This window comes from Ixodes scapularis, unplaced genomic scaffold, assembly GCF_016920785.2.
Source record: "Ixodes scapularis isolate PalLabHiFi unplaced genomic scaffold, ASM1692078v2 PGA_scaffold0__279_contigs__length_252992795, whole genome shotgun sequence".
Taxonomy (NCBI): Eukaryota; Metazoa; Arthropoda; class Arachnida; order Ixodida; family Ixodidae; genus Ixodes; species Ixodes scapularis.
The window spans coordinates 183,267,604-183,472,600 of record NW_024609835.1 but is presented as its reverse complement, the minus strand read 5'-3'; the positions used below and the strand labels follow the sequence as shown (position 1 = coordinate 183,472,600).

At 46.1% G+C, this 204,997-nt stretch overlaps 1 pseudogene; it reads left to right on the top strand.

Moving 5' to 3' along the window:
* Window positions 1-14,867: 14,867 nt before the first annotated feature.
* Window positions 14,868-146,373, top strand: LOC115312133 (annotated as a pseudogene).
* Window positions 146,374-204,997: the final 58,624 nt, after the last annotated feature.

Here is a 204,997-nt window from a genome sequence, read left to right as displayed (position 1 = left end):
CTAAAAAAAAGAGTACCTTGGTAACCTCTGGCGAAATTCTAGCGACTCCCATGACACTGATTTTTTTAATGCCGTGACACTCATATCAAAATGATAAGAGTCAGTGACAAAACGAACAGAGCGATTTTGGATAGCCTCAACCAGGGATGGGTAAAATACATGCAAATATGTATCGAAATAAAAACACAGAATACTTCGTCAAAAATGTATTTAATTGCAAATCTAATTGGATTTCCAAAAAAGCATTTAAGTACGAGATACAAATACAACCAAATGTATTTGGTCTCCTCCAAATACTTTTCCAAATACATTCCTCAAAATTTGCGTCAGCGACTTCAGGGCACCTGCAACGGGTTTCTGGGTATCTCGTTTTGTTTTTGCATCGCACACTCGGCAGTTACTGTGCAAGGCTCTAGTAACGCAGTAGGAATATAATCAGGCAAAAAGGTAATCAGCATGAACGTAATAGGTGAAAAAAGTAAAGAGCTCCAAGCAGCTTTTTTTGTCGATTACATTTTGGTATAGACCAACAAAGAACCGAGACGACCAAGACGCGTTATTGTTGCCACTCGGATGTGGATGGAAATCAGGCTGGAAAGCATCACAAGTTGTCACAGGCACCTATTTAGCCAGTCTGCCTGTGAACGTCGATTTCGTCACTATTCTTGCCCTGGACTAGCACCGTAATCACAAAGTCACTAAACGCTTGTGCTTGATTGAAAGACACTGCATTCGGTGCAGAACGTAGTTTTCATCCTGCTCTGCCAGTGACAATAAACTTGAGGGATGTATTTTCGCCCACAAAATTGTATTTAATTACAATTGTATTTCAATACCTACGTTTTAGTATTTAAATACACACGTCAAATACATTACCCAATTTGTAATTATATACAAATGCAAAATACACAAAGTATTTGAAATGCGTATTTAAAATACTTGTGTTTGAAATACTGCCCATCCCTGGCCTCAAGTTTATTAATTAAGGTTTTAGTGTTAGAATTCCATACTACAGCAGCATATTATAAGAGGAAACGTACGTTAGAAATGTATAGTATTTCTTTGACGCCACGAGGTGCGTATTTAAAATTTCTCTTTATAAAGTTAAGTACACGTCCAACTTTCATTGTTATAATTTAACATGACTAGTCCACGTTAGGTTAGATGAAAAAATAACACCAAAACTTCACATCCTTCGCCAAGGTATAATCTGATTTGCACCTAGATAGTAATTAGTCTGTATGTTTAGACGCTTTCTGCTAAAGCAGATACAATTACACTTCGCTAAATTCAGTTTCATTTTTCATTTGTTGCACCATGTGAGTATTTGATCAAGATCAGTTTGTAAAACGGCAGCATCGTCCCGGTTATTTATATCCGGGTATAACACACAATCATCTGAATATAATCTTATTTTGGAGGCAGCTCCGTAGCCGATATCATTTAAATAGTTTAATAACAGTAGCGGACCAAACACGGATCCTTGGGGAGCACCCGACGTTACCGAAACAAAGTAAGACTCTGAGCTATTAATGACTACTTTTTGGAAGCGACCGGTAAGATAGTCTGCTATCCAACCAAGGGCAGAAACAGGTAAACTTAGAGATGAAAGTTTTAAAAGCAATAAAGAGTGTGGCACAGTATCAAAAGCCTTACTAAACTCTAACATTATACAATCAACCTGCTTCCCAGAATCAAAAGAAGGAAACACATCATACGAAAATTTGACTAAGTGAGTGACGTAAGAAAAGACTACCCTAAATCTGTGCTGAAACTGGACAAAAAAATTTTTCTTGCAAGTGATGAAATATGATAGAGTAAATTATATGCTCAAGAGTCTCGCAACACACGCTGGTTAGTGAAATGGGTCTATAGTCGGAAACCAAAGAACGAAGACCACTCTTATGCACACGAACAACATTCGTGAATTTTCATTCCTGAGGCAGTGTCTTTGACGACAGAGATAAATTAAACAAGAGAACCAGAAACTTGGCAATAATAGGTGCACAAGATTTCAAAACAGAACAAGGCATATAATCTGGAACAGTGGAAGACTTCTTTTTTAGTTCAGAAAGAAGTTTGACAACTCCATCATACAATACAGTGATATCTGACATAGCCCCAAAATTACAAGAGGCTGGTTCAAAAAGTATGTTTCTTGTAGTAACTGCGAAAACTGACTGAAAGTAATCATTAAAACAGTTCGCTTTGTCGACATCATTAATGACAAAACCTTGTTCAGCTAAGATAGTAGGGTTAGCACTATCTTCTTTTCCATTAGATTTTACAAACTTCCACATCTCCTTTGGAATACGCCTAAGCTTTTCACCTAGGGAGGAAAAAAGTGACCCTTGGCACTTTTTATTTTCAGCTTAATTTCCTTCCCCAGAATATCTAGCCTGTTAAATATTTCATCCGTCCTCTGCCTTAGGCACCTCCGAAAGAGACGACATCTTCGATTCAGTAAGCGCTTGATCTCGTTGGTAAACCACGGCTTGCTGTATCCTTTTTTACCCGAAACGATTTTTGACGGAATGTGGCAATCAATAAGCGGTAGTAAGTTGTTTTTTAAATAGATTCCAAAGATCTTTAACACTGAACGTCGCACTGATCACCACAAACTCCTCAAATGTATCTTCCAGATTATGCGTAATAAAGCCGTAATTACCTTTATTGAAAATCCACACCTTTCGAGGAGGGCAAAGCACGACCGTTGGTCGTCCAAAAGAAACTTTACATAGGATACAGTCATGGTCCCTTATACCTGGAATCAGTAAGACTGATTGGACTAAACTGGTGGAATTCTAAAAAAGCAAGTCAAGCGTTGATGCAGTCACCTGCACGACGTGTGGGAAATCTACAAACTGATAAAGACCGTTAGTGGCAATCATAGTACTAAATCCAAGGGAAAGTGCAGAGCGGCAAGTAACAGGGGTGATTTGTTAGTCAACTGTATATCAGGCATATTGAAATCACCGCCCAACAAAAAATTCGAATTTAAACTAAACATTGTATGACAAAGCGATTTGATGGGAGAAAGGCTGCCCCACTGGGGCTGCGATAAAAAGCACCAAACGAGATATGTTCACCATTGTGAAACATGACCTTGCACCACACAGTCTCTCAATCATCATTAGTTTCTACAGGTGCGCTTGGGAAGTACATAACCAGTAGGAAAACGCGACCACCATGGGTGCTCCCCTCGCGTGTGTAAACTTGAATTGTGGAAGGGAAAACTTCAGCATCACTGACGCTATCATCCAGCCAGAATTCAGTGCCAATGATAATGTGAGCTTGTACCGAGACGATAAGGCCAGCGAGTGAATCGGCCTTACTTTTAATGCTTCGACAGTTGACATGCAAAACAGTTATCTCGCTAGGCCGAGGGCCGCAGGGTATGTGCTCCACCGCCGCTGCTTGTCTCGAATTGCTATCTAGTTATCTCCTTGACTGGATGACGGTGTCAGAAGAAGTATCATAGATGTAGCAGCAGCCGCCGAGCAACAGCTTGTCATACCGCAATTTGTATGGCGACTCTTGTTGTTTTGCAAAGGCGAGCAGTTTCCCGTGGGCATGACGAATCGGAGCGGAAAAATCCTTCAGCACAGCATACAGAGTTTATGCCCCTGGGCAAAAATAGTCTCTTTGTCCTTAAGGTGGCGGTCCCACGGCGGCCATCTTGAACAAGCCATTAGTTCAACCACTAGATGGCGGCACTCATCCGTGTGTCCAGAAAACTGGCTCGTGACAGCGATGTTCCTCCTCTGCTCTTAATTTCCTCCTTTCTGCTGCTCGTCCATGCAGGTTCAGCGCTCAGCGCGTGCTCCCGCTGACACAAATGTCAGCAAACGTGCCAGTGATGCTAGCAGCGCCCAGTTCGCCCAGAAGCGGGGTCCAGCTGGTTTATCTACCCGATCGAGAGTGCCTAGCTGGACAAAATTTGTTCTTTGATACTGGCTTTGTTCTGCGCTGCGGGGTTGGCAAAGCGATTTCACTAGAGGCTCACAAGTCATTAGGTATCGTTTTAATTATTCAAGAATTAAAAACATAGCCAATTAATGAGTGAAGAATGTTACCAAACGAGAAAGAATATATATAAGACATGCCTTGTCAGCATTTCGTGAATGAGAGAGGTTTTGCACGACATAAACGTTTAAATTTATTTTTGCTGTAAGCCAGAGCGCAGCCGACGTTACAGAATGAGACCAATCAAGCAGAGCCAAAAAACACTATGTAGCGGAACTCAACGTCTTATAGAGCGTTTGCTATCACCGGTCAAAGCAATCAAGCGCAAACCATGCACCATGGCCTTGCGCTTTTATTATGCGTGTTTGTGGCTTACAGCGAAAATGAATTAAAACAATGCAGTCAAAGACCTTATAGTCTTTGACTGCATTGTGATCTATGATAGAACAAGCAATAGTAGGCACCATTTTCAAGACGGGTGTTCAGAAGGGCGCTCTATATAACTCAACATTTTGATGAGAATTTGATTAAACTTGATTACTGATTATTTGACCTTATAAATAACCACCCCAATATTTTTCAAATAGTACGCCAAAGTTGAACAGTCTGCATGTTCAAGAAAAGACCAAAAGTGTATTTTTTAGCCCCAGCGACCAACACACAAACATAGCAATAAACACGCCCTCGTACGCTTTTATGGAAAAATGTATACTCCGTTCCTGGCGCATGCGCGTGACTTCATTTAAGGTTTCGTTTGCGCGAAAACACGTGCAAAGGATCTGCGAGATCAAACTCCATGTTCGCGCTAGCAGCTTTGACAGCGTTGTACACTAAGGGCAAAGTCTACTGGACATTCATCGTTCGAAGGAGGCATGGGATCCAATTCAAAGAGTAGATTTGCACGCGACATATGATGCACAGATGTCCCGCGGACTAATTTATGACTAGGGCTGGGCGTAAATTTTGGTCGAATATTTAATGAATAGACCTATTGCTATATTACCCAAGCGTCAAGGAAAATGCCGGGATTGGTATCACAAGCGCCCACACGCGCACGCCCTCCCTGTATAAAAGATTCGAAGTAAAGAACCGAAATAAAGCGTTGACGAACGCGCATGTGATATGCAGTGATGTGATTGCTGCGTTAATTGCGCCAAACTGCGCCAAGCGGCTAGCTAACCCTGCTACATCCTGCTACATTTTGCCAAAATATATGTAATCTGCGCAAAGCCTGCGCCGAAGGTCTAATTTTGGTCGCCTTTCGAAATCAAAATTAAACTGAGTACCGTAATGAGCACACGTGAGCTAGCTAGCGCAAGCGGCCGCTTGGCACTGGAGTTTCTGTATATGCTCCCTATGGGAGCCAGAGTTGCGTGTTCATCTCCGTAGCGCCGTTTTTCCTGCACGGCAAGTTGATCCCGCTCTTCACGTGCCTGAATTGGGCGAATAGCGGCGCCGCGCGTTCGAGACGCGCGACGCGCTCAAAAGCAGGGGAACGCACGCCGGGGCGCGTGCAACGTCTACTTTCCTGTGAGGCACTTGATTCGGCTCCTCACGTGATCGAATCTCCGCGAATAGCGGCGCGGTGGCACGTGGAAAACAGACGCGCAACTCTGGCTCCCGTAGGAAGCCGATACAGGAACTATACTTGACACTATGTAACCTGCATCAATCGTTCATCCGGTCTTGCATGGTTTTCTCCCGCGGTCTCTCGTTTCGCGCTCTCGTCTTCTGGCGTCTTCTTAAAACCAGTTTAAACTTTTTCAAAGATAGACGTGGGTATGTGTGGACGCTGTGGACGTTCCGACACTAGCGTGCTGGGTACCAGCCATGACATGATACTGTGAAACGAAACCAAGTTTTTGCGCGGCGCGAGTTTCTTTGTGAGCTGAAGCACTTGCTCCTGAAAGCAATGGCCCTGGAAAAACTATATTTGGTCCCTGCCTGCCAGTCACCGTGGTCGCGGGACGTGAGTGAGGTGTTGTCGTCGCCACGTCGCTGCAGATATGGCGCTTTTTAAACTGAAACGTAAGGACAACTCTAATGTTCATCAGCATTCCTGTTTTTGTGTAATACGCCGCTACAAAAATTCCTCTAGCTCAAAGCCTGCTGTCTCGAAGTATTGATTACCTAGGTTTTTTTCGGTAGGCTTTTTTTTCGAGGGGGACCCCGGTACCTGAAAAATCTGACGCGGAATAGTGTTGGTGAAGAGAATCGAGCTAGACCAAAGAAGGCAGTGTCTGTACGCTGAACCCTCACAGCGCGCTTGTTTATCTCGAGTTCTGTGGTTGCACAAAGCGCTCCAAGAACCTTTTGACCCTGGCTCGTGATGTCTTGCATCGATGTGCTAAGGTTTTTTTTTTTTTCGTGTGTTTAGCTTGTACCTCGCCAGCCTGTTTGGCAAGCACGTGCGGCTGCACTGTTTTTGTTGTATGCTAAACAGTTAAATTTTGTGTACAATTTTGGAAGCCAGTTGGTGACGGAGCGGAGTGGCATGGTTTCGATCAAACAGCCGTCTCCGCTCGCGTGACTATTTCACATTGCACTACAGTGGTCACGTGTATCAGCAGTTAGAGGCTGCTTCCATTTAATATATAACTAGTTAACCTAATGCTGTGATATTTATTACTAAGCTGGTCATTTTCAAATACATTTTAATATGTGCAGTTTGGTTTGTATTTACCTATACGTGAACATATATATATATATCCTTTAACTGAAGCATTGCAAAATGTGTCATGTCATCGGCATTTCAGTTACATGTTGAAAGACTCCCAGGTGGTCTAACTTCACTATCATTTGTTTATTGCGGCGAGCAATGTGTCCTTCGTTTGTCCAGCACTTGAAACATTTTTTTTTTAATTCTTCTAAGATTATCTGTTACAAAAACCACTTTTGCTACCCCGAAAGCCAGTTTTGCTGCTCCGAAACACTCTTCTGGCTGCTCCGAAAGGTGCTCCAAAACGGCTTAGGCCAATCACATCACTGCAGTGATGTGATTGCTGCGCCAATTGCGCCAAACTTCGCCAAAGGGCTAACCCTGATACACCCTGCTACATTAATCCGGAATAGGGGTAATCTGCGCCAAGCTTGCGCCAAAGGACCAATTTCGGTCACCTTTCAAAACCGAAACTAAACTGGGTACCGTGAGCTAGGTGACGCAAGTGGCCGCCCGACACAAAGTAACTTTCATCAATCGTCCACTGGCTAAATTGCTCATCTACAGCATGTGACTCGTCGCAACTTTAATGGCTGACCAACTACACGCTGTATAAATATCCACATAGCCCAATCTGGTCTTGCATGGTTATTTTTAACCTTCTCTCGTTTCACACTCTCGTCGTCTCGTGGGTCTTGTCTCGTGTCTTTTTTGCCTTTTTGTAAGGATAGATGCAAGCGTCTGCGGACGCTCCGACGATAGCGTGCCAGGTACCAGCCATGCTGTCGTATTGTGAAGTTAAACCACGTTTTTGCGCGGCGGGAGTTACTTTGTGAGCTAAAGCACTCACTACTGAAAACGACGGCCGTGGGAAAATCATATGTGGTCCCTGCCTACCAGTCACCGTGGTTGCATGACGTCGGCTGTTGCCGTCCTCACGTCTCTGCAGATATGGTGCTTTCTAAACTGAAACGTAAGGACTGCCGCAAAGCCATCAACGTTCCTGTTCTTCTTTAAATCATATGCTACTACAAAAATCCCTCTCTAACTCAAAGGCTGCTGTTTCTCTCGGTAGGCTTTCTTTTTAGAGGGATCCTAGTACGTGAAAAGTTTGCCGCGAAAGAGAGTTGGAGAAAAGAAGGGAGGTAAAGGAAAGAAGGCATTGTCTACACACTCAAGCCGCACAACGCGCTTGTTTGTCTTCAGTTCAGTCGTTGCACAAAGCGCTCCGGGAACATTTTAACCCTGGCTCGCAATGTCTTCCATCGATACGCTCAAGTTCTTTTTGTTTCTGTGCGCTTAGCTTGCACCTAGCCTGCCGGCCTGGAAAGCACGCGCCGCTGGACTGTTTTTTGTCGTATGCTAGACCGTTACATTTGGCATACAATTTTGGGAACCAGTTGGCGGCGGAGCGGAGTGGCATGATTTCGATTGAACAGCCATCTCCGCTCGCACGACGAAGTGTGTGCAACTACAAGATGCCGAGTTTGCCCTCAAGTGCATGCGAACATGATTGCAGGACAGAGGCACCAGCTGGGACGCTTGCAATTTATTGCTTTACGTTTGCTTGCTTTTGACGAAAATCTGGCACGTCGGGAACCAGTCAAATGGTGGCTAGTGTGTTTTTTTTTTTTAATTGCTCGTCAACACCTGCAGCACTGTACACTTGTGGGATGTCTGAATGTCTCTTTGGAGACATTGAAAGTGGACATTCATTACTTGTCGAAGGCGAAGCGAGGCTTGCAGCATCCTTGCAGAAAGTTTCGAAAAGCAAAAGGAAAAGCACCCGCTAGTCGTACTGCACTTTTTTCTTGTGTACAGTTTCACATTGTACTGAAGTAGTTACATGTTTCATCAGTCGGAGACTGCTTAAATTTATTAAATTATATAATTAGTCAACTACAGGCTTTGATATTTACTAATAAGCTGGTCGTACTCAAATAAATTTATTATGTGCAGTTTGGTTCTTATTTATCTATAGTGAGTTTATATATAAGTATCATTTAACTGAAGCATTGCAAGATGTGTTATGTCATTGCCATATCAATTAACATGTTTAAAGACTCCCAGGTGGTCTAACTTGACCATAATTTGTTTATTGTGGCGAGCAAAGTGTCCTTCATTTGTCCAGCACTTAAAACAAATATTTTCATTTTTCTAAGAATATCTGCTCCAAAAGCTACTTTTTTTGTCCCGAAACAGTGTTTTGGCTGCTTCATAACCTACGTTTACTGCTTCAAAACACTGTTCTGGCTGCTCCAAAAGCCACTCTGCTGCTCCAAAACACCGTTTTGACTGCTCCAAAAGGGGCTCCAAAATGGCTTAGGCCAATCACGTCACTGAGTCGATAGATAGCCATACTCACAAATTATTTCTTCAGCCGCAGAAACAAACAGGGTGGTTAATATTTTTCAGCAATAGGGAACTCCTTTGAATGTTCAAAATAGATTGCAAAATTACGCAAGCACCAAGGACAATGCAAATAATGGTGTTCCACGCGCCGCACGCGCACGCCTTCCCCGATAAAAGATTCAAATTAATCAATATACAACGTTGATAAACTCGCGTGCAAAATGCCATTTGTTTTAGGATTTTTCTTTAGGACAGTTACTGCTGCAGGCGCCATCACGTGCGGCGGGTAGAACACCATTCTCTGCATTCTCCTTAATGGTTGGGTATCTTAGTAATAGGTATATTGGCGACATCTGCGATCGAAAGCGTCGCTGCGGTCGGCCTACCACGATTGGCCGAATGCTGACTCTGACGTCAGGAAAGGATTTTTGTTCGACGGAAATAAGGGAAATGTTTGAACTTCAATTTTGACGGTGTTGACAAAGTTGGTTTCAGAGCGCTATGATTTCAAGCTTCCAACATGCTCATTACAAACTCCATCGAACTTGTTGTTTGCAAGGTCATGACGTCACGAGAAGGAACCAAGCGAGGGCGCTACCGTAACATCTCGCCGCTAATAGGCTCAGCTGCGCTAAACGGACAATCGCATGGCGTTGAAGTGGCTGGGGGACATATAACCTTCTCCACTCCTTTTGAGTCGCACATCTCGCTCCTACAGTTTACATTATGTCAAATTTTTACCTAACGTTTACCTTCATACTGGTGTGTTCGTACACGTCTGCGTGGTGAAAGTTTAATTTTTACTTTTTCGGTTGTCAAAATTTAACCGATTAACTGATTAAAAAATTAATCGCGATTAAAGTATCAATTGATTCATCTGTAGGTTTTTAGATCAAGTGTCCAGACCTAGTTATAATGTAACGTCGGAAAACATAAGCAAACGTCCCTTTGCGAGTCGACCTTGCCTCCTTCAGCAGTTTGAAGAAGTACGGCCATCCTAGAGTGAACAGGCGTGATCTCTTACGGCCTTAGCACCGGGAGTAGTTGCTCCCTGCGGCGGCAGCTTGGAGGGGTCGCTGTTACCCTACCGGTCCTACAGCGCTTTAATTCCTCCTGAGAAGCACCTCCTCCTCACCGTGTTGTCATTTTTTCTCCAGGGTTGAGTTGGACAAGCTTCTAAAGTTATTAGACTCTTAGGTCATGAGGATGGCTCCCTTCGAGGACTTATGCGGAACACGTTTTCTTTTCGTCTCCCTAAGAAACAAGTTTGTAGAGACAAGCGTTTAATTATTGTAAGCCAAAACTTATTTTAATCGGCTTACTACAGTTATTTCAAGCAAGTATAATTGCACACATTTTCAATCGCAGTGGTCGGGGAGCAGTTGTTCAGGATGGCTCAGGCGGGGTTGGGCATGATTGTGTGGTCGCACCCCTACACGACGAGAGTGAAGGCCACAAGGAAACCGCCCTCTAGCCGGGTTATGGAAGAACATGACAGGGCAGCACTGAGCATCTCACTTGATTTTATTTCGCAACATTCATTGCGGAGACTCCGAAAAACGAAAAAGAAGCGCGAGGAAACTTCACGAGTTCTCATCCTGGGCCGGCTTCCTAGACCAGGCTCTCAGCCGAGACTGAGTGAAAAAAAAGCTGTGCAAAGGGTGCGGCGCGCGACCGTCTTGAGACGGGGCTTGAGGCCTGCTCAGCTCGAATAGCGGCTTTGGCATTGATTTCTTTCAGGCACTCTCAGCTCAGACGCTGTTGCTAGCTAGTCGGACCTGGCTCCTTATCATTAGTTGCAAAGGACAGGATACATGGTTGATGTAAAGCGCAAAGTGGAAGCTCGGAGTCTTTGCAATATTAAACCAACACCATGAAAGTTTATCGTCTGACATTATTCTTATTTGAATAAATGAAATAAAAATTAATCCAAAGAAAGATGACCAAATGATGGTTCCCCACATGTGCAACGCTTTCGATAGAGCGCTTCATGGAAAGGTGTTTATTAGACCATATTCGTGAGCCTCAGATTTGAACCACGATGACTGGTTGTTTGTTGCCTTACCATGAAGAACAGTCCCTGTGGTTTGCACATAACACTCTCCATAAGTTGTCTATGAGTAGAGTAACGTTAAAACATAAAATCTCAAATCCCTGCACAGTGGCGAACAAAACAGAACCAATGCGGCAGGAACGCTGGATACTTAAAAAATTTTTCTGTTAAAAACCATGAATTGAAGGGAAATAAATTCTCCTTCGTCATCGCCATCATATGTAGTTCACTATTTGCACATTTCGTGGTGTCAGAACATGGCGGGCAGCATTGAATAGCTTATTTATATACACTAGGTGTTTTCAAGAACTTGCACGTGACCCCTGTGACGCGCTTCTCGTTTTTCTTTTCTTATAAGATTAACTGTGACTTACTGCAAGAACGAGGAAGTAGCGTGAGGAAATATTTGAGAAAAGAATCCTCTGCGTCAGGGACAGAATAATCGGCGCCACTTTTCCTGAACTTTTCAACCTCGCATTTTAGCTACCTTCAAAAGATGGCGCAAGTGCGCGTAGTCTGCTACAACATGGGTCCTTTTTATTATATAGGACAATTAGCATGGTCTAAAAAAATACAATCAGAGAAAGTGATTTTAATTAGAACGATAAAAGCTCAAATTAGAGAATTCTTGTTTAACTAACCGTCCTCTTCTTTGAAACCGGTTTCTTGCGTACAGAGTCGAGCTTCAAAATAGTCCCATGATTTAAAATTATTTCAAACAAATATGAATATGAATACAAATAACCACGCTTACGGTGAACCAGCTCAGTTCCTTTAGCTTTCAATTTAAAAAAAAAAAGAGAGATCAGATGCCAGAACGCTGTCTGAGAAAACCACGAACGCATGCAGGTAATTCTTTGAAATTTTATCACAATCAAGTTGTGTTCGCCAGAAAACTGCTGGGTTGCACTTCTAATGTTTTGTGTGTTGAGTTCCTAAGTTTACCAGAAGCATGCCCTTAAATGTCGTTGCTGCGTTATGATGTGAAACTAAGTTGCGACACTTCAAAATCACATAAAAAAGGCTCTTTTGAATAAATATTAGAAAATGTGAGTGTGCTAATTAAGGAAAACAGGGATACAAGGAACTAGACAAGTCCTTCACCTATTCAATAAAAAAATAAGAACGCGTCTTGGATCTTGTGTACCCACCAGGGGAGTGCCGCTCTTGGAGCGACCCCTAGCCGCCTCGGTGGCTCCGAGGCAAGAGCGCCGGCCTACGGATCCCCAGGTGGCGGGTTTGAATCCCGACCGAGGTGCCTGCAATATGACGGAGGCTTATTGCGGAGAAGGCGCCGTGCAACCGAGCTTTGGGTTGCACGTCAAAAGATCCCCCGGTGGTCCAAATTAATCCTCAGTCCTCCGCTGGGGCGTGCCAGATGCCCGTCGTAGGTTTGGCACGCAAAACCCCCAAATTTGGAGCGACCCCCTGTTCGAGAGTTGTATGCGCGCCGTGTTGTTTTTGTGTTGCTACTGAAGTTTTTCCTGCTCCCGCCTTTTGCGCGGCTGCAACATTACACCATCTGTGGGGTAACAGAGTTGTGATCCCCACTGAAGGACGAGCTCAGGTACTGGAGGCACTGCATAGTGCGCATCCAGGGATCGTTCGCATGAAGGCCCTTGGCCGCAGTTTCGTGTGGTGGCCAAAGATGGACTCTGACATTCAGCACAAGGCAAACGCATATAATTTATTCTAACCTTATTAGTCATTTAAATATTAACAATTTCTTTTCCTCTGCTCAAAACAGTTTCCTCACAGGGTTGTCATGTAACACTCATCTCCTAGAATTTTATCTCGACCTTGCTTGTGCATTTGATAGATGCTGCGAAACTGATTGTATTTTTCTGGATTTCAGAAAAGCTTTTGACGCGGTTAATCACTGGCTCTTGCTTCATATATTACATAGCCTAAACATGGATGTAAAAGTTTTGCAATGGATACCAGATTATCATAATGCTAGGAAACAGTGCGTCATCATGAATGGATTTCATTCATCATATGTAGATATAATGTCAGGTGTACCACAAGACTCTGTTTTAGCCCCCCTCCTTTTTCTAATTTTTATTAATGGTATCACGCACGGAATTTCATCGAATATAAGGTTATATGCTGACGATTGCGCTTTATACAGAGAAGTGACGGATGGCAACGACGTCCAGGCCCTACAGGGTGATTTAAATAAGATCACAGAGTGGTGTGACAAGTGAAAAATGTTCCTTAATGTATACAAATGTGTCCACGTTCGATTCACTAGAAAATGTAAACTTTCTCTGCCGTTTTTAAACTAAACAATCTTTCTTTGCAACTTAGCACTGAGGCAGTTTATCTCGGGGTACGCCTAACCGATGATTTAAGATGGAATAATTATGTGAACTTGTTATGTTCTAAGGCCAGCGGCATGCTCCATTTTTTGCGTCGCAATTTCAGAAAAGTGTTGGCTCATTTGAAAGACACCCTCTACTTATATTACGTCCTCCCAATCCTAGACTATGCTTGTATTCTTTGGGACCCACACACCCAAACATGTATAAATCAAATTGAAAGAATTCAAAACCAGGCCTCTAGATATGTGCTAAGTAACTATAATTTTCACGATAGTGTCTCTCAATTAAAGCTCTAACTCGGATGGAAACCTTTACAGCTAAGACGTTAGTGCCCCCGTCTCAAGTTTATGTATAATCTTTATCACGGTAGCGTCGGTATAAATAAGTCGAGATAACTATTGGAACCTCATTACGTTTGCCTTAGAACAAGTAGTCAAAAAAAGATCCGAGAATTTCGCGCACGGACCGACGTTCTAAAATATTATTATTTTCCGCGGACAGTTAATGACTAGAATGTACTGCCCGACTCACTTGTAGAGCTTCCTACTGTACAATCATTTTTTTTATGAAATTATGTTATTGTAGTCGGTTCGATGACTTATTTGTTTGATCTCTGCATGCGGTTAATTTTTTTTTCGTTATATTATTGCAGTATATATTGGCATATTTCTCCTGTTTGACATGGTTATTTTGCTGTTATTCATTTTCTTATATTATTGCACTATACATGTTTCTCCTGCTTGCCTTGTTATTTGTTGTTGTTGTTCTGCTGTCCGTTTGCTTTTGTAAATTTCCTTTGTCCCCCCCCCCCCCCCCCTGCTGTAATGCCCACCGGGCGATGTAGGTACCAAATAAATAAATAAATAACGCTTGCAGTGCATGCCAGGCCTCGAGATCAGATCCCCCTCGGGCCCCTGTGCACCACTGGGAGAGAACGAGGGCGCCGTGGTCTCGTCTTCACATAGACTTTCCTGGCCCTTTTCAGGGGCAAGTTTTCTTCATTGCTGTGGACTCTTTCTTCAAGTGGCTGTAGGTGATCTCGGTGTCCTCCATGACCAGTGCCACTGTCATCAAGTGCCTGCTTCGCCTTTTCGCGAGTCATGGACTACCTGAAACTATTGTATCGGACAGTGCTGCACAGTTTGTGTCTGAGGAGTTCAGACAGTTCTTGGCAAGCGGCCTAATTCACCACGTGACATCTGGCCCATTTCCTCCAGCCACCAATGGGCAGGCGGAGCGCATGGTTAGAACAACTAAGTATGCTTTGAAGCGAATCATCCAGGGCGATTGGGACCGACGTCTAACGAGTTTCCTTCTCCAGCAACATGTCACTCCATGCACAGGTACGGAAAGGAGCCCTGCAGAGTGGCGTTTCAACCGCCGTCCCAAGACGCTCCTGGACAGGCTGCACCCAGGTGGGGCCAGAGACGACCACGGCCAGACATCCACACTACAAAAGAGCAAGAGCCAGCACGCAGTTTTTTGTCCGGTGACGCGGTGTATGTGCGGAACCATGCTTCTGGACCACGCTGGGTTCACGCAGTTGTTGCTGAAGTGGTACGGCCATTGTCATACCGAACTCGAACACCTGATGGCCGGGAACTGCGGCGACACGCAGATCAAATGCGGCGCCGGTATTTGGATTCTGAGCCTACTGAGCAGTCACAAACCAGTGACGCCTCTAGGCCGCATGACTTTCACACCGACACAAGGCGAACAGCCTCCCGTAGTTCTCGCCATGTCAGACGGCCAGTTTATTTGAATGACTTCGTCTAAAGCGTAAGTTGGGGGAGAAGGGATTGTTGTGTACCCACCAGGGGAGTGCCGTTCTCGGAGCGACCCCCCGTTCGAGAGTAGTATGCGCGCCATGTTGTTTTTCTGTTGCTACTGAAGTTTTTCCTGCTCACACCTTTTGCGCGGCTGCAACATTACATCACTACCGGAAACGTGCTCGCGTACAAGTTCATTGCCCTGCTCACCATCAACGGAACAAGCGGGACACAACATTGGATGCATTACAAGTCTAGAAGCTTGGAGTGCATCGAGGTATCTCTTTGAAAATGTCAAAACTTGCACTTTTTGTTTTCTTAATGTGCGTTACGTTTTAAAAAATGCATATCACAATTTGCACTAAAAAGTGATGATGAATTGGCAATTTATTTTCAAAACGAACGAAATACGTGGCACGCGCACAGACGCGACATTTGCACCGCGAATAGGGGCGTTAGCACAGCTGCCACCGGTATTACGGTTGGGGCCGTGGGACCGCCACCTTAAAGCTACAAACTTTCACAACAACGGGGCGGCTTTTGTTGGATTGAAAACGGCCGATTCTGTGAGCTCTTTCAATATTTGGTTTTAATATTTAGACAGCACGGCGTCTTCCGATTGGTTGTCTGGCAAGCCAAAGAAAAGAAGGTTATTTCTACGCAGTCTGTTTTCAGCATCGTACGCAGTAGCTTTCAATGCAGCGATTTCTTGAGAAAGAGCAATCGCATTGTCCGTAGACAGCGGACGGCGCTGTTCGTGGCAAGTGACCCTTTCCTCCAGACCCGCCATCTTGCATTCAACAGTCTGTTGCCATTGCTGCATGACTTGCAATGCTGTCAGCAGCTGCAATTGCTCCTGTTCGGTACGCAGTACCGACTGGAGCATTGACGAGCACTCGCAAGAATCAGTCTGAGTGCCCAATTCACATCGCTCATTCGGGCCAGGGTTCTGTTCAACGTCGCCCACCAAAAGCAAAAGCATACACCAAATCATGATACGGTAGACGAGAAAAAAACATCTACAAAGAACACCTCGCAAGGTTTTGCCAACGTCAACATTAAAGGGGCACGACACCGCAAAAAGGCAACGGTTAGAAGTTCTGAAGTAAGAATTGTTTAAATAACTAACCAGGGTCACAAACAATCGTGAGTACATGCTCGGCGCGGTGTGTGCCTCAAATTCGGCAGCCGTTGAAGGTCATTTAAATACGCCCTCCGTTGAGGTCCCTGTTTGCCAAATGAAGGGAGCGGTTTGCTCCAAGCGAGGCGGAGGAATCCTGGCGTGTGGCGGTACTGTCTTCAAACGATGACCGGTGTAGATCGATCCCGCGTCAGCAAAAGGATCAGTGCCTTGAGCGAGGAATCCATCGACGATAGCAGCTAATCCGAGAGTCCAGGCAGCCATTACCACTTGGGTCACAAACAATCGTGAGTACATACAACTGTAAAAAAAAAAAGAAACGCCGTTGCTACGTGCACAAGCAGATAGCAGCAATAGTAGAGCTATTTTTTTCTTACTTTGCATTTTTATATTTATATTACGGCCTATTTAGTTCTGCAAAGTTTCGTCGACAACATTTGTTTCTTTCTTGTTTGTGTTAATCATAAAAAAAAATGTCATGAATATCGCCAAATGCATAAAAAAAAACAAAATCTTCGAGAAAAAAAAAAAAAAAGAAAAAGCAAGCTTGCACTGTGGACCGAACCCGGGTGATCTTTTGAAAGCGGTAGGCGACACGCCGCAGGCGACACTCTTCGTCATCGAAGACGAACGAGGTTGACCAGAGGAAAATTGGCGACCACATCGCCCGAGGGAGGAGGCGGGGGCGGTGTTTATTATTTTTTTTTTTTTGCCCGATCTTCCAAGGGCCTTTTTGGAAAGTACTTTACCTGTTCGGTGATAGTTGCAAGGAGGTACAGAGAGAAGAATACTAAGCATGAAAGAGAAAAAAGCTAGGAATGCCTCGAACCACCCTAGGTTCGAATTGGAAAGGTTTCGATATTTTCGAGCAGAACTGAGGTTGGAATGTGAAAGATTTTGATATTTTCGACCGTACAGAGGTTCGAATTTAAAAAAAATCGCAACTTTCAAACCGTGGAGATTTGAAATCGAAAAAAGTTCGAATCTTTCATGGTTTCTAAAAGTTTGGGGTCGATTATTTCGAATATTTTTTTTTTTACTCGAGGTTCGAGAAAATTGAAGATTTTGAACTTTCGTAACTTGAAATTCGAGATTTTCAATTGTTTTCAATTTTTGGGGATCTGAAATTTGAAAAAAAAATGTAACGTTTCGAATTCTTATAAACATAAATTCGATGGTTTCGAAAACTTCGAATTTCTTTCTACATAAAGTTCGAAGAGTTTGAAAGTGTCGATTCTCCGTTAAGGCTAAATTTGAAAAACACTTCGAAGTCTTTGAATTTTTTTTAATTCCAAGTGCGCAAAGTTCGATATTTAGTTTTCATGTTCCGCCACAGTTTCAGTTTTAAATATTTTTCACGCCTCACTGGTTTTCACGAATTCAGGTTTAGAAAAGTTCGGGCGTGATATTTAGATTGCGCGAAGTTGGTCAGGCAATTAAATGAGACGACGAGTGTCCCGGATGTGCTGGAATATTTGCCAGTGCAGAGTGACGTGCAGACTTGGACGTAGTTCAACTACTCTACTCAAACTACTGTAGCTTAACTACTTTTCTGAGTAACTTCGTAATTTTCAATTACAACTTCATTTGCGTAATTAGTACAATTTAACTACGTTTTTCAGAAAACTTTGACTCCAATTACTAACTACTTTCGAAATTTAGTGATATTTTTTGCTCATCACAAAAGCTTGAGCGCAGAAATAAATAAGACGCCGGCAGATGGAGTGGCATTTCCGAACAAGGGTCCCCCTCACATCCCATTCCCACGCACTTATACGCGGTAACCGTAGAAAACTGCGGTGTGCTTAGACCAAGGAGGCGACGAGCAGCCAAAAACATAACACCGGCGCGCACGAACGCAGGCAGAGATGCTTAAAAGCCTTGGTCGAGTATTGACCTAATCCGGTAATGCACACAGGCGCCGCGCCTCCCACTGCAACCGTGAAAGGCGGGGACACTCCGGGGGTTGTTTTCATGTTGTCTGCCTTTAGTGAGTTCTGACTCAAGCGGTTTGGGGGTTCCCCAGGAGACCCAACTGGAATGACCTCGCAGCTGGGCGCCTGCTCCCATAGTCGCCTCGTCGTCACTGCATACTCCTTTGCAAACCCAAACTACCGCAGACAAGCAATAATCCGTTCAAGGGAGCACGTTCCCGCTTCCAGCTGCAACTGTACGAGCGCAGATGCTTGTTCACCTAATCCTGCGCGTCCTTCCGACCTTCCGCGCCAGGGAGACCTCTTTGTTGAAAACGTTATGCTTGTCAGGCGTGTCAGGCGCGTCAGGACACCGTAGTCGCCGGTGAGGATTGCGAGTCACCCTTGGGAGATGCGTTTGTTGGAACGTCTTTTTAGCTTGGCTGGGGACGTCTTTAGGTGTGAAAGGGGAACACTCTCCGTTAAGAACTTTTAAAGTCAATTCCTTCTGTGAGCGAATAAACTATTTTTGTGAAAACGACAGACATAAAATGATACCATTTATTTTAGGCTAGCAGGGTTTTTCACGGATCAAAACTGATCGTCATTTTCCTACTACAAAAATATAAAAAGTAACTACGAAAGTAACTTCAAGGTAACTCGCTACTTCTTACAATAGTTAGTAGTTTAGTCAATTACTATTACAAATCCGTAATTCCTACTCTACTCCAATTACTTTTTGTGTCGATGCTTATACTTAACTTAGCTACCTTTCTTGAGTAATTTGTACATGTCTGGTGGCGTGTGACAATAGATCAGTAATTGTGACCGCCAGCCCGGGGGGGGGGGGGGGGGGGGTCATTAACGTGCATCACGAAGTAGTGATCCTACGAACGCACTGTTTGACGATACTCATCCAGTTCGAAACGGCCAGAGACAGGCAGGTGGTTGAGGCTCAGAAAAAACCTTGAAGCGATCTGGCAAACTGCCTCCCCCCTGACACGCTGTTAGTAATCTAATCGAACGCCGCGCGTGTGACGCTGGCATTTGGTAAGTTAAGTTCGCACATGACGCAAACTCCTAAGACTGGGGATGAAATTTAAAAAAAAAAAGTGTAAGAGAGAAAAAAGATGACAGGAAAACGCCTCAAACTCAGCTCTGGGAATGAATTTTGAAAAAAAAAAAGTGTAAGAAGACAGAAAAAAGGGGACAGGAAAACGTCTCAAACTCGACTCAGCTGAGTTTGAGAAATTGTCCTGTCCCCTTTGTTCTTTCTACTTACACTATTTCCTTTGAATTTCATTCCCAGTCTCAGGATTTTGCATCATGATTAACATACACCAGCTTGCCTGCACCTCGACAATTTTTTAGTTTGTAATTGCTTTCGAGGGTTATTTTCCCGGACGGAAACAGCGCTAAGCAAAAATCACAGAAGCCGACACAACTTGAGGTCCAGCAGCGTTCTACCACGCCAGTATCGTCGGAAGGGGAAAAACGGTGAAGAAGGGGAAGGAGGGGGAAGGGGGGAGGGCGCCAGTCTCCCCCTCCCCCGTCCCAGAAATTTCGCACTGTTAAAGAAAATACGGGGAAAGAAAGAATGGTCGAGCTTATTTTATTCCGAAATTATTTATGCCTATGTATAGGTACTGTCACTCTTCACTGCATAAATGATCGCGTACATGGTCATTGTCAGAAGGCACTACTCGTCACATGCTCGGTGGCTCGGAAGTTTAAGGCTACATCTTTTCAACCTAAATAACTGTGCCATTGGTAGAAAAATAATAAACACATAAACATAACAATAAATGCAAAAATTAAAAGCTGGAGAAAAAAAAAACTATCAAGAGCCCGCCGGAAGTGTTGCATTCTTGCATATTCAGAGGCCCAGAACTTCGAAACAAGTTTCTCCTACGAAATTGTGTACAGGCTAAAAGAAACACGTGCCAGAAACGTGAAATGAAAAAAATAAAGGTGTTTTTTTTTTAATTTTTTATGACGTGTTGAACTTTAACAATTTTAGAAATCTTCCACCATGCGTAAATTTATTTCTCAACGTAAAAAAAAATATATCATTTTGTATTCTACAGATGGTAATGATATGTACTATCTCTGGTGGTAATTTCAATGCGCTACCTGAAACAAGTTAGACGAATCAAACTACCAAGTTTAGGGCAAAATTGCCCGTAAGTACAAGTTTGGATATTTCTTCGAAACTCGTCTTGAACAAAAATAATCATAAGTTAAGACGGCACTTACCTAGGCTATACATAGATCTTTCTTAAAAAGTATAACATCTCTGCCATGAATAGCTTCGGCTATAGCGCGCTCCAAATATGGCCCAAACGACAATTGTCAAAAACGCGTCGCCCTTCCTTGCTCCTTTGGTGAATATCTTTCTTTAAAACCAAGCATGCCAGATGATTGAAATAAACGGCATTGTCTTTCGCATGTAAAAAGGCGAAAAAAAAATTAGGGATGTACCTCACTGCTTGAATCCAAATGAAACCTCCCGCCGGTCTTTCGAAGTCGACGAAATTCGAACTTTTACCCAAAAAGGTCGAAATTCGTAGAACTTTTTACTTTTCAGGAATCGAAAGTTCGACCACTTTTAATTCTGTAGTATTAATAAGTTTTAAAGTTCGAAAATTATCGAATTTCTTAGCGTAGGAAGTTCGAAAGTTCGAAAAGCCTCGAAAGTTTTAGTGGAAGAAGGTAAAAAATCATCGATTTTTTAGTCGATCAAGTTCGTAACTTCGACAAGCTTCGGATTTTACAGCGTAATAATATCGAAATTTCGAAAAGCGTTGAACTTCTTAGTTGAAGAAGGTCAAAAATTCGACTTCCGTCGAATTTCTTGATATGGAAAGTTTGACAATCAAAATCTTTCGAACCTTTTGAACCGCTTGATTCGATCATTGAACCTTCGGTTCGAAAAAAGTTCGTGGCATCCCTAGAAAAAGCGGAAAAAGAAAGGAAAGAAATTTTTTAATTAAATACTTCGAGAGTAAGTGGCTCAACCTACCCCCTCGGTATAAATGAAACAGCCAATATCCATCCATTCATCCAACCATCCAACGGCTTGGGACGGGGAGGCAGCGGACGCCTGTGTAGGAAGTCGATACGGGGCAGAGCAAGGGGACAGAGTAGTAGTTTGGCGGCTGTAACGTCACGTCCGGTTTTCGTCAAAATAGAGCTATTGGTACTTATCTTGTTACCTTGACATCTTCACATCTTCATTTCGCGCACTCCTCCGGAGTATACTCCCAGGTCGTTCCTCCGAAGTCAGCACAACTGGCAATAGTGGGCGAAAGACGGCTCGTGCCAGTCATCTGCAAAGCGACGTAGATGGAAAGAAATCGCCGGTGCGTTTTTCGCGGCCCCGGAGATCTAGGAGGGAGTTGACGTTAAAAAAGATACATTTTCAACTACGAGAGCAACGAGAGTGTCAGCAAGAGCCACGTAAATACCCGTGGACACTCGGAGCGAACGCGCGGGTTTGATCGAAGTGCTTCGGGACCGATCTTTTATGATTACCACTCGATACTGACGTGACACTCGGCAAAGAAAGGTGGGACCGGCATTGCGTAGCTCCACGAGCTGTTATAGCGCAACCGTGGCGTAGAGTCGTCAGACTAAAAATGGCATACTCATAACAAAGTGCACATACCGTGTTGCGAAGGTAATCCAGACGGCGTTTATTTGAGCTCCATATCACACAAAACAAGGAGATAGAATCGATGAGAGTCCCTTTTCGACGACAGCGTTCGTCACCGCTGCCTCGGAAAACAAGGAGATGACAAGGGGAGGAGGTTGGCCTCTTAATCTAAAATTGAGGTCAGTGATCAAACTATAATACGGAAAGGGTCTACAAGGGTCGCGCGGGAGCAGATTCCACCCAGCAAGCCAGCCAGTCGTGGGCATACGGTCTTGGCCAAGGACCGTCGGAGCAACGGTGCCCCGAGTCGGAGTGCCTGCTAAGCCTAAATTCTGCCGAGAGCTCGCTTGGTTGGTGTCATCGTTGCCGTTGTGACTTTTCCCGGGTGTTTGTGGATCTAGCGTTCATGTTCGTCGTGGCCGGTTTCGAGTACTTCCTTCTTTTCCCTTGCTGCTTGAAATCGGGATCCGCGGGAAAAGAACGTAGAAAAATAAATATCCGTTGGTCGTCGCGACGAAGTAACTGAGCGACGTTGTTGGTCATGTTGATTTGATCGTAGAAAACAGGCTCCGGAGCTGTTGCGTACGTACAATTTTGGCGTAAAATCGTTTCGTGAATCTGGCCTCTGATCTTTAGCGCATGGCACTGCGACAATAACACGCCGCAACCGCCGCCTCCCTTAGCACGATCACTGAACACAACAACCTGCAACAAGCTCTCCACAAAACGTAAAAAATAAGAATACATTTCTGCTCGATTTTACGTTCCCGGCAATGACGTCACGGACGTCTCTGCCCTCTGTCGACCTGCGAAAAAGGCGTCTCCTAGCGACGTCCGCGCCATTTTGCGCCTCCTTCTTCGTTATGTAGCCGCGCGGGAGGCCTGGATTCTTTGCTCGAAATTTTGCAAGTTCAGGGATCTCACATGGAGAGTAGCACTCCACTGTTATCGAAAAAGGTGAGTAGCGCCTTGAGGGCCCTTTCTTTTGTTTGTGCCATCTCATGCGGACGGATGATCTGTTCTCTTGTGCAGAAAAGGCCGGCATTGATGCCGCTTGTCTGCCGCTGGCGTGGCCTTGTGAGTCATGCTGAACATTGACACTCCGCGGTGGTCGGTGCAGCGCCTCCTCGGTAGGTGTCATCCGCGAACTCCGGCAGGCAGCTGGTGCCCGCCCATTCTCCACAGGTCCCGCACTCCGGGTCAGCGCTCGGCCTGAGCCGCTCCAGCATTACTGGGGACGAGGCACTGCTTGTTAGGAGGCGGTGGATGACGGCCTGCCGCTGCCTAGCGAGGCGGTCTTCCACCGCGTACCTCGCGTCGGGATACTTGGCTTGGCCTTCCCGGGCCACCAGAAGCTTCGTGTCTTCGAAGGGCTTCACGCTGCTCAGCCAGAATTCAGCATCGTTGTGTTCGAGCTTGGCCAGTCGGTCAGCCTCCTGGTTCCCAGCGGTGCCGCAGTGGTTGGGCACCCCTTCGAAGGTGAGGCCCTCGCCGTGCCCGCGCGAAGTGTATGGATTTCGTGCCGACTTTGATGTTGAGGGAGGTCTATACTGTGTTTGTGCGCGCGACATTGAGTGTTTAAGACAGCTTCACTTGCGATTGCGTTATATACCAGCGATCTTAGATTACTGTTCAGACTTGCCGCCCTTCATGGTGAGTACATTATACCTACCCGAAATCTTTCAGCGGATATTCGCCCTGTTGCCAGTTTGTAGTGTACAAGCGCCGTGCAGTGGCGTCCTCGAGAAATCCTAGGCTCACCTAAACGTCAAGTGGCATTCTTCGAAATGCTCATTTTCTTTTTTTGTTGTTGTTGTTGTTGTTGTGTGGGAGGAAAAGTTTTTTTGTTTTTTTTCATTTGTTTGCAAAAGTAAAAGAACGGAGAACTATGTAGAAACGCCGCCTAGTCTGTGGTGGCGCCAGGGATAATATTGGAGTAGTCACAGTATTGATTACATAGCTTTTGTGACATACGATAAAACCATTCCCTGGAGAGGCTCGTAGTAACAGCTGTTTGTGTGAAATGCTATTTTCCGTTGCTGAGGTGTTTATTTCGACCACAGTATATCGTGTAAAAGCAATGCAATAGGCATGCTTTGCGTATTCTTTGCAGCAATAAACGCCGCGGTGGCCGATGATGAAATAGGTAAACATCGACCGGCTCTGAAAGATTATTCTTTTCTAGTCTTTCATTCGTGTAGCAACATAAGCCCAACCATTTGCATGGTATCACTGCCCTGTCTAATAGGCAACAGTTTATTTGTGGCGGTGGAAGAATACATTAACAAGAAAATGTCCAAGTGCAATACGTAAACAATCCTTTGTTTAGTGTGAATTTGCACATGTTGACAAGTGCTTAGTGGTTAATAATAATTACATTGCGAGTACCGTCTTTTTTTTCCAAGCTCACGTAATGGAGAAGCTCTGCAGCAAGGACGTCACCAGCGTAGGGTGGTACCTGGCCAGGAAATGCAATAACGAATTGATAAACAAGAGAAAAAATGAGTAACCTCTCACATCTATTTTTAACGCATTAACACACATGTTAAAAATGTGCATGTTTTTTTAGCCTACATATTTGAAGTGCATTCCATGAGCTTCTCTACATTCTTCTTGGGGCACAGCGCGAACAACAGACGTGGACGAAGAAGAAACACACGGGACGAGCGCTGACTATCAACTGAATTATTTTTATAGGAAAACTAATGAAAACAACCGTTCATCTTTTGCAGTTCACCCCCCGTCTGCGTATTACGAGATACTTTCATAGCAGCGCATGGGACGTGTTGCTATCCCAAATTCAAAAACGCCATTTCACTGTCCAGCAGTGCCAAAGACGGTTGGCTGACACACGAGGTTCCCGCCCTTTTTATTTGATATGCTTCTACTATCTCTCTAGACACTTGGTCCCTGTGCTTGAACAAAATTTCAGTGTCACTGAATCTCGGCTCACAGTTACAATCGCGACAATGCATTGCAAGATGAGAGTATGCACAGCCCTTCAGCGAACTCTGGTGATCTCTTAAACGGATGTTCAAGCAGCGCCCCGCTTGGCCAATATGCACCCGCCCACATAAAAAAGGTATCCTATACACTGCACGAACGATGCATGATACGAACTGTGTGCCATGCTTTACAGTGCAACAATGACTACTCGGATTTTTTTCCTTACTAACACGCCTTTTTATGGCGGGGCAAATCTGGCTCAGCTTGTTTTTGGCCGAAAAAACAACACTCACACCGCATCTTGCTGCGATCACCTTTAACTCGTGCGAAACGCGGTGAACGTAAGGAATGGAAGCCACCTTCTTTTTGTTATTCTCTTCCTGCTCAGCACAGTTTGTTGCTGCATTGGCCCTGAAACTACTTTTTCGCAGGCTGCGGTAATCACCGGATCTGGAAAACCTGCTTCTCGGAGCCTTACTATTTGGTCTAAAACGCTCTCCTTCATTTTGTGCTCGCACGATTTTGACAGCGCATTCTGGACACAAGACACAGCAATACCGTTTTGTATCAGCTTTGAATGGGCGGACCGGAAATCGAGCAGAGACTTAGCGGTTCAGGGATGGTGAGACCAACATACATGCTCTTGCGTAACATCGATACTGAGATCCAGAAACTGAATCTGATGTTCTTTGTGGGTTTCGAAAGTGAATTTTAGTCCTAATCCTTGTTCAATGAATGTCTGTAGCACGTTCTGGATTGTCTGGTCAAAATTGGGTTTTTCTGCGAATACAAGATAATCATCCACGTATCTGAAACGTCTTCCTATAAGTCCCTCTAAAATGATTTGAAGTGCTCGATCCACTCTTGAAAGAAAAATACTACTCAGTACAGGGGCCATTCTCGACCGAATGAACACTCCGGATGATGGACGACCAGCGTACGGCGGTACCTGGCCAGGAAATGGAATAAGAAATCTCTGATATAGAAAAAAAAACTATTAACGTCACATCTTTTTTTAATCACATTATGATATGTTTATTTTAAAAATGTGCATGTTTTTATTTTTCTGCCTAAACATTTGAAGTCCATTCCATGAGCTTCTTTTTATTCTTGTGCTCATTACTAAAATTTAAATGATTGTTTGGGTAATGTCTTTTTTTTTACTTTTATACAACTGTGTTGAGCTTAGGCTGGAAACTTTTTTTAAGTGGACTGGTGATATATTTATTTAAAAAAAGTGCGATATTTTTTTTAGGTACACATATTTGAAGTTTATTCATGAGCTTGTTTATATTTGTATGCTCATTTTTTAAAAGTTGTATAGTTCTTTAAGTGACATAACTGGCTTCTGTTTTTTTTTTTTACTTTTATACAATTATGTTGAGTTTTGGCTAGGGACGTGTTTCTGTTGGAGTTTTTTTCCTGCTGTCTAAGGACACTGAGAATTTATTTTTGCTTATAATTTAAAGCTTACTTTTAGCGCGGCTCAAACCGTCTAGTTCTCGATCGCTCATTCGGCTGTTTTCGGGCAGAAAGAGAACGAATTTCGAGCTGGGAATTGTGTTCTGGGTAGGCTCTCATGTACAAATAGAAACCTTGGCTAGCATACATACCCTCTCAGTGTTTCTTTAGGGGTCACAATGTAGCTATCCTACTTTATGTTTTAACTTCTCGAAGGTGTTTTTTATGTGAATTTCCTTTCGCACTATTTTTACCCCTATATAAAGATCAATCCATATTCTGCAAGCTTACATTTTGTATAGATTTCTCTTTCATATATCTGTTCGTGAGTAAAGTTTTTTAGTTTGTCATTCATCCTTGCATTTCTTAGAACTGCACATGTGAGTTGGCACATATACGTCTCCCTGTGCCAAGGATAGTTAAAGGTAAATTTATTACAAACAGAGATATATTAAAAAAATAAAGTTTAAGCAAAAATAAATCTTTAAGATTTTGCAAAACAAATCTCCACTAGTGGAACGAAACCCTACGATTACTGCAATTAGGGAAGGATTGCTAGTGCCGGCAGTTGATTTTACAAGCTTCCTATTTTAAGTTTTTACGTATTATGCTTTCAATACCGATAATGTTGCACGCAATGCAACATTTAGTGCAACCTTATTGGTATAGGAGCAATATTAAGTTAAAAAAAAAATAAAATAGGAAACTTGTAAAACCAACTTCCGGCATTTACAAACCTTCCATGATTGCCGTAATCGTAGAGTTTTCTTCTACTGCTGGAGACTTGTTTTGCATAAGCTCCAAAACTTACGTTTTGCTTAAACATTATTTTTTTAATATATTTCTGTGTGTAATAAGTTTGCTGGTGCTTTCAATACACTTTTAGTACATCCCTTTACGAATTTCTAAGTGAATTGAAGGAAGCTAAAAGTGCGTTCGAAGTGCAAACCCTACGTTTTGGAGCTCGTGAGAAGTGTGCCATGATTGCGTGAAGAATACGATAAAAATACATTGAAAGTTCCACCCCTAAGTTTTGGAATTCGTGAGAAATATGACAATATTGTGTCAAGAATACGATAAAAGTACATTGGTAGCATACTCAAGCGCGGTCAATTAAATTTCAACAAAATTTGTGAAAAATATTTGTATGACGTTTCTTCTAAATATATTCGAGATAGGCTGCTTTTCGCTAGATTCTGCAGGAGATGTGGATACGAGGCTAACCGTCGGTTCTGGTTCTTGGGCTAGTGATTGATTAGGATCACGGAGCTTCTTTTTTGTTTGACCGGCTATGCCGAATGCGGAAGAACACATTGAACCTGATCCGATGGGAGACTTTATAGTCATAGAGAGTGGAAGAGAGTACATTTCGATTGTTGCTGAACACACTTCTGGTTTCGAAGGCAACATAGGGCTAATGTTTCGGTTCAACAGCCGGCGTGGCTCCGGCTGCTCCTCGCGCAGTGTAACGAGTGGACGTTCAAAATTGAAAAAAACTGCTTTATTCACATGTATTCAAAAGTAAGCACTCAACCCGCAAAAAACAATTGTTCGGAGCAGTACTCGGCACTCGAGTCTGTGTTCACATGCTTTCGTGCGAGTGTTCCTCGACCGCAGTTAGTTGGCGGAGGTTAGAGATAAATTGTAACACATTGAAAGAAAAACTTCGGTGACAACACACTCCCCGTCTGATATCGCCAAATGTCACCAGTAGGCTTTAAACAAGAATGACATATTTCGAAACTTGAAACACAAAAATGCAACACTTCGAAATGCGAATAGAGTTTTGCATCATTACTCCCGAGGAATGAGAGTTACTGTTTCAGTAGAAAGATGAAAACAAACTTTCACTACTCTTTGAGTTGCCGCATTGACTTGGACCTTTTTCTCCTTTCCGTCCGCTCTGAAGACGGTTTTCACGATCACTTCCATGGGTCACTCATTGCGGTAAACTGGTCGTCTCTAAATAGTACGATGTCGCTTGTCTTGCGTTCTTTGCTACCAGACTGCCATCTGCGACAACCCTGCAGTGTTGCTGGGATCTCGCGTTGCCAACGGCACCAGAAGGAGTCCGCTAACCATGGAACTTGCCGCCACTGTCGCTTGTGGAGGTTCTTGACGGGGAACTGACAGCTGGGAAATGCGTTCCCACAGATTTTTCCAGTGAGGAGCTTAGCTGGAGAGAGGATATTTCAGCACTCCGGATCTGCTGAAACAGGAACTGGTGGTATTAAGTTTATAATCTCTGAGAACTCCGCAAAACTGACACCAGAACCTCGCGATTGAGGCGGTTCGGGCTGTTTTACAGCAACATAGAATCCAAGAGACGAGCGATTGCTACCATCCGCCCCCAGGAACCATTCATGTGGGAGGAGTAAGGAGGATTCAACACCCAACTGCAGTTCTGGTACCAGAGAAATGTTTGGGCCTTGCTGGTGTCGAAGCTTTGAACACGCATTGACAAACTTAGTCCAACATTGAAATCACAGCTGCTTTGCAGGTTCTCTGATGGAGAAACACCTTCTCAAAGCGTCGATGTAACTTGAAGTGTCCATTTACTCTATGACTTCAGTATGCACTGCCAGATTGGTTATACAAACCGGTTGACAGTGGTGCCCGGGTTTGGCTGTTGACTCCTCCTCCATTGCGACGAAAAGTCCCTGTCTATGGTCTGAAGACGTTGAGTCCTACATAAGGGAACGGAGGTACCATGCTAAGTCGATCTGGGGGTAGATCTACCATATCTGGTAACACTGTTTTCCTTGCAACGTTCAACGGGTGACACTCCAGTGTATGGACGAGGCGATGCGGGGTTTAGCGCCGACAGTCCAGAATACTGCTGCTCTGATTGCTCCTTGATGAAGTGACGACCTTGATGATTGATCTCCTCGTGGTAGATTCACAGGAACAGCGCGGCGATGTAGTGTTGGCAAGGTATGACAAGAAGTTTACGCTCCTTTCGGTTCCCAATTAGGCCTGTCAAGGAAGCCACCAAATCTCAGCCATCGCTCGTCGTCGATATATGAATGGAGTTTCCAAAGCGAAGCAATGGTGAGGGTGCAGGCTAGCTGGTGTAAATCGAGCATAGTTGTAACCCGAGACTGGGGATACGGACAAGGGACAAAACCTGTCGTTCTGTGTTTTGTCCCTTGTCCGTATCCCCAGTCTCGGGTTACAACTATGCTCAATTTCCAAAGCGGGCTGTATTTTCAAATAGTCCTCTTCTGTGCAAGCACTTGTGTTCCTTCATGTATTATTCCAGCTGAACCAACCCGACAATGAACTTCTTCCCTTTATTTAAATAGACCAGAGGTAGCTTACCAGTCCAAGAACAAGTGTGATTTAAACGAGTCGTCTCTACATAAGATGGTCGCGAAAACTTGTCAGACGATCGTGTGAGATATGCCACCGCACGCATCAGCCTAGTTGAAGTCAGAAAGCGACTAAAACGATCCGCAACAAGTCCTTTCGTGGTGCCACTCGTATCGAAGACACTCACTTGGGGACTGATGTCGGCATTACTATCTGAGTCTATGAGTTCGAACTTGATCTGTCGGACGGTCGAAGACCCTTGCAGGCGACTGAGGAACTCTGGCCCAGCCGGCAAAATTGACACTCTCAGTCGGGCTGCAGGAATTAACCTGGTTTCAAAATCGGCAGGATTTGTGTCTGTCGATACGTAGTACATTTCATTGTCCGTGTATGAGTTCACAGCATCCGGGTGTGTGCCCATCTAGTGTTGTACGTGCTCTGCGAGCTCCACTGCAATCACTGCGTTGCACAGTTTGAACCTTAGAATGGTGCGCCGGGAAAGTTGTGGCAGCTTGGCTTTGAAGAAAGGGAATCCCACGTGACATGCTTCCTCCTAATCTGTGACTCTCTGATAGGCCACAGCTGCAACAATCCTAGTCGTGTTATCTGAAAAGATTCGCACCTCTTCTCACTGAGCCGTGGTCAGTTTAACAAAATAAAAGGTGTGAAGTATCTCACGCTGCTCAAATAATTGCGGAGGTCCTTCCGGTCTTGCCAGTTCTTCCTTTTGTCAGCGGGGAGGGGGCTGTCCCAATAATAAGTTTCTGTGAAGAGTTCTCGCATGAGTAACCTTCCCCAAATGGTAACTGGAGCCACAAGCCCCCTACGGGTCGTATGGTCTGTTCACACTTGACAAGACACCAAGACGCCACGCCGGGTGTGTGGGCTTCTTTTGAACTGGAATATGAAAGGTGATGGCTTTTTGTTTCAAGTCCCACAAATTCTAACTCTCCTTTGGATCGGTAGGACGTCGTGACACAAGTGAATAACTTTCAGATCCTTTGCGTGGTCCTCGTTGGGGAACACCTCCACCACTTTAGGTACGCTGGTAGCTATCGTGTGAAACTTAACGTCGCCAGCATCAGTTGCATTCGTTTAAGTAGATCTATGACAGGGAATTGAATTCATCATCGACGCAGACGAATCATGGCGTCCTTTCCGAATTTCTTCTATCCTTTCTTTGCTGTATTCCGGAGTCCAAATCTAGCGACCAATGAGCTGTAAACGAAGACATGAACCTTCATCCTGTACTCAGAAACTTTGTCATGTATGTCATGGTTGCGGAACCACAAGAATCTCAGGTAGTTTTGGCAGTTTTTCGCACCAGAAAGCAGTAAAACGTCCGTTGAATGTTTGCTGAAGCAAATCACGACACCAATGGAGCTGTTCGTCAAGTCCGGTTCGGTCAGCAGGTCACTGTTCAAAGACGTACCGTTGAACTGTGCACTAGAGTTAAATACGACCCTGATTTCGCCTGGTTTGCGTGGGTGGCACACACGCAAGTCGGGAAGGTACCCGCATTCTTCTTCCTCTTTCAGCCCCGGAGCTGCTTCTGCATGGCCATTCTTGATCTCGTTCTGAATAAAGGTCACAAAATGTTTTCTCATCGGTACTTTCTTCTGCAGAGTGTGCTGCAGTGATGCGAAGCGAGACTAAACATGTTTCGTGTTGTTGGGATGCCGGTGTGTTTGCATGGCGAAAGCACAGAGAGGCCGTCCATCTATGCTACTCGTATTTAAGAACTTCGCTGTCCTCAATGTAAGTAGCTGATTGGTTGTATTCTATTGTAGTCTGAAACAACGTTGCCACAACGTGTCGATCGTTTCATCTACACATATTTTCTACAAGCGAGTCTTGAAAAGGTGGTTGATCTTGTGGTAGTTCGGGGGGTTCTGTGAATATCTCGCTAACATCTAAATGACTTCGACAGGAACAGTCGGCACACTTATTCTCAGATGTCCATTCATGTCTTGCGAGGTGTTTTTAAAGGAAAAACAGCTCAACCATAATCGAAACTATTTCAGAAGAGACTTGCGCTCATTTAGTGGTTTGGCTCTGACAGGGATGGGCAGTATTTCAAATACAAGTAATTGAAATACGTATTTCAAATACTTTGTGTATTTTGCATTTGTATTGAGTTACAAATTGGGTAATGTATTTGACATGTGTATTTAAATACTAAAACGTAGGTATTTCAAATACAATTGTAATTAAATACAATTTTGTGGGCGAAAATACATCTTGTTTTTATGCATGAGGTTGTAAAATATAGTCTCCATCCTCTTTTCGGCCATGGGGCTTTTTTATTTTTCTCCTCCGGCTTTATTTTAAAGGCACTTCCTAGAGCAGGAAGAAAACTATGTTGTGCACCGAATGCAGTGTCTCTCAATCAAGGACAAGCGTTTAGTGACTTTGTGATTACGGTGCTAGTCTAGGGCAAGAATAGTGACGAAATCGACGTCCACAGGCAGACTGGCTAAATAAGTGCCTGTGACAACTTGTGATGCTTTCCAGCCTGATTTCCATCCATACTTTTGCCTGGAACATTCGAAATGCGCGGGTCGACCAGATTTTTGTAACTGGCGCGAGTTGCAACAATAAAAAATTCTCTAGCTAGTGCTGCGCGTCTTGGTCGTCTCGGTTCTTTCTTGGTCTATACCAAAATGTAATCGACAAAAAAAAAATAAAGCTGTTTGAAGCTTTGTAGTTTTTTCACCTATTACGTACAAGCTGATTACATTTTTTTGTGATTATTTTTCTATTACGTTACTAGAGCCTCGCACACTAACTCCCGAGTGTGCGATGCAAAATTAAAATGAGATACCCAGAAACCCGTTGCAGGTGCCCTGAAGTCGCTGACGCAAATTTTGAGGAATGTATTCGGAAAAGTATTTGTACGAGACCAAATACATTTCGCTGTATTTGTATCTTGTACTTAAATGCTTTTCTGCAAATGTAATTAGATTTGTAATTAAATACATTTTGACGAAGTATTTTGTATTTGTATTTCGATACATTTTTGCATGTATTTTGCCCATCCCTGGGCTCTGAACCCGCGACATTTTCGTAGAGTGTAAGGCTTCTTGTCAAGCGGACACTATTTGCTGGAGTATTCCGTCTTCGTGGTTGTAGATCACGTAGCTCGTTCAACAGCCTCTGAAGTCACGTCGCTCGAGTGGACTGAGACGGGCGTACTCTTGAAGCTTCCTCTTGTGGCCGGTTTCTCATTCTTTGAGGACCTAAGAAAGGCGCTTCCCGGTTTGCCGAATAAGACACTTGAATCATTCATTTTTCATTTATTATCCCTTAAAGGCCCCGCCAGAGGCATTACATAAGGGGGGGGGGGGGGGCAATACAAAGAAGCACACAAGTAGAACTTTTATACAAAAAACAAAAAACAAAACATAGAAACAAGATTTGGCTGAGCACTGGCCACAGGTAGGAGCATCGCACTGATTACATATTAAATATAGACGATACAGCATGTCTGAAGAGGTCGGGGTCACTGTTGAGCGCTACACGGTCCGGTAGATTGTTCCACTCTATTATGGCAAGGGGAAGAAATGAGTTGTTAAAGGTGACAGTGGAACCATGGATGCGACGTACACTAAGGGAGTTAAAAAGTCGTCGGGATGAACGATGCGGTTCTAACAGTAGAGACTGCCTGAGTAGAGGGTGGTAATAAAAAATCTTCTGGAAAAAACAGATGCGTGATATTCTTCGGCGAGAAATCAGAGTGGGGAGGCATAAGGAAGCCTTCATGGCCGACAGACTGGCAGTGCGTTCATAATTAGAAAGAATGAATCGGGCAGCACGATTCTGAATTGATTCCAAGGTGTTAGTGAGGTAAATCTGGTGTGGGGACCAAATGGCAGCAGCATACTCAATCTTCGGAGGCACAAAATTTCGTAGGCCAGCTGGCCCAAAGCTGGAGGGGCTGTATGCAGACAACGTCGAATGTAACCAAGCGTTCTGCAAGCTTCGGCATGTATGGAGTCAATGTGGAGGGTCCAAGACATAGGGGAAGAAAAATGAACGCCAAGGTATTTGTGCGATTGAACACACTCAATTGTTGATGAGCCTAGAAAATATTTGAAAAGAGATGGGGAATGTTTTCGAGAAAAACAGACAGACTTACATTTAGAGTGGTCTAGTAAAATTAGCCATTGATCGCACCATTTGGTTATATTATCGAGGTCTTTCTGAAGAAGAAGGTGATCGGAGGAGCAATTTATTTGGCGATAAATGACACAATCATCAGCAAATAAACGTATGTTAGAGGTGATAGAATTTGGAAGGTCGTTAATAAAGATCAAGAAAAGAAGCGGACCTAGGACACTGCCTTGTGGGACCCCAGACAAAACATCGGTAAGGCTTGATTCTAAAGTGTTGACGACTGTATATTGGACTCTGGATGAGAGAAAGCTGCGAATTCAAGATACGATTAAGGGATCAATATTGAGTCGCGATAGTTTTGCGAGTAGGCGTAGGTGAGGAACCCGATCGAAAGCTTTCGAAAAGTCTATGAAGATGGCATCCGTTTGAGAGAGCGAGTCAAGGTTAGTGTGCAGGTCATGAGAAAATTCAAAAAGTTGGGTGTCGCAGGAATAACCCTGGCAAAAACCATGCTGGTTTTGGAAAAAAAGTTATTACAGGTTAGGTGATTCATAACGTTAGAGAGGATGATATGCTCTAAAAGCTTCGATGCAATGCATGTGAGCGACATGGGACGATAGTTATCAGGAAGGGATCGATCTCCGCTTTTGAAGACAGGAATGACGCGGCCAATCTTCCAGTCCGTTGGAACGCAGCCGTCTGACAATGACTGGTTAAAAATGAGCTGAAGAAATAAACAGGAGATGTGTCTCGTATTCTTCAGTATTTTCGAGCAAATTGTATCAGGTCCCGGGGCAGAAGATACCTTTAGTTTATCTATAAGATTAGAAATTCCAGATGCAGTGACAGTAATCGGAGGCATTTGGGAAAACGGAAGTAGAGGGAGGGAGGGATTATTATCTGGTGCCTCCGTTGTGAAGATGGAAGAAAAGTAATCATTCATTACTGACGGGGCAAGTTTGCCGGGCACAACGACAGCGTCCTTGTCAACTAGCTCAACGGACTGCATACTAGGATTGGGTGTAATCGTTTTCCAAAATTTAGCGGGTTGGTTCAAAGAATGTTGGGCAAGTCCTGATGAAAATACTTCTTCTTGAAAGTTTTAATTAACGCAGTGTACTCTTTTAGGCACTGAAAATACCTAGTTCACACAGAGGAGAACCACTAGCCTTCGCTTTTCGAAAAAGGCGCTTCTTTTTGTTATCAATTGATTTCAGCTTTTTATTGTACCGTGGTTGCCCAACATCTCCACGAATCCGCAGCAAGAGAACATGTAAGTTGATCAGGTCAGTAACCTTTTGCTTAAATAACAACCAATTGTCCTCTACGGACCGCGACGAAAAAGAAGATAGAAAGACGTCAAAAAAGATGGTGAGCTTAGCATTAATACCAGCGTAATCAGCTTTATTAAAATCGCGTATGACTTTAGACATGGGGGATTTAACTAGGTTAGGCAGTGTGATCAATATATTCATTATTCTATGGTCGCTAAGAGCAGGCATGTAAATAGTAGATTGCACAAGATCGGGCGATGATACAAGGACTAAATCAAGGATATTATCATCACGGGTAGGCTTGTCCATCATTTGACTAAGATTGAACAACATGCAAACGTCAAGAAAGTGCTTGGAATCACGTGACGTAGATGTGAGTGACTGCCAGTTGATTTCAGGGAAGTTGAAATAACCGAACAGTAAAAGATTCGCTTTGGGAAATCGTATAGTGATTTTGTTTAGGGCAGTATGTAGTTTATTAACAAAAGAACAGTCACAACATGGGGGCCTATAGCACACAGCAAGAAGCGATTTGCTAAACTGCGATGAAAGACAAACACAAAATAGCTCGAGATCGCAAGATAGTTGAACGTAAAATGAAGGCATTTCTTTTTTTATGGCCACAAGGACGCCACCACCACGCTGCCGAGGCCGATCGCAGCGATATACAGAAAAGTTCATGTTCGAATAAAAAATCTCATCATCGTTAATGTTCGGTTTTAACCAAGTTTCCGTAAATATAGCTATGTCGGAGTTGCAGTCGTCGAGAAGACTGCATATTTCATCTTTCTTAGGCAGGAAACTACGAACATTTGTAAAAGTAACCACATGAGACTGCGATTTTTTAGATTTGATACGACAGTTGCTTGGTGTCGGGAGGTGGTTTTTTTTATGCCCATTTAGTTATGCTTCAAGCTCCTTTACGCAGTCACTAATCGGATCGTAAATGTAACGCTTGTTTTGAATGTGAAGTTTATCAAAGCGGATTTTAAAGGGCACGTTTTGCGACTCTGCAAACTGGTATAACTTGCCGCGCGCTAGGCGAACTGATTCAGAAAAGTCTTCACGGACGGCAAAAGTAGTATTTTTTAGTTTGTGACCGGCCGCCAAGATTGATTCCTTATCTTTAAAACGTAGCAACTTGGCAATTATAGGGCGGGACTTGTTTTCAGTGAAGCGTCCTAAGCGATGGGACCTTTCGAGGTTGGAAGGGTTCAGCTCGATGCCCAATCTATGTAAGCAGAAATTAGTAACAACTTCTTCGGACTTCGCCCACGTTTCACTCTGGGAATTCTGTATACCAAAAAAAAACAAAGTAGGTTTGATCGACGGAGACGGTTCTCGGCGTCGTCGCACCTCGCTTTTAATTTAGAAAGTTCCGATGGGATGGTATTCAGAGGGCTGTTAGGTGATTGTGGCTGAGCTGATGCACTCTTCAATGCCATGATGTCATGCTCAATGTTAGTAATCCTATTGTTAAGAAGTAGGGCCCTGTCATCGGCCGCTCGCTGATCACGTTGCAAAGATGTAATCGCAGCAAGCATATTTGCTTGGCCTGCTTCAAGACGCGTCAGCGTTTCCAGAATGGTATTGTTTACGGGGGAGTTAGGGCCAGGGTTAGTCTCAATATCTCCCGAGATTAAAAGCAAAAGATGGGAGATCATTGCGTGGTATGCGCAATTGAATAAACATCTCAAAATATTATTACGGTACACTGACAAGTCGTAGGGGCACGACATCACCATAAAACAGCAGAAACCGTTACGAGCGTTAGCAGCGTTCCTAAGATAACTAACCTGTAGCAGACGGGAAGTTTCCATGACAGTTCCAGCGGCAATGTCGTGCCCCAACTGGGAGGCGGATCGGGCGGGCTTTTGTAGACAATCTTCACGTGGATCACATGACGTCCCCGGTTGCCAGATCCTAAGGTGGTTGGGAGCCAGGGTCAGCTGAAGGAAGTGCGGACAGGGTAGTGGCTGATCGGAAGCCACTCGGACTGGCGGCGGGTGAATCCAGGTGGTTTCGTCTCCACGGTAGTCGTAGAGTGGCGGGCTGGCGGGTAGAGCCACCGCAAGGGCAGCAGCCAGGAAAACCTGTAGCAGACGGGAAGTTTGCATGACAGTTCCAGCGGCAATGTCGTGCCCCAACTGGGAGGCGGATCGGGCGGGCTTTTGTAGACAATCTTCACGTGGATCACATGACGTCCCCGGTTGCCAGATCCTAAGGTGGTTGGGAGCCAGGGTCAGCTGAAGGAAGTGCGGGCAGGGTAGTGGCTGATCGGAAGCCACTGGGACTGGCGGCGGGTGAATCCAGGTGGTTTCGTCTCCACGGTGGTCGTAGAGTGGCGGGCTGGCGGGTAGAGCCACCGCAAGGGCAGCAGCCAGGAAAACCTGTAGCAGACGGGAAGTTTGCATGACAGTTCCAGCGGCAATGTCGTGCCCCATTGTTTTTATAATGGTTTGATCCCGGACAAACTTTGAGAAGAATAAAAAGAGAGAAATGAGACGTTTTTATCTTTTTTTTACCTCGAATATTTAAATATCCGCATCAGTGTTGCCGCTTTTTAACGAACGGGCTCAGCCCTCTGGCTGTGTAGAGGTAACTTAGTCCCTCTAAGTGGGAACCGGCTTTTGCTGCCTCCCAGTTCCTGTAACTTGTAGTGGTCATTATCAGATAGCGTATGGAAGCTTCCAGTTCTCTTGATAAAATCCTCTTTAATTACTTCCCGTCGGCCTTAGCATTTATCCAGTCTTCCTCAGACTATCTTCAACGCAGTCGAGGGAATGTCGACGTGCACCGACTGCAGCCTTTACGTATAGTTGGAGGACTCGATGCCCAGTCATTTCACAAGAAGGTCGAGCACCAATCCCTTAAACGTCGCTCTTCATACCTTTTAATTCTCTGCACTGTCGTGAAGCAATCCTTTCACACCCACCTCGCTTGTCCCACTTCTTATTTTAACACTTCAATTGATGATAATGCAATTCTGAACATAAAAAGCTTTGAGGACACCTGAAAACCGTCCGATATGCTTCCACTGCGGCGCCATCGAACACATTGCACGCCATTGTCGCAGCCGGTGAAATAAACGCCCAAGTGTTTTCGCATTCAACGGTTACCACCGCTCTTCTGGTAGTGAATCTTTGGCACCTACAACGCGATTTGTACTCGTTACTTGAAAAATGTAATGGATTAAAATTACGAAGTACCGAGCCTCCAATGTAATGGATTACCGTCACAAATTACTTCCGCTGAAAAATAACAGATTACTTTAATCATTACGTTACAAATTACTTTCACGTTTCTTTTCCCGTAGACTAATCCAAAAAACAACCGAAACAATTTTGATTTTTTTTAAATGTTCTGCAACACTACTTTCCATTTCTAATACTCTCCTAGATGGCAGTCCTTCTAAAAATTAAATATTGTACTTAAGAGAAAGAGTGTAGGTGCATTCTGTTCCCCTGCAAGCTGACAAGGCAACAAAAGCTGCAACCACACCCGCCATCCCGCTAGTTTACGGCCTCCGGAAATGATCCCTGGAATTGTGAAGACAAGGCTAGCGATTCGCATACTCCGTAGCAGAATCTACCACCACTACGAGATTCGGAGCTAAAGAAGCGATCTACGAAGGCTTGAGAAATTGGGAACAGCGCGCAAAAAGACGAGGACAACGAGAGTAGAGCACGGGACAAGCGCTGACTATAAACTGAAGTTTTATTAAAAACGGTTCAAACAAGGAAACCCCACAAAGCAAACCAACGCCGAAACCACCAATGGCGTGTCGCTCACCATGCATCTATAAAATCGATCTTTTTTTTTTTTTTGTGACGATAAACCGAAGGCTGGCTGACACATTGCCCCTCGCCAGCTTTTTCGATAGCCTGCGCCTCCAGCCCCTCTCTTTGCACTTTTGTTCGCCCCCTGCCGATGATTGTGGTATCTTTGAAGACGGGGAGACACAAGGCAGTCTCTGCAGTGTACGTATAAGTGTCCTCCTGTCATTGACCGCAGGGAAAGGGCATGTTAACGCATTCTCTCATTGACGCAGCGTCCCGATTATCCTATATAAACCCGGCCACATGACAATGAGATTTTGTAGATTACACCCACCACGCCATCCACGAACTCGTTGACATGTTTAACCGAACATGACCTCTTGTTACTGTTGGCCTGGTTTACGCGCGGGCAAAGTTGTGCTGATTTGCGGGGTGCCGAAAAACCATTGGCACATTGAACCGGTTAGCCACTTTTTTATATTATGTAAAACCTTATGTATATATGGGATAACCTGAGTCCTTTGCTTAGGCTTTAGTTTTGGTTCCTGAGAACCACTCTTGATTTTTTTGAAGGGTGTCTGAGCGGCACCAAGCAAAACAGGCAGAGGAAGTCCTGCTTCTAAAAGTCGCGTGACCTGAGCTTCATAGCTGTCTAGCATGGCATGGTGACAAGACCTGTGCAGTGAAGCTTGGAGGCATGACGTGGCGATGTTTCGTTTCACAAGTTTAGGATGGGCTGAATCAAATGGCAGGATTTCCTTTTTGGTTCGCGGGTTGTAACGCTAACTCACATGTTGACCAGTGAATTGCAGCCGTAAATCCAAAAACTGCCAGTATTGACCGTCTTTCAGTTCGTAGGTGAACTTAAGGCCTGCAGAGCAGCGCTTGAAAACGGTCATTACATCATCTACAACCTTTTGCAATGACAATTTGCTGACAGCCCCCAAGAACACCAGATAATCGTCAAAATATCTGTATACCTTCCACACCTGTTGACACAATGTCGTTTCCATAGACCTATCAAACTTCGCTAGGTAAATGTCGCATAGTACCGGAGCAACGATCGAGCGGATGCAAATGCCCTCTTTCTTTACATAATAGCTTCCGTCGAAAAGAACAAAGGTGGACTGCAAACAGAACATTAGGAGTTCCAAAAATCCGTCAATCCCGACACTACTGGCATTCTGGAAGGCAACAACACCATTTTATCCAATGCACTCAAGCACCACCAGGAACAAGTCATTGTGGGGCACAAACACTTGTTCCTGTTTGAGCCGTTTTTAATAAAACTTATTTGATAGTCAACGCTTGCCCTGTGCTCTACTCTCGTTGTCCTCGTCTTTTTGCGCGCTGTTCGCAGTTTCTAAAGTCATGAACCAACTCGCCGGCATCGCCACCGTAATTCAGTACGAATGCTTTCATTTGACTCGGGTGTTTCGCCTGTTATTCACAAGAAAAGAAAAACTTGGTTATAACGTTACAGTGTATAGCCAATGCAGAATGCAGGTGTCCCAGCTTACCTTGATGAGTTTCCGTAGATTAGAGTATGTTGTTCTTGCTGATTATATTGTGTGTGTGCTTTTTGGCAAGCAAAGTATGCACTGAAACCCTAGCTTTCCGTTTTCCTCAATGCCCTAAATTTTGAACATCGCATTAACAGATGGCCTTGCAGACGACGGACAATCTATGACCGAAAACTCAACGCGACAAAAAGGTGATCGGTTGTCACTTTCATATCCGTATTCCTGGAGGTCAGGGCAGGAGAAGGCATAGAGAACGGGAGTAGCGGTGGCCATCGGTCTCACAAAGCAATAGAGGGTCACACAACATTTACGTGTTCTCTCTCTCTCTGTAAGCACTCCTTATAAGCCCCCCCCCCCCCCCCGTAAAGTGATGAGAGGACTCGACCACCATGCACAGACAAGTAAACCAAATGAAGTAACGTCCGTACCCTCGAAAACGATGCTCTTACCCCCACGCCGGGCGCTTTTCAGTCGTGCCAAAAGAGCGTGCTAGAATACAGTAGCGCACAACAATGACAAAGAGAATTCTACCCTCTCGCGCGAGGCGACACCGTCGTTAAGCGAGTTGTGGAACCCAAAATCGAGGGGGTACGGACCCGCGTTTGATGTCTTTGCAGGTGGCGGGAGACGAAGAATTTGGAAAGGGTGACGTGGTGTAAAAGATAAAAAACAAATAAACACAAAGAACTTTCTTTCTCCTGCCCGAATGAAGAAGAAAAGACGGTGGACGGCGACGGAGAGCCTACTCGGCGTTGTTTTACTTGATTTTTTTTCTTTCGTATGTTTCTACATGCCTTGCCCGTTTTTCTAGTGGTTCTAGTGACCGCTCATACAAACAATTGTGTTTTCTTTTCGTCTCTCCTTTCTTTCCTGGTGTTCTCTATTTTGTTAAACTTGCTTTCTTTATGCTGCTGATTGTTCTGCTCGTATTGCTCATCTGGTCACAGATGACAAGTGACGACGCGGTGAATGACCGAGTAAACTGAAAGTTTAGTGGGGCGAACTTGTGCCCGAAAATGAAAGGAAAAGTAATGAATAATAACAGAGCGTCGCGGGCGTCGAAGGCGGCTAAGCAGCACGATCGAACGCTGAGGCGAAAACTGACTCGACAAGGTAGCGGGCGGCCACTTATCTAGAGTGCGTCGCTATCTCGAAGATTCGGCGAAAGCGGCTCGAGCGTCGCGTGATCGGGGCGAGAATGAACACGCACTTTCTAGAAAACAAAAGTAGAAATAAATGATAGAAGTTACGTGCGGTACATGAATAAACGAGAACTTTCTGGAGGTCCGTGACCGAGCGTTGCTTTCTCAGCCCTGCGGGCGGCATTATCCCCCCCTTTAAAAGTGCATCGTCCCGATGCAGCACAAAAACGGAAAACAAAAAACAAAAGGACAGCAGAATTGCTAGCCGGAGTTCACAGTCCACAGTTCACTCGTCGACGAGAGTGGAGAGTCCTATCGTTCGTAATACGGCTTCAGCATGACGACATGCACCACCTCGGGTCGCGGCTGACGTCTTGCAGATGGGCGCGTTCCGTCGGGTAGAACTTCGTAGTTCAGATTGCCGAGACGTCGGATGATCTTGTACGGCCCAAAGTAGCGCTTCAGGAGTTTTTCGCTGAGACCGCGACGACGAATCGGCGTCCACACCCGAACTCTGTCTTCGGGCTGGAAGTGGACGTCGCGGAGACGAAGATTATACCGGCGAGCGTCGACATGTTGCTGGTCTTGAATTCGTAGTCTGGCTAGCTGGCGGACCTCTTCTGCCCGTTGAGCAACCACCTGGGCGTCATCGCTCCCGTCGTCGACTGACTCATGCGGCAACATAGAGTCTAGCATAGTCGTCACCGCCCGGCCATACACCAACTGAAAGGGCGTCACTCCTGTGGTTTCTTGCACTGCTGTGTTGTAGGCGAACGTGACGTAGGGCAGCACTTCGTCCCAGGTCTTGTGCTCCACGTCGACGTACATAGAGACCATGTCGGCGATTGTTTTGTTGAGCCGCTCCGTCAACCAGTTGGTCTGCGGATGGTATGCCGTTGGTCGACGGTGTTCCCTGTGGCTTAGACGCAGGATCTCTTGGGTCAACTGTGCCATGAACGATGACCCTCGGTCTGTGATCAGTACTTCGGGGGCGCCATGCCGGAGGACGATGGACTTGATAAAGAACTTGGCGACTTCGACAGCAGTCCCCGAAGGAAGGGCTTTCGTCTTGGCGTAACGAGTAAGATAATCGGTGGCGACGACTATCCAGCGGTTCCCCATCGTCGACGGTGGAAAAAGACCCAGCAAATCCATTCCAATTTGCTGGAAGGGCTTGATTGGCGGGGTAATCGGCTGAAGGAGACCTGCTGGCTTTGACGGTGGTTTCTTGCGTCGCTGGCACTCATGGCACGATCGTGTGTAGAGATCGACGGTCTTCGGAAGCTTTGGCCAGTAGTACTTGTCACGAATCCGGGCAAGGGTCCTGCTGTAGCCGAGATGTCCAGCCATTGGGTCGTCGTGGCACGCTTGAAAAATTTCTTCTCGGAGGCTGGCGGGGACAACCAGTAGCCAGGGGGATTCGCCGGTTCCGAAATTCTTTTTGAAGAGCACGCATCGCCACAGGACAAAGCTCGGTAGGTCCCCAGAGAAGACTCGTGGGACAGAGCCTCCTCGACCTTCGAGGTTGTCGATCACGGAGCTAAGTTCCGCGTCGTCGCGTTGCAGTGCCCTCATGTCTGTAGCGTTAACTGCGCCTAGAAAACGGGCGTCGTCATCGTCGTCCACGCCAGAGATTGAAGGTTCGACTGGAGCCCTAGACAAGCAGTCAGCGTCATTATGCTTGCGGCCGGACTTATGCACAATGGTTACGTCGAATTCCTGCAGTCGAAGGCTCCAGCGAGCGACGCGTCCGGACGGATCCTTGAGGTTTGCGAGCCAGCAGAGGGCGTGGTGGTCTGTGACCACGCGAAACGGGGTCCCGTACAAGTACGGGCGGAACTTGGTTATCGCCCAGACGACAGCAAGACATTCTTTGTCGGTCGTTGAATAATTTTGTTCTGCCTTAGACAGCGCCCGGCTTGCGTAAGCGATTACTCCCTCTGCCCCTTCTTGTCGCTGAACGAGTACCGCACCGAGACCGGTATTGCTGGCGTCCGTGTGGATTTCAGTCTCCGCCGACTGGTCAAAATGTCCGAGGATAGGGGGCGACTGGAGCCTTCGCTTGAGTTCGTCGAACGCTTGCTCTTGCTCCTCTCCCCACTGGAACTGCACGTCGTCTTTCGCCAGATGCGTCAGCGGTGCAGAAATTTGCGCAAAGTCACGAACGAAACGTCTGTAATAGGCGCACAGCCCAAGGAATCTTCGAACGGTCTTCTTGTCTGATGGCTTCGGGAACTCGGCGACAACGGACGTCTTGGTGGAATCAGGGCTTACACCCTGAGCACTCACGACGTGGCCCAAGAATTTCAGCTCACCATAGGCGAACCGACACTTGGAAGGCTTGAGGGTGAGCCCAGCAGCTTTGAAGGGCTGTAGCACGGCTCGCAGTCGTCTCAGGTGCTCGTCGAATTCGCTTGCGAAGACCACAACATCGTCGAGGTTGACGAGACAGCTTTGCCATTTCAAGCCGGCAAGGGCGGTGTCCATAACGCACTGGAAGGTTGCCGGCGCTGTGCACAGCCCGAACGGCATTACTTTAAACTCATACAGTCCGTCCGGCGTGACGAAGGTCGTCTTCTCACGATCTCGTTCGTCGTCCTCAATCTGCCAGTACCCGCTCTTCAAGTCCGTCGACGAAAAGTATCGGGCGTGGCGTAGCCGGTCCAGGGTGTCGTCGATGCGTGGCAGCGGGTAGACGTCCTTTTTTGTTACGGCGTTCAGTCCGCGATAGTTCACGCAGAACCGAAGAGTCCCGTCTTTCTTTTTCACCAGGACTACCGGTGAAGCCCACGGACGGCTTGAGGGTTGGACAATGTCGTCGTCAAGCATTTCTTGTACCTGCTGCGGGATGGCTTCCCTTTTTCTCACGGAGACCCTGTACGGCGGCCGATGCACAGGTAGTGCGTCGTCATTAGTAATTATCCGATGTTCCGCAACCGTCGTTTGGCGCACCTTCGACGACGCGGAGAAGCACTCACTGAACTCGGCGAGAAAGTCACGAAGTTGTCGTCGTAGTGGGGTTGGGAGGGATGGGTCGATGTGGAGCTGTGAGGACGTGATTGTCTTGTTCTGCGTCGGAGAGGCGTCTTCTGAGATCACGGCGATCGCGGCTGAGTCTTGTATTTCCTCGACGTAGCCCGCAGCTGTACCCTTTGTAAAGTGCTGCGACTCTTGCATGAAGTTGGTGACAAGGGCTATGGTACGCCCGTTCTGGAGCTCGGTTTCGCCTCTTGCAATGCCAATCCCTCGTCCGAGGAGAAGTTGGACGCTTCCTTCCAGCAGTGCTACACCGCAGGTGGCTCCTTCGCTCCCGACGGGCACAAAGACACTCGACAGCGGCGGCAGGTTTACGTGGCTGGCGAGGACTCGCACTGCAGCTAACGTCGGTTTGGTATTTTCCACCGATGGGACAGGCTTCCGAAGCGTCAGCTTGTTCTCCGCAAGGTCGAAGGTGGCGCCGTATTCACACAGGAAGTCCATTCCGAGAATGACGTCCCTCGAACAGTCTTGCAGAACGACGAACTTCACAGGGCATGTTTCGCCGTGAATCTCGACGTGAGCGGTGCATCTCCCGACTGGTGTAATCAGGTGCCCTCCGGCGGTTCTTATTTGTGGTCCATCCCACGGCGTCATGACTTTTCGAAGGCGGCGGGAGAGCCTCCCACTCAAGACTGAGTAGTCTGCTCCGGTGTCCACGAGTGCCGATGCGTCGAGGCCGTCGATAACAACGTTTAGGTTGTTGGACACCGAGGCAGGAGCGCCGTTGTGATGCGTAGCGTCGGGAGAGTGGGAGCGCTCCGTCGTTCTTGGAGGCTCTTTACGTCGGTCGTCCTCGGCAACTCCACCCCCAGGGGTTGCCGCGCCTAGTTTCCCCGGCGACGAGCGAGGGGCGACAGGCTTTCACGTCGGGGTCCGTGCATCGGCGAAGCTGGACGTCGTGGCGAAGGCGATCGGAACACTCGGCGGGACGCAGGCTCGGGGGACTGGGGTCGTCGCAGGCACTCGTCGATCTCCCGAGGGCGTTCACCATACCGGGGGCGCGGGTCGTTTGGGTGGAACCCCCGCAGCCCGAGTCGTCGGTATGGGCATTGGCGGTAGGTGTGGTTTGCTTCTCCGCAATGGAAACACAGTGGGCGTCGGGCGGGTGTTCGCCACACGTCGGTCCTCCGAGGTGCGCGGGGCTCTTTGGCGGCGTACTGCACCTGGTCGTCGCGGCGGTGGGCGTGCTGCGGCGCAGGAGAACGACGTCGGGGCGCCGCAACATAGGCTGGAGGAGGAGGCGGTGGCCGTCGGGCCACTGCGGTGTAGGTTAGGGCGGGCTCTTTGGGTGGTGCTACGCAGGCAGGAACCTCCGGTGGAATTGCCCGCTGGACTTCTTCGCGCACCACTTCGGCTATCGACAGCTCAGCCGGCTGGTTGGCAGCAGGCAGCAGCTTCCGGAGCTCCTCCCGGACGATGTCGCGGACGATTTCCCGAAGGCCGTCGACACCGGTGGCGTTCAGGTCTAGTCAGCAAGATGCGGCGGTTCGAGGAGCAGGCACGCCGGCGAGTCGATGTTAATGGCTTGCTCGGTCCGACCGCGCTCGCTCGATGTTAGTGGCTTCAGCCACAAAACCGTCGACGGTTGTCGGGGGATGGCGGACAAGGCCCCCAAAAATTTCAGTTTTCACGCCACGCATAAGGACGCGAAGCTTCTTCTCATCGGCTGCGTCGGGATCGGCTTGACATGACATCCTCTACGAAACTGGTCACGCTCTCGTTGGGGCCCTGCACCCTTGTTTGGAGAAGGTCCTCCGCTCGCTGCCGACGGTGGTGGTTGAGGAACGTTCGCTTGAACTCCGCGGCGCAGGACTCCCACGTAGTGAAGGACGCTTCGTGGTTTTCAAACCAATGCCTCGCAGTTCCTTCAAGCGCAAAGTAGAGATTGTGGAGGCATTGTTCAGTCGTCCATCCGTTGTGGCGGGCTACACGTTCATAGTGTTGCAGCGAGTCTTCAACGTCCTCGTGGACGTCTCCGTGGAAAGGCGTTGGACTCCTGGGTGCGATCGGCAGGTACACAACGGCAGAAGCGGCCGGGGTCTGCGCCTGGTTGGCCATCGTCGTCTTCGGCTTGGTTGTGGGTGGCAAAAGCCCGTGTTCCGGGGGTAGACCTCGGATGCGGTGACTTGACCGGGTCTCGATCTGGTCTTCGTCGGGTCCTCCGGAGCTTGGGTTCGGACTTGTACTGCGGGAACTTGGAGGGGTGCGCTGCACGGACATGCGGTGCCCCGCACCTCCACCAGAATGTCACAGATGGCAAGTGACGACGCGGTGAATGACCGAGTAAACTGAAAGTTTAGTAGGGCGAACTTGTGCCCGAAAATAAAAGGAAAAAGAATGAATAATAACAGAGTGTCGCGGGCGTCGAAGGCGGCGAAGCAGCACGATCGAACGCTGAGGCGAAAACTGACTCGACAAGGTCGCGGGCGGCCTCTTATCTAGAGTGCGTCACTATCTCGAAGATTCGGCGAAAGCGGCTCGAGCGTCGCGTGATCGGGGCGAGAATGAACACGCACTTTCTAGAAAAGAAAAGTAGGAATACATGATAGAAGTTACGTGCGGTACGTGAATAAGCGAGAACTTTATGGAGGTCCGTGACCGAGCGTTGCTTTCTCAGCCCTGCGCGCGGCAATATTTTTTAAAAGTAACGAGTAATTAAAGTAATTCATTACAAATATTTTGTTAGGAAAATTTATTAGAAATTACTTCCGAAAAAGTAACGTAGCGATTACATAATTACTTGAAAAAATTAACAAATTACAAGTAATCCGTTACTTGTAACGGATTATTTACCCAGTCGATCTACAATCCCCATTCGCCCAGAGTACAGTGAGTTTAGTGTGCATGCTCACTATCGCCGCTCACTATCTTCACATCGCCGCCAGTCAGTGTCACGCATCCTTCGCCGCATTACTAACGGAACTCCGCATGGAAGCAGGTGGTCATGGGTTTGGCGCAATATTAGTTCAATACCAGCCGGACAGAAAACTTGTGTTGGCCTGTACCATGCATAGACTTTCACCAGCTGAACAAAACAATACAATAACCGAGCGGGAGTAGCTGGCTCTAATGTGGCTCACAAACTGATTGCCCCCCCCCCCCCCACGCCCTCTCTATCCTCTCTTCGCTAAGACACTCCGACGGTCGCCTTGGACACTGCGCCCTCCGTCTTCAGGAGTACAATATTAACGTCATCTACAAGTTCAGAAAACTCCATTAAGGCGGCGATTTCTTGTTTCGACACCCTGTTGGCCCTGTTGATCAAACAGACGATGACACCGACTTGCCAGTACTTATTGTCTCCATGTTGCTTAACATCACGAAATAAAAGCGCCGTGATGCAGCTCTGCAAAAAATCATGGATGAAGAGACTACAAATTCTAGTCACATCTCGTCCGAGCATTACACCATTCTAAATGGACTTCCATCCGCAGTCACAAAACTGTATTCGTCAAGAAGGCCCTCTCTTAATTTTGGTAATGCCGCAACATCTACAAAACATGGTTCTGAATGAACTGTAGGATGCACCATCCTTCGGTCATTTAGGTGCTGTTCGAAACTACGCTCGGGTAAAACATCAATTTTGTTGGACGGATATGTACAGGACCATCAAATGTTACATCTCGTCTTGTAACTTCTGCCAATGTCACAAAATATGTTCTTCTCTGCTTGCTGACTTTTTACAGCACCTGGCTTCCCCCATCTGCCCATTGGAACGGGTCTTAGTTGAGCTTCCCGGAACGTTTTTTGCCTCTTCCATCGGATATCTGTGCATCAACGATGCCGTTGCCGTTATGCCATCACCAAGCAACTACTTTCACGTCCGTAGACGTTGTCCAGTTTATTCTGGAAGACATCATTTTCAATACCGACACACCTCGAGAACTTCTGTCTGATTGTGGACCCTCCTTTGTCAAACCATCAGCATAAGCTTACACCTTTGTGCCATCCTTCACAGGAGAACCACGGCCTACCAACCAAAAACCAACGGGCTGGTGGAGTGGCCCAAACGGACACTTCATGATATGCTGGACGGGCAATGTATATATCTGCTGGCGATCACTACTGTGAAACAGCTTTCCTTAAAGGGGTAGATATTAAATGTTTTCACTTTCATTTGTTTGTTTAGATGTAATCGATATTATGCCGGCAGCCCAGAAACACTAGACTAGACTAGGGTTTCTAATTTGAAAACGAATGAACAGATCTCAAAATTGCGGCTGGTGACAGTCTGTGAAGCCCCGTCGGAATGCCGACACGTCGTTAGTTCTTAAGAACCAGCGCCAGTTTGCGGCAGAATGGCTCTATCATGGGGTTGTTTAGTTCTGAATGCGATTTGGCGGGAAAACGCTCATAAGCTGAGAGTGCAGAGAAAGCTCCGAGCGCAAACTGGCCCGTGCTCCTGGCTTTGAGACATGCCTTTCTATCGCCAGCTCTCATTCTGCGGAGGAATGCTTCAAAGCAGCGAACCTGAGCTTTTATGATTGCGGCATTGGCTGCAGTCTCAGCTCCACAGTGCTTCTGTAACGGGCATTCCACACCATCGGGATCGCCATTCTTTGCAGGCGCTAGGCAGGCGGTTGATCTCAGGATGCAGGGGCCTCTGTCAGGCCAACCATAAGCCATTGCTGTATATGGACGGTTATATCTTCTTACTGGTTCCCTCGAGCCACTATTTCTGCGGTGCGGAACTAATACGGTGAAGTGAACGCTCCTGGCACATAAAATACCGGCATGACCAAAATGATGTTAAGGGCAAGCGAGGAATGCATAGGGCGTACATTCCTCGGATATTTCTACTAAGCGAGATTGTCACGGGTTGATGCCACCAAGCGGAAAGGCTCGCAACTACAGTACCATTGACCGCGCGAGAACTATTGACGTCACAAGCGCGAAACTCATTTGGCTTTCCGCTGGCCGACTTTGAAGTGAGGGGTAGAGAGCTCGGGGTCACGTCACTTCGTTTCCGCACCCCGTTAAGTTACATTCGCCTATCCCCCCTATTGAAAATTCCATTAAGATACGTAATTTGGGACACTGACTGCCAGTCAGCAGCCTTGGTGGAACGTGATGGACCATTAGACGTCATCTGATGGTGCATCAGATGACGTCTGACTGCCACTGCCAAGGGAATTTCATCAACAAGGGCAGCATTTATATAAGAGTAAAGCTATACGCACTCATAAATATCGCCAAATGCCTCGATAAAACAAAATGTTCGAGAAAAAAAAAAGAAATAAAAAAAGCAGGACCACCGCGGATTGAACGCGCGACCATTTGCGTACAAATCGGACATCTTAACCCCTATGCTATACCACCGCCTCTTCTTTTCTGCTTGTTTTGCATCGCTCTTTTTCTTCTTTCTGAAGATCCAACTAAACATCATTTACAAAGAGGTGCAGAGAACAAACACTATGTTTCACTTTTACTAAAGCTTGGCTATTATTACAGGTTGCAAGTGGACAGACGGAGAAACTCGCCTTCTTAGGCCTCATTCACACAGCCGGCGCCTCTCCCATCCCGGCAACGTCACGGGAGCACACGGGGGCGGCGACGCGGCGGTACGGTGTCCGAACAGGCCAAGACGGCAGGATTAGATTGGATCGGATTGCGACGACTGATTATCAAATAGGGAGAATTCTATTGATTCTATTCTTATAGTTATCTTAAATGTTTCAAACGGCAGTGTTTACGCTTATTTATTCAACTTAAATTACAAAATAAAGAGATAATTGCGCCTAAACATTAGTTTGGAACATTGTAAACTAAGGATTTGCGTCTGCTATTAGCAGTTTTGCCGAAAAGGAACAACAAAAACAACACAAGAAGCGTTGGCTTACTGTTGGCAACCAAACAATGAAAAATCTTCCAAACTTAGCGAAACTTTCCTATTTTGTGATTGGTCGGTTTTTGATGGGTGCGGGACTCCATCATCCGCCGGGACGCCGGGATGCCGGGACGCCGGTGCCGTAGAGCAGCTACGTCGTCCGGCACCCGGCACGGCACAGCTTTCCGGCGAAAACCGGCCCGAAAATCCTCTCCCCTGCCGGGAATTCCCCTCGCGACGGTGCCGGGATGGGAGAAACGCCGGCTGTGTAAATGAGGCCTTATGAAAATGTATGGACGATAGCAAAATGAAATCGGACGCTTACAAACGTTCGGAAATAAAACAGAACTATGGAGATATGGCACAAGAACTTGGAACTATTATGAGCACAACAAAAACCGCTGATCAGTGCGAAACTCGGGTAAGAACTGTTGTAAAAAGAAAAAAAAATGTAATTGACAACAAGAGAACTTCCGGTGCAACAAGGCGGCCCGTGCCGTTCGAGCAAAAGCTCGAACTTATTCGGGCAGTGGACAACTGTGTTCAGCTACAATTTATCTGAAACGTCCAAGAGGTCTTCAGGAAAGCTCCTACAGAGGGAGGACGTGAAAACCTGCCGCCAGCAATCTCTACTCGTGACAGAGCATCTCCAGGGCAGACATCACACTCGACAGGTGCAACTTCAGCAAGCGGAGCAAGAGCGACGACTCCGGTCGCTACAGCCAGGTCGTGCTCTAATGACAGGGCTGCCCAAGCTCTTTGAAAGGATGGACGAAATAAATTCCAGGAGAAAAGAAAGGAAGCAGCAACGAGGGAAGCAGCGCGAGAGACGCCAGAGGGAACTTGTTAAACTTAACAAGATCAACAAAAAATTGCTGCGTCGGCTCCTAAAAGAACCTGATATCCCACCTGAGGAGTAAAGTGTACGGCTACATTCACATTACAATACATGTGAACGCGCAATAATGTGATCAAAATATTAAAAAAAGATATTTATTTGCGGCTTGAGCATGTTACATTCAATCACTGGTACAAGATGAATACAAAGAGGCGAAAGTGCATGCCTCCTCAGCAAACCAATCTCACAAGCGCGCTGTCCTTTCTCTCTCCCAAGTTACTGACACATCGAGCTCATCTCTATCCTCATTGGCTGTTGTGTGCTTCAGAGGCTCAGGAGATTATGGGTCCATGAGGTCGTCACCATCGATGCACAGATTGTGGATCGCACAACATGACATCGTGAACTGGCACATTCTCTCAACAGAATGAACTCTAAGACCCTCAGCCGGCGAAATCTGGTCTTTAGAATTCCGAAGGCATTCTCATTAAGCACCCGAATTGAGCTCAATTTGGTGTTAAATCCCGCCTTCTCGGGACTCAGGTTGCCATAGACATAGTTCTCATTTAGTGGAACTAGATACTCTCGGCTGGGATATGCTGCGTCCTTTAGCAGGTGATACCCGCCTGCTTCAAACATGATCAGGATTTTCTGGTGGACTCGCGAAAGCTTGAAACCTCTTCCATCATTAATTTTGCTAGGGCAGCCCACTGAGACGTCTAGGAAGCGTATGTTGTGATCACAGATGCCCTGAACAGTGATGGAGATTATGTCGTGTCTGTTCACATAACTGCTCCTTCTCTTGTTGGCAGGTCATCGGATGGAAATATATGATCCATAAATGCATCATATGACACCAGTCATATCTAACACCTGAAAGAATTTGAGAAAATGAAAGTAATGCTACATAATCACCACAATGCGAAAGGAGATGGTAGTCAGGGCATCTACCAAATTACACCTTTTAATTTCCCTGATCTTTCAGGTTTTCCTGCAGTGTTTTGATTAAATTCCCTGACCGTTAAATTCGTCAAAGTAGCACGTCTTTGACTGAAAAGGTGCTCTTTCAACCTATTACTGCTCTGACGCGCCATAATCCAGTTTTGTTCAGAATAGTAGACAGCCTGGTAGCTATTCTCAGTAGCTTATTTACAGCAGAAGTTGCCAGTTTAGGGCCTGCACTATATCTGTCAAGAAAATCTATGCGCCTTGAAGTCGCAAGTGTGCAAAGCTTAGCCGAGATTGACGGTTGTTCACAAGAACCGCATACTTTGCTTAGCTTTGCACTTGTGTGACCCGTGACATCAAGACGGACAGCTTCAACCGGTAGACTGTGTACTTGCATTATGTGTATTAAAACCGCACATCTGCCCCAAATTCACGGCGAGCTTGGAGAGGTCTGGTGGGATTCTGATCACTCTATGCGAATGTGGCAGAGTTTTCATCACCGTTGTTGTCATCACGTTGCACGTGCTCTCGTTGACTCCAAAACGCCCGGGTACATCTCAGATAGACGTTTGGTTGCCGGTATTACTGATAAAGAAACGAGTATAAATTAATATTATTTCTTGTGCATTAGAGTGACTATTTTTGTTGAAGTGCACCAATTCAGTAACACACAAAATAAACTACATGAGAGAACTATATATGGCTTGCACCGACGTCACTTAAGTTGCCATGTTGGTGGACACGTGCGCTGCCCTCTTCCTTTCTCTCCTTCTGCAAAACTGGTGAGGAAATGTGGCTTTAAGGGTCAAATTAAGGGCATGCAATAATCCCCACGGGGGGAAAAGCAATCTTGAGGGGATAACATCAAGGTCGCATTGCCTCAGTGAGCGAACAGAATGTAGTGGTTAGAACGACCACCAGCATGGTCTCATGACATCACACGCAAGTCATATATACTCCGTTTCCGCATAACATTGCAAACACTAAGAGCTACGACCCCTGATGAAGCCTATAGTGGCCATTCAATAGCCGCCATGCTTGTGCGTGTTTTATTGGAGCGCATGCTATCAGCGAGCTCGAGAAGGTCAGTTTCACACCCATAATTCTACGCATCATAACAGACTCTAAATTGGTTTACCTATAGCTCGTGCGGATGATCCCAAATGTGTACTTACTATAGAAGCTTTACACACGCGTCAAATTACAGCCGCCATTGCTGACCTTCTCTTGTCTTACCGAGATGCCGAGCAACTGAAACGGTAGTTGGCGATCCTCTACAAAGGCCGATGCTTTAGAAAAGGACACAGTTGAGGCTAATATGGCAATAACCTGGCCTGCTATGGTAATGTTGAAGTGAAATAAACGAAATAAGAGGAACCAAAAACTGAAGGTCAGTTATGGCGGCGTCCATACACAGCTACTGCAAAGCGTCTATAGGAAGTATTCACTGGCGGCCATAGCTGTGTGTGCGACTGCTGAGCGTCTGCTGATGGTGAGCTTCCACAGTTTTTTGTAACGTGCATTCCGCACCCTCAAGGCTGCCGGTCTTAGCAGCCTATTAATGTTGGCTCGTTTTGAGAATGCGCTCTAAACAGCGCCCACAAATATGGCGCCCAGTGAATACTCCTTATTAGAGCGGCGGAGCAAGGCATGTGACAGTTCTCCACAAGAGGAGCTCAAACCGAGCGTATATAGTATTCTTGCTTTAACACTCTTTGGCTTGCTGGAGCTTTGCTGGTGGACACGGTATGTAAAAACAAAGTACAGCTAGGGTCAATTCAGAATGAAACTGTATTTTACTGCCACATTAGGAAGTTTGTAGAGTCTGGCGGAACCTGCTATCCTACAACCCAGGCCACCATAATCTGTAACGCCACTACGGACAGATACACTCGGGTGAACATACTATGTAGCGCCACTACGGTATAGACGGAGATTAGCAAATAGACAGATCACGCGAAACATAGAAAAATAAAGGAGAGTGAGCACGTTAGGTGGTAAGCTGCCCATTATCCTGAAGTGTCGGGAGGGCTCGGGGCCCGTTTTTCAAGTGTCGGCACACCAAAATCTAATGCAGCGATGGTAACGCGCCATGCAGTCGAGCTATGATGATGTTACAGTTTGGTGTCTTACCATAGGAAGACAAGAACGTGGTGCTAAGGCCTTTTCTGGCATTCCGCCGTGAGGCGACCCGTCAGGGTACAGGCTTTGTATCACGAAGTCAGCAATCAACTTCTCGCACGTACTTCCGTGCAGCCTGAAGTTCCGTCGAAACTACAGTGAAATATATTTGTTAAAAAAACATGATCGCAGAACACGCAATGCTTTACAACATACCTCCTCGTCGTTGCACTTTGAAACAACGCTCTCCCTGTAGCGTTCGGTCTTCAGCCTAGGATAGGGGACCGAAAACATAAAACTAAAAGTTTATTCGAACAAAAACGAACCCCCTCTGTATCGTCACTGTCGCTTCCATCCGACTCGGGGAAGATGAACAAACTGGAGATCGCCCCAGCATCAGCGTCGGAAAGCGTGAAGCGGTCGTCATGGTCCATTTTGCAGTCGTCGTGACTCCAGCCGCCAACTCGCTCAACAGCTTGTGTTGTATTTAGTAGCGTATACCGAGTTACTTGAGATGAGTTCCGTTTTCTTCGAAGATCTACTGTCAAATTCGGGTATGACGACACCGGATATCGACTGGGCGCCCACTGTCAGCACCTACTAGACAGCAAAGCCTGCGCGTTACGTGACGTGACGTCTCGTTGGGGATGCCGGAACGGGCGCTGATTAGGTGCGAGTGCCTCGTCAGCGTTCGCATGGGGCTCGTTTCCTCTCGGGGGGGGGGGGGGGGGGGGGGGGGGGCGAGGGGAGAGGAAATTTATTAACACGCACACCGCGAGCCTAGGCTCTGTTAACACGTTTAATATCCTGTGCTGTTCATACACCTGCTTATTGCATTGCAGCAATTTAGCTAAAATAATTTGCACTCCCAGTGATATTGATGATAAACGTGGTATTGTATCGAAGTTGAAAACATAAAAATCGACTGTAGCAGAACTTTAATGCATCAAACAGAAATAAAAAACAGTTAATCATTTTCCGGTTATTGTTTCTTGTCAACGCTTACTTTTATCAGCATGGTCCTACACAAGCTTTTAACGTTATGTTCTTTTTCGATCGTTGTTTGTTGCAGGCTTTTCGCCTTGTGTAGCTGTTTTCACAAAAAAAAAAAAAAATCCGCATCAACCTTTTTGCATTGACACAGCAATTTGAAAATAATTACAGCATCTTACATTTAAACTTTTGTCGAGCAATCTTTCTTACAATATTTCTCCACCAAGGGGAGAGGCACAACGGAGCATGCGCGTCTGTTCTCATTACAAACGACGGTCGCTTCCCGCAATCCTTGGATAGAAAATGGTGTACCGTTGCGATTTACACAGTTGCCAGCAACCGCGCTCCCCCGTGCCCCGTTGTTCGGCAGAACCATGAGTTGCAGAGTGAGTTTTACTAGAGAATGAAATGCGGTACATTTTGAAGATTTAGGAATTTCTACCGGGACGCGGGACACGAGCCCTCAATGCGTCGCGGGACGGGTGGTCACCCTACACGACTGAGTTCCATGACTAAGTTCCTCAGTCGTAAACTCCCGCGGAAGGGGGTACCCCCTCTTCACTCCCTTCGCTCCACCTCCCGTCGTTTGAAACACCATTTAGATTTTTGTTTACGAACTGTGTGTTTCATAGAGTACAGTGGAACACCATCAAGACGCTGCGCTTCAAAACGTGCGTATACCATAGAATACAGTGGAGTTACCAAAACAGCCGCTCGGCGCGTCGAACGACGGGATACGAGTCGTGGTGAGTCAGGGGGGGGGGGGGGGGGGGGGGGTTACTGCTCGTGCATGCTGCGTCTATGAGCAGTTCCGTAACTTAGCTAATCTAGTAACGTTGCCACTGGCCCGATCGTTTGGAGCTTGGGTACAAAGAGCGCTGGAATAAAACCTCAACCTGAACATTGTGGGCCGGCCGGATTTTGGCCGAGACCGAGCTACATACGATAACAGCGCCACCCTTTACCGACGAGTTGAGGAATACAAGATACTTTTTATGGCTACTGCTAGAGTCAATGTTTCCGCAGTACCGAAACTCCCAGGTTCAAGATGCTATGGTGGCGGCTCAATCCTTTTGTACTGTGGTCACCATGAGCTTTTAGTAAGCATGTTTTTGCGTAAAAAGCAAACGGAAAAAGCCTTTCTTGTATGAACATTTGTTGGACACTAAAACAGATAGAGGGGCGCGTGATGTTTTCTAAAATATTTAGTTTATAAGGTTTTTGTGGTACAATGAAAATTATATTTATACAACCGTGTTTTACCTGTGATTTCAGATTCCACGTCACAACCTTGTAGCGTCCTAACTTCGGGAGTAGTTCGCGGAGCGTCAGCTTGGTAGAGGGGGCTGCCATGGCAACCAGTTGCGGTCGTTCTTTTTTGTGAAGCGTCTCTCCCGTTTTAAGCGCGCCCAGGGACTTCAATTTTTTTGTAGACCCCAGGGTTCGAAGCCTCCGCCATGTCAACGCTTACGAAGGCGCAGTGCTTCTTGTTCAACGTTCCGTCGGACACTCAGATGGATGCCATCATGGACCGCCTTCAAGCCGTCGCCGGCGGGGATTGGCTGTCGTACGTGCAACACCAGAGTGGAGCAAGGTACATGGCGGCGGTCGGCACCATGGCCGCCACTGAACGACTTGTTGCGCAAGGGATCTTGTCGCTGGGTAACGTGCAAGTCCCCCTTGAGCCAGTGGGAGCCCACGTTGTGTTTATGTACCTGTACCGCCTTTCTCCGTATGTGTCGGAGGAGGCACTGATGCAAGTCCTCGCACAGTACGGCAAGGTTAAGGCGATCAACCACGCCACCTGGACGTCAGGATTGGCCCCCGGGTGGTCAAGATGGAGATGTAGAAGCCGGTCCCCAACTTCTTCCACATCCAGGGAGTCCGAGTGATGATCGATTACAGCGGTCTGCACCGCGTGTGCAGTCGGTGCGGGCTGAAGGGCCAGATCGGACCCGCCTGCAAGACCCCACGTTGCGATTGATGCGGCGTTTACAGGCATGCGAAAGGCACGTTGAACGGCCCCTTGCCAGCGGTGCGGCAACCGCCGTGCGACCACGAATTGCGTATCCGCCAGCGTCCCCACAGCGAGCTGTCGCCCCCGTCGCCCTCTCAGCCCCCGTGAGTTTCGGTGACGGCTCGGACCCGTCCATTCGTCCGCGGACTCCACCACCTCCCCTTGTTGTCTCGGACTCCGACGCTTCGTCGAACGCCGAAGATTCCGACAGCCAAGCTTCGGGCGTTCCATGGAACGCGACCGCCATCCCCAGTAGCCAAGCTTCGTGCGTTCCATCGAGCGCGGTCGCTACCCTTTACAGTCAAACCTGGGACATTCCATCGAAAGCGGCCGCCACCTTCGAATCTCGCAGCACTGGTGCCGACGACCTACGTGACGATTTCGACCGCCATTTAAATCGCTGAGGAAGGCGACATGACTCCAGGCCAAGGACATCCGCCCTCTACGTCGGATGCTTCGGCGACAACGAGGCCACGCGAGTCGTCCGCCGAGCGGCGTCTCCCGGTGCCAACATGCCAGGCGACCGCTCTAACGACAAGCGCGTTGTCTCGACTGCTGGCCGCGGCTCGGACTCGAATTCTGCCTCGTCAGCTAAAACTAAGCGTGCCAGCTCTGACAATTTTGACTACGCGGAATCACTGGAATTCTAATAGACTGTCTGCCATGTTCTGCTCTCCTTTTTTTTTTCTTCATTTGCCTACTCATTTTGACGTTAAATGGGCAGGGTTTTCGGGGTCCGAACAAAAAGCGCGAGGTGATTAACTTTGTCCAGTCTAATCAGTGCGATCTGTTCTTTTTGCATAAAAAAAAAACTAATTTTTCTTCTGCGCGGGACGTGGCAGAGTCCGACGCTTGTTTTTCAATTCCTTGTCATTTTTCTCTCGCAACGTTCTGCGCGCGTGGTGTTGGCATTTTAATATTCGTCACTTCGTTTCTGCGAGGCGCTTTTTCACTGTGTTATCAGGACAGTCTCATTCCTGTGTAAAGTTTTCTTGTCGGTCATGCTAAGTTTCGGGCGATAAGCGTCTAGGCTCCAGTTCGCCACGGCCACACATCGCCTGAGAATTTTTTTAGAAGCCTTCCGAAGTATGTGCCCGCGGACGGTTTTATTGTTCCGCTGCGAGGACTTCAACTCTATGTTAGTCCGTCGCGAGACGTTCGTGGGCCTAGTCGCGGGTGGAATACCTCTGAAGCCCAGGGGCTGATTCGTCTTCTTGGGCTTCACGACTTGCGCGACGCCCGGGTCGAACTACACCGCGCTTCGTATGATTCCACTTGGTCGCCGGATATGTCGTCGAACAGGCTAGGCCGCGTCAATGTCCAGCAACTTCTTGTATCGCGTCTCCTCAGCTGCGAGGTTCTTTTCTATTCATCAGCTGCGGGCTATGTTTCAAGTCACCGTCCGGTTTCAGTGGCTGATAATGTGTCGTGTTTTTGTACCCTCGTGGTGACACATGTCGTCTACACATCTCGTTACTGTTGGACGAACTGTAAAGTTCCAGCTTACCACAATCTATTTGGGCGTCACTGACGGCCGCTCCTTTGTCTCCCACCCAGTGGGACGTGATAAATTCTGACTGCCAGCTTTTCGTGAGGGCGCCTGGGAAGTTGCTTCGGCGCCGGGCGACGGAGGCCATCAATGAGGTTGTCCGTCGAATTCGATTTGTGCAGCGTGGCGGTGTGCGCACCTACTTGGTGTATGAGTACCTCGCGGTACTTCGCGATCGCAACCAACGTCTACTAGGAGCGTCCTCTCAAAATACTGTGACGCAGCGGCTGCGTGATCAGCCGGTGACCGACCCCGAGGTACTGCGCGGTGCGTCTGTGCCACACGTGCCGGTGGGTACGGGCCCTCGTACGTCCTCAATGTATATCTCGTGGCCTCTTGGAGGACCCCGGTGAAATCGGCGCGGTGTTCCGAAATATCTTTTTCTGTCCCTCTTTTGCTCGGACCTCGCCATCCATGAACACCTTTAACACGCAAAGTAAAAAAACAAAAGAACCTTTGAGTCAGCACACCTGGACTCACCCTACGGACATCCCCAACTCCGTAAAGCATACTTAGATTTACTTCTCTCTCTCTTACTTGCGTTTAGGCATGAGAGGCATACCGTTAGGCATGACAAGGATAAAATAATCAGATGTTGTTTTCACTGTCACTCTTTGGCAGCTTCACACTTGCGCTTTATGAATAAAATAATCACAACAACATCTCAGGTGCTACAAAAACAAATCATAGCCAGAACAACGAAAGGTTCAAACAGACAACAGACTACGGCAAGATATCAGACCCAAACATTTTAACAGTTCTATTTTACTGCATCACCTACGCAAACATACGAATGAAGCGAGGCGTTAGAATATATATCTGATTGAATACTAGTGTCGCTAAATGCAGGTACCGATCTTGTGGCCCATTCCACAGTAGTCGAAATGTAGGTAGTACTTTACAGCTCGATAACATGAGCTTGTCTACTTTAAGGAATGCAGCAAATGTGTAAAACGGGATGTACTTCCGCAACTGACCTTCACTGTGGCTCGCTCAAATGAGCAGCACTACACTTTACTGAAGTCACATATAGTTCTCATTTGATCCGTTCATAGCTTACTTCTTATTTGTCATTCCAAGTGTATTCGCGTGATTATTGTCATATACTTTGGAACTGCATTCATAAAACCCTCCCTGAAAGGACAACGGCCTTCACTATTTTTTCTCCTGAGTGGCTAAAATGAAAACCTTCGGAACTGTGGGGCAGACAACTTTTTATTCAAGAATACAATACATAAGCACGCAGTCTAAACCATGCCCACGGGGATCGGCCGTTTTCCTGGAAGCTTCGCGTAATTTATTTGTCCACGTGCTAGCTCTCATGTATTGCAAATCTCTCCGAGCACTCGTATTGGGCGTGACCACGAGGGACTTGCCGCCTTCTCTCGCCTTATCTTTGGGAAGAAAATCAGCAGGCCTCAGTGAACAATGGTCATACAGCTAGGAAAGTCGGGGCTAACAAATGGTCGCTTGGAGCGGACGTGCACTTAGGCTTCAGTTTTTGTTTGATGCAATGTCGTCTGCTTTGATTATAATTCGAGTGAATACAGTGCCTAACAAGATGACAATGGCTCGGAGGTTCTTTCGTTGTTTCGCCTCCAGCGCAAGCTCGCTACCTTCGATAGCAGTTCGGTGCATCGTTAGAAGTCTAGCATAAATAAAGGACGCCCTGTCGTTGATATTTTTTGGCGACTATACGCCTTTAGAGTTTTTTTTTTTTTAAGTCTCTTTGGGAGTTCTGAAAAGCCCTATCAAAAGTGGCCTCTCTGTGTTTGGCAAATTTTAATATGCACACATTGTAATCTCATGAGCCACAAATTATTCACATGGTGATATAAAAAACAAAGTCTCTGCCACATTCTCGCCTTGAAATTTGTTTTGTGAAATTGACTAACATGTAGTGCCTCGCCACATTCCCTTTAGCCCTGTTCTGTGGTTTTTCGGTATTAGTAGAGAAATACATAAAAACTTGATAGACAGAAAGATAGCTTTAATAGCAGTTCAGTGAAACGTTTGCAATTCGCAGCTTTCTAAATTTGTTCTTCGCAAACTATCGGTAGTATTGCTAGACGACAATATTGCCACGCGCATCTCCGAGCAAGCGCGTCCGAGGCTGAACCGCACGGCAGTGCGTCATGCCGACACCAATACCAAAACAGTTTGGTTTTACTTTTTCACCTCGTTAAACCTATAGAAATTGTGTGTTTTTTTTCACCCATGAGTCTAAACCTCCATGGCTAGGCTTTTACGAGGAGCTATTGGAATCGAAAGCTGTTTAGATGGCTTGCGAAAACTGTGCAGACTTTTTTAATTATTATTTGGCATGTGTTTTCTGCATTATGCAATAAAGATAAAAAGCGTCCGTGGCTGAAAGGTTATCGTGCTTGGCTACTGCGAAAAGGGCCCCAGCTCGATTCTTGGCAGAGCAAGAATCTTTTTTATTTCTGTAAATGTCGCGTTCTAGTAAATTCGAGAACCCTGGTGCTTGTTCGAGGTTAGAATGTTCTACGAGCCGAACTTCTTCGCCGAAAGTTCCGGCAGCACTCGCGTGTACAAAAAGTGCTCGCGTTTTGAGCCAGGTTCAGTTTCGCCGCTATCGACGCCCGCAACGCTAGTCTTTTTCTCCTTTGTTGTGAGCACAAGCTCGCCTTAATAAACGCATTGTTTGATTCAGTTTTCGTTGCGTCATCAATTGTCATTCGTGACATTTTGGTTGAGGTGAGGGGCACCGCATTCCGTGCCCGTGAAACGTACCCCTCAGAAGATCTGTCGGGCCCGATCCTTTTCCAGTCCCAAAAAGTTAATCCTCGTCGACGTACCCGAGACCCGAGCCAGCCGCCGCAACCAAGGCTAGCCTCCGGAGTTTGGTCAACGCTCAGAGCAGCCGAGGAAAAAGAAGACGCCGACGATGAACACCACGTCGCAGCAAGACGGAACGCCACCGACGTCCATCGTCTACGTGCAGGCTTCACTACGGGCGCCTGCGTATTTGAAAGGCGATCTTCATAAAGATGTGGACGACTGGTTGAGCCAGTACGAGCGCGTCGCCCGGTCCAACAGATGAGGGCCTGAGCGGAGCCTACGGAATGTCTACTTCGCTCTGGGCCGGTTTTCTCGAAGCAATGGTAAACCCATTTTGGTGAACCACGGTGCCTAGGAAGGAAAAAGTACCCAAGTACTGTAATGAACGGCTGGATATAAAACTACAATAATTATTTTTGATTGGGCAGTAAGATGCGCCATCTATCGGTGAAACAAGCCAGTCATTTTGTTTATCCTCTTTGTCCGATGGCTGTTCTCGATCTAGTATGGTATTTTAAGTCAAAATATAGTAATGTTGTACTTGAAGACCAATTTATTTTCTTCAGATGGTACGAAGAAAGTTTAGCTACTATGCTAGTGTTTGCCGACGAATATTCGAAACAGTAAGAAACATTTCCTTCAATATGTTTCGCCATAAACAACGTAAAAATTACACGTGTGCCGTCCAGTCTGGCAACACCGGTGCTTTAGCCCCGTTTTCGTTCCGTGCGACGCACGTTTCTGCAATTCCTGCTGATCTCAACTGTTTGCTCCCTTTTCCTTTTGCCCAACCTATCCACCGGTGACGGGGAGCTAAGCTTCTCGTCATCGCTGAATTGGTGGCCACCGGGGATATGTAGAAACCTCGATGCTGTCGGCATACTGTCGCCGCACTGCGAACAAAAAAAAACAGTACAATGTCCCAGCTGTTCACCCGGAACGAAGAATTTATCGAGGAAAACCCCCTTTCTTCGCAAAGTAATCGCTGCTCATGTGTTGGCGTGCATAGTGTAACAAATTAAACGTGTTAGTATAAATATATACCAACACTCGTTCGCAAAACATTTTTTTGCTCACCATAAAAACACTTGCAAGGCTTATGTACCGTCATGTCTTGGATCCCGGACTGCTGAAGAGTGATGCGTTCGCGGAATGCTGCCGTCGGTTAGATTAGTAGTCCCTCTGAACTACCGCTTTGCTTGACGTGCGAATAGGTTGATCGTGCGTCATTGATATAACAGCCGGGTCGAAATGAATGTTCAGCAGAACCAAGAAGAACTATTAGACCTCATTAAGCGACGTCGTGGCCATCTTGCTTATAGGTACTGCTCCTCCCTCGGCGCCCCTGCTCTCCCAGTCACGTGACCTAGAATTCCCTCTTCTAGGGTCAATAGTTAACTTTAACCCACGGTTCGCGTTCGAGAAAACGGGCCCCGGAAAGTACGGCACGCACCTGGCTCAAAAACCCTGAAGCGTCGATTTTGTCGTGGGAAGATTTCCAGGCCGAGCTTCGACGGACCTTTGCCAGCCAGCAGAGACGTCACCGGGCCGAGGAACTTCTCCATGCAAGAAGCCAAGGGCCGAATGAGAGCGTCATGTTTCGTTGAACACGTTCCCCGCCTCGTGAACAGAGCCGACTCAAACGGTCCCGAAGAGAAAAAGCTGCGGGTTCTGACGTGGGGAGCGGAAAAAAAAAAAAAACACCTTCGGAGACCTTGTAAGGAGCCCGCCTACCACCGTTGAAGGCTTCATCACTAAGCAACAAATATCGAATGTGCACTTCTAGCACTGACCTCTCACTATCAGAGACTTTCCGGCTTCGCTGCCTTTTCGCCGTAAAGCAGCAACACCCCAGACATCCGCGAGATCATCCAGGACGTTGTCCGGGAGGAAATCAAGAAACTCCAGCCCGCTGCCAAGAAGCCTGCTTCGCTTTCGATAGCCGAAGTTGTCCGTGAGGTAATTCAGTCGGCATTACAACCGGATGCTCCTGCCAGCGTAGCAGCGACCGAGAAACCCAGTCTGACCTACGCCGCAGTAGCTCAGAGACCGGCGTCAGCTGCCCGGCAGTATTCGACACCACATCGACGTGACCTAGCAGCGCCACAGACTTTCGGACATCGGGAAGGGCAGTCCCAGCTTGTCCGCACCGGACAACCAGCGCCCAGGAAGACAGATGTGCGGCGCATGGCCGATCAACGACCGCTGTCTTATCACTGCGGCAATGTCAGCCACATCTGCAGGAGGTGCCCATACCGAAAATGAGCCTGCGAGGTTTTGCGCCGAGCGACACGCGACCCCTCCTTAAGCAGCAACCAAGGGACACTGAGGAGTTCCTCCGACGACCTCTGTCCCCGGTACTGACTCTCCCACGAGGTTCCCGTTCGCCTTCACCTCGACGTGCGCGTTCGACCTTCTGCTGCTCCCGGCAGTACAACATGCGCCCCCCTATCTCAGCGAGAAAACTAAGTGCGGAACGCCTGGAAGTTACGTTGCCGAAGACGACCGAACTAAAGAGCCTCCAAGAACGACGGAGCACTCCCACTCTCCCGACGCTACGCATCGCAACGACACCCCAACTATGATTCCCAACAACCTAAACGTTGTTATCGACGCCTACGACGCGTTGGCACTCGTGGACACCGATTAGTGTGGAGTGGGAAGCTCTTTCTCTCTCTGCCTGGGAAAAGTGACAACGCTGTGAGATGGACCTCAAATACGAGGCGCCAGAGGGCACCTTATCACACCAGTCGGGAGATGCACTTCTCGAGTCGAGATCCACGGTGAGACGTGCCCTGTGAAGTTCGTTATTGTGCAAGACTGTGCGAGGGACGTTATCCCCGAATGGACCCTATCAGCGAGTATGGGCTCTAAAAAAAGCCCATTAGTCTACTTTCTCTCACAACACTCGGAGAGCTAACCTCCGCAACTTACGATGGTAGCAGAGCGAATAAGGATGCAGAAACATGTTTAGGCCAAAAAAATCAGTCTGAGTTGTGACATCAAGCAATGGAAGTGTGACGTTTTGCGTTGCTTAATGTCACAACTCAGAGAGCGTTTTTTGGTCTAAACATATGTTTCGGCATCGTCATTCGCTCATCTTTCTACGTAAGTTGCGGTGATTGGCTCTCCGAGTGTTTTACGGGAAAGTAGACGCACGGGCGTTTTTAGAAGTGTAGCGCCGTCTTCCACCTTAGGGCAAACCAGTTGACGCTGCTGAAGCCTGTTCTGCCGCTGCTAGAGCCCAACTCGATGTCAACCCCGATCCGAGTTACTGCCGGCCTTGTGAACCTACCACCTCGGTCGGCTGTTTTCGTAACCGTCATAACCAACGCAGCCATGTGCGGTGAACCTCTTCTGAAAGTCAGTGTTCAACTGTTCCTTGAAAAAGAAATCGGCGTCGCCCGAGGCGTAACAGACCTCCAAGAAGGACGTACATATTTTCTCGTGGCGAACTTTCGAGAGGAGCCGCAGCACCTAACGAAGGGTACCACCGAGGCCAACGTTGAGGAAATTTAAGCACCAGCCATGGTCACCGCAATTTCTGAGGAAACCTCGTCGTCACAGCACAAGAACACGTTGCCGGCGCAGCTAGACATCGACCCCGAGCTCTCAATTCCAAAGCGACGGAAACTGGTTGATCTTTATGCTGAATACAGTGACTGTTCTGACACGTCGTCGAAAGTTCGCCAAATGCCAGTGGCGAAACATCGCATTTCCACTGACGGTGGCCTGCACCCAGTCCACCAGTCACCGTAACGTGTCTCTTTGAAAGAGAGGGAAGTTATCCAGGAACAAGTTAAGAAAGTGCTCAGTGATGAAATCATCCAGCCCTCAAGCAGTCCATCGGCTTCACGTGTCGTGCTCGTAAAAAGAAGCACAAGACCCTGAGATTTTGCGTGGTCTAACTTCGACTCTATGCTGTGACAAAAAAGACATCTACGAGCTGCCCCGCATCGACGATGCTTTAGACCGTCTACCGTCTGCGCCATTCCCGATTCTTTTCATCGATGGACTTGGAAAATGGCTACCAGCAGATCGTGGTTGACGAACAAGACCAGGAGAAAACCGCCTTCGTCACGCCCGGTGGACTGAACGCATCTAAAATGATGTTCTACGGATTATGCACAGCGTCGGCGACTTTTCAGCCTGTCATGGACGCTGTGCTAGCTGGCTTAAAACGGCAGAGCTGCCTCGTCTACCTCGCCGACGTTGTAGTGCTCGCCGGCCACTTCGACGAGCAATTGCAACGCCTCCGTGTCGTACTTCAAGCCATCAAGGCCACTGGACTAACCCTCAAGCCAACGAAATATCGGTTCTCTTCAGGTGAGCACAAGTTCCTAGGCAACGGCGTGAGCAGCGAGGGAGTTTTTCCAAGCCGGAGATGACGCGCGCCGTAGCCACATTCTGCACGCCGTCGGACAAAAAGGCCATAAGAAGTTTCCCATACCTCTGTGCCTACTACAGCCGCTTCGTTCGATATTTTGCGAAGTTTTCTTCGTGACTGACATACACTACAAAAAACGCCGTAAAGTTTCAGTGGACATAAAATCACCAGCGCGTATTCTACGAGCTTAAACGAAGACCTCAAACACCTACGGTGTTTGGTCATTTCGACCAGAAGGCACAACCAGAAATTCACACGGACGGAAGTAACACAAAGCTTGGCGCGGTGCTGGTTCAGATACAGGAGGGAACAGAGCGGGTAATCACTTATGGAAGCCAGACACTGACTAAGGCGGAAGGTAATTACTCTACACACACAGCGAAAACGTACACCCCTGGACGTGTAAACCGTTGTCCCAGGGCGGACTCCCCAAATGGTGTTCGTTTTACACGCGAGGCTCGGTGTATTTCGTTTGCACCCGAGGTCTCGTGTAAAATGAACATCTTTGAACGTGTACTTCGTTCTGCGATCACACGTCTAGGGGTGTTTTTTTTACAATGGCGGCCGTTTGACGCAAGACGGGTTCTACGAGCGAGGCCCAGCGCTTTACACGGCTTTTTGCCGCAGCGAAAGCGTAGTTTGCACGTGTTCGTTCGTAATCGTCCATACGTGCTGAACTACCGCAAGCATTCACCCCCAAGCGCCGACGCCGTATCCATTACGGCGATTACGCGACAGTGGGAGCGACCATCGACTGCATCCAGCAGCGTGTTTCCCCATCCAGCAGGTCTCGTTCGCGTGGCGGTTCAGCCGATCGCCGAGGCCTCACGCCGGTTGCATTGTCACCGACGCCGGGTAATTTCCACAGCAGTTATCTTTTCGCGACCACAGACATGAACTTTATTGAAAAAGCCCGTTTGCCGCGAGCGACGACGAATAGCTCCGACACCGACCCTACCCGACCGGCGTTACCGACGTCCCGCTCACCTCTTTACCGCGAGCAAAGTTGTACGCGACGTTTCGACGTATCCACTCAAATCTCGTGTGTACGCAAATTTTGCGGCTTTCCGGGTACGAATCGGCTACCGAAACGGCCAGCGAACGAAGACGAACTGAACGCCTGCGCTATGCGCCATTTAAACACGCGGTTACTTTTCTACTAGACTGTAGCTATGTGATGTGGTTCCTTACACATAAATGGACTACGTACAAACAAAGCTAAAATAAAATTGGGCGGCTGCTTGCGCCACCTAGTGAGTATGCGGAAAACTACAAAAATGAAGGACATTTCGGCATTTGAGGAAGTGACACGCTCGAACACGGACGGCAGCATACCAACACATACATCACAGCACATACCACAAGATCAACATACAAGCATCCACATACACAAACAACGAACAGAGGCACTAACAACCCGACACTCCTACTCATTCTGATGTTAGCCTGAGACTGAGGCAGGAAAAGAGGAAGTTTCAAAGTAGAAGAAAAAGGAACAGTCGAGGATACGTCTCTAACCGAACTGACGACACGAAAATCCCTTTTCTCATTTGGGTATCCAATGCCCATTACCTTTTCCATTCTGCCAACAGCCTGTTCAATAAACGCCGCTCTTTCTTCATGCCTGACTATTCTTGCAACCGACTGTATAGAAGAAAATACATCCACCCTTGACGGTTTTACATCAATACAAAACTTCGGTCCGTTTTCCAACACTATTTGCGTCTTCCTTGATAACATTACGCCACCCGGATTGATAACAGAACCTCCACACATCCGATCGAAAAAACTAAAAACCCGTGAGTCTCTATCCCTTCCCTCCTGAGATTTCATCTTAATGCTATCCAGAACATGCCTTCGTTTGACATACCACATACGGTTGAAAACTGTCCTCCTGATGCTGTTCCAAATGATGTAGTCCCTGTGCCGCTTGAAATCACCTCCCACCAGGAGCTCCCAAAGTCTTTCGGAAGCGGTGTGTATTTCTTTGATCCGGTGACTTGAGGCTTCTCTGTACGCCTTGAGGATCCTCTTCTTGCCGCTCCAATGGCCCCCCGACGCTGACAGATGTTTGAATGCAGCTGGGTCCACGAACCTTTTTCGGAGGCAGATGCCGAAATATGCGACCTCGGCCTCCAGCTCCGCCAGTCGACGTCCCAGTCGGTCCAGTACTTCTACTGCTTGAGAAATCCAGGCGGTCGGTGTCGTTGATGATGCGGTTGTACATGAGAAGGGGACCAAGCCTGCTTCAGGTATAATCAATAATATTGTAGTGAGTGCGCAGGCGAGCTGGTGGAAATTAACCATTCTAATGTTAGCCTGAGACTGAGGCAGGAAAAGAGGAAGTTTCAAAGTAGAAGAAAAAGGAACAGTCGAGGATACGTCTCTAACCGAACTGACGACACGAAAATCCCTTTTCTCATTTGGGTATCCAATGCCCATTACCTTTTCCATTCTGCCAACAGCCTGTTCAATAAACGCCGCTCTTTCTTCATGCCTGACTATTCTTGCAACCGACTGTATAGAAGAAAATACATCCACCCTTGACGGTTTTACATCAATACAAAACTTCGGTCCGTTTTCCAACACTATTTGCGTCTTCCTTGATAACATTACGCCACCCGGATTGATAACAGAACCTCCACACATCCGATCGAAAAAACTAAAAACCCGTGAGTCTCTATCCCTTCCCTCCAGAGATTTCATCTTCATGCTATCCAGAACATGCCTTGGTTTGACATACCACATACGGTTGAAAACTGTCCTCCTGATGCTGTTCCAAATGATGTAGTCCCTGTGCCGCTTGAAATCACCTCCCACCAGGAGCTCCCAAGGTCTTTCGGAAGCGGTGCGTATTTCTTTCATCCGGTGACTTGAGGCTTCTCTGTACCCTTACTCTGTACGCCTACTCAGTTGTAATAGAAACCCGCTCGGTATATATAGCAGACTTTTTGTTTCAGCCGAAGGTCCGGTGACACCCCCCGTATTTTATATGAACGTAACGATATTACACAATTATTACTTATATAGTACGGCGACATAAATATAATTTGGGAAGTTACACATTTCTCTTAGTCTAGATTATAGCTAAAAGACACCCTATATTTAAAAAAAAATGTTTCGAGCTAGCCAAAATGTAGCAAAATCTGGTTTCGGTTTCGGAAGTTCGAGCGCTCAAGGCTGGAATGCGCTAGCGAAGTGTGTGCTTGCTTCTGTCAAACTATAATCCATTGTATGACGCTCTCAAAGCTGCTGGCTGCAGCCCCCGTCTTGGTTTAGGGTTTGATTTACACGCGCTCCCGTGGAAATTAAATTATGCGCGCTCGAGTCGATATTATTGACAGCGTGAAGTATAAACCGAATGTAAACGATTTTGCGAGCGACGAGAACAGCGACGGCGACCCTCTTCGCTGACGCTCGGTCACTCGCGCGACGACGCAAGCCGCATGAATGCGGAACGATGTTTTCTAGAAGTCCAAAAACCGAGTGACGCGACGAGCGATAGTAAGAAATCTTCGTAATACGTCGCTGACTCGTCGCTGTCGCCCGCTAAATCGCTTTATGCAGTTCAGCCTTTATACTCACGCTAGTGCCGACCGGCATTACCCGCTGAGCCCAAGCAAGCGATAAGGATATTCAAATATGTCACAACAGTGGCGTGCATTCGCTAAGAAAACATATATCTCAAATTCCTGCAGTTTGACGTCGGGATCCATTACTTGTTCTGCTGTCACCTTGGCGAAACGGTCACTAAAGAGAAACTAGTCAGTTTGTTTTATCAGAAATTATAAAAACCTTATCTAGCCACTGTCATGCACAAAAGCACTCTGGAATTTCATATAAATAGTTTAGAATAAACTGAACACAATCGGTAACTTAATTTTCCAAGCATAATAATAAAAACATATCTTACAAAACAATGTATTTTTAAGGTGTTTCAAATAAAAAAAACTGAAAAAGGAGCCTTATTTCAGCTGCACTATCACGTAAATACTTTGGGAAAAAAATATCTATTGAGAGGTAGGTTTTGCAATCTCTAATTTGCTTCTTTCAACTTTCCAGTTACTTTATGTGTACTTGCAGATTGTATCCTGACAAATCTAGACAAAATTGTATAAAAAGTAACAGTCTATATAAAATTTATAGCTTAATTAAATTCACATTTGTTTGATAATGTTCAATCTTAAAGTTTTAAATTTCACATCTATTATTACAAATGATTGAATTACATGCTGCTTGATGCATGCTGTGCCACCCCCCCCCCCCCTTTTAAATATATATATCCTGTATATTTGCTGGTTAGTTGTTGTAAACCTCTTAATGTCGTGTTATTTGTTTGTTGTTGTAGGTGTGTGAATGCATATGTTGTACCCCACTCCTACTTGGGCCTTCAATGGCCAGTAGTATCCTCTAAATAAAATTAAAAAAACAAGTGAGCAGTAAAAATCTGGAAGACAAAAGTAAACACAGAGCCGTGCAAAAGGGCATTCAGTATATGAAACAGATACAGATATGGGCCTCTGGCGGTCCATCGGTTCAGCCTCCACACCGCCTAAAGACGGCAGTGTTGCAATATTACGAACCAGCGCACAGGTAGACAGTTACCAAAAATCCAAACACAAAAAACTCACATCAGCGCTGTGCGAGTGTATATTTTTGTGTATTTTGATTTTGAGTAACTGGTCTACCTGTGCGCTGGTTCGTAATTATGCCGTACCAACTCGCCCAATCTGCCGTATTAATAGTGTTGCAAAATACTTAGATCAACTATAATGCTAATGACTGCAGTGCATAAAAGCAAGCTACTCGTCGGAACGAGCTTGACGGTACGAGAATAAAGAGAATGTTTTCACAGTTAAACTCAGAGTCTGTTGCACCGTCTCTTCCGTCCTCAAGATCGAAAGTGCTACAGATTGGTGACCTGGACATGATGATTGACTCCGAGCACCTGCTATCCAGGGGAATGTTCTTCGTGGCCAAGGGCACGGCAATGGCTCTGCCTTTTCGGACGAAAATGCAGTAGGCACATATTCAACTTTCTCAGCCTCCACATCTGCAGCGCCTCCGCAACCACCTCTGCTCTGTCGCATCTAGCACCGGCATCTCCCAGCAATGGGCTGCGACCACCTTGCTTGCCCCACCGGCAATTGGCAAGTGAATATTCATCGACATCTTCACACTGCTCACAAGGCATGTTGCTAGCCGACCAGGGTCTCCTCATCGTTGCCATGTCAGGCATTCGCTCTCAGTTCGGTTCCTCATCTTAGGGGATGTTGCATCGGCCCCGCAGTCGGCCGGCATCCTCCTTTCAGTCCGAGGCTGTACACTCCAAACTGATCGAGCCGGACTGAAAGCACGACAGGGTCGATTTTCCCCGTCTCCTGCCTCATTTCCTGACCTCGGCGTCAACTACCATGCACGGCTTCCAAACGCTCTCTTTCCTGCTCTCTAGTATGTCATCCTGCTTGCGGTACATGTAAACAGCAACGACACCTCTCTGGAGCCGCAATCACTTCAACAAAATCGTGCCATTCCTCACAGTGCAGAGCTGAGGGCGATAGCTCTGCGGCAGTCTATCGGTTCAGCCTTGGCATCGCCAAAGATGACAGTGCTACTCATACTCGTCACCACGAGCTCAACGACATGAGAATAAACAGAATGTTTTTATTGCTCGGAGTCGGTCGCTGCATCTTTTCCGTCCACAACATCGTATACTCTATAGGTAGTAAGCAAGAGACACACTTCAGATGAAAAGAACAAATGCTCAGATCACACATGCCGCGGGTGTCCAAAATTATCCATCACGTTAAATATTGTTTTGGTTTTTTTAATTCTAACAGAAGACAAACATCATTATCGCGCAATCAAAATGAATACTTACGAAACACCTAAGTCGCAGTGTAAGTGCTCATCGCTGAGCTGCGGCTGTGGCATATATGTATTTATTTAAAAGTGCACCGATGATAAAACCTTCAGGTTTGGCAACAATACCGAGATTACAACGGTTGTTGTCCATTATAAAATACAAAAGAAATAAAAAATACCGGAAACAATGCGAGGTACAAATCTGCACAACAGGCTTCCGAATTCAACTACTTCGTCGTACTGGAGTTTGTTACAGTAATAACAGCTTTGGATGGGCTGTGAGGACAGCATTCACACTGAACTGGGTGCCTTGGTGACTATCACCAGTGTTGAGGAGTTGCCACTCCAGAGTTGGAACGATTCCGCACTTCCACAACCCTGGAATCGAATGCAAATAAAATGGTGGCAGCACTGGAATGGAATGGGAATGAAATTAGTAGTTACATTTTGCCCAGAATAGAGTAGGAATGGAATAGGCTTTGTTCTAATGCGAGCTGCTTAGATGCCGTCAAAGGGGCTTTCGAAACGGCATTATTGCACTTAGGTAACTGACGGTTTGGTTATCTGACTGCTTTTGTTCTTTCGAGGAATTAAAGTGGCAACCCCAGTGAAGCAACCCAAACTGTAGAGTTGTAGGCTGACAAGGGCAATTTACTCGATCTTAATCCAGGGTAAGGGTTTTGCACCTCAGCGTTCCAAAAACTACCCGTGCCCAGCACTTTTCAATCTGTGTTGTCACGTGACACGACCCACCGGAGTAACTCGGATCTATTTGGGTAAGATTTGGAACACAGCCAAAGTGTCGTTCCTGGTGCTGCGAGATGCAACCATAAGGCTGTTGGGACCATGTGTGATTACAGCACCAGTTGAAGGCCACCAGGCAGGGACAATGTCACACCGCCCACACTTCGTTAATACACGTGACTCCTCACTTATTATGTATCTCGTAAAAGTGGAGGACATATACGGTTCTTTTGTGGAAAAGATGGGCGACTTAGTTTTCCTCTCTGTTACGAGGCTTTTACACCTGGTGGTGCGATCAATATCTGCAGTGCCCCCATACCAATTGCCACTAGTGCTATGTGCGACCAAAGCTCAACTTAGTAAAATCAATGATTGCGATTAGGGTTTTGAATATTGCAGTTGTCTACGCATTTCATAACGCCAGCTTTCCGCCGACGTTATTTTCCGGTAACTTAGTACTAGCTGTCAAGTGCCATTTTCACAATTGGGAGGGATTGAGAGGAATGGAATGCAGCAGTTCAACCATTCCAGTAGTAGGAATGGGCCCAGTTTTTCCTTTCCAGGAGTTCAAAGGTATGGAATTAGTATTAGAAAATTCCAATTCTCTGCAATGGAGTTGGGTGGAATGGGGAATCTTTTGTTTGTTTGCACACCTAGAATGTTTGAGATGACTCGAGAATCTTGTTTGTTCGAGCTCGGAACCTTCTAGATACCTACTGGCTTACAAAAAGAGCTTCGCATGGCTGCTCGAGTCAGTCGTCCTTTTGTCGCTGTCAAAGTATGTGCGGTCTTTGTTACTTTATGTTTCTCGGCACAAGTTCGCTGCATTTAACATTGATCTGAAGTTTTATTAATCAAGTTTGTTTTTGTTCATAACATATTGGTGGATGTGCAGGGTAACGCAGTCTATGCCAATAAAGCGTACCATCTGTGAACACGATAACTCTGAAGACGACAATCGTGAAGGCGACGTCCTCGAAATCATCCGAGGACGACTCCAACTCTGACACAAATGACGACCTCAACTATGGCCTCGGAAGCAACCCGGACAATGAACTTGACAAAGCCCCTGGCTACCACACTTAGACGAAAACATCATGACGACTTCTACGCTGATGATGAAACGGACGACAACTCCGAAGACCAAACCCGGCTACAATATCAACAACCAACCTGACAACGGCCTCGATGACAAACAGTCTTCAACCGTGGTGACGAGACTGATGACGACACTGATGATGACCCAGGCGAAGACTCAAACAATTTCATGGAAGACGATCCCGACTACGGCTTTGACAGTTATCCAAGGACAATCCGGACGATGACTTTAAAGGGCAACTCCGGCCAAAACTCGAAATTAAAGAAATTACTGGTATCGCTGTAGTGACACAAAATACGACCCCAGCCAAAATATTACGTCCGTGGGATGCCGCATTCTCAACTAATGCCGATAATAAAAATGTGACCCGCCGCGAGCCGCTGCACCTTAGCGGTCGGCTAGCGGGTTGCCGATCACTAAAGCAACATTGGGCCGTGACATCAGTATCGTTCTTTTTTTCCTCCAAGCGTTACGCGGAGTGCGCTTCTTTGAGCCGCTACCACCGGTACTTGGACTTCTGATTGTCATGTTTAGCCATTGCTTTTATCTGTAGCCCGTGTAGCTTCGGTATAGCCTTTTGTTTATTTGCTTGTGAGGACTCAAAGACTGGTTCTAGCGAGCAACTCGTAGCGCCCAAGACTGCCCAGCTGTTCCTCGAAGGATGCCGAGTAGAACTTGTAGTGCTGTGGGCTGCTCAAACAACCCGCTGCACAACCCGGAGGTGCTTTTTCACAAGTTTCCAACGTACCAGAAATTGAAGAAGGTGTGGGTAAACGCTGTTCGACGAGTGGACTTTGGCTTTTACGCGCCCAATGAAAAAAGAATGCAAAAACAGACATGTACAGCCCTAACGCAGCAGCCCGTGCCGGAAAGCCTCAAAGCTTGGTGTCCGTTACTGACCCGCAGCGCGAAAGCGAGAGGGCCCCCAGTACTGTACTTCACTGGCAGCGCGTCGTAGAGCAACGCCGCTCCATCCACGGAGCCCCGATGACAATTTAGGCCTAGCGACAGAGTACGGAAGACTGCACACACGGCGACAGCCGCTGAGTACGGTACTGAACGAGTTCACTCGTTTTCCAGTCGCTACCTTTTGGGTATACTAGCAACAAGTACGGCATGGCACACGCACGGCGGCAGCGGCCGCCGAGTACGGCACTGTACGAGTTTACGGGTTTTCCAGTCACTAGCTTTTGGGTATACGCACTAACTCTTCCTACATGTGCTGGATAACTACCACATATACAGAATTAAAATAAAATCAGCTTACCTCCTACCTTTAAACGGCTAGCGCAACAGAAGTAGCTGCTGATCAACCTGCATACTCGTTGAACGAGAACGATCCTGACGCCACGTTCACATAGCGGCTGATTTCTAGTGCTGACAGGGCCTCGAGCGGCTAGTTTCGGTTTTGTTGGCCGTGCCCCAAACAAAACTTTGAGGCGTCCATATCTTTAAAACTACGCACAATAACGAGAAAAAAATTACACCTTGCAATTCAGGGACGCTGACTGCACTAAAAACAGTCATAATCCCAAAATTGAAAGTATGGTCCGGAGTTGCCCTTTAACGACAACCACGACTACAAACTTGACGGCGACCTTGATGATGAACCCGATGACAATACCTACGGCAAGTGTGGTATCTGTCACGAAGACGAACAGGACGACGACGCCTGGTATGTCACTCAACGAACGGAGGAAGTTTGCCAGCTTGGTCGCATTTTGATGCAAGCCACAACTTTCTGACGATGACTGCTACAATCTTTGTCACCACGACGCCCAGTTTCAGCCTGGCTACCCACTGTGAATCTAAACACCAATTCATCGTCGCAGCAAGGAACTGTTAAAGTGGTGCTTCGACCTCAAGGTTATTCGCTACATGAGACCTAAGTTGTAAGTCGTTGGCCAATGGCACATCAACATTGTCACGCTGCCCTCTGCGACCCGTAGGCGATTCACGTCTTCCGACTCAACTGAACTAGGTATGCTCGGTAGGACTGTGAAAATCTGCTATTTACGAGACTCTATTTTGACCTAGTCTTGTTTAAGCTGTTAATTTAATTTTGTGTTGCATAAAGACGATGAGTCTTTCACAAGAGGGGAGTAATGCCACGTGCAAATAGCCGAGTCAGCAGCGTGATCGACTCACATGCCGCTGACCCCGCCTGCGCATGTCCTTCTTTCTATTGTTTGCGTGACTGGAATGATGAGACGACTCTAAATTTTTTTTTGTTCGAGCTCAGAAACTTCTAGATACCCACGCGCTTACAAAAGTACCTTTGCTTGGCTGCGTGAGGCAGTTGTCCTTTCGACACCATCAAAAGTCTTTGTTAATTTATGTTTCTCAGCACAAGTTCGGCGCATTACACACTGATTTTAAGTTTAATAAAGAAGTATGTTTTTATTCGTGACAATATTTAGGTGAATTTTGATAATTCAATCTTCTGATATTTCAAACTAAAGTGTGTGGCTTCCAGGGCCCGTTTGCTCAAGCGCTAACCGCGGCTAAAGTTAACCGCAGTACCTAGGAGAGGGATTTTGAAATCACGTGACTGGCTCGGCAGGAATGCAGGGAAACATGGCGGTGCCCCGGTGAGTGAGCGCCGCTCGCTTTGAAACTAATATGTCGTTGTAGCTGCAATATTGGGCGCGTTAGTCAGCAATGAATGGTGCCAGAGGCTTTCGCTTTGCCTTACCTCATTTAAATCGCAAAGCATGAGCATATGACCTCGCCGCATTTTTTAGATAGTCTTTCGATTCTGGCCATTCCTAAGCCTAAATGAACGCGATAAATGTTAGCATGGCAATGTCTTTGGAAAGTGGATTGCCTTGACTCAATCGGCCGGGTATTAATAGCACACAAAAGCAGACAGCGTCCCAATAGACCATATTAGACCTTTCTCTAAATTTCCCAAGCACCGAGGTGCATGCTACAAGTGTAGTTAAACGCGTTGCACGTGCTGGCGTCTGAAGTAGTAACTGTTCTAAAGCAAAAAGTCTAAAACAAATTTTGTCTTGCACGTGCGTTGGTCAAATATTTATTATGATTATTTACTTCGAATCTTTTATAAGAGGAAGGCCAGTGCGCGCAGACAGCAGAATTATACTTCCAGCGTTCTTCTCGATGCTTGGGTAATTTAGAAAAAGGTCTATAGGGATGCTGTTTGCTTTTGTGTGCAATCAATACCCGACTGATAGAGTCAAGACAATCCGCTTTCCAAAGATGTTGCTAAGCCGACAATTACCACATTCATTTAGGCTTAGGAATGGCCAGAGTCGAAAGACTATCTAAAAAATGCGGCAAGAGCCTTGCTCATGCTTTGTGATGAAGTGAGGTAAGGCAAAGCGAAAGCCTCCTGCACCATTCGTTGCTGACTAACGCGCCCGGTATTGCAGCTACAACGACATATTAGTTCCAAAGCGTGCGGCGCTCACTCACCGGGGCACCGCCACGCTTCCCCGCATCCCTACCGAGCCAGTCACGTGATTTGAAAATCCCTCTCCTAGGTACTGCGGCTAACTTCAGCCGCGGTTAGCGCTTCGAGCAAACGGGCCCTGGAGTTTTAAATAATGAGAGTCGACTGTAAAACACCATTTTTGCTACCCCAAGTAGCAATTTATTTTAGTGTAATTTCTGGAATCTTTTATTCAGACCGAACACTTCTTTTTCAATAAGCTTGTCGGCATAAAATTTAGACTATTTTTTATAGCCTAAACGTAGCAAGCGTTCAAAACAAATACAACCTAGTGCATCAGATACACAGAAAACACAATATTAGCAAATGCTACTTTTATTGAACACATCTGGAGTTTCGGTTGGATACATACAGCGCTGTGAAGAAGTACACCAATCTTATATGAAAATAAGCTTCCCACCAGTGAAATTTCTCAAGTTGGACAGCCTTGTTGTAAGTCAGGCACGTTAAAGAGAACCCTGCCCAAGTTTTCATAGACAGTCTTACAAAGTTGTTTCATCCGTACAATAGAGACTTCAAGGTATATGTGTAGAAACTTCCCAAAGTGCAAACATTATGTGAAGAAACTGCATTTCAAAGTTAACGTCCTCGCAACCCCCCCTATCGGTAGCTGCTCTACCGGCAACAATGAAAAGAACTATAGAAAGACCGCTGAGGCCACATAACGTAAGACATGGTGTCCAAGATTCGCCATGGACAGCATTGTTGGTAGTTGGACTTGTTTGTGCTCCCTCTTTTAACCAGTCTGTCGATTGACAGCTATTTAGAGTGCATGATAGGAGCTATTTGTGCTGTAGACAATAAAACATGTACATGTTGCCCCCCCCCCCCCCCCCCTTTGAATCTGGCAGGCGAGACCACTCGAAAATGTTTGAGAGTAGCTGTGTAGAACTGACATGTTCTAATATTCTGATGACACAATTATTCATATTAAAAGGTATGCTTAACCGAAATTCGAAGCTTGCAAAACAACACTTGGGCGGTAGGCGGGACGCTGCAAAACCCCCAAAACATGACACATAGAGCATTATTTCTAACGAATGGCCGTATTTTTGGAAACATGTGGGATTCAACAAGGCCGACGAGACATGTGATGTAGCGATTCTCATTCCCTCTCCTCTAGGCTTCATCCCCTTAAGCAGGTGAACCGAAGCGGGAATGAGAGAAGCGAGGCCGCTTCCCCTCATTCTAAAGTGTACCAGGAGAAGTATGATGTCACATTTCTTGTTTGATTGTGCCCTTTCCTTTCCAAGAATACGGCCATCCGTTCGAGATATTAATGTATGAGTGATGTTTCGGAGTTTGTAGAGCTCCCATTCAAAGGTTCCGCGGCCTTATTTTATGAAATCTAAATTTTGGTCCAGCATCCTTTTAAACAAGCTTTTTCAAATATTAGCATAATGAACATACAATTGGACAACTTGCTAACTCACAACAGCATCCTCCCGATGATGCCGTACAAAGGTTCTGTCACACGCACCAACCGAGGGGATTGCTGCAAGTCCATCCACCCTCAACTTTTAGTCACCTCTGAGACTGAAGAACTGCTGTATGAGGCCCGTCCAGCCACTGCGCACACAAAGAGAAACACGGGAAATAACACTCAGTGACGAGCAAAGTCTCTGGGCGGAAAGCCCTCCATGACAAATGAGCACTGTTGGGTTACGGCAACGGCGTAATACACAGGTTCTGCTTCTTGGATGCCTTCAGCACTGCGGTGGGTGGTCGTAGCTAGTCGTAGCAGATAGTGTCACGTTTGTTGCTCGTACCAAAACACCAAAGCCGTGTAGTATTCTTGTTGCCGAAGTTCATAAGCCTACGTTCCCGGTCTACACACACTACACAAAGCCAGCCACGAGCAAAGCTAGCTAACCCCGTTTCTGCTTCGGCGACAAGCCGCCAGGGCGGTGACACCGCCGCTGAAACTTCTGCCTCGGCTCTTCAAACCAGGGCCCCTCAGTGCACAAACATGACACTTACTAGGCTGCTCTGCCTGTACCAAGTGACACGCGCCCGCATGTTCCCTCTCATAATTCTTCTGACAGTACGTGCCCCGTATTGTACACGGCCATGCTGTGCACATGGCGAAAGTTCCCTTTTGAAAGTGCTCCACGGTCGGCTTACAATGCTGCGAACACATAGCACATGACCACTATAGGTGACGACACTTGGGACACTTGCCATCCGTCGTTGTGGCGCAAAGTCGCTTTCTCAGTCGTCCTCACAAGGGGCAAGGAAAGGCAGGCACTGCATAAAAAATCAATACATATTATAACACTGGCTGTGGCAAACTAGTTTCAAAGATGATACAGTCATGTCTTCTTAATATGGACAACTCCGTACTATAAAAATATTTTTTTTCTATAATGTAAGGTGTTTATATGAGAAAATTAAATTTAAAACAAAAATTGGATAACAAGCATAACCAAACAAACAGTTTATTCAGCTAAAAGATAATGAGATGTGAGTTTGCTCTATCGCTTTAGAGCCGTTTAACATGTAGCACTACTGTCGTTTACAAGAACAGATACCCAGGCTGTAAAGTGATGATCGGCTGAATAGCAAAAGATGTTGCACTGTATGCACAAGCCGGATGTAATTGACACTTAGCTGCCGGCAGTTAGGATCCTATAATCTTATGATCGCAGACGGGAATTACATCTGGTGCCTACGGCTGGAATAATGTCTCGCTTCGTAATAGAAAAAGCACAAAAAAAACACAGGATGGAGAATCCGGGTGTCACAAATTCAGGCTTCTCTTCATTTTTTTAAATACTTTTATGATCTTTTCTTTGGACCACTTTAAGTGTTGGTACGGTCAAAAAGGGGGAGTGTGGTGCCACTTTTAATCTCAGTTCGTCCCGTCGTAGTTCCTTTCTAAGTCCCCAACGAATTTGCTCGTTTGCGGAATGGGTTTTTGTTAACGGGCGACGTAGATCATCCCAGGTCACAGTTTGTGGCTTTGATCTCGCGGACGGAGGGGTGCCTATGCTGGCTCGCGTATGGTGCCGATTTGACATGCAGGGGCGCCGCCGGGATACAAAGATGTTTACGCTGGCTAGCACGCTTTTTGAAGGCGGCGGCTTTGCTCAGTCTGCCGCCTGTCGTGTTCTATGTATCGGCGATAATTGATGTTTTTGGACTCGTACGGGGGAATTGATGGGCACATATGTTTGGTTGTCTGAAAAATGTAATAGGTTTTGCCATTTGGGTCGTTGCTGTGTAGCTTTGTTTTTCTTGAAAGTTGACTGACCCGAAAGGCGGGGAAATGGGAGGTTGGTCGGTAGACCAGCCTATAAAAGGGGGTACGGGAACAAAGAAGGTAGTCCAACCCCAGAGCTGGCCGGGTCGCTACTCAACGTGGTTACTCCCTGCAGATGAGCCTTGGAACGTGTAATTTTTGGCTTCTGCCCTGCCTGTCGCACAAGTGTTTGAGTTTGTTGTGCTGAAGCGTGTGTGGCTGTGTGGTGCGCGGTGTCGACCTCATCAAGCCTCTAATTGGACCGCTGGACTTCGAGACGCCGTTCTTCGGCCGACAACTCCAGACTACGAACTGCTCTGGACTCGGCACCTACCGGAAAGCTAAGCCTGGTTTTCTAGGACTTGTCTACTGCATTCTCTGGCTCTGAAGTACGAATTGTTGAATGTTGGGAAGATTTTTACACAGTGCTACTTTCTGTCGCGACTGTTATGGGGGATTATCCCATGTGTGTAGCGGTAACGTTCGAGCTCCATCTCGGTTTGCTCTCGTTGTTAGTGTCGGGTTTTCGTCACTGTTTTGTTGGCTTATTCCGGTTTTATGAGCGTCGAGTCTTTTTAGTATTAGTTTCTGGCTCGCAGGGCTCCATAGCTTTGAGCTGGAGTGTGGTTTGTGTTGAGTGCTCTATTGCCGTGTACAGCTTAGTTTTTCACTTTATTAAATCTAATCTTTTGTTTGCTTATCCTCCCTGTGTCATCATCTTTCTCTACTGATTATACACCAGGCGTGGACCTAGCGCTAGTCAATGGTCGAACTTAGCTCTCTTGTTCTTTTCCCGTAATTTCTCGTTTATTCTCAGAGTGGATCATTGAATTATTTTTATTAATTTGAGCCCCACTCCGTGACACCGAAACAGATGGGAAAGCACCACAACGTATTAAACTCGTCGAACATTAAATGTTCTTGAATTATGCCTCACCCATGCTTGCTACGTGATGAAGCCCAAAGGTTAGTTCAATGCCAATCAATATTAAATGTCTTTAGATGGGCACCTGCTGCCCGATCATGGCCTTTATTGCAAAGCACTGTTCACACATTTGCGAGTCCTGCAGTGCCTCGAGGAATGGTGGGCGATACTTGCCGTTCCGCAAGGCACTGCAAGACAGATCAGGCTCAACTTTTGAATGTCGACGTGCTTACGGAATGCTGCAGCAAACCAATCATTCGCCGAGGGAAAAAGAAAGGAAGCTGCATGCCTCCGTGTGCTCATTGCCAGTGTTTTCTGCTCTTCTATGTACCCTGCTTGTGTGCTGTGATTTGCAAGCCAGCGCGGGATATATTTCCTTGATTTGTTTGTCTGTTCAGCTGTGCGAGGTTGTGATTGAAACAACCAAGAAGTATAGACCGCCATTCTTTTCATCAAGCTAAGGCTTCGCTCATCCGAACCGGGGACGATGACTGCTGTTTACACGATTTTCGACAGCTATGTGAAGTGGCTTTGTGTTTAAAATTGCAATCCTAAGTGCAAAAAGAAGTTACCGCAGACTATATTGTTAAAGGTTGATTTCAACTGGCAGGCTCTGGCTACAACCACCTTAATATTCATTCAACATTGTTTTCATTTCTACTTACCCGTGATCGCTTCATTTGCCAAACACGTTAGTGGCCGGTCACCTTACCAATGAAACTAATGTGCTGGTGTCTCCGGCGAAGAATTCCCTCAGGGCTACATGCAATGAACAACCCAGTTTGTAGCCCGTTGTGACTGAAAGCTTTCACACTGGGGAAACGTTGTTGTCACAAACGCAGTCAAAGAATGCGATAGGATTGAGGGAACAGGGGGATTGTCCAAGTTGACTGACTGCATGAGCATATGTTTCTATCGCCACCGTGTTTCCTCCACGCAGGCGACGGAGAAAAGGATATAGAGACTTCTCGCGCTTGCCAACGCCAAGTTTCTCTAAAACGTCGAAATACGAGACACCCAGCAGCGAAGTGTCGATATTGCCGGAGAGAGCGGCGGGACAACGATCAGCGCAGGATCGCGGCTTCGCCACTCTTATGCGACGGTGTCTTCGGTTTCCGCTCTCTGCAGCTTCCACCGGGACGCTAGCCGTGCCTAATTGTGCTAGCTTTGAGCACCACAGTTCATAGGGTTCACAGCGCCCGAGCGAAAGCTCGCGCAAAAGAACCGGCGAGCAGTCGAGTCGTTTCCAATCGACGGGGTGGCTAAACGCCGGTTGTGTGAATCGGGCTTAACGCCTGAGCCGGCTTGCTCAAAGCAAATCTAACGTTCTTGAACGTCATGTAATAAAAATCTGAGACGTGCTACATTCTATACAAAATTGATAAAAAAAAATCAAACACTCACCTTCGGCTGCTACGTCCGCCGTACCGCTTCAAGGCAGAAGCAACATGGCCGACATGGCGCTCGACGTTTTGGGGTGTTGGGCTGGGGTGTTTTCAGTGTTGCTTACACGCCTAGTCGTGTAAACGGAAACCGAAACACCAATTTTTACTACCCCAAGTAATTTTTTGACGATTTATCACTAGCAGAGCGTGTAAAAATATGCTAACGAGTGAAAATGGGGTGTAAACAGGCGAAATATTACATTTTCGCTAACAGTGTACGACTGACAAAGAATGCCTCGCCGTCAACCGGGCCATCACCAATTTTGGCCGTACTTGTACGAAAGTTCGTTCCGAGCGGTCACGGACCACCAGTCGCTGTGCTGACTCTCGAATCTGAAGGACCCCTCAGGACGCCTCGCCGGGTGGAGTCTGCGACTGCAGGAGTTTGACATGACCACGGTGTACAAGTGCGTCATATGCACGGTAACGCCGATTGTCTGTCAAGGGCCCCAGTCGAGGCCGGGCCTGCCTGCACTGGAGACAATGACGACGAGTGTTTCTTCGGCGCACTAAATGTCTGTGACATGGCAGCACTCCAGAGATATGCTCCTGAACTGCGACGGCTCATCAAGCACCAAGAGGGAGCAAGAAAGCGCTATTCCCCGAGTTTTCATACGAACACTGCCAACCTTCTCCATCCCAGAAGGTGTGCTGTACAAGGAGAACTTCAGTGAAAACTACACGGCGTGGCTGCTAGTGATTCCATCGAGCCTTAGATAAGATATATTTCGAGCCCGTAACTATGACCCGATGGTGGGACACCTTTTCTAAAGTAGAACTCTTGCCAGGATACGAGAGAAGTACTGCTGGCCCAAGCTTGCGAAGGCAGTACGTTACTGCACCAAATCTTGCTACGAGTGTCAACGACGGAAGAAACCACCGATAAGACCGGCAGGACTTCTTCAGCCTTTTGCGCCGCCATCTGCCTTATTCCAGCAAATAGGAATGGATTTACTTGGACCGTTCCCACCATCGACGCGAGGAAACCGATGAATAATCTTCGCCACCGATCACCTTACACGGCACGCCAAGACGAAAACCCTTCCACTAGGTACGGCTGTTGAAGCCTCCAAGTTTTCATCGAGTTCATTGTCCTCCAGCACGACGCCCTGAAATCCTCATTGCAGACCGTGGATAATTGTTTATGGCCCAGCTGAAGCAAAAAATCATCCGTCTCAGCAGCACCATGCCACCGTCGAACCACTGCGTACTATCCGCAGACGAATGGTCTATAGTCAAATTTGGGGGTTTTACGTGGCAAACCAACGACGGGCATCTCGGACGCCCCAGCGGAGGACTGAGGATTAATTTCGACCACCTGGGGATCTTTTGACGTGCAACCGAAAGCTCGGTTACGCGGCGCCTCCTCCGCAATAAGCCTCCGTCAGATTGCGGGCACCTCGGCCGAGACGAATGGTACAACAGAGATGCTAAACGAAACTGTAGCCGACATGATCTTTATATGCTTCGACGTAAATCACAAGACGTGGGACGAAGTGTTGCCGTTCAAGACCTTTGCTTATCGCACGGCAGTCTAAGAAACAACAGCAGTTATGCCATCTGAGCTGGTGCACGGCAGAAAGGTCACAACGATGCCGGAAGCAATGCTACTTCAAGAACCAGCAGGCGATGGAACCGACGACCCCCAGTCGATTACCCAACGAGCAGAGGAGGCTAGGCAGCTCGCCAAACTCCGACATCTGGACCAACAACGTGTTGACGCCCTGTACAACCTTCGTCACCGCGAGGTCCACTTTTAGCTAGGAGACAGGGTATTGGCGACGTGAGTGAACGAAAGCGTCGCTGTAGTTGGCCCACCACAATTGGCCGAATGGTGACTATGACGTCAGCTAAGGATGTCTCGAGGGAAATAAGAGGAATATAAGAACTTTAATTTCGACGGTGTTGCTTTGAGGGTGCTATGATTTCGGGCTTCCACCACACCCATTACAAAAACCATCGAACTTGTTGTTCACAAGGTAATGACGTCACGAAACGTAACCGAACGATGGCGCCACTGAAACATCTCGCCGCTAATGGGTGTCAATACCGATCCACCGCCGCGGTCTCCGTGAGAAATTTCTGAAACGGTACTTCGGACACTACAAGGAGCTTCACCGACTCTGAGATCTTGACTACGAAGTGATGCCCGGCGTAACAAGAACATAATCACGCCGCCAACGAATACCTGAAGACGTCCACGTCGCACGCATCTAGCTGCACTACGCTCAATAAGGCTTTGAAGTGTGATCCCGTACTAAGCCTAATAGAACCGTGTGCCACAAGCCTTCGTTGATTCCCGTTCTTTTCTTTGGTTTGTTCTGTTTTATTTCCGTGCATTGAGCCGTTGCTCTTCTTAAAAGAGGGAGGGGAGAGTAATGCCATCTGCGTCTCTGAGCAAGCGCGTCCGTAACCGACCGGTTGTAGTGCTTGGCTCGCACGCAAGGGGCCACGGTTTCGATTCGTGGCAGCGGAAGTACCTTTTGGTTATTTTTGTAAATGCCGCGTTCTACTAAATTCAAGAATCCTGTTGATTATTTGAGGCTAGAATGTTTTACGAGGCGAACTTTCTATGCCGATTGTTCCAGAAGCACTCGCGCGCGCAAAAGGTGCTACGCGTGGCGAGCCGGGCTCAGTTTTGTCCCAGCGTTCGATCCTTCCGTTTCGAGGGCATCGACGCCTGCGACGCTAGCCTTTGTCTCTTTTGTCTTGGGCACAAGTTCGCCCCATTAAACGTTTAGTTTGCTTCAATTTTCGTTGCCTCATCGATCGTCATTGGTGACAATATTTTTCCAATGAAAGTAACATAGTGTATTAAATCAACTGGGCTCAATGCAGATCCGTCCTTTTCACTCGCACGGATGCAATGAACACCTCATGAAGACGGCCACATAGGCTTTGTTGGGACCACGCGGGCCCAACCGGCTTCAAGCCCGGGCACACGATCTATTAAGGTTCTCGGATACAAACTTCGGAGAATCGATAGAATTTTAATCTCATTATTATTTACTCCACAAATGTAAATGCACTGTATTGAAGGCCCGCGGATAGAATCTACTGAGGATCTATGCCATCTTGACTCGAGAACAAGATGATATTTCATGCAAATAATATACCGGTCTCACAGCCATTTTCATTATGCCACCGCTGCCGCCTTGCATCGTAAGATGTGTAGTCATTCTGCACACTTGACAAGCCCGCTGAGGGTCTTCGCGGGCAGAGCACGAGGAGGCACTAACTATTTTGTGCACTGGCGAATATCTCCTATCAACTACAGTTACGGCGGCGTCAATCACCTGTGGAACGCTTAGTAACATTGGTCTATTAGCCCCGTCTGAGAGGAGTCAAACACTTTACTATGGGAATACAGGACATTCTCCTTATTTGCATTAGACAGAACGACGGTGGCGCCGAATCCTCCCCTGGTGGAGTGGTTTATTTGGCGAAGCCTTTCGCACCTCGTTCCCCTTCCTTTCGCCGCCAAAGAACGTGAACAGGCGACGCCTCGGAATGCGCTGCCCTAACGCGCCCCCGCGATTCTTCTGACTCTTATCATATATCCCCAGCCCTGTTCTAGTTGCACAAGTGATACATTTAGCACATTACTACACTTTCCACGTAATGAAAGAATTTCTAAAAATTACTAATTTAGTTGTTTTCGATGATGCTCAGCAAGTTTCTGATAGGAACCATATGTCATATATCAGAAATTAAACAGGTAATTAACAAATTAGTTAATTATTCAACTTATCGTTAATTAACAAATAAGTTAATTATTCAACTTATCGTGATGATTAGCCTCCTATATTTTGTCCCCTTGACCATATAATTTCATTCACAAACCGTATTAGCGTGGCTTTCCTGGCTTTTTTTAGAGCGCAGCTCTCAGGCGCTCATTCCCGTGTTTCGTGGCGTCGCCGTCGCCGTCGCAGTCGCCGTAACCACGCGCGTTGCATTATGGGATGTCACAGGCCTACACACCAATTATATTCCCCGCTGAATTTAGCAAAGAAACTGAATTGGTGTGTAGCTCTATGTCGTCCCATAATGCAACACTTCGCATTCAGTTTCACCGCCATATGTAGCGGTAAGACTGACGTCGCATGTCCTCAACACGAATTCAGTTTCCCCACTAAATCTTGCGGTGAATTGAATTGGCGTTGAGATCACCTGACGTCAATGTTCCCGCTAAATCTAGCGTCGAAACTGAATGCTTTCGTAGGTGTCGTGACACGAGGTCATGCGACGTCATTTTCCCCGCTAAATTTAGCGGCAAACTGAACTGGTGTTGACGTCACGTGGGGTCACTTTTCCAGCAAAATTTAGCGAAGAAACTGTGGAAGGAGGGGAGGTTATAAAGCAGAAGGAGGAGGAGGACGAGAAGGGGAGGAGGGGCAGGAGGAGAAAAGAGGAGGAGGAGGAGGGGAGAGGAGCCCTCCGTACCCTCCCCTCCTCCTTCCATTTTCACCCTCCTCCCCGCTCCTTCTCCTCCCTTCCTCTCAATCCGTACCCTCCTCTCCTCCTTCTTCATACCTGCCCTCCTCCTTCGTACACTCTCGTCACGGTGTATCGCAAAATCAAAATACCTTAAGAGCTGCGCTCTCATTTCTGATTACCGAGAAGTGTAAACACCTCAATTTTGTTTAAGAAATTTGTTAAGCTTATAAAATAAACACCTTGCATTCCACCACATTGTTTCGATATTAACCTCACGATAATGCTAGTGAACATTCATTATTGCGTATTTAAGAGGGGAGTTTCCTGGGACTTCACACCCACAACCCAGGCATCGGTGTATGTTACAAAATAGACCGGCTCGCAATATCGCTATAAGCAGGACTCTAAATGGCGCTGTCTTTCGCACATTCTTTCACATTCCGAGCACATTGTCTATAGATTTTAGCAAAAATAGCTCTCTGGCCGCCGCCATTTTGCGACTCGGGCGACCCTTATCAGCCAGAAAATTCTCCCTCCCCCCCGAGCTGTGGAAACCCTGTCAGCGGGACTCCCCACCTGCATTGTGCATTCGGAGTTCGCCGACTTTTCTTTGGAGATTTTACTTTTTTTGCCCCTTCAGGATGCTTATCCTTTCTGTGTTATCTTCCACTGCGAGAACCAGGGAATATTAGGGTTTACGTTCGCCATTCGCAGGAAACAAACGAAGAGAAAGAATGTCAAGCAGGCCGCGTCACGGGCCGTTCGACGTCCATCGAGGAATTATTTTCGTCGAGATAATCTCCTAAAAGTCTTCTCTACTATGTTCCCGGTCTTCGCTAAAAATAGCTGATAGGGTCCGGGGATGGGGACGGAAAAGACACATTCGTTCATTTGGATTTGCCTTGCGCAAAAAAGCAGCTTTCTTCACAAGGTGCCCCTATACAAGCTGGACTCCGCCCGATAGTCGTGAAGTAACTTGTCGTCACTGTATATAGAATATTATGTGTTATTTGATACCTTACTCAAGTAAATCCTGTTGAGATAACTTTGCACCGGGGATACGTACAATATGTTGCTCGATTGATGAGACTCGTTGAATTTCGTGTTGTGAGCGGGGAATGATCATGCATTTTTGGATATGTGGTCAAATATTTTTGACAGTTGAGACCTTTGCAGATTGATATGGCTGAGTGTATGACGTAGTAAAAAATCGACATAAAACTTTAAAAAAAAATATTCCAACTGCATTTGTTCTGTCGCGTACAGACCCAACAAATATAGCTTCCCTTTGTTTGTTATTGTTTCCAAAATAGAAAAATGCGTTCATAAAATGCTCGAGAAATTCTCTTCGCCATAAAACACACAAAAAAAAAATAAGTAAACGCGTTAATGTATCCGCCACCAGTGTCCGGAATCGCACCTGCGCATGCTGCCACAGCCCACTGTCGAGAAATTCCACAGCGCAGCGCAGTCGGGCAACACTTACGTACACTCTCAAAACCAGGGACGCGCGCTGTAAATCCCTTCGTGGGAGACTGCCGCTGGAAAGCTCTATAGTCGGTGACAAGATAAGAGTTCGGGGGAATCTCCTCCCAAAACTTTCCACTTCATTTTTGGAGCGCTAGAGAAGAGGTCGCTTGATCTCCAGCGTCCGCTCTGCAGAAGTGGAAAGAGGTGGACGCAGCTTCCACTTTACTCTTAACCTGTAACCAGCGACAGCAACGCAATAGTACATAGCAAATATGAAATCTTTAAACAGTAGATGCCTTCCTTTTTTTGTGAGAATCCATTCACATTCAGCTCCTTTTAAAAACGTGCACCAGCTACACCAGTTCTCTCAAAAATATAAACCAGTGCCATCTGTGTTTTTTTGTTGTTTTTTTTTTTGCGTTTTGGAATAATACAAGAAATTACCGACATTGTAGATTTGTAATATTATTGCGCCTTTAGGGCATTGGTGTATTATTTTACCTTGTACGAAGCTTGTGGAACTTGTGGCGGAGCTAAATGGACCTTTTCCAAATACCGACGGCACCAGGCGGGGGCTGCACGAACTAAAAACCGAGGAAGTGACCTACCTGCGCTACCAATCGATAATGGGAGCTACGCTACCAGTTGCTTCGCTCTCTGAGCAGCGTCGCGTGCCCAACGGCCCAACGCGACTTTAAAATGGGAAATCCGTAGCGTCCACCCAAACGCCGTGTTTTTCTTTCCGACCACTTTCTTTTTTTGTGTAACACAATTATATATGTGCTGCGATTACGTGTTCTACTCGTCGATCTACAGCCTCATTCCGAATTTCCTCGATTTTTCGTGCCGACTTCCACCGCTTGGCATCGGGCGTTCGCGCGTGCGCAGAACGCTTCTCGGAAATGGTCCATTTGCTAGAACACGCTCACTGCCCTTACTAATGCACTTATACCATCGTTTAAAAAAAATTACTGATAGGTTTGTATATCATAAACACTTCTATATTAGCTGTAATCGGAAGCAACGTTAGAAGTACGCTGTAAACACCTGTGAGTAACAACCATCAAATTGACAAACATCGTACAGCTTACGTTTAGGAAATAGTCATGGAATGGACACTAAAATTTGTTCTACAATATATTTATTTTTTTTTTTAAACAGGGCCAAAGTTTGAAAATTTCTTTAAACCTGCCCGACCAAATATCTTGTTGGAAGGTTTCACCTGAAATGCGAACACCCGTGTTGGGGTAGGTATTTTGATTTGCTTAAAATATTATATGTATACATTTCAGCTTCATTTCGGCAATGAATAAAACCACGTTTTAAAACTTTGTAAAAAAGAAAATACTGAAGTGGATAAAAGTGAAATGCTACGTTTATGTTGCTTGATTTTCGTGCCCAGTTCTTTCGGTTGCTATAAATAAGTAAAAATCAAAACGTTCACAGCAATTTTTCTTGTAAATATGTTTTGCTTGGCATATTTTTTTTTCTTTTGAATGATGGCGTATTTAACGTTTTCGGGACATATTCGGAATCTTGAATCTTGCAACTTGTCACATATTTGCTTAGCACATACTCTTGACAGTCATTCCTACGACAGCGCCAGCAATATGTTAACATAAACGGTCCTTCTTCCTCTGTAAGATCTAGTACGTCAGGTATTCTACAAGGAAGCATATTGGAATCATTGATTTTAAATTTGTACATTAATGATATAATCACCGTAAGTACTCAGGCGAAATTTCTAATTTATACAGACGATACTTCAATAGTTTTGTTTTCTGGTGAAACGTGTGACGAATTAATTGGTATGGCGAACATTACTTTTTTAAACATAAAAGGCTAGGGAATAGCGACTCATTTAAAATAAGTAATTATAAGACGAAGGCCGTAATTCGTTTAGCAAAAAATAAGCCTGGTTATATCAAGGGTTCTCCGCTTTGACTCATCTTCTATCGAAATCATTAGTTGTTTCAAAACTCTTGGAGTGCTTTTTAGCGAGAAAATGAGCCGAGATAAGCATATCAGCTATATCGTTCCAATGCTGGCTCGGGTAGTTGGAATCGTAAATCGCTACCGATTTGTTTTACCAACGAGCGCTAAAATGTTGCTCTGTAAATCATACTTCTATTCCCATTTAAAGTTTGGGGAACAAATTACTAATATTTAGTATATCTACTTTGGGGAATATCTAGTTATTTAATATCTAGTTTGGGGAACATCACCAATGACTAATATTAAAAAAAAAACTGTTTTGCTGCAGAAATTCAAATATTCACAGGAATACGTAATGTGCCCTATGACTATCATTCGGCCAATTTATATAGAAACTGTAAAATAATTAACGTTTATAAATTATGAGTACAGACTGGGCACTAGTTTGAAAAGCGAAAAAAAAATGGGCTTGTGATTCCGGAACGACTTGCGTCGTTAAAGGGACCATGAAACTATTTGAAATCGAACTTCATCCACCGTACGTCGTAAAAGGTGCGAAAAGAAACCCAAAACCCATAGATAAGAGGAAAAAAAAATTCTTCGCTATAGAACTTTAAAAAAAAATAGAAACGGACACTTTTACACCTTCTTTCCTTCGAAAGCTATCTGCCTTTTCACTGCGATTCATCCTCGGAACCGCAGCACGTCAGCCAAATCCACGTCACCTATAGGGTAAAAGCCTACATCACCGGCGCCGCGATCATAAACAATAAATAGCCGGCAAATGATTCCTAAACGTTTTGTTAAATAATATTGCGATCTATATTTTGTAGCACAATTAGAGATGTGACGAAACTTGCCGAATTTGATAATGCTCAGAGCCAAGCGCCATCTATCGTGTGGTAAACGAAGCAAGAGAAAGACCCGACTGCGCTTGCGCAGTCAACCCACGAGCGTCGTTTGCTGAACAGGTTTGCTACTGGTCGCGCTTTCTTCGCAGAGCAGACTTTCGTTTTCTGGCCTGCTCGAGTAGTGTTTACATTATTTGTGATCGATCGCTCGGTCGCTATGCCGAAAGGCTGCAGTGTACCGAAGTTCCCGAATTATAATTTCTGCAATCCTGTGGTTAAAAAAAAAAAAAAAAGAAACAGTTGCAGTTTCACCGTTTTCCACTCGATGAACCACGTCGATGCACTTGGTGCAGGCTCATCTGTTTGAGGGACCTCGGATCTAAGGCAATTTGTGTATGTCCGGAACATTTTGACACGGAGCGTGATTACAGCTACATTCACAGTGGTCTCCGCGAGTGCGGGCGGGTTTCAAAAGCTCTCTGCCGATTCCGATGATGAACTGGAGTCTTCGTCGGAAGACTCGCCGCACCTTCCAACAGGCATACCTGCGTGGGACTAGTCCTATGCTGTCGCTGTAGCGCAACATATCTAATTGAATTTCGCTCAGCTGCGATGTGTCCATGGCTATCGCGGCGATGAGAGGCTCCGATATTCAGAAAATATGTCAGTGGCATCAGCGCCATGAGCGCAGTAAAACCTACCGGAACACAGCCAACTCGCCACCGCTAACGCTTCCATTCTCTTACCGCCGAGAGAACTTCCGGTCCTGATGCCGGCGGACGTCATGACCGTCAAAATTACGCCACAGCTTCTTTTGCGGTGAGTTGGAGAGGCAGAAAAAGCCGATATTTCATACATTTTTTGTGTAGAAGGTTATCAACCGAAAAGAAAACGGATGTCTGTTCGACATTCCGTGAACATTGAAGCTTTAATGTAAACGTTATTTGGACAAATGCAAAAACGTCATCTGATGGTTCTTTTAAGAGAAATTTCCCCACAATATTCTATCCGCAACGCAGGGAAATAAAGGACGGTCACGCAACGGACAAACTATGATAATCAGATGATAAATTTCACGCTCCCACATTTAATAAATATCCTTTGCATTGGAAATATTGATTTTGATAGTGTAATTTTCAAGGACCTGCGCATATATTTTTGTAGGTGATATTTATTTTCATTTTATGTTTTGCACTTGGGTGAACCATGGTGTGTGCAAATCTCAACCGTAGATGTGCAACGGTTTTACTGCATACTTCGCCTGTTCTATATTTTTCCTCATGCTTGTTGCTGACTGGTGTAAAGAGCCCAGGGACCAGTCAAGCTGCCTACTGGAGCTTTTTTTTCTTTTGGAGCCCAACCCTCATATTTAGATGCAAATCAAGTTGTTATGATTAGTATTTTTATTGTTATCATTATTATTATCGTTATTATTATTAGTCTATCCCTACGCATGTTCTCCCAACTGGTACGACTTTAGTATAAATTTATTTTCATTGCATAATTTATGTGTGCTTTTTTTTATTTTACCAAAAACTCGGAGCACCCTTAAGATTCGCACTTAAAGGCGCATTCCCACCGGCGATGTAAGCAGTCGAGCGATGCGACTAGATCCCATCGCAAAAAAAGTTAGATGGTCACACCGGCGTGCGCGATGAGCGAGTCCAACGCCTTCGTTGGCGAGTCGTTTTTCGAAAACTCTCGCTCCGAACGCCGTTGATTGGCTCAGCCGCTCCGCGACTAGATCGCATCGCAAAAAAGTCGAGTCGAGTAGCGACTGCTCAAATCGCGTCGCTTTTTGCCCGCGATGGTCGCTTTTGCGATGAAAGTTATCGCGCGACTAGATCGCATCGCCGGTGGGAACGCGCCTTTAGAGTCGAACGGAATGGCGTCATCAAATGCTCGGCCCGCTTGTGGCGCATCGCCTCTGCACGCCTAGCCTTCGTCTCCGTCTTCTCGGCTTCAGTCTTACGTGGCCGACCTTGTTCCCTAGCAGGGGCAGACGTAGATGCGGCATCCGCAATCGTGGAAGACGACGGCTCAGAAGAGCTGCACTCACTGGTAGAATGCACTACATCCATCGTACACTTGTTCTCTCCCGGTTGCATAGTGGCGGCCTCGCAACGCATTCTTAACTGTCGAACGATGACGGCAGGATGGCAGCGCCACTGGGTGGACTCAGCGACGGACGGAGACTTGCAGTTACTCCGCGACGGGTGGGAGCTGTACGTTCCTCCACACAGACGAGCCGAGGTCATGTGGCTGTGACGTCACGACCCCATCGACCAATCAGGATTTTCCCGTCGTGCCGGCTTTTCGGGCACACGCCCCGAGGCAGGCGCGCCACGAGCTCCTTAAGGCTGTCGCGTTAAAACTAAATTTATCATATTTAGGACCCGAGGTACTAAAAACAGCAATTTTTATCTTGTTTTTATTTTTATATTATTTCTAATGATGTAAACTTTCTGAGTGCATAATCAAATTTCCTCCTTTTTTTGTAGTATTATATCTTTTGTAGAAGTGCTTAGACACACAAACATGCGCCCGCATCGGGACGAGAGCAATGCAAGTTCGCTTTAGTCAAAAGTTTTTAGCCTTAATATGCTAAAGCCAGGGCGGTCGGACGTCTTTTAAGGATGAAGGGACGATGGAGTCGGGGAGCTAAAACATGTTTACTTTTTTATCAAAGAATCGCCTGCTCTGGCCGACTTATTCTTATACTTAAGGGCAACAAGGGTTGGGGTAGGTATTTACTTCGACTAGGTCAAGTGATGGGTACCAGAGCCACTTATGCAATTCGAGAGTAGATCGAGAATGGCCTTCCGGTGCCCTAATTTGCCCTTGGGTAGGTGCCATTTGTCAAGCAAACTCGGCCTGTCACATTTGTTTTTTTTAAACTGGTGATGGAGAGGGCGACGTGACCTTTAGAACAAACATTTCCACCCCTACCCTTCAGCTGCTATTGCCTCGCGCACCCACGTAGGCAGCGCGCGCGTGGCCTAACGGTTATCGCGCTTGCTTTCGACGCTGAAAGCCAGGGTTCGATTCAACAAAAATGCGCCGTGGAGGCGCATTTTCGTTGACTCTGTAAAGTAATGTTCTTGTCAATTCAAGAACCATGTTGCTTGTTCGAGGTCAGAAAGTTCCACACGCCGAACCTTCTACGCCGATTATTCCAGAAGCCGACACGTGTACATAAGGGGCTCCGCGTGGCGATCGGCAGTCAGTATCGCCACAGCGTTCGACTCTGCTGTTACGCCGACTTCGACGCCCGCGACGCTCTGTTATTTTCTTTGTACCCTTTTATTTTTGGCACAAGTTCGCCACATTAAACGTTTATTTATTCCTGTTTATTTCCTGCTTTTTTTGGTCACCTCCCGTGACATTTTGGTGGAGGTGCGGGGTACCGCATGCTCTGCAGCGTTCCCCTCCCAGGGCCCGCAGTGCAAGCCCGATTCCGAGCCCGGTGAGAAGACCACTCGACGCGGAACCTGAAACTCGGACCAGTCGCCGCACCCAAGATCTACACCCGGAATACGGACTTCTGCCACCCAGGACCAAGCAGCCAACGAAGCCGACGATAGACGGCCAGCAATCGCAGTTCCCGACCGCCGCCGCCGCCATCTACCTGTCTGTTGCCCAGCGAACCCCGACGACCTTCCATGGCGAGACCCACGAAGACGTAGAGGACTGGCTTCTGCACTAAGAACGTGTAGCACGACATAATGAATGGACCACTGAGCAGCGCCTCGAAAACCTTTACTTCTCCTTGGAGGGTACCGCGAGGCAGTGGTTCGAGAAACACGAGGCGTCGCTTACGTCGTGAGACACCTGTATCGCTGGCCTGAAGGAGACATTCACGAACCAGACACGACGACAGCGAGCGGAAGACCTCCTTCAAGTACGAACTCAAGGGCCCAACGAAACGGTCACCAGATTCGTTGAAGACGTTCTCCGCCTGAGCAGCCACGCCGACCCTCAGTACACCGAGGAGAAGAAGCTGCGCGTCCTGATGAGAGGAGTGAGGAGTGATATCTTCAGTGGCCTTGTTCGTAACCCACCAACTAATGTCGATTAATTCGTCGCCGAGGCAACTAACATCGAGCGGGCCCTGTCAATCCGAGCCACCCACTACAACCGACTCGCCGACACGCCTGCTGCTTCGACGCTGACGTCTTCCCGATTCGACGAGAGCGGCATCAGCGCTACCAATTTTCGTGCAATTGTCCGCGACATCGTCCGGGAAGAGGTCAGGAAGCTGCTGCCTAGTGCCAACCAGCCGGCTTCGCTGTCGATAGCCGAAGTTGTACGCGAAGAAGTTCAGGGGGCAATTCAACCAGAGACTCCTGCCAGCGTGGCCGCAGCCGATGAGCCGACAGTGACCTACGCCGCAGTGGCCCGACGACCGCCGCCAACTGCTCAACATTACCCGGTGGCGCCACGACGAGACCCACCAACGCAGGCGTACCCCCGACGCAACGACGGAGTACGTCAGTACGACCGCCGAGAACAGCCGGCGCCAAGGAAAACCGACGTGTGGAGGACAGCGGATCGACGACCCATCTGCTACCACTGCGGGGAGGCCGAGCATATCTACCGCCGTTGCCCTTACCGCCAAATAGGCCTGCGTGCACCCACCCGAACGACCCACTCCCGAGGTACGGCGAACGCCCTCGCGACATCGAGGAGTAAGTACCTCCAACGCTCGCCCTCCCCAGTGTCGTCTCTCCGCCGTGAAGCCCGCTTCCCATCGCCACGACGTTCAGCGTCCCCAGTGTCACGACCCCGCCGAGAAAGCGTCTCTCCCCTGCGTCGCCGGGAAAAACTAAGTGCGGCAACGCCTGGAGGTGGTGTTGCCGAAGACGACCGTAGTAAAGAGCCTCCAAGAACGACGGAGCGCTCCCACCCTCTCGACGCTACGGATCACAACGACGTCCCTGCAATGGTGTCCAACAACCGAAACGTTATAATCGACGGCCACGACGCATCGGCACTTGTGGACACCGGAGCAGACTACTCAGTCTCGAGTGGGAGGCTCTTTCGTCTCCTGCGAAAAGTAACAACGCCGTGGGAAGGCCCTCAAATACGAACCGCCGGTAAGCACCTCATCACACCAGTCGGGCGATGCACTGCTCGCGACGAGATCCACGGTGAGACGTGCCCTGTGAAGTTCGTCGTCCTGCACGACTGTTCGAGGGACGTTATCCTCGGAATGGACTTCCTCTGCGAGTATGGCGCCGTCATCGACCTCGGAGCAAACCGGTTAACACTACGAAAACCTATTTCACCACCGGAGGAACCCAAAGCGACGTCATCTGCGGTCCGAGTCCTCGCCAGCCACGTGAACTTACCGCCGCGGTCGAGTGTTTTCGTACCCGTCGGGACCACCGAAGCTTCCTCCGGCGAAGTTCTGCTCGAAGGAAGCCTCCAGTTGCTTCTTGAAAGAGGAATAGGCGTCGCAAGAGGAGTTGCTGAACTTCAGGATGGCCGCACTGTGGTCCTCGTTACGAACTTCCGAAATGAAGCGCAACACCTCCGAAAAGGTGCAGCCGTAGGCCAGGTCGAGGAACTTCGAAACTCCGCCGCTATTGCCGTCATTACTGACGAATCCTCACCACCTCAGCAAAACAGTACGTCGCCAGCGCAGCTCGACGTTGACCCGAAGCTTCCGGGCCCGAAACGACGGCAGCTGCTTAACCTTCTCGCCGAATACCGGGATTGCTTTGCGACGTCGTCGAAGGTGCGCCAAACCACCGTTGCGAAGCACCGCATCGTTACCGAGGACGACGCGCGCCCTGTGCATCGATCGCCTTACATAGTCTCCGTTGAAGAAAGGGAGGTGATCCAGGTTCAAGTTCAAGAGATGCTGAACGACGACATAATCCAACCTTCAAGCAGTCCGTGGGCCTCCCCAGTCGTACTGGTTAAGAAGAAGGACGGAACGCTTAGGTTCTGCGTGAACTACCGGCAGCTGAACGCGGTGACGAAGAAAGACGTCTATGCACTCCCCCGCATCGACGTGACGTTAGACCGGCTGCGCCACTCTCGATACTTCTCATCGATGGACCTGAAGAGCGGCTACTGGCAGATCGAAGTCGACGAACGGGACGGAGGGAAGACAGCTTTCGTCACGCCGGATGGGCTGTACGAGTTCAAGGTTATGCCCTTCGGACTGTGCACGGCGCCAGCAACTTTCCAGCGTGTCATGGACACCGTACTGGCAGGACTGAAGTGGCAGAGCTGTCTTGTCTACCTCGACGACGTCGTGGTGTTTTCCAGCGACTTCGATGAGCACTTGCGACGACTCCGAGCAGTTCTCCCAGCCATACGAACCGCCGGACTCACCCTGAAGCCGTCAAAGTGTCGGTTCGCCTATGACAAACTGAAGTTCCTAGGTCACGTGGTTAGTAACGAAGGCGTTCACCCCGACCCAGAGAAGACTCGCGCCGTCGCTGCCTTTCCGATGCCGACAGACAAGAAGGCCGTGCGAAGATTCCTTGGACTATGTGCGTACTATCGGCCTTCATCCGGGATTTCGCAAGGATTTTCGCACCGCTCACAAACCTCACAAAGGACGCCGAGAAGTTCGAATGGGCCGAGGAGCAGCAGCAGGCATTCGACGAGTTGAAACGACGGCTGCAGACTCCTCCTGTTCTTGGACATTTCGATCAAGATGCGGAAACCGAAATTCACACGGACGCAAGTAACGCTGGACTTGGCGCGGTACTGGTTCAAATCCAAGAAGGCACCGAGCGAGTTATCGCCTACGCAAGTCGGACACTGTCCAAGGCGGAGAAAAATTACTCCACGACTGAGAAAGAATGCCTTGGGGTCGTCTGGGCAATCACGAAGCTTCGTCCGTACTTGTACGGGAGCCCGTTCCGCGTAGTCACGGACCACCACTCGCTCTGCTGGCTTGCGAACCTCAAGGACCCGTCAGGACGACTCGCTCGATGGAGTCTACAACTGCAAGAGTTCAACGTGAGTGTGGTCTACAAGTCAGGCCGCAAGCACAGCGACGCCGACTGCCTGTCGAGAGCCCCCGTCGGAACAATGTCCGGCAGCAGCGACGACGATGACGACGAGTGCTTCCTACGTGCAGTGTACTCCAACGACATGGCGCGACGTCAAGGAGACGATCCTGGGTTGCGTGCACTAATCGAGCAGCTAGAAGGACAAGGGGGTGCTGTCCCCCGTGTCTTCTCGAGAGCCTTGCAGACTTTCGTCCTCCGACAAGGTGTACTCTACAAGGAGAACTTCGGAGACAACAGCACCCCATGGTTGCTGGTAATCCCTACCGACCTTAGAGCGGAGATCTTTCAGGCCTGCCACGATGACCCGACGTCCGGACACATTGGTTACAGCCGTACGCTGGCCCGAATTCGTGAAAAGTATTACTGGCCTAAGCTGCCGAAGACCGTTCACTTCTACACACGGTCGTGCCACGAGTGCCAGTGACGCAAGAAACCGCCGACGAAGCCGGCAGATCTCCTGCAGCCGATTGCTCCCCCGACCGCACCGTTCCAGCAGATCGGAATGGATCTACTTGGTCCTTTCCCACCATCGATCCAAGGAAATAGATAGATTATCGTCGCCACCGATTATCTCACACGATACACCGAAACGAAAGCCCTTCCTGCAGGGACTGCTGTGGATGTCGCCAGGTTTTTTATCGAGTCCATCGTTCTCCGGCACGGCGCTCCCGAAGTTCTGATCTCAGATCGTGGATCATCGTTAATGGCACAGCTGACTCAAGAAATCCTTCGTCTGAGCCACACCAGCCATCGGCGCACAACGGCGTACCGCCCGCAGACCAACGGGCTGACGGAGAGACTCAATAAAACCATCGCCGACATGATCTCCATGTACGTCGACGTGGAGCACAAGACAAGGGACGAGGTGTCGCCGTACGTCACATTTGCCTAAAACACGGCCGTACAAGAGACCACCGGAGTGACACCCTTTCAACTGGTGCATGGGCGCTATGTTGCCCTACGAACCGGCTGTCGACGTAAGCGACGACACCCAAGTGGTTGCCCAAAAGGCAGAAGAAGTCCGTCAGCTCGCCAGACTCCGTATTAAAGCTCAACAACGCGTCGACACTGGCCGCTACAACCTTCGTCGTCGGGACGTCCACTTCCAGCCCGGAGACAGGGTGTGGGTGGGGACACCGATTCGCCGCCTCGGTCTCAGCGAGAAACTACTGAAAGGTTACTTTGGACCCTACAGAGTTCTTCGTCGATTCGGTGATGTGAACTACGAGGTGATGCCCGACGGACCACGGACTTTGTCACGCCGCCCTGCGCGACCGGAAGTCGTCCACGTTGTGCAACTGAAGCCGTCCTACGCTCGATAGGACTGTGGACCTGATGTGTTCCAAACGACTCTTTAGTTTACCGTTCTTTGTTTTGTTTTGTTTTTGGGTTGCATCGGGACGATGCACTTTTTAAAGGGGGGAGTAATGCCGCGCGCACAGCTGGCCAAGGAGGCAGCGCGCGCGTGGCCTAACGGTTATCGCGCTTGCTTTCCACGCTGAAAGCCAGTTCGATTCCTGGCCATGGAGGCGCATTTTTGTTGACTCTGTAAAGTAATGTTCTTGTAAATTCGAGAACCATGTTACTTGTTCGAGGTCAGAATGTTCTACACGCCGATTATTCCAGAAGCCCACACGTGTACATAAGGGACTCCGCGTGGCGATCTGCACTCAGTCTCGCCCCAGCGTTCGACTCTGCTGTTACGCCGATTTCGACGCCCGCGACGCTCTGTTATTATCTTTGTACCCCTTTATTTTTGGCACAAGTTCGCCACATTAAACGTTTATTTATTCCTGTTTATTTCCTGTTTTCTTTGGTCCCCACCCGTGACACTATGACGTTACTGGCTACTCATTTGTTTATATTACGATTATTATTATCATTTAAGTTATGGCACTTGAGTTGGGGTGCATATTGCTGCTCATCTGAGTTTAGTGCATGTTAATTGTGTATCCTCCATCTTGTCTGTGTGCTGAGGTTTCTCATGTTCTTTTTCTCGCAAAAAATGTACCGGCTCAATCTTAACGGTTGTTAAAACCATATTATATCTACAAACAGTAGATCTAATGCTTTCGCTACTATTCGAGTCTCATAGCTGCTCCAGTTTTTTTTTTTTTTACATTTAAGATTAGTTGTGTCATATTTTAACACTGACCTGACATTCGCAGGTTTGTCGAGTCTCAGTATAATGGCCGACATAAAAAATATATACAATAATGAACATTTTTCTCTTATGAAACATCTGAAATGAATGTAGTGAGGTCAGCTTTGTAAAAGGTTCATTGTGATGTTTTGTTGATATGGAAATTGATATTTGAGCGTGTAGAAAATCAGACAAAATTCCTACGGCGAATGTAGGCACACACTGTTTACTTTCAGTTGATATTGATTAATTTTATACGGAGTGACTAAAATGTTGTAATCTCCGTTTTGCAATATAAAATTTTAAGGTAGGTCTTCCAAATAAACCATATCCTGTATAGTTTGATTACAAATTTCTTCTTGTAATCCTCTATTACTCTCAAAGCATGATTTACGCTTTGAATTTGAATAAAACAATGAAAATCGTTTTTGTGTAGTACTCAGTAACAACAGCGAATGCATAGACGCTAACCTTGCCTGTACGGGGAAAATTACAATTTTTACGTGCCCAAGTCTGACTCCAGTTCTCTCCATTTTCACAGCAGGTATTTTGATACCTCGGAACAAATTCATTCGTAATTACCGTAATGGTTACCAATGTGAGTATTTGAGGATGGCATCTCTATCTACTGAGCAACGACTTGACGAACTCTTGACGCACGTTGGGCCACGATTTGCCACACGTGAGGCAGAAGTAAAAGGCGGGGAAGTTGTTGAGCTGTCTGTTTTTGCCTGATAGGCTGTACCTAAGTTCCCAAGAACATTTCAACTAAACACGACTTCTACTTTGTTTTTCTTTCTTGTCAGTTTTGACTTTCGCATTTTTGCTTATACGCCTACAGAAATCTTTGTAGAGTAGTGTTTAGCCCGCCGCCAGGAACTCCTTCTTTAACGTCTCTCAGAATATTATGCCTGAAAACCACACTTGGGCACAAACTTTAACTCAACCAACTGGCTCAGTACGTAGACTTTTCAGCCAGGCGTGCGAAGCAATTCTGGCCAAAGCACGTTAGTAAACCTGATCGTAGCAGCGCTGCGTGGGGGCAAGGTTGACTAATCTTAGCAGGTCCATGTTAAGGTGCCTTTTCGCAAAGTGAAAACGTTCATTTCGGTATATATATATATATATATATATGTATATATATATATGCATATATCGACGATTGTAAAGCAACTTAATGAAATCTGTGAAAGATAGCCATTTATAAAACCGGACACAAGCAACTTCGAATGCAAAACGTTCGAGCAGAGGAGTGTAATTATAGCTGCAACAAAAAGGCTGCGGGTTACAGACCTCCTCTTACAATTTTTAACAGCAAAGGTATGCAGCCTGACTAAGTGCCCTAAACAAAATGTCTCCCACCCCTCACCCTTCAGACCCCCCCCCCCCTTTTTTTCCAAGATAAAAAAGAAGAAAAAAGAAGGAATATGCGTTATAATGGTACACCTGATACCATGGTGCGGAAAATTAAGACACACTCAAGTCGATAAAAAGAACAGAGTAGGAGAACGTCTCAAAGGAGAACGTCTCAAATTATTTTACACACGTTAAAAAAAATTAGAAGTTCTCCTATTCCTGTGTTTTTCTGCTCGAACGTTTCCTAATTCTTTTGCATCACAGTCTCCGGTGTTGCGTTAGGATTAATCATAACCAGCTCGCCTGCTCACTCACTTTTACTTACTAAGAAAAATACTTTGCCACTGGTGTTGAAGCAGCACGGGTGTAGGGGCAAACATGTTGTCCTAACGAGGCACGTCCACACAACTCTCTTCTCTACCCCCCCCCCCCCCCCCCACCACTTTCGGCCACCCTTTCTTTTCCCAAGCACCTTTGTGTCCTCTCCATTTAGCATTTTAATTCTAAAACACCTTGCCTTAAAGCCAACTTGCAGAACTACCCTTTTGCCGATTCGTTCTTAATCGCAGACGTATTTAAGCACGTCTACAGAAAATACAAAGGAGGGGGGGAGGGGGATTTTAATTATACGCGCATAAAGTTAACGTCGTTGGGAAAGATATTAAACTAAAAAAGCAATAATAACTCTAATATGTTTCTTAAAAACGTGGGTTCAAGTCATGGTTAATTAACGACTTAGATATAATATAAACGTTCATATAAATTGTTTCGTGAAAATAAAGCAAAACAAAGTGGTAGCAGTCGACAGCGCATGCATAAACTTACATCTTGCAGTATTTAATAAGCAAAATGTATAATGAATTGTAAGGTACAAGTTCCAAATATTTCACCAAATGGTCAAGGGTGGAATGTTTGGCTTTTTTTTTTTTATTTCAAGCACGAAATACAGAAAATCAATATAGTTTAAAGCAAAACAAAAAAAAAAAAAAAGAAATGCGTCATAGAGTAACAAAAAAATATATTTAAATTTCTTCCTGGTCTTATAAACCGACAAAACCGCACACAATAGTCAAGCAGCCTAAACATAACATTTTTACTATGCTCCACCTAAATATTTTTGTAAAGAAAAATATCTCAAAATTATTATAAAACGGTTTTTCTCACTGTGAAGTCGAGGCTATGCTATTTTTCTCAGTCAATCAAAATACCCACCCTGACACTCTGGTTCGGTTTCAAATAAAATCAAACTCCTAACAAAATATCAAATAGTTTTAACGATCTTAGAAACTTTTCGAGAGCACTTTGCGAAAACATAGCCCCCTACAAAACACTAATAGGTCTACCGCTTCTAAGTAATTTGCAACCAAAGTTCCAGTTTAAGGTACAAATAGGACGACTCTCTTTAAAAGTCATCTCCAATGCATTTGTGAAGCGAGCTCCCACTATATTATAATACATTCTAGAAGCACAACACGTGAATTAAGAGTGCAGTATTTTTCAACCATAGCTTGCGCTTCATTTATAACCAGTTTCATGTGTGTCTGACTAATTGGCAGTCGGCGGTCATATATTAAAAAAAGAAATTAAACTAGGACACACTGATGCAAAACAGTCAATATTGTGGTGTTACGTGACATGTTTCGGTATAAACAGGTCAATTCTCCCTACCTTGTCTCTACCGTTTGAAAACCAAAGCAATGTTCAAGTTACAAACAAATTGCAGCACACTTCTACAAGGCACTCTCCATTAGTTTAAGTCTATAGATATCCAATATATAAAGGGAAGATTCACATTTCGTGATTTTTTTTATCTTATCACCTGCATTTTTTGGCAACTTCAAAATTTTCATCGTAGCGACCGCCTTCTCTTACAGTATCTTTTTTTTCCTCTGTGTTTTTATTGTCGTTTGCGTAAAAAAGCGATCAAGAAGAGTCTATTCTTTAGCAAAAATAAATAAAAGGCAAAAAAAAGTATCTGTCCTGGAAAAGCGATGGATCGGTGGGCTGTTCAGTGAACACACCCAGTGCAAAAAAACGTCAAAAGCTAAAAACTGCTGTACGTGTCAAAATTACCCTCCACCGGATCACGCAGACTTTATGAATGATGCAGATGACGTGTATTATTTTCGGGACTTTGTTGGGTCTTGGGCCGCTGCAAGCCTGCGTAAGAAAAACCTGCAAGCTCGCAGAAGACGTGGGGACACGACACGAGGGCCCTTCTGTGTCTTGGTAGGCGGCACGCCCCTCTGCTTTGGACGGCAGCCGCGCCATTTGGCCGCACAAAAGCGCTTGTAATTACAACGTGGGCTCTTGACGGCTCCCCTCCAACTTTAATGAATTCTCGGCAATGGCGACGTCGGGGAGCCAGATTTCAGAGGTTCACAAAGACCGACGGCAGCCGTCCTATCTATTACAATTTCTACCACGCGCCTCTTGTCGTGAAGAATTTAAAACGGGAGCTGTTCTCGCAGCTTATGCTTCTTTGCAGAAACCTCATTTGCATATGGAGAGAATAAAACGCGCATAGGGGTAGTCGACAAAGCGTTCGCAGAAGGCAAAACATAGAGCTATCGTAAGTGTTACGACATTGTGGTCTCCGCGTGGTTTCAACACATACTACATTTTTCCGGTTGTTTTGCAGGTTTATCATGAAGAGATGTACAAAAAAAACGGTCGAAAAGTTTATCTACACCATGAAGTAAAAAGACACCTATAACGGCGTCTTCCGATAGCCGCAGGCAGCTACCTTATTTTCCGGACTGTAGTACTCGAGTTATACACATTTAAAATATAAAATTGTATGTGGTGCACAGTATCCACCGGTGCGGACTACGCAATGATTTATTTTCTAGATTGCTTATTAGGACAAGATTTGTAGAATCTTGTGGATGACAGATTATGTAAATAGTTGTGTATGATTGAAGCTATTTTGTACGCCATTAAATCATGCATTTCAAAGCAGGCATCCCTCACATTCAATACATATATTTCTTGCAACGTTTAAGGCTGTGGTCCCACGGCAGCCATCTTGAACAAGGCGTTAGTTGAACCAATAGATGGCGACACGCACCCGTGGGGTGGCCGAAACATTGGTTCACAGTGGGATGGCTCGAGCACTATCACGTTCCCCTCGTGGCCTTGCTCGCGCCGCTGCCAGCTGTGCTCAGATAGCTCAAGTAGCGTGGCCCAGCAAACGGATGTATGCGAGAATGTCAGGCTGGGTATAAATTGTTCTCTGATATTGGGAGATGCGGTTCGGCGGTTGTAACGGGCTTTCGCAATAAATCTTACCAAGAAGGAATCAAATGTTGATTGACGTGTCAATATTCTATCAATGAAAATTTCCTCTGCAGGAATGCACGCTCAGTAGACTCAACCAGTGGAGCGGACGTCAAGTAAACTGCATCGCGATTTACGGTACTTACCTCACCATTTTAATGACGACTAAAATAACGTCACGAAATATTGTATTTCACGGGGTCCGGAAGACGTTGTAAAGGTTGTTACATTTATAGTTCCCTGAAAACAAACGTCGTTGCAATATTTTCGGGTGTACCGACACACATCATGTTGTAAGTACAGCTTAGTAAAACCATCAGCAGAAATAGGAAGACGTTTATTTGCAATGAAGACGCAATGAATGAACGGCGTTTAGCGACGCCAAGTTATGAGCGGTCGGGAATTTATAAGTTGACGTGATTGCTACCTATGGACATGCGAGCAATGAAGACCAGTTTTGTCGGGAGATGGTGTTGCGGTGATGACCTGATATCGGACGACTCATGGCAGACGAACAAGCAAGTTTCTTCTCAGCGAATGGTAAGTGTCCAGTGTCAAGCACAACACGTGGCTACCAACGTTGTCGACGTTTCGAACACTTGCCGCTTTTGACAAAAGTCCTGGCACCTGGGCTAACTTTGTGGAAAGACTCGAAGTCTTCCTTGAATCCAACGCCATCATGAACAGTAACTGAAAACGATCCACTATTCAGTCGGTGGGTGGCGAAACGTATCCATCTACGGAGTCATGGGCGATGCGTGCTCTAAGTGGCTGGAAGTTTACACGATGCCTGCCACGACGTCCGAACACGTCATTGACGTTCTACGGTCTCTTTTACGTACTTTTGCCCCACCGAAAATACTTTTCTCTAATAACGCGCAAAATATTGCTTCAAATAAAATAAACACGGTTTTGAAGAAAAAAAAACCGGCATGAGGCATCACATTAGTGCACCATACCATCCTGCAACTAACGGGCAAGCAGAGCAGATGATGTGCGAAACGGAAAAAAACCCTTTTGAAGCTTACGGAAGAAGCAGTTCAGTGAAGAATCGCCAGGTTCTTGTTCCGGCAGCACGCGACGGTCTCATCTTACACGAAAAAAAACGCGCCGAAGCAATATTCGGCGGACGAAGAGCCACACCCCTCGATCTCATATTACTGTAGCCTACGAACAAAGATCGAGAGATTCCCAGATAGAGAGTAATGGCAGTTTAATCGGTCGGACAACTCGTCTACGTGAAGAATTTCAGCGGAAGTGGGGCCATCCATGTAAAACTTGAGTGGAAAAGGCTCTATGTTGGTTGACCAGGAGGTGTCATCTCTCTGAATACGTTGGATATCAATGACCTTCAGTGTAAATATAACTAAATCACAAAACTCTCTTTGTGTATTGTTTAACTGTCCTTGTATTTGATAGTAGAAGCTATAGTGGTGATATGGACCTTTCACACCAGGCTCCTTTTTCTTATTTTTCGCCTCATACTCCTTTGCGGTTTAAGTATGCTTCAAGAATCTTTTGGAACGGGGACACTTTACGTCAACGAGGCCATTTGTTCCAAGTAGGCAATCAGGGAATGCTGTTAGAAATCCGTCCCTCATATTAACGAATAAGCCTCACTTCTGCACAGTGCAGTTGTCCTGTTCAACGTACAGTTGTAAAGCAGCATCCTCATTGATTCTACCTTATACTGTTGCGGGTGAAGAAAGTCTTTGGGTACACGATATCTGAAACAAGTCTGGCACTGTACGCTGTGGTTCAACACCCACTAATGTCGCCGTCCTTATGGAGCCTCATCAATTAATAATTACCTCGTCACCTCATATTGCTCTTCATCAACAGTAAGTACAATAGGCTACCGCCATATTACAATCTAAGAATTGAAAAATTTAGTCGTTCAGTCCTTCAACAAGTTTATTATTTATACATTGTTATTACGTTACATTACCTCGAGACGATCGACGTCCATCGTGGATCTTCAATACTTATACCTGTATATAAATTAGACGCACAAGGGGGGGGGGGGGGGGGGTCGGTGGCCGAGTGCATGGTCTAGCGCACACCAGCTCGGAGCACTTGGAGCGAAAGCTCGCGCTGCAGAACCCACCCCGCCCCTGCCCGTTTCGATCTGGAAGAGCATCGTACCGGCATGCGGTCGTGTATCACTATTGCGTGGCGCACGTTAAAGACCCCAGGTTTGCGGCTGTACCGCACTGGCTAAATTGTTCATCTACAGCTGAGACACCAGACGCCCACTAAGGCAGACTAACTTCCGGCTGTATAAACATACACACAACAATTTGCAATTAGACGCATAATAACAAAGAACACAGCGTGCCGCATCTTTTCTTTTGGTGCCTTTTTTCTTTTAAACCAGCGGAAGCTCGTGCGTTCTTTTTTTTGAGACGGTTAGAACGGTCGCACATAAAACCCTCGTTTCTCCTACCCGCCCGCTTCCTCCTCTCATTATGTGTATTTTTTTATAACTAAATAAGCTATAATGATGGTGTATTATTCATATCTACTTTCAGTTTCAGTCAGTGAAAAGGAGTTTCGCGGGAACTAGAGCCAATAAATGAGCTGCGCTTAGAGTATCGGCACTCTCTTCCCCGACAGTGCTGTGAATGCCGCCATTTTGGTGCTTGTGCAGAGCAGGCGCAACTGCCGATCGTCATGATTTAAAAGTGCGGCATCCTTAGCATTAGATTCGGTGTTAGGAAGCTCATGTAATGTTGCTTTGCTTTGTCGAAAACTGTTTAAAGTGGAGGACGGAAAAGCGTTTCTTGTGATTTCAGATAAAGCTTCAAATAACTGGCAACCATGATTTTAAGCCACAATAAGGTCAAGTGTCGCTACTCTGAAGCGTAGCTTATTTAATGACACTATTCATGCTCTTGTTCAAGAGGCTGGTAATACCTGGAGGGGCCATGACGTAAGCCCCGTGGATTCCACAAGCCACTACCTTTTGACACCTGCCTCTTCTTCATTGTTCCCGCTTGTGCCAGTAAATAAGCTGCGGTTCCGAGTAACGACACTTGGCTTAAAATTGTGGCTTAAAATCATGGTTGCCAGTTATATGGAGCTTTATCTAAAATCACAGGAAACGCTTTTTCGTCCCTCACAAATGTTTAAACAACCCGCGACAGAGCATTGCAATATTGCATCAGCGTCCTAGCACCGCATCTAATGCTGAGGAAGTCGTACTTTTGGATCATGATGATCGGCAGTTGCGTTTGCTCTGAGCAAGACCCAAAATGGCGGCGCCCAAACCAATTTTGGGGAACTGAGTGCCGATACTTTAAAGCTCATGTAGTGACTCTAGGCATAAAGTGAACTCGGGTGTATTATTTTCCTCTTCGTCTTTATTGTTTATTGATTTCAATCATATCGAATAATGAACGCATTATATCACGCTATGCTTGTGTAATGATTTGTCTTAGATTTATTAGCCTGACCCAATACTTAAACCATTCATTTATCGATAGTAAATCTTCCAATATATTTTTTAAATGTGAAGGTAAAAAGACACGGAGATTGATGATGATACAGATGCCAACGCCGCCCTCGGAAATTTTTTGAACACTAGAAATCAGCAGTTTGTCTGCCATCCGCCAGGTTGCGCAACAAAACACCCAAACAGTTTTAATTGGTTTTAAAATTAGCTAAGCTCTACACCTATTAAGAAACCGAAGCAAGATCATTGTGAAAATTTAATACATCGCAATGTATATCTATTCCAAACAATAAATGTTATTAAATGCCAATAAATCTGTTTGATGTCCAAAACAGATATGCGTCAAAAACAGGTAAGTTTGAAGGGCCCCTGGAGCGTTATGACTTTGAAAATGAAAAAAAGCCATCGTCCACCTCTTGGGCAACCATTGTAGCTCTAAATGTTATCAAAGATTTTATCATAGTTGAATTATTTCTTCAGCGGCATTTGAACTATCATGTGTCGAAGCACAAAAAAGTGCTACGTTTGATATAAAATATTTAAACAAAAAAATTTTACACAACATTAAATTTTTTTCTGCATATTACCGATTATAAGCACTACATCTGTAGCTAATTTCATTGCCCTAGCGCTTGTCATTAAAAACATATTTGTGCTGAAAAATGTCAATTTTAGAGCAATATTTCGAGGGATGAAAAAAACAAAGTAGCGCAAATATCAAAAATGTGGATCGTTAGATTCTGCTCCGACATCATCTTAACAAAAGTGCTATATTGGAATCGTGCTATCTTTAATGGATCGTTCATAAAACATGAACCAGCGGAGCAAGTGAGGGTCCGCGCCATCATATTCGCAACGCTACAAATGTGCATGAACAGTAAAAACCAACACATACATAATATCAAATGAAAAAGGATTGCATTGCCTTTCGAAAGACATCAATCCCACAAAACAGTATTCAAAAGGAGATGAGTAATGGCCTGCCAAAAAGTACCTAAACTGCCACATTCAGTGGGACCGTGGCCTTAATGATCGACTGAAGCACAAGTATAAAACACTTTTTGACATCATTTTTAGCATTGCAGCCGTGAATCTTATCACTTCGTCGTCTGTAAAAAACTTTTTTCTTACCGTTTTTTTTCAGTCTTGGCAATACCCAGATATCTCACGGCTAGAAGTCTGGGCTATACAAAGCATGTTTCAATATGGTCCCCTCAAAAGACCTTTTGCCAAATTACTCGAGCATCAATGAAAATGCTGGGGGTGTAAGCCTACGTTTCGCTCACGCTCGCCTTTTCTGTATAAAGTATTCGAAGCAAATAGTCAAAATAAGGCTTTGTCGAATGAGCGTGCAAGATTAATTTTGTTTTAGGCTTTCCCTTTGGAACACTAACTGCCGCCGACCCTAGCACCTTTAGCGCGCGTAAATACACTCGCAGCATGCTCCTTTGCGCAAGGTAATAGACTTATTCCAAAACTCAGAGCGCGTCATCGCGGCGTTATGCCACGCTATCGCATTGTGAGAATCAGTGCGAAGCTTAAATACATACGGCTGCGCTGCTGGCACACAGCTTTCTAGGATGCATCGCACGCGGTGACGGATTTATGGCGATATTCTATTTAGCAAAGTGCCCATAGATCCTTTCCAAAATGCAGCCTTGCCACCTCGATAACTATTTTTATCATAGACCATGCGACGAGGAACTGAGGGAGAACAAGAGACCAGAGCGCGCGGGGACGTCAGAACGCCGAGCTCCGGTTGGAATGATTAGTAAGACGCCAAGATATCTTTCTTTGTCTCCACTACACACGTCGAACGCGTTCTAACGCAGAACGCCAGCGTCTGGTGTTTGACTGTAGCATTCGAACGCGTTTGACCAGTGCAATGGAGACAAAGGCAGCTAGGTGTAGGTCTACACCTTAATCATTCCAACCAGAGGTCGGCGTTTTGATGTCCCTAGCGCTAGGGTGCCTGCATGTCTGTCTGTCTCACGGTGAATACATCCATTGTTGCCCTGAATGTGCCAGCGCGTGACGCTCTCGCGCACTCGGTGCGTGGCTTGGGCGGTAAAATGGCGTCTCTGCATTAGCCAAGGCTACGCGCTCGAGCTGAGTGACACCGGATTGCGCGCGCTTCAAATTGCATAAAAAACGATTGGGCGGAAAAATGGCTGAGATGTCACCACTCAAGCAAAAGCGCGTGTGTGTATGAAGGCAGAGTGCCTTCATACACACACGCGCGCTTTGTCCCCTTATCTGCCTCTTCTTCTCAGCGCATATAATCTGTTTGCTAAGGGCTGCCGTTTGATGGCTGATGAAGGAAAAACTTGCAGAGAGGCTGCAGTGTACTAGAATACTTGGGTAGGGTTGGGATCGGAGCGGCTCGCCTGAGGCGCGTGGTATTTATCGGGACAGGTGTTGACACCAGCGCGTTACCCGGAAGGTGTGCGTATGCGCGGCTGCAGGCGCCGAAATGTGAATTTTTGTGCCACTTTGGTAGAGTGCACATAGGATTTCTGATACAGCTACGACCTGCCAGCGGTTGTACCGCGGTATTAATTACGCTGCGGAACGACCGATGGCAAAATGATACTTCAATGTATTGGACGGTACAAGCTACATTACTCTGCCTTCACATAAAAACAATTCCGGCATTAAAGAATCCTATTACAAGTAGTTTCAGCGTAGAATTAACTGCGACTTCCAGTTCGTCGGATGTTGAGCATTTTAAATGAAATGCCCGTTTCTTTGTCACTCATTCTTGTGTTCATTTATGTGACGAACCACCCAAACGACGCTCGCAAAGAAATGAGAATCTTACATTTCTTCATGGCTGCCACGACCTTTCGAGGACCACCCGACGCTCCCTTGTAAGAAATGGCTTATAAGCCGTGACAATTTTTATCGCGTTTTAACATTGAACTCAAGTCCAAAAACTGAGAAAACATGGGCTGAACAAGTAATGCTTTATAAGGTTCAAAGGAGAAAACAAAAAACTATTTCACATCATTTAGAGCAGGAAACAACAGCACAGGTAAGTCAGGCAAGGTAAAAGTTGTAATAGTTCACAGCACGGCATTGAAAGATATAGCTACAATGTGCAGCGTATTGTCCTCTTGAGGGTAAACCATTTGAAATCCACACGATCATAACAATACATCTAACCAACGGCGGCTTTCTGACAGCCAGTTAAGTCTCGCCTGAGCTGGGTGTTCGAAGTAAAAGACCCATGGGGTCGTTTCTGATTCACGCAGACAAACTGGGCGTTTTTGTTTTATTATTTACAGAACTTTACATATTTTGCAAAAAAGGAGGGGCCAGATACATGGATGCCGTGTTTACTTATATATGTGTAGGGCTCGGTGAAAAATAAGTGGGCGAATAACCGTTGCAATGCTTAATAATTAACCAAAGTTCGTTAATTAAATTGTTCAATAACGGTTTAATTGGCCACGTTGCAATTGCAGTTTTAAAGGGAGTCATTATTAAAGGCTGACACAATTCCGACAAGTCGCAAAAAGGCAACAAGGTTCGCGATATTCATCGTTAAACGTTTGCCTTTCTTCGCATAATCCAGAAACCGCGTGATGATAATCATACGCAGAATAGTGACGTAGTTGTTTTGAGGTGTGCTTGGCATACCACGTACTCGTCTTGAGGTATACTTGGCATACCAAATCAGGTAAGTTGTCGAGACAAAAGAACACCGCCCTTTCGATGTTGACATTTGTCAGACTTCGGCTCAAGGGCACTCTCTAAAATAGCAACATCGTTGAAGCTGCTAAACTTCTGAACAGCCCAGCAAGAAGTTAGCACACTCAGGGAGCCTAATGTGTCGCGATCGATGCTTTGTGGCATAGTGGCAGGAGCTTCGCTGTTCACCACTGGCGACAACGGGTCAGTTTCGCGAGCGAGCCCCGACCGCTTTGCAACGATGAGCTTTGGTGGATTTGCCTTCCACTTCCTTTCCTCACGTCCTGCGGGACGGTAGCCACTCAAGGTCTTGCGGTACACTTGGCAGCAGAGTCGGCTCCGCGTCTGGCGTAAACGCGGGGTGTCCACGAGGAATCTTCACTTCCTGTTCGCCGATTATGTGGACGTAGTCTAGAGGGATGAAGCGGGGCTCGAAGTGCGGCTCGCAGACAGTGTTTGTTTCTTTAAGACGCTTGTCCGATCGTTGCAGATTCTTTTCCCAAAGATCTCTTGTGGCTCTGTTCTTTGGAACGCCAATAAGGAACACCGTTTTCACGCCTTTTACTCGGATGTAGCCCGTTTGGCATCCAGGTGCGCAGCAAGAGTTCTGTCGCCGTTTCGCCGACGGCATTTCGGCGCTACACTTTTGCGTTCGCCATTCGCAAAGCCACAACACACAAGATTCAAAACATATATTTCGATCGAACACGCGGAACTATAAAATCGTGGTCGGCTTACCGACGCGCACACCGCTCGAAGTAAAACAAAAGCAGTAACGTCGTGAGTGAGTGAGTGAAAGGACGTTTATTGACACTGGTGAATGGAGGAATAACGTCGTCGACTCCAAACGGATTTTCCGCCAAACTTGGCGGGCTGCGTAATTTTTCTGGGTAACTCGACTACAGCGCCACCACAAACTGTCAATACAAGCGCTCTCACGAGCTCCCATTGCTGAGCCCCTCCGATCCCAACACTACCCAAGTATTCTAGTACACTGTGAAGAGGCTTCGATGCGGAGCCTGCACATTCAAGGTATTAGTCCACTTTATTATCATTCTATTTCAGTTCGACGAAATTTACAAGCTTCTGGCGCTACGCGTTTGAAGGTGTCACGTGAATACTTGGAATGCTCGGCTTCAGCAGGCCCCAGACCACTCATTGCAATAAAATGGTCTGAATATTCTTAAGAGATTCACTCAAGTCAACGCATCCTACAGAGTAATATTTTCTGGACACACTTCAAACTGAAAAAAAAGAAACACCGTAACCTTCTTACGCCCAGTCGTTGTCGAATAAAAGCTTAATTTCAACCGCCATTAGCATACAAAAACTTGGATTGATACCCAGCAACAAAAGGTTCTATTGCACCCAATGCTCCAAATGCAACATCAAACACATACTGCAGGGCATTGTCTTGAGGTATAAATTGACGTCTCTGGAGTAAATCTAGTCTTTTTTGTTCATTACTTTCGCAATTGTTTTTTCAGAAGATTTGTGAAGTAAGAATCGTAGACTGCATATGTACAGTAGAACACAATGCTGCAGGCTTATGCAGTGAGCGCCAGCGAATAGCAAAATCATTACTTTACTTGCCAAAGGACTCACACGACGCTTTTTGGGATTGTGTCGAATTCGCGTAGTTCCATACACTTTACTGTTGGTTTGAGTCCAGGTCATAATTGCGAATCCACAATTCGTAGTGCGTCACAATCTAGATTATGAAATCAAATATCTTCTCCGATATTTTAATAGTTTCGGTGGCGTATACATTTGTACCGTGCAAAATCTCTTTACGCGGTGCGAAACGGAACGATGGCGTATACCTTCGCCTTTCGGCTAAAGTATACGCCACCGTAAAAAATCTCCAAACCGAAGAAGACATGATTCTGGGCGCAATTAAACAACTGAAGGAAAGGCAGAAAAAGACAGGCAAACGTGTCGAAAACCTAGAGCAGCATGTTTTAAAACTTGAAAGCTCAACCAGCGCACCAGCAACCAATATCAGCGAACAAGTTTTCACTTTGCAAAATGAAATCGGCGAACAAGTTTCTACTTTGCAGAAAGAAATATCCGGTCTGAAAATAAGATATGTAGACTCAAAGGCCCGACCGCTTAGATCAAATCTTCTGTTTCTCGGAATCAATGACACCGGAAAAGAAACGTGTTCAGAATCCGAGGAACATGTACGAAAATTTTGCCTTTATAGACTAGGGCTGGAAATCCAGTCGTCTGAAATTGAAAGGGCCCATCGCTTTGGCCGTTTTAGCTCAGATAAAAAAAAAACGCCCCATTATCGTGAAATTTTGTTTCTTCAAACAGAAAGCGGCTGTCTTATCGTCGGCCTATAAGCTAAAAGATAGCGGCATATCTATCAGCGAGGATTTTCCCCTTGATGTTCGTTTTGCTCGAACAAGACTTCTGGGTTTCGGTAAAGGGCAAACACACCGATTTGAAGTACGGTACGATTTTCTGATCATTGGCGACTCGGTTTACGTCCGTGATACTTCTGCTCATAAGGTTAAACTGCTGATAAGGTTAAACTGCTTGACCAACAAGTGACACCAGTTCCGCACAACAAAAACTCAGCAACAAATCCTACATGAAGCCAGCTCAAATTATTGAATGTAAATGTAAGAAGCCTTGTGAATAAAACCGAAGATCTGGAAGCACATGATTCTTCTCCATGGACCGGATATCATCGTACTAAGAAAAACATGGTTACACTCTAACATACTAAATGAAGAACTTATACCAACCGAATACGTAATTGTACGGAGATACAGGTTGACTAGAGCAGGAGGGGTTGCGATTGGCTCTAAAGAATAACGTATCATGTCAGCAGTTTGACCAGCAGGGGTCAGCAGAAATGCTTTGGTGTAAAATAACGATTGATAATACATATATTGTAATAGGCACTGTTAACAGACCCCCTGGCTACCACATTTCTTTCTTGGAAAATCCGAAAAGCTATATGCCGAGCCATGTGCACAGTCACGACAAAATTATTTTTGCCGGATATTTCAACCTTCCCTGTATGAGTTCGAAATGCTTGTCGCCAGGATCAACGGACCGTGAAAGCTCGGAGTGTTTATTATATCTTTTGTTTATATTTGGCTTAGAACAGCTCTTTTTATCATTCACAAGAATTCAAGGAGAATCGGAATCAATCCTCGATCTTACTTTTGTTAGCCATGAACTTTCGAATTCATCTGAAGTTTCTACTGAGGAAAGACTAAGCGACCACAAAAGCCTGCTTCTTACTCTTCCATTCAAAGCGGTCCCGTATAAACCGACAAATAAAGAAAACGTATTTGATTTTGACAAGGCAGGTGATAAATCCATCCTTGACGTTCTTGGAGAAAATTACGAGGGGTTTGTCTTGTTCTCATGTATCCTTCACGCAAATTTAAACACGCTGTGGAGTAAATTCAAAGACATTACAGATGAGGGCATTAGCCGTTTTGTTCCTAAAAGGATTATACACCCAGGCAGACGAGTCCTTGGATTTCTCGAGAAATAATACAGTTGGCCAGAAAGATTAATAGACTGAGAAAAGCTCGCAAAAGGGTTAAAACCCAGGCGCGAAGAAACAGGACGAAAAAAGAGACACGTACGACACGGACAGGCGCCAACTCCAAACTGATTTTTTGAAACATGAATCATCGTCAAACTCGATCCCGATCTCGTAAACACATGCAAGTGATAAAATTTCTTATCGCTCATTACACACATCCTTCTAGAAACATAATTTCTCTGTTTAACAGATAAAGAGATGGCATGCTTCCGCATCTGTCAGCCGCTTTGTCTATACAGAAAGCTTAGATTAGTCGTCTTTCCATTTTTTTCATTCCCTTTCTTGACAAACCTTGTGCGCTCAAACAGTTTTATTTGTTTTATAAGTTTATAAGTTCTATTGCATCCCAAAAGGACGCGCCCAAACCAACCGTCTCACACCCTCCCACGTCTTGTCGTGGAACATAAAGGTAAAATTAAACATGCTAAATTTCATTACCATAGCACAACCCTCGTCAATTTTATAAAAAAAACGTCACCTGCGAAATGTTGGCGTCACATTTCGCCGAAATGTGTCTCCCTAAACAGCTTTTCCGTCGACGGTTTTCTTACTCAGGATAACAAGACGATAGCAACGGGTTTTAACAGGTACTTTGCTTCTGTCTTTTCGATCGATACTGGTGAGGCTCCTATTTTTTCGCACTCTAATCATGACGCCTCTCTGAGTGATCTTGTCATATCAGAAGAAGGTGTTCTCAATTTATTAATCAATTTGAATTGCAAGAAAGCTAAGGGACCCGATATGCTACTGAATGCATTCTTGAAGCGGTATGCTCTATGGATAGCGAAATATTTGTGTATCATTTTTGAAAAATCATTCTCAAAATCAGTTTACTAAGTGACTGGAAAATAGCTAAAATACAACCAATTCACAAAGAGGGCAAAGAAACTTATCTGTCAAACTATCGTCCTATTTCAATAACATCTCAGATCTGCAAAATACTCGAACATATAATTGGAAAGCATATCACTGTCTTTTTTTGACCAACATCAAATACTAAGTCCGCACCAACACGGACTTAGAGGGGGCTACTCCACAACCATACAGCTCTTACTTACTGTCTATGATTGAGCTTCCGCGCTCACTAAAAACAAACAGGTGGATGTTATATTTTTAGATCTGGCTAAGGCATACTAAGCTGCTACATAAGCTTTATACTATATTAAAAAAGGTTAACTCCTAAATTGGCTACACGCATTTCTGACAAATAGGCTTCAAGTTGTTTCCTTTGGTGGTTCTGCCTCGAATAGACGCAGTGTTACATCCGGTGTACCGCAGGGTTCTAGTCCCTCACCGCTATTATTTTTACTGTTTATTAACGACTTATGTTCCAATATTTATGTAAATATTAAATTGTTTGCTGATGATTGTATTCTATATAGCATCGCTGATTACCCTGATGAGCAGCTCAAACTAAACATGTGTCTTTCTAAAGTTGCCGCCTGGTGCAGGACTTGGCAAATTAATTTGAACCCCGCCAAGTGTGTAACTTTGTCCATGACACTAAAGGAAAACCCTTACCTTTTTAGCTACAGCGTAGACGGACATACACTTAACAACGTCTTAGAGTACAAGTATTTGGGAATTACCATTTCAAATAACTTGTCCTGGAACTCCCACATTGCTTCTTTTACGTCCAAAGCTAGAAGCAGACTCTGGCAACTAAAACGATCACTTAAATTCGCAACACCTGAAGTTAAATTACTAGCATATAAAGCGTTAATTAGGCCAACACTGGGAAACGAACGTGTCGTCTGGAACACAGTAGTCAATATAAAAAAATTGAAAATGGCGCAGAGAAAGACCTTAAGATTTATTTTTAATAAATATGGGTGGTGCGATTCGCCGACATCATTAATGAAACAAACGGACCTGTCTCCTCTCTTCCACCGCGCGATAGCTGACAGGCTGAAAACTCTTTCAGATCATCACGGACAGTCCTCACATCAACACAGACAATACGTTTAGCTTCTCTACCAGAACTAACACTAGAGCTTCACACCCAAGATACATAAACAATTCCCAGGTCAGCATAAATTGGTTTAAAAATTCGTTTTTTTCACGAAGTATATCCGATTGGAATAGCCTTCACCCCAGCAGCACTAATTCAGATTCACTTGAAAACTTCCTGCACCGGCTGGCCGCCTTACAGCAAGCAACTTGCTCATTATTTCGAAATGTATTCATTTATATATATTTTTTGTAACCCTCTCCTACGATGCCCCTATGTTTGGGATAGCAGCATTGTGAAACAAAAATAAATAAATGAAAGTTTTCTTGTACGCCTGAACTTGCCTTTGGATCTGTTATTCTTCAAGACTCCTGGGCACCCACCTCGCGCACACGCGACGCATTTTTAGAATTTCTGTTGCAATGTGTTGAACTTGTTGAAAGGAGAGACCAAGTGAAACTAAAAGTTCACTTTAAGTTAGCCTTCTGTTGTTTTCAGGAAGTTTCAAAACCTTGGCAACGTTGACATCCGCAACCGCAGTGGATGGCTAAGCGTAACGTGCTTCGTCATTTACTTGTCTAAAAAAATTTTCACTACAGAAACACTGCAACAGGTTAAATTGCTTGAACACTTATGCTTCCTTTAAGTAATATAAAAGCCAAATTCTGAAGCTTTATTTTATTTTTTCTTCAACACGACGTAGGTAGCAGTCGAACCTCAGAAACATCAATATTTCGTTGGGAAATGAAAGAAAACATAGTTTAAACTGAATTTAACGATAACAAAAGAAACCTGATTTTTGGTTATGAGGAAGCAATGGAATGTCGTGACGGCATCGGCCTCCCGATGGCAGCCCCGTTATATGGGGTGTTGGCTCACTATAGTACTGATTACCTACGCCAAAACAAAAAACCGAATGTTTGGTGAAGAAAGCCAAAGCACAGCACTTGGACTCACTCCTCCAGAAAATCGCTTCCCCTCATTCTTTAATGTCACTGATGTCGAGGCTTGATGAGCCTTCTTTTTCAACATGGCGCGCGATGCTTTAAACGTGGTTTTCGCCGAGGAACAGTGATGTTTCGAAGTGACCCGGGTCTACGTCGCAGATCTGTTGCGGTGTCCGCTTTTGTGCACGGTAACTTCTGTGCTATGATGTGAGAATTCAGCGATCGTCTCGCCGTCCAACTTACTCGCCGTCGACGTGCTAAATGCTCCGCTTGGACTATCCTTTTCTTCATTCGTTTAGTGTTTCACATTGAGACAAATAGCGTCGCAAAATCGTGTCGATGTGAGCGTGTCTTCGTAGTAGTTTTTGTGTCATATTATAAGAATTGTACAGCCGTTTCTGTGTGTTTTTTTCTCGCTTACAGAATCGCGTAAGCTTCGCCCGACGAGAGCAGCGCACGCTTCCTCCAAGCCGATGACTTCGCTTCGTTCGTTTAGTTTTTCCCCTGTGACAAGGAATGTCGGCAAATTGTTGTGATGTGCGCGCTTCTTCGCGGTGGAGTGACAGTACTATAGTCGCTCCACTATCGATGCCATACAGTGCGTGAAATACTTGATTGATGTCACCGCCGTGCTGCCTCACCGGACTACGCCTGCTTCCATGCTCGCGTTAAATGAGCACAAAAGTGCTTTTGGAGTTCCTCGTTTTATTGTCATAACTCAATCTACGAGGTCTAGCCCCGCTCGTTAACTCGGGAACTCATCACTCGCGAGTGGCTGACAAGCGCCGTCCGCCGTTTTACCGTATTCAGCCAGGTTCTGAAGCGCCATCTTTCATTCTGCACCAATGGTAAGTGTCGGAATCTTTTATCACTTGTTTAATACTAACATCGGCCACTCACGAGTGTAAGTTCGTGTCTTTTATGATGCTGAGAGCTCGTAGATTGAGCTATGCTCATTTTCCGCCTGATGACGTCATAGAAGTGTCGTGCTGGCCGTGTTTGAAAATTTACTCGATCTTACTCCAGGGTAAAGGTTATTGGCCTTGGCGTTTTAAAACATAGCCGCCTCCAGCGTTCGAACCATCGGATTTATTTTGGGTAAGATTTGAAACACTACCGCTCTCACCAGTCGTGATCCTGGCTGCGTCCCAACAGCTGTGGTGCATGTGGCAGACGCCTGTTCTGCTGCAGGTCGCTCTCTAGTGTGGCAGTCCACGGAAGCTTCGGCAGCTAAAAGTTGGGACTCATTACAAAGTCGACACTCGCGTTCGCTTGTGCTGCTCGCTGCTCCCCCTTAGCATTTCTACGACCAACCTCCAGGAACGCGACATGAACAGCATGACACTTCGGCCTCTTTGACGTTATTTGTTGCCACTTCGGAACCACTTTTGGGGTATGGGCAGCATAGAGTTATGCCTCAAATTTTACCCGAGTAACGTGTCTCCTACGTCAGTGGGAGACACGTTACATCTCCACGTGACATCGCAAGTAAACGATCCGCGATTCGATTTTGGAACGGCCGGGATAATCACCTGGATGCTATGCGGATTTGGTGGATTGGTGTCGTATTGGGCTGTGGCAAAAAGAAAACAAAGCAGCGATACCAAAAAATAGCAGACGATCTCCTGTGATCATGGCGAAAGCACTCGAAAAGACGATAATATTATTGACGACGCGGTGTTTTCTGAGCTAACTCAACAGGCTTCTTTTGCTCATCTTCCTTTTGGCTGTATCTTGAGATCAAAAGTACTTACTCCTTTCGATTAGACATCAGAAATTTGTTTTTATTAATCACCGCGATTGCTGTATATCTGGTTCAGGTGCCATAAACGCTTATGTTCCACGCGTCGTAATTGGCACCGAATGCGTTTTGCGGAAAATTGCTTCCACACGGTAGCGGTTCAGCCCAGGGGGCTTTCTCAAGAGTGATACGCAACTTACGTTAGCTTTGACGCGAATATGACTTCAAAATCTAAAAAAAACAACTTTCAAACTGCTTTAGGCGACATCTTGGAGAGGGAGATGGGGCGCGGTTGTTGACTGATCATATACATGAAATCTTCGAAGCCGCCTTTACTGCTTTACAATCATTATCCTGTCATTACTCACCCTCTCGAAGAAACCAAAAATGCTTCCACACCATTTACTGCGTTCGAACATTTTCAACTTTGAAAGTGAGAATACGGCATCCTCACCAACGCCGAGGGCCAGGATACTGAGAAGCTCCTGTTTAGGCTCGCGCCCTTATAATAAGAGGTATTGTCCGCTTCCCAACGCACGACCGTGGCAATGTTTTGGGTCATACCCTAGACGTATTTCTCTGCCGGAACCCTGCCCAATTACTATCTGTGTCTGACACTCCCCCGCTATCTAACTCTGACCACATTATTGGAATCTCCTCCTCCTGGAACTTCAGCTGCACAAGAAAACGAATAATCTCAAAGCAGGCAATCTTGTTTAACAAGGACGGACGTGACTCACTGAAACGCTCTGTTGCCCTGGCTCCTTGGTTTCTCTGCACGGACTTTCTGACGGACCACAACCCATGGGACCTATTCTATGATATGTTCTGGGCTGCATGCAGAGACTCTACGCATACTATGATCTCTTCCAAACACAAGAAAGGCAAACCATGGATAACTGGACTCATCAAGCAGCTATCAAGCAAGACTAGGCGCTTCTTCAAAAGGGCCTCAAAAACACAGGATGCAACTCATTGGGCGGCATACAAGGATCTCTTCAGACAGCTGAAAAGGGAGATAAGAGTATCCTATCGGAATTATCTCTGCTACATGGCAAGCCAGGCAAGAACATGCCCCAGACGTTTCTGGCAGTTCTACGGATCATTACAACATAACAGTGTTGCTACCCAGTTTCAAATAGGAGGTACATACACTGACAATGCTCAGGTCCTCGCCAACTCCTTTGGCCAACACTTCAGCGATGCGGTGCCCGAGTTTAACAACTCCTGCCCTCCTCCCCAAGTTGATAGTCCCCCTGCTGAGAAGCACAACCGCACACAGTCAATTCCTGTTTTCGTCCCTCCACCCGTTACCACCGAGGACGTTGCGGCTGCCATCTCCCAGCTGAAACCTGGCGCCTCCCTGGCCCAGATGGCATTCCTCCCTTCCTGCTGAAGGCCTGCGCTTCGGCACTCTCGTCCCCATTGGCAGACCTGTACAACTACTCCTTTTCCAGGGCACTCATCCCTGATGTCTGGAAGCTAGTGCATGTGACCCCTGTCCACAAAGGAACGGGGAAACCACTGAACTCTCTCGAAAGTTACCGGCCAATAAGCCTCACCTGCATCCTCTGCAAAATATTTGAAACCTTAATTTGTAGTAAAATCTCCACGCACCTAGAAGTCAACAACCTTTTATGCAGCTCTCAACATGGCTTTAGGAAGGGGCGGAGTTGCGAAACTCTGCTCTCTCTCCTGCACCACGACCTGAGCAGTGCCCTGGACAGCTCGAAGGAAGCAGATGTGCTGTCCATAGACTTCTCGAAGTCCTTCGATAGTGTGAACTATGATTACATTCTTACCAAGCTCCCAGGCTTTGGGATCTCCGGAGCAACCCTTAAATGGGTATCGAACTTCCTGGGTAATCGCCGTCAGCGAGTTAACTTCCACGGTGCCTTTAGCCAATGGCACAATGTCAGAGTGGGTGTGCCTCAGGGCTCTGTTATAGGGCCACTCCTCTTCAACCTCTACATCAACGACCTTGCGGTCGACATACAATCTAACATTCTTCGGTATGCAGATGATCGCATACTGTACCGCATAATCCACTCCTCTCCCGACCGCCAAATCCTGCAGTCCGATCTGCGCAGGATCTGCATGTGGTCAGAAGTCAACGGACTGCTCCTCAACCCAGACAAAACTGTGTATCTTAAAATATCAAGGAAAAGGAAACCCGTCGACGTCGTCTACAATGCACAAGGGAAGCGCATACAAGAGGTCACAGACACTAAGATTCTTGGTGTTTTGTTTGACAAGACCCTGTCCTTTAGAAGGCACGTTGACTACGTCTGTAAAAGGGCGAGCAAACTGAGAGGCTTCATATCCAGGACAACAAGAGAGATGCCAAGCCATGCGTTTTGTACATTGTACACAGCTCTTGTACTGCCGGTTTTGGAGTATTGCTCCTTTGTCTGGAGCCCCCACCAGGTTGACCTACAGAGGAGACTAGAGTCGACGCAAAGAAAGGCCACAAAGACAGCACTCTACTTGCAGGACAAGAGGGCAAGCAAGCTACCCTATGAAAGGCGGCTGCAATCCCTCCGGTGGTCCAGACTTGATAAACGCCGACTGTTCTTCAGACGGGTCCTCCTCTACAGGTACCTACATGGTGTCTGTCCCATCCCCGATGGTTACTTGAGGAGGTCTAGGCGAGACGCCTCGAAACTTGAACAGCGTTTTGCCCGCACCATTAGTGCCTCTACCTCACTCTTTGTCCAAGCGCCTACCCTGTGGAATCACTTACCAGATGCTGCTCGCCAGGCCCCAAGCGTAGACGAATTTAAAGATCTGGTGCGGAATCACCACGACATTTACTCTCTTCATTAGACTAAGTATTCTCACCCTTGTGTAAATTACATTCCCACATCTCCATTTCATCTGTTAACGTGTGGCCGAGGAGGAAATCAGGATATGTATGCACGGGCTTCTGACTTTTGATTGCCTCAGGCTCTCGGTCGTATGGTTGTTTTAGCCAATAAACACCTTTGAACCTTTGAACCTTTGAACCTTTGAGTTTTCATAGACCGTGGTTCGCCCTCCACTAAGCCCTCCGCAACCAAGAAGCCGCTACTGCGGCGGCGCGCCGATGGCCTTGACTGTAGAGTTCCGGCTATCGTAGCGGGTTGCGAAAAGCGTTGCAGGACGGCGAAAACGATCCCTAGCAACAAGTATACCTTTTCGGGTGAGGTGCACGGTCTGGGTGTAATGCAGCCAATTCGTGCTTTGAAAACAAAAAATTGCAATAACCACAGATAAATGGCTGCACCTTAATGGTTGTCATTTCGAACGTCTGCCACCAAAGCAAACGGAGCAAACAAGCTTTGACGGCTGTCGGCTGAAAAGCAGACGACAAACAGATCACGTGACGTATTTACTAGATTTGATCCGACGTTACCCCCCGATAGAGGAGTGTAGCGTAAGTAGTTACTCCGGAGTAAACAACCCGCTTCTGGAACGCGAGTTCTGACGTCATCGAGTAAGCGCAAGTAAGTTTTGAAACGCCACATTACTAAACCTTCTCTCCTGGGTCGGAAACGCCACATTACTAAACGTTCTCTCCTGGGTCGGATCGAGTAAATTTTGGGCACAGCCTAGGACGCTAAACAGACCAGTCGAAGACGCGCTCCAGGCACCATACTTTAATAAATGAGGGATGCCTAGTGATATAGTGCCTGGAAAGCGCTATTTTTTTTTCATCCGTAAAGCTGGTGCCCTCGCCGAGTCTGGTCGTTGTGATCAGTCGGATGGTAAATGAGTTAAGCAGTAATGGCCTCGTCCTACCGATGCCGCGTATGAAAGTGTTTTGCCGTCCACTTCGATAACAAGAAATAGGAATATTCCGCCATCTTGCGCCCGAAACCGACGTTGTCAATGTCACCCTATAGCCAATGTCGCGGAGCAGACGACACACTACTTTCCTGCAGCCGTCAGCATCCATTCATTCATCATCTCGGTGGTTTCGGTCTCGTCATTCTCGTGGTTCCGCCGTTCTGCTTCTTCCGCGTGCGTTTATTGTGATATCGTTACCTTCGAAACAATTTTCGGTAAGTTATGTCGACGAGTTTATGTCGGGATGCCAAAACACTGTGTTAAAGAAAATTTTGAGAACAGACTTGTGAATTGTGAGACGCCGGTAAACAGGTCTCGCCCGCCCGCTCTTTCCCACCTGGGCTTCTGTGGAAGGTGATTGATTGCTTGTGCGGCAAGCATTTTCGGGTTGACGACTACCTCAGGAACACCAGTGTGCTGCAGAGTGTAAATTGACAGAACAGGGACAACCGGTTGACCCCAGGAGTTCTGCCAAGTGTATTCTCCAAAAAGCGTACACCGCAGAACAGCTTGCTCTCGGAAAGGTGGTCGGACATAGTTTTGTCATATACCTCGAACGACTCGGCCATTCCGCCGGCTCTGTGATCTCACGGGGATAGGTTGTTACATCCCTCGGGTGCTCTGACTAAGCGATGTAGAATCACGTTGATGTCACCAAGGGTTAACGCTCATAACTACGGTAGGCTTGGCGCTAGGGAGCCCGATGACGTTGTGGGAAAATCGCGGGCGCGTTGGATATCCCGAGACGCACCGCGTTCTTCGATGGCTGATTTTAAAGCTCTCGCCAGAATCGAAAATTTAGAACGAAAAATACAGCCATAAATTTGAAAAACAAGCTTGCGATTATTATCAGGAGAAAGAGTCGATCATGTTTAACTTATATCCGCACGTGTAAGATATATTTACAGTTCTGATTCAGCTTCCCTTTAAAGAATTACTGCAACAAAATTCTTGCGCCTAATTTATTGTCTACATGTCAATCACGCCTTGGCGGTAAAGAGACCAAGACAGTATTTAAAACGAATAAACCCAATGTCGATTCGTCAAACTACTGTTAAAATAGCGCCACTCCGCGGAAGTAGGGCGGCAAGCTGCGTATACTCATGAGGCCTGCCCAACGGGCCTATTCAACACCTGCCCGAAGCGGGGAACGGGCATCCCGAACGGCCAGGTTGTAACTAGTGGACTTCACATCGGTTGTGAAGCTCACAACCAAGTCAGCTTTCCTGCCCGTTTGCCCGCGAAGGTAATTGCGTGACGTCTTGAACACGCTTCAGGCGCCGGATCTTCCGAGATGCATCGTGCTCTCCGACGGCTGATCTTTAAGCGCTGGCTTGAATCCGCCGTTTGGAACAAAAAATAGTTATCCGTTCAACATACAATCGTGCGATTGTCATTAGCAGATTTAGCTGATCATGTTTGACTCATTCCTGAACGTAAGAGGAAGTTTAAATTTTCATTTTAGTATCTTTTTAACTTTTTAAAAGTGTTGTTAATGCAAAGTTTAATCACACACCTTTCCTGTACTCTCACATGCACGTCTTTTACATCCGCCATAAGAACAAAAACGAGTTTTTTTTTCGCTCGCTGTGATTGAACGTTAAAGACTGCGGCTTCTAACTGCAGGTTCAGACACGTAGATGTAGGACCTTCATGAATACCAGCACAAAGTTGGCTGCCTTCCTTCTTAAACACAGTAGCAGTCTCGTTAATTTCAGTGGTCCTTTGTTCTATATCCCCCCAAAGATAGCTTCGGTGGTTATTGTGTTCATCAGATTGTAAGCACTGTGGCCCTTGCATTTAACAAATTTGCTTCCGGCTGAGTGGGATATGCCTAAAAGTAGAAGAAAGTCGCTTTTAAATTATGCTCCTGGCGTACACATAAAATAAAATCCACCTAATTTTTTTCTTATTCCTCAGAATACGTTTCTTTAGGTAACTGGTAAACATTTAATAACGCCACATGTTATTTAACAAATCTGTCAAGTCTCGAGGGGGAAGAAAGGGATGGAAGGACGATAGAGTTATTATAAATAGAGTTCCTTGTTTTCGGATAAATCCGAAGATACTTTTTTGAAAAAAAAAAACTTGTTGGTAAAGGTCTTGTCTATTAGAATTAATTAGTCCGAAATCATTTTAATTTCATAAATAGATTTTATAGAAGTACAGGGTCAGTGGTCCTGAGGAGAGACAACTTTTCTTTCCGTTGAAATCTCAGGCTACTGAAAAAAAGCTTTTACCACTCAGTTTGTCAGGGTTCGTTCAGAACAAGGGTCATGGCATCTCTGGGTCACAACCAAAGCCACGCCTTAGAGTATTAGTCTGGACCATAATATTTGGGTGCTTCTTTAAGGAAGGAAGGTTAATGTTTTTAGAAGACCGACAGCTGTGAAGCCCTATATTTCGACAGAGTTTATGCAGCTGAAGCTTCAACGCTTCCTAGCAACTAAGTCCTGGAGTTTAGTAATTTCAAAGTACCGGCAGTTGTTGACGCAACACTTCTATCCAATATTTTTCGTGGGACAGTCAATATTGTCAATGGCAAAACGCCAATGCAAAATGCAGCTGCAGCAATATCACTCAATACAGATGAGTGCTGATGAATTTAAGGTACGTTTATGTCCAGCTTTTCTTTTTTATTATTATATCTTGAATTCTGGAAAATTAGGAAAGTAAAATTAAACTCTAAATTTTAGAAAATTTGGAACATAAAAAAATAAACTACGACAAACCCCGAATTTTCAGTAGTATATAAAGTTCAAAAAACACCTTCTTCTTTCGCGAGAAATAAACTCCGAAAGCACAAAATCCTAAATACTATGAGCTGTGCAAACATCTCCGAAAGAAAAGCATTTTTTAAAGGAGCAAGTTGTAATTCATAACTTTTCTTGTTCTAGTAACTGTAAATGTAAGTAACTACATATAGAGCAGTGCAGATGGAAGTATTTTGTGTGTGTGTGTGTGTGTGTGTGTGTGTGTGTGTTTATACAGCCTAGAACTTAGTCTGCCTCATCCGGCGACTTGTCTCCCAGCTGTAAATAAGAAATTTAGCCAGCGCGGTGCAACCGCGAACCTGGTTAACGTTCACCACACAGTAGTGACACACGACCGCACGCCTGTACCATGCTCATGTAGATCAAAACAGGGAGGGGTGGGGATTGCAAATTACATTTCCGCCGTAATTTACTGAAGTGTAATCAGTATTAACTAGACGTTTGATATTTTTTAAAACAATAGTCGATACTTCGGCAGGAAGTAAGATTTGGCTGGTCTTATGCAACTTTGTACTGGTTTTATTGCCACGCGCGTCTCAGAACAAGCGCGTCCGATGCCGAACAGTTATTGTGCTTGGCTCCCACGCAACGGGCCACGGCTGAGTTCCTGGCTGCGGAAGTACGTTTATGTTATTTCTGTAATAATCGAGTTCTTCTTAATTCCAGAACCCTAGCTGTTGCTTATTCGAGGTTAGAATGTTCTACGCGCCGAACCTGCTATGCCGATTGTTCCAAAAACACTCGCGTGTATAAAAGAGGCTCCCCTTGGCGAAGCGGAGTCTGTTTTGCTCTTGCGCTCGATCGTGCTACTCCACCGACCTTCGACGCCTGCGACGTTTCCTCTTTGTGTTTTCGTTTTCGGCAGAAGTTTGTGATTGGCCCCGTAGAGGCCGGACCTGCCACCACTGAACACAACGAAGACGAGTGTTTCCTTGAAGCACTAGATGTATGTGACATGGCAGGACTCCAAAGAGATGATTCTGAACTACGAGGACGCATTAAGCACTCAGAGGAACAAGGAATCGCTGTTCCCGCGTTTTCATTCGAACACTGCCAACTTTCTCCATCCGAGAAGGTGTGCTCTACAAGGAGAACTTCAGTGGCAACAACACAGCGTGGCTGTTAGTGGTCCCTTCCAGTTTCGAGAGAAAAACAAGTGGTACCATTGCCATAGATGCACAAAAACAAAGCCAGATGTTAATCCTTCTTACTTTAATTTTGCAGTTGACAGTGCTTGTAGGGCAGAGGTACTTGGGCTGATGAAGATTAAAAATCTTCAAATCCCAGGCACTTCAGAGCTTTTCGGGAGTCCTGGATCTTCTTTGACAGGTCTGTCGACATGTTAGTGATGACTTGCTGAACAAGCACCTTGTTCTGGTGTCCCCAATGTTGCACTGTTTCTGCAAATACAACAGAAAAATACTAATATTTTAACAGCTCATGGGAATACAGTCATGTGATTGAGCAGATTGAACTAATTTACCTAACCTCTAAAAAATGTTTGTGCTTTTACTTGCACGCACAACACTCGGAGAGCCAATCGCCGCAACTTACAGATGCAGCTCAGCGAATGACAATGCCGAAACATATGTTTAGACCAAAAAACGCAATCTGAGTTGTGACATTAAGCAATGCAAAACGTCACGCTTGCATTGCTGAATGTCACAACCCAGACTGCGTATTTTGATCTAAACATATGTTTCGGCATTGTCATTCGCTGAGCTGCCTCCGTAAGTTGCGGGGATTGGCTCTCCGAGTGTTGTGCGGGAAAGCAGACTCACAGGCTTTTTTTTTTGAGTGTATGACAAGGCCAACTTTGAAGGGACTCAGTTCCTTCCGGGCCACCACAATTTGTTTTTCTTTGTCCTCTGTGCCACCTTGCCCCCATAAGTCCTTCGGGCAAGTCCCACGCGACTCCAAGTCGCTTGCGCCATGTCTTTGGCTACCATGGTTGGTTTGGTCTGCTTCATTATTTTTTTCTGCTTGATAGGAGCTGTGGTGCCCCGATTCATGTGGTACTGTGGGTCAAAAAAGTATCGCAGCTTTGGCAGCGGTCAACACCAAATCCACAATTCACGCAAAGCCAATCGTCGTGATAAGTTTCCTCGTGTCACTTAGGCGTTCGTCTGTGAATAGCTCGATGCTCCAGAGTCCTTACTCTCGATGGAATCGATCGCGGGCTTGTAGTTATGCAACTGGGCAGGATAGGCAGATTTACTCAGGGTAGAAATAACACTCGCGTGAGGCTTCGTGGAGCGATAGACTGTGCCGTTTATCATGCCAATGGAAAAAATTCTACCCCGATGACTGACGGGAAGATGAAATTCCACGTGAAGACTGTCGACGGCAATCAACCGTTCGAGGGCGTGAGTGACGTTGCAAGTCAGTTTTTTTCTAGTGGCAATGATCAGCTGCTTAGCAGAAATCTTGGCCTTTTCTATGTTTAGGACGATCTCAATAGCTACGTCGAAAGGAATGTTTCTGTCGAGGAGCACCCATTCTCTAATGTTAGTGGGCAGAACTTCAGCCGTGAACTGCTCCCTGATGTTTTTTGTCCTGCTGAGGACCGAAGCTGGTCGGAACTGCCAAGTTCCGTAGGGCAGTCAAATAATATGACAATGATTCTTTGGGCTTTTTATAACGCTGGCGGAACCCGTGACGCTCCTGGTCGATGTTGCAAGTCTTTTTCAAGTGCGCGCTGAGGGTGTTGACATCCTCTTGGTAGACGTCCGTCGTCGGAGTTCTAGAAGCGGCTGCCACCGACGTCGTTGCTGGCGACGCCACAGCGGCAACGCGGGAGGAAGGCAACGTTTCGAAGACTCGTTGACTTTCCGATTTCAGGCAGTGGCGTCGCAGGTATCGACGACATTCCGGGGGCAGTGCGTGAACACCACATGCGCTCATGGAACATTTGAAAAGCGAAATCCATCGCTCCCAGGGAATTTCCGACTTCCTTGGTTTACTCAAGAAGTCTGGAGGAGGTTTGATACCAAATCCGTCGTCCATCCCGTCTTCGAAATAATTTGGAGTCCTTGGTGGACCCGGCGGGTCGGGAAGGAGCGTTTAGTCACCTGTGCTGCTCTCATGAGACTCTTTCTTCAAAAATGATGATGGAGAAGAAGAAGTAAGTGAATGAACAAATAGCATAGAAGAAAACATAGTTATCCGAATATATGAAAATATAACAATGAAGAGTCAACACCCCCAACGGGTACACGCAGTACACGTGGCAAATGACGGCTTAAGAAACGCAGGGCGTGAATCGTTATCTTCCTGGTTAGTGATTGGCTCACCGGCGGTCGTGTCTGCTAATGTCACATTCTCATTGGCTGTGAAGGGATGAGGAGATGCTCAAGACTCGCCGTGCCCTGCGTTTCTTGAGCTCGAGCTCAAGAAACGTCTTGTTGTAATACCTCCAGGAAGTGGATTACTATTTGCGGGAACAGATTTCCAAAATATATAATGGCTTAGTGAATCTCGTATGAAAGTATCATTCTCCCGTGTTTTCAGAATATTGTACTCATGCAAAATGTAGCATATCAATATGTATAGACCATTATCGCACTGTATATATGTGTGAATTCTTGTCCAAATATTTGAATTGCGTCTCAAATAAGTGTGGATGTATCACTTTTTCTTCAAAAATCTTTACAGCCATTGTCTCTGATCTTGACTTTTTGTAACTAACAACAACATATTTAAGACACCTGAAACTTTTGTAGATTGAACTTGGGGCAACACCGTTCACTTATGTTATTTGTGATATGTTTGATTTTCCAAACTGGTGCCATATGCAACCTAAGTGGTACTAGCTGAAGCTCATGTGGCACCATTTGCAACCCATGTGGTACCGCTTGACTTGCAAGTGGTACCACTCGAAAGCGAGTGGTCACTTGAAATACAACTTTATATTTTCACCTGGGTACTTCAAGCCAGCTACAGATGACCCGACGGGGAGACACCTTGGCTACAGCAGGACTCTTGCCAGGATACGCGAGACGTACTACTGGTCCAATCTTTCGAAGGCAGTCCATCACTACACCCCATTTTGCCACGAGTTTCAACAGCGGAAGAAACCACCAACGAGACCGGCAGGACTTCTTCAGCCAATAAGGAGTATCTACTGGGCGCCATATTTGTGGGTGCTGTCCAGAGCGCATGCTCAGAAAGAGCCCACATTAATAGGCTGCTAAGACAGGCAATCTTGAGGGTGCGGAATGCACGTTACAAAAGAACTGTGAAAGCTCGCCATCAGCACGCGCTCAGCAGTCGCGCACACAGCTATGGCCACCAGTGAATGCTTCCTAGTATTCACTGGCGGCCATAGCTGTGTGCGCGACTGCTGAGCGCGTGCTGATGGCGAGCTTCCACAGTTCTTTTGTAACGTGCATTCGGCACCCTCAAGATTGTCGGTCTTAGCATACTATTGATGTGAGCTCGTTCAGAGCATGCGCTGTAGACATCACTTACAAATATGGCGCCCAGTGAATACTTCTCATAGATTGACCTCACCAAGCGTTGAACGCATGCGTGACGCCGCCATAATTTTAGTTCGCAGGAGGCAGGCAGCAGTGCACAAGACGGCTCGTGCCGCCTCATGCTCCACACGCGCAGAGCTTCAGCGAGGTCGTCGCACGTGCAGAAAGACTAAAGCTCCCTCGATGCATTGCGGCAGCGGTGGCGTAGTCAAATTGGCTCGTGAAATCGGTCTATTGCGCTGACACCTGTCCCATTCCAACAAATCGGAATGGATTTACTTGGACCGTTCCGACCATCGACGAAAGGATCAACGGAAGGAAACCGATGGATAATCATCACGACTGATTATCTCACAAGGTACGCCGAGACGAATGCCCTTCCATCAGGTATGGCTAATGGGGTCACCAAGTTTTTCATCACGTCCATTGTCTTCCGGCACGGCGCCCCCGAAGTCTTCATTACAGACCGTCGACCATCGTTCATGGCAAAGCTGACGGGAGAAATGCTTCGTCTAAGTAGCACCAGCCACGCTCAAACCACTGCATACCATCCGCAGACGAATGCCACCAACAGAAAGGCTAAACAAAACTATCGCCGTCATGATCTTTATGTACGTTGACGTAGAGCGCAAGACGTGGAACGAAGTGTTGCCGTACGTGACCTTTGCTTATAACACGGCAGTCCAAGAAACAACCGGAGTTACACCGTTCGAGCTGGTGCACGGGAGAAAGGTCACAACGATGCTCAACGTAATGCAACCTCACGACTCAGCAGACGACGGAACCGACGACGGCCAGTTGATAAACCAACAAGCAGGGGAGGCTCGTCAGCACTTCGGAGTCCGAGGGGCACTCCGGCGATTTTTTGAGGTACCTCTACTAACTATATTCTCTGACTCCCCGGCCTTTACCCTTTCCGGTATGCTATTTAGTATCGCGAAATTCATAATAGTTATTGCAAAATCGGCAAATGAAAATGATGCAAAAACTAACATTCCAATATACCCGCACTTTTCAGTGCCGTGACGTCAGTGGAAGGCAAGCTTGCCAGCCGAGCGAGCAGTCTAAGAAATTAAATATGCCAATCATTTGTTCCGTGCTGGAGAGCGGGTCCTGGAGCGAGCTTCCAAAGCATTCATTTGACACCATGAAACTGCTTCAAATCAGTTGGGAACAAATTCTACAGTCCAAAGAGTGAATGAACTCCGGCACTTCCACTGACGTCACTTTTTCGTTGTTGCCAGTAGAGACTTTCAGTTTGAAAAACATGGTGAGGACCAAAACAGTAAATTCAATAACTTTGTGAAAAAAATTATTTTGACCTAATATTTGGGATACTATTTTGGCGATGTTGTTCGGTGAGTTTAGCAAAATTTCAAGCAAATCGGGGACCATGAAGAAATCGCCGGGGTACCCCTGGACCAACAACGTGTTGACGCCCGCCGCTATAACCTTCATCGCCGCGACGTCCACTTTCAAAACGGAGACAGCGTATGGGTGTGGATACCGAGTAGCCGCCGCGGTCTCAATGAGAAACTCCTGAAATGGTGCCTTGGACCCTACAAGGTACCTCGCCAACTCGGAGATCTTAACTACGAAGTGATGCCCGACAAACAAGATTATCATCACGCCGCCCACCAATACCTCAAGTCGTCCACATCGTGCGCCTCAAAACGTAGTGTGCTCAATAGGACAGTAAACGGTGACGTCGTATTCCGCTTAATAGAACCCTGTGCCACAAGTTTCCGGAGTTTCACCTTCGCTTCTTTTGGTTCGCACGGGGTTGTTTCCGTGCATCGAGACGATGCTCTATTTAAAGATGGGAGGCACGCGCGACTCTGAGCAAGTACGTCCGTGGCCGAGCGGTTTCCGTGCTTGGCTCGAACGCAAAGGGACACGGCTCGATTCCTCTCTACGGAAGTGCCTTTTTTCATTTCTGTAAATATCGCGTTTTGGTAAGATTCAAGAACCCTGTCGCTTATTTGAGGCTAGAATGTTCTACACTCCGAAATTTCAGTGCCGATTGTTTCAGGAGCACTCGCGCGTACAAAATAGGCTCCGCGTGTAGAGCCGGAGTCAGTCTTGCTTTTGCGCTCGATTGTGCTCCTCGCTCACCTTCGACGCCTGCGACGCAACCTCTTTGTTTTTTTTTTTTTTTGTTTTTTTTTTCAGCACAAGTTCGTCAAATTAAACATTTAGTTTCTCTTCAATCGTCGCCTCATCATCGGTAATTCCTGACACTATAATTTATAGGCTATTTCTACTGATCTCAATGAGCATAAATTTGGGCGTTGACTTACTTTAAAGCCCAGTCGCACACAAATGTACAGATGGGTGTGCACTAGCCGCAGATTTTTTTTACAACAGAAATGTAATCACCTGGAAGAATATGCCTTTGTTGCTTCATGTATTGCCCGAGCGGTTTTTGTTTATTGGCACTAGAGTGATGAGATCCAGTTTCCATTCGTTCTTTAATAAAACTATGCGCGGAGTCGCTGAGGGAGAGGAGGAGGCGAGAGCTCGCGGGGACGTCAGAAACCCGAGCTGTGGTTGGAATGTTTAGTGAGTAGACCTAATGCGTCATGCCTTTGTCTCCACTGCACACTCAGAACGAATTAGAACATGGCACGCTGGCGTCCGCAGTTTGGCTCTTACATCTTAACACGTTCTACGAAAGCAGTGAAGACAAAGACAGCTTACCTTAGGTCTACCCCCGAATCATTCCAACCAGAGCTCGGCGTCCTGACGTCCCGTCTCGTCTCCTCGTCTCCTTCAGTTTTTAGGCGCATTGGAAGCTTGGGGCGGCGGGCGACAAGAAGTGGCGTCACGGTGCGGCTCCTAGCAGATTCATTTCGCATAAACATCGCGTGGAGCAGCTGACCTTAGTTCCTAATCGATGTCAGGTCGCCTGAACACAGCGCAATATAAAAAACCGTTCAGGGCCACAGTGGGTGCTAACGTTTTTTATTAAACAACCCGAAACTCTGAACACATCACCTTGATGCGCTGGTAAAAACAGCCGATGTGGTATCAATGCCAGAACGTCTACTCAATCCGGGCTAGCGAGCGAAGAGCAACCCGATAATAATATGAGTGAAAAATACTCCTGCAGTTTTTGTAACTTAGCTGCATTGGTACACGTCGTCTCGTAGTAAGCTCTGAACCGCCAAAAACGCACAAACTTTTGGTAGAGGTATGTTCCAGCGAAGACAAACGACAAAACATGGCGGTGCGGCATGTTTTGGGACATTAAAGGGACACTGACAGGGTATTTATGCTCGCCGAGGTTTTTAGTTGTACGTGTCATATGAGAGCTCAACTACCCAGAACAGAATTTGCGGCTCGAAATTCGGTTTCTTTCCGCCCGAAAACCGCCGATCAAGAACTGGCCGGTTCGAGTCTCGCTCACTCTCTTTTTCGAGGTCACGGGCCGTTTTCTAAGGTATGGATGCGACCACCAAATTTAATCAAAGTCGTGGGTCACTGAAGGCACACACTCAATATTAAAAATAGAAAAAAATATGAAACCCAATTTTTGTGGCTTCTAAAAAGCTGTAAATACGTTGATTGAAAAAAAAAAGTTCCACAGACAACCGGAAGCATTCTGTGCGTTCGTCGTTTCGCGTATCGTGGGACTCGCGGGGACGGCGATGGCAGCGGACGACGGGCGTGCGACCTCTATTTCAGAACTGTCGTTCGCGGTACCGGCGAATTCTGCCTACCTTTAAAAGAGAAATTTGGGACTGATCAAAACAATTGGTATTCATCCCGTACGACACGCCCGGCCACCAAGCCGATTCGCACGAAGACGTCGCCGAGCCGTCGCTCCCTTCTCGTGGCTGAAGACATCGCTCGCGCAAACGTCAAGCACGACGTGTCTACTTCGAGTTGAATATGCACGCGTACGACTTTTTACTAGGTGCGAATGTCCCCAAAGCATGGTGCTTCCCGACTTCGACTCGGGAGTGCTTTTGCTAGAGAAAAATCGACAGCAAACTTTCCAACTTACTTTACGTGGTTTCTATAAAGAAGTTGCCGACCCTATAGATTTCTTGAATGCACGGTTCTCTGGTGCCTATTTAGAGTCATGCTCCAAAAAGAACTTAGTTACATCTCTCATCAACTCTTTGTTTCCCGAACCATTGCATCGCTTAAGTGCGTTTGCGGCTCCTCACAATTGTAAGCAGGATGTCCTGAAACCGGTTAAACGTATGCCAATACCACCTAAGTGCGAGACGTTCTTTTTCCGCTTTCATTCTCGAACGATACCTGTGAAGGAATGGCGCGAATCCCGTGGGTTTGACGTATTTTGGAGCACGGACTGTAGACTGTGCAAGACAACTGAGACATTCACTCATGCTTTTGTACTGTGCGTTGATGCTGTATTTTTCTGGGACGTCTTCAAGCGGACACTGAAAAAGGACTTTGAAGATGAAGAGTGCATTCTCAGTTACTTGCATTTTGGAAGCCAACTGGATTCAGTTCTTGACACACTCGTTGTGTTAGGTTTATATAGCCTATGGAAAACTCGAAAAGTTGATACGGATGTGGGTGTGGCCAAACCTTCTTGGGTAAACTTCAAAAACATAGCCATATTCGTAGGCCAAAGCATGCTCGAAAATTATGAAGGACATGATGAATAGAGAGAAGTTGTACAAAGCCTCAGTCGTTCACCTGACATCATTTAGGTTATATTCAAAACACCTAGTATATAATAGCAAAACATTTTTATAAGAAAAGTTAAGTTTTAGTTGAGGCGGACTGGAATCGGTGTCAATGAAAAATAACTAATTTGGAAAATAATGCGCCCTAACATCTTGAGTGTAGAGTGTGTGACATGTGTAGCCAGTTCTGTGAACAATTTATGTATATATTGTACAATAGTGTAAAAGTGTATATAATCATGTAAATAAACCTTCTGGAAAAAAAAATCCCCCAGTAGCTCAGTGGGAAAGACGTTCGGTTCACACGCGGTAGGACCGGGTTCCATCCCCCGTGAAACTTTTTTTTTTCAAACATTTCCCGATGTTTACATATATTTTTTTCTTTTTTAGAATCAACCCTGAAGAAACAAACAAAATATAACAAACAAATGTTGCGGACGATACTTCGCTGAATTAAATGGTATGTGATTTCCTTTTTGACACCTGCGAACTCAATGTAATCACTTTCCACAAAATGCAAGGAGCATATAAATCAGGTAGCTTCCGCTTTCCGAGGTGCCCGTATATGTTCTACAGGAATTGCAGCCAGCCAATGGTCCCGATCCCGTTGATCTTTCGGAAACTCTGTCGCACAATGCCACTTTTTTTCGGACGCAGGACATGTGAGCCAGCTCTTCACACAACATCTTGGGTGTTGATGAAAATAATCCCTGGAGAAGGGATCATTACTGTCCAGCTCGCTTGCACCTTTGCATTTAATTGCATTATAATCTTGGGTGTATTCTTTTCGGAGCCGATCATGGAAATTCACCACGGGCACTCGCTACTCATCTCCGACTCCTCAATGTACAAAACAACTCATCTTGGAGTACAGAACAACGAGCGGAACAAACATAACTGCAAAAGAATCGCCCGGCGAGCAGTTCCCGCATGCCGCATCGCACGCCACATGTCGTGTCGTCTGCTATGGAGAGGAGAAAAAACAAAAAAAAAAAAAAACGCACGGTCGGGTCTAGCCACGTCACTTCCGCCACTCACTCTCTTCTCTCCACTTCTCCGACCTCCGTCGGGTTTTGATTTCGGTTTCGAGCAGTTGCGTCTTTCGGCTTTATTAAAAAAATACGCTACTCTGTTGCAAAATATTAATTGGGTAGTCCTCCGACACCATAATGAAGCCCCTGGCAAAAAATGAAAAAAAAAAAATTTTTGGGGGGTGTCAGTGTCCCTTTAAAGGAGCTACGCAACAATTTTTGTACTTTGCGCAAATACCGCTTAAAACGGATCCCTAACGTTAATGACCTATGAAACACACGTTCGTTTTTCACCCCACGCAATAGAAGTCCCAGAAAAAAAATTAAAGAAAAACGAGCAGCGTTCACCCCCTCAACTCGCAGCCAGAACAAGCGGCCACGTGATCTGGAGCCGATTATATGCCGCCAGTGTTGATCATAGCCACGCGCTGGGGTTGGCAAAGCGCAGGACACGCGCTGAGTTCCAGACATTGTTATGGCTCGGCTGTTGTCGTTGTTGCAGCGAATGGACACGGGTCACAACCCGAATGCTTCTCGAGCTAGCAATTGTCACGAGCCCAAGTCGAGTGCCCACGCAATGCTCGGGTCCAATCTATGAACCGCATTCAAATATCGTCACTTGGGTGTTCTGCGATCCCCGAGTTACGTCATCAAATTTTGCAAAGGAGAGATTGAATGAAAATGATCGCTTTTGTCCTTGAAATTACACCGCAACAAAGGAGTTTCTTGGCCAATGGCGTTGCGTGTGAGTATCCTTGAGTCCCAGGTGTGCCAGTAAGCTCGTGTAGAGAGAAAAACATCCCAATTGAATATCGTTGCACAGCTCCTTTAAGTGAGTGCGCTCCGAGCAACTCCTGCGTATCAAACAACGTGAAAAAAAATAAAACACACACAGGGTCCAGAAAGGCCATAAAGAAAAATCGGTACCTTGTGAGGAGAGAGTCGTGTACACCTTTACCGTGTGGGTTTAAGTATTTAGGTCAATATCGTAGAAATCATAGAAACCGCGAACATTGTCACGCTAGATAGCTTATGTGTCAGCACCCCTTGGGTAGCGTTATCAAAAAAAGAGTTAGACTATTTTGGAAAACTTACGTAGTTATATCAACCGTAGCTTGAATTAGTTCGTTGTATATAAGAGTAAAAGACGATGAAGATTGAGCACCATACAGACCAGAGTTGAAAGTCAGCGCAGCGAGAGTATTTTTTCTTCGTGTGAGTAAACTTTGAAGGTGTGTCTGCTCTTGTGCGCTGTGAACTATAAGTATCTTGGGCAAACTTCCAGGTGTTTGAATGATACATGAATTGAGCATCAAAAAACGACAAAATCCAACCTGACAATTCTGAAATAGCAACGCATATCCATATATGCAACCACGGCACAGTGGTCGAAGACAGAAGTGGTACGCAAGGAGGTCAATGATGTCAAACGAGTTGTAAGGGAAACCATTAGAACTAAGTCACTCGTTGTTCTGGGGCAGGGGGCACGAGCGTGTCCTCAAGACGCGACCATGTTATGCTGGCTGCACCATCTACCTGGCGCTGTAACGTTCAATTTTCCGCGTGCCATGTTCGAACACAAGCATATCTCAGCATCTGTAGATGCGCTAGAACAAAACGTTAAAGAAAAAAACAGAAAGGTAGAAAAAATTGCAGCTTGCGGATACAGCGTTCCATTAAACGTTCCTTTAGCATTAATATTTGTATTGCTTTCTTTCATAGCTTCCGCGAGCACCTGTGTTTCACTCAACGAGGTAGATTTTTCACTTTATGTGATAGCGAAGTCGAAGCTTGCAAAAGCACGTTCCCCTGAACGATGCTAGCACTGCATGAGCGCGCGTGCTACTTGACACACTGAAGGCTTGGGCTCGCTCTTGTAGCCTCTGCTGCGCTGGCACGTATAATGGAACGGAGTACGAAAAGACTGTAATGGGGAAGCGTTTATGACTCCGTAAGTGTGACGTCATGGGTCCAAACAAACCGTTGCTAGGGTCGTTGTTATGGACAAATACATGTGGCTAGGATTCGCTGCGAAAACCCGACCGTTCAAAAATCAGGAGTAGAATTTAAACTTCTAAACATTACAGATATAGAAACCTTGAATGTCATGTATGTTTCGACAGAAGTGTGCCGGTAATCGCTTGCTTTAGAAATATTTAGGACTGCAACTTCCGGTCCTTCAGATGCCTGTAGCAGACGAAGAATGAAGAAGAATGCCGCCTGCCACACGCTCGCCGGTCAAGCCGGCGCCGGTGTCTGAATCGGGTGAATGAAGACAATATCCTGATATTGCATTTGTTTGAACTATAATGAGTTTCAGACACATATAAGAATTCATAGTGGGGTGCGATGCAAAATATGGTTTATCGAAAGTTCGGGCGTCGATCGAGATGATCGTCTGCTAAAAGAACGCAATGCACCCGTGAGAAAAGCACTTCAGGCGATCGATAGAGATCCCAAATTTTGTTTGCGGACGCGCGCTATGGGAGGGTGCTTCGTACCTGGTTGTTATCATCACGTGGAGAAAGATTCTTGCAGTTTCTTCAGATCTCCGCAAAACCCCAAAACGCGAAAGAACTGGATAAAAAACATAAGGTGAGTTTATAACAGATTGTACTCTCATCGCGGGTTCGATGGAGATCTTCACCGAAAGAGCATATCCACTAAATGTAATGTATACAAACAAAAATAATAATAACTGCGAAATTGCGATAGGCATGCAATATTTTAATAACCTGACAGCCTCAATACTAATAATAACAAACAACTTATCTCAATGGCGTACGATTTGTTTCGTATGCACTACGCCGGTAATGCATTTCAGGTCGTCGTCGTAACTGATCTGCATGACGTAGTTTGATTTTACGGAATTTTCGCTCCCACGAACTAAGCTGGGTTCTTCACAGAAAAGAAACGCACATTGCGAAGGCCTCTGCGGCCATGGCGATGCACTTGCTTGTGTTGCTCGTTTACCGACGCAATTCAATGAAGACGCCCGCTGCAGCAGAGGCCAGCGAACCTATCGTATCCTCTTCTACCAAAACAAAGCGGAGTGGAATACTTCAGAAATGGCTTTCATCGTTGCAGTACGACGCGGAGATGACAAGAACATGTTCATAATTAGATACCAAGAAGTTAGGTTGCTTACAAAAAATTATATACTTACTTGTAAGCGAAAATCTAGCCTCGTGTGGAGTCTACATGCATTAGTCCATAGCGACGTTCCTAGCAACGGTTTGTTTAGACCCAGACGCCATGTTGTGACATCATCACCTACGGGGTCAATAATGAACGTTCGAAATGCAAGCCAGAAATATCCTGTTTCCTCGCCTGGAGCGCTGCTCGAAACTTGAAAGCTACGGGCCCATGGCCCTGTGCGGCTGAAGTTTGGCCGCGCATACGCAGCGCCACTCCTCCCCTGGCGAGGCGTGCCCAGACCTGTTAGCAGCACGAGGAGCAGACGACGCGGGAGGCTGGTACGCTTGTCGTGCTGGCCTCGCGCTTCGCAAAGTAATGTACGGAATGCAAAAGGTATTCGAATGCCACAGCATCGTATTAAACAAAAACAAAACAGTATCTGTGTCCCGAAAAGTTTTAATTGGTTCCTGGGAGGTGATTCAAGAAAGATCGCCAGATTGCCAGCTGTGCGGAGGACAGGGTTAGTTAGTTTCTCAATCTTGTCGCATGATTCAATAATGCAGCTACGCTTACTTGTCACCTAAAAAGGGACTTTCCGTAAATTACACCTGAGAGTATGCAAGAGTTTAGCGTTACTTGGGGGAACCGTCACTTTGAGGGCGGACTGAGCTCAAGTGGGGTCCGCAATCCGACGCTGACGTTCTACGATAAGTTCTTAATGTGGTTGCTACGATGTTTCCTCATGGCTGTCAACAAAACAAACCCGAATATGCAGTTTCGACTTTTTTTTAACAACTTTGAAGTTGAGAACCTTGCTGATTTTGCTTATTTTCAATTTTGTTTCCCGACATTAATAAGAGAAAGCGAGGAAGTGGCAAAAGACTTGAAGAAAGTTAGAGATAATCATAGTCGCTATTGCGTACTGTCTTGAACGCATTATTGAAAAGAAATGTACAGCTGTATTTCGGCTTATATTTAACTTACTAAAACGATGTAGTATAGTACACAAGAGGCATAATTACTTTCTATGGGACTCTGCAAAGTATTGGCTGTCCCCAGAATAACCCGATTATGCAGTTACTATTTTAAACAACTTTAAATTTGAGAACACAGCTTACTTTGCTTACCTACTAATTTCCTATTTTTATGAATTACAGGAGACTTGGTCGAGAAAACAAGAAATATCGACCATGGAAGTGTCAGAGAAGGGTATTTCTCTTCCAAAGTTGATTATTTCTTCCCAGTCTCGAGCGATTCATCCATATTGTTGATATACACCGCAGCTCGCCTGCTCTCTTACAGCAATTTCTAGCCATTTCGTTCCCCGATGCTTACAAGAGAAGGCGAGTGAGCAGCGAAACACACGAGGGCACATGAAGCAGATAATCGTAGCTCGTATTGCGCACTGACTTGAGCGCATAGTTGAAAAGAGATTTACACTGATGGCTGTACTCTAGATTTTTTTAAATAATATTAAAAGGATGTAGTTAACCTACAAAAGGCATAATTACTTTCTAAGGAACTCTAAAACATTATACCCTAGGACATACCTCGGTCGAGCAATAATAGTGTGTTGGCAGTGTTAGATGTATAAATTGGAAGTAACATAAAGAGGACGGGGACAGGGCACGTCACAAAAGGTTATAATTAAACATTCAGTGCTGAAATTTAAAATTAAATGAACTTTGCTTGCAGAGAGAGTAAAGTAATATTGATGGTCCTTTCCTCGCAAAAAGACTCAAGATATCTCATATTTGATTTTACCTACACAGCAAACAAAACACAAATTGACGCAAAAAAACCTTTTTAGTAGTACACCATAACAATGTTCAAAATTATCATTCTGCGGTCACATAAAATATAAGTTGAAAAAGGTGACGCTTTACGACGCAAATTTAAGTCGATTAGTGAACACGCTCTTCACTAATGAAGTTATAAGTTGGTTACCGACGCACGTACATGAATTGCAATTCTACCGCTGCGGCGGCAGCGGCAGATGCGCGCAAACACAGTAAGGTGTCGCAACGTATATTAAATTTTTTTTCGACCCGTTCAAAGTGCTACGAACAGAGACCGGTGGCGTTATTGACGTTCTGCTTCGTTTATTTTTTTTTATTGGAACTTGACCCAGTGTTGTAATAAGGTTGTGCATGCCTCGTGCTCGCCGCGCGTCTCCTAGCCCGCGCGTCTTCATACAAGAACACCTTATGCAAAGCAGTTGTACCTGGTGGTAGCGGTGGCAGAATGACTTGATATTCCTGGGTAGTCGTCTCCAAGTTCCTGTTACCGCGGCCCTGCTGGGCCGCTGAAGCCGCTCCGCGGGAGCTTAGGATTTCGCGCTGGCGCGTTCGAAAATGGAATCCACTCGGCCACCGATTCTTGCCCCTCCCCCCCCCCCCCCCCCCCCCCCCAGATTTTTATACTCCATTTCACCTTATGATGTACCGCAGGAAAGGCTACAAGCGCGAGCTCATTGCTCTAGGGCACATCTCGGCGGCACAAGCTCTCGTGCACTAAGGATAGCTGCTAACACTATGGGCTCGCGCTTCTAGCCTTCGCTGCAGTACAACATAAGGTGAAACGGAGCTTAGAAGGGTATATTCTAAAGTGGTCACGTACCTTTTGGTTCTTTTCGTCATTTTCCTTGAAGGAGCGCGCGTGAACCTCTCCAAACCGACAAAATGATTTACCCATTGGTCAAGTTAAGGTACTGTGATCTTTAATTATCTATTTTGATTGTGCATTTATCTACTTACGTGCTTATACGTTCATATACGTGTATCAACTCTGTCAAGCGCCAACAATCTGCTTTTTTTTCTTCCTCCCTTTCTCCCCTGAAGAGAAACAATAAAGTTGAAGTTGAAGTTGAAGTGGAATAGATAAGAGCTCTCGGGGGACGTCGCAACCCAGAGCTCTGTTTGAAATGATTACTGGGTAGACGCAAAGTTAGATGCTTATGTCTCTACGCATTGTTAGAAAGCTTTCGAAAGCCGGAATCCGGCCTTCGGCATTTGAACAAGTTCAAACAACGAGAAATACAAAGGCGGCTAGCTTTGAGCTTACCCACTAATCTAGGGTGCCTCAATAGACCCGTTGCTCTGGGGCTGGGGGCGCGAGCGCATCCGCAAGACGCGACCATGTTATGATGGCTGAACCATCCAGGTGGCTCTGTAACGTTCGATTTTGCACGTGCCACGTTCGAATGCAAGCATCTGAAGATGCGCAATAACAAAACCTCTAAAAAATAAAAAAAATAAAGAATTATGCAGCTCGCGGCCGCAGCGTCCCATCAAACATTCCTTTCATCTTTGCCTTCTTTAATAGCTTCCGCGAGCACGTATGTTTCATTTTACGTGATAGCGAAGCCGAAGCTACTCGCAAAAGCGCGTCCTCCTGAAAGATGCTCGCACTGCACGAGCGCGCGGGCTTGGCAGGGACGCTGAAAGCTCGCAACTCGCTCTTGTAGCCTCTGCTACGCTGGCTCTTAGAATGGAACGGAGTAGAAAAAAACTCTAGTGGGGAAGCGTATTGACGCATGTTCGAAACGCGAGCCAAATATTCTATTTTGCCCGCCTGGAGCGCTGCTCGAAACTTGAGAGTAGGGTGCCTGCATGTTTGTCTGTCTCAGGGTGAAGACATCCATTGTTGCACTGAATGTGCCAGCGCATGACGCTCTCGCGCACTCGGTGCATGACTTGGGCGGTAAAATGGCGTCTATGCATTAGCCAAAGCTACGCTCTCGAGCTGAGTGACACCGGATTGCGCGCACTTCGAAAGGCATGAAAAACAATTGAGCGGAAAAATGGCTGAGATGTCACCACTCAAGCAAAGGCGCGCGTTTGTATGAAGGCACTCTACTTGAGAGCTACGGGCCTGGTGATGCCACTCTTTGTAGTACCCGATGCCGACAGCACGCGCTCACGGGAAAAATACAAAGAAATCGACGAAAACAAAATGCCGCCATATCACAGTTAGCGCTACAAACGCGTGCAGGGTCACGCTCTTTCACGCGCTTCTGAACAAACAATAAAAATAAAAGTGTGGGACAAAATGGCCAGATGTCTTCATCCTAAGCAAAGCGCACATAAATTCACCCTACACTAATCATTTCATCCAAAACTCTGTGTTCCAACGTCCCCGCGCGCTCTCATCATTGTGTTTCCGCAATTTTACTTCGGCACGTGTAATAATTACCAACTAGCTATCTCAGCGATCAACCTTATTCTCTCTCGTTCTCTTCACTCCTCAATTTTCGCCTTTGTACTAATTTCAAACTCTCCGATAATGCGAACACCATACGTCGTATGTTATTCATTGTTTGCCAGTTGAGCCCAATCCCGCTAAGGGCGTACTAAAATTCGATGCTAGATGTTTAGACAGCGAGGAGCCGTTCTGTATTTCTCTATGTATGCGAAATTACTCCAAGTGCTAAGCTGAGTATTTGATGTAGATAACGCACAGATTGTCCTACCACATTCCAGTACGACGATCATCCTGATTATACAAGGCAAGGACGGTTATAAAACCCAAAAATGATCGCTGAGTTCTGCAGCGCGAGCTTCCTCTCCACATGCACCGAACTACGATGTGGTAACATGCGCACTTCATCGCATATCTATATAATGCGTAATAATGTATTGCCTTCCTGCATGCTGTCGTCTTCTGTTTGGACTGGACTGGAATAGGCTGGTTTAGTGAGGCGGCTGCGTGGTTCCCGCCGTACTCTTTTGCTCCGTTCGTTTGCTGGTTACGTAAGCATATAGTTTCGCTTTCCCAGTATGCACAATGTACGCGAAAATGTAAAACCGAGGCTCAGTGACGATGCCCTTTGCGCGAAACCGCCGACATCCGGTAGGAAAGTAGGCTCTTCGAAGACAACACTATACGGAGTGGAGGGGGTGACCGATGGAAGCTGTGGTGGCTGCATCCGAAACCGCCGACGCCCCGGGTGTGCGAACTGGCTCTCCGAAGACATCAGTATGCCGACTGTAGGGGCGGTCAGTGAAAGCTGTATTGGTTGCTTTCAAAACGGCCGACGCCCGGGAGAACAGACTGGTTCTCTGAAGATAACAAACCCCTGCGCTACATGCTAACGCATTTCCTCAAGAATCAGCGTAGCGACAGCAGCGATTTTTTTTTTTTTTTAGTTTATGTATGTTTTTATGAGGACAGTTTACAGTTGCTCATTCAAGAAACAGTGAAGATGACTTCGGCTTGGGGATTGCTTAAAGGAATCGTCCGGTCGAATTTTGTATTCGAGAAAACAATTGAATATAATTGTTATTGGCTCGAGACGCATCGTGCGTGCAATATCTGAATTTTATAAGCCCCTCTGCATAAGTAATTGAATGTATACTGCTCCCATCGCATCCTAGCGTAAACGCTGCTTTCGTTGGCAACACTTTTGCTCTGACGTCGTTCAACGCAAAGAGAGCATTTCCCGCTGTCGATTCCCATCTCAACGAGGTTGGTCTTAAAGCGTCCTCAGAAAAGACCACGTATATGGTGGTGGCCTCAAGAAAACAAAGAAAAGCGGACGTCAAAAATAGGATCGTGCTGTCGCTAGATGGGAAACGTATCTAACCCTCACAGACAATCACAATCCTTGGAGTCACATTTGAGGACACTGGCGGCGCAGAAGAATGGATCAATGCAACACAGAAACGTTGCCACGCGGCGCTGGGAATCATCAGACGAATCTGCTCCATACAAGGCGGAGCATCGGAAGAAGTAGCGCGACCAATGGTCAAGGCACTATTCGTTTCAAGGGTGTGTTACGGCGCACAACATTTCGAACTGACAAAACGCCAGTGGTTCAAGCTCGAGACTTTAAACAATCATGCCATGAGGGTGATCACGGGTCTGCCGCGATTCACTTTCATAAACAAGCTATGAAAATACGGCCAACTCCATTCCATGCGGAAAACGGTGGAGACAAGAGAGAAGGCACACATGGAGCGGCTGAAACACACAGCTGCCGGGAGAGGCATAGTAGGACAAACAAACATGGCATACATGGCGTACACGTTGCCTTCACTACCAAGAGAGAATCCGCCGTGGCTATCGCATCTCGACATCACGGACGGAAGGCCAACAACGCAAGCGAACGCGAACCCGCAGAACCAGGCAAGAAGAGAAAGGCTAGCGAAGGCCCATTATAAGATGGTCCGATGCTGGGAAGGCCCCTTGAAGATCCTGGCAATATACACGGACGCGGCGCATGATGCCGGTGCTAATGCGATATGTGCTGCAGTAGTTATACCCAGACTCTGCAAGACGCAATTCAAACTCCTTCCCAAGGGGACAACTGTCAAGGGTGGGGAATTCTCCGCTATTTCCCTAGCACTCGAAGCTGTCAGGGACCTACGGAAAACAGAAGCAGCAACGCCGCAAGACATCCGCATCTTCGCGGATTCAGCCGAAGCTATTTCGGAATGCGGCAAAAGATCAAGCGCCAGCAGAAAGGTGAAGCTGATCAAGAAATTGATCGGGGAACTTCGACAGCTGGGCACCAATACCAAGATATCCTGGGTTCCCGCACACATGGAAATTGAGGGCAACGAGAATGCTCACGCACTGACTTACGTGTGACTACGCACGGCCTCCGATAGAGTCAGATCGTGCCAGAGAAATGGAGACTAATTATGACCCGGAAGAAGAGCGGCAACTTGTCAAGCTCGAGTGTAGGGAGAAACTCAGAGAGCTCCTCCCAGACGCACCGGGAACAATTCCTCGAGGTTTCGGCCGAAGAGTAAAAATTATTCTAACGAGAATACAAACAAGCACAACATGTACGCCAGCGCGAATAGCCTGATGGTCGCGACCACCATCCTCTTCAAACCAAGGCCGATGCAATTTCTGCAACAACAAAACGAAGAAGGCCGACCAAACACACCTTATCTGGGACTGTCCCGGACTAGAGGCATGCAGACGCAAACACAAACCGACGGAAATTATCGCACTAGAGGGGTGGACTCACCCACCTGGTCCTTGTGACAAATCAAGAAAAAAGACGCTAAACTCGCTGCTGAAGTTCATCTCCGAGGCGGGCATCGACGTCTACTGCTAACTTTTTTGTTTAAAAGTATCCCCTTCCCCACAACCTCTTAAGTGTTTCATCCCTTCCCTCATCGTCCAATGTACCAGCGTCCAAGCCAAGACTACTTGGCGCACTCCCTATTCCCTTTACCCTGTACTATGGTCAATAAAGCGCTTACAACAACAAAGCATTTTCCTCTCGTCGTTTTCCTGCGATTGAACGCCGCAGCCTAATTCGTTTTTGTTGTTGCGCTCGGCTTCTTTCGTGGATGGGCGAGAATTTTGTTGCGCGATTGAGTGCTACTGCCGCCGGGCAGCGCATGCGAGCCCAAGACGTGACGTTCCACACTTTTCCGCGAAGCGTGCAGTGACGAGCACAATGTATCATAGCCGTGAGTAGGGACTGAGTTCCCGTCAAGATAGAGATCTCCCTTCAGCATCAATCATCTCACGAAAGAAAGCTACGAGCAAAGCTCTAAACGGAGGGAAGGCTCATAAGGGAAGGTGTGATACTACGCACTTAGAAATAAGGGTATGGATAGTCCTCTCTTAGGGGAGGAACGGTCTTCTAACCTATGTTCCTTTAGAAAGGGAGAAACCTTCGTCCCTGAAGCAGGGGAGCGACTAGTTACTCCGTCGCCTGCATCTCAATATGGCGGCCCCGAATCGAGCAAATCGAGCCCAATAAGGGTTGACGAGGACGCTACGTCTCTTGTACGGGACGAGAGGAGCAGCAAATAAAAGCGTAACACGAGCTTTCCGTGTTTATTTCCGAAGCCAGATTCCCCCTACAGGTACAGAAACTTGCGTTTCGAAAGCAGTTACTCAGTCTTCTCGTCGACAGCACTGCGGTGTTAAACGGAGACAAGCAACACCCAGTTACTTCGCGCATTTTGCCTCTTACCTTTGGTGTTCCTCGAGTCACAATTCCTTCATCAACCGCACATCACGGAGAAGGGCACACTCAATCCGCGAAACCAAAAGCCGCTCTCGAAAGAACAAACTCGAAGCCGCTGTTTATCGCGTAGCGTGAAAGAAAGTTAAATCGCTAGCCACCAGAGGGCGGGGTCAAGCAGAGTAATTGCAAGTAGCTAGGCTAGCTGGCGCTAGGTACCGCCCACTTCATGTTCTACAAAAACTAATTTGATTACCTCAGGCCACTTTTGTGCTTGGGGATGCTCTACTATACACACTTTACGCCTATGAGAGGCATCGGGTGAACATACATTGAGCACATACACGGCACACACACATATATCAATACAACGGAACACCACACTAGCCCGAACACTACACCCATCCTCTGCGTTTCCGTCTTTTATACTGGTCGTTTTGAACGGACGGAATTTTTCGGTGACTGAATAAGCAATAAAAAATATTCCCACCATGTAGATTTTTTTCTAGCAATGTCATACCTCTGAGAGTATTTTGAATGGCTCAGGGGATGAATCTCTTATTAAAAAGAAAACTCTCGATCATGCCCTAATTATTTGAAAGCCAATAAATGAGGCCGTTCCAATGCGGTTTGAAGCCATGAGTTTGTTTCCCCGCACGGCACGTCGTAGCCTGTATTTCTATTGTAGTGTTTTTTTTTTTTTTTTTTTTTTGTGCTGTTCGCGCAAAGCTGCAATTTCCGTCGTGAATTAATCTCTGTAGAGCGGATATTCACTCTGCTGGAAGCAATGCTTCACGGGCTGAGAAATCGCTTTTCGATCAACTTGAATGCAGTCAAAGCCCCGACTTGCGGCAGGTGTTAAGTGTACGGAGCTACGCCGTGGCGAGCCCGAAAACTTCTAGCGCTCATCCTAGCGTGCCACTTGCAGGGCAGTTTCTCCAGGAACCGTAGTATATATTTAAACAGCAAAATAAAGGGTAGCTTTTTTTTCGATTTCACCTACTATGGTTTTTTAATGCTAAAATTCCACACTGTAAATATACGTACTTTCCGTCACGATTTCGTACTGTTGTCCTTGCCCCAGAGCGCAATCGCTCTCGGGGACGAGGCAACCGACAGTCACATTGGTCACTGTACGATAGGACCTTATACTGCTCAGACCAGCGTTCCAGCATGACTATCCGCACGTTGATCGATTGCACGTAATCCCTCAAGCGGTATTAAACTTTTTAATGTAAAGCGGAATGTCAACCTGCGACACCCCGCCCCCTCCGATCACGGCCTGACCAGCGGCATCAATGCCCGACAGTTTACGGTCTCATCTTGTTGTTACACCACTGATACGCGAACACATGGTCACATCGGCGATAATTCCAGCCTTCTATTAACAACCCACAACACCGCCAACACGATGTTGCAGCTATGTTGCTGACACGCACAAATACAGAACCACGTTGAAAGCCGGTTGCACTCGGCATCGGAAAACAGAACCAAACTCAGCACGGAAGGCACCCAGGCAGCCGGCAGCAAAACCTGCCTGTCTTGAACGCAGTTCCTGCGGTTTCCATAACGTCGAGAACGTCGACACAGTTCCGCGTGGTTTCGCTACTGCAGTTCCGTGCCGCGTGAGTCCCGCAATCCGGAGACGGCCATCCTACCCTGTGTACGTGGCGCTGCTGGCACTGCTTCGGAACTTCGCTGTTTCTAGCGGCTTCGTTTGCTCGTTTAATAAAATTAGTGATAAAAACGTCAATGCAACCGAAATGTTCTGCACGTTTAGACTAGAAGACGGAATTACAGGTGGCCCTCGTTGCCGCTGAAACTCAATCAACTCAACAGCTATTTATTAAACAACGTGCCCGACCTGCTCGAAAAACGAAACCGAAAGAAGGTGAGTCGGGAGGGCGAAAACTTGCTCCCGTCTGCCTGGAGAAGGAGAAAAACGTTTCGTTCCTCCCCTTTTCTCGTGTCCGCTTGGGGGCGCGTCAGTAGAAGGGAGGAAGACGCGCCGTTGCTACTTTTTTCCTCCATTTTTTCTGAGAGTGTAAGCCAACGATACTGAACTATGTCCACTCTCTCCTCACCCAAATCGGATCAATCGGTTTGATTATGCAGCGAAACCGGCAACAACAGCTAGGCTATCTCGAAACGACTTCAGAAGTCGTATTTAGCGTACAGCCAGATTCTGTCTGACCCAAGTGTGTAAATGAAGCGTGGCTACGATTCACCAATGGTAGTTCAAATCAGGAGGCGACATGCATTTGAACGTTTCGTCGTTCGCCTTCGACCCGCTGACATCACCTCCGAGGGAACGACCCGCCGCCTCATCACCGACCCCATGAATCTGCCGATATGTGTACCCAGATATCGCTTCCTGTACCTAGGTGCCGCTTCAGGGGCAAAATCTGCATCCTTTACTTTGCAATCACTCCTACTTCGATCGGTGGCCGTCGTAGTTGCGTTTGCGCGAAACGGCATACGTTTGCTCGAAGCTTATGATTGTTTTCGAGTAATATCCTGCTAAAACGCGGGATTCGTTTTTGCACTCGCTTGGGAGCTGAATTAAAACGAACGTATTTTAGTGGGGTACAGCCTAGAAGACAATATAATTCAAAACAAAATACAAGACATCAATCGACCAACGCGTGTTATCCCGACCATTCGACAAACCTTTGACTTCTGTGACGTCACGGAGCAGCTGCGGATGTCAGCCATTGACCCTGGCAAAATTCGGGTGCAGTTTTGTACATACGCTCATGACAGATTTAATTAATAAGGGGATATCATATATAAAAATTAAAACGACGTTTGTCTATATGAAGGCTCCCTCGACGTAACGTGCGCAGAAACTTAAGTAATTCCGGTTTCGACCGGACAATCCCTTTAAGATAGCTTTTAAGATTAAAAGCCAGACGAGCTAGAAGAAGCTGTTAACGTTGTCAGGTCATCCAAGTATGGCTAGCACCCGGGCTAAAGAAAGCGTATTTTAACACATTTTTTTTTTTTACAAATAGAACTGTTCCATAAGGCGTGCTTCCCAACGTGCATGCATTCCACACCACTAAGTTTGCCGTTTTGGAAGATGATATGTAGGAGGTTGGGCGGGGATAGGAGGCGCTTCTCTGAACATCAACTGTGAATAACAACTGAGAAATCTCAGGTCGATTTCTTTTATTCATACTTTAGAGGTGCGGCTCGAGATGTTGGATGTAGCAAAAAAGTCCACATTTTGGGCCTTAACATAAGTGGTAAGGTTTAGGGCCCGTCAGTACTATAGTAAAATGAAGAAAAGCGACCATTTCGTATTCACTCTAAAGGCTCTGTTATACTCCGACATTAAGCGCAGCGAGCGCAGCGTAGCGGCACAACGCGCGCATTTCATTGGCCGGCCAGCAGGAAGTCGCTATCCACGTCCAATCAGTATACGTGCGGGCTGCGCTACGCCTTGTTTGCTAGGCTCGATGTCGGAGTATAACAGAGCCTCAACAGCGTCGCGCAATGTAAATTAAGGCTGGTTCACGCGTTCCCGCCGGTTCCGTCAAATGAGGACAAAATGACTGCAAGTACAGGGCGTCCGGAGCACCATTACTGGCGTCACTACTTCGTGAAGCCACCTCTTGTCTTACTTATCAACGTTTAGCGAACACTTGCCCACATGACACCCTTTGTGGTTGTCCTTTGAAGGCTGGTTCAGACATTTTTGTAATTTCAGTCAACAGAACCCAGAACGACGTCAGCGTTTCACAGTGCCCAGCATGCTAAGCATTCTAGGAAACATCTTCAAGAAGCACTCATGAGTCACGGTTTTTTCGGTGTTCGTGACGCTTTGTTTATTGCTAAAAGTCTTTAGTTGCTTTGGTCCTAACATGGACACACGGACGTAAAACTTTATTCAAATCTACGAAATTCAGAACCCGAGAAAATAGTTCCACACCTTGTTTCGTAAAACGAGCCACGCTTGGGTACTCATCCAGTGTGATAGGCAGATAAGCTTTAAGGAGCTGTCTTGGGATCAGAGGTCGGCATTTTAGGTCGCCCTCACTCACCCTCACCCTCACAGCCACAGTCACCTAAGCCCCTCACTCACCCTCACCCTCACAGCTGCACTCACCTTCAGCCCCTCACTCACCCTCACCCTCAAAGTCACACTCACGTTCAGTCCTTCACTCACCCTCACTGAACCTCACGGCTCTCACGCACTCACCGCCCTCACGGCCCTCACGCCCCTCACGGCCCTCACGCCCCTCACGGCCCTCACGCCCCTCACGGCTCTCACGCCCCTCACTGCCCTCACGGCCCTCACGCCCCTCACTCACTCATGGCCCTCACGAAACTCAGCGCCCTCACGCCACTCACCGGCCTCACGGCCCTCACCCCTCTCACCGCCCTCACCGCCCTCACCGCCCTCACGGCCCTCATGCCACTCACCGCCCTCACGGCCCTCACCGCCCTCACGGCCCTCACCGCCCTCACGCCACTCACCCCCCTGACGCCACTCACCGCCCTCACGCCCCTCACCGCCCTTGCGGCCCTCACACCCCTCACGTCCCTCACGCACTGATGGCCCTCACGCCACTCAGGCCAGCTTCAAATGGGGCAATTTCGCCCAGACACACTTTTCTTGCATTATTGAGACACAATTACGCGTTTTAAACGTGTTTTTATGCATTTAAATCTCGTTAAGAACACCAATGCACCTTTCTGAAACAGTTTATTTCCAAAAAACGATAGATTTCAAACCAGAACCAAGTCATTCGGTGTCATCATCACCGGCACGAGCTATCACGTGAAAATCTTGCGTCCCTGATTGGATGCAGCCGCTTCAAACGTATTCAAATTGCTCCGAGTTGCTTGCTTATTTCGAGCCGGACCCGATCTCAGCAATTCGTGTCGATCTAGGGAAAGCTAGAGAACAACCCGTCATTAACACCAAAATTGCTGAGAAAGATGCTCGATCTGAAGGGGGCCTCACGCACTCACCGCCCTCACGCGCTCGTGGCCCTCACACCCCTCACGCACTCACCGTCCTCACACCACACACGCGCTCATGGCCCTCACGCCACTCACCGCCCCTCACGCCCCTCACGAGCTCATGGCCCTCATACCCCTTACCGCCCTTACCGCCCTCATATACCTCATGGCCCTCATGGCCCTCACGGCCCTCACCGCCCTCACGGCCCTCACGACCCTCACCGCCCTCATGGCCCTCACGGCCCTCACCGCCCTCACAGCCCTCACAACCCTCACTCACCCTCACACTCATGAATTTTCCTAGTTCAGAAACTCACTCACCCTCACCTCACCTGTGAAGATGAGGGTGAGTGAGGGTGAGTGAGGACCCTCATGAGTGAGGTTTGCCGAGGTATGCTTGGGATGCCGCCGGTAATCGAAGATAAGAAATCTCTTCTAACACTCTCTTCCCAACAAAAGACCTCAAATCAAGTTAACAATTTAAAAGCATATAAAATCGTTTGCTTTCTTTCTTTCTCTATTTTAATTGGACAATGTTTGTTACCTAGGTGCAGTCAGTTGTATAACTTGATTGAAAATTGGATAGGGCCTTTTCCGAAAGTTGAAAATTTCGCACAACCTTCGATTAATTTTGTCACATTCCTCGCACCTACCGCTTAGATTCAGACGACCTGCTTCGGGGTTTCTCAGAGCCCACCGACTCGTAGAGATGCATGTTACCGCCTCTTCATGACACCCTCGTAGACACGCTTCCCGCAGATCGAAATAATTCATTTCCGTTCGCTTGCAGATGACGTGGAGGAGCAGGGTGGAAAAGGTTCAGAAGGCAGAGAATGTGATCTTGGTTGTTTCTCTTTTGTTGGTTAGAGAGTACCTGACATGAGAAGACAAATATGTGAATATAAAATGAAAGCACGTGAGACGGGGACAATGTCTACCTCCGTGTAACTATCGGATGGTCTAAGCTAAGTCTTTGGAAGAACTGACCATATTTCAATGACGTCGGGTCAACCTATGAATTCTTTTCATATATTTATGTTGATTGAGTCGCTCAACAGAAGCATTCGAGAGTTAAAAAAAAAACTCCGAAATATCGGGAAGTTTTAGGCATTTCAAAAGTAAAGCAAAACACGCTAAAATACCAAACACAGTAATCAGATACTGAAAACCCCCTTTATACAGCAGAAAACAGCACGGCGATAGATCTCATCGATCATTCAGGACCGCTAAGCAGCTTTGCGAGCTGTAGAAGCACTTCGCTAAGCGGCGCACACGAACTAAATAAATAATGCGAAAGCCTAGAGGAGAGCTTTAAATCCGTAGAAGTTACTTATTTAGCGGGAAATGCCGAATAATTTTGTACCCTGTTGGCGATAGAGCATTTTCCGTGGTTTTGCGGAAAATAAAACACCGCGTGGTAATTCCTCTCCTTGTCTCACGGGCACTGAGTGCCCATCGGTGCGCGCTGGTTCGCTGACTCTTCAAATAAGTTCATTTTGAAGGCCTTTTAATTGCCTGTGAAACTACAAAATTAGTGATATACTCTGAAGCTATTTTACATTAAGGGAGTGACGCTGTCTGTTTTCTTTTTATTTGTTTTGAATGCCGAGGAGAGCATTAAAAATAAATATTTACAAATTACTTCGGGTATATTATGAGTGGCATTATTATGGCAACTGTAACTCATTTTTTGTGAGGCTCCCAAATAATTAAAAAATAGCACATAAAGATTACAAGGTTTGAAAGTTTTTTTTATATAGCAATAAGTGATAGAATAAATAACTAGATAAAAATAAATATCATAGTCCTCGTGAAAATTGAAGAATAAATGAGAAGAAAGAGCCCTGTCATAATCTTCTTGAAGTTTATAGTTTTTAAAAACCACAAAACATTCCCGCAACTTTTTTTAAGGCGCATACTGTGCTGTTGTTTTTTGTTGCTAAAAGTCTACTTTAACATCGCCTGCGATGTTTGAGATGAAGGCTTTGCGAGACGCCTCTTCTGCGCTACTTCAGTGTTGACGGGAAAGCCAACGTACATACATACTTTGCCGACGTCGCGTGAGCGAAGAGACCTCTCGGGCCAACTTCGCACATTCCTCGCTACATCAACAACCCGCAGAGTGTCAATGTTTGCCCCCCTCGGGGCAAGGAAACTTTCTCCCAGACTACGCGTGAAGCTTACCACACAGAAAGGAAGTGACATGGCTTCCCTCCCTGTGTCTGCCTTGTCCGGAGCGGCGCACTATAGGAGTCCGCCAGCTTGCTGTCCAGTCCACGGAGATGTCTCTTGACGGCGCACGAACTGAACTACCCACAGTCGGAGCACGTTTTAGCATCGCAAACGTTGCAGCCCCGCAACCAGCGGCATCGCATTGTTCCTGCCAATTGTCACCTACATAAAATAAGACACCGCAGAGATGATCAGTCCCATTATAGATGGAGCGGAGTAAACCTCTAAGCAGCACTCCGCTCAAGCTTCAATTTTTTTTATAGATATCAGCGCTTCACGCGCAAATGGCATGCATCCTATAGCACGCGCACGGCCAGACAAAGAAAATATAGACGCTTTACACACGCGCCAGAGTACAGCCGCCATTGCTGACCTTCTTTTGTTTTACCGAGATACCGAGCCACTGAAATTGGTGTTGACGAGCCTCCACAAAGGCCAATGCTGGGGAGCAAGACAGAATAAAATCTAGGATGTCAATAACCTGGCCTGCTATGGTAATAATGAAGTGAAGTAAACGTAATAAGGGAGAACAAAAACTGAAGGTCAGTTATGGCGGCGCCCATGCACAGCTGCTGCAAAGCGTCTATAGTATTTATTTTTGTGATACTTGAAGCCGTCAGCCGATACAATATATATCTAAGCCAAGGAAAAAAAATGGAACTAGAAAAAAGAAGTTAACCAAGTCGGCATGCGTAGGCAGTCCACATCTATTTTGAGAAGGGCATAATGAAGATAGAAGCGAAAAATATAAGACAAAAATAAGACGAGGTACAAACGCATGTAGTAACAACATAGACACACATTCAGCCGGCATTGAAATGTTGCCCTATCTGTAAACGTCGGCAGTCGCTGTACGCGACGAACTTTACACATTTGCAAGTGGGCTTCCGGCTTAATCTCGAACTGCGCGCAGATGTGAGTCGTACCTACTCTCCAGTCAGGACGTCCGCTCCTTGTCGCACAATGTTACCTGGCGTCTCTTGCTGAAGTAGCCACTACTTAGATTAAAAAGGCTCTAAAAAGATCTCTTATAAAGCATGAAGATTTTGCCTGCGACCAAAAACGAGGACACAAAATTAAATTATCAAAAAACCCGAGCCACTAACAAACCGAAATAGTGTAACATGAAATCAAAAGTCTCGAGGTGCAAAAATATAATGCGCCAGGAGCTCATTCCACACCCTCATTACCACCAGTCAGTGCTCCTCCGCGACGGCATATAGCCCGCTTCCAAGGTGCAAGTCGCGCCGACGCAATATTAAATAGTAAACACGGCCATCCGCATGACGTCATCGGTAATGGATACCCGACCATCCAAGCGGAAAACACACTGAGGTTTGATGAGAGTAGCCGCAAAGCAGTAGACGCGTCCGTCTGGCGTCTCCGCATACTATACGTCGTACAGCGTATCGCAACCAGCGCGACGCTAGTACGTTGTAACCTCACGACGGACGCTCTTGCCGACTTGCGGCGCGGTTCCCGTCGAGTTTCACCCTGTTTGCCGCTTGGTGCGCGTCGGGGATCCACTCATGATCACCTGATGCGCATCCTTGTCTTCTAGGCGGTGCTCGTTAACGTCTTAGGAATCGGTGCATATAGCTTACCCGCAAGATGTACAAGACCGGCTATAAAACAGAAAAAACACAGATTATTCGAACAATCCCAGGAATTCTTGGCCCGGCCTAGCACTTTTGTGCCCTCGGCCGCGCCATCGCCTTTCTCTTGCACGTGCCCACTCGTAACTGAACTCGTCATGGCTGCTGCATTTCCTCGTTATGCCATATTCGCGCACCGCAATGACGTGCCACTACCTCTCCTTATCATGGTGGCAATGCTTCGCGGTGCAGGCATTGCGTAAAATGAGAAGACGTAGGAGTCACTCTTCATAACATGTATACTCCATCCCGTAAACGTCTCCAGTGCTAACAATACTGACAGAGTCGCAGACCTGTTAGCCTAGCTCATTGAAATTCTTTGTTCGTACTTAAGTTCGTGCATAGAACGTAGTACCGTCCGAACCCGCGCTCTTGTGCCGAGACCTTTGTCAGCACTGCGCATGTTTCTGAGAGGGAGTACAAAGCGTCCCCAAGAAAAGAGGACCGTGTTTTTGACCTGCAGAAATAAGCTGTGCATCGCAGGAGGCTCGAACTTATTGGGGAATTTACTCCAGCGGTTGGGATAGAACGTGAATGTTTGAGAACCTGACGTTACGTGGATCTCAAGTCTTCGATAACGTGACTTAACCTCGATGAAAGAGAATAATCGAGAAAGACAAATTAGCTCTATAACCTGACAGCTGCCTTAGCCTAATTTCAGCAAAGCAAGAAAGACGCTTTAGGCGCCTGTACTATTTAGGCAAAAATAAATTGTCAGCAAAAAAAGTATACTTCTCCTTTTTGCTTGCATTTGTTTTTCGCTTATGTAAGTCCCTCTTTCGTTCACTATGTTATTTCTTGTTTTGACAATGTAGCCTGAGGTATAGATTGGCTCGTAAAGGAATTTCGTTTTTCGCGTTTATCTTTTGGTTCCAGTATACGTTATGTTCTTGAACTTTCGCGTTCTATTCCAAACGCTAAAGTCGCATTCTCACGGAGCTTAAACTGCGCGACAAGGTCGGTTTATTAGACATGTCAAGGCGAGGAGCAAGAAAGATAGAAATAGCAGGAACGGGGGAAAAGTGGGAACGTGCGTAATGCAATATACAACAAAGGGCGAATAGAACACTGATATGCTAAGAAAACACAGTTATAGTTTAGAAACTTACGTTTTTCTTCCTGCAATTAATCGGACACGTGCACGTATCCTGCATAGAATACGCGAGATAAGTAAAAGGCACAACAGTCTGTTGCAATATAAGTTCTGCACGAGACGGTCCGCCTACAGTACGGGCTGGGTGCACGTTGACGTGCTTTCGGTTGCCGACAAAGTACTTTTGAGAAACGTTGCACTCGAACAGGTGCATCTGCTCGAAGGCTTACGTTGCAACAAACTGTATTTCATCAATGTAGACCTTCAACAGTCTTCCGTGCTCCACTGCTCAAGGACGTCTGCTTTCTAAAGCGGCAGTACCACTTGCCGTGCATCAGACAGAAGACACGGAGTTCGCCGCAGATATGATGTCAAAACATTTTTTGCGGGCACGCCGCGAGCATGTTGATATCATGTTTTCTTCATATATGATTCAAACAAGTCTAAAAAAGTAGCCAATTTTGCAAGACCGGCATATACTTAGCACAAACGCGGCTCAGACAGTGTCTGCAGACTGTTTTTTTTGTGCGATGTATTAGCCGTGTGACCGGAGCATACTACGCTAAGTGCCACCTCCCACAAATAAATACCAAGCCCCACTCAAGTTTTTGCGAAAGTCATGTGTGAGTCAACGCCTGTGGAAAGAGACGTGGGAACAGGAGCGAAAAAAACCGTAACATGTTGCGGATATGCTTATGGCAAATCGTCCACTATAAATGATTATATTCGATCCACACCGCCGCTAAATTGTTTTTTTTTTTATGTCTTTCAGCCAACTTCAGTATTCCAATTCCTTATTTCATCGCGAATGGCGGCAAAATCTACATCCCCCCCCCCCCCCTCAGCTACGCCGATTTTTACACCACAACGGTAGCAGACGATGGTTGAAACAAAAAGTAGTCTGACATCAGACTCCTTTTAGAGCTAGTGAATATATACCACAAATATAAACCCGAACGTGCGATGTTTTAGCGATTGTTTAGTTACGAACGAATTAGTATAAAACAGATTTAGACAGGTTTACGTAGCTTAGCGATGGGCTCAGCCATAACTGACCTTCACCTCTCTGGCTTTTAATTTTGGTCGATTCATTTTATCCCCAGCACAGAGGTGTTGTGTGTGGGTTCATCATCGCCAGTTTCAGTGCATTGGATTCCTTTGAGAAGCGAAAACGTCAGTTCATTAGACATTCTAAGTTTATTTCAGCTGAAAGCGTCTTTGTACAGTTTTTGTGTGACCTATAAATGTTACCCTTAACTCCTGCGCAGTTAAGATAAGATCATCCATAGTTAGTTGGCCACTCTTCACTCAGCCGTTATTTTTTTTATATATTTCGCATTCACAGAGCGTGCGCGCTACCAGCTTTTTGTATAGCGACAAAAACAAGAACGCGCGCCTATATTCATTTATATTCTTTTCTGAAAATCAGCACTACATTTACACTCCATAACGAGGTCTAAATTTCGTTTATCAGCACGATGGAGCTTGGACCCTTGCCTAGAGAGCCACCTCATTAATATAAATGCGTTTTGCCCCAAAAGGGCCAAAGGCCTTCATTATTCACGTGCGCAGAGAAGGCAGTAGCCTGGTTTGAGCTCATAGTTTCAGAGAAAATGGCAACGCGAAAATCTCCCTCCCTCACCTTTCCAGCATTAAAGCAACCGAATTCCGCAGAGTGGCGCAATAAATAGACTTTTACAACAAAGCAATAAAAAACAAAAACGAATGCCCTTTTTGAGTATTTTCTCGAACGCGGTGTTATAGATCTCCTTGGCTTAAAGTTATGTTTACTTCGAAACCTTCAACACTGTCTAGACTTTATTGGTGCGATGGCTAAAAATACCCTGCAATAATTACTTTACAGGTATGGATGAGTGGTTTCGCCAGAATTATAAATTCTTGACAAGTTTTTAAGGCTACGAACTAAAAGGATTCTGGTACGCAGTGCTAGAGATTATACGCAAGAACATGGATTTCACTTTCGTCCAGGTTTTGACTCCGAAAACTTTAGAACATATTTGCTGTTTTAGCTCCGTGCAGAGAAATCTTTGGTCGAGGCGTATTTCCCGACTCTCCTACTAAAGAAATGCATCTAATAGCTTTCACAGGGTGGGCAATCTTGCGAAGTTATAATAATGTTACCAAGTCCTTAAACAAAAAGTGGCATAAATTCTCATCATTCCCACCCTGCAGGCAGGTAATTAGATATAGCAGTTTCGTTTAGTCTACAACTTATTATAATAATGTCTCTGTTATAAAAAAACTTTGTGGTAGAGATATATTGGAGGCGGTGGGAACATATGTTTTGTGCATTTTCAGTACTCACTTGTAAATCCAGCGCCGTTGCCAAACGTGTCCCAGAATTTTACGGTGTAGATAATTCTGCTTCTGCTTGTAATGTGGTATTTACAAACGCCGGTTGACCAAGGCCAGCCCCAGATTCGTTAACATAACTTATGTATTCGCCGATTACATCCTAACAATAAAAATATCCATGGCTGAAACAACTTTAACAATATATTTTGGAAGCCTTTTGCTTTGAAACATCGTGAATATGTATGTGTCTGGGTGAAGTATATACCTATACAATACCGCTTGTAACGAACTGCGTTCATGTGGTCTAGGAGTTAATAGTGTGTACAAGTCTGCATGCTGATTGTAACTTGTTTTAACCTGTTACACAATTTCTGATGAAGTGTCTCAGCTGTAGAAGAAATGAACAAGATTAAGATGTCGCAGTTAATTTTTTAAATTTATTTTAGCGTCGGTTTAATCATTTCATAGAAGTTGAAAAATAGAATCTGTCGCCTCCACATAACTGACCTTAGCGTTCACTCCTGTAGTAATGCTACATCTTCATCGTCAAGTTTCAACTCTAACCCCGTTTTCTTTTCGCTACCCCACACGATGGTAAATACGAGCTACGGCTATTAGATGGCGAGACTGGCGGCAAAAATTTATAGGTTAATATTACAATAGTGACACTTCACTGTTATCTCCCTAAACATAGTACCCCCCTCCTACTACCTACACACGGTTTCATACGTAATTGTTGTTTTGAAAATGTTTTGCATGTCATCATGCATCAACCCCTTCCGAGGGGCCACCATTTCTTCCATTAGCTCGTCAACAGTCTGATAACGTACTCCTTTCAATGCAAATTTTAGAATAAGAAACACCTAAAAAAATTCCGCTGAGCTCATCCTGGCGAGTAAAGTGGGTGGTCCAACATTGGGGTTTCTTTGTCAGCCTAAGACTACTTTACGGACACAGTATTGCGAGTTGGAGTATTTTCAAAACAGAGAATCCAATCGCTCCTCAGCTCCTGAGAAGTTTACAAGCATGATTTAGGCGCAGGCTTTCCGCGTGTTCAATCAGACGTGTAAAATTTCTTGTACAGTATTTTGATCAATGTGGACCATATCTGCTATCGTCCACATTCTCAACCGGTCATCGCTGCGTCGGATTTCACTAATTTTCCAACATTTTGTTCGGTTGCTGCCGTTACAGGAATATATTCGTCCGGAACGTTCTCTCATTCATTGATCAATTGTTCGTACCATGCAAAGACTCGCGCACGTGTCATTTCAGTATAATCCCACACCCCCTAACGGCACATCCAAACACTCACGATTATTTCTTCAATTTCACGTTACGTTTTAGAATGATTCGCAGGTAGGTTTTAACATAAGGGGCCACAGAACCGCAGTTTCGATGGTTGGCTGACCCGTCATGTTTCTACAGCTGCTGTTGATGATTACCATGGACCTGTTATCGGCTGTCCCTCCGGTACGGCTGGTTATCCCCCCTGTGAGTGAATGGCACATGGACGTGACTGGCCACACGAAACGTGTGCCTGCGGAACTCAGTTTACCGTTGTGTTCGCCACATCTTTCGAGTTCACCGCCACGTTTGGGCACTTCGCCGTTTGTCGTCCAGCAACAAGGATCTACGTCAGCTGATTCAAGCGCTCAAAATCACGCCCTTTCCACCGATGCTTCGGGCCGCGGCACCGCAGTTTCGGTGCTTCGCTCACCCGTCATGTTTCTGCAGGTTAGTTACTACGATACCCACGGTTAACGCGACTATCTTACGGTGTCCGTGGCCATCCCATTTCTTCCAACTTGTTCGCGCGGCTGTGCTTTATGTTTGGCGTCTTCTTTTGCTCAGGTGTAGTACTGAGGCAAATCGTGGGCCAATGACGAACGAACAGAAGGCTAAGGTAGACCTTGTGTCTGATATGGTACGACTCGAAAGTGACAATGCAAGTGTTCTTGATTCCATCAGTAAGCTTTTTAAAAAAATTATATATTCCTGAAGAATAACATATTATTAACAACAAAAAAAAAATCCAAGAACTGAAAACTAAGGCGGAAATGACTCCTCTACTTTAGGCTTCCGTAACCGTCGTTGAGAAAACTTCCAAACTACAGGACAAGATCGATGACTTGAAAACTTGCTCAGGTTAATCAAAATGTTATTTGCTTCGGGTTAACAAACAGAGATAAGTCTGAGATGTAGAAGTTTTCTGAACGCTTTGTGCCCGAGTTTTGGTCAAACCAGCTTCGCATCACAATTTCTTCTATTGACAAAGCTCACCGTCTGGGCGGTTTCTCGTTCATTAAGAAGCCACCAATCATTGCTAAATTTTACAATGAAAAGATGGGGATTTTATGTTAGGTCAAGGCCTCAAGCTAAAGAACACACTACTATAGCATATCGCGTGACTACCCTAAGGCCGTCCGCGACAAACGCCGTAAACTATTGCAGCTTTCGAAAACAAGAAAACAAGATGGTGACCGTGATCGCGTTGCTTTTAACAGACTTTTCGTGAACAATAATCTTTACATATGGGTCACTAATTTAATAGATAAACTTATTCCTATAATATCAATAAAGTGCAAAAACCGTGCACCTTGCTTTAGTCTGCAGCTTTGACAACTAAATAATAAAAAGAAAAAAAAAAACGACCGTTCAGGCTGGCGATTAAGACCAAGCTATCAGTTTCTTGGCTCCGATACAAAAAGTTACAGTGATTACCAGTCGCTTTTTAAATCCACCGCCGCCGTCATTTTTTTTTTTGTCATGACTTGACGTTTTTACTATTAAAGAACCCTCGACGATTTTAACGTGCAATTAATCCAAGTAGTCATCCTGAAGTGTCTTTCATCGATATGGACGGCGTTTTAGTTTCGTAGTAAGAGTGTGCTTAGCCCCTTAATGAATGATTTTCATTAGTGTTTACTTGTTTGGACACTGCTTTATCTCTTTATCTCCCACCTTAAGCAGGTTTATTGAGAAGTATATGTCCAAAATAGTCATCGAAGAGGCCGGCATTTTAACTCTACTAAATACACTTGAAATATTATCTGCCTCTGATAACACCAATTTTGAAACCATGATACTTAAAAATACTGCGCAAGGCATTTTTGTATTCTTGACAGCCATTTTTTTCACAGTCATTTTCCTCAGGTCTAATTTTTCAAAACTGGCGTATAAGTAGGGTAATTCCCCTCTTCAAATCTGGTGATTGCTTTTATTCACTGAACTATCAAGCTATCTCACTAACCAGCACTATTTGAAAACTTCTGGAGCACATGATACATTCTCAAGTCATGCGCTATTTAGAGGACCATAACATTATTTTAAAGTTTCAGCACGGTTTTCCCAGGGGTTACTCGTGTGACACTCAACTTGCATGTTTAGTTCATGACTTACATACAACTATTGATGCTTGTTTTCAAGTTGATGCGATTTTTCTCGATATCTCGAAGGCTTTTGACCGCGTTCCACATCACAGGCTTTTACTAAAACTTGGGGAGCTTAGCATTAATACCAATGTTCTCTCGTGAATAAAATACTACCTCTCAAGTAGACGTCAGTTTACTTCCAATACCATTCACACTCCTCTTTCGCCCAAGTGACATCTGGAGTTCCCCAGAGAAGCGTGGGCTGGTCCATTACTTTTTCTCGTATACATTAATGACCTACCCACTTGCGTTTTATGTCTTGTCCGTCTTCTGCTGACGACTGTGTCATCGTTCGTAACATCTCTTCCGACCCCGATCGCCAAGCTCCCAATCAGACTTGGGCAAGCACCCATATGGTGCTCTTTGTGGCTAATGACCCTCAACCATCACACAACAAAAAAAAAAAAAAACAAAAAAAAAAACGTTGTTCACCAAATGTTCTTCTTCGACTCCAACGTCTTACCTTCTGAATAACAGTGCTGTCTAACTTATTTCTGCATTTAAGTACCTGGGTGTCCACTTTCAGTCTGATTTATCCCGGCACTACCACATTGGTATCGCCCTCGCTTCCGCCAACCGTTCCCTCGGATTCATAAAGCGCAATCTTAAACAAGCACCCGCTCATTTACGAAAACTTGCTTATATCACTCCAATCTGCCCCAAAATTCAATTGGCTTCTGCCATATGGGATCCTGAGCAAGCCTACATTGTAAGTAACATAGAGTCCCTGCAGAACCGTGCTGCTCATTTATTTTTTCTGACGACTATCCATTTTCTAGTGTCACAGCATTAAAAAAATCAAGCTGAGTTGCAAACCTATCACGCCGCCATAAACATGTCTGTCTTGCATCATTTCGCAACCTCTATCACCATGCATCGATTCACGACGATTTTTTTTAAAACACTCCCATTATCGTTGTACGCCGCGATCATTCATTCAAAGTAATGCGCATCACATGCAACTCATCTAGTTATGAACGATCATTCAAACCACGAACCATAATCGACTGGAACAACCTACCTACCGGCTTACAATGCAGATGAACTAGGTATGCCTAACTTCTAAGCGCTCGTGTTCAGTCATAATAATACATAGAATTAATTTTTATTGCTTGTTCTTGTGTTTTTATGCTTTTTGTGTTTTTCTGTGTGCACTGGGATATATTTGTTGCCCCCCCCCCCCCCCCATGTAATTCCCTCCTACAGAGGGCATTTAGGGATATTTTGAATAAATCAAATAAGTAAGTAACGTTGCCTGGTCTTGTTTTGCTCTGCGTTGTCTCATATGTGCTTGTGGCTTGCCTCGTCTCTTTCGGTAAGCTGCAAGATCACCCCCCCCCCCCCCTTCATGCGCTTCCCACTGCTATTGCAGACGACCATCGTATTCTCTAAGCATACGCGTTGCATCATGTTTCTCGTTTTATGTATTTATTATTTCATTTATATTAAATACGCCAATCACACATGCGGTCACCTCCCCTGTGCAAAAATATGAGTGGATGCTTTCTTTTTTTTTTTTTTTTTTTTTCTAAACGCGGGGCTACCGCTTTGGAAACACCGGAAGTACCGTATTTATACGAAAGGGAACGGAGCCGCAAGATATACTATACTATAAGATATACTCGTTCAGAAAAAAAGGATATTAAGAAGACACTGTTTGTAGCTGAATTAGATGTTGCGGCTTTCTTAAACAGAGACCACCTTTATTGAAACCGGTATTCTTCAAGCCAGGTTCCGAGTGTACCCTTCAAAAAGAGATTGTTTTCTTATTAAAAAAATAAATAAAGGACACAGGGCGCGCGATTCATTCTGCGGGCGACAATAAACCATCAGAAAAAGACGCACGCGGATGCATGCAAACAAAAAAAAATCCATGGACCACAACATAAACGTGTCGGCGTCTTGAGCGAAGAATTATGTCCCGCTTCGCGAAACCAAGAATGGCGCTAGTTCATATGAATAAGGAAAAGAGGAAGCGGCTGGGCGCCATAGCCAAACACGGCCTTTCGAGTATATGGCGTAACAAATTGAGTTCTACAAAGGGTAGCAGGATGGCAGTCCCGCGAAGCAAAAAGAAAAAAAAAAACGAACAAAATGCAGACAAACGCCGCAAGACGATAGTACTGCACATTACGACAGACAGACAGGAATAATGCAATTTCTACTTCACACAGTCTCACGCTTGCTCCCCTCTCTCGCGCATTTCGTACCTCGTCTACACGACGTTATTAGATTGATTCTCGTTCCCTGCGTGCTCGTGCTCGACCACCCTTTCGTCGTTGCCTCGGAGAAAAAATTTTTCCCGCACGTACTTTTTTTTTTATGCTAGCCTTGTTTTGCGTTTGTGCTTTTCCCCGTCCCGACCTTTTGTCGAGTGTTTCTTGAAAGAGGTAACCTGTCACCGACCCTTAGAAAAACGAAGCACGCGCTCGCAATTATCCGAACGCTGTCAAATGTGTCGCGGCGGCTCCTTTGTCTTCGGCGAGCTGGGTGTGTTTTTCTTGTTTTTTTGTTGTTGTTGTTTTTTCTTCTATCGAATGCTGTCTTTTACAACATTTCCTGCCTAACCGCGGGGCGAGGTAGCGTGTTATTGAAAGGTGCAGTGACGACGAACTGACTGAAATGTGATGACGTGTGTTACCCATTTACCGACGCGTTGACTTAATAACATGGAACTGTCGTTAGGGTAACAAACGTAATTGGGAAAACGGTCTGCTATGCCTAGGCAGTTGGTGTTATGTGATATTTTGCTTCGGGATATATTTCAGTCACAGTTTTAAAATGTGTGTTAAGTGTTTTATAGTTTTTGTTTTACAACGCGAGTTCAAAACTGAAAACAAAAACAAACAAGCAAACGAAGAAGAGCATTAGGATGATCAGTGGAACTGTGAAAATAGTTTTTGCCCCACGACCGCCATTAATTTTGTTGCGTTTAAAACAATAATTTAAAGATCTGAAAATATTATGTATTTTGTATTTGGCACTTTTACGACTATGCACTCTAAAACAATAGGATTGCATTTTTCTGCAGTAGAACAATTAAATTGATTCCACCAAATAGGGAAGCTAAAAGCACGATTAAGTTAAAAGAAATATATAACGCGCGCAGGAACAGTGAGCAAGTGAAATGAATCCCTAAATCAACCTGCTCAGAATGTATTAATATTTTGTTATCTATTCACAATTTGTTGCCTTACATAATACGCTGGAATCATTCTGTTTATTTATTTATTTATTTATTTATTTACACTCAAGATCCGAGGACATTGCAGAGGGGAGTGGGGAATACAAAGAAATAACAAGGGCAACATAAGCACAGTCATATATAAAACAAAAAACAAAAAAAAAAGTTAGATAGCGCATCTTTAAAAATGCATAAGTCTTCAATGGTGGCAATGTCATGAGCAAGGTAGTTCTATACTACAGAAGTGCGCGGTATGAATTAATAAAAAAACGCATTAGTGTTGCATGGAAAGACGCCCACTTTGTTCTTATGATCTAAACGATGGGAAATATAATATGGAGGGGTTAGAAGATTGTGACGCATGGCCGGATTATGATAAATTTTGTAAAAAAGGGACAGACGAGAATATTCTCTACGCAAAGCAAGAGTGGGTAATGATAACGATATTTTCATGGAGGTTACGCTAGAAGTACGGTAGTAGTTGGAAAGTATGAAACGTGTGGATTTGTTCTGGACGGCCTCCAATGATTGAACGGGGTATTCCATGCCGGGGTCCCAAAAGGAGTCTGCGTATTCCAGCTTCGATCTAACAAGTGATTTATAAAGAAGTTTGAGAGATGACGGCACTGAACTGAAATTTCTTCTTAAGAAGCCTAGCATGCGGTTAGCATTGTTAATAACATGTTCGATATGAATAATTCATGAAAGATCAGATGTTATGTGGATGCCAAGGTATTTATAACAGTGCACGGGCTCCAGTGGAGCTCTATTAAGGTAGTAAGTAGGACAAACGGCATTACGACGGGACACACGCATTGACTTACACTTGGTAATGTTTAGTTCCATTAGCCATGTGCGGCACCAGTTAGATATTGAGATTAGATCGGGCTGCAATGAGGTTGTGTCACTGTCGGTAGAAATTTCCCGGTAAATAACGCAATCATCTGCAAATAAACACACAGAGGATGAAATGATGGCTGGCAAATCGTTGATGTAAATAAGAAAGAGTAATGGTCCTAAAACCGAACCTTGCGGAACACCAGAGTTAACAGGTGTTAAATGGGAATTAGAGCCATTAACAGACACGAATTGTGACCGATGAGACAGAAATAGTTGAATCCAATGAAGAACGCTTAAGTGTTGGTGGTGATTGGCTGTTTTTGTGTTCTGTAGGAAAAGAACTCAGAGTTTTTTTGTGTGTTCTTACGTCACGCAATGTGTGCCCCTCCAGCAGGCAGAGCTTGAACGTATGCCTCAAGCCAGTGTAGAAGTTTCCGGTCAAATTATTACGTTTGCTTGAGGGAGCTATCTAGAACGCTCAAGTGGCGTTCATGCTGCAAAAAAATATGGAACTCATTGTGAATTGTTATGTATGTTATTATAACAAAAGATGTGACTGTTCAAATCATCAAAATGCAAACAGTGTGTCTTTTAAATTTTAAATGAATCAATGTTACTTTCATACCTTAAAAAAATGCGGGCGCTTCTGCCGCCCTGGTCAATGTTTTCCTTACATATTCACGGTCTTTAATGGTTTGGACTCTCGATCATCATGAGCGCTGCTTCGAAGAGTGCAGTGTATCCTCTTCATTTAGGTAGCAGAGTGGGGAAAGCAGTAGGCTCGACGTCAAAGATTTGGAAACCGCAGGCCCCTCGTTACTACTATTTGCCCAGTGCATGGCAGTAGCTTTTAGGGTGAAACGCTCGTGATCTCAAAATTCATCGTTTATTATCTTATTAGTGCTGAGGCCAAACGAGAAATTTAAACTTATTCTAACGTGTGAGACTTGTGCCGGACATTGCCCGGGTCTCCTGAGCCAGAAACCGCAATCCATTTTTTTTTTTAAGTTGTATACCTCTAGGCCCAGTTTTTTTTTTTTTTTTTTTTTTTTCTTTTTCTTTTTTAGGAAAGCGATTTTATTTCCCCATAGAATAATAGCGGTCAGACGTTTCTTGAGGAAATTGTTCCACGCCGTTCCTCAGAGGACCTTTTGTCAGCGACCGTTCTAGTTGTCGAAACCTCTGCTGTGTGCACCCCTTTACAGCTGAAGTTTTAAGTGCCGTTTTACTGTGAAAGTAAAAAAAAAATGTTCACATTTTGTAAGAGGTGAAGTGAGCTAAAAACAATTTCACAGAGGGTCTTCTGGCCGGTGCAATATCTGCGGGCTTGTGCGAACGGCACAAGTTTTTCTGCCTTTCGGAAGTGAAAAAACGGTGTCGAGATATTCCCCCGTGTGAGCATAGCCAAAAACGTGTTGCATTTTTCTTCCCAAATTATAGCACTCTAGGTACCTGTCAACGGCAGCAATTATAACTTCAACAGTTTTCTTTCGACGGAATCTTTTTTTTTTTTTATTCTGCTTTTGTGCTTGTATCCCACATCCTTCTATTCCTCTGTCAGAAGAGCGCCTAATATGCAGTCTGATATACTAACGTGTTAGAAGTAACGCGTTATTATAAATCCGTTACTCTATAAATTTGAACCGTAACGTGTTACATTTTTAACTGTAACTTGTAACTATGATTCTATTTATTTTTTTTAAGTAACGATGAAAGTAACTTGCTTGTCACTTGGCGAATGCCTGGTTTTACGCAGGCCACGACCCGGTCATAGCCAAGGGTGAATGTGAAGCATAAAACTTGTACTCTTCGTCACATCAAAAAAAAAAGTTATGGTTTGCTCATACATACGCGATGCAAAGTAATTCTTAATTTCTTTTTTTTTTTTGTCGGGAACAAAACGATGTGTATGACCTTCGGAATCTCTACGTCTTGAAAAAATAGCCTGTAGCTAATCTAAAACCCTCGCAGATTATATATTAATTCCTTACATAAGGGAGATAAACTGGATGCTCCGGGAGAAGCCGCACTTTTCTTGCTGCGGTTCTTGAGGTGAACACAAGAATAGTTTTCTTCACGCATGGGCTTGTCCTTAGTGACCAAACACTCACATGTTGATAGAACGAATCACTATAAGTGTTGCCGTTCTCTATTGTTTATGGCCAATCGCTCATTGGTCACAAGAGACGCCAAAAGAGACAAAAAATACGAGTTCACTTTTAAGTACGATACTAAATGTGACAGGATTTCTTACGGCTAGCAGTCATCAGGCTAGCACTCATTAAAGGACACATGCAAAGGAAAAAAACATTTTTTTTAAACGGCTTAGATGGAAAAAGGACGCCATAAAACGATTTTGCAACGAAGAAAAAAAATTTTTAGAGCTATATTTACGGCGCAAAACGAATTTATAGTTGGCGCCCGCGGGCACCGCGGAAAAGTGGTCCGTATTTATCACGTGACTGGTCTTTATTTATCACGTGGTGCTTGCGTTCTTTCGGAAGCTTCCTATGGCCTCTAAAAGTAACTTATTAATCTTTGTTTGAAGTATAACAAAAAAACTAAGATGAATAAGTAACTTTTAGAGCCCAAAGGAAACTCCTGAAAAAGCGCAAGCAGACGTGATAGACCTGTGCGCCGGTCAGACGACGGCGGCGGCGCCCCGAAGCAGACGAACTTGTGCGGCGGCGGCGACGGCGGCGTGGAGAAACGCGTTGAAGCGGCGTTCGCACAACGCTCAGCGTGCGGCGGCGACGCAGCGCGGCGGCGCGCGGGCCTACCACGTGACCAGCGGCGGCTCCCGCGAGCGCCAACTACAAATGCGTATAGCGCCGTAAATATAGCTCTAGAAATTTTTTTTCTTCGTTGTAAAATCGTTTTATGACATCCTTTTTCCATCTAAGCTGTCTAAAAAAATGTTTTTTTTCCTTTGCATGTTGAAGCTAGCACAGACACTGAATTGGCTAAATGCCTCATGTACAGCATAATTTATGGCCGCCATACCTCACCGAAAGGCCAAACTTCACATTGCCTAAACATAAGTGTCAAATTCGCTTCGCTTTAGTAAAAGAGGAAGAACAGAAGCCTGGAGCCAGGTGGTATAGACGAGTTTTAATGGCGAAAAGTAATGATAAATACATATATTATCTATCAATACTTCTAAGCTATTTCGTTTAATCTCTTACTTTTAAATAAAACAGACATGCTGAATGCAACTCTTGACTCGGTCATTTAATTCAGCAAAGCCATCACTGCCACTGCAAGTGTCTCTTGCATCTTCACAGTGCTCTACCGGAGCATGTCGGGCTTCTTCAAGATTCAGATGAATCTGCTTCTTCGACGTTGTGGTCTGTTCCTTTTCACTCCCTTCGGCTACACATCGTTGCTTGCGGCGACCCTTGTTGCACTAATTGGTCGACTTGTTCTAGAACTCATGGCAGCGTATCACTGCAATTGCCACTAGTCACAAGTCTCCCAGAGTCAATAACACTGACGGCCCTGATGCTGTCTGGCGCACTAACCTCCAATGTCCCACACAATTCTTTTATTTATGCTTTTCCAGAAGTCTCCTCAAACAGTTTCATTTCTGTAGAGCCTTTGCACTGCACGTCTGAGAGCACACGAGAAAAATGTGACGCATGTGGCTATGACTGCAAGAAACATCAGTTTGTTATCTTGAGAAGCCTGTAGAACCGAGGAGCCTGAACAGTTGTTTCCAAAGTATTAATGAGCGCGAAATAACCTCTTTCCTTTTTTTTGTTTCTTTCGTTTTCATGGTACCTATCATGTGATAACCACTGGGGGCTCGGCCAGGCCATATTCACGCGCGAACAAACGTCCGACTTATCGTACGACGTGCCAAAAAAAGGCGGCTGAATTCAATCAGCCTCGCGAGAATGCACAGCAATGGGTGATTGAGCGGCGCCTGATAGAGTTTTGGCGTTTTTCTGACATGTCGTAAGACCAGTCCGACGTTTCGTCGCGCATTGGCATGTCCTGAAAAATCCCCCAGTGATTATAATATGATGGGTGACATGAAAAAGAAAAACCGCGAGGACGCCATTTTGCAGTCATTAATAAGATTGAAACAGCTGCCTCGGTGTGGGTGTGAAGCACTCTCAAAAAGTGGCTACAGCAGGGCACGAAGAAGCTGCCACACAGGTGGTGCAAGGGCATGGGCATTCGGCTCCGGGGGGAGTTTGTCGAGAAGGTGGACATACATGCCGACCTCTAAGTGACCGCTATAGGTAGTAAACAAAAATGTAAATGAATTCCGTACACCCCTCGCAGATGTTACCCAAAGGTGTTCTTTGAGGTTTGGATCTTGTGATGGACTGCTGCACGTTTGTCTTGTGGAACCCGAGGGCTTCTAAAGACGCCCATATCCTGGCGTGCGATCAGCTGTTTTGCTTCTGTCACCTAAGACATTCGAGGCGGTCTTATCTCATACAGTTTGAGCGCCGATGTCTCACGGGTGATCCGGTTGACAGGCGGCCTTTCCTTCACGGCAGGCGCTCACTTCGACATCGTACCAACGCACGAATGCGCAGCGCGACCAATTTACCAAGTTTCGATCGAGGTGGAAACCATACGGCAGTTAGCGAGCCTTCAGAGCCATTCTGAATACCTGTAGCCGTGAGTTGCTTGAAGAATTAGGAGTGAATAGTATGTGCTAAATATGGATATATGAAGCACAATATATTTCACGATTAAACTGCTGTAAAAATTGTTTCTGCAAATACTAACAACTTTTTTAAAATTTATCCTAACATCTGTAGAGCACTGAAGAAAAGCTTATTCATTTGAGAAACTTAAATGGGTTTGGGGAGATCAGTCTTGCTACAATGACAGGTAAAATGTCATTTCCGTTGCCATGTAACTCTGCATAGCTTAAATTTACACGTAAGTGACATTTTAGGTGCCCCTTCTGACAGTGCTATAAGCCGTGTTCTGTAACACTTTTTAGGAAAGATGCAATCAAACAGAAGTTGTAGATCTTATGCACTAATTGTTTGTGCGATTTCTATATTATAGTGCATAAAATAATTCCTCGCATAAGCTAATGGCGTAAACCAAGCAAGAAAAAGCATTAGTTTAGCGTAATGTGGTTCAGGACGCTTTTGTAAGAATAAACCACTTAATCACCACCATCACTGAAGCGGAACAATTATTACAGTTCAGCTCGATTGCTAACTTGGGGTTTTCATGTGATTCACCCTGTGGCGATAATTCAAATGCACGCCGACACAAAGTCCATTCACATGAAAAGCTGAAGCCCATGATGTCTGCGTCTGTGTACATTGCCATCGTCAGTGATGTCATGCTGCCTTGCGCTAAGACACTCGTTCTTTGAAGCCCCTTGAAGCTAACTGGCGTATCGCGAAGATTTCATATCTGTACTCATATCCATATAAACGCAGAGATTTCTCAAATATCGTCATTATCGACCGCGTTAAGCCTCGTTCAGCAGGCAGACGTTCCCGGTTGCCTTTTCGCGGTCATTAGAGCCGGAAAGGGCAAGGAGTGAAGTAAGAAAAGCGGGTACCTGCGCACTGTTCAAAATGCACGGGCTTTAACAGCTAACAGGCCCTCAAGCTCGGGCTGCAGAGCAGCGCTTGGCGAGCATCAAAAGCCAGCCTAATTAGCCCAGCCCCCTCATCTTCGTTTGCCCAGAGCATCGGCCCAAAAAGCAGCAGAGAAGCTCTGCCCTTTACTATCGATCAAAGGCTCATTAGTGCTCGGATGGGGGAGTAGCCTGCGGTTGGCTCCGTGGGAGACCCGCTGCATGTTTAGTCTTCGCCACTTGAATTTAGATCGAAGGGTGCCGAAACTAATGATTTGCTCCCACCGCCCATGCGAAACATTTCTTGGTTTGTTCTTATAACGCGCCAGGATTAAAAGTAAAATTACCAAACTTTTTTTTTTTTTTTTTCAGAACAGAATATTTACTCTGAGTGAAAATCATTTTGAGCCATTTTCTCTATTTGTATGTCTGGATAAGTATTATTGCGAATGCTCGGTATCCAACATTTTTTATTGTTTTCTTTCTAGTCAGGTCGTCACCAAAAAATAAAATAAATTTGTTCAAAAACAAAAAGGCAAGCAGTTTTACCGCTTTATGGTTATCCGTATATTGACAAATTTCAATATATTTTTCGCATGCTGCCGCGTGTAGTTACAACGTTTTTACTGGCAACTGTAGCGAAGGTTGCGGATATTTTATCTACAGTGTTGATAATTATTAAATTTATATATCAGTTATGGGTGCCTGCTCAATATAAACTATATATTAGATGACTTTCCTAATTTAAATTTTACATTACGTTTTAGAGTGCAGCTCTTAGGCGGCCATTTCCGGCTTGAGCGGCGTCGGCGTCGGCGTAACCGCGCGGTGCAATATGGGAAATGTCCCATAATGCACCGCGCGAGGACCCCCGGGGTCACGTGACCTCGGAAAGGGGGGGGCACGTGACCCCCTTCCCGAGGTCACGTGCCTCCCCTGAGGTCACGTGACCCCCGATAACGTCATTGTCACTGATGACGTCAGTGGCATCCGCATCGTCATCATCACTGATGGCGTCAAGAGTGACGTCACTGATGACTTCAACGACATCCGCATCGTCATCGTCATCATCACTGATGACGTCATCAGTGACGTCACTGATGACGTCACGGGCATCCGCATCGTCGTCGTCATCATCACTGATGACGTCATCAGATACGTCACTGATGACGTCACCGGTACCCGCATCGTCATCTTCACTGATGACGTCATCAGTGACATCACTATGACATTATCGGCATTGTCATAGTCACGTGACACCCCAAGGTCACGTGACCCCCCCCCCCCCCCGGTCAGTTGCCCCCCCCCCCCTTCCCCCGGTAACCTTCTCTCCTCCTCCTCAAGAGCTGCGCTCTAATTCGGCGTTACAGGGAGTTGTAAACGGCTTTCACTTTTTTCTTTTAACTTCAATACCAGTGCCCTCACGCAATATACAGCAGCTGTAGTCGATATAATAATGGATGAAAAGCTATCCCAGGTAGCACCAAGTTCTGGGCCAAAAAATTGGCTTTTGTCTGGGAGTTTAGGGCATTGAGAAGCCCGAAGAAGCTTAGAGCCAAACCTCACCTCCCTTGGCAACAGTCTGGGTATTCTGGCCCTAATGCGCCAAACAAATGCCAAACTTAGGCTTAACTGCCTGGTAGTTCGGCTGTAATCTGGCATCTTTGGGCCTAAATCGCCAAACAAATGCAAGAGTTAGGCTTACTGCCCGGTAGTTCGGTGGATATTCGGCATTTTTGGGCCAAAATTGCCAAACTAATGCCAAAGTTAGGCTCCACTTTTTGATAGTTCGGCTGTCATCTGGCACCTTCGGACCAAAATCGCCACAGCTGTGCCAGAGTTAGGCTTGCTACCTTGTAGTTCGGCTGTCATCTGGCACCTCCGGATCAAAATCGCCACAGCTGTGCCAGAGTTAGGCTTACTACCTTGTAGTTCGGTTGACATCTGGCATCTCTGGGCCAAAGTCGCCAAATAAGTGCCAGAGTTAGGTTTCGCTTCCCGATAGTTTGGCTGTCATCTGGCAGCTACGGGCTCAAGTTGCCAAACAAGTGCCAAAGTTAGGCTTCGCTTCCCGCTAGTTCGGCTGTCATCTGGCAGCTACGGGCCAAAGCGTTTGGAGCGGGAGCAAAGCGTTTGGAGCTACGGGCCAAAGCGTTTGGAGCAAACGGCGTTTGGAGTGAGAGTTTTTGAGAAGCGACTTGCCAACGAAGACGTTGAACTCGCTCATCGCGCACGCCAGAATAACCATTTAATTTTTTTTTTTTTTTTTTTTTGCGATGCAATTTAGTCGCACCGCGCGACTGCTTACATCCTTGGTGTGAATGCGCCTTTACAGAAAGTGCTGCCATCGAGCTAGCGCTGAGCGAGACTGATGTGCGCACGTCTCAACAGATATTATTATTAGGTAGCACATTGCAAAATCGAGCGTGGCTCTGTGCGTGTCTTGTATTGTGATTGAGCGCTGTCTAATCCTAGCGATAACAAAGAGCGGAAAGGACCGGAGCTCCGTGGCGCCGCTCCCGCATCACACTTGGGGAATTAAAATGAAATTTTGGAAAATGTACTATTTTAGCTTGTTGGTACTTTTTAAACATTTAAAAAGTGAAGACACATAAGGAACGATACAGACAGGACAATCTTTCAACTTCAACAACATTTTTTTTCGGCTTCAAGCTCAAAGCCCGCCCGCTCGGTGGGAGTACGGGAAAGGGAATTCTCGGGGGGAAGGAGAGGAGGCGGAGGAAGTGTACGCGATTCCCCTCCCCTGTCCTGCAGGGCCAGGTACATCGGGCAAACGGGACGATGCCTCAACGACCTTGTCCGAGAAGATTAAATGGACGCCGAAGAGCTGCTCCTCAGCGCCCGATCGTCATTCACTGGAGAAAATGTCCCGGCTGCGCACTTAATTTCACCGGCACAAAAGCCATGGGAGGCCACTGCGAGCGAGTCGGGAGAGAAATAATTGTGGCCTATCGGATGGCGACAAGCCCTTAAAACATAAGCACCCCTTCCATTTCGCTCTCAAGAAAAGAGATTATCTTTCTGAGGTCCACAATGAAAGCCGAACGCTAACAGTCTAGGCAAGGCGACAAGGTCACCGGCAGAAGCTGCCTTTCCCTTCATTCCGTTTCATTTCATTCCAGAGAAGGGCTGAGATTTCCCCGTCCGTTATTTCCCTACTGTTGAACAGGTCGGGATACACTCTCTCCCCTGTAGCTTTGGCTGTGCAGCAGAGTTTTTTTTGTTTTTTTATAAGTGGTTTTCGTTTTTTTTTTTGTTTTTTTTTTTTGTTGTTGTTGTTTTTTTTACTCTAAAGCGTGGAAAATGCAGAGGGAGCTTAGCTGCGTTGTTGATGCCCCTTCGACCTCGACTTTTGCAAATCCTCCCCCCCCCCCCCCCCCCCCGCTTTTTTGTCTTTGTGTGTCTGTCAGCGAAAGCGACACCCGCTTGAAGCAAATCAAAAGGGTGGAGCGAAACGCGTGACCTCTCTATGTAGGACGAGTAGGAGAAAAACGTTTGGACGAAAATATTTCACGTGACTCTTTCTGTCACGCTGATGGGATATCTGGGGCTGTTGTTTTCGCAGTTTGCCTAGTTATACAAATAGGTGGGCCAGGTAGGTCCGGTTTTCGAAACGCGCTCTTCAGTGTTTTGTTGCTTTCGTGCGTTGCAGACGCGGCCGTGATTTTTCGTCGTAAACGGCCGGAATACGTCCATGCCAATTTTTTGGTAACAGGCATTTTTTTTCACCGGAGTTCGTGCAATTTTTGTGATGTGTTTGTTGGACACGCTTCGACAAAAACTGCCCTTCGCCGACGACGAGACGTCAGTTGAATGTGCGCAACCTTCTTTCTCGAGTGTGTTTGTGGGGTGTCTGAGTTGAATTAAGCATCTATCAAGGACTACATGATATCGCTATTTTATTGGTAAGTACACTGCAAGCATGCTTCTGATAATAGTCCTGCATTCCTCTCCATCTCCGTGATTGTTTTTTGTGTGATGAGTTTTGCTTGGCATGAGGACAGTGTTAATTCTGTTTTATAATTTGCTTTTCGTTTTACAGAGAAGTGTGACCTTTGTAAATATGTCGAGAATACACTGTGTGTAATGATAGTGGTTTAACAAACTTCTGGGAGTGATAAAAAAAAATTTGTTTGTCCGTATATGTGATGGGATATGCCACAAATGGTATGCAAGCTACACATACTTGCACGACGTTCGACCAATACGGAGCAGACGCATCGTAGAGTATTCGGACAATATTGCGCGAACGCTAGGCCGGGACAAAACTGCTGTACGGCAATGCATGCCGAATACCAAACGGTGGTGCAAAACTGGACGTTTGAGTGATATTGGAACCGAGTTTCGGCCGGTACTGTCACGTTACTGCTAAGCATTGCCGTGCTGCTTGGGAACAGAGGTGATGGCGTCTGACCATCATGTTTCCAACGCTTTTTTAATTTAATTATCTTCTGGGGCGCGTGAAAGAGCACTTCTGTGACACACCAGAGATATTCCAAACTTGGGCAGGCCTCTTGGCTTTCTTTTGGCACTTATTTGGCACTTCAGTGGGTAGCCAGAAAAAAGCCACACTTCGGCATGCCCCGAATCGCCAAACAAAGATTTACTGCGGCAGTTATGGCTCAAGTATGGCACTACCTTGGCACTCTTGTGGCGGACCAGAGAAAAGCCAAACTTTCGCATGTCTAAAATACCCGAATTAGGTGTTGCTCTGGCAGTTATGGCTAAAATATGGCACCAACTTTTGCGCTCCTCTGGCGGACCAGAAAAAAGCCAAACTTTGGCACGTCCCAAATACCGAAATTAGGTGTTGCTCTGGCAGTTATGGCTGAAGGATGGCACCAACTTTGGCGCTCCTCTGGCGGACCAGAGAAAAGCCATACTTTGGCACGTCCCAAATACCGAAATTAGGCGTTGCTCTGGCAGTTATGGCTGAAGTATGGCACCGACTTTGGCGCTCCTCTGGCGGACCAGAGAAACGCCAAACCTTGGCACGTCCCAAATACCGAAATTAGGCGTTGTTCTGGCAGTTATGGCTGAAGTATGGCACCAACTTTGGCCCTCCTCTGGTGGAGCAGAGAAACGCCAAACCTTGGCATGCCCTGAATTCCCAGATTAGTATTTACTATGGCAGTTATGGCTCAAGTATGGCACCAACTTTGGCGCTCCTCTGGTGGACCAGGGAAAAGCCAAACTTTGGCACGTCCCAAATACCGAATTTAGGCGTTGCTCTGGCAGTTATGGCTGAAGTATGGCACCAACATTGGCGCTCCTCTGGCAGACCAGAGAAACGCCAAACCTTGACATGTCCCGAATTCCCAGATAAGGATTTACTATGGCAGTTATGGATCAAGTATGGCACCAACTTCGGCGCTCCTCTGGCGGACCAGAGAAAAGCCAAATTTTGGTACGTCCCAAATACCGAAATTAGGCGTTGTTCTAGCAGCTATGGCTGAAGTATGGCACCAACTTTGGCGCTCCTCTGGCGGATCAGAGAAACGCCAAACCTTGGCATGCCCCGAATTCCCAGATATGGATTTATTATGGCAGTTATGGCTCAACTATGGCACCAATTTTGGCACTCCTCTGGCGTACCAGAGAAGAGCCAAACTTTGGCATGCCCTAGGATCGCCCAACTAAGGCTATAGTTAGGCACCGTACTTTGGCACTATTGAGTACCATGCTGCAAAAACCTAACTGCGCCAAAGTTGGGCCCTTATGTTTCCCAGACCTTTGCCCAAGTTGAGGATTCCTCTGGCGTGCTACCTGAGATAATGGTATCACTGAAACACGAGTTCCTTGTTTCAAAAGGGACCGCAAGAGCCGCAGAAACGTATTCACGTGCTGGGACTTGTAACGCCAAAGTAGCAGAAGCGTTTTCTATATGGTCAACACTCTAAAACGTACGGTGTAGTCATATGTAGGAATATGCCTGCGCTGAATAAGCGTTTTCTTTGGAACTGATGCAGTGCTTACAATTTCTGGCGACCAGATCATTGGGCACCTCGAAGTCAAGTCTGATCGCTCCGTGGTGGAGGTGTAGTCACTGACAAGATTAGTAGGACAGGGAGGCCCTTCGGTTGCTGTACTTCCAGGGTGGCCTACTTACTTTCAATTATGCTCCAGCGTCTTGTGAACCTCGAGCTTGAATTAACAGCCAAAGAAGGATGGAGGGCTAGGAGCTCCTTCTGGTAACACTGCATAGAGGGCAATGTCCTAGTGCCGATATTAATGAGAAAGCATTAACTGTCTCATGGAGCAAAGCCGGCGTTGTCTGTAGCAGCGAAAAACCGCACCTAAATTCCCAATGGCTGGGCGAAACGGCACCTACATTCCCATTCCCAAGAAAACAGAAAGAAGAACACAGGAACGCAGATCCTTCGTCGCAGAAGTCGGAGGGTGCGCTCAAGGTCAATGTGGGCGCGCCTGAAAAAAAGTGAAAGCCGTTTACAGCTCCCTGTAGCGCCGAATTAGAGCGCAGCTCTTGAGGAGGAGGAGGGTAGGGTACTGAGAGGAGGGTAGACCCCTCCTCCTCCTCCTCCTCCTCCTCCCCTAATTCTTTCATATGCTCCGGGGGGTCACCTGACCTCGGGAGGGGGTCACGTTACCTCGGGGGGGGGGGGTCACGTGACTTCGGGGGGGGGGGGGAGGGGGGTCACGTGACCTCGGGAAGAGGAGCCACGTGACCTTGGGGGTGGCATGGCCTTGGGGGTCACGTGGGGGTCACCTTGGGGGTCATGTGACCTGGGGGTCACGTGACTTTGGGAGGGTATCACCCCCATTCCTTCCCCCACCTTTTCCTCCTGGGAGGCGGCCCTTTCCGGCACAGAGCTCGATGACCAGCAGTGACTGGTTGAGCGAGCCCGCCGAATCTGGGCGGCCAACGGAGCCCTGGACTAAGGGCACCGACCAGAGACCGCAAGGTCCTTTCACTTTATCGATTCATAAAGTTTACGATGATGATGATGATGGGAGGGGTCACGTGACCTGGAGGGGTCACGTAACCTTGGGGGGTCACGTGACCTTGGTTACGCCGACGGCGACGCCGCTCAAGCCGGAAACGGGCGCCTAAGAGCTGCGCTCTAAAACACGAAGAAAAGCAGAGCAATGCGATGCTTCGTCAAAGAAGCCGTCGTGAAGCCGGCAAAAATCGCCGCGCCTGCGCAGTGACGGGAGCGTGATGTCGCCCCTGGAGCGCCGTCTGCGAAAGGGTGACGTGGAGCGCTACTTGTAGGAATGTGTTGCGTGTAGTAGTGCTTTCGCATTCCTACACGTAAGCAGTCTTAAGTGTGTATGCCGAATTTCTTGGGGGGTAACCAGCGAAGTTTAACGTTGGATACAGTTTGAAACGAGTGCTGCGTCAGCGCTCGGCTTCGAATCAAGTTTGAGCTGAATTTTGACGTAATCGTCGTGTCCAATCTGTGCCCAGCGTTGGCCTTCGTTGATGACGCCATATGATTCAGCATTGTGGTTTTATTATCTAGAAGGGTTTGCTTCTGTTTCCTGAGGGCCGGGCATCGGAAAGAGATTGTCTGCCGTTTTCATCCTGTCAGTGACACTAGTAGAGATTTTAAAGAATAACTTTTCTTCTGCTGCAGAACCAGGCGTTATTGAGAACTACACCGCAAATTTATATTAGTCACTCTCAAGATAGAGAGGTGTCGTCGGTCACTTACACTGACTTCAACCAAATGCAGCTTTCTAAGACACTTGATCACTGTCGAAATAAAAATATATAATATCTGGTCCTGACGGAATAGACCCAAGTCGCTTAGAAACTCAGATTCTATGTACTTTCCCAACCCACTGCCAAACCCCAACAACGTCTGGAGAAAGAACGAACTCCGGGATGCATGGAGAAAATTGACGGTATTATAAATATTTTGCAAGGACATCAGTAGGGAAGACGTTGCTACACAGACCAGTTTTCTTGTCAAGAAGGTATTAGAGGTTATTGAGCAACAGCTTCAATGACGCCTCACCTGATTTCTGAACTGAGTGGTTGCGAATACTGACCAGAACTCGTTTTCTTAAGAACGATAAAGTGCAATCATTGTGCACTGTGAAATAGTGTCACTAGTTTAGAAAAAAAAACTAATGCACTGAACTAATGGTGCGCTGCTTGTTCCTCGACATCAGTCGTGCATTTGATACAACATCCGATTCCTCTCCATCGGCTAAAATACTTTCATGTCTATGGCAGATTTCTATTATTTATTTAGGTTTCCCTAATAAAAAAAACACATATAATTTTCACAGGAGTTTACACGTTTGGGACATACAATGTTCTGGACATACGGGGCCCGTATGCAAAGAGGTTGTCCTATATGTGAACGGGTCACAAACAGGAGCACCCGGCCAGATAGGGGTCGACCCGTTATGCGGGTCCACCCTTTATGCTGGTCGACCAGTGATGCAGGTTCTCCCGTACAATTTTTGTTAAGAAAAAGGTGATGTGGCAACCTCCGGTCTACCTATCGTATTCCGAGGCTCTCCATTGAAATGAAATCCTGACAACCTTCCTGAAAAGAGCATGCAAAGAAACTAAAACAAGGACTCGAAAGCACGTACAGTTGACCAAACAGATATATTACACACATGACAAAAGCAAATGACGCAGCACCGTCATCACATCAACAGGAAAACTAAGTTAGTTCCCAGAACCAGCTTAAAACTGCAGCTTCCTGTCGATATCTTGAAGCTGCTCCGCGATATACTTGTTCATGAGACTTTTCCGTAGCCTAGGTGACAGATCCAAGGGTGCTTGCCAGGTGTACATGTCGAAGGCATCTGAAAATAAAAAGAACATGGAGATTATTTATATGTACTGCTGTTAAGTCAAACCCGGTTATATCGAACTCAGAAAAAACCGTCTGCCAGTTAGATCTACGAGTAATTCTATAGAAATTTTAATGAATTGGACAACGAACAAGCATGCCGCATTTAGAAACGTTTACTCTCGAAAAAGCGTCTGTAGGTCATGAGGGACGCTTCATGCGGCTATTCAGAGGCTGCTTCTTCGTTTTTCAAGGTCTCACCGGTTCACCCTCTCCCGGCTCCGTACGCCAAAGATTTTTTTTTTTTCGAGCGGTTAAAGCGGTTGCTCAAAATAATAAAAAAAGGCAGCTTTCTCTGCAAGCTGGCTTTCCCCCAACTAATTGTTGAATCGAGGGGAAAACCAGCTTGCAGCGCAGTTTGATCTATCGGGAGATGCAATTTTCGGTCAATGCAACCACATTTTTCACTATGAATTTTTATTGCAGCTACTAGTCTGTTCACAAATAGTTCGATACAAGGGATAGTTCGAATTAACAGGTTTCGATATAATCGGGTTTCACTGTAGCCCTAGAAAAAACACGTCACAATCACATGTTAATTTGTTGCAATATTGTACTTACTGAGGTGCAACTGAAAATAATTATCAAGGATCTTATTGGTCTATCAACCACATATAAGTCAGTCAAAATATTTGCCACCTTAAATCTGACCACCTTCCAAATGATAACTTGCTTTCGAAATCGACAGAGCTAGCCTGCTGTGGGCTACACTATGTTCCACTATACTGAGTGCCTTTCGCCGAACCAATCAAAGGCCTGTCTCTGATTGCTTGACTTCACTCTCTGCACGGGAGTCTGCAGGGGGTGAGGGGGTTGATCATGTGGTTTAAAACTGACAGTTCACTGGACAAGCGAGCATGCAGCTTCTACGGCCAGTCAGCGTAGGGGTGAATGGAGTAATGGCGACTTGTGAAATAAACGGCACCTCTTGGCTAGGACATAAAACTGTCTGGGAGGGTTCGTTCGACAGTCTACATGAGCTAAGCCAATATTCACAGCATCTGGCGATCTAAACGGGAAGCCGTGAAAGTAAATTCGAAAACGCTTTATGGAAATATCCAATAACTTTGGCCCAGCTCCAGGTTGACCACATAATACAATGACAGAAGTGATCTATCTCAACATTTCAAGAACATTAGTCCTTACTGAGTATAATAAATCAGGGCACGTAAGTTTATGCATATGCCTATAAATGCTTAAATCTATCACTCCAGTGTTTGCTCGCCTTATTCGGAATTTCATTTCAAAATTGCCATTTAACCAGCATCATACCAATGTGTGTGGATTTGGCACTGTTATTTACTTTCCCAAAATTTGTCCAGCTCTTTTTTCCCAAAATTTGTCCAGCTCTAAAATATGTTCTGTTGTTATGCACACAAAACCAAAAATGATGATGGCTTCTGCGGCTTGCTTTATTAGATCTTCAAATTAACGAAAGAGCTTTATAACACCCTTCAGAATAGATGGGAGAACAAGATCTGTCATGACATCTCTAAAGTTTAAACGTGACTGGGGGAAACCGGAGAAACCCTGCCGCATGGTTGGAGCATCGCTCGCAAAAACACGGGAAATAATTGCTTTGTAGAGCCTGTCAAAGTACTTGAGAGAAGAGCTAGCCGTGAATTAAGCATTAAAAAAATGAGAAATCATAAGTGTCAACAATGAAAAGTTCTTCTATGCTCCTGCTATGAGGCGCCCAAAAGAATGAAGATTTAAACCTTTTTTGGTGTCTAAGTCGAAGCCTATTTTCCCTTGTACTAACATGACGAAAAAAGCCTCAAAAGCGGCTTGGTGCGGGTGATGGGTTGCAGTTTGAAGATATTTTCTCAACCAGTGGAAGTGTTTTCTTTTACAAGGCATGAAACGTTAGTTTACCATGCTTTCCTAAGAACTGCTGCTTATTGACATCAGGTACTATCGCGGCCGGTATGAGTTGGAACGGCACGTGTGGCGCTATCAGCGCCGACTGGCACATTGCTCCGTAAACACTGGCACCAACTGACGCAGAGACAAATCTCCTCGTGTGCTTGTGCCACAGCGCACTTCCGCCTGTCGGGTAGCGAGACGGCGGGTGCGGTATTGAGTGCGAAGGTGACAAGGTCACCCTTGTCGTTCTCTATAAATATGAACCAAGATCTGAGTGTGAGCCACTTATTGCAATCGGATATTTGCACAAATTGAGGCTCTGCACAAAAGTACCGCAGAGCTTGTTTTGATTAAATTGCATAACTCCTGCCATTCAAGAGAACCAATGATCGCGCTGTAGAACACAGGGCTACGGGTTACTCTCGATCCCCACACCTGCCCGTTGTAATATGGGATCAGCACTATACCGGCAGGCCGTGAGTCACTGCTGTGTGATGCCTGTTAAAGTAATTCCGAGCTAATTTTTTCATTTACAATGCAGCGGCAGAAATGCCGGTTCTGAGGGCGTGTTGGTGGCTGCTCGAGAAAGCTCTAATAGTGCAGCTGTTTGCAGAAGAAAGTTCAATTCACTCAAGGAAAAAGCAAGTTGGTAAATAAAAATTTAATTTGTCCTTTCACTGGCAACGATGCAGAGTCAAATTATCTAAAAATATGGCCTTCACAAGTGTCTATGGATGTTGGGTTGCATGGTGCACACATCGTGACAGGAATTGGAACGACGTAACGAGCACAGGAGTAAATGTGCCTCGGCCCCAGAGTGCGCAAGGGTTCCCTATTGGAAAAACCAGCATGAAAATCAAACTGGCCAAGCTGGTAACTAAGGTGGTCAATCTGGTCAATGTGGTAGTCAAACTGGTTTAACTCGCAATCAAGCTGGTTTAAGCTGGGCAAGCTAGAATTTAAGCTGGTCAGTCTGGTTTAAGTAAAAACCATCATGGTCTCACTAGAATCTGGTTTTAGATTCAATCTGGTGTAGCTGGGAGCCAGTCTGGTCTTAACTGGTCAAACTGGTTTTCCATGGAGCCAATGTGGTCAAGCTGGGAGACAACTGGTCATGCTGGGAGACAAGCTGGTGAATCTGGTCGGACTAATGATCGTGGTGGTCAAGCTGGTCATGCTGGGAGCGCGCACGCCAAGGTCGGCTAGAGATAGCCGAACTGGCATTGCTGGGAGTGCGCGCGCCAAGGTCGGATTAGGCTGGAACGAGGCCACGTCCTGTTCTTTGTACTCTCGTTTTTGGTGGACGACCGGGCGCGTCAGGCGCGCTGAAAGCTACCTTTGTGTGCGAAAAAAGAGAGAGAGGGAGAGTGTGGCGGGAACGGAGAATTTGCGACGCGTTTGGTTATCTTGGACAGATTTTCGAAGGGACGGCTGTGTGCGCGTTGTTTGGAGTCTAGTTCAATGACGGTGCAAGCGAAGCGGGTTTTGAGAAGACAGCGAGCGGCAGTCCGTTCAGTGCGGGAAGATGTCGGACGTCCCGACTGCGGCGTCGCTTCGTGTCTTCGAACGTGTGTGTGCCCAAGAATGACGGCGGTGCCGAGGAGTATCGCCAATGCCATCCAAGCCACACGGATTTCCTCGCCTCTGCCGACCACGCAAGTTGCCGCTTCGCCCCCATCGCTGGCGGGACCCAGGTTCGCTTCTCTCGTCCGTGTAGTATTTTCGTCTGCTATTGCCTGTTTTTGGCCTGTGTCTAGTATTTTTTTCGTGTTGAGAGATAAGCAATCTGGTTTTATTAACATTGTAGACAATTTGCACCGAGAATCTGTGCGTCGGTTAGTACTGTGTCAGCGCCGAGGATGTGTAGCATCTGAGTTCATGTGAGGCTGCCGCAAGTACGAAAATAATAAATTGGATGCCGAGTTGGCTTTTCTGACGAGCTTGGCTTTTTTATTCTGTGTATTAATTTAAACAGGTTAAACTGGTTGGGAAGTTCACCAGCATGACCAGTTTAACAGCATGACCAGCATGCCAAACTGGGCATGCTGGGGCAATAACCCAGCTTGAAGCTGGGACCAGATCAACCATCATGACCAGTATGACCAGATCAACCAGCATGACCAGCATGCCAAGCTGGGCATGCTGGGGCAATAACCCAGCTTGAAGCTGGGACCAGCTTAAGCTGGTTTTTTCAATAGGGTTTGCCCATTGATACGACAAACAGCACTAATGGCCCCAAGCACAAGGTGTCACGGCGTTTCATCTCGTATTCGCCGTAATAGTAACCGATATTCCCCTGCAACCACAGCCTATTGTGGCTCGGTGGAGGAAATTGATAAGTGCAGCTGGAAACAAAGCTACGTCTGTGACGACAGCCAAAGCGATCTTCAGTAAATGGAGGTCAAAAAAGACTAATTATATTCTGCATGTTGACCGCAAGCATGACGATCTTGGAAACAGTTGAAGATTATTTAACTGAGTTACTAAAAATTGTTGAATATGTACAAACATCACCTTACCCATTTAAAAATTAGAGCGATTCCTTGTAGGCGTTAAGTATTGTAGCACTCCGTGCAGATGTCCGTGATTAGGACATCCTTCCTTCAGGCCTGTCATTATCATAAAGGACGGTGCTTTTCTTCACATGCAAGCAACCTTTATGCATATACTTTATCTTGCATTTACTGAATAAAGAGACCAGCGACTCAAAGTGGTCAACATGAAGTCATATTGATGGCTACAAATAAATGGCAGAGTTTGGCGTGTACGGAGCAAAAAGAAACAACTTGCTGCTCACGGCTGCCAGCTTGTCACGAGTCAATGCCCTCTTTGGAGCTGCTCGCTTCAGCCGCCTGCAGGGCTCCCCTGTCACGCTTCGGCGCTGCAGTTTTACAGCGCCGAAAACCGCTTTCGTCGCCCTTTTTCAGAAGATTGAATCTTGAGCTGCATTAAAATAAGGGAGCTTTAATGGTACAGATATCTTTTTTTGGGCAATTCGACCATCATAGATGGGTGAGTAAAAATTGCAATAATAAGTCCCCAGCGGAAAAAAAAACTGTATGAATTTTATCACGCTACCATTCAAACTGGATTATCGAACCAAGAATCTTACTGTAAACTATGCATACCATAGAGGCTTGCCAAAATTAGATAGTCTCGTTATTAGCCTAGTGATTATTTTCTGAATACAGGATTATAGATTCTCAGTGACATGAAAAAACTGCACTTTCTTAACCAGTTGCAGTCAGGCGGTGGACACTGTCCAAGAATATCAAATGCATTATGGCAGGCCTTCATTTTCAAAAAAAGCCCCGATATTGTCACGAATGACGAATGATGAGGCCGCAAAAAACTGAGGAACTGAACGTTTAATGGGGCGAACTTGAGCTCAAAACAAAATAGAAGAAGTTTGGCGTCGCAGGCGTCGATGTCGGTGAAACTGCACGATCAAACGCCGGGGCAAGACTGACTCAGGCTTGCCAAGTGGAGCCTCTTATGTAGACGCGTGGGCTTCTGGATCAATCGACGGAGAACATTCTAACCTCAAATAAGCAACAGGATTCTAAAATTGGCCAGAATGCGACATTACAGAAACAACAAAAATGTGTTTCAGCGGCCAGGTATCAAACCTCGGTTTTTCGTGTGGGAGGCAAGCACGGTAACCGTTAGGACACGGGAGCACTGCCAACTAGGCCAGCTGCGCGCGTTTCAATATTTTCTGATTTTCAAAACCCGAATGGGCTTCATGGAACTCAGGTTAATCCCAATTTTCTTCTGAAAGCCCGCCTACCTGAAAAATAATGGTGCGGTAAACACACCAGATGGCTCACCCCGCCTAACCCCTTGATGTGTTTGTGTTAGTTTCGTAAGTGGCGTTGAAGTGCCAGCGCACGAGGCGTGTGCAGCGCTTGGAAGCCAATGGCAGTGTAGCTTTCAATAAAATGCTTAGATGGGCCAGTTGGTACATGTAGCTTTCAAATGAGAGGCACTTGGAAGTGAGTGGCAGCACAGCACTCACTTGTGGCATGGGCCTCTCGTGTTCACACAATTAAGACTGAACCGCATGCAAGTGATTTAGCGAGCGACGAGGCGAGCGATGGAGATTTCCCACTGTCGCTTGTTACGCCCCTTGGTTTTTGGATTTCTAGAAAACGTCGCTCATCGTCTTGATCGCTTGCTCCCGCCGCTTTCATGCGGTTTGCCTCGTTTCGCGGATGACCGAGTGATAACGAAAAGGGTCGCCATCGCTTCTCTTGTTGATCGCTTTATGGTTGTTGGAGCTTGCTAAAATGTGAAGCGTGAATCTTATCAACGGCTTTGTCCTTGCCAAGGCTGCCTTCATGTGCGCTTCGCATAGAGTGATGCCAACTGCCGGTTTCCCTTTCCCACACCCTCTTCCACTGCCAGTTTGTTCCTCTCATTGTTTCCCCGTGCGCCGGAAAGTGGCCTTTGTGTCCATCGGTCCTCCCAGCCGAGGTTGAAAATGCTAATCGTCCCTCCGTGGGTTCCACAACACTGCTCCAAACTTGTGAGATGAGGTGCTTGTTTCCGGGACGGTTATAAGCCCCACGGATTATTGCCGAGAACCAAAATGGCAGCTGGTTTGTCGGCGAGTGGTATTACAAAGGGTGGCATCACCCTAGCAAAGCGCACATGAATGCTCCCTATCCTCGCCGACCCTCAGACTGTTGGGAGAACTGTGGGTTCCAGTGAAATACGAACATATGATTTATCACTTTGCTTAGAAACTGAGGAGGAAGTGTTTGGAAAATCAATTCATGGTGTCTTCAAGAAAGTTGTTCGTAACGCCTTGTTTTCTGTTTCCTTTTTAATTACTCAAAAGTGCTTTTTCCCCGTACCTTCACAATAAAGTACTGCCAGAGGGCTCACGAATAAGCGCGATATATTCAGCATTTTGTATAAAAAGTGCATGTCCCAGTCGAAAAATAATTCTTTACACTCTGCGCAAGCAACAGATAAATACAGGCCCCACTTTTAAAGGCCATATTTTGAGTAGTTTCCAAGAAACAAAAATCGAACTTGTATCCGAACACCCCCAGTGGAAGCAGACGGGGGGCAAATACTAGCGCTATCACGTAACAGGTACCTAGCAGTCACGGGTTCCGCAAAACACACCGCCACCCGATTTGTAGAACTCAAGCCTTGTCCACCGATGCACGAGATAAAGCCCCCTGATACACTTACCAAGTCTGCTTTCCCCCTTCCCGCGCCTTCGGTGGGACGTTTGCCTCTGGGTGCGTTGCTGCAATCCGACTGCACACTCATAACAGATCGGTTCCGCAACTTCTTTGGCGAAAGCTCGAATGTTCTTTCCTCTCTCTCTCTCTGATGCCGTTGAGAGAGGCTGAAGTTTTTGGTTGGGTTGCCGCCGATGTGATGATGGCAACCCCAATGGACCTCTTGGGGAATATGTGCTGCCACTTAGACACGCGACTCGGTTCAAGACTAAGTGGCGAGAAAACAACGCGCGCCCAAGGCCTCTCCCACCCGTTCCACACCCACAACGTCAGCTACATCCTGTTAACCCATTGGGGCGCTGTGACCTAGATACGGTTCCACAAAACTCACCTTTGTCCCCACCGAGCGTAATCTTCTGCCCCGAAGTCGACATAAAGAAACCTTTTGCTCCTCCCTCCCCGACATTTCATATGTAAAATAAACTTCAATTCAATTCAATTCAATCTTCCCTCTCTGCTCGGCCAGAAGGAAAAGAGAGAGGGTACTGGAACCATTTACTCTCAAACCGCTGTTTCTACAAAAGGTCAATTCCGTCTTGGCCAACGGAGATGTAGTGGCGGAGGGACACCAAGGTGAAGGTTACGAATAGATATATGTGATTTATCCACATATCGAGTTACGGACTGGTTTACAGATCTTAGGAGCTATGCGAGACCTCTCGGAGTTCTGGTGGCGTCTTGCCCCTTCCGATGCTCAGCGTAGACTGCCTTTCTCTTTGCCACAAGCCTCCAAAATAACAGGAACCGTCCCCACCTCGCCGGGCGCCAGGTCAGCATCACCTGTCACCTCGCTGGGCCGCTCTGCACCTCCCCCCCCCCCCCCCCTTTTTTTTTCAGGTCACTGCAGCACAGGTTTGAACGATGAAGCTCCCTGGCCGCAACGTTGACAATCTCATTCCTCTTAATCCCTTCATATCCGGAAATCTACCTTATGGAGGTTTTAACGTTCTTCATCTTGAGTTCAATGGCTGTTACTAGGACGTCTTTAATCACAGTGCTAGTTTCGAGGTGCGTTTTGCAGGCTCTGATTACGTCCTGCGACTCTGTCAAGACTATTATTTTTGAGTTACTCGGAATCGATTCTCGTATGTTTTGTAGCGCAGATGCAATGGCCCTGGCTTTTGCCTCTTTTGCTAAGCCGCGGGTAACGCTTTCCGTTTTCGCAATTTCCTCTTTTGGGGACATGCCATGCGACTGCTGTTCCTTCATCTGAGTGGGCCGCATCGGTATAGCATACTGTGATGTTGGGATCGTCTAGAAGTACCTCCAATTCTGCTTGGTGTTGTTCAGCTTTTATTTTTCTTCTTTCCTTGTTACGTTTACCCATTTTTTTAGGTATGGGCTTGGGCTCGGTCACAACAATTCTTTCCCAGGGTGGAAGGTGATCCGGGATCCTTCCTTCATCTTCGTAGTCTGTATCTAGTAGCTCGCGAATGCAGCGTCCTTGTTTTGTATGTGTAAGCTTGAGGATCGGTATCTCTTCCTGTTGTTTTGCCATTCCCGCAAAACTTGAAAAGGGAACACACTCGTGGAGCTTCCCTTCGAAGAAGTTTGTCACTCGTTTTGCTTTTGAGTTCAGTGATGTTTCAAAACCATGTCCAAGAATTCTCTTTCTTGGGTAAAAAAATTTCATATTTGAGGCACTTTTTCCCTGCAAAGTTTTTAAATATCCCAGCATATTTCCCTGCATTTTGTTACCTTTATTTTCACGTGAGCTGATTTCTGCAGTCATTCAGGCCACTGTGAGCGCATTTAACCACAAAAGCTGAGTGAAATCGCATGTTTAAAGATAACTAAATGTCACTGCACTACCGAAAAACCCAGTACAACTTTTCGCTATGTGGATTACGAAACTGTGATTTCAGGTTTCCAGAAACAATTACCGTTAGACTTTCAGTTTTATGAGTGAAAAATCATACAGACGTTTTGATAGGGTGGTCAGTTTATTTTTTATTAACAAAATAATATAACCTTTAGCAGTGTTTGGTAAAGTACATATATAATTAGTGCTTGGTGTAAAGTACAAAGCAAATGAGAGGCTAGGTACCTCAAGCAAGGTAGTAAGCACATTGGGTGACTGCTCCTAGGATGTGCTACCGCCGTTAGGCCTATCTGTCTAGCGAGCTCGGGCCCATAGGCCTAACAGCCGGTGGTGGTGGTGGTGGGGTGCCGGCACAAGCGGGAATCTCCATGACGCGCCAAAGGTAGGGTTAATTAGAATTAAGGATGACCTCATGTGTGTGTGCTATATTTTATCATGTGCTAGTCGTACGTAATGGCAGCCGTTCCCGGTCGAAACAAGCGCCATCGAATGTACGGGAACGGTGGACCCAATGAAACATTTTAACCAAGCGGGCCAGAAATTTTCATCTGGAGTGTCTCGGCTAGGTAAACGACAGTAGCGGTCCGCCATGAAAGTGGGACTGAATGTTTGCATTGTTTGCAAAGGTTCTGTGAAATGCGCTACAATTTCAAACGCGTACGTTGTGTAATTAGGCTTCGTCCGCTTTCTTCGGTGTCAGTTTCTTGACTCGGCGAACAGACTGGCCATCTGTCAGAAAGAGGTCACTGTGGAATATCGATTTCATCGAAGCATTCCGGCGGAATCACCAGAGTCGCTTGACACCACTCCGGAAAATCCGCCAAGCAGCTAGTTTCGACAAACCCGATAGTGTGATTTGTGTTTTGTCACATTTGTGTGAGATTTTGGAGAAAATAAATGCTGGTCTGCATTCGTTATCCCCCAACATTTGTTTGTTTTCGATCTGCTAACCACTACCCCGAATCGTTGTTTTAAAGCGGGTTCAAACCACGGGAACGAAAAGGTAATCCGACATACGGTACGTATAAATACGACGCGGTTGCCGCGAAGACACGCATGCTCAAGGTGGCAACTCGTCGGGGTGCGCTGGCTGGCCGCGCTGATAAACCAGACAGTGGCGTAGCCAGGTAGTGTTCAAGGGTCGAAACACCTTCAAAATTGCATGGTTTTCCTCTTTCCCCCTGTCCCTTTTTCATTGTCAGCTTTTTTTTTTCTTTTTTTTTTTTCTTGTTTTGTGACGGCATTAAAAGTCCTATGTGCTTCTCTTTCTGTTCGACAACCCACTACGGCGAGGGGCCGGAACATTCCAAAGCAAAACGAAGATGACAACACTGTCCGTGGACTGCGTGAGCGTGAGAAATAGAAGTCCGGCTCCGGCTTTCCGAAGAGCTCTCGCCAAACTCGATAGTGTTATTAGCAACCTAAGCCTTTCTTCGGGCTCGCATGTGCGGATGACTCCGCTCCTGACGTCAGATAAGCCGCGAAATCCTGACCTCGAAGGACGCTGGCCTCGCCTCGGAGAATGCAGGCGGCTTGAATAAAGTTCCCCTACTCTTTGAGCCTCAAGGACTCCACGCCACTATCAGGGCAGCGAAACAAAATTTCAAAATAGCAATACTTTGACTTTGCAAACCCTACAACCCTACAAACAGGACGACAAAATGACAAACAGCTTAGCTTTATTTTTTTTTTTTTCGTCCCGTCTTTTATTTGTTTTGGGGGCCTACCAAAATGTAAAAAAGAAAAAAAAAAAAAAAAAAGCGGGAGAGAAATGCGGCAGCATATGCACCGTAGAAGCACTTTGGAATGCTCATAATTCTTTTGGTTTCAAAGCGTACCGAGGTTACTTCTTTAATCACTGCAGTGGGTAATGTTTATAATCTTGCGTTCAACACGTGAGTCGTGAAAGTTCCTTTACGTATATAGACTCTCAAAAATTAATTCAGTAGCCAAAGCTGTCGCTTGACGCTTTTTTAAAGAATGATTATTGACCTACAACTTCAAGCGTGCCATCAACGTCTCCAACAGAGTCGGCACATTCACGTCAGGCAGCATCGTCCGCCCTAGGCGAGAGCAATGTCATGGCCAACGACGTCAGTTTCAATGTCGCATTCCTCGGGTTGGGCCAATCACCAGCCTGTGCGGAGCATTCGTTTCATTAAACAAACTGTCTGAGGAAGTTCTGGTTTGGACACAGATGTGAAGGGACCGCACCGCTTAGCGCGTGTCACCGGTAGAGACAACTTGCCTTGGTCCCTAGGTCTTGTATTCTAATGTCAACCGCCTGCTCCAAATCCTGGCCACCATGCCCGTTAGCGCCGCTGAGGCGAAACGTTCGGTCTCGAGACTCCGAAGACGGCAGCCATGCCTGAGAGCTTTAACGTCCCCGGAGCGCTTGCTACTCCGTTCTTAGCTCAGACCAGAAGCTCCGCCTTCAGCGCGAGCTCGCTGGCTTCCGCTGTGCTTTGTTTGCGCGCGCCTGCGCGCAGACTTGTGCCAGGATGGGCAGAAAGCTCGCGCTGAAGGCGGAGCTTCTAGTCTCAGCTAGGGGTGAAGGGAGTATAGGGGTTGCGCTTTGGAACATTCACGGGAACACCCAAGACAGCTCCGAAAGGGTCCTCTCGCTTCTTTCAATCGACCGACCGCAGCTTCCACTAAATGTTTAGACCCCACAAAACGATAGAAACTGGTACTTTTCTCTGCCACTTTCTGGTAAAACGACAACGAAGAACGGAAAAAACCAGAAACATGACCACAACACGATCATTTCTGAAAAATGTGCGCAGGAACAATGAGCGTGACGTTTCACTTGCTCGTTGCCCCGGGTCAGTGCGCATTGGAGTTTTTATGTGTAATCGTATTCTAAACTTCGCTATTCTTTGGCACTCTTACGTAGTTTTCAGTCATTGGATACCCCAGTGTTCCGCAGAGAAGGGAACGCACCGGAATATTTTGTGAGCCTGTCTAGACTTTTTAGTTCAAAGCGTATTATTATATTTTATGATTGCGTGTTTTCGTTGTTCCACAGTAAAGTCCCCCTCTCTAAAGATCGGAGGGACGAAATAAAAAAGGTTGAATTCTTGTCTTCTGAGAAACAGAAAAATAGCAACTAAAATTGTGTTTGCGGGATTTCTTTTCCTCTTTCTTGATTTTTTTTTTCTACTTTTGAATGGTCTGGGCAAAGGAAAGCATCCCCTGAAAACATTTCCTGGCTACGGCACTGGCGGACTGCTTTCTAACTGTTCGCGTACCGGATCGCCGTGCAATGCTCAAAAAGGACAACGAGCTGGCGTGTTATCTCCGATGCGTGGAACACGCACCAATCTCGCCCTGCCCTTTTATTTCGATATGGCGTAAAATGTGCGTGAAATATCAACAGGTAAAGTGACAAGATTTAGGCACATAAACAAATTCAATCATACTGTGAATTAAAGTCGTCCATCTTTATATTTATTCCCGTGTAGGTATGCCGCGAACTTTTTTCGACCGAAGTTTCGATGATCGATTGAAGTGGTTCAAAAGATTTCGAATTTTCGAACTCTCATATCAAGAAATTCGACGGAAGTTGAATTTTCGAACTTATTAAACTAAGAAGTTCGACGCTTTCCGAAATTTCTAACTTATTACCCGGCAAAATTCGATGCTTGTCGAACGTTCGAACTTGATAGACTAAAAAATCGATGATTTTCGAACTTTCGACCTTCTTGCACTAAAAAGTTCGAAGCTTTTCGAACTTTCAAACTTCCTACGCTAAGAAATACGAAAATTTATGAACTTTCGAACTTATTAATCTACAGAATTCAAAAATTTTCGAACTTTTCGATTCCTGAAACGTCAAAGGTTTGACGAAGTTCGAGCTTTTAGAGTAAAAGTTCGAAGTTCGTCGAACTTCGAAAGACCGGCGGGCGGTTTCATTTGGATTCAAGCAGTGAGGTACATTCGTAGTTTTTTTTTTTTTCGCAATTTTACATGCGTTGTTGCATTCCTCGCGAAAGACAATGCCGTTTATTTCAATCATCTGGCATGCTTGGTTTTAAAGAAATAGATTCACGAAGGAGCGAGGAGGACGACGGGTTTTTGACAATTGTCGTTTGCGCTATATTTGAAGCGCGCTATAGCCGAAGCTATTTATGGTAGAGATGTTAAACTTTTTAAGAATGATCTATGTATAGCTCAGGTAAGTGTCGTCATAAGATATGATTATTGTTGTTCAAGACGAGTTTCGAAGAAATATCAAAACATATACCTACGGGCAATTATGCCCTAAACTTGGTAATTTTTTTCGCCTACATTCTTTAGGTATCGCAGTTAAATTAACACCAGAGACAGTACATATCATTACCATCTGCAGATTACAAGATAATGTATTTCTTTTTTTTCCCCCGTTGAGGAACAAATTAACTCATGGGGGAAGATTTCTAAAATTGTTCAAGATCAGCACGTCATAAAAAAAAAACATTTTTTTCTCAATTTACGTTTTTGGGACGTGTTTCTTTTGGCCTGTACACATTTTGGTGGGAGAAACTTGTTTCATAGTTCTGGGCCTCTGAATATGCAAGAATACAACACTTCCGGCTGGTTCTTGATAGTTCTTTTTTCTCTCCAGCTTTTTATTTTTGCATTTATTGTTATGTTTATTTATTGATTATTTTTTACCAATGGCACAGTTATTTAGGTCGAAAAGACATAGCTTTGAACTTCCGAGCCTCCGAGCATGTGACGAGTAGAGCCTTCTGACAACGAGTTTCTAACAATGACCATCTACGCGATCTTTTATGCAATGAAGAGCGACAGTAGCTATACATATGCATAAATAATTTCAGATTAAAAGAAGCTAGACCATGCCCTCTTTCCCTGTATTGTTTTCTTTAATAGTCCGAAATATCTGGGAGGGGGGGGGGGGCGACTGAGCCCCCCCCCCCCCCCCCTCTTGTTTTTCCGCTTCCGACGCCACTGGTATTGTAGAACGCTCCTCGACCTCAAGTTGCATCAACTTCTGTGCTTTTTGCTCGGCGTTTCTTCCGCCCCGGAAAATAAACCTCCAAAGCAATTACAAACAAAATGTCAAGATGCAGGCAAGCTGGTGTATGTTGATCATGATGCAAAATCCCGAGACTGGGAATGAAATTCGCGAGAAATAGTGTAAGAAGAAAGAAAAAAAGGGACAGGACAACTCAAACTCAGCTGAGTTGAGTTTGAGACGTTGTCCTGAGCTGAGTTTTCAGCTGAGTTGAGTTTGAGACGTTGTCCTGAGCTGAGTTTGAGACGTTGTCCTGCCCCTTTTTTTTCTGTCTTCTTACAATTTTTCTTTAAAATTTCATTCCCAGAGCTGAGTTTGAGGCGTTGTCCTGTCCCTTTCTTTCTGCCTTCTTACACTTTTTCTTCAAAATTTCATTCCCAGTCTCAGGATTTTGCATCATGTACAAACTAAACTTACTATATGCCAGCGTCACTCGGGTGGCGTTCGATCGGATTACTACCAGCGTGCAAGGGGGTAGGGGGGCAGTTTGCCAGATCACTTCAAGGTTTTTCTGAGCCTCAACCACTTGCCTGCCCCCGGCCGTTTTGAACTGGATGAGTATCGTTAAACAGTGCGTTCGTAGGATCACTACTTCGTGATGCACGTTAATGACCACCCCGGGCTGGCGGTCACAATTACTGATCGATTGTCACACGTCACTCTGCACTGGCAAATATTCCAGCACATCCCGGACACTCGTCGTCTCATTTAATTGCCTGACCAACTTCGCGCGGTCTAAATATCTCACCCGAACTTTTGTAAACCTGATTTCGTGAAAACCAGTGAGGCGTGAAAACGTTATTTGAAACTGAAACTGGTGGCGGAACATGAAAACCCGACTTCGAACTTTGCGCACTTGGACATCAAAAAAATTTAAAACCTTACAATTCTTTTTTTTTTTTTTTAATTTAGTCCTGAAAGAGAATCGAAACCTTCGACCTTTTCGAACTTTATGTAAAAAGAAAATCGAAATCTTCGAATTTATCGACCTTTGTCTTTAAAAATTCGAAACGCTCGAATTTTAGATCTAAAGCAATTTGAAACGTTGGAATCTCTCGAATTTCAAATTAGGGAAGTTCGAAATCTTCAAATTTATCGAACCTCAAGTAAACAAAAATTCGAAATAATCGACCCCAACTTTTAGAAACCGTGAAAGCTTCGAACTTTTCGATTTCGAAACCCCGCGATTTAGGAAAGCTGCGAATTTTTCGAATTCAAACCTCCGTACGGCCGAAAAGCCTTTCGAATTCGAGCCTCAGTTCGGGTCGAAAATATCGAAACCTTTCGAATCGAACCTAGGGTGGTTCGCGGCATCCCTAATCACGTGAAAAAATAAATATGTTAAAAATTCATTTGCAACAAAAAAAAAAAAAAATTGTATCAAAGCGATAGGCAGCATTATCTCCAATCTACCTTTCAAATTCAGGTTCCAATGATTTTAGTGGTTTTAAGTACTATTTGTATCCGATAAAGCGATTTTATATTTTTCGGTTATGAAACCGAAACCGAAACAGGGTGCCTATGGCAGGTGGCGCTAGCTATCGCCCCAAATCTCCCCGCTCATATCTTGTTCTGAATGAGCGTCCATAACTTTTCTCTCAGAGGCGAGTCGTCGGGTGTTGTCGTCTTGTGCCGGCGTTTGCCGCTTATTTTTTACTTTTAAGAACCTTAATAATGGGCGTTTCTTACTAGTACCTTGTTCAAGAGTGTCAAACGGTATCTAGGAGACGCCGCGTCTAGTCATTGACCGTTGGCTGGCAGCGAGAGGCTGGAGAGGCTACGAAAACTTCAAACGGCCGGTGAGCACAACTCTTTTCTTTGTTCAGAACGAAGTGTTACTTTTGCCGTAAGCTTGCTAAGCTATGCTCTAACCTTTAGCTCCTTTCCCTGGCAAATCGCGAGCGCTTGTTTCGCACTTGGACTCGTCTTCGTGGTTGTGCGACGGCACCGCGTTGTATCGGATCGCCTACTTCTGATGCTCGTAACGGGGCATGTAACAGTACCGCATCCCTCAGATGTCCCATTAACTTTCTATTGCGAAGTGGCACTGGCACAATCAGTTTTGTGAGTGCCACAACATCGCCAACAGAAATATTGAAGCTGAAATGTTGCGAGTGATTTCCGAATAAACTACTCCGAAAAAGGCAGAGAACTTCTGTGGCTCGCTCGACGCGCTCCGCCCCTTTCCCACGGATCGGTTGGAGCTAGAGTTTTAGTAGATCGTTTTCAGAGGCTCTGTACTGCTACGGGAGCGCGCTTCAGAGCATGCATCGAAGTGGCAGCGCGAGCTCCCGCTACGAATAGCGTGGTCTGAAAACACGGCCGCTCGCCGAGCGCTCGACCGGCTCCAGATTTACCAGCGGCACAAGAATCCGCCCGGCGAGCGCGTGCTATTTGCCAAGGGAAGGGCTACTAATATGCTTGTGACCTGGGCCGGTTTGCTGGATAGCGACGTTGTGTTTGTCCTTTACCTGTCTCGGCTTTCAGTATGTCGAATGCGCCAAGCGACTGAGAGAGAGGAAGATACGAGTTCGGGAGGACGTCAGAACGCTGAGCTCTGGTCGGATTGATTAGTGGGTAGACCTAATGCCAGGTACCTTGGTCTGCGCTGCATGTGTCGAACACATTGTGATGCAAGAGCATAACGCCAGACGCATTCTAGCTCGTTCGACAAGTGCAATAAAGACAAAGGCAGCTAAATTTAGACCTACCCACTAATCATTCAAACGAAAGCTCGGCATTCTGATGTCCCCACGTTCTCTCATTTCCCCTTCTCTCTTAGTCTCCTGCCCAGTATTGTTACCTTCAATTGCAGTTTATGTCGTCCAAGTTTGCCACGTTTACATAAATCCGACTTGAGTGCGTAGACTTGAATTATTCTCAGAATTAAGCCGATAGGCCAGCATTCACCTTAAAGGGGCCCTGCAATCATATTTAAGCGTCAACCTTTTTTGCGGTTTCCACGTCTCTTCTGGTTCGGGCAAGCCAGCGGGTACGGAGAGAGTAACTAAATATCAGTGCATCATATTTTAACCGGACGACGCGGAAACCTCCTCCACCTACGGGGGTGCCCCGCGGTACCGAAAGTGCACGAAATGTGAGGTATTTGCTCCTGGGCTTACTACTGGTGAGAGCCGCTAAAAGCTTCTTTTAGTCGAAATACAAAATATAAGTGGCAAGAACCGTCTCAATTATTTATGCAAGTAGTTTTTGTTCAGTATTTTAGATCAGAAAAGAAACAAATGCAGTTTATAAAGTCCGGAAACCAGAAATGGATGGATGGATGGATGAATACGGCTGAGCCCTTTGGATCGGGCGGTAGCTTACGCCACCTAGCCATTTTGTTTTACCATTTAAGCTTAGAATATTTAAATGTGAAAGCTATATTCACTCCGCAGTGCAAAGAAAGTGAGGCTATGAAACCCCCTTGCCATCAGTGGATAAGAAAATACCTAGTTTTCTCTCGATTTCTGCCACCATTCACTTAATCTTTGCTTGGTAATCTCTACAGTCTTGAAATCCACTCTCCCTTCGCTGTCTCTAAAACCCAATGACTTTATTAAATCTATGTTGTCTTCGGTAGGCATAGGGTAAAGCCCTTTACAGTAGAGTATCAAGTGCTCAGCCGTCTCGTCCTCCTCTCCACAAGCAGTGCACACTGTATCAATTTCCTGGTACTTCACTCTGTATGTTCTGGTTCGCAGAACACCCGTTCTTGCCTCAAACAGCAATGAGCTTCCCCTAGAATTGTCATAAATGCTTTCTTTGGCAATAACTCTTTTGTTTAATCTATAGCTTTCCAGAGCCGTCTTTGTTTGCATTCCCTCTAGCCACCAATCTCTTTCTGTGGCCTTAACTTTCTTCTTAACTGAGACTTGCTCTTCCGTATCTTCGCTATAGCCCAAAAACTTTCCTCTTAATTTCCTAGTGCGCTGTCTCCACTTTGTGTCTACACTCCTCATGTATAAATAGCTGAAAACCTTTCGTGCCCATTGCTCCCCGTCCATTTGCCTCAACCTATCCTCAAATTCTACCTTGCTCACCGCTTCCCTGCTCTCAAATGATGCCCATCCCATGTCTCCTTGTACTCCCTGGTTTGGCGTTTTGCAATGTGCCCCCAAAGCCAGTCGACCTACTCCGCGCTGTTTTATTTCTAGTCTCGCATGCACTTCGGATTTCATGCATAGCACTGCGTTTCCAAAAGTCAAGCCAGGCACCATGACCCCTTTCCAAATCTCTCTCACCACCTCATACCTGTTGTAATTCCAAAGTGCTCTATTTTTCATTACAGCTGCATTTCTGTTGCCCTTACCTATTGTATACTTTTCATGGTCTCTGAGATATTCTGCACCATCACATATCCATACTCCTAGATACTTGTATTTACTAGCTCTCTCAACTGTAATATTCTGTATCTGCAGCCTCTCAACTTCATCCTCGTTAAAAATCATGACTGCCGATTTTTCGCTACTGAATTCTAAACCTAATTCCTCTCCTTCCCTACCACAGATGCTCATTAATTCCTGCAACTCTGTCCTGTTGTTAGCCATTAGTACAATATCATCCGCATACATCAATCCCGGTAAGGATTGCTGAATTTTTTGGCCTAGCTTACTGTAAGAAAGGTTGAACCCAAGCCCACTCTTCTCTAGTCTATCCTCCAATCCTCTCAGATAGAACATAAACAGCAAAGGCGATAACGGGCACCCCTGCCTAAGGGGTGCCCGTTATCTCTATTTTCCCTGTCGCCTTTCCTTCCCATGTTATAATCACCTTGTTATCTTTGTAAATGTTCCTTAATAGTGCTGTTAGTCCTTCATCTAGGTTTAAGTTCTCCATTATGTCCCACAGGTTTCTTTGGTTCACATTGTCATAGGCACCCTTGATATCCAGAAATGCCAGCCAGAGCTGTCTGTTTTCTTTTTGCGCTATTTCTATACACTGTGTTAGAGAAAATAAATTGTCCTCCAACCTTCTTTGTTTTCGAAACCCGTTCTGTAATTCGCCCAGTATGCCCTCGCAATCTACCCATTCCTCCAGTCTGTTCTTTATAATCTGCATTACCAACCTGTAAATAACCGGTGTCACAGTTATAGGACGATAATTCCTAATATCAGACTTATCTCCCTTTCCCTTATATATCATACTCATCCTACTAAGCCTCCATTCATCTGGAATATTTCCTTTTGTTATCATGGTACTCACTACCTCCCTTAGTTTTGCCTTAGATTTAGGACCCAAATTCTTCACCAGCTTGATAGGGATACCATCTGTGCCTGTCGACGTGCCACTAGGGACTCTTCGTTCCGCCTTTTCCCAATCTCTTTGTCCAAAATCCGCGATGTCACAAACTGGACTGCTACTTCCTTCGGTTCTCCTATCTTCCACATGTAACCGTTCCCGAAATTTCTCCTCCATCACTGCTCCTATATATTGTATCGCATCATCTCCCTCTAATTGATCTCCCTGATGCGAGAGTATGAACCTCTGTCTAGCTTGCGTTGTTTCACCGAGTGAGTTCAAGTGCTCCCAAAACTTCTTGGCAGCGTTTCTATCTTTCTTACTTACATTACTCATCCATTCCTCACCCTTTCTCTGAATTTTCGCATTGATCAAACTGGATGCCTCTCGGCGACATGTTATAAAATTGTCCCATTTTCTTTTTACTTCCGTTTCGGACTCCCCACTACGCTTGGAATACCTGTGTTCTCTAGAGGCTTCCTGACGTTTTTGTATCGCTTGCTTCACTTCTTTGTCCCACCAGCTTTTTGGTCTATGTCCTTGCTTCCCCTTTCGTTTACTCTTAACTTTGTCTAGTTCTAGAGCAAAAAGCCTAGTTAGGCTCTCATAGGTCCAATCTGTATGCCGTTGCCCTGAAACTGCTGCCTCTATTCTTTCAACAACTATTTCCAACTCTTTGTCGCTGCAGAAAGTTTGCTTTGAATTATGTTGTCTAGTTTCAGCATTTACTTCTCTGGCAAAATTCAGCTTAATACGTTTGTGATCACTACCAAGACTTTTGTAACCTTCTTCATCTATTTTCATTACTTGTAACTTACCATATATTTTGTGTGACATGAGTACGTAATCTACAGTTGAATGCAGATTGCCAGTTTCCCAAGTTATGTGCCCGTCACACTTCTGACTGGTATTACATAAAACTAAGTCATGTTTTTCCACCAGTTCTAGTAATATGCTTCCAGTTGAGTCCGTATACCCATCCAGACCCTCAATATGGGAATTCATGTCTCCCATAATAATTATTTCGGAGCCTTCCCCTAGTTCACTAATGTCTCTTGATATGCAGTCAATCATTTTTCTGTTTTCCTCTTTAGCACCTGTCCCTGTCCATAAGTAAACCACTCCAAGGACTGTTGATTCCCCAGCGACTTTTCCTTTCAGCCACAAATGTTCGGCGCACTCCTTTCTGATCCTTTGAAAGTTCATATTCTTCTTAATAAATGCTCCAATTCCACCTCCCTTCCTCGTTCCCTCCATTCTGTTGCATTCTTCCCACACATAGTCAGGGTTGCAAGGTGGCTGCTCCATGTCTCTGAGATGTGTTTCCACAAACCCATACGCCATTAAATCCTCCTTTCTTAGTTGCTCCTCTACCTCTTCCCATTTTAACCTATTTCTACCACCCTGCATGTTAATATATCCAATGTCTGATTGTGCTGTTTTTTTATACCTGTTCTTACGTTTTCTCCTCTTTTTAACCCTGGGTGCCTCTCCTGACTTCGTTGGGTTTTCAATTACTTCAGTGCCCCCAGGGCCCTCGGTCCCCCCAAAAAAGCAGTCACCGTGCGGCCCATCCTATCCCCCACCCTGTAACCCGTGGCCTCACTGTAGTGAATGTCATCTGCAAAAGGGCGGGAGCCAGCCTCGTACACCTCTCTGAATGAAAGAAATGACCCGTCGACATACCCGCCACCAAACGGTAAAAAAGGCGGCGCATACTAGAAAGGAATAGTAGGATCAGGCTCCAACGAGTGGCGAGCGTAGAAAGGTCCCGGATGTATGCGGTGGCACTGCGATCATTTACGGACTCGAGGATTTGACCGGTTCCGAGCGTTCGGCACAGGTTTGGCTTGCTGTTTGGCCGTTTCGCGGTATGGCAGCGCGAAGTGGCTCCTGTTCTGAACTGATCTTTACCCCGTGTTTGCTGTCGTTTGTGGCCAATGAAGTGTCATGCCGAATTAGTGTTTAATCGTGCAGCAAATGCAATGCGAGCCGCCCTGGCTGCCTGCTCCTACAGCCTATCCAGAACATGCTTTTGTGGCACCCTCTCGAGCTGTCGACGCAGAGTGCGGCAGCCATGAGCGCTCGCTGCGCTCACTACCCCTCCTCTAGTTCACGGCCACTGAAGTGGCCAAAGACGTCACGAAGGAAGTTATTTTTTGCTTGTTTTTGTAATATTAATTTGCCTATAACTTTTAAGATAAAGCGAAATTCGAGGGGAAAAAAAAAGTTTCTTTGAGCAGGGGTGGAACGGCTGCGCCATTTGCGCCATTTTGCGCCATACGCATTTGTCTGCGCTATCCTGCGCCATGTTGCGGAAACTGCGCCTCAACCAATACCTGGCGCCATTATGCACCAAATCGCAAAACGTGCGCCAAAAAAAAAAAAAAATAGTATTTTGTTTTGGTTTCGGTTTCTATCGACTCGATTGGCAACAATGAGCGCGTTTAGCTGGGTCGACCTTGCAATAATTTGCTCTCTTTATTCTCCCTGTGTACCCCGAATCTTGAAGCACGCGAAAGAAATCGGAGGTCTGATTTTAAGCACTACACCACCTGCTACTACTCTTCAACCATAAGCGGCTAAGCAAGTCGGCCGAAGTGAGGTCGAGCCGTTTAGCGTCAGATTGCCTTGGGCTCTGCGGCCCGGGATCCGGACGTCAGCGAGTTAAAAACAAATGAGCAAAAGATTGCTTTTAGTACTTCATTGTTAGAAATTGGAACCGCATTCCCGCAAAAAAAAAAATCGTGATTTGATAACTTCTGAAACGCGGCCCAATCCGAAACCTTGCCGGCCAGCAGCTCTCACGCAAGCGGTAGATCTTCTCGGCGTACTTTAACCTTGTTCCTTATTGCTTCGAATACGATAACTCCGTTAATCGTAGTCTGCTGCTTCGATATTGAGTTGCACAATAGGATAAACTAGGGAGCCTTCATGTGCGCTTTGCTAGGGTGATGCCAGCCTTTGTAATACCACTCACCGACAAACCAGCAGCCATTTTGTTCCTCGGCGATAATCCGTGGGGCTTATAACCCTCCCGGAAACAAGCACCTTATCTCAGAAGTTCGGAGCAGCGTTGTGGAACCCACGGAGGGAGGATTAGCATTTTCCCCCTCGGATGGGATTACCGATGGACACAAAGGCCACTTTCCGGCGCACGGGGAAACAATGAGAGAAACAAAATGGCGGTGGAAGAGGGTGTGGGAAAGGGAAACAGGCAGTTGGCATCACTC